At 45.8% G+C, this 269,848-nt stretch overlaps 5 protein-coding genes and 1 long non-coding RNA gene across 7 annotated transcripts; 2 read left to right on the top strand and 4 right to left on the bottom strand.

Moving 5' to 3' along the window:
- Nucleotides 1-40,994: 40,994 nt before the first annotated feature.
- LOC126531557 (isatin hydrolase-like) lies at nt 40,995-71,932 on the top strand. Its single transcript, XM_072288124.1, has 3 exons — nt 40,995-41,063; nt 60,928-61,169; nt 69,551-71,932. Exons 1-3 carry the CDS (start codon nt 41,028-41,030, stop codon nt 70,167-70,169), a joined length of 897 nt encoding a protein of 298 aa, XP_072144225.1. The 5' UTR covers nt 40,995-41,027; the 3' UTR covers nt 70,170-71,932.
- Nucleotides 71,933-73,525: 1,593 nt separating this feature from the next.
- Nucleotides 73,526-84,004, bottom strand: LOC126531556 (uncharacterized). Its single transcript, XM_050179119.3, has 4 exons — nt 83,799-84,004; nt 81,076-81,159; nt 79,689-79,799; nt 73,526-73,665 (listed from the first exon to the last, which is right to left on the bottom strand). The coding sequence occupies exons 1-4, from the start codon at nt 83,905-83,907 to the stop codon at nt 73,583-73,585; spliced, it is 387 nt and encodes a 128-aa protein (XP_050035076.2). The 5' UTR covers nt 83,908-84,004; the 3' UTR covers nt 73,526-73,582.
- Nucleotides 84,005-95,644: 11,640 nt separating this feature from the next.
- Cap-G (Chromosome associated protein G) lies at nt 95,645-99,902 on the top strand. The gene has a single exon (XM_050179118.3). The coding sequence runs from the start codon at nt 95,800-95,802 to the stop codon at nt 98,683-98,685; it is 2,886 nt and encodes a 961-aa protein (XP_050035075.2). The 5' UTR covers nt 95,645-95,799; the 3' UTR covers nt 98,686-99,902.
- Nucleotides 99,903-106,728: 6,826 nt separating this feature from the next.
- Nucleotides 106,729-151,624, bottom strand: LOC126531553 (uncharacterized). 2 transcript variants are annotated; one of them, XM_050179117.3, is made up of 9 exons: nt 150,641-151,623; nt 149,534-149,632; nt 148,344-148,399; nt 145,738-145,795; nt 139,767-141,770; nt 137,927-138,010; nt 136,122-136,469; nt 124,073-124,270; nt 106,729-117,581 (listed from the first exon to the last, which is right to left on the bottom strand). In XM_050179117.3, the coding sequence occupies exons 4-9, from the start codon at nt 145,784-145,786 to the stop codon at nt 117,568-117,570; spliced, it is 2,697 nt and encodes an 898-aa protein (XP_050035074.2). In that variant the 5' UTR covers nt 145,787-145,795; nt 148,344-148,399; nt 149,534-149,632; nt 150,641-151,623; the 3' UTR covers nt 106,729-117,567. The 2 variants fall into 2 exon arrangements, with proteins under 2 accessions (XP_050035074.2, XP_054927219.2); XM_055071244.2 differs by lacking the exon at nt 148,344-148,399 and having other exon boundaries at nt 150,641-151,624.
- A 5,580-nt stretch (nt 151,625-157,204) lies between these two features.
- LOC140218407 (uncharacterized) lies at nt 157,205-158,777 on the bottom strand. Its single transcript, XR_011894667.1, has 2 exons — nt 158,340-158,777; nt 157,205-157,444 (listed from the first exon to the last, which is right to left on the bottom strand). It is a non-coding gene; the product is annotated as an uncharacterized lncRNA (long non-coding RNA).
- A 5,178-nt stretch (nt 158,778-163,955) lies between these two features.
- LOC140218581 (uncharacterized) lies at nt 163,956-165,434 on the bottom strand. The gene is made up of 3 exons (XM_072288383.1): nt 165,357-165,434; nt 164,294-164,602; nt 163,956-164,189 (listed from the first exon to the last, which is right to left on the bottom strand). Exons 1-3 carry the CDS (start codon nt 165,432-165,434, stop codon nt 163,956-163,958), a joined length of 621 nt encoding a protein of 206 aa, XP_072144484.1.
- Nucleotides 165,435-269,848: the final 104,414 nt, after the last annotated feature.

Below are 269,848 nucleotides of genomic sequence, written 5' to 3'. Positions count from 1 at the left end.
CAGGATCATCGTATAATCGTCGTTACTCTGACCAAACCAGTCAGTGAACCACCATTCGCGCCGTATGTGATCATTGCACGCTAATTTGCTGCATGGCGCCGAATCGTCACGGCGACTACCTGACTAAATGCTGCTTGAGGGTGCTTGAACGCTGAAGTCGTAATAATCTTGGGTAATAGCAAGAATGCATCGAACAATTTTCGAGTGAGCTTCTGACGCGCGCTGTGTCTACATTGTACGCGATTCCCGTCATCTATCGGTGCCATTATCTGCCATTATGAGGCTCAAATTTGGACGCGGATCATATGCTGATGGAGCAATTTTGACGGCCAGATACCGAACCTAACTTCAGAGGACGGTATACGGACGCGTCAACATCCCACTGCAGTGCTCCTAAGAGAGCTGGGCCGAGCCAAGATGGTTCCCTGACCTACAGGTCCCTGACCTACAGATCGATATTATCAGGATCCATGCGTAAGTTCCCTTGATAATTATTGTTCCAAGACACAGTGGGTCGGAAAAAATATCAAGGAGCATTTATATAGAATCGGCGAAAGTACCTAATTTGATGAGCACCGCGTGTCAGGGGTTGCGGGCTGTTCATCACTTCTCTGATGGAAATTTTGATGCCCTGATAAAAAAAATTCCACACACCAGTTGGTAAAGGGCAATGTCAATAACTTCGATCATGAGGAAGATATTCAAAATCTTTCTTGAAATTCTACAAACAGCGCTACAGAAGCGAGGAAACAAGGTGTGTGTATATATATAGTGGGAAGTAAGATACATGGTTATTTGTCTCACAACTCGGCTTCAAGCTGGGAACCACACTCTACTACTTTCATACATAGGTTAGATGGAGCATGTACGCTACACATCCGAACTTCATTCTGCAGTTATGTCGTACAATGCATGTCGTACATGTCGTACAAGTCATACATGGCATCGATGGTATCATCATCATCATCGTCATCATCATCATCATCCTTATAAGCCTATTTTATGTCCACTGCAGGACGAAGGTCTCTCCCTGCAATCTCCAATTGTCCCTGTCCTGCGCCAACCGAGTTGAACTAGCGCCTGCGAATTTCCTAATTTCATCGCCCTACCTAGTCCTGCCGACCTCGACTACGCTTCCCTACTCTTGGCGCCCATTCTGTAACCATAATGGTCCACCGGTTATCTAACCTGCGTATTACTTGATATGCCCAGCTCCATTTCTTTCTCGATATCACTTAGAATATCGGCTATACCCGTTTGCTCTCTGATCCAAAGCGCTCTATTTTTGTCTCTTAACGTTATGCCAAGCATTCTTCGTTCCATCGCTCTTTGCGCGGTCCTTAACTTGTTCTCAAACTTCTTTGTCAGTCAAAGTTTCTACCCCGTATGTCAGCACCGGTAAAATACATTGATTGTACACCTTCCTTTTCAATGATAATGGTAAGCTTCCAGTCAGGAGCTGACAATGTCTGCCGTATGCGCTCCAACCCATTATTATTATTCTGTGAATTTCCTTCTCATGATCAGGGTTCCCTGTGAGTAATTGACCTAGGTAAACGTACTCCTTCACAGACTCTAGAGGCTGACTGGTGATCCTGAACTCTTGTTCTCTTGCCCGGCTATTCATGATTATCTTGGTCTTACCCACTCCACTCTTACACTCTCTCTGTTAAGGTCCTCAATCATTTGTTGTAACTCGTATCCGGCGTTACTGAACAAGACAATTTTATCTGCGAACCGAAGGTTGCTGTGATATTCACTGTTGATCCTTACTCCTAAGCCTTCCCAGTTTAATAGCTTGAATACTTCTTCCAAGCACGCAGTGAATAGCATGGAGAGATTGTGTCTCCTTGTCTGACCCCTTTTCTTTATAGGTATCTTCCTGCTTTTCTTGTGTAGAATTAAGGTAGCTATGGAATCTCTGTAGATATTTTCCAAGATATTTGCGTAAACGGCCTGTACTCCTTGATTACATAGTGCCTCTATGACTGCTGGCATCTCTACAGAATGAAATGCCTTTTTCGTTGTCTATGAAAGCCACACAGAGAGGCTGATTGTACCCTGCAAATTTCTCGATTACTTGATTAATGACATGGATGTGATCAATTGCAGAGTATCCTTTCCCAAAACCAGCCTGTCCCCTTGTTTGACTAAAGTCCCGTGTTGCCCTTATTCTGTTGGAAATTATTTTGGTGAATATTTTATAATATACTGGGAGTAAGCTAATGGGCCTATAAGTTTTCAACTCTTTGGTGTCTCCCTTTTTGTGAATTAGCATATAGTTCGCATTCTTCCAGTTTTCTCGGACCCTTGAAGTCCATAGACACTTCGTATAGAGAGCCGCCAGTTTTTCAAGCATGTGTCCTCCATCCTTCTATCCATGTATCCTTATGTATCCTCTATCTTTGATTAAATCGACTGTTATTCCATCTTCTGCTGCCACTTTTCCCCGTTTCATGTCTTGCAAGGCCCTTCTAACCTCATCGCTAGTTATAGAAGGAGTCTCTGTAACCTGTTCATTAATGCTTCGAATTGAGGTATTGTGACTCCTCTGGGTATTGTACAGGTTAGTATAGAATTGCTCCGCTGCTTTTACTATTCCTTCGATATTGCCTATGATAGTACCCTGCTTATCTTTCAGAGCATACATCTTGGTTTGTCCTATGCCAAGTTTCCTTCTCATTGATTGATTTCATGCTGCGTTAATTTATTACTGCTTCCTCAATCTTTCTCACGTTATAATTTCGAACATCCCTTATTTTCTCCTTGTTGATCAATCTTGTCAGTTTCGCCAATTCTATCTTATCTCTTGAGTTGGACACTTTCATTCTTTGTCGTTTCTTTATTAGATCCTTTGTTATTCGGGAGAGATTGCCTACTGGTTGCCTTGGTGCTTTACCTCCCACTTCAGTTGCTACCTCTGAAGCCATCCTAGTTACGGTTTCATTCATTACGTCTATGTCATCTTCATCTCTCTTTTCTAAGGCTGCATATTTGTTTACAAGTACCAGCCTGAATTTATCTGCTTTTACCCTTACTGCATCTAAGTTGGCCTGTTTCTTCTTGACCAATTTTACTATTTCTCTCTTGAAATTGAGGTGCATCCTAGCCCTCACTAACCTCTTACACTGCCCCTTACCTAACACTTCTACATCCTGCTCTTGCTGAGACTGGCAGAAAGTATGAAATCAAGTTCATTTCTTGTTTCACCATTAGGGCTTTTCCAGCTTCACTTTCTGTTGCTACACTTCTTGAAGAAGGTGTTCAATATTTGCAGCTTATTCCTTTCCGCGAATTCTACCGGGATCTCTCCTCTAGCGTTCCTAGAATCGACGCCGTAGTTACCAATTGCTTGTTCACCAGCCTGCATTTGCCCCACTTTTGCGCTGAAGTCGCCCATTACTACAGTATACTGAGTTTCCACTTTTCTCATCGCTAATTCAACTTGTTCATAAAACTGATCAACTTGATCATTATCGTGACTGGATGTTGGAGCGTAGGCTTGTACTACCTTCAATCTATACCTGTTATTAAGTTTGATTACGACTGCTGCTACCCTCTGATTGATGCTGTAGAATTCTTCAATGTTGCCCGCTATGTCCTTATGGGTTAGGAATCCTACCCCGCGTTGCTTCTTATTTGGGAGACCTCTATAGCAGAGGACATGGCCGTTAATCATCACTGTATAAGCCTCACCAGTTCTTGTAATCTCACTAAGGCCAATGATATCCCAAATAATGCCTGATAGTTCCTGAAAGAGTCCTGCTAAGCTAGCCTCACTCGACAGATTTCGGGTGTTAAATGTTGACAGTGTTAGTTTCCACTGGCGGCCTGTCCGGGTCCAGAGATTCTTAGCACCCTCTGCTGCGTTACAGGTCTGACCGCAGCCTCGGTAAGGGCCATTAGGGACTAAGGGCCATTGGTTGATCGAATGATTCATTTGAGAGATTGACATTATACATTGACGTATTATTTTGACGCTTACGATAATTCTCCTGAAAGGAACATTATCTTCAGCACGATTCAAGCAACAAAAACCTGCATGCGATTTGAAACAGGCGCGCCAAAGAGTTGTGGCTTTGTTCACAATTTTCTGTCTTTCTTACCCCTTGGCAAACGTCAGTAAACACAGTACTAGAAACTCCCATGTGGCTGATAACCAATGCATTTGCGCAACATAATATGACGTAATTTTAATTTCAGCCTCTCGCAATCAACCGCGTAACCTGAACGCACCGCCATGTGAGCTCATCTTCATCTATTTGATGACACTGAAAATGTTGGCAACTTTCTTCGCCGGCTTTTCCACAACATTTGGTTGTCGTTAACGAATGTGCCGTAAGGACGTGAAGAAACGAACAAATAAGAACACACACACACATGCACATATACGCACAATGACGAGCGCATAGCCTCAGCGCGCCTGAATCGATTAGTAATGTATAGCGTACGCCATAAGGCATTTAGTACGATGTGCGCATAAGTGCCCTATATATGCAGCGAACCCCGGGCCGGCGATGACAAGTGACGCACGTCCGTTCTGCCGCATGTAAATAAAAGCTCGAAGGATCCTGTCAACTCTACAGGAAAGTATATCAACACACGGACTTCCCTGACAACGGGAAACCACATGCTCTGCAACAGCTTGCGTATGCGACTTGCTTTCATTACCCGCCACGCAGAACGAGATGTTGCAGCGAGAGTGTGACGTTCGGGAAAGAAAAGAAGTGGGCGTTCTGGCATCTGTTTTCAGGTGAGACGCGCGACGCCGCACGCGCAATCATATGCATGCACGCGGCTTCCAGGCAGGTTTCGAAACGCATCGGCCACGCCATCTCGCCTGAGTGCCACTTGCGACGCCTTCGCCATGCCGGCTTCACCTCACCAGGGGCGCAAAGTTTGCATTCTTTCCTCCAAGGACGCTCAGGTGCCGTCATGCTTAGCAAGGTCACGCTCACTGCACATCATCGCCTTCTTTGTGTGCGAGTTCTTCGCAGTTGGAATGTTGTTTCCTGCGCATCCCTCGGGATGTTGTGGAGGTGGTTTCAGAACAGCGACAACCATGAGGTTTTCTTACACAAGTAAATAGGAGGATTTGACACGATAATTTGCGCTAACACTAATGGTAGCTGAGTTTTTTATTTTTTTTATTTTTAGGATGAAGCAATTCACCCGCGAAATTTAGGCTTGACCGCGGTCTAACACTCACGCTCTTACTCGAGCGCTGCTTCCCCGTGTTGACATATAAATCAGCGCGCGCTTAACGCGACCGACTTTCCGGAGAGCCTCCGATGCAGTAGGTAAATAATTCCGGTCTTACAGCGTGAAAGGCAGGTGCACATGTCGTGAGGGAAACAAAAAAAAAAGCTGTAATATATGCGGAGTATGCCAGCCTTGCGGTAACGGGCGTTGGGGTTCAGGCATGTGAATGTCAGCAACGATATTACCATACGCAAAAAAGAACGCGAATTACTTTGTCACTGCATATGACCTCATTCTCTTTCAGTATTTAAATCTTCGCCGTCTAGCAGCAATAACCTTCACCAGGAAGAACTCTGCTCTTTTGCAGCAGCGGCCTCCAAACCCAGCTCAGAAATATAATATGCAGCTGTGAGTTCCAAGCGATAAACACTGATAAATTGTTACTCAAGCTCGAGGAGCCAAAAGGGGAACATATTCCTAAAATACTTTTTAGTGGACAAAAAGTTAGATCGGCGCTTGTGATATGTAGTCGTGAGCACTTATGTGCAAAGAGACGTGCTTATATGCCCTATACTGTGGGTGGAACTTGAACAAATGCATGTGCTTGGAACTTTCGACCTAACATCCGTTTAGTACATCGCCTCTTGCACCGATGGATGAGGACTGCAAAGATTATATACTAGGTGAGGGAGACAGAACTAAACTTTTATTTTCAGAAACGGTAATCTGAGTCAGAACCCGGTTCACCCTAGGTGGGAGGATTCCTTATTCCAAGAACCCTCTGGCTTGCAATGGGCTGCCTCCTTGGCCCGGGCGACAAGACTGCGTTGGATCTTTTTTATTTTTTTATGTTCTACAGAGTTATTAAAAATCGCCTGTGACAGCTAGCCCAATTCTAGGCCTTGAGCTGGATTATCCGAAGAGCCGGACATTACTTGCACGAGCACTCGAAACACATATTCCAGTAATAAACAAGAAACGTACTAATTAACTTAATAGTTCATTACTGTACTCCACAGATTGCAATTTGCGAATTACAGTCGGTGAGCTTGCAAGGCTGAAATTCGTTCCACATGGAATGAATTTCCAGGACACCAGTTTCGAGATACACGCCGCCAAGCTCGCGGTAAAAATGCACTGTTTTTCGACTTACTTTTTTCCAAAACGATCGTTCTGCATTGAAGCACAAAAGGAACCGGAACGGCCGTGCAATTTGTCGCACATTTTGGCAATGAATATATGTCTAAACTGGTGTCATCCCGAAAATTTCTTCCAAGTGGATGCGCCTTGGAAACTTACCGACTGCAATTCGGAAATTGCAATACTTGTGCAGTAATGTAACTAATAAAGAAGTTAATTAGTGAATATTTGTTAATCAGCATATTATGTGTTTTGATTTCTCGTACAAGTAATGTCCGCGTCTTCGAGTAATTCAGCTCAAGGACTGAAGTTGTGTATATCTGCCGCTGGTAATTTTTAAAAATACTTAAAACTTAAAAATGATCACCCCGTGTATTCGGTTAGCGGCACGGACAGACCGCAAGTTAACTCTCTGTTGTGACGTTCTTGTTCTTATTAGCTTATTGTTTATCGTTATTTTTTCGGTCATTTATTTGTTTTAATATTACCGTTTTTTGTTATTATAATAATAAGAACTTCTTTATTTCCATCAGTGATGGAGGAGACTGCGGGTAAAAGTCGCTTTAGAGGCAAGCGTCTTGACTGGAGACCGCAGCCTCCTTTACAAGGCAAACCGCGATTGAACAGGATATACATACATAGCAATTGACTACATGTGAAATATGCACAAGAAATAAACGCAAAAAACATAAATTATCTGAAAAAAATATTTAAGAAAGAATGAGAGACAGATTGTTCACGTAACGCTCGTACATCAGATATATAAATATCAGGACTTGATTTCTGAAACAAATTTTAAAATGTTGGTAGTGTGTATGATATCTTTTGTGTAGAATAATTGGCTCGCGTAGTGACCACCTTCCACTGTTCCGTACACTTTGTGACGTAAGAATGTGTGTTTCTGGTGAGATTAGATAACTCACGAAGAAACTTTAAGTTCTCTTTTACCTCCCGTTTGAAAGCTTGACTTAACGTGTAATTATAAAGGTTAAACACGGGTATTATATTTGCTTTCGGAAATAAGCCTGATGTGTGGGCATTGTAAGCTAAGTTAAATAGAGCTCGCGAAAATTTTTTATGAGGTATATGCATCTTCTCTAGATTCGTACGTAATGTGGTACCCCACACGAGCAGACAGTAATAAAGTGTAGAAAGAAATGGGGTGTTGTTAACAAGAACCTTGATTCTGTAAGGTAAAAGAGGTCTCAGCCGCACCACCATGCCAACTACACGAGATAATTTGCCTAATATCGATTCTATGTACATGTCCCAAAACATATTTTGTGTGAAAATAACTCGAAGTATTTTAAAACTATTTAAAATTTCTATGTTTACATCGTCATAAACGAGGTTTATGGAACTAATTATTTGCTTAGACTTGGGCCTAGAGATTATTGCTTTTGTCTTATTTATAGTGGTTTGTAGACAGTTTTGTTTTGACTATACACGAAGAATTTTCAGAGCAGTGTTAGCTTTATTCTGAAGGCTACTTGAGTCAGGTGATGAAAAATATATACTGGCATTGTCTGCGTATATTACGTATTTCGCATCTTTATAGATATTTACTAGGTCATTTATATATACGATAAACAGGAACGGGCCGAGAATACTACCCTGAAGAACGCCTGTGGTGATATGTTTTAAATTTGAGCGGCTATTATTTATTTCAACATATTGATAGCTATTATCAAGACAAGATTTTATAAGGATTACACAGTGCCCTCGAATACCGTAGGTTTGAAGCTTATCAAGTAGAACAGAGTGAAGGATGCAATCAAATGCTTTAGTCAAATCAATATAAATACCAAGGACAATGTTCTTAATTTCAATTTGCGATAAAATAAATTCCTTTTGATGGAGTAGTGCTAATTCCGTAGACCATCGTTTCCTAAATCCAAACCGGGCTGGATAAATTAGGCTGTGCTTGTCAAAGAACGTTGAAAACTGCATTAGTATTAGTTTTTCTAGCCCTTTCGAAAAAAAGACATCTAATATAGAAATGAGTCTGTAATTTTTAATATCATTAACGTCACCTTTCTTGAACAATACCGAAACTCTGGCTATTTTCATCCGTTTAGGAAAGAGAGCGCTTCACAAGGACATATTAAAAATTTAGGTAATGTACATGGAAATTATATCAAGCACGTACTTGATAGGGCGAACCTGCATCTCTTCTGCATCGCAACTTGAGCTATCTTTTAGTGAAATGAAAACTGATGTCACCTCATGCTCAGTAAAGGGGTGAAGAAAGTGTGAAGATGAATTTCTGTTTGGCATAAATTCACTAACATCAGATGATGCACTACCATCAGAACAGGTAACAAGGTAATCATTAAAAACATTTGCAAAAGCACTTCCCGATACTTCGTTTCCACCAAGTACTAAAGTTTGTATTCGCGGAGCAGACTTTCGGCAATTTAAGACATCATTTAGCTTTTTCCATAAGATATCAGGTTTGTTCAAAAACCCTCAAATACTGCACAAAAATAGGACTTCCTATGCAATTTTAGTTCTTTAGTTAGCTTATTTCTATATGACTTGTATTCCTTAATTGCATTTGGATCCTTAGTCTTGATGAACTTGTGGTAGAGCGCATTTTTGTAATGAATTCGTTTTAGCAATTCGGGGGTTATCCACGGCTTCCGTACTTGTTTACCGAGCCTGAGCTTTCTTACAGGAAAATGGCTCTTATATATTCGAGAGACTTCATCAGTAAGCTTGCCGTACGTGATTTTAGCGTTATCTATTTCTAAAATTTGTCTAAGGTCGCAGCGTAGTAGTTCGTCTCTGAAGCTATCTAGACGTGTTCGAGTAATACTTTGAAAAAGTATATATTCATGTTTCCTGTTCTTTCTAAAGTTGTGTTTTCTTAATAAGAAAAATACTGGAAGGTGATCACTAAGATCGTGTGACATCACCCCGGTAGTATCATTTTCAGTGTCAGCATTTGTGATGAACAAGTCCAACAACGATTCGCTTTCGGTTGTAATCCTTGTTGGCGTACGGATTAAATATGATGCGTTTGAAGCTAAAATATTTAACATAGCCTTTTGCAGTGCAGAAGTGGTCAGCATGTCGACATTAACATCACCAGTGGACACCAAGTAATTGCTATTTTCTGCAGTAAAAGACAGCAGCTGTTCATAAAAAGAAAGGAACCGAAGAAGAGGACCATTTGGAGGCCTGTAGCAAACAGAAAATATGTACTCATTCGCACGAACTGTTACCATTTCAAAATAATTTTCGCAACAAACACAAAAGTCGGGAAGCAATTCGCAACTTATGTGCTCTTTTCATATCATTTTTTTTTATTCCTTAAAGACCTCGTAACGGGGTATTACATAAGGGTTTTGCTGTTTAACAACAGCAAAACAACGCCGTCGCGGCCGTTTGTTCGGTTCACGCAAAACGATTGATAATGTCTAAACTTAGGCACGCCACGAGCATCTCTGCACCAAGTTTCACTGACCATTACAGCATCAAACAAAAAATGAAAACCATACACAGTGCCCTCGAATACCGTAGGTTTTTCGAGCTTATAAAGCAGAACAGAGGGAAGGATGCAATCAAATGCTTTAGTAAAATCAATATAAGTACCAAGGACAATGTTCTTAATTTCAAATTGCGATAAAATGCGAACTGTTATTATTATATAAGCAACTGTTATTAATAATAACTGTTATAAATAACTGCTATAACTGTTATTACCATATAAATGTTATTTTTATTTTTTCGTTATAACGCAGAGAAACGGTGTAGCCTAGGTACTCTTTGCCTATATCTCTCGACAGCAACTAATATATAATAAAACAGAGCAGACGGCGCCTTTAGGGAAGCGTCGGCTTTGGCTTGTGAAAGCCTCTTTCAATAACTAGGGCAGAGCTCACAAATTTAATGACATTGTAAATATATTTGCGCAATTAGTTGCGCAATTTAAGCGTCTCTTGAAGTCAGCAGCGTAATAAACAGATCGTATTAGTATCTTACGTATTAAGTTTGTGATGTGCTCTAATGGTGCTTCTTACAATGTGGTGGCTTTTGTTTCAGAGATAGTGTAACTTCCGTAATTTCGAGTACTGTTAAAGAAACACCAGCGGCCGCTGTCTAACTTTCTTGAACGCCGCGGGAAACGTATCGCGCGTGTATGAAATCAGTTGCATCCGCACTTGAAAGCAGGGAAGCTGGGCATGTCGTTCTACCGGAGTCTTCCTTCTCAAACTGCGCGCTGTCTGTTCCTTCTTTTTTTTTTTTTACTGTATTTGAGTTTCTCAATGCCGCCACAGGCGCTGACGCCATGGATGCATCGGCTGTTGCATTGTTATGTGAGACTCCAAGACAATGTACATTGTCACGTGTCGTGTTGCATTTTCTCGCGTGCTCACCGCAAGACGTCTCTATAAGAAAGAAGAGCAGGCATTCCATGAACACGTACACGGTTCATTTTTACATGTCGGCACCGGTCGAAACTAGACGCATACCACGAGTTTTATTTCCTTCTCGCAGCTACTTAAGTAACGCTTACACACAAAGTGTACCTTTGCAGAATACTCAGCTGCCTACAAGGGTAGTGATGCTTCATTTCACCGTAACAAGAGGTCACCCGTCGGCACCAATGCACATTACGTGTGACACTGGTGTGGCGACGCGTTACGTATAGTTACTGCAACATGCTACCTGTGGTAGCGTGTACAGTAACCACGTTACATAGGTCGGCCGCGCTTCAGGCCGCAGTCTTCTCAGTCAGAATGTATTGAGAGGTTAGTTGGTTCATGATCAGAGAAAAGCAACGCAATGTCTCTATATAGTCTTCTCTTCTTCTTTACTATATGTGAAATATGGAAAGATTGGTCTCATAGAAAGCGCCAGTTAGGAAAAAGATAAATATACTAGCCATATTAGGATATAGCTAGGATAAAACAAAAACAGTAGATATACAAAACTCTGTCTATAGTTTACAGGGTGCATTATTTTATCGTTAACGGAACATTTAAACATCACCTTTGACATATAGCACAACTCTGCTCCCCTTGAGCTATATATTACTCTCAGATACACCCATTATTGTCACAAGAGATGAAAGGAATAATTAACTAATTAGCAAATTTTTTCTAATTAACTTTTTAAATACTCATATTATGCCACATATTGTGATTTACATATTATAGCCGATTACCTTAGTGCCACACCTACTCGGAATGAATTCTGCATATAGCACCAGTTTCTAGATATGCATTCCCAAACTTTGCGACGAAATGCATTGGTGTCCCAGTAACTTTCGAGCGTCAATGCATAAAGAAAGCGTTTTATTAACAATGTAAGTGGAACAACAGTGTATCTTTACGGCAAGTTTGACTGCGCCTATCTCAAAGCTAGTGCTAATTTCAAAATTCCTTGCAAGTGTATATGCTATGTGAAATCACTGACATCAATTCGTGTTTTCTGATAGATGCGCTGAAGTAATTGGTTGAAAAGATGCCGAGTAAAGTTTTCATAATTAGTAAATTATGCGTATTGATTCGCAGTGTAAGTAATGTCGAAGGGTCGAAGGGGCAACCTCGATGCCGACGAGACGGTCAGGCCCGTATAGTCAGGCCAGTGTACACCGGGCACCTCGAGCCCCTGGCGACCGCGACTCGCACGTGAGCACGTAGACGTTGTACGCTTTGAGCGTTCCCGCCTTGTTGCACGGGAACAAGGTCGGCGTACCGCGGAATAAGTAATTTTACATTCATTGCTTTATTTTCGGTGTGCTGATAAGACGAAATGAGTATTGTTAAACTGCAGTGCCTGGGAACATTGTGAGAGACTGCTAGCAGGAATAAGCCTGTTTGATTCAGGTGATCGCGTGGAAAGCCGGTGATTGGGATGTGCTGTGGGCAAAGAGGATCAGCGATGCGAGGGGTGTCAGAAATTCACTGAAAGTTTGTTACTCGCTGTGAAAACAGCCCGAATATAATTTGAAGCAGCGCGGAGGAATCGAGGACAGGTACAAGAAAACAAACACGACAGAACGAGCGTTGACTGCCAACTGAAGTTTATTCGAGAAAGCACCAGCCATATCATGGTCTGTGGAAAACACAAGAACCACCATTATCGACAGACATGCGCACAGAGGCACTACAACTACGAAATACCCTTCGCGCTACTTCAAGTTATATTCAAGATGAACCAACTTGTTGCGAAATCGACTTGTTGCGAAAACACCCACGTACGAAAGATTCAAAGAAAAAGAAAAGGTTACGAGCAACCTCCAAACACGTTCCGAAATTAAGAGCTGGCTTAGAAAAGTCCCGCGACACAATATCCCGACTACGTATGCTACCTATTTCTTTGATGCGCTTTTCTCCTAATGGAATATTTCCCTTACAAGCGTGCTTCTCCTTTAAACACGTTCCCCAGTGGCGCCCGTCTCTTTTTCCCTGGCTGCGCACTTGCACGACGCCGACCTCGAAAACATGATCTTGGATTGTAGCGCGAAGTGAACACGGACACAGAAAGGAGCAGACATGAAAAGCCTGATGAAGGAGCAGAGCTCGAAAAGCCTGATGTAACGTACCCTCAACCCACAGGCATGCTGTTACTCACACTGTATGCTATACGGTGGCCATACACTACTCAAAGTATCTACAGCGAGGCAACTCGTGTTCCGATGTTGCCGAGGGCGTTTGGCACGCGCCGCGTGCGTGCAGCCGTTTTACAACGTGCAGGCTCGCTCTCTGAATGAATGTCGCACTGTGCGTCACAATTTGCTTCCATGGACATTCTCGGGACGTCGAGGAACGCCGGGCAGAGCGTCGAGCGCGGCCAAGGTCCCTGCGGCCTCCAGTGCGGTCTGCGTTGGTCACTGTAAGCAACCTGCCCTTGGAACACCCTAAGTGTGAACATGTTCATGTGTGCCACGATTGAACATCCACTATTCTCATCTCCTGCGAGCGTAGAATCGTCTCCTGTCCGGTGAAACACATCGGTAATTTTCAAGCGCCCACTGGAACCTAAAAATTGAATAAAACGTCTAAGCTAATCTTCAGTTCAGAAACCCTTTCCTTACACGTGATACTATATGTTCCATACGTGCAGAAAGCTCATCTTACAGGATCACGTCGTCAGACAAAATTTGCGGTAGTTTGAAATTGGAAGTGGAATCTTTTTAAAACTGTCATAAGGAGGCCTTTACACTTTTTTCTTTCATTCGGTATGGCCGAAGTGCAAAGGAGAATACTTCTGAGCTGCCGTTTCTTTTTTATGAATTTAAAGGAGAGTTTGGCCACTGTAGTGGCGCTGGCAACTTCTCGCCTCAGGACAAACAAATGAAAGCACTGGAAGCATTGAAAAACACTGAATACAGTGAAATCTCAAGGGGTTCTGCACACTAAAAGGAATGTACAAAAGCGAGTACAGGACACTGTGTTGCCTTTGTAGCTTTACCAACCTGCCGCGCAGTAAACGCAAAACAAGAATTTTGTTAATACAAGTATGACGCACGGTAGTTTGCCGGCCGGTATTGTAAAGCCAGCGTATTTGCCGAGTACAGGCTTCGTCCAAAGGGGAACTTATAGGTTCACTTCACCTTTTCTATTCAAATATAAATAAATACAATTTTAAATATATGGGTGAGATGAAAAAATCTCTTCATTGTCGTTATTTCAGTATGTTCCACGAAAACGTTGCTTTTCGTCGGGTTTGTCATTGTTAGTGCTTTTTGATGACCTCAACGACATTAAGTTATGTCTGTAACTACATATCTTTCCCTTGTTTTTATCTCTCTTTCTTTCCTCCCTGTTACTAATATTTTTTTTTATCCGCACAAATTAGCAACATAGGCGAGGGCGCGGTCTGCATTGGGCGGATAACAGTATCACCTTGCGGTCAAGCACTTGTATGTGAGATGATTACCGGAAGCTCGTACTTGTCAGGCACCCTTGGTTATTCGTTTTATTTCGTGATCGACTCCCGACCCTTCTAATAACAAAACAAAACAAAACAAACGTTGGCTCTAGAATCCTATATTATTACGCACTGACATGATCTCTCATCAGTGCTCTCCTGTCATCGATGTTTCTTCGTTTTCCTGTTCTCGACGTGCTTTCAAAAGCTATAGCGACATAGCCGCGGCAAGCGATTACGCGCGCATTCCGTGCGTTTCGTTCACGCGCCATTACACGTTGCGCTCGCGAGTTAATCGCTTTACTGAAGAGGCAACTCACGCTTCTCTGGCGATGATTTCCGTGTATCCTCCTCGAACAACCGACCGCGCGATGAGCCTTCCTCCGCCGCCCCCGCGTGCTTCAAAGCTTAGTTGTGCTTCGGTGAGTGTCCTTGGCCTTCAAGAGTGTACTCTCGTACAAACTTAGTTTGCCGGCGGATCATTATTTAACATCCCTCCTCCAGATTCCTTTATTCTCTCTCTCTCTCTCTCTCTCTCTCTCTGATTTCTGTTTCATTATCGACGCCTCATTTAATTCTCCCCCTTCGCTTTCTTTCCCTCCTCCTCTTTTGTCATGAGGATGCTGCGGCTGACATCAGCTGTTCGCAGCTGCGCGCTACATTTGCGCCAGCTTTGGCCATGTGGCGCTACCTTACAGTAGACGGCACAACCGCATATAAATAGAACATGACCTCCGAGATAGTGCGTGTCGCCCGACGCCCTACCTCGGAGGCCATAAATGGGATTAGCGTCCTTTGAGACTCGCGTTACGTTACGCGGGTTGGTTTTCGGAGTCCCTCTACGTCCTTCAGCAGGCGCACGTTATGAGCGACATGCTATCGACGTGAATCGCCGGCTGCCATTGCGTATGGGACAGAATTGCAGTGTCCTGCGAAGTGGTGTGATTATCTGGGTGCTTCGAAACCCCTTCTTGGATTGCAATGCCTACAACGCTTCGAGGAGGAGGAGGAGAGGCGTTGCTTGTTGCAGGCGGACGCAGCCTTGCAAAAGTTGACGGCGTTACCTGAACGCCATCTATCAAACGCAGTGCGTTCTGAAACGTACACTTAGCAGTCCAGCTAACAACACCACCAGGTATCAAAACCAAGTGGACGCGGGGCCGAACACGTTGCGTGTTTTCCAGGCCACGACGACCCACACAGTTCACCATTTACTATGCGACCTTGTATCACAGAGGAACTTTAGGAAGAGCTGAAGCACCTCTCTGCTAGAGAGAGAGAATGAAGAGGAAAGGCAGGGAGGTTAACCAGATATGAGTCTCCGGTTTGCTACCCTACACTGGGGATGGGGGATAGGGGTTAGAAAGATGACAGAGAGGAAAACGCAAAAAAAAACAAAAAAAAAAAAAACACGCACACATGGAGGCACACACACACAAAAGGCGTTCCAGTTAAAGTCGTTCACACAGGCCGGTAGATCGCAAAAAGCGCAATAGCGCTTGCACGGCCTTCTTCTGTGACGGTAGGTCTTTTCGATGTTGTAGAATTCGTTTTTCGGATAACGCTTGGTCGTCCAGTTGGTCTAGTTCGTGGCGAAGGCGTGCCCTCTGTGTACTGTACTGCGGGCAGGCACACAAAATATGGCCAATTGATTCTTCATGGCCGCAGTGGTAAATATCCTGCTAAATATCCAATGTCATCGCTGGAACAAAATATCACTTGCGTTTGAGTGTGGTGTCGTCTTGCGCTTGAGTTCGTCTATTAATATCGTACGTGCGGCTTCAAATTCAGGACACTTTAGTACGTAATGTTCAACGCCACCAAGAGCTTGACAATGCACACACACAATAATGATGGGCCAACTCTTGTCTTGCACAGCCAGCTGGAGTTTGCGCTTACCCTGTACGAATGCAATGTAGGAGAGCGGCATCAGTTCTTTCAAGCCCCTCAATCACACGAGGTTAATTCGGTGGAGACTACAGGGAACCTGTGGCCTTCTTCGTGTCTCCTTTTTCGCCTTGGGTAGCCTTCTTCGAATTGACTGAAGCTGCAGCGCCTTGCGCACCAGACCACAGACTGTCAGCGGCCTCGTTGCTTGATGCGCCGATATGAGAATGTTTCAATGAATACTCCTTGTCTAGCATTATGAATGTTTGCGTCACATTATCCACGTGTGTTTGCTTATTATATTCGAAATCAATTAAAATCTACGTGTATAGAGAAAATAAATAAATAATAAAATTGCCACTCACCTCCTGTTAAGTATCACTGTATAGCTGTGGTTCACCGACAAATAGTCATACAGTTCCTTGTGGTGTATATACAGGGTTTTCTTTTCTTTTTCTCTTTTTTTAACCATACAGATTCGTTATAAAAAAGTAACGAGCGCAGTGACCGTGACGCCATTGCAGACAAGTTCCTAGGCGAGGCGGACACACTTTGCCGCTAATAACGTGAGCATCAGAATACTAATTAATGAACATTTATCAATTAACTTCTTTATTAGTGCCTTACGGGCATTTCTCTAAAAGGCAAACTCTTGGGATCGTGAAAAGCGAACGTAAGGTCTCCAAAGCTTCGCTAATGCTCGGCTTGAACCGCTCGTCCTGGTTTAGACGTAGGCAGTGCTTGCAGCTCAGAAGGCCGGTTTCGGGTGAGTGGGGTCGGCACCTAAAGCCTCTCTTATCGTTTTTTCCAAGCTCTGTAGCGAACGCCCCCGCAAGAACAATCAATGGGAGTCTACATAGAACGCGAGCAAGGTAGCCTTGAATGCATACCACCGACCTCCTTGAAATGACGATGTAACCGACACAACTCGCACGAGATGACTCGTATGTACACTTCTCGAGGTCAGCGGAGCACAGATGGGCTCGACAGTGACAGCTTGGTGTCGAAGACAATGGGCAGTGCCCAGAGTTCTCGAACAGGAAAATGGACGGCGTGTGCCGTGCGAGTCCCCACTGGCCCTCCCAGCAAACGGCAAAGACTATTGCAATTGCTTTGTTTGTGCAGAGACTGTCGACGTATATACCACTTTTGCGCGCGTGTTATGGCCCTGCCACATAAACAATAGTTCATATTGCTTTCGACCTTGACCCCTCTATCTTCGGGGCCAGTGCCTTACACTAGTGCCTATCTAGTACTAGTACTAGTGCCTACACTAGTACTCCATTTTTGTTTAGTACGTGCCTTTGACACTAAACGAAGTGGTGGCGATACATATAGAAAATTTATCAAAACAATTTCCAATCCTAATTTCCAGGAAAGAAAGCTGAAAGGGATGTATTTCGTGATGCTATGTGCACTGCACGTGTTTTACAACTATGTGGAAGCGGTAACTGTCTGTACAGCTTCGAGGAAACCGAATCACAAACTACAGCAACGCTGGAATTTTCTGAGTCGCTCGCAATAAACTATTGCCGGCTTTTTTTTTCTTTAGTTGCACTAATACTGACACTTTAATGTAAGAGCTAGCAGAATATCAGTTGACAGCTTGGTGAATGTGTTTTGTATCGCAAACTCACATGTGCTGGTTTGTGGGGACTTCAATGCACATAACGTCATCTGGGGCAGAGAATATAACGATTCCCGTGGAAGCATCATAGAGTCTGCCGCAGAAAAAAGTAATCTGATCGTGTTAAATGACAGCTCTCCAACGTTCTTGCGGGGGTTTCGTTACTCAATCTGCATAGATGTTACGCTCTGCTTACAAGACCTTCTTGATGGCGTTGAATGGTCAACGGACATAGAAATGCACGGTAGCGATCATTTTCCGATCCTGGTAAAACATCGCCTCATACGGACTGAGGGGGCCCGGCGCTACTCAAAATATACTAATTGGCAAAGTTTTCGTCACCATTTAAGTAACTCATTGGGCGAAAATCCGAGCTTTCAAAGTTTCGCATATATATTGTGCGAGTCTTACGAGATCTGCACAAAGCAAGTCATTGTTCCAAATGAATACGCTGCAGTCGACGGGGGATATGAATGTCTAAGAGCAATTAGAAGACGAGCAGAACGGGCTTACCACCGCAGTGGAAAGCTGGATGACTACAAGATGGCACAGAAAGTTCGGTGAACTTCGCGCAGACGCTTAAAAAAATTAGGTACGAGAAGGTGGCGAGAATACTGCGCGTCGTTGTCTCCGTTTACTCCAGTTCCCAGAATATGGTCAGTTGTCCGATCTTTTAGTGGTCCAGTTACCCAGAGCCATCCCTTCCGAGCCCTTGCCGTAGCTCGAAGCACTCCGGAAACATCTGTTGCTGACGAATTCTGTCAACTTATATCCAGACCAGGAATTCCGTTTACTTGCCTACAATTTAACAGATCGACAACACTAGCAGAACAGAAAGTTCGTGCGTGCTTTATATCACAACATCCTCAACTTGACTGTGAGTTTAGTCTAAATGAATTGAAATGTGCTCTTTCATCATGCCGTACAAAGACAACCGCAGGCCCAGGTGGTGTCACGTATATGATGTTAAAGAACCTACGTCCAGTAGGCAGAATTGCTCTTTTGGAGATATTTAATGATATCTGGATAAGAGAGACTCTTCCAGATTCATGGAAATTAGCCCGGGTAATTCCAGTTCTAAAACCAGGAAAGACTCCCCTTGTCTTGACTCCTACCGACCCATCAGTCTCACAAGCTGTTTTTCCAAACTAATGGAGAAGATGATAGACCGTCGACTGCAGTGGTGGTGTGAACACACAAATGTGTTTTCCAATTACACGACCGGTTTTCGACAAAATCGGCGTACAATGGATTCAGTATTAGACATTGCCACATGCGTCGAACATGAACGTAGTTGCAGAAATGTGACAGTAGGAGTATTTTTAGACATTCAAAGAGCATTCGACACTGTTAATCACATACACATCCTTGCTGGTATGTTAGAGCTTGGCCTACACGGTCGAGCACTGCGATGGGTATCAAATTTCTTGAAAGACAGAAAAATATTTATGGAAACAATCGAAGGAGAGAGTAATTATCACAGCATCACGCAGGGCGTTCCGCAGGGCAGTGTTCTCAGTCCGTTTTTATTCAACTGTGTCATGGCAGCCTTGCCACTAAAACTCCCGTCTGTTCTACAGTATTCGCTGTACGCAGATGACATCTGCATATGGGCCTCTGGATCTCATACACAAGACATTCAAACAACGCTGCAAGAGGGTCTTGATAGTATCGACACCTTTTTAAAAGAAAGAGGCATGAGTCTTTCATACGCAAAGACAGCCGTACTTCCTTTCACTAGACGACAGCTGAACAATTTCCAACTTACGCTTAATGGGCAAACTTTGATGTTTGTCAAAGAGCATAAATTTCTTGGAGTTATTCTTGACCGCCAGCTAACATGGGCTTCACACATCCGCGCAATTGAAAAGCAGACTAATGCAGTAATAAACGTACTTTGGCGACTCGCTGGCACAACGTGGGGGGATCAGTCTCTTCACTACTACAGGTTCATAACGCACTCATAAAACAAGCAATTGCTTACTCGGCACCTATTCTCCATGGTTTATCGCAAACTTCTGAGGAACGTCTTCAACGTTTACTGGCAAGAGGGCTGCGAGTGTGTCTTGGGGTTCCGCAGGCTACCTCGAGTTCTTTAGTAATTGCTGAAGCTCGTCACCCACCATTTCCAGTCATACGAACGGTTGAAACATGCCGACATATTTATCGCATCTTAACCCAACACGAGAAGCATCCATTAAACCTCGCGCTTACCGAAAGAAACAAAAGCAAAATTCACGATGTTGTTCGAGAACATAAAGCATTATTACCAAGATTTGAATTACGCAAAGTGGATGTTTGTTACCCTCCCTGGATGTTAACATGTCCTAAAATAGAATTATTGGTTGACGAGATTATATCTAAGAGAGACATGTTCATAGTAGCCGCACAACAACTGGCCCTCTTTCAAATTTACTCCTTATATCCCCAGTACATCCACATTTATACAGATGGTTCGTGTCATAAAAATTTCTCGACTTCAGCATTCTTCATTCCACATTTAGCGCTAGAGCAAACATTCAAATTATCCCGAGAGACATCTTCCACCGTGGCAAAACTGTTTGCGATCCTGTGTGCTTTGCGTTTCATAACATCAGAAAAACATTCGCAAAAATGGGTTATCTTTAGCGATTCGCAAGCCGCTCTCACATTACTACAGAGCAATAAGAAACATTCTTTGAACACTTTGCTATTGTATGAGACACTCAAAGAACTTACAAAAGCAAGCGCAATGAACCACGTAGTTGCATTCCAGTGGATACCTGGGCACTGCAATATTCCTGGTAATGCTGCAGCGGACGCAGCTGCGAATCGGGCGCACAGTAACGCGGACAACCAATCTTCCTCTATTGCGTAGTGAAGTCCATCTGCTCCTGAGACAGATTTCTTGTCGCCTCAGCAAAACTACCTGGTTTGATCAGCAAACTAAAAACTCGGAGTTATACTTTATAGACCCATGTATAAGCTTATCAATGCCGGAAAATCTAAGAGACAACAGAAAATTTGAAACGTTGGTACACCGCCTGCGTCTTGGTACTGCATTTACAAAACACTTCTTGTACAGGATAAAATGTGTCTCTAGTCCGCAGTGTTCTTGTGGCCATCCGGACGAAGATGTGAATCATCTTCTTCTCGAGTGCATGAAATACAATCCACAAAGAAGGGTACTGCAAGCAAATTTGTTGATGTTAGACAGTAGACCATTCACTCTAAAAGAGATACTTGGCCCATGCCCAACTGCGGGCCTTCAAAAAAGAGCGCTTCTTGCTCTGAAAGAGTTTTTAGAGGACACCAACATTTTGGGAAAATATTAGGTATCAGATGATCCGAATAAGCTAAATGAGTAACGCAAACGTTGTTCGTGGTTCATAATTGGTTTATGTGGTGATCGCAACTTTTACGCAATATGTATAATTCTGTTCTGTAGTTGCAGTGCATTACATGTGTTGTGTGTTTTGACTGTACAAAATATCTGACTTTATATATGTGTACGTGGACTGAACTAATGCACAGAACTTTGCGACTCATGTACTGTTGGACTGTATATTTTTTATTCATCCAGTGTTGTACTGAGTGCCATATTTCGTGTCGCTATTCTCCCTTTTTACGCAAATTTGTTTCCTTTGCCAAGTGACAAGGAGTAGCCGGTGCCACCATCAAGGCGCCAACCTCTCCTAATATTCATCTAAAAAAAAAAATTGCGATAATTTTATTGTCACTATGCGAGTATCTTCATGGGCAGCCTCTAGATAAGGAGTACAGTCTGTGCAGTTATACACGTAATTAACACATCTATGTTAATTAACTTTCAATTACTGATTCTAAGTGGCAAACGCAAGAGAGCAGTTTCGAGTCAGTCCTCGACAATATCTAGCTGAGCGAATAAATTTTCACTAAACAGGCTCTCGTAAGCTACGTGAAGAAATATTTCACATTCTAAGGCTCATTCCAAATACAGGGAGAGATAATCAAGTAGGGGGAAGGAAGCTACTTACATACTTTACAATGATGTAACAAACAAACAAACAAACAAACAAACAAACAAACAAATGATGCACCTATGTTAACATGAAAGGCTGTATAGATCGCTTGTATTGTCACTTCGGTGAAGTGTTTGCGAACCCAGCCCCGCCCACGGGCACGGTCTAGTTCCTGTTGAGCACCCGGGATGCGAAGCCCGACTTGTTAAAATGTCGCAGGGTGTTTTGCGGGCTTCTTCCATGGCGCGCGAGATGGGCCGCGTGGCACGCGGACCATGCATGGAGTGCCTCGGCACTGTCAGCCGGCAGCCCGTGCGCGGAGTATAGCAGCCAAGGAGTTCCTCCTGCGGTACCGCGAACGCACTGCACCGCACGAACAAGGGTTCTCCACCTCACCGCCGTTATTTCAAATGTCCGTAGCGGCGAGACCGAGGCTTTGCATGCGTGCTTGCGTCCATTTCGCGCGCACCCGACACGCAACCCCGCTGCATGGTTGCCACCGCGAAATGTTACGCACGCCGATCGCGGGCAGCAAGGTGGATTTTGTTTTCTGCTTAAGCTCCCCGACCTACGATTCTTTCGTCTCTCTCCCTCTCTCTATATATCTGTACTTTAAAACCTTGACCGCACACGTGAATGATCATCATTCCCGTAGCTTGCGCGTTCGTTCACTTCCACTGTGAGATCGAATGGCCTCATACATTTTTTTCTTCTTTCTTTCCTGTGAGCTGTTATCAGATTAAAATTGTGAGTTCATGCTCACAGGCGTCTTGCTATATATGTGGAAATGAGGAAGAGCATATGCTTTGACTAGTTGGCTTGGCCAATGAAGTGACGAATACATACACCTTTGCACCTTTCCGTTCCGTATTAGAGACACGAGCTTTACGAAATGCTGCGAACATGACAGACATATTTAACTTACAACAGCCCAGTGATAACGACACATCCAGCGGGCACCAAACTGTGTTCTGGCTAAAGTGAGTGTAGTTATCACCAGAAGCCCTCAAGGGAATCTGATGAAGCAATGAGGCCCACAGACTCTGAACCAAATGCGGTATATATAGGAAATGCGGAGGCGTCAAAATGGAGCGTTTATGTATAGGGCCTCTTGACATCGTTTGTGCCTCCTTTTAGCTTTCACTGCCATGCCGAAGAGCTCTCCCACTTTCTTTTCCCTTTCCCCTATCATCATAAAGCAATAAACCTAAGTCGCCTCCTCCTACGCGCGGCCGTTCGTTCCCCTCTGGAGGAGACGCCCCTATCGCGGGCCGCAGGCGAGTGGGCACGATTGTTTGCCCAAACTACGACGACGAGAGGCGATCGTTGAAGAGTAAAACGTTCTCTCGACCGAGCCGCAAGAGCGTCGTCGCTTTCATGCACCTGACACAAGAGCTCAGCGACCGCCCGCGTCGCACGGGGAAGCGCTTGGGTCATTTCGAGACTGAGCTCTTCCCTCGAGACTGCGCGTTGACCCAACGGTTCTGGCTGACTCCCACCTCGGAAGACGCGCGTATTGTCTGCCGACTTTCGAAATAGAAAACTTAAGCGCGTGGAGGTGCCCATGTGTATATATATCTACACGTCATGTATGCTCGCGTTTCTCTGTATTCAATGAACACACTTGATGCGCTCTAATCTCTGGTGCAGGTCTTGTGCGGGGATAGCGATCGGCTGTAATCGTGTGCCTGTGCTCTCTCTCTCTCCCTCTCCCTCTGGAGCATGATACGGAGGAGACGTGTGGCTGGAGTATATTGTGGAACTGGGTGAGCTACGCATGTTTTATCACAGAACCATCCGGAGGTGGTGTATTATTACACGCGCGATCCCCCCCCCCCCCCCCCCCCGCACCACACACACACCCTTTCCTCATACAGCGAGGGTCCTTGTACGCGGGAACGCTGCGAACTGGTGGGAGATTTTAGATCGAGTGACCGACTGCTAAGTTTCCCGAGTTGTCCATGCAGGAGCGATTGCGGCAGTCGACAAAACCATTTCTCGCACGCCAGGATCATGGCGATTTCACACCTGCAGTATACTTACATACGGACAACATGTATAGCCGTGTACGTTGCGGGACAAAACTGAGACGCTAACACTGTCAGGAAAGATAACTAACGCTCACATCGCATGCGTTACCACGTGAATCTGCAATTGCGCTGTCAGCTCGTAGACACCCGAGCCAGACATAACGGCATCGCGGTGATAGTTTGCAAACGTGGAGCGTGTCAACATCTGCACTGGCCACCTAAAGGTATCCTGGACAGCCCGGCTCGTTGCTTGTGGTTCTGGCCACGTTTCAATTGGCCAAAAAAATTTGGTAGTTGTGAAGAACCACTACTACCCATTGGCCTTTAACCGCCGTTGCGTACTTGCTGCACCATGTCCCAGTGGATATAGTATAGTCTTATGCTGAGTACTTTATAGGAGGATGGAGCTCCTGCCGCTACGGCCTCATTCCGATGGGGTAGAACTGTAAAAACGGCTAATGGAGTTAGCCGTTCTTGCGACGTAAAAAAAAAAAAAAAGCATAAGCGATGAAAAACAAACCAGCAGCTGTCCGCCACGCTGTCTTTCACAGCCCACAATGCAGCTATCGCACTTGAAACCCTGATAATTTTTAAGCGTCCTTCCATATAATCTAATCCTAAAGTGTTTGGAATCCCAGGATATTGTACTACGCACCTTACTTGGTTGAAAAGAACACGACGGGAGAAAATAATTACGTAAAGCGCGAAAAAGAAAAGAAAACAAGTAGAAGCTTGTACACATTTACTGCTCTTCCCAGTCATATTGTTTTTCTCTCTGCTAGCAGATGAAGAGAAAGTTCCGAAACAGAAATATGCCGGTCTATAACATCGTTTAGTTTACCCTAACTCGGGCAAATTAATGTCTCCCGCCTTTGACAGTTCCAGACACTCAAGGTAAGCGCTTGTTTCTGAATCTCTCGCTTCAGCGGCTAGCGACAAGCGACCCCCTCCGAGCGGCCGACATTCGACCACCAATGTGCCCGCGGATTGTGTTACGCCGTTGGGCGGGACCTATTATTTGTGCGAGTGGTCAGTCCACGCATGAACGCCCGGCGCGGGTGCTCAACCAGGCGTGACAACCGAATCGGAAACGAAATTCGACTCGAACAAAGCAAGCCGTGTATGAGGTTTCCCGCGAACTCAGTATGTTACGGCGCGTCATGCATGCAACTTCCGGTATCTGTGGCAAAACGCTGCGACGTATGTGGACCCAGAATATTTTTCTTTCCTACCGTATAATTTTGGCGGTAATAATACGCCTCACGGTAACGAGCGCTTGGCTTCAATTTGTGACGCTAAATGCGCAAATATGTGGTTCGCTGCCTTTTCGCACGTGGCGAGTGCCTCTTGGATTACGCTGTTGCTTATCAGGCCACGGGAACTTGTTATACCATCTCTCCCCACCATCACTTCAGATTTGGTGAGAGTAACCTCCGATATATATATATATATATATATATATATATATATATATATATATATATATATATATATATATATATATATATATATATATATATATATATATATATATACGTATCGGAAGAATCTGAAGTGATGTATATATGTAGATATGTATATGTATGATCTACATATATATAGTTCATACGTATCACCCCCCCCCCCCCTTGATGATTCGTTCAGCCACGCGCACATAAACTTAAAATTTTCGACAGAGACTGTCTAAAGTCCAGTGACCTAAGTTACAGCTTATGCAGACAGGCCGCGCATTCTTGCGCGTTGATTATCTTTTCTATATCACCTCGTTTTTTTTTTCTTTTTTTTTTCTTCTTCTTTGTAGTCTTTTACCCATCCTGCTTCCTCAGTTCAATCCAGCTGATCAAGCATTGGTATAGATGTAACATACCTCTCTTTCAATCCCCTCATCTTTCATTCTGTCGCTCAAGCTAGAGATGCAGCTGCCACAGCGAGCGGCTTTACATACATATAGGGACGCCTCCCATTTCCTGGTTGGGCGTTCTCGTGCGTTCACCTTTCGCGTGTACAGGGTGGGTCTTCCGGAATTTGTCTCGCCCGCGCACGAACAGGCTTATCAATGCTCTCGTGGGTTGAGCTGTATTTCAGGAAGGCAATTCGAATACGTCGCTCTTGTAGTGACTTGTAGTATGGAGGGGCTTTAGTAGTGACGGCCAGTGGCGCGCGAGTGCATGGAGGTGGCAGCAGGATCTGTACTGCGGTAGAGCTATAAAGCTATAGAGCGCTTCTAAAATGTGTAGACGATGGATTCACAAAACAGTGCACTAGCGCGCAAACACGGTTTCTAACTGGCATGCATGTTCACGTTAGCCAGCCATCATAATTGTTGTATTTCTAAGTAGGTCCACCGCAGGGCAACATAACTGTCAGAACTACATTTGTCTAGCACAAACTCCGTCCGCCCTCTATAGCCATGAATTTCCTTATCTAGTCGATACGTTCGCATATTTGCCTCTGCCGCCTCCGACTACGTTTTCATATTCCCTTCCTGGCGATTCTGTAACTCCACGCTACCGTCGCCTCTTGCCAAACTCAACTTCCTCTTTTCTGGTTTCTTCGAAACTGTCATTTGGCCCTCGAATCTATCTATATCCCTTAGACTATCCTTTCACACCGCGTTAACAGTTTGCCGTCGTTTGTCAGCCGCTGTAGGTTGCGTTCGCTTTCAATGTCATCTATCAACCCCCATGCTTCGGAAAATGAATCTTGACAGAACCCATCATTATTTCTGTACTGTATATATTCAAGGAAACTACCAACCGGTCCTTTTCATGACTCGGCAGCATCTGCGAAAACGTACTCGAGTAAGTAGCTATAGCATAGAGAGGCAACTACGAGGCTAATACCGTGTAGTGGTCTGGCAAACCGAGAAAGCCATGGTTTGAGTGACTCTGCAAGATCAATCAGCCGACGTGAGCCATGCGCGCTTTGTTTCGGAATAACATAACCAGAGTTTGTATGACGCTGAAGTGTAGGTTGCTGCTGGCGTTTTTCAATAGCGTTCGTGATTATCCAAATGCATTTGGTACCGGCGCCGCGTCGCTGTTAGTCTGTTGCCCCCCCTCCCCCCCCCCAAAGGTTTCATAGCCTCCAATCCGATTGGGACATTCACTCAATACAACCATAGAGAAGCTGGACCGTAAAGGCGTTGCGTGCCGAAACAGGTAACGTGCTTTTTCACTCGCGCATACGTCGTATAAACCTACGTATGCGTGCTGCAGTAGACGCATGTCTAAGCGAGAGCCGAAAGCGCAGCGATGGCGGCGGTGTCGATTCTACCATTTCCTGATGCCAGAATCGGACACACGACATGGGAATATGGAACACAACTGCGCTCAGTTTCGTGATGGATCTGTGCGTAAGGTGCGGGTCACTTCTAGCGAAGCCCGGCATATACTTTCGTTCGCGCCGAACGACGCATGTGAAAGGTTGAGCCAGAAGACAATTCTGGCGTCCAGCTTGGCGGGGAGCGTTGTCTGCTCCAAATTGCGGAGCCGTATGCACGTCGCTGACCCCGGGTCATCTTCCATTCGACTCAGCGCGGGAGAGAATGCACTCTTCGTTCTTTCTTACCCCCGGCTTTCTTTTCTGGCGTCGTAATGCTCCCGCGTTTCGTACACTTTTGCCCGTCAGTTCGTTCGGGCTTGTATAACGACCGTGGTGTTTCTTCCACGCCTCTCTAGGCTGCCGAAATCGCTTCCTCTTCGGCCACTCTTTCGAGCGCAAGTTAGCTCGACTGTACTTATTCCACAAAGCATTACCAGCTCTGTGCTCTAGTGTCTCTGCGTACTCGCTTTATACCTGACTTGTGAGCGTGATTCCTTCATTATGATGATTTCGTAAAGGCCACTCCTAGACACAGCCGACAATTTATTTCGCATTGGAATAGCCGACAACGCTATACCTAGGATGACTGTGATTGCGAGGAGATCCTTGAACACAATCTGTGTGACTGTCTTCACTATAGTATACAGAGAGGATTGCAAATGACTGCGCTAGCTCACGTTGATCACAAACCATTGTCAGAACGAACCATTTTTCCGGCCAATATAAATATATATATATATATATATATACACGAGGGCGATTCGCAAAGTCTTTGTCCCTATTTTTTATTAGCCAAAATAAGGTACATACAGGTAATTACAGATATACGTAGTATTGTACCTTGTACATACCTCACACTATGTTTCCACATAATCCCCAGACCGCTTCAGACGTTTATCCCATCGCAGCACTAAATTTGAGATGCCTCTGTAGTAGAATTCGTCCGGCTGACCTTGCAACCACAGTACAACAGCTGTATTGGCTTCATCGTCGCACGTCAATCGCTGTCCTGCCAGGAACTCACACTTCTCAAAGTGAGACACCTTTCTCCATACGTGGGTTGCAGTTCCCAGTGGACTTCGATGGGCATTCGACCCTTGCTCCACAGAAAACTAATCACACCGCGATGCTCGTACGCCGTGGACGTATGAAACACAACCGCCATCTTCAGCAACTGACAGCAGCGCCGTGCCGCGGAGCTACCGGCAGATAAGGCCGGGCCGGTCCAAGAAAGGTCCGCTGCTGGAAATGAATATGTTGGTTCCGCATTAACAGCCGTAACTTGACTTTTATATATATATATATATATATATATATATATATATATATATATATGTGTGTGTGTGTGTGTGTGTGTGTGTGTGTGTGTGTGTGTGTGTGTGTGTGTGTGTGTGTGTGTGCGTGCGTGTGCGTGTGTGTGTGTGTGTGTGTGTGTGTGTGTGTGTGTGTGTGTGTGTGTGTGTGTGTGTGTGTGTGTGTGTGTGTGTGTGTGTGTGCCTTCTAGCTCAGCTGAGCAGGAAAAATAAACTGTCATCATGAGTATACCGGCTACCGCGTATCAACCCCTACAGCTACCTCGACCCATTATATGGCGCGATTTTTGCAGTGCGACACACTCAAGCGCGGAAAGAAAAAGAACAAAAGGTTAGCGAAAGAAGGCTTAGCAAATATCACGCCATGAACTTAGACCGATTCGCCCAAATCCCTATTCTTATCCAATACCCCCGTCTCAAACCCGCAATCTCTGAGGAGGCCGCGCCAACAGATGGCGACGGAGGTTAAGTGCGCTTGCTCCAAACACGGGTGCGAGAGTAAATGGATCCAGAGGTTTGTATAGGACAATTAGGAGCTTATCTGTATTTCGTCGCTCTTGCGTCCTGTGGGTTTTAATCCGCTTCTGCCGTTGCGTTACAACCCATGTTGTCATTTCAATGCTGCACTTCGTTAGCCGCGTAAAACGTCCGAACATCGCTTTCATTTCACTGAGCGCGATCGAGACGAAGTAGCAATCATGCATGTTTCCCTTCACGAGCGATCGAGACACATGAACTCTCTATAAACCGTGCGACACCGTGCATGCACGGCATGCATTGCACTGTATAGTGATATTCATTGCCTGCATGCACTGAATAGCATGCATGCACTGCAGTATACATTCTCAGATTGCAGAAGGCACAGGTGTTCATATATCCATGGCTGTCTTTCTTTATTTTTTATAGGGGGAGGGGAGGAGAATAAAAGAAGGGACACCGTAAGGAAATCGGAATGGCGAGCCAGCAGACAGTGCGCGGACACTTCCTGCAATTCGGTAGGCGAACGAGAAGGAGACATTCCTTTGCAAATGTGGGCCGCAGTGTGTGTGTGTCTGTGTGTGTGCGGTGCCACGCACCGCAGTATCGCGAGACGACCGCTCGCTTCTTCGACGCGCGGTTGTGTGCCACCGAGACGCAATACTTTCACCCGTACTACGCGATCTTATAGGCGCGGGGGGCAGTCTCGCATCGCTTACTTTGTTAGCCGAGCGCGCCTGCGAGCTCGGCCCGGACCGTTACGCGCATGGTAGCGCCGGCGAAACGTCCCCGTCCTCAAGTCTCTTTTTACGTCGGTTTATACGCTCGTGTCTTGGTGAGTGTGTGTGCGTGCGTGTGGGCAGATTGCTTGTGCGCGTATTAGGCGTGTGGACCGGGAGGTTTGTGCGTGTTTCCGGCTTTTGTTTCTCCGCAGAATTGAGACGAATCGCTTTGTCCGTGTCGAAGCGGACTACGCTGATCGTATGGCGTGCGGTCGCGTCAGACGCGCGGTGTGTGGCAGTCGCGGGGACGAAACAGGGGTTCAAAAATGGCGTGGAGCAAACGGCCGGTGCACCACCGTTCGTAGTAATCGCGGAGGTTTTGAGTGAGTGGTAGAGTAGATCAGATTAGATTTAGCTGAGGGTGCAAGTAGAAAGGTTAAGCGCGTGCTTCCTAATATTCTATTTCACACCTATATGGGCTAAGGCACTATGAGTGATGAAAACTGCTTAATTACGGTCAGTATATTGAGTTACTACGAATTTCAGCGCGCACGTGGACAAAGACAGGAAAAGTCGAAGGCAATCTCAAACCTTGTTGCAGTACTTTGAAGCTGTAGGTGATATAGCACACATGTTTGTATTACGTCTCAGGTAACTAACCACACGCGTGGAGCTTTTATATCCTAAATCCGTTTGTTTGGCTTCTATGTATAAATCGTTTTCTCTATCGGTTTAAAATATTACTTTTGCTGCGACAGCAGTTTGGAGATCTAAGCAACGCGTGGGGCTGTCACATCCCCGTAGTAACCCAGTCATGTAAAGCCAGCAACGCTACAGATTAGCGGCACCTGAGCCGCCACGCCGATAAGTGCAACGCTCTGGTGATCGGTCCATCGCGCAATCTGTGAGACGCGACCCCTTAAAGGGACGCCGAAGAGAAAGAAATAACAAAATATGTGCTATATTAGTAAATTATCCTTCTAAAATACCGAAAGAGGCACTCTTAACCATGAGAGGAGAACCGGTAAACGAGAAAACAAAAAAAGTTCGGTGGCTGTTACATTCTTGTAACGCAAGAAGGCGAACGCCTGCTGCACATTTGGTAGTATATGAAGTTATGAAGAATATATGAAATATATGAAGTTGGGGTCAGACTCATTGGTAGGACATATTGGTGATGCATTAAGTTTTACAATCGAGGCTAGACTTCTTGCACGACATAACAAGCCGAAACGGGAAGTACACGTGTGGCACTAAGGCGATCTCTTGAACGTCACACATGAACACTTAACGTAATGCCTAAAGTGCAGCGTGTTAGTGCATGCACTATAGGCCACAGCTTTAGTCAGCGAGATGGCTGCGACGTGGCGTGTGCAATCAAGCACGCACTGGGCACATCTTTATTTAGCCGGAAGCGTGCTCGTCTCGTATCCTGGAGGTGGTCCGGATGCGAGACGAGAATTTAGTTTGTTTACAGGAACCTCCCTGAGAAATGCGACGTCAAACCGAGCACTTCTTTTTTTTTTTCCGGCTTCAGTCATTTTTTCGTCACAGCGATGTTTCGCCAAGGTCAACCGCAAACATAGACACCTAAGGATTTCGCCTTAATCTGCAATAGAGAAACGCGGATTGCGACACCGCCCTGAAATTCCCCGCTCCAAATCACCGTGACGTCAGGCATTGCGACGTGATCTGCACGCGCCTATAGTTATTTCCTTATTTGTAAAGTCCCTCCAAAAATACTTCTAAATCCGCGACGTCATGCTGACCTAACGCCGCTGGGGATTCGGCGCAAAATTAACGAACTGGAAGATGGCCTCCATCTTCTTTTCCATAGTAATTAACCTCTTACATTGAAATTAACAAAAATATAGTTTATTTTAAAAAATATTATACCAGTCCGAACTGAGTTAGTGTTTTTCTGTAGTGCCCCTTTAACCACAAAGTTTCGTACAAATGTTGTAAACTTCATGTATTTTACGAAGAAGGCATGCGCGGCGCGTTTCCTTGCAAGCGAAATCCGGTCGCCGTTGGCGAGGACGTCGCGTGACACGTTCGTCGAGATGAAAGGAAAAGAGCGCGAGTTGCCGCATCTCGTATCGTCTTGCGCAGTGTCTTGTTGTCCGCCCCATCAGGTGCGTACGTTCTGTTGACAGACGCCATTAGATGCCCCTGCGCTTGCGTTTTCCGTGCGTGGTAATTGCACGTCATCAAACGCTGCTGTCGCAGCGCGTCGAATGTTAGTCGCTCGGCATTTCTTAGAACTACCAGTTCTTTTTTTTCCTCAGCAGTGTAGCTGAATTCCATGTATATAATAAGATGCTGTTTAATTTCCAGCATAACTTACTGAGACGTCTTGGTCAGTTGTCAGCCATACAGGGAAAACTCGTTCGATACCTCGACCATTTAGCATCGAACAGATATAGTGACGACGCTTGACGCTGAAGTAACCGTTACGTTATTGTTGCGGATGAATAATTAACGGTTAGATTTTGGGAGCAACTGTATGGTGATCAGTAAATTTGTTCGGCGTCTGTCGTTCCAGCGCCTGTGCGCTAGTCTTTAACTGTACGTCTGTCGGTTGAAACTGGCTGCCTAAAGCATCCAAGGCGCACCCTTTCTTTATACAACATATCCGTTTTGAGTGCTTGGTTATCTATACGAAGGCACAGTGAAGGAAATTAAGAGTCTAAATCTGTATAAACGCACCTCTAGTAAATGAGGACGGCGCGCGCATCGAGAACTCGTCGTTGTCCGGGGCAGATATGCCAGAAGCGTTATAACGCCAGCGCGCGCCGCCGTGCAAAGTTTTACAACGCACGCCGGAGTGGGCGCCGAGGACCTGAAACTATTAAGGATCTCCCACTTTGGAAAGGAAAAGCAACCGAGCAACACAAGCGCTCGATTGAGGTTCGTGATCGAGAGCTATGCAGTCCGAAAGGAAGAAAGCCTGCAGAAAATAAGGGGGCGATATATATACGTATCTCGGCCTCCGGCATCCTTAGCTCACGCGAAGACGAATGGACGACAAACGAGGCGACGAGGCTTGTCAGAAGACCAGCCGCACGCTCGCGGCGAAGAACGAGCTGTCGCTTATACGATAACAAATCTTAATGACCGCTTCCATTCTGGCCGCTCAGAAAGAAAGAAACGGCGCTGTCTCTTTCTCGGTACCTCCAGGCATTTCGCAAACAGTATGGCCGCCGTTGGGCAACGCGGAGTCCAGCGGGACACAAGAGATTAACCTTGGCGCGGTCTTGTTGATTCTGTGACGGCCCGCGCTGCGTCGATCTGGGTCAGCTTTGCGACACAAGCGTCGTCCTTTTGGAGAACTCCTGTATGTACACGCGAAGGACCTCTTGCGGGGGTATGGGAGAAGAGACCAGAATGCGCACGCACGCGCGCGAGGCTCGATGACAACGAAGGAAGAGGAAAGGCCTCTGCCGTGACATGAACACGGCGGTAATGTAAGTCGGGCTGGCTCTGCTTGCGCAGTTTTGGCTGGCTAGCACGTCGTTATCAGGCGCGGTGAAGGGATCATTGCCCGTTTTTGAGTTCTGCAAATCGCCCTTCCCCTTCCCTACGAGCAAAATGTTCCGACCGGATAATCTGGGTTTGAGAGCGTAGCTATATAGTGCGAGATTTAAGAGCAGCAAAGCGTGTCAAGTTGCATATTGCCGCGTACAGCTATAGTCACAAGATCGAGAAGGAAGGAGGGAAGGAAAGGCTGAGGTGCTAACTAGACTGACCAGTTTGTTACCTACACCTGAGGAGTGTGATGGGGGAGTGAAAGCGAACGAGAGAGAGAAACGTAGTTGAGATCAATCTCACGCACCCGACGAGGCGCGGCGTGTCTGTGCAGTCGGGTATACTAAAGTATGTCGCCTTCAAATATTGTAGGATAGCTCATGTGACAGGCTGGGCTGATGAGCTGTGTGACCGGGCTCCCAGGACTTTTCTTTTTTTTATGTAAAAAGCTGGCCGCCAGCTACTAACAGAGCGTGTAAGCCAGCTGACTCGCGGGAGGGCGTTTCTAGTATGAAACGATTGTAAACATAAGGATGGTTGAATCTGTCAGTGTCGTAAGTCTAAAATGATTTCATGGACGCTGGTAAGTGAAACTCGTAGGAGGGGCTGAAGGAGAATCATGCTTTAAGAACGCAAACGCGACGTCATTTGATGGTGCATGAATCTGAATTCCGTTATTAGTGCCTACAGAATAGCTATAGAGGACGTATTCACAAAGCTTTACGTTCGTAAGAGCCGTTTACCAATGGCTGACCTCCTCTTCTTATAATATGTCCCAAATCACGACTGGTCTGTAGATTCGATAGGATGAAACAGCCACTTCACCAACATCGGGTCAGCTTCATTTGATGTGAGGTCTTGCCAGCGCCTTGTCCCTAGCACAGTACACATGCACACGCCAGACATACTCTGCGACTGTGGCCTGTTGCCCGCACCTCTCCCCCAAGCTCCCTCTCCCTCTCTCTCTCCCTCTCTCTCTCTCTCTCTCTATATATATATATATATATATATATATATATATATAGAGAGAGAGAGAGAGAGAGTGTGTGTGTGTGTGTTTGTCCACCAACGCCTGGTCGCTGACTCAAGTCACCAAACCGCAAGGTCAGGGCACCTGGCTGACTTTATTGAGCCGGCTTTAACGAAATCCGACAGCGAGGCTATGAACCAAGGGCCTCTGAAAACCCAACAACTTTGAGAAAGCGTTCTTTCTCTGTCTCACGATTGACTGGCATCGGTTCTTACGAACAGTTTTAGCCTGAGAACTTCTTGCGAATACTATCCCAGAACAAAGAGCGATAACTCTCATTTTAACATGGTTGCATACTTCGCTATACACGTACGCGTACAAGAACGCACGTGCCGTTACAACTACATACATACGACGCAAGACAGCACCCGTGCTCGTGGCATTACTGCGCAATTACATTACGCTAACTCTCGCGAACGCAACTTGCCATATAAAAGGCAGAGCACGTAACCACATCCTGTTTTTTGCGCCGCACAAAGCACGAAGCCGACGCCATAAGCGTTGTTTGCGAAGAACAGGAAGATAGCGTATACTCTCGTAAGTTCGCAGAGCGACAACACAGAATACTTTGCCGGGGACAAGCGCACGCGTTCGTCCGCTTCCGGGTCTCTCCTTGCGGGTTTCGTTTCCGAGACCTCCAGGGATGTTACGATGTGCGAGGGAGATCGTGATCTCGTTGACGAGCACGGCGAGTAAACGACGACCGCGTGCCCTTGAACTAGACAGAAACGGAGAGAAACGCGGAAAGGACGGGGAAGAAATAAACACAACTACCAAAAAAAAGGAAAATAGAAATTCAGGGAAGAAGAGCGTGTAATAGGGTCCTCACGACTCGAAATGTGCGATGCGTGCCTTTCTTATGCGTTTAGGTGGAGCGGTTGAACAAACATTTTGCTGGCATTTCAGGTGCTTTAACTTATCTTAAGAAGAAATAAAAACTGTTTTAATTCGTTTTGCCTTTCATTTTATAACCAAGTAAGGTGGTTATTGTGGTTGTTATAGTCATGACAAATGCGGTTGTTCAAACCTTCCTTGTTTTATTCGAGAAGGACAGGGATATGCAAGTTCGCCGTGTTCCCGAAGCCCGTCCTTCGTAAGTGCTTTTTGCCATTGACTGGACCCATTCGCTAACAATATGTCCGGCACCCAGGACTGAAATTTGTTATTATAAACAATCACACTGTAAGATCTTTCTTTTCTTTTCTTTTTCTTTTTTTATACGGGCCCTAGTTCACATTTCCCAAATCCACTCCCTTCAGGGCAGCCAGTATGCATGTTGTACTGCATCTAAAGCTTCGAAAGTTCTTTCGTGTATGCGTTATTTGCTCACGTAAACAGCTTCTCTAAAATCGTTCAAATCACCAGGCTCTTCACTTCACTCACTTCGCATTGACTTCGCGCTTCGCCAGGTTCAACCTTGTTTCAAATTTAAAAGCTAATTCTAATCGAAGCTATTTGTTAGCCGGCCTATCTTTGCTATGGACGGTTTGTCTAATTGCGAAGGAGTAACGGTCATCACCCATGATGTCAGCCTTTCATAGACACACATTTATTTCATGAAATGGTATTTGTTCAAGTGCTAAGCGGGAAAGTGGGTCCATTTTCAAATGCGGTCGGTACTCAATACTGGACAAACCGTGAGTTCGTATGTTCAGGGCGTAATCTGCGTAAGGAATGTTTTTGCTATATTGTTATAAGCACGAAATACGTAAACATATTGAACTGGGCTGGTTGGGACAGCCTGAAATTTGAAGCAAACCGCACAGTAACAGACCCACCCCACCGTCCGCCCCCTCGCCGCCCTCCGACCCCTCAGCCCCCGTGCCTTGTCGGGTGCGCGTGATTGATCTCAACTACTTTTCTTCTGCCCCCCCTCCCCCCCCCTCAAAAAAAAAAAAAAAGGAAGCAGAACGTACAAAGGCAGGGATCAGTACACTGTGTTTGTCTATTGTCGTTTTTGTTCCGTTTTCGCACTGCTTAAGTCAATCTGCAACGAAAGCTTTCGCGTACTATCACAGTCTCTCACTATAAATGTAATGTTTCTCTTTGCTGAGAAATTCGTCCTTTTCACTTTACCCGTGATCCGCGAACTTTATTTCCCAACTGTGCGCACACTTCAACGCAAATAAGCGTTGCCATCCTGAAGCGGCCTAAGTGCCAGAATGAGTGCGCGCGCAGGTATAATGCAGCAAGCAAGTTGCGTTGTATAGGTATCAGCGCTATCAAAAGACAGTGGGTGTTCAGCAGCAGCGCATGCACGAAGGAAACGCATGCGGCATACGCGTAGCCTTCAGCCGTACACTAGGCCGCCGTTAGCTAAGCTCCTTTTGTTTCCCAACCTATGCAATTCGACAAAGCTAGAGGAAGTTCCCACACTTTTGTACAGCCGACACCACACACCGGCACCAACTTAATTCCTTTTGCGCCAGGTCTTGGTGCTGTCGCAAGTGCGCTTGCAAAAGCGCCGCCACTGTAATTGTTTCGCGCGATGTCTCCAACAGTTTGTACCCCGTCACACGTAGTGTGTCGTTTATCCGCTCGCAACCTGCGCATGCTTCCGACCCGTACGTCGTTTACTCCACAAGAAAGGCACGGTCGTGAACGAGGTTCCTTGCCATCTACGCGGCTCGTACTATATACAAATGAACTCGACCTTGAAGGCTGTCTCTCGGTTTTATTCAAACGCTTAGATTTTGTTATTCGAAGCATTCGTGTTCCACGTTTGCCATGGGAACGCAGTTGCCCTAATTTGCATAGGCGCACAAAGACTGGTCCGTTGTCGGGCTCGTCGGTCTAAGGCAGTCGTGTAAAGCTTTCCCCGCTGCGCTTTTATCCACTGAGACAGTACTCCTTCACTTCGCTAGAAAGAGAAGATAAGCCTGTTGCAACTGTATACTGTGAACCTAAAGCCCACGTCCGTGTTCCGTGCAGCGACGAATGTGCGACCACACACATGACAGGGCATGCGATTCTGCGGCGCTTTGTTTGTGCGAAACAATAACAATAACTACGATCATTATCAATCAGGCACTATTATACTTGAGCCATCAGTGTGAGCATACCGTTAAATGACAAGCTATAGCATAAGAAATTGATAACGCTCCGCGGGAGCTCAGCGTTCGTGTTGCTGAGCGCGCAAGGGCGTGGTATAATTTCGAGCCGCGTGAGCGGCATTCCGATGGAGGCAGAATGCAAAAAGCTCCCATGCACTTGTCTTTCAGCGCACGTTGAACAGTCGCTGAAGAACTACGGGTGGCCAAAATCAAAGCGGTGTAGAGAGGCCAATCTAACCTTAATATATAAGCAAACTTCAGTTTTCTATACTTGTCGAATTACTTAGTCAGTATTCTTTTGTCGGGCGGTTCTCAAGGTTTCTGTTCGTTCGTCATTTTTCTTTTGTTTTTAAATTACTGTAACTTGCAAAGTGATGCAGCCGCGCTCGCGAGTCTGTTTGCTTAGCAGCATGTTCTGGCCGCGTAAAATGGCATTTCATTCAAAATGCGTATCTGCCGTGGGAAACAAGAAAACAGCCTAGAAACGGTTGCTGTGATGAAAAGTACCGCTGTATAGTCCATCATTCCTATGCCACTGCTGGTTATTTTTTGTCAGTTTTATTACAAAACATATGCAAAAATTTTAGCCACGTAGTAGTTTCTTATTCCTATTCTTGCTGCTTTTAGACAAGACGCAATGTTTAATTTAAGATTGCAATTCCCTTGTTGTACCAACTTCGTCTGGATACCGCGATGCGCGGCTCTCGATTCAGGGTCGTTGGCGTGAAGTCAAATAAATAGATTAATCAGGCCGTGGTGGAATGCATAAGCGTCCATTAAAAAAAGATGACATCATAGGGCCGCGCACTCCGACAACTTGCTGCATTTGACCGCGAATCCGTGCTGAGAGGGGTCCCGAAGTATTACCGAAGTATTACCGAAGGAAGCCAGTGCCTGCTCATCGCAGCTTCAGAAAAACATCGACGTTGTTTGCGTGTTAAATTATGGTTTCCAGCACTGTACTGCCGCTCAAGGTTGGTTGTGTTTTGTTCTTCTCTGTTCTGTTATGTCGACCCAGCCCGTAACAACATAGAAACACCGGAATCAGGCTCTGTATTTCTATTGAAGGCGCGTTCATATAATCATAATACCAACGGCGACGACCAACTATATGACACATTGATTGAAGCGTATGGACATATTCATTGAATATCGTACTCGGTAATATCGATACCAAGTGTATCGGTTGTATCATGTTATTATTATTTGTGGTGGGCGTGTGCCCTAGTGGAACGGGGATAAGCTGACACTGTCTTATTTTTGTTTTAGATTATTATTCATGTTTTCTTACGTCTGCACAGATCAGCACCTTGTTCGTGGCCTTCGGCAGCGCCAGCACTATGTTTCTAATAACGACAATCTTTGTTCTGTTCATTAAACGTGGTCTCTTTCCCACCTTGTGTGTCTGTGTTTTATTGGCATGACAGATAGCAAGCGATCCACTTACATTCGTGCGTGTGGCACGAAGACACAGTTCTCGCTGTGTCCTCAATACGGTGCAGAAAGTCTGGAAAGAGCTACGAGGGAGCAGCCAGTAGGACGGCATCGGTGCCGACCGGCGTGTCGGCGTGCCTCAGAGCCAGTGACGCTATTAATCGATAACGGACGAGCATTGCCAGCCTCTTCTCGCACGTCCTACGCGGCCACACCTCCTGCGCCCAACCCTGCGTGCCACAGGCATCGATGCTGCAGTAAGTGGCGCGGTTTCTTGATTTTGACCCGTCCTCTTTAGGACCAGCGTCCTCCTTTGATACTTCATTGCACTCTAAATTGGGGTACACTAACAAGGCAACTTTAAAATAGTAACTACCTTCTTTCTTATTTTTTTAAGGCGCGCAGTGCCACTTATGCACGCGGCAACCGGCTGTCTCTACAAAACACAGAGGCCATTGTTGTAAGCACGAACGGAACAAAGGAATCTGTCGTCGTCGTCATTGTCGTCGTTGTCGCCGTTGTCGTCGTCGTCGTCGTCGTCGTCGTCGTCGTTACTCAAAGGACCAATTCCCCTGTGTTTTCGTCTTTGAATAACTATTACCGTCACTTTTCTGGCAATTATGTGTAAGCTGAAAGAGGGCTTATCGTGTAGTTGTTCGCGCCATTCTCAAGTTCATAAGCACGACCCACTCTTTCACGTCCCTGTGGTGACGGAAAAGTGCGCCATAATAGGTACTTTCATAACGGACATTTTGGCAACCATCGTGGAATTGTCGGCAATGACAGCGCAGATGAAGCTGCGCGTTCGGCTCACCAAGAACATCAGCGGGTTCCTATACCACTTTCAAGAACTGATGCTGCGCAGCAACTTCAATCACTTGCTCACCACATCACACTTATACGATGGAATTCACCGGCTTTCACCAGCTCACGCTTGCACCCTCTCGACTCTAACTTGCGACTTCGACTGCCATCTGGACTCTTCCGCCGCGAAACAAGTTTACTGTGTCGCATGTGGTTGGGCGTGGAACTTACCAATGGTTATTTATTCCTAATAGGGATGGCCAATAGCGCGGCGTGTTACTTGTGCGGGTGCGATGAGACTCTAGAGCACCATCTGTGTCATTGCCCATCCTTTGACAATCAACGACTTACACTACAAGCTAAGCTCAACCCGTGTGAAAACACAGCGCTCTCGAAATAAAAGATCCTTGGACCGTGGCCTGTGCATTCTTGCATGCGAAAGGCCGCAAAAGCCCTTCTGCACTTCGTGAAGGATACAGGATTGTATGAACGCGTGTGACACTGGAGATTCCTCTGCGACTGACTGTGAATGACTGACTATTATTTTGACTTTTCTCTCGTTATCTATTCTTCCATTTTCCACCTCCCCAAGTGTAGGGTAGCCAACCGGGCACGTCCTTGGTTAACCTCCCTACCTTTCCCTCTTCATTTCTCTCTCTTCTGGCGACTGGAAAATTCTCACAGTTAACTGAGATGAAGCAAGCGTACCATGCATGGGCCGCGCATATTAACGTCGTCGCTTCAGCCGCCTGACCAACGTAATTAAGGGATGTCGTGATCAAGAAAAATTCGAGTCTAATGTCGAACGCGCTCGAACTTGTATATCCCCTTCCAGATCTAACGTTTCTACCTATATGCAACCGGGACGATCTCACGTGCTCTTTCTAGCTCTCGGTCTGCTTACCTCACACAGTTTGTGTACTTTCTTCCTTTTCCTTTCATAGGCACGTGGCAGATGGTAGTCGTCCCCATTGTGAAGGGCGGACGGCTATTATTCTATCAGATTATCATCAGTCTGATTACACTAGATTACGTAAGAAGGCTTCGATGATACAGAATTGATATGTCACTCAAAGCTGCTTACATAGTACGTGATTGCCCGGAGCCTTCGCTACTTTCTAGCTGGTATCAGTTAGCCCGATATGAGTTAGGCTATTAACACACCTGCGACAACCGCTTTCTGTTTTCGGAAATATCCCGACTGGACAAAGGCTTCGAAACGCTTCACTCGTAATCCGTGTACCTCATAATTAATTCTAATTATAAACGCTGTTTTCGTTCGTCCGACACTGAGGACAGCATCCATACGGATTCCTCTGCTCCAATCATCCGCTACAGATGTGGCGTACGATAGAATTCCGAGGGAGGGTGGTGTCGGAGTGGCGCGGCGTCGCAGAGGAGAGCAATGTAGGTTAGCCGTTCCTTTCCCCTCCGCGCTTCCTCTTCGCTCGAGTTTTGCTTTTGGCTCTTTTGTCTCGCCTCGCTCCCTTGCCCGCCGGCTAATGCCCTCTCGGACGCAGTTCCCCCCCTTCCTACGCCGTTGCCACCGCCGCTTCGCCGTCAAGGTGCCGTTAGTCGTTTGGAATACCCTCATGGCGACGGCGCGGATGGGATTCCTCGGCGGCTCGGTGAGTGGCGCGTCGCAGCGTTCGCGCGCGCGCGCGTGTTCGCGCTTTGGAGCGCGCCGGCCGTCGGGAGTGCTGGCCTCTCACAATGCGACAGGGTTTCTGTACAGCAAAGCCCGAAGCGCTTGTGGTTCGTTCGGACTGGTATTGTAATAAACGTAATAATAAGAATCGATAACCTGCTGCGCTTTCCAGGAGGCAGTATATACGGTGTTTTGAGTCACGAATTAAGTCGTTATTGAGTTCTGAAGAAAGAATATCTTTCTTCATTTTGCATCGTACGTCAACGACCCGGTCATAAGGAGTGAACGCGTCGCCAGCAAACATCGATAACTCCTCTGTTTATCTTGATTTCGATAAAAAAGAAATACAATATGTAGTATCGGTTACGGCTATAGTAAAACTTGGGAGCTAAACCTGAACCATCGCGCCAAATGGTTCGCTGAACGGTCTGTTAATTGCGATCACTATGGGATTGCGCAGTCTTGTCTTTATTTGGAAGTTCGCCGTGCTATCGGACGCTTTCTTGTTGTTGTATTTTTTCAACTTGTACATTACATGCATGCAGGTGGAATTCGCACGCAGGTAGCTGGAACGTTGCGTCATACACTTACTCGTAATTTAATCCTCGCATTCTTTCGATAATGCGAGTGAGACCTTTTGCCGTGAATACCTTGCTTGGGCGGGCACGTCTTCCATTGGCGTCGGGCATTTGTTACGCACAACTAACTGCGCGTTTCTAGCCTGGTACAATCAAAATACGTGTGTCATCCTGTAGTCCGCAATACATTAACTTAACATTTTCTAGAACTGAATAAGCTAAAGAAAATCGATTTCTTCTCTTTTTTTTCTAATCACATAACGGCCTAACTATGTGGCTGGATTAGTGGAAGTCTCATAAGTCGGAGCACTTGAAGTGTTTAATATTAAGGACTTTTCTTTAGAAGTGTGGGCCTGTGTCACTGTTGTGAACTGTTCATTGCTATTCGTACGTTTATCATCTCTCTTTCTTTTTCTCTCTATCTATCTATCCATCTATCTTTTTTTTTCTATTTCTTTATATATATATTTCATTTTACTGCTGTCTCTAGCGCTTTCAATGTCTGATTGCTATTGTTTATTTTTTTCGTCTCAGAAAGACCACTGCTATAGTGGGAGTACATGTAGGGCACGCAACAAATACTTAAGTGATCATGGAAATGCGCTTAAATCCTTGGCCATTCGTGTCGGTCGTTCACAGCTGCGCGAGCTGCAGGCTCCAGCCAATTTCCATTCCATCGCGCTTGCGGTCTCGGTGTTTATACCATCTTGCGCCCTTGCAGCCTCACCTGTCAACTGTCCACGCCCACCAGCCTCCAGTGGCGGCTGAGAGTGTGCGGTTGTCTTATACATTGATTGTTGCTGGGAGCGCGCGATCGCTAGTTACACAAGGGCGAGCTACACATTTCCCAAGAGCGCGGCTGCTTCGACCGAATCGCGGAGCCGAGGTTCTTTTTTTTTTCTCCTTCTCCGATGTTCACCACATCAATTCACCGTAGGCAGCGTTTACGGCGTTCCCTGGCTGCAGAATTCATTTACGGCCGGAGCCTGCCTCGCGTAGGAGGGCAAACAAAGCGCTATTTGTTCTTCTAAAATGCACGCGACAAGCCAATGCGTCTCTGTTTTGTCGGCGAGTATAGCCGTCACGCGAGACGCAGCCGATTATTTTACTTGAAGCGCAATTTTTTTTTAATTCCTGCTTTGCTTAACTCTCCTCGCAGCGGGCGACTTTAGTCAAGTGTTAAATGTCGTGTTTTGTGTACGTTGTGCATCTTAGTTGTGAACTGCGCACACCGTTTCATTTTTCTTCCTATCCATCTGGAGTAGCATAGGCAAGCCGCCAGGCAAGCCTCTTCAGGACCCATTAAATCTCTATCTCTCTCCCGTTCCTCCCGGGTTTCGAGTCAATACAAGAATACACTATGAAATCGAATATGGTTGGTCGACCACACTTGCGAAGAAGCAAATACTTCACTTTTACAAACAATATAATGACGTAAATACGAAGGAGCAAGGAAGGAAAAAGTGGAGAAGGAAAGGCAGGGAGGTTAACCAGTTTAGCTTAACCGGTTTGCTGCCCTCCACATGGGAGCGGGATGGGGGAATGAAAGATGGGGAAAGGAGAGAGAGAGAGAGCGCGCGCGAGAGAGAGAGAGAGAGAGAGAGAGAGAGCACAGCACACACATCGTCCGTTAGAGTCCATCACCCTTGCGTGGTACGTGATATCACTGTCACGGCCGCTTGTCAAATCAAGTCCCTTTCAAAAACCGAAGTAGTCCCTTCGTCGCCTTCAGCTGCGATGTCTTCTGTCGGCGGCATGCCTGTCTTTGCGAGGAGACGCTGGAACGCATTCTGTGCGACTGTCCTGAATATAACGTTTAGTGACAGTCCCTGACGTAAATACCAAATACCGTTGGTGGCACGGACTTTGATTTTCCAGGGCGCGGTTTACAGTGTGGTATATCCGGCGCCGCTAGTAACTCCGTGGCAGTTTTAGTTCCTGATAAACCATATGGTCTAGAAGGAAAAAAAAACATTAATAGTGTGAACAAGACAGTATTTCACAGGAATGTGAAGACTTGGTAAAATGGACATGTGATGGAACAAAAGGTGTGCCCGGAGCTAAAGTTTCGTCGAAGTAAACGAGGAAGCCATGTTCCCTTTTCGAAGCGTTGATTCCAGAGACACATACATCTTATTTGACCCCTGTTGATCATTTTTGGTGCCACGTTTCACACTTTCAAGGCGTGTCTATTATCGTGACATCTAACCCTTGATCGTGATACACGTAACCGATTTGCCTTTGTTTAGCTTTGGTACAGCTATAGCCTGCGCCTAAGGAGCATGTCATCTACCTCTGGTCGAAGTGCAAGAGCTCTATGCTATAGCATACGCAGCCACCCACATAGATACGCTGTCTCACGTTTTGTCCTCCTTCATTGCTTCCTTTTTACGCGTAATGTCCTCGCCATTGAACATCTCATGTGTAGACCTTACCCCCTGAAGCTACAGCATCACGTAATACAGCATTTCTCGCTTATCTAACCATCATCCCAGCATGATTACGCGGCGGCACTTCTAAAATTGGCACAGCGCAGCTTAGATTGTATCACACGCACCACTTCAGGAGCGTGCTGCATGGGCACATGATGGAAGCACTTCTCCAACATCGAAGCCGAAAGCTGAGATTGCGTTGACTCGCACAAAGTGCACCTGCAGTTTGTACGATTACTAATGTAACGCACGCAGTAGCAGGGCTACTAATGCAACGCACGCACTGCGGCCACGCATCGTGTGGTTTCGTGACGACGTTCCGAAGACGTAAATCGTACCCGGCAGCAGTGCAACTGCTCAGCGCGGAGATTGCATCTCAAGTGCTGTGCGCTCGTGTGCACGGCGCGCGCCGTGAGGCGGATGAGATCGCATCGCTCGATAAGGCGCCTTTTCATCGTGACTGCAACGGCTAAGGAGCTCGTTCCATCGTCGTTCAGTCTTTTATCGTATGGCAGTTAATTGCTCTGGTACTTTGCTATATAATTACTAGCTTCAACGCGTCTTTCTTTTTATTATGTTCGGATATGTCTGCACATCAGTGGGTGAACTTAAATGTCACTGAATAGCCCCCGATGCCAATCGATACTACCGTAAAAGCTCGGTGATGCTTCACATATCATTATTCTGCTTGCCTATACATAAGCAGGCAATGTTCATAAAGACCATGACAAGGGACGCAATATAATATTTCAATGGCCTGCAAGGGTGCCCCGCCCAACCTCAATGAGTCGGCACACGGAGCTGCGCGAGGGATCATCAACCACGTAGCTACCGGGCAGCGTGACGCTGGGGGTACTGACAATCGGGACTCTCCTTCCTCGTACACCGAAATTACTAAGCACTTTTACTTGGCTCGGAGGATCTACCCCCTCCCACATTGCAAACTCAATAGACCTCAGGCTTTGACACTAAGGCTTCTACAGACCCCCAAACCCCCTACTTCTTCACAAGATGTACCCCGAAATTCAGACGACAAATACATGTGCACTATGCAATGACTTAGCGAACTTACCTCACATGCTCTGGCGACGTCCCGCGTTACGCGGCGATGAAAGCAACACTTCTTCACGCTTCTTCAACACTTCTTCAGCCCCAACCTCGAAGAACAGTTATGGGCTGTCCAACGGGCCCGCGACGCGGCGGAGAGGCTCGGCCTCTCTGTCCCGACGTGGGAGCGGCCTTCTGCGCGCTAGTGCGCGCCCTAAAAGGACCCTAATAAAGTTTTTCATCCATCCATCCATCCATCCATCCATCCATCCATCCATCCATCCATCCATCCATCCAAGACATTTCAATATCAGCGGGACTGAACACGCCGACGAAGCCGCCCCATCTACGCATGGAAGTGGTCAATGTGTCGTGATTCCACTTTCGCGAATAGATGCTGCGGCTAGGCTGCGATTGATGTCCCGTGAATGTATACTTTGCCCCTGTGGGACTCGGACGTTTTCAGCATGTGTCGTCTGCGTTCGTTGTCTCCGGACATACAGATGCATCTACCGCCTGGGCTGCCACGACGTGAACAGACCATGTTGTACCGTCTGTGGCTAGGCCTTGCGTTTACCAACTCTGTCTTCCTTATTCGAATGGCCAACAGCCCCACGTGCGACACATAAAGCTGTGAAGACACGCTTGCACATATTATCTGTGTCTGCCAGCGCAATAGTGCCGATAGGCAAGTGATGTGCAGAGTGATGGACAAATTGCACAATGATCCGCTATCAGAACTAAAAGCTCTGGACCAGCGCTCCCAGAGAACATCCGCCAGAAGGCTTTATTCGCGTTACTAGGATTCCTGCGGTATATACGGGCCTTCAAGACAGACTTTAAGAACGCCGCCTTCTACCGCTTTATAGTGTACGCGGTTTGTTTGGGCTCGTCCCTCTTTCTCTCTCTCCTAATTCTTCTCTCATTCTCTTTTTATCTCCCTACTCCTTCCCCCTGTGCAAAGTAGCCAACCGGAGCTACCTCTGGTTAACCTCCCTGCCTTTCTATGCAACTCTCTCTCTCTCCCTCTTCATAAAAATATGCGTTGAACAGCATTTGCGTATTGAGCCTCTTCTCAGTCAGCGATTGTAATGGAGCGCACATGCAGGTACGCCTTAAAAAAGTGAGTAAACAAATTTTGTTGGAGCGCACGTAGTATTAATTGGTCAGAGTTTCTGAAGAACCTAACTAATGGTGCCATCATTCCTTTAACGTTCTCGGTTGCTAAATATTAGGACAAGGAATGCGGAGGAAAGCAAAACCAACAACAATACAAAATTATAGTTACAATAGCGAATGATGAAGTTATACACACCTTGTTAGTCAAGACGAGAACGTATAATGAAAGCCTAAGTCGCGTTATCCTTATTGCCATCGGCGGGGCAACTCTTTTGTTCATGCCCGCAGCGAACAAATTCCTTCTCTTCCTGCATACTTCGCACTGTGGAAACTGAGGCCGCCTGAACAGCAACCGGTGCTTAAGTGAGCTGCGAGATTGTGCCACGTGATGAGAGAAGGCGGTTCCGATCAGTTATCGGCCGAAAGAAGCGATGACAGACTTCACTACGGCGTAAAATGAGGCCACCGCATCCTCGAGCACAGCATGTTTCAAATGTGGCGGCAAGTTTGTGAACGCAGAGCGAGTGACCGGTCTCGAGAGATCTGAAAGGCAGACATTTTGAAGAGCTGGCGATGTGAACTGCCATCCAGCCGCGACAATGAAGCTATTCTAGGCACCGCTTCGTCTCACAGGTGATTTTTCGGGAAGCCCTCTGCCACGTAAGATGCCGGGTCGCCGCGAGCAGTATTTCGATGGCTTCCCTCAAGAACCCAAACTACGCTCTGGTAATTGCGCACTCGTCAACAGGCGACAGCGTGGGAATCTGCGGACAGCCTTACGTGTAACACGCTTTCCGAACATTTTCTCGTCGCGGTAAGCGTTGGTGAGTTTCGTAATTGGTCAGAGTTGTGCGCGTGGAGAATTACTGGTGAGACAGACATATAGGTGAACGAGGGGAGCGCTGGCTTGCATTCTTCGGTTCGTCACCTCTTCCACGCAGTTGTGCCTGCGTTTATTGAATGCGTCGTGAAGCACGTCTTGCGTCTTGCGCATATCAGATCAAAAAATTGAAACAGCCAAAACCAAATCCAATTCTCCTTGCAGCATTCTGCTACTTTGTGATGGGTGGTACGTAAGTTATCTTCCACAAGTTCTCCTGCACCTTGCTAATTACCGCTGTACCCTCCTGTCTACCTTAAGCCAGTAGTGAACCTGCGCGATAGGAATGGCCGCGAAATATCCCCCTTTAATGTCATTAACTCCACGACGCACGTCTCGCCGGCACTTTTGTGCGGCTTTTCGTGTTGCGTGCAATATCAGGCGCTCACCCTCCTCAGGTGTGTCAGAAATAGCGTAAGAATGTGCAAAGCTTATCTTTTACTAGTCACGACAGTTATACGGTAGCTGGTATAGACGCTCCAACTGAATGCACGTGTCTCTGGGCGTAATGAACAGCAACCCACATTAGGAGCCTAATGCAACCAGACTACGGAGGCTCCTCAACGCGGAATATCGTCGATTATGCGTTTTAATGTAACAACATTGTACAGGATATATAGTAACTGGTTTCATTACGATGACGCAAAGCAGGCGGTGCAGTCGAAGCCTTGGTTAAGCCTATCCTACGCAAGATAGGACATGTGTCTTCGAAAGAGTTCTAACGCAACAAAGTCACCAAGAATGCAAGCACAGCGACTGCGGTTCGGCGCGCTGTTGTTTCGCCGGTGGACTATACCGTAAGTGGTGCAAACCACTGTGGTTTATATATGTGACACATCGCGAGTAGACAGAATCAGCAGAGTGCAATATGCCGTGAGGATTAGGTGGGCAGTGCCGCTAAGTCAAAGTCGCAAGGGGGTTGGTATAGCCAACATCAGTAGACCAGTGATCAGTTCGTAATAGTTCACGGATGACCATGGGAGGCTGGGGAAGTTCACGCGGATGTCGATGAACAATCATCGAATGATAGGATGTCATGATGCCATCGCATTCTAGTTGCTCAGATGTAGCATGACGACCTCCGCGTATTTAGACGCGGTGGCAGCGAAGAGGTATCAGTGGAGCCATCAGTGGAGCCGAACGCTTCGCGCAGACGGATTTGTTCAGTAGGGCAGGTGCTGCGCGTCATTTTGATGTAACCCAGACGCATAACCGAGTCGAAGTCACCGCGCTCGCGTCCCGCCGCCTCCCTCGCGCGCTCCGTTTCCGCGTGCCACAAAAGCGAGTCAATCATGCGCGTCGTTCCGACGGGGAAAAGAGAAACAAGTTCAACGGCTCACGAAAGTGAGTCGCTCGTCCCACGCCGAGTCTAGGCCGACGTGGATGTATACCCGCGGGCTGGAGCGCCGACGAGTCGTTTTCCTCAGTGTTTGTTTTGTGCCTTCTCTCGACTTCGTTTACGTGCTTGTGTCCCTGAGCACGCCGGCTGTCTTGTCCTCCGAGAGCGCGTGTGCCGCCCACAGCACGAACCGATCATTGTTTTTTCGCAGTCGTCTCCTTTGCTCTCCCACGGCGTTCCCGCAAAGGGTGCATCGGGCCGCCCCGGCTGTGGCCGCGAATCTCCGCAAGGGGGCGTGTTTTCGCGTGGCATTCCATGGCATGCTCAGTGAACTGAACCGGGGTCGCTGAAGTGTTACTTATTTGGCTTCTTTCTTCTCACAAGTTGGCGGCCTCGGGTGTTACATCATAGTTTTGTTGGTGGTCGGTCGGGTCACCTTTTCATCGGCTTCGGCCAGGTTTTGTAGCCACACTGGATCGATTGGTGTCGATACCGAACGCTCAGAGAGTGCGAGTTCTTTTCTCGCTGGGTTTGCCTGTCTCTCGGAAAGTGTGCACTCATACGTGAAACAGTCGTAACGGTGTGGCGCAAGTTACATAACAGGTGATAGAAGGGGCAGTGCTGCCTGAACATTATCGCCCGATGTAGCAGTTAGTTGGGAGAAGGCCTGCTCGTGCTGACTGGGATACCGTCATAAGAATGCTCTCAAAATGAAAACCACGCGTTGAAATAATGGTGATCGCTCTTACTGGCGCAGCCGCGCCCCATTAAAATGTATATGCTGTCGGCTTTCTCGCTTGACGTCACTGTCAGGGTCGAGCAGTTACCGCCTGTTAGCTAAAGGACGTTGGTTGCATAAGCACAAAACAGGTGACTGCGGTCCAGCCTTACCATTTTCTGTCTTATGTGGTGCAGGTCACAAGAGAAAACTTGTGTTCGTTTTTGAATACGTCAGGTATAAGGGAATAAAAGCTTGTGTTCTCGTTTTTTTTTTCGAAAGTTGATTTTGCCCAAGCTTCATGTGAAAAGCAAACTAATAACGCACGAGAACGTTACCATATTTTCATGACAATTTTGCTGCTATGGGACTGCCGCGCGTTCTCTCTATGGTATGATGTTAAGGTCCACATTCCATTTATACAGATTTTTGGGATACATTGCGTTGTGCAACCAATTTACGCAAAGACAACATCTGGGCTCTTTCGAGCGCACAAAATCATTCTATTTTCATATATTTACGAATATATGACGCGCCGACCACCGCAATGTTTGCTATAGAGAGAAGCTACTCATTACTGTGGACGAGCATTACAGTTTATATTTGAATTTTGTCACAGACACCTGATCATCAGGTTGCCTGCTTTTGTCTAGAAAAACCGCCGACTACACATTTCGGCTGAAGTTCACGCAGGCGCGCTCACATGCACACACACACACACTCGCACACCCACGCATGAACTCAGCCACCGCAGACTACATATCTGTGGCTAAGTTTCGACTCCGCAGCAAAATCATCACTACTATTTCTGACGTAAAAAAATAAAGATGCCTTGCATGCCTTGCAGTTAATGGAACTGAGAAGGTTGACACACAAGATCGCTCAATTGCATTACAACGTCGCTGTTACACAAGTCCGACGCAAACCAAACATGTATTCTTCCGTATGTCCTGCAGGCTTAGCCATGGTCCCGACTCGGCTGATCACACCCGGATTCAAGGCTTCGCACAACTCGCTACCTTTCTAGCAGTTGTTCAATGCATCTGATAGTATCCACTACCACACCAGTGGACAATGTTTGGGGGTCAGTCCGCGTTTTTCGTATTTCGTCTATTGCTGTTCCTGTCATCTTCCTAACAATTTCGCGCTGTACTGAATTCCCTGTCGCCACTATGGTTTTTCGTTTAGTCACTTTCCTATCTTCTTGCAATGAACAAACAAAGGAAAAACAAAACACGAATGATTAACTATATTATTTTTTTTTCTGTTGCGACTGGTTATCCGTCTGCAAAATGTTAATGACAGCCTTTTTTTAACAGTATATAGCGGGCTCACTATTTAGACTTCAAATTCGTTGTCCTTTATTTTCACCCACATGTACGTCGTGGCAGCATTAAGCTCACTGCTAAAGTTGTTAATGGTGCGGTCCGCGCTTTGGCTTAATATTCTTGAGGTACTGGTAAAATTTATGCCGAAACGTCGACACAATAAACAGTTCTTTTTAAGAACTGAATAAACTTTTCAAGGAGAACTTTGCGGCAATCGAAGACACCTATATATATATATATATATATATATATATATATATATATATATATATATATATATATATATATATATATATATATATATATATATATATATATATATTACGTTGCAATAGCAGACTTACCTGCTAAAAGAGAGAAAGAAAGATATAGGCTATGACAAAACTAAGAAGTCACTCAGTAGTGCGAGCATACTACCGCGGTCGTCATTCGTATACATATATTGTTTTCATTCATTTCATTTTTACAGCGCGCTACTTTTCTCGTTCTTGCTTCGAAACTACCTAGAAAAGAATTTCGAGGGACACTTGAGGCATTTCAGATATCGATGGCGCTTTAGTAGCAAAGCTTCGCGTGCTCTCACAGCTAGTAAGCAGCCATCATTCTCGAGACTTTCTTTTTTTTTTCGGAAATTACGCGACCAGCCCGAAAAGAAGAAGCATTTCACTACGATGACGGTGTCATCAACATCGTCATCATCAACAACAACAGCAATACAATGTCTGTTTTTGCCCGTATATATTTCTTGGCGACTAGCGACCTTAGAAGGACGAATAACAAACCCGCCTGCCCCCGTGCCACTCAAGCGAACATCGTCACGCGTCTGCATGGAAGAGCCATCAGAGGATGACCCGCGGTCGACCGCGCACTTTGCCCCAAGAGTTTCAAAAGGCGCTGCCAGACAAGAGACAGACGCTGAGCAGAAGAGAACGGCTCTCGAGCCACAACGGGACGTCTGGCTGACTGCATGCTGCGCGCCACTGAAGCTAATGAGATGGCGGCGGGTCCGCCGTGATGCGACCGCTCGAGTTGGCGTCATTTTGCCTCGGCACTTACACGCCCCGCCGTCTCTCCGCATTGCGTGCCGCCGAGTCAAGTTTACTGGGCGGCACGATTTCGGCGTGTGAGGGGAAAGAAGGCCCTTCAGGCACCTGGTTGTTTAGAACACGCAACGCTTGTCTGAGGACTGCGTCGCCGAGACCCACAGGCAAGGAACGTGTGTGTGTCCTTCAAAAATGGCGGTAAACAGGGAAACGAATGCCGACGCCATAAACCTCTGCCTGGATATGTGCGCCGTAAGGTTCGGTCGTCATTCCATGGTGGAACACTCAGGTCTCCGCAAATACATATGTACTAAGATTTTATTGAAATTAAGATAAACAGGGGAAATTTCCTCACTGTACAGTACAGAGGTGGTTTCTGCGCTGTACTAGAAAACAACAACAATGCATCGGAAACATCAAAACACAAAGCAAAAGTAATTCGCGGGAAGGGATGCAATACAAACACACACACAAAAAGACCTCATTCATTCTCCGTTCATGGCATATTGGACGGCTGCCAGGTCTGCAAACACGTCTTTCAAAGTGGCAGCTCGCATACGAAGTTCAGCGCCATTATATTGTGCTGGTCCTGATTCGGATTATGGAGGAGGATGCCGTGGTGCAGACCACCATCGTAGATGTCTGACGGAGCTGTATCTGGATCTCACATGAAGATCGCTTTAGAGCTTCGCAGGGATTGTCTTTTCTCAATTACCTATAAAAGAAAACGGCAACACCTTCGCCGAGACGCCACGCCATCTGGCCGTGACAATGCACGTGAAAGACGCAATTGTGGCGCTATCCCAAGTGTGCGAAATTTGCTGACCTCGAAACAATACTTTACGAACTAATTTGTAGCGGTCGCCACAGCCCGTCAATATAACATATTTAAGACTCATGGCACATAGACGAATGATGATGGTCAAGCGATCGACCACCATATTCGTCGCAATGTGACGTTGTATGTATAGATCGTCGGTTTAGACGAAAAGTGATTGTTCGTTCTCTGCTTAAGTGAACGTGACGAGAGCCAGAAAAAAAAAAAGACCAGTGAAAATCAAGCGTTTTCGAGATAGCATGCAGACGGCTTGTCGGATAGGTGGTAGAAATCTCGTCAATTTGATGTAAGCGACGAAAGCTGGGGCTTCTGTTTGTGAATTGCGTCTTTTTTATAGCGAAAACTGTATATGACTAACCTTCCGTGGTGTTTTCGGTGTCCTGCAACAGAAACGGACTTAGCGATTTCTAAAAAACCCATACGGGTGCAGTGCGGCGGCGCAGGTGTCAAAATGCGGAACAGATTAGAACGCTCGCCGTGGACACTAGCATGACGTCAAGGTTATAAATATCGCACTATATAAGCAGGAGAGGTATCGGCTCTAAATACAGCTGCGTTATCGATGGGGCGGGCGCGTATAGTTCGTGCACCTGAAGAACAACATGCGTACGAGGAGCGCCGGAGGGAACAACAACGACGCCGGCGTGAAACGACCACCGACGAAGAACGTTCCCGCGATGCTGGACAAAAACGACAATCGCGAGCCCGGGCACCTCCGAACGAGCAACGACGCCAGACGCGCAACGCAAAAAAAAAAATGACAACCATTCCACTTTGTGAAGAAGGAATGGCAGCGCAAGCGCTTTGCTTTTCGTTTGAGAGCTATGACTGTCGTCAGCTTTCGCTGCCATTCCATATTCACTGAGTGGAATGGTTGTCGTTTTTTTTTCATAGTTTAATTGTGAATATTCTAACCTGTTCAACGTGAAAGGGAGCGCGGGTGGCATCTCCAAAAAAGTTATTGTGAATGAGACGATAATGTATAGAGTCGATGTTCACTCTTCAGTCGTCATTGGTCTTGCAACATCTTGCCTTCGCCAGTGTGAGCCTGTCAAGTTTTAAAAGCATTTGGCACATTCCGAAAAGCGTCGCTAACAGGGTTAGACGGCGCGCAGGCTGCAAGCGAAGGCGGTGTCTCGCCTCTCGACGCCAAGCGTACGGAGCTTATTAAGAGACCACGGCCGTTAAATACGGAGAGTTCGAACACAGGTGTCCTCGACTCCTGTCACAGCCCACGTCGTGTTCAACACTTGGCGATTGCCAGTGCTAGAGCACAGAGAAAGGCCCAAGTCCGTGCCTTCGCGTTCGCATGTCCTCCACACATCCTCATGGAGACGCAAAGCGCGTCGGAGGCCTATGACATGGAGGCTTTGAGCCCTTCCCAGTGCTGTAATATGAAATCATTGACAATGGGTGTAAAAGAGAGGCAGACTGTAATCCTGATCAGTCCCGATACTGTCCCTCCTTTACCTTCCTTCCACTTCGCACTCCCGAAGGAGCTTGGACGCGATGCCACACTCGGACATACCACACTTGGACATACCACACTTGAACATGCCATGAAACTCGTTTCCTTCACACACTTCGCCATTGTGGTAACACCGTCACCAGTGTTGTCATGGATGTCGTCCTACTCGTAGTTCTTTAGTCATCATTGACGTCATAGTCGTTCATGACGTACAGCATATGTACAAGTGGTCCCCCTTTCATAGTGTAGTTATGTACAAGATGGTTTCTTAAACTACTGTTCTTCAAGTTCGTGGGCGCCACAGAGTACCTTAGCTTGCTTGGTTGAGTGTTTTCTTGCTAGCTTGCTTGTTTGTTTTATTCGTTTGATTGTTTGATTTATGTGTTTGATTGTTTCTTTCTTCGTTCGTTCGTTCACTTGCTCGCTTGTTCTTCGTTCGTTCGTTTGTTTGTTTGTTTGTTTGTTTGTTTGTTTGTTTGTTTGTTTGTTTGTTTGTTTGTTTGTTTGTTTGTTTGTTTGTTTGTTCTCCCATCTGTGACGGCTCCGCTGGTTTGCTCTCAGCAGTTGTTCCATCCAATAAGGTATAATTCGTGCCCGTTTTGAGACTGCGTCAAAAGAATTCTGGCATTAATTTCTCCTTTGCGCAAATCAAGTAGCAAATGGTAAGCGAGTTGGCGCTGAAGTATGCTTGAAAGAAACAAATGAAGCATGGCAGTCCCTCGCTCTTGGACCATGCCGAGTACTCACTGACACTGGTCACGAGAGCTGCATCGCATCAGACATCCGCTTCGGACATTCACCGCAGGAGGGCGTGATGTCCAGTCGGAGCTGAGCGTCGGCGCGTGCCCGTCACGTTTCTGTTCCCTCTCTTCTGTTTGGCGCAGCGTCGCTTGTGCAGCGCGACTCTGCAAATGCACAGCCTCCTCGGTTATGGTTCAGAGTTTTGTTTCTTTAGCTCGGAATCGGTCCAAAACGATCACTTACGCGTAAATTTCTCGGTGGATTCCGAAGCCCATGCTTGTGAATTTCTGGCTCTTGGTCGCTTGCCAACTGCCAAAGAGGGCTTCGCGCGTAACGCTAAACGGCAAAAAGAAAAGAAGAAAAAATAAAAGTGTGCGTGCGTGCGTGTGTGTGCGTGCGTGCGTGTGTTAGTGTGTGTGTGTGTTAGTGTGTGTGTGTGTGTGTGTGTGTGTGTGTGTGTGTGTGTGTGTGTGTGTGTGTGTGTGTGTGTGTGTGTGTGTGTGCGTGCGTGCGTGCGTGCGTGCGTGCGTGCGTGTGTGTGTGTGTGTGTGTGTGTGTGTGTGTGTGTGTGTGTGTGTGTGTGTGTGTGTGTGTGTGTGTGTGTGTGTGTGTGTGTGTGTGATGTTTCGTCGCACCTGCTGTATCGCAACCATATATATAGGGGTGTTTCAGCGAACACTTTCAAAGATCTCTAAACGTTGCCTGTGTGAGATATCACAATTCTAGTTCATTAGTTGGTCTACTCGAAGCGGCGGACAATACTTCCAAAAAATTGAGATCCAAAATGGGCTAATCAATAAAAATTCACTAATTAAGTTTCTATCTAACTATATTATGGCCCATATTGCAAGTGACAAATTCTAGCCGTGGAGTTCCCAAGGCGCGGATCCACTTGGAACGAATTTCCAGGATGACACCAGTTTCGATATATAAGTTCCCGAACTTTGCGGAGAAATGCATTGGCGTCCCAGTTAATTTGTTAACAAAACGTCGTTTCAGGCACTGAAGCACACAACTGGAACTCCTCCTCCTCCTCCAGCACCACGTTGCCAGGAGAAAAGGACAGCAACACCTATGGGCTCTCTTTTTTCTTTTCTTCGACCCCTAGTCTGCAGTTGAGCAGTTCGAGCATCCAGGCAGACCTTTAGGCTTCTTCCTGTTTCGCTTCTCCCGTGACCTTCTCACACGGACTTCAGGCACGGACAAGCACCTGTTGCGCTTGCCGCCATCAGGTGACTGCAACCAGTGGCAAAGCCATAAAAAGAAGAAAAAAACCAGGAAGACGGAAGGGATGAGTGATTGACCTATTGCGCGCATTGTGTGCACCGAGGGGACCACAATTGTCACCGTATACGACCACGGTAACTGCGAAAGCGCAATTCAGCTCTTGAGAAGTACGCTTCAACTACTCATTCCATCTCGCGTCGCTTCTATGTGTGTCAGCCAGGAGCGCTGGACGCGCTTGCGAACCAAAAGCCACAGAATGCGTTAGATTAAGAAAAAAACGTAGGATTTTAGCGTGTTTGCTCTCAAGAGTGTATTCGGCGAAATTGCGGTGTCGAATTTATGAATAGTTTTAATGGAATGCCACTCACACTGCTACTCAAATATGGCTCCATCTGTGATATATCGCTTAATGAACAAGGCTTGGTTACTTCATTAAAATGTGAGCTGTCATGAGCAATGCATTTTCTTTAAAGCAAAGCTTTCTCTGACTATTCGCATCCAACTTTGCGTGGACAGCTGTCTGGCCGAGTAAACGGAGGCCATCTCAGAAACAGTGTTATGCAAAAGCTGGGCCAATCCTGGAGGCCGCGTAATCATAGGTGGCGACTTAGTGGGCCGATCGTGATACCAGTGCACGTTCCGTGTCCTCGCAAGGGTTTTAACGTATTTTGTTACGCAAGCCTGGATGCATTGCAACATCGCAGCGTCCCCACGCTTGATAGCATGAACTGATGAAATGAGTGAACCAAAAAGTATCCGCAACAACACGTCTCAGCAGCGGGATGCTATCGATTGTCGTTGACAATCACACTCCAAAGGTTTCTGCCGAGCTTTTTTCTTTTTTTCATCCAGTAATGTGCCTCCAGCTGTGATGCACAGAACTTAAGGAACAGAGTGTGATTACTTCATGAATTGAGGCGGTGTCGCAAGGTGCCCCTCTTTTTTTCAATCAATGTTCTTTTGTTTGTCCACGTGGTACCGCCTGCCGCGCTGACATAAGCAGTCGTACACGTAGCTAGACGCTGAGCATATATATGCATACGCGTACATGCGGTCTCACCTACATGAGCGAGTGTTTAATGCAAACCGTAGTACAAGCATCGACTCCATCTCGAAGGAACATGGATCGCTATGTGAATGTATACTGCTCCTTTGTGCGCAATGAAATTTGCATCTGGGGCATGCGCGAGTTGCAAATCGCGTCTAGACAAGGGTTTGCGTCAGCCGCTGTACAAGGCCTGTCCGCTAATAACGACCGGTCGCGGCTTCAAGAAGAGCCGCTCGTGGAGTTACACGCCGCGTGCATCGTCACTGACTGTTTCAGACGAGGCGTCAGCGCCGTATTTCGGCGCTTGCATTTTATTGAACGCTCTGAGCCGTAACAAACGCCACCTGTGTACGCACTGAAAAGTTGCCGTTGTCTACGCGTCTGTCTGTCTGTGTGTGTGTGTGTGTGTGTGTGTGTGTGTGTGTGTGTGTGTGTGTGTGTGTGTGTGTGTGTGTGTGTGTGTGTGTGTGTGTGTGTGTGTGTGTGTGTGTGTGTGTGTGTGTGTGTGTGTGTGTGTGTGTGTGTGTGTGTGTGTGTGTGTGTGTGTGTGTGTGTGTGTGTGTGTGTGTGTGTGTGTGTGTGTGTGTGTGTGTGTGTGTGTGTGTGTGTGTGTGTGTGTGTGTGTGTGTGTGTGTGTGTGTGTGTGTGTGTGTGTGTGTGTGTGTATTCTTTATCATGCTGAGTAACATGTATGCGTTATGCCATGTGCGTTTAAAGTTTGCTTTTAAATGCGTGTATTTGTAGTAAATTATTCATATTTAGAAAATACACAGAGAGCCAGAAAGAGAAAAAGCAGGGTGCTTAGCCACATGCGAGTTTCCGGTTAGCGACCTTGCACGGAGGTAAAGGGAGGTTAGAAAAACAGAAACAAGGTAACAAAAAATAAATCCGTGTACACCTAAGCACTTATCAGTTGTGAACGCGAAAGCATTAATCTACAACTGAACGTCGCGGAGCGGTCTTTCAGGTTCTGTACTCCTCGCGGGCAAGCGGGCGCGTTGAGACGCTTGGCCAACGGTTTAGACAAGTGGGTAAGACACTCGGCTATGGCTGTGGGGTCGTGCATTCAAAACTCACTACAGCCAATGTTTTTTGTCTTTCCAATTTATTTTCTGTTTTTGATACATTAGTTTCTCTATAGTGTTTACTGAGGTGAAGTTAGAACGCAGGCGAGCACTTGCGCGGACAAGGAACGCGCGAATAACACAGGCTTCCGAGGTCGAGTATGACGTGGCGTCGCGGCCATGCCCTCTCCCCTCTTACTCAGCACCTGCCGCGCCAGCGCAGCAGCAATTGCTTCCTTTCGCCCGCTCTGCTGCGTCTAGGCGCACACATGACATGGCGTCGCAGCCAGTGGAATCTAGGCGCCGCTCCGTCGCTACAGACACCTGTTTTTTCGCTCAATGGGGCCATTTTGTGCTTTCTCATAAAAAAAAATGCAGGAAGGTGTTCGCAATATACACTCGGCCACAAAGTTTTGCGGAACCCTAAATATGAGAGAAAGCTGAATACCTGCGCAGCTTCACAACGCAGTCTAGTATCGGAATTTGCAGCCCTTATCATGTATATGGGAACAACATGGCGATGTTCGGTTTTACTGACTACTGTTACAGGCTGATCGCGGAAATTGAACGTTTTCTGAGATCCTGTGGTCCGTAAACATTTGTGGTCACAAGTGGCCAACAGCCCACTTTGTGACTTGTGCAACGAAACAATCGCGCACCTTCGTTGCGACTGTCCTCGTTTCAACCCGCAAGGAGCAGCCTTCCCAGCCACGCTAGACCAACTGGACAAGCACTCAGTCACAGAAAACAACATCCTTGGAAGCTTGCCGAGGCGAACAACCAGCGCGAGCCGCTATGAAGGCGCTGCTGCGTTATTTAAGAGACATCGGACTGTGTGACAAGTTGTGATTGTACACTCTGTGACGTAGGATGAGACGTTGACACTGTGTAACACTAGGAACGCCTTCGCAGTCTGCGTAGCTGTGCCCGCAGGAACAGTTCTGTATTGTGTGTGAGGTTTTTCTTCCTATTCATTTCCTCGCTCTCACCTATCGCATCCCTTTAACCTCCCTCGGTACAGGATAGCCAAGCGGAGATAACCTCTGGTTAACTTCCCTGTCTTTCCTTTTGCCTCCCTCTCTCTCTCTCTCTCTCTCTCTCTCTCTGTACATACTGGCCGATGAATTGCAGAAAGCACAGGAATGCTTGCACGGCCTTTTGATGTGATGATTAGTTCCATTGCGATGGCTGTTACTACGTTACTCGAATTCTCTTCTTTTTTAAAGGTTTTCTCCTTTTAGTTAATGACAAGAAATTGTAGTTTACGAGCAATCGTGTGTTATTATTTATGCCTATGAATACTGTATATAGTTTGTATAATGCTGCGGCCTATTATCTGCGGGCGCTGCAATCATATCCAATCTTTGTTTTCTTATTTACGGATATGTGTTTTGAAGAATTTCGATATATCAGTGTACCTGTTGTATATTGTAAAGATATATGTACTGATACGAGTTAATCTATAGTTTCGTTAAACCATGCTGTCTGGCCGGCGGACAAGCACTATGTGCTTTAATTGGCCAGCAAATCGCAGTTGTATGACTATCTTGCAAGTTCATTTGATTTTGAAATTTAGTTAGACACAGCGGAGAATTGGCATCCCTACTTACAGTACTGCTGGAAGTGGCATAGGGTGTGATTGGTAGTTTCCTTGACGCCAAAATAGCCACAGGGCTGCGGTGTTGGCCGCCTCTGTGCGAAACGCGTGGGCATTGGTGAACGTCATTGTTTAGGAAAGATCAACGTATTCACTATATGAAGAAGTGAGTGCCGGAACGGGTGTGGTCGCCTTCTATTGGATGAACGAAATTCAAAAAGTGCAACAAAACATCGATTATTACAGGACTATCTACAAAAGGAAGGTATTAACGGGCAGATTGCTGTTCTTTCCAGGTCCTTGCTTATTATTATTATTATTATTATTATTATTATTATTATTATTATTATTATTATTATTATTATTATTATTATTATTATAGTCCTTGGATGGAGCGTCGAACCACATCGATGCTGAATGCGTACGCGGCTTTAAGCAAGTACTAAGCTTAATTTCCAGCCACAGACATGGAGTTAGTTAAGCCATGTGAAAGACTGCATGTAATAATCTTCCGAAGGGCAATGCGCCGTACACGGGAGCAGGTAAAAGCTGTCTGCTCGAAAGTTAGGTGAGGAGCTGCTATAGTGTGAACAGCCCCCGTAGTATTCACAGCATCGTTTAGGGGTCTCCCAATTCGAGGCTGCCGGTCTTGACTGTGATAAAACTGGGCTATTTCTTTCGTTCGGTTGCCTTTATGTTTTACGGTTTCGTAAACATCAGTAAACAGCAAAGGGTCCCAGAAGGTTCGGTTTGGCAGAGTGGGAGTCGCGCGTTCACTGCGTACCCACACACTTGACGGTATAGTCAATCCGGCATTCTTTTGTATAATGCCGGCTTCTGCGGGCACTTAGAGGCTTGATGTTTTTTCTGTACTTCGGTGATATTCGAAATCTTTCGTTGCTTGCTCAGAAATGTATTTTCTCACGCTATATTTAGTCGTCGGCCGTCAGGCATCTAAAGCAACTATCGTCACAATCAGTACCCCTGCCTACATATACGCGTCTAATAGGTGTTAGGGCTTTCTCACTTCTCATAGTAATTCCAGCGCGCATACCGCTATGCCCGAAGTTCAATACAACACGCGCGCGTCGAAGGAAATCCGTATGCAACTCCTTCCTGCACCCGGCCAGCCCGCTCGCTCTCCGACTATGTAGTAGCTAGGTCCAAGAACACGGCAGGAGCGCACCACGGCAGCCAATCCACCTGCACGCACGCACGCACACACACAATAATAATAATAATAATAATAAAGAAGAAAAAACTCGTATCTTGTATCTTGTTCGTGACTTGTGGGAAGTGCTGTGACATAACAATCGAGACCCGCGTCCGCTGCTCAATCTGACGTCTCCATCCTTGGTTGTTTTCTCGGTCCTCCAGTGCCGGCTTCTAGTCGGCGCGCTCCCACGGCACCGGCGGTTGCGGACGGCGGCTGCGTGTCCCTTGCTCGTGCTGGCCGCGTGCGCGCTGGCCGTGCGACAGGCGACGTGCCAACCGAGCCGCTCCATGGGGCCAAAGCTGGTCGACCTGTCATACGTGTTCGACAAGAACACCGTCTACCCGTCCCCGTCGGCAAACTTCTCGCTGGACGTCCGCTACCGAAAGACCAAGCACGGAGTCCGGTAAAGAGTACGCAGGCACTGCAGCGACTGGCGGTGGTGCACATTCGGTGTTTCAGCCGAATTCATTAACGTTCGGAATCAAAACAGGAACAGCGCCACAGAGGACGAGCGATTAAAAAGCGCAGGACAGCTCGTCCTCACTCGTCCTGTGTTGCGCTGTTCCTGTTTTTTATTCTGAAGATGAACCAACCAGCCCCTTTGAACACACTCCTAATGTTCATTAATGTTCCTGTTTCTTTTTTAAATTTTACTTGCTTTCTTCCTATCTTCAATTTCAATGTTTCTATCTACTCCTTCCCGAAAATTAAGCAGACCTTTGTGCCCTTCCCGACCCAGGCAAAACCACGAGATTGTAGGGAAAGAAAGCTTCGCTTTAATAATAACTGAAACGTTCATTGAAGGAAGTCAGTGCTCGCTACTTATTCCGAAACTCACACTAGCTTCAAGATATTTGTCACCCGCCGTGGTTGCTCAGTGGCTATGGTGTTAGGCTGCTGAGCACGAGGTCGCGGGATCGAATCCCGGCCACGGCGGCCGCATTTCGATGGGGGCGAAATGCGAAAACACCCGTGTACTTAGATTTAGGTGCACGTTAAAGAACCCCAGGTGGTCGAAATTTCCGGAGTCCTCCACTACGGCGTGCCTCATAATCAGAAAGTGGTTTTGGCACGTAAAACCCCATAATTTAATTTTAAAGATATTTGTCTTCAAACTAGCGGCGAAATTTTTTGAAACGTCAATTAATTTCGCCACTGGATTGCGCACGAATATCTCGAAGTTATTTCGAGTCGCGGGATAAGTAGCAAGCTTTGAGCACTGACTTGCTTCAATTCCATAGTTGCAAGTATTCCCAAAAGTTATCAGTAAATAGTTAATAAATGACCTTTCCTACAGTTCAAAAGTAATTAGTGATTTAGCACACAATTTCCCGACGACACACTATTCGCAAACGCCAATAAAAAGAACTTTTTATTTTACTGAGAGAGAGCGAAAGAAACAAGCTTTAATGATATGCTGGAGATGTTAGCCTGGCTGTTCGCCTGACATGCTACTCCAGATTTATTTTACTGCGCTATTTCTTTCGTTTAGCTACTTTGAAGATTTATGGCTTTGTAGACATCCGCGCGCAGCAACGGGTCCCAGAAGGTTCTGTTTGGTAGAGTGCGAGATTTTACCGAACAATTTAAACAAATTTGTATCATTATCTGGAACACCCGATATAAACATAGAGAGTGCTAAGAAAACAATATCAGTAATATCACAGTGGCATATATAGCATAGACTTTACTGTCTGTGCGTTTACATTTATTTCAAGACATAATAACGACTGATCGTTAGTGAACGCTGTGTTTTGTTTGTCACAAGAAGCTTCGTTCGACTCCTTCGCTCTGTTCATTCCCCCTTTTAGTGACGCATCATCATCGCTCACTCCAACACACCTCGCACTGGGAGCAAATGCCGCCTCGGTATTTTATTCAGCAGAAAATATTTAGTGTAGCTACTATTGTATTACCCGCCGCGGTGGCTTCGCGGCTATGGTTTTGTGCTGCTGCTAAGCACGAGGTCGTGGGATCGAATTCCAGCTGCGGCGGCCGCATTTCGATGGGGACGAAATGCAAAAACGACTGCGGTCCTGTGCATTGGGGGCACGTTAAACATCCCCTGGCGGCCAGAATTATTCCGGAGTCCCGCACTACGGCGTGTCTCATAATCGAATGGTGGTTTTGACACCTAACACCCCAAAAATTCAATGCACTAGTTTATTACCAAAGGTTATGATTACGCATGAGTACTGAATCCGGCCTGCGACAAGCCACTAGAAGAGGATAAATGTCTAGACGAGGTGCGTATCTCCCGTGCATGGTAAGAGGTAAGGTGTGTGTGTGTGGTATATATATATATATATATATATATATATATATATATATATATATATATATATATATATATATATATATATATATATATATATATATATTGAAAAAGAAGAGTACGACGCACGTTGAATTAGACAGTATATTTCACTGACGTTTCGGTTGGTGGACCAGCCTTTGACAAAGACTTTGACAAAAAAAGGTCGGTCAATCAGCCGAAACGTCAGTGAAATATACTGTGCTAATTCAACGTACGTCGTACGCTTTTTCTTCATTTTACTACCGGGGCCAGCGTGATTTCCTCAGCAAACAACTTTATATATATCGCCTACTGACGTCGTTCTTATGTAGGCTGCTCAGCGCACGTTCATCCGGGGCACTTCGGAAGGATATCTCGTACTGAAGATTGAGCTTCCTCGCAAGCGCGGGTTAAGTGCGCGCGCCTATATCACCGAACGCAGGAAAGACGCGTGTGAGCCAACTTCCACGAGACGGACGAAGTAACGTATTTCTGTCGTCCGAGGAAAAGAAAGTCTGCCGAGTGTTCCGGGAGATCGCAGTCTGTAGTGTAGCGAGATGCGACGTTCAGTTTTGGTTTTCTCTTACTTTTTTTTTTCCCCTGTGACCTTTAAGTCAGCTCCAGTTTAGCGCCCTGTAGGAAGCTCCGCGCTCCTGCATTTTCGGAAGACGACGAGACCTGCAAAACGCTTTTCACTTTCCTCAAAAAAAATATCTACTATTTCAGTCGGAGTAGCGCTTCCTATACTCGTCTTCACGCCTAGTTTTCTAGGCCGTATATAATGGGAGATACGGCGTTTGCCAACTTCCGTCTTTTCCGTCTGCACTGCGTTGCACCGGTTCGAGTCGGTAGAGGCGCTTGCTTATCTTGTTTATTGCCTTGATCGGCATGATGTTATCTCCTGGACTAGTATCGTTTAAACAAGTTCATTTTTCTATTTTTTTAAAAAAAGGTCGCTTTCATCGCAATTGTTCTTTCTGTGGTGTGCAGGGGGGAGGGGGAGAGTCGTCTCTACCGATGTAGGACCTAAGAAGAAAAAAAAAAAAGAAGAGACCGGCGTATAGTATCGAGGAAACATTTCCCGCTGAGACGAAAGTCTGGTAAGAGGGAGGTTCAGTGGGTCACGCTTAGAGGCCAGCACTCCTCGGGCGGACGCGTCGAAAACAGCTGGATATCATCCGTAGAGCTTTTGGAAACTTCGCTTCACCAAACTGCGTATAAGAGCTCACGCTGTGCGATCCGGGCTCTTTATGTTATTTTTTTCTTCTTTTCATAGAACAAAAAAAAAGGTGTGTATATAATTTTCCTTTCAAACTACCCGGCCGCCCGTGGAAAGTTAAACGCCGGCTTCCTGGAGGCATCGAGCGGAACGACGTGGTCGTTTCGCAGTCTGAATCCTGCCACGATGCTCCGCGTGCGCATCGAGACCGACGACGCGAGAGCGAAACAAAAGAGAAGGCTTCGGATACTGCTGAAAACGTGCAGCCCTGATCTGCGAGAACGAAAAGCGGGAATCTTCTATGCGGCGAGGAGGAAGGGAAAGAGAGGAAGGCACGATGGGGGAAAGTGCGAAAGCTGGACGAGGTCAAGGCAGTGACTATAGCTGGGCCAAAAGGAACAACCGCCCATTCTTGTTCTCCGCAACGCCACGGCTTGGAGAGCCAGGGAGGCTTCAAGATTTCGAACGTGCGAGTAAGCTCGAAACCACGCACTTCTCCAGCGCGTGTACCGCAGTCATATCGATGCGGTGCGCGCGCTCGATGGCGTTTATTAAACGGATCACCGTCATCATATACGTCATCATCGTGAGCACCACTGCCTATCGTGGACGTTTCTATGTCCCTCGTATCCCAACCACTGCGTTCAACATAGTAGACCATATATAGGCCTCGTTGCTCCGAACAACCCACTTCTCTTTCGGTACCTTCCCTGCGCCAGAAATAGATTCTAACAGAGAGCGATCAACCAAATCGAATAAACAATTCGGATCACTTGCGTTTGTGTTTTAGATTCTGCAGAGTCACGGCTTGGAAGGGCTTGGTCGCTTTGAGTAGAGCTGCGAGCCTTGAAGGAAAAAAGAAATGTAACGCAGTATAATCTACCGCATTCCACATCGCAGACTCCCTACCATGTGGGTGAACTGCTAAAAAGTGTTCCTAAACAAAACTATCCGTCACAAAGCGCGCGTCTATAGTTCTGTAGAATGCGCCGGCAAGGCGAGCTCGGCGCCGCCTACTGAAGGTTGCCGCAGTTCCCGCGCAAACCGTGTGAAGCCACTACACTAAACATTTCCCATTCGCGCTGCGCGCCCAGGAGCCACAAGAGAATTTTGTTTAGTCACAGTCACGAGTATGCTACGTTTAGCATCAGCATGACAAAGAAACCAGATAAGATATCGCTTAATTATGCCATCCTTTTATATTATTAAGGCAATAAGGACACATTTTTTTTCTGATGCACTCTGTGTAGATATATAGTTGTAGCACGCGTGAAGCCAATCCTACAAAGCTGTGGTACGCACCCCTTCAAAAGATCCTCAAAAGCGGAACACACTTGTGCCACGATCAACGGGCCTTCGTTCAAAGGAAGCCGATAAACGGTGCCACAAAAGCAGCGGCGAACATTAGGGGGCCGCGACATGGCGCATTCCTGGAACCAGGCAATTAACCGCGACCTGCCCGTAGGCGTGAATGAAGCCTGCGGGCACGGTTCTCAAGCCAGGCGTGGTGCAGGTTTACACGTGAGCAACAAAGGAGCTACGAGCGGTGCACGTTGAAACCCGCTAGGACATGGGACGTGAATACACGCTCGAGTTTTCCCTTTCACTTTTACCCTGGGTGAGAAAGGTGCGCTGCGTCATATATTGTTGTTCGTGCGGCCGTGTCATCCGAATAGGGCCAACAGCATCATTAATTAGAAAGCTTGCACTGGAGCACTTAAGCTGCCTCGCCACTGGGGCACGCGATCTCCAGGCCAAGGCGCTGGTGGCTTAGACGTTTAACAATAACCACTGGCGATCGTGCTGCCGGTGGGGGTGGCAGTGTAGGAATTGTCCATTGTTGCGCTCACCGGCATTCCACGCAGTGCCTGGCTCATATAATTTTTCATTCACTTAATTCGGGAGGCATCAGTCGAAATTTATACGTGAGCATTTTTATCACCAGTGAGCACTTTTATCACCACATGCATTTCCTGCGCATAGCTTTTATTTTTTTTTTTATTATTTTTAGCCACAGCAATTTTTTTAGATTGCCTGGGGCAAATATCACAATTCTAGCCCTTGTTCTACATTACTCCATGAGGTGGTCACTACTTCTACGAGAAAACAATATGCTTAATTGAATAATTGACCTAATTACGATAATTAAATTTTAACTTGGTTACTTTACGGCACATATTTGAATCTACGAATTGTAGTTCGGGAGTATGCAAGGTATATCGACTTATAATGAATCCTGAGGATGGCACAGGTTTCGAGATATGCGCCGTCAGGTTTGCGGTAAAAATGCACTGTTGTTCCACTTGCTTTTTTGAGAAAACACTGTTTTATGCATTGAAGTACAAGAGTAACTGGGACGCCAATACATTTCCTCAGACACTTAATATAAAAAAATATATATTGAACCTGGCGTAGTTCTGAGAATTTGTTCCAAGTCCATATGCCTTACATACGCATTAGCTACAATTTGTATAGATTTAAATATGTGCCGTAAGTTAATTAGTCGAAAAGTTAATTATCATCATTAGAACAATTATTCAATTAAGCCTTTTGATTTCTTGCACAAACTATGGCCGCCTCATTGAGTAACTTAGGTCAAAGGTTAGAATTGTGCTATCTGCCACAAGGAATATTTAAAAATTTAGCGCAGCTAAAGAAAAGAAAGAAGAACACCCAGTATACTATAAATATAAGAAAAAGAATCTATAATAGAAGCAGTCGAGCGGAGGTCTCACTGTGTGTACAAAAAGAAAGCAGTTCATTTCCAATCTAATGGCTGTTCTGCGAGCATCCAGGTCAGTCAGTGCTTGGTTATAATTTTAGTGCCTAATCGACACTTGAATTCAGTTTACGAGAACGCGAAGAAGGAATGTACCTCTTTATTAATTAATGACTTGAGTTATTACTGCCAACACGACGAAAATAGCGCGTACACAATGGCACTGTCGACGTGACAGAGTGACTACGACAGAGTGACAGAGTGACGTGACAGAGCAGGTGTCTTGTTTCTGTTATTTTCTCCCTTTGAGTACTGTTCGCCAGGTTACTTCAGTGCATTTGCCAAAGAGAGGGAAACGTTTAATGATAGGAAAGGATTGAGATATTGACCTTAAAATCTTGTCTCTGGCTTCCTACTCCACAAGTGGGATAAAGAGTTAGCGAGAGACAGGAAAAGGAAGAGGAAGAGTTTTTTTCCGACAAGAAATAATCCGGTGAAAATACCACAATAACTCATTTCTTTCTTCCTCATACTTTCGTTTTACGGCGCGAGCGTCTAGGAGGAAAGACACGATCAATTTTCTTGTATTACCACGCTCCCATTACTGAAAATGTGGGACTCTCGCACTCACTCGCCCGTGCATATACGCGCGCGCGCACACTAGCGCACGGCTATGTCTGTCCTTGAGGGAGCGAATAACAGTGATTGCACAGATGACAGGTCACGTAACCCGGGGCGTGTGTTACGGGAACTGCGAAAGTCGTTGGTAGAAGAGGGGAGGGTGAGGGGTGTTGTGTGTATACTGCGATTGTGGCAATTAAAGGTGGCTCATTCGGCGCAACCTCCGAAGGGCTTTCCCCCAAGGCAAATGCCGCGGCACCTATATCACCGCATTTCGACGTCTCACTAATTACACGCAGAACTGCAAGGGCTACAGATGTGTCTCGTTCACTAAAAAGATAGTGGACAGTAGCTTGGCCGTGTGCTTAGTCATGGACACCGTGCCTTTCCGCCTATGTTGCTGCTACGAAGAAAAGATCGCTCGTGCAAGCGATATGCGATTGATCTGCGCAGTAATAGGTCATCTCACCGACCAGCACTCACTTGCTAGCGCATTGGTACCACACGCTTGCAAAATGCTGAAATACGTGATATTGGTTTTCTGATCTTTGGTTTAAGAGAACGGTTGACAGCTTTACGTGATGTACACGGCATGGTAAAGCTTGCGTGACGACAGACGCATGGACACACCCCGTCAGGCTCTCAGGAGTTGCAGCGGTGCACCGAACTAGAGCACAAGGCGCGCAGCGCAACGAGTAGAGGAGGAAGCTGTCCTATGAGGTCTAAACCAGAAAAACAGCCTGGAGGTGGGAACGCATAGCACGTTCATAATTGCACTCGTGACCTTTTGTCTTGAGGCAGTAGCAGACGACGCATGATGTGGGCTGGAAACAAAGCACATGAATATGGAACGCCTTAGACATCTCTGCGCAAACGTTGTGCACATGCTTCTGGTTGACTTCCCCGTATTAATTTTACTTCAAGTGCATTAAGCTAATGTCCGCGCGGGCCTCGAATGAGTAATGAAATGAACGTGGTCGCAGCTAGGACATTTCTAGGCAGCTTTCAACTTTCACTTCTTTTCATTTTCAGTCTGCACCGGCATATGGGAAAATAATTTGGAGGGATCCCTGCCAGATGCCTTCAAGGCAACATTTTCATTAATTATTATTTGAAGAAAAATAAAAGGAAGAGATTTAGACACCTATAATGGTGACAGAGTCTCCTATTCACGTGTTAGCAGTAATGGTTAATGAAGTTATTTAATAGAGGCGACGTAAAAGAAAAGCAATACATTCATCCATAAATACAGGACATGAAGCGGAAAAAGCAATAATGTTATACGAAGATGTCACTGTATAAAAAAAATACGAAAGCTCTAGAATCAATTGACTGCCTAGAAAGAAAAAAAAAGAGAAGGAACCAGCTTGAAGCCAACGAAAGCTAGAAACGAATTGACCAAAGCGATTTGCTATATGCATGATTAACTGTTTTTCACTGCTGAATAGGTTTGGACTGCTTTCTCAATACTGGATGCCTCAGTTAGTGTGACAACGCGCGATGGTATTGGATTGTGTCCATTGATGGATAACACCAAGGGCACGTTCCACAGCTCTAAGTACGTAATAGCTAAATTCACAGCATTAGAAGTCCCTAAGTGCGACTAGGACTAACGCATATTAAACAGTCGGCAACACGCAGGCCGCGCGAGCAGGTTGGCCGCGCACTTGAGGTTGTTGACAGCCTAGAGTGTTTGTCCATTACCGTAACACAATCTGCGTGTGCTACCTTTCATCCAAGCACCTCAAAAGGGGGGAAAACGCAGCGGCAACAAAAAAGACATAAAGGAAAAAGTAACGCCATTATATCGCAGAAGCTGGGCCTCCATGCGCGCTGTATCGGAACTGAACTTCTTTGGCAGAAACGTGCACCCACACTTTGCCTTTTTTTTAAATTTTACATTCTTCTTGCTTCTCGCCTTTCCTTCAGGTACCAGGAGGAAAACTTGTGCTCATCGACGCAAGGTGGCACGCACGTGATCGCGCCCCGGCATCTGCTCAAGGGCCGCTGGTCCGTGACCGACCTGCCGCTCAACCGGCTCGTGGTGCCCGGCGCGGTCATCGACATCGCCATTCAGGTTCTGCGCAGCCGCGATTACCGGCTGCGCATCACGGACGTCATGCGTTGGGAGGACATCCACGGACGGCTTCCTCAGGGATGCGTGCTCTTCGTGCGCACGGGCTGGTCCCGGTACTGGCCCTCCTGGTACAAGTACCACGGACACCCGGCGGCGGCTGGCAACGGGACGTTGTCCTACCTGCCGTTCGACACGAGGCCGCACCACCCGGGCGTCCACCCAGACACGGCCACGTGGCTAGTGTCCAAGCGGAAAGTGTACGGCGTGGGCATCGACGCCCCGTCCCTGGACTACGGTCCCTCCAAGGATCTCGGAGCGCAGCACATCTTGCTCGCGGCCAACATCTACGGACTCGTGAATGTGGCCAACCTCCAGGAACTGCCGTCCGTTGGGTCGACGCTGTTTGTCTTTCCCATGAAGATACGAGGAGCCGGGGCCGCTCCCGTTCGAATATTAGCCGTGGTACCTTGAATCATAAGCGCGTGTGTGACACTTCTTTCAGCCAGTTGCGGCGCTAAAATGCGCTTGAGGCCAAAACGAAGTGGCAAGCCTGGAGTGAAGGCCTGCCACGATTGCCCGCGTTTTCCAGAATCGGTGTGGTCGCGTCCGCACGCCGTTGCAAGCTTTCCATTCGCAACACTCAACGAAGCCTTCAAATGGAGGAGATAGAATATGGTCGCGTTTTCATAATAAGACTGGCACATGCTATAGGCACATGACACAACTAGCCCCAATTTCATCATTGTGGACTTGTTGGTACGGAACTGTTCTGTATGAGTCAAACCACCCAGCATTGGCTTGCAGCTTAGAGCTAGGCGTTGTGGACCAACCGACATAGCGTTGCCTTCTATAAAGCTGGAATTTAAAAACTTTAAGATTACCAGCTGGGCATTTTCTGAAAACCCCATTGTTTTTGGCAAGTTATATATCTTTTCTTCGGTCTTTTTGTTTTAAGGCGTGGAAATTATTCAGTAAGACTGCACGTATTGTGCTCTGAAAGAAAGAAACGCACAGCACAGGTGTTTTATGGTGTTGTGTAAAACGAAGGTGACGCTGTAAACGATTATCTGGCGATCGAAATTTTTTGATGCTACACTATGATCCGCTAAAAGAAAGTAGCTTGGCTCGCTCATAACATTTTGGCGCAACGCTTTCGAATTCCCTTTCGTCCTCAGTTGTGACTTGTTCTTGCTTCTGAATATACTCAAATGTTTGCCTTCGATGAAGTCACATAAAGTGAGAAGCTTCATACCATTAACTAGGCTTTCTATTGGCCTGCGATTTGCCATAGCTCTGACCACGTGGCGAGTTACATCGCTTGTACTATATACCATGCATTTCCCTGTAAAGTATGGTCACCGCTTACGGTGCAGAGGTTCGATGTTCATGCGACGAAAACGACATCATCGGGTGCCTTTCAAGTGTATGCGTTTTTAGTAGTGCATGCCACCTAATTCAAAGGACGGCACAGAAGCCTGACGCATCTAATGACAACCATATTGAACATATTTCGAATTATGTTTTGTCCGAAATCATGTTATTTCGCTATTTATTTCACTCGAAAGCAACAAGCAGTTCATTTCAAGAGACTACTTCACCGGAAATTGCTCGCCCAACATTACAATGAAAATGTCGCTATCAGGCATGTGCTTTCAAGTGTAGCCCACGTAAAATACTGCAAATGTGATCGTTTTAACCACCAAAAACAAGACCGCATCTTTATTCACATACATTATTTTTAATCTCACGCAATTTGCTTTTTTTACTTCTCAGGAATTTATCACGAGTTTGGTGCCTAGGTATAGCGATCACAGTGGTTAAGCTGAAAATGGTGCAGTAACTTCCGATGACATATGCCGCTCCCCACTCGCACCATAAATGATCTTAACATTTAAAAGGACTTCCTGTGGGCCAAGTTGGTACATACTTGACATTACAAGAAAGCACGAAAACACAGATACACGACAAAAAAAAAATAGATGGACGGACAAGCGACAAGCGTTGGTTTGTTTCTTTGTTTTCGTGATGTGGTGCGTGTTTTCGCACTTTCTAACTATGTCTTATACTATTACAGTTACTGTGTGCGATGTTGCTGGTAATGTCACGCACAGTGGTCTATACGTGACTGCACTTGCGTTCACGTCCTAAATGCAGTATCAGGTTATTTGCGAAGCAAACACAATTCAACTGTTCTGTGCTTCGGTTGTTTGTAAATAAAGGCCAATTCTCATTAAGCGCTTCTGCTGACGACTCTTCCCTTTCACGATAGATGGTTCACAGTCGACAACTAAACGTCGCAGTGTTATTACAGGCAAGCGTCTCAGGTAAGTCGTCTATAGGTAAATGAGTGGCAAACGATTAGTGAGAATTGTTCTATCGCCAAAGATTACCGCAAAATAAAGCTAAAATTTGACTAATCAAAAACAGTAGCCCTGTGTGAAAATGGGACAGTGTACAGAGACTTCTCTGCGCTCGACATCAACCATCATGAGAGCCGTGAGTTTGTGAACAGCAATTGCACTTGTAATTTTACAGCATTAACTGTTGGTCATATATTTCACTCAGTTACTCTACTTCCCTATGATAGAGTATGTTTAGAGTCCCGAAGAGTTACTGTTCCCTATGTTGGTGCCCAAACAACAGCGAACCTACTTGGTCGGGAGAATAAACATACTCCTTCGATCAGTGCGAGGATGCTCAATAAGCAGTCATTCCCACAAATGTAGTTTCCTGCACTTATTGTTCAAAAAACAGAGCACTTGTGGACACAAAAGCAGACAAACACAAGCGCTCGTGTTTGTCTTCTTTTTAGTGTTCCTCTATGCGTCCGCAAGTGCGGTGCTTTTAGAACAATAATAACAAACCAGCTAGCCTACCAATATATCCTCAACCAATACTTAATATCTTCTTAAGGTGTTTAGTTTCGACTTCGAATATTTGTTAGATGAAAAAAAAAAAAAAACAAGCGAGGCAACCACCAACATCACGAGAGCCACGACTGCATGTGATTTTCTCAACATTCATTTTGTGTTCAAATATACGTTGGAAAAAATACAGACAATAAGGACAATACAGACAAATAAAGACAATATAGGCACCTCTCCGCTGATAATTCTACCGCATGTTTCTTCTTCGTTATTTAATGCATATGACATAAACCATAAACCATATGAACCATAAACCATCGATGAACCATAAAAAGTCAAGTGATGTGCGTGGAGCCCAAGAGAACTATACATAGTCCCCGCCCCCCCCCCCCCCCCACCCACCCACTTATGCTCCATTGGGCATCGTCAAACAGTAATTACTGTAGAGAGTGGTATTTTTTTGTTTTTTTTTAAACACGTTCTGAATAAAGGTTTTAAGTGCACCAGTATAGCCAAGCTCTCTGCACCATATCTTGCTCTGTACACTTTAAATACACTGTAGCTTCTTTTTATTCATCATCATCATCATTACAGTTATTATTATTGTCATTATCAGCAGCAACATGGCTCGGGTTAAAGGTATTCTCCTGCGTCGTGATTTGGGCAAAATTCATTTTTGAAGAGTTATACTGCCTCGCTTTTAACGCATTGTTAGGGAGAGACGGCAGAGCGCTACATGAGAGAGAAAGCAAAGAGCGCAAAGGCAAGGAGGTCAATCAGACGAGCGTCCGGTTTGCTACCCTGCACTGGTAGTAAGGGAAAGGTGGAATAGAAAGAAAGAATAAAGGGAGAGAATGAGCGTGCACGCAGCAGGATGCGCAGCACTACTACAATCGGTCATTGAGGCCGGTGTTCCTCAAAAACTGCAGTAATGCTATAAACTAGTACACAAACCAAGGATAACGAATGAGGCAACCCAAACTGCCGCCAACCGTTTTAATTGATCGCATGCGAGCACTATCCCTGGCCGCCAACGAAAGGCAACAGTCCACCCAGAAGGTCGCCGTTCAGCAGGGTGCCAAGTATGCCGGTGAAGATTTCTGGAATCAATACAAGCGCCGAAACTAAGTGACAAAGGATATATGCTACAAACACAGGCGTCCGCAAGCTATTAAGGGCTCATTCACACCGGCGACTCGCAGAGGTCGCGTGACCAAGTTGATCGCAAGTGGTCGCTTTGGTCGAAAAGCAACTGATCTGAGTCAATTGCTCGCTGCTCGATTCTTCAGCAGTGCCACTGCAGTCGCAAGCCTACTGAACTCGTCAGTTGCACAGGAGCAGGACGCCCGTATACGCCGACGCTTGTTTTACGTGGCGATGAATGTGTGATCAGACGTGAACGACACCAATTGCGAGACATTTCGGTTTGGCGGCGGGAAGGTCCGCGCTTGCCGGTGCGAACGCCGATTGTTGATGTCGGTCGCGCGACCTCTTTCAATCACCGGAGCGAACGAGCCCTAGAACCTGGCCCTCAGGAAGTTATTAACGCGACAGCGTTAAGGGCCTCAGGCCATGACGAAGAAAATCTGGCGTCCGGCGTCTCGCGCCGACCGTTTTGTGAGCAAAAAATTCTTCCGAACCACGCATACCCAACCACGCAGGCCCTCCGTGTCGCGCAAGGGCCTTACTGAACTAATTTAATTTCTGAAAGTAAAATGCGTCAGAAAAATTATTAAGTATGGCTTACCACCTACCCACACGATAGTGTCGGATTGTAATTTGAATATACGAGAAAACGTGAGTCTGTTACGCAGAAACTCAAGCACAAACCCATTTTCCAGTGTTCCAGATGGCGCGCACCTCCGCGCATCTTCGGCCCACGCAAGAAGCCGCGGTTCTACCAGAAAGCTGGCCTTCGTGTAAAGCGCTCGCCGCCAGCGTTTTCCGGTAAACATTACGGTTACATAAGCTGCAGTTGCTGGGAAGCGTGAGAAGCAGTCAGGGATCTTTGAACGCTATTGCGTTCCAATCTTAAAGGCGAAGCTTAAGCGTCCTCCACGTTTTTATTGCTGTCCATGATCGTACAAGCTGTAAAAAGAATTAAACTGATAATAGGGAATGAACGAGGACGGGTTGGAGTTATTACGAGCTTATGGTATATCTGCAAAAGCACATGACATTGTTATGACCACGAATTTTCTAGTATATATGAGTGATTGCAGTGATGTGCGGTGCGAAAGACCAACAGACACGTGCGTTGTACCAAATGTATCACATTGCAGTGGGCGCTGCACCTAAATGAAACATTCGCGTAATTGAATAACATTTGCATAAACGTTGCATTTAATTTGCGTCAGCTGCGTTAAGTTCGGACGTTTGTTTTATTATTTGCTTAAACATAAATAAAGCTTGACTTAACAGCGAGTTCCATACGTGCGCGGTATTCGCTCTACCGCCCCCCCCCCCCCCCCGCTTCCTCCTCTACTTTATTTATTTTTTGTTTCCGTGTAGCAAACACTCTACTAAAATTAATCGCGCAGTTTTCAAAGCTCCAGCTTTCGGGAACTTCACGCGCATTAGTATACATAATATTCAACTTACTCAATGTCGTCGGGAAAAGGAAAACGTCACTGAGATGTGAATTATTTCTCAGACCTCAGTTGTTAAAGACAATCGTAATATGCAGAAGATAATATATCAAAAATAATATTTTATTACGAATTTACAAAGAAAAAGAATACATTTTTCGTTCCATTATTTCTCTTGACTGCATAAAAAAAATCGAAGCTGTTTAAGTAGCTAAGCAAAGTGCTAGCAACCTATCGTAACTGTAATACGTGGTGTATATGCATGCTGATAGCATTCGGCGCCAGGCGAAAGAATTTGTTCACGTCTTCAAGCTTTTTCGAACAATACTTCTCCAAACAGCATTCACTATGTATGGGTCTGCAACTAAAGAAAGGTGTGAATGTAACGTGTCGCGGCATCAGACCAGTCCCCTCAATTTGTTCCATGACATTGCACCACCTGGACGAAATTCGAAAACATCCGTGTACTTAGGTGCACCTTAAAGAACCCCAAGTAGTCCGAATTTCCGGAGCCCCCCACTACGACGTGCCTCATAATCAGACCATGGTTTTGGCACGTAAAGCCTCTTCTTTTTTCTGCACCTCCTGGACGTCACGTACGCTATAGCAGAGAAAAAATTTGTGCGTTTTTCGACGCCGTAACTCAGCTGAGTCGGCAAGTCAAGCTTCTTGTCACTGCAGCACTCAGAAGGAAAGTGCACATTTTACTTACAGAAACGGAAGAGAGGTGAGCCTGTACATGTGCACTCTAGACTTCTACTTTGCGCCAAGGAAAGGGGAACAAAGGAGATGAAGAGAAGGGCGTATGCGTTTGCGCATGACATAGCGACGTACCTATTCAAGCCGCACGTGTCAATTCCTATGGAATGCAAAATGTGCTAGAAGGTTTTTGCGGTCTGCCTTTCAGTTGCAGCGTCAATCCACGAGACCGAAAGCTTTTATTTTTCGACACTCTTGCATGCGCCAGCACCGGTAAACTATTTTACAGTATATGAAATGAAACCTGCTTCGGTTGATTCTGCCCATTCTCGTCTCTGGCTATGTTTCAATATTCGCTAAGCGACTTGACAGCGTCTGTCTCAAATCTCATTGCAGTTCTGATGAAGCCGGTAAAACAGACACCTTCGCGAGGACAGCATCGAAGTCCAGAACGATGCAGGCTATTATATGCTGCCCGAAGAAGATGGCGGCTGAGCAAGACACTTGAAAACACGGCGGGAAGGTCGCCTGCGCACAAGAAAACCTAGTCCCGCTTTCTTATGCACTTCATATGAGCTGCGTTGTGGTTTTTGTTCTTTAGTTCGCAAACGCAAAGTGTTAAAATACAACGATAATATGTGCTCTTTTTATCTCTTGTCGACGCGAGGTGGCGTCCAAATACGTTCCGCTACTTAGGCTCGAAGCTGTTTTCTTAGCGGTCACCATATGCTGTCTTCAATGCTGGCCAGCATTAAAACATGGCATTCGGTGTTCAGGTCTCATTGATTTAGGCCGTGGTGGTCCAGAGGTTCAGCCGAGCTTTTAAAACGATTCTGTATTCGTTCTTCAACCTCATTCTGCAAACTCAGTGGCCGTCGTCACTGCCGAAATCGGCAGCTCGAATGAAAATAATAGAATAACGCAGCAGCGACTACGGCGAATTTGGCTGTGTATGTAAGTACCTGCCTATTGTAAGCTCAGCGCGACGCTGCCGATTCAGTGCCGATTACAAACGCGCCCTAAATAGTCGTAAAAACTAACCTCTTCAATTCTGTCACGGTTCCAATTAACGTTTTTCACCTGCTATACGTAACAATTTTCTGCACAGTCATGCGTGCCCTCAAGACTCGCGGACATACATCGGCTGGCTGTTTCTCTCTGCTACAAGGATTTTTTGCACAATCATGCGAATCCCACCAACTTTCCGTCATATCTTGCGTGTCGGCGGCGCTGCGCGCTGATAACCTGACTCTGACTGCGCATGCGCCGAAAGCGGCAAGCGAAAGAAAGTCGCTTACTCTGGCAAAGGGCAGACGGTCGCGAGGCTGAGGCAGACACTTGAAACAGGAAAAAATCATTTTTGTTCAGTCCTTTTAGGCGTTGGTCTGGAGACGCCTGCTTCGTGTGGAAAAGCCCCTCGAACGCTTTACTGCGGCCCGCTTATGTGTTTGTGAAGTTTGTGAAATTCCGTTGCTCCTGTTCTTCAAACAATGGTGAACCTAGCGAGCGGAACGCACACGCTCGTTTCGAAAGTGTTTGCTGACAGATATAAGCATGGGTGAACACTTGGGTGGCAAGCAGATCACGTGACTTACATCGAACATTTTGTGTGTGAGCGACAGCGCCCGTTTTCCTACTCCGGAGTACGACCTGCACGTCATCCCAGCTGCACCACCACGTTCTCGGTATTCCGGTAAGTCAGGCAAATAGGAGCTTGTCACAAATCTGGATGTGCTTTCACTTCGGTGTGCCCGCGCAGGTTGCGCGAGCTGCATGTGGCTTCCTGAAGGCACATACGCTGCATGCTTATCTTATCTGCAGCGATAACTTCCTCACGAAAAAGGTAAAACCAAAAGAGCCCCAGAAAAAGAAAAGTGCTGCTGAACTTACTGACTCGAGCACAGGGCACATAGTGTCGAGACCCTTTGTTTATTATTCCGCCGCCGACAGAAACCAAATACAACATTTCTGCACTATAATCTAATAATGCTAAAGAGAGTGGGGCGAGGTTGTTCGTTAGTGGTCCATGACAGTTTACCATTCCAAAGTACTGCTCCAGAACAACCTACAGCACTAACCAAGAATCGCGGCTCGTATTATCCTTGTACTGGTTGTTCAGGCTGCTGTGAACAGACAACGCTCGTGCCAACTAGTGCACACTTGGTCTCTCGCCATATAAAGATCATTGCTGGGGAGCTGACGTTGTGGTTCAAGGTTAGTCTAACATAAAATCGAAGCCTTCGAGCAGCCAGCACAGATGTATTCGGCAATGGGTTGTGTTCACCTATGTGTATTTCTGTGTGCATTCAACTCTCGTTCCCACGTCTCCGCACGCCGCAGCGTTGTTTCTAGGAACGCCCGCTTCCAGACACACTTGTCCAAACTCAACGGCGGATCTTGTCCCGCTGCACGTGCGGTTTACGTTCGTAAGTCAATTGTGTTGGTGTCTAGAAATATTCTAAAGTTCAGCCTTCTACAAGTTTCCAGTCTGGTGGTGATTCGTGTACACCAAATTAGAAGCTGTCTGCAGCTAGAAACGTTCTAGAGGGGCACCGACAGTGAAGTGTTCTGCCTTCATGCGTAAGCAGCCGGTGCTAAAACAAGAATACGCATATAGTGAGCGCTTCAATCTCACGCTAGACATTACATTCCAAAACGATAGAGAAAGTCGGCGTATTTCTTCGTACAGCTATATGCTCTAGTGACTAATCACATGGGCAACGCTATATAAGCCTGCGATGCGCTCGGATGGACTCACGTATACAGGTATCCAATGTTACGTATCGTTCTTTGTTATATCTTTGTCAAGCAATAGCTTCGGGCACCTCCGTTTCCTTGCAATAAAGTTGGGCGGCGGAGTGCAGTGCTTGGCGCAGGAGGACAGTTCATTCAGTCCGATCTCTTGAGAACAGCAGCGTCAGAGTTTCTTCGTTTCAAAAGCATCTGAGCTCATTTATGCAGCAGCGACCGGCGCGTTCAACGATAAGGCAGACGTAGTCTTTTATACCAGTCGGACGTTAGAAAAAAAATTACGTTTGCGCAACACTGGATCTTAGGGCGTGCGATAACTGACGCGTTACGTGTGAAAGCTCTGTGAGATAAGCTTTCTAGCCTGAACTGACAAAATCGCCGGAAATCTGGAACATGAAGACGGCGACAAACGCCATCACTTGTTGGTCTTTCATCCCTTCTCCTTTTAAGGCACGCGGGCGACGCAGTCTGTGCTTTGAGCGCAAACCGCTCCCATGTGTACGAGATTATAGCAGGTATACGATGGTAGTCGATGGCCTACAGGATACACGCAGAAGACAAGCCAAAAGGATTCCACAGAGCCAGGATAATTTCTGCGGCTGGTGCGATTTGTCTGGAATATACGACTCCATGGCGGCGGAACTTAGGTTAGTACAGTCTAAGGACAAATGGGGCGCTTGCAATGCTTTTTTAGAGAGTAACTGCATGCTTCATAGAGAGTAACTGTATCATATTTAACTCCAATGTAGAATATCCGTAGACCCATTGGTGTAGTCCCACTTTGAACAGGCACGCTGCAAGGCAGTCGTCTTCAATCGAAGTTTAGGGGAGCTATTCAAGTTAGTCATCCAGTTACTTCCTAAAGGAATCTAGAGCGCTCCACTTGCTCTTATGATGTACCCTTACTCCGGGGCCCTTAACCTTGTAGTGTGCAGCAGGGCGCTGAAGCATCTATACATGGCATAAGGAACAGGAAAGCCATGGAATCACACAGGCCAACATGGTCACATGGCGGAGCTATGCATGCACTTGGTTTCCGATGGTAGAATGGTCGAATAAGCGCCATTAGCAAAGAAGCGTTTCACCAGATCCAATAGAGAGAAGGTTTAGCATTCCGCTGACGACACCACCGATGCCTTCGTCGCCTCCCAAGTTGAGCATGCCTGTGCCGAGCCCGGCGATGCTTGTTCCGGTATCTGCGCAAGACATTTGGTCGCAGTGACGGTTAGCCGACAGCGGCCAGCACCCGCGTCTTCGTGTTGACACATTAGAAAAACGACAGCGCTCGATTTTGTCGTAACTAATTTTTAGCTTATTCAATAAATTGTTTAACAGTATGCTCCATTCTCAACTGTACGCAATGCGAAAAGCAAATCCGCTTATTTCATATAATCTGCTAAAATCAAATATTAAAAGAAGCGTTCCATTTAGAGACTTGCCCCTGAGAAGAACCGATTTTTGAGCAGGAGTCTCCATATACACAGTTCTACATCTTACCGTTTCAGAAGATTTGTAGTGAATGTCAATGGAAGTACTGCAGATACGACTTTTAACGCAAACCACGCAAGGACAAAGGCGTCAGCGCCACGTAGAAAAAATTTCTGGGACCCTTGACCTCTTATCTTATTGTGCGTGTTCCTAATATAAAGCTTCGTCGAGCGTGTTCCCATAGAACATCATCGTTATAGCTTTGGGGAAGCTTCGTCGTTCACAGCAGCTTTAGAAAGCAATGTTAGTTGACAAAAGGCAACTAACCTTTCCACTCGCAATTGTTTATATTGCGGCAATTGACCTACACTCTAATCATTTTACAAGGTATTCATTTACACTTGGAACAGGAGCGATCCTGCAGTGTGCTGGCATAATTCTCTGTTGAAGGAAATCAACATTTGCCTTTAAAGCCGAGCGTTTCTGTGTTTTTTTGTTTATGCATACACACCAGTAGAAGATATGAAAGTATGTTTGCGACAAAGCTGCACGGTCAATTGATGCTTTCTTGTTGACGCGTAGCATTCCGCTGCACCTTATCTGACATTTAATTATTCTTTTGTGGTTTATGAAATTGTCCGTGCCTCATTGTCCGTGCCTCATTGGTCCTGAAGACTGCAAGACAACTGCGTTACGATATACAGCCACACGTCCGAGTCATTTAACGCCAACTTTCCTTCACTGTATAGACCTTAAAATACTCATCATAAATGTTTATGTCAATGACACAAACGGTTTCCCATACGTATAGTCGAAGACATTGCGCAACACAACAATGTCTATCAAAGGTGTGCAGAACGCTGGGTAAGCCGTATAAGCTACTGCAATATTGTTATGTATAGTGGTAATAAAAAAAGTAAAATGTCATTTTCATAATATTCGAGCTAGATTCGAGACGCTGAACGTTGTCATTGTATAGGTTATTGTTTTTTTTATCGATTGAGTCGTCACAAAAAGATGAGTTTCAAGTATAGTAGTACTCACTCACAAGGTTCTTGACTCCATCTAATATACTGGTGAACAGGCCGTTTAGCTGTCGCTTGTGCCGGTGGTTGTGCTCAGCAACACCTGTTTTGATAATAAGAAGGGACCGATTTGGACTTCACAACATGCTTCTAACAATGTGGGACAAGCAACTGTAATACACATTCATAATATTTCCACCATTACACGTACGAAACAAGGTCGTGTCGACCATGTTTTAGAGTGTAGTTTAAACGAGGATGGCTGCACATTACACTATACGTAGTACGGGCCTATGGAAATGTACGAGAGCACGCGGAAACATGGGGCCGGTGGGGGACTTTTGGAAGACGTTTGTGGTTGACCCGGTGGATCAGTGGCTACGATTTCATACTGCTCAGTGCGTGGCCGTCGGTTCGATGCCCGACACAGTGCAAGAACTCTGGTGGTCGGGCATTCGGGGTACGTTGAACAATCCAAGGAGGTCGAAAATAATCCGGAAACATCCAGTACTGGCGTCTAGCTCTCATGGTCCTCTGCGTTGCTTTTGAACCATAAGAGCAAGAGAGAGAAATAGCATATGAAAGACGGACAGTTTGACCAGGGTAACAGCTTCATTACTACAGTATAAGGGGTAACGCCCACTCTTTAATATCATCGTGCTTACGACACCGTACACATCAGGCAGAGATTAACGGGTTCGCATCTTCCTTCAAACAGATCAGTCTAGGAGTGCTTCAAGGAGGTGCAGCTGTTCTTTAGGCCCGTTTTTATTTCTTTCATGCATCAACGATATGGTTACAGCTGATGCAACGCTGAAGTACGTCATTTACGCTGACAATACGGGCCTCTTCTTCTCAGGTCGCTCTACTGCTGATTTAGCAAATCGTGCCAACATTACTACACATTTAATTCAGCTATGGTCTACAAAGATATCATGTAGGCTCACTCAATTTTGTATAAAACCTACTAAGTATTCTATTATTACAATGTTACACCATATCTACTACATTTTACCATTGTATAATACCTGGTTCTTGAATTTCTTTAGTTTTTTTCGTGTTCTTAAATTATTGTCTAGTCCCCCTCACATAACACTCCTACATGGAGCCTGTGAGGTATTTGTAAATAAAACCACCTAAACCTACTCGTAAATGTCAGCAAACTAAAGAGTAATGTTTCATCCGCGTCACAGAGAGCTTCACGTGTACCTTCTATTTATCAATGGCACATCAGTTAAATACGTCCAATCCTTCAAAACTCTCGGCACCTATTTTTCTGCAACTCTGTCATGGGATGCACACGTTGACTTCTTGGCTGGCTGGTTTTCTCGCGCTCTTGGCTTCTGGCAGCAGAATTATGCAGTGTCCCGGTATTTGTAAATCTACTGCTATATAACTCATTATTCTGTTATATTCTTAATTACGGTGCTCTTGTTTGAGGTACAACTACAAATGTTAATATTACGAAGCTATTTTTATAACAAAAGCAAATTACTAGATTAGTTTGCAAAATGCCTTATATATGTTTCGCAGAGTCGAGTTATTTGCGAAATTACACATAGTTAAACTGCCTTTCCTTTATCAATTAGGCTTTCTCGCTACTGAAAGTTTTATGCAAAGAAGAAATACACTTTATTGCAAATTCTTGCCAATCTTAAAACAAACACTCGCATATGACACACGTAATCCGAAACTATGGCACTAAACACGTTGTCGTACAAAATATGCAAAACAAATGATTCGATACCGGTTACTTTCGCTGTTAAATAATTTGCGCCAGCAAAATGGGGTCGAAATTGCAAAAATATTTTTTCGATAAGTTCGTGACGTGTTCTTCTAACAAATTTTTAAAATTATTTTTCTTTGTTTCACCGAACTTTGCAGTTCTTTTTCTTTCAGTCTTTTAATTTGTTGGACTGTTTCCTATGCTACCATGTTACATTGTCGCGTTATCTGTTGCTGTAGACTTTGTTTCATTCCTCTAAAAGTGCCTGTCAGACATAAACGTTGCCTCTCAGTTCTGTGTTCAAGAAATTTCAACTCTGTAACATCTTCACTGCGTACTCTGTTTTTGTTTTGCGAACTGCCCGTTGATGTCATTTGGAGGGGGCAGCCACCTCGTCAAGCTACTTCCTGTAGTAGCTTTTTGTGACTGCTCCTTTCTTTCATAGAAAGATAAGCAAAACATTGAATGGGATTGAACTGTCCGGTTGTCTACTCTGCACTGGTGGAAGTGTCGAAAAGATGAGGAGAACAACAGGCAAGATATGAAATCTGCCCGCACAAGCACGAAGAAGGCAAGCGACAACGACTATACAGTATTTCATACAGTCCAGACGTTTTTAAAGAACACACTGATGCTTTACGGCTGGGACCAGGGTCCAATGAATTATTCTTTCCGTGAGGGACGGTATAGTCAATCTTGTCGAGTCGGGGTGCAGAGCGCTTTTGTGCACTGGAACGAGGATACTGGCACAGAGTACGCGCAACCGTCTCGGTGCACCTATACTGGAGTGTACTTTAACCTATACAAACTGTACACTCTCGGGACTTGTCACCATTCCGATGAAGGAGTAGGCATTTGTGAATACTATACGCCAAGCCATATAGACGACATACGAGAGTTACTTCAAGTCGTGGGCGATCAACTCAATTAATGAACGAATCGATCAAGCAGACGTTGGCGGTATGTGGAATCAGGTACATCATAAATGAAGGAGACATACTGAGGGATTCACTTACGTGCGTGTAAAGGCCTTGTGCAGCCCTCCTCTATGCAAAAGGATATAACGAAGACTGCCCAAAGGGCTGCGGCCCGGCGCGATAGTCTGGCCTCCTTGCGCAGTGCCATGGTCTACGGGAGACCAGTGTACGCCACGTCCCCGCAGCCCGCACAGAGGGACTCCTTGGAAATTAACGTTCAGCGAAAGGCTGTTTCTGACCTCGTAGTTTCATTTCTGCGCTTCCGACGGTATTCGCCCGAACCAGCCTGAATCAACGCGACCCGTTTCACGCACTTGATGTAAATTCGCTATGGTTTCAGCTGGCATTTGGCAGGCCGCTTAGTAACCGCACGCCGTTTCAGCTTTAATAGGAGCGCGTAGTAAGCCGCTTGTTTCAGCGCTAATAAGGAAAATAAGAAATACTGCAGAGAGCACAATAGAAATTACCTCTAGTTATGAAAATTATATATATATATATATATATATATATATATATATATATATATATATATATATATATATATATATATATATATATATATATATATATATATATATATATATATATATAGAGAGAGAGAGAGAGAGAGAGAGAGAGAGAGCGTTTTTTTGTCTGCACCACACCTTTTAAAGATTGCCTATGGCAGGTAGCACAATTCTAACCCTTTATCTAAATTACTCGAATTAGGCGGCGATTACTTCTACGAGAAATCAGAATGTTCAGTTGAATAATTAACGGAACCGTAACTACGCGAATTCACTTTTAGTTATTACTTTACGCCACATATTTCAATCTACGAATTATAGCAGCTGAGTTCGCACGGCGTATCCATTTGAAACGAATTATGCATTGATATATATGTATATATATATATATGTATATATATATATATATATGCATATATATGTATATAAATATATGCATATATCTATATATATATATATATATATATAGAGAGAGAGAGAGAGAGACAGAGGCAGTCTAGCACTCTTGTGCGACCTTGCAGAATCATAGCTCATTTTCTAGCGAAGGCCGAGCAGTTCCGTTAAAAACTTCAACTGCCTGTGATTGAACCTCAACACTTTAAAATGTTGCCTACTAGGAAATCCACCCTTTTGAAACATTGTCTGCATGTAAAGTTCTCGACAAGTTAAGGAATTTGTTAGAACGACATTAATTAATCCACACAGTTCATTTGCGAGAACGAATTCATCAAGAGGAGGCAAAAATTTACGTATATATTACACTACATATTTGAGGAAATAAGAAATGGGTAATTAGTGAGAATCGCTGCGTCAGCATATGGTCTGCGTAGCTTCCACACTCGTTATTGTGACAGCCAACGTGTGGTCAGTTAATTTTCATTATTATTTTTTTATTTTTTACTACAGGTCTGGTAGTGAGCGAACTGTGGTATACAGGGTTTTGAATATTTTGCTGCGCGTGTTCAAAAAAAAGAAAATTTTGCGCTCACCGCTGCACTGTTCTTGCTCAAATCTTGCAGAACGATCGCATTTTTCCGTCGACTTCGTTTAGTGTAACACTTGGCATGATTAGTCAGCTGCTTTTTAAAATGAAAATGAGAAATTGTTTTGGCCTATGGAAAAAATGTCTGAAAAGCAGGCCCTGGCACATACTTGTGTCGCCCCCTGCCGGCAGCAGCAGGCAGGGGCTGCTGTCGCGTAAGCGGCCGATTTCAAGATGCCGTTTCGTCTCTAAGCAGCTCCTTCCTGCTGCTGCCGGCAGACGGCGACACAAGTCTGTGCCAGGGCTGGCTTTTCAGACGCTATTTTTCCCGTAGGCAAAAACAGTTTCTAATTTTTGTCTTTAAAAAATAGGCGACTAATCGTGCTAAGTGTTACACTAAACGAAGTCGTTCTGCAAAATTTGAGCGAGAACAGTGCAGCAGTGAGTGCAAAATCTTTTTTTGAGCACGCGCAGCCAGATATTCAGACCCCGTATTTGTGTGATCGATGGTGTCGAAGACAGCCCGAATTCCCATTGTATTACATAAATTGTAATTTCAAACTTCTAGTCCATAGCAATGAAAGAAGCCGGCATTTGACGTCTCGCTCAGTTTGCTGTTTTCTTTTTCTTTTTTTTTTTAAATAAGCAGGTCAAGACATCGCTGCTTCTGAACGATGAACAAGGACCCTTTGTGCTGAAACTTACGTCGACCTCTCTTGTGCATCTGCACGTGCGCGCAGTGTTGCTCTGGTTAAGAGCGGAGTAAGAACGAACTCAAAAGCACGCTCATTGCGCCAACTCCGGCCACTGCTAGCGCATGCAACAGAAGTGGTTTCCATTCTTGGGCAGCGCACACACAGACGAAACACGAGAAAGAATACAGGACAAGCGCTGGTCGAACAACTGAAAGTTTTTACTTGAATAAAAAGATTATACACCCAGTAATCATAAAATTAATGTGGATTACATGTAAAAACCGTCATACACTCACAAGTGATCAATGAACGAGATCGCTTCGTTTGCCACTCGTTTACTTTGTTAGGCGCACAGCAGTAATCCATGTCGGTGGTCTGCTTTTTTTCGTACCATTTTCTTGTGAATCGGCAGAATTTCCCTGGTGGCATCAACCCTTTCGTGTTTACATTGCTGTTGCGGCAGTTAACAACACAATAATAATTTCTAGTCATCCGAAGAGGCGTTGTCGCAAACGAGGGACGTTTCGCGTGCAGCGCGAACTAAGCGCGGGCGCGGCCTTGAAGGGAAGCGGCGTCAATGTACACCCATGGGAGGTGAAACCCGTCCGCCAGGCGAGAAACGAGCGCTGGCGTCTAGAATGAAACTTGGCGTGCGCACGTCTATGGTCGACTTCAGTCGGTTATGTTTATGAGCACATAATCATCGTCTGTCCACATTATCGCGCGCTACGCACCTCGTGAGTCGTAACAATCTGCTAGTGGGGTGCGCCGGTTGAAGACGTAGTTATCAATCAATCAACCAATCTTGATTAGTGATTTAATACAGGAATTCGAAGTTATTCGAAGGACCGTGCAAACTATTGAGCACAAGCGTTGTCATCTTATTTACATGCTTGATCCGTCTCTTGTCGAACCGGTAAACTCGTTTCAGGGTTCATCCACGTTCCAAAAATATATCAGTTTGGCTTCCGGTTCATTTCCACCCAAAATTGCAGTTCGGGTACGGTTTTCAGTTCAGGTTCTGTTCGGCACCCTGCTTATAAGAAATATTTCCAAAGGCTGTATTCGATTCACATACATTAACCTGTATGCAAAAGTGGGGAAGAAGCAGGCTCGCGAACAAGCAATTGGCAACTACGGCGTCGATTCTAGGAACGCTAGAGGAGAGATGCTGGTAGAATTCGCAGAAAGGAATAACCTTCGAATAATGAACACCTTTTTCAGGAAGCGTAGCAACAGAAAGCGGACCTGGAAAAGCCATAATGGTGAAACAAGAAATGAAATTGACTTCATACTTTCTGCTGATCCCAGCATAGTGCAGGATATATAAGTGGTAGGTACCAGGGGCGTAGCCAAGGGGGCTTATGGGGCTTCAGCACCCGCCCCCCCCCCCCCCCCCCCCGAAATTTTTTCGTGGTGTCATGCACCGCCGACCAAAACAACTCCCGGCGCCGGAAATCATGCTAGATTTTGTCTAGAATGTCCTTTTCACGCTCGAAAAGACATTTTAGCGCGAACATTGCGAAAGCGGGATGGATTTCGCGCCATCGCCCATGCATCGGGACTCGCATACCCTAACGCAAGGAGCCCCACCGAACACAAAGTTTCAAGGGCGTGTTTGATGGCGAGCATGCTCGTCACAGCATCTCGCGGAGGCTGCGGAATCTACGGAGCACTTGGATTTCAATTCTGAAACTTTATGGGTATAAAGTTCTCATAATCTTTTGATGCAAAAGGTGCATTGACATTTCCAAGGTCGTGCTTTAGATTTTCAACTCCGGCACTATGTGGGTTTAATGCTGTTATAAACATTTGACGCCAAAGCTGCATTGACTTTTCTAAAGTCGTACATCGGACCATACAAACAGACACGCCACATCAACACGCTGTCACACAAGTTCACAAAGCATGCAGCAAGGTCCGATGAGACGAAGCGTTGTGGTGGTTCATTTGTGCCGTCATGTCACAGAAAGGAATATCAACGTCTTTTTCCCCTGCGTCAAATCATCCATGTTAAGACACTAAAGCCAGCAAAAGTAACTAAGTTCTTATTTATTTTTCTATTTGGACCTTTAATCGCGAGAACACATTGAGCCTTCTTTTTTTTTTTTTTTTTTTTTTTTTGTTCTCGCTACCCGCGGGCTGCCGATCTAGCCAGAGCGCATGCGTTTTTCTCGTGCTGCATGGAGCACCGCGAGGCGCACTTCGATGGCGCGTTCGTTTTTCTCTGGCCGACTGGATTTTCGCCTGGCAGAGTTTTGTACGTTTTCTGGCTAACAGACGAGAAAAATAAACAATGCATTGTCGCTCGTCGTCAGCACTGCGGGGACTTGACGGATTGCAACGCGTTAGCTTGAGCGCAACCTCTCCGTAAAATTTTGTCTTACCTGTGTAGGATACCGAGCAGTATGCGTGTGGTTCTCTGTGGACCAAGCGTCTCACGTTTTCTTTGATATTCCTTCGGTAGCCACACTAGGTGCCCAAAGTAGGCATTCGATTGTAGCCAACATGCTTTCCTTTGCGTTATTTTATTTCGGCGCCCCCGCCCCACAAAAGAAAAAGAAAAGACATTGTTGCAGCGCAGCGAATCGTCGCATGTGAAAGTTAGATTTTGTTGCTTCTTTTGCAGAAAGTAATGAGCCACTGGACGCTCCAGTTGCCGGAAACTCTTATTATATTATTGCGGTAGCAGCTATATGGAGACTCCAGGCGCATTCCTGCCGTCGCCGTCGCCCTCTTGTTCCGTATAAAGTCCAAGGGTGATAACATCGTGACCGCGCGCCGCATGCTGTATGTGCGAGTGAAAGCGTAAGGGGGGGGGGGCGGCATGGGTGAGCCGATGATGGTGACTCAGTCTTGTGTGCGCAAGGGAGAAAAGCGGGGAGGAAGCGCGCCGCCTTCCGTCGCGCGCGATACATTAGGGGAGTGGAGGGAGAGGAGGGGGGCTGTGGTCTGTGAATCTGTGGTTGCACAACATTTTTTTTTTATTTTTTTGCTGTGTTGGACGCATCATATATCGTGACTTTTTCTCAGATACGTAGGTTTATTGGAGACTTATACGTATATTTAAATATCTTGTTGCGAGGTTTGTGTATATGCGCAGTGAACTTTGTTTCCAGTGACACTTTTTTGCCCGTTATTAAACTGTATCTTCACTTTTGTATATTCCATTGTATCTTCGCATTTATAATGTACGAGGGCGAGTTAACTGAAAGTAAGCCAACCCGCCCCGCGCAATAATGGTTCGGTTCATTATTTGCGCGGCATGCGGATAGCACATAGACATCTCATTTACAAAAGTGACATGCTGGGGTGAGGATAAATGTTATTTAATGCTCCAATACGCTGGGTTGAACATGGTTGCGTGACATAATGGACACTCCAGAAGTTGGACAGCGTGGTGTGGTGGGGTTTTTGACAGATGACGATGCTTCCCAAAAAGAAATTAGTCGCCGTATGGCTGGCGTGTGCATTGTACATTGCACTTCAATGGCCACTGTGAAGCGTTGGGGCAAATTGTTCAAAGAAGGACGTGAAAGCTGCAAGGACGATTCATGGTCGGGCCAAAGCCACCGTGCAATCACCCGCAATCACCCCCAGCAAAGGCTGATTAGAGAAGAACGGAGGGCAAGCATCGATGAATTGGCAGGGCGTGTGATCATCAGTCACGGTTAGGGTCACAGCACAATTCATGAACATCTCCGTTATTGGCTCTTGTGTACGCAATGGATGCCCAAAATTTTGAAACATCGCCAGAAGACGGAAAAGTTCAGCGCTGCATTGACTCATCTAATCTGGTATCACGATGAGGGTGACGACTTTTTGTCTGCATATGTGACCGGGTGCCGCTACTTGGAATCATGGTGCCGCTACTACTAGCCTAAAATACTACGGCAAAGCTTACACTGGAAACATTTGAATTCCCCACTCCCAAGGAAAGCAAAGGCCGTCACTTCTGCCGGAAAGTTGTTGACTTTTTTTTTCGATCGTCAGGGGACATTATTGATCGAATTTGCTAAACCTGGAGAGACTATCAATTGTTTCCGATATTCTGAAACGTCTGATCGGCTGCGTGTCGAAATCAAGAACAAACGACGTGGAAAATTGAGCAATGGGATCATCTTGCTCCCCGACATTGCCCGACCCCACGTCGCTGATGTGGTTAATACAAAACTGGCAAAATTCAAGTGGGAAACGCTGCAACATCCGCCATACAGCCCAGACCTCTCGCCTTGCGACTTCCACATTTGGGAGCATTTGAAAAAACTGCTCAAGGGAACCAGATTCGTGTCGGACGATGGCGTAGAGCCAGTTACAGATTTTTGAAGCAGCAACCCAAGAAGTTTTATCAGACGGGAATTACGAGACTGGTTAGTCAGTGGGACAAATGTCTAAATGCTCATGGAGACTATTTTAAATAACGTACCCCGTTGGTCATATGTTCGCATTGGTTCCCTTTGATTTGACTCGCCCTTGTATATTTTACAGAACTCCTGCTTTTTATATGAGCTCTCTGTTTCGAAAATAATTTCGGAGCAATTACTCGCAATCCACGACCGGTGACAGCTGCTCCTGCGCAATACATTCTAATAAAGGACAGCCTCATTTAGATTTTTCCCTGGTCGTTGCATATGTACAAAAATGTAAACAAGGTTATTGAAGGACACAGAGAGTGAGAGAGAGAGAGATGCAAATGAGAGAAAGGCCAGGAGGCAAACAAATTTTCATTAAAATATTTGTTATCAACTTGTACATGTCATAACCTTTACATTTTTCATCTCAGAGGCATGCACTGCTTTGCTCGTTTCAAACTGATATAGTTGTAAAGTTCGTGTGACATTTTCTTTACTTATTAAATATATAAAAAACATGGAAGCATTGATATCAGTTATTTCGGCCACAATTTTGAGACCTAGGAGTATATTCTTTTATGAAAAAGTACATATTTTACTTGTCTTGACAGTGCGTAGTGTTCAAGAATTCGTTTGCAGCATCGTTGGCAATGGCAACACAGTTATTATTAATGTTTATTGTATTTCAACCCTCGACTACTTCTATAAGGAGGAGGCCGAGTTAAAAAGTGCGCCCCCCCCCCCCTACCCCCCCCCCCCCCGAACGAAATTTCTGGCTACACCACTGGTAGGTACAGGTAAAGTGCAGTGATCACAGGTTGGTGAGGGCTAGGATTCATCTCAATTTGAAGAGAGAAACAACAAAATTGGTCAAGAAGAAACAGGTCAACCTAGAGGTAGTAAGGGCAAAAGCAGACAAATTTAGGCTGGTACTTGCAAACAAATATGCTGCCTTAGAAAAGAGAGATGATGATGACATAGAGCTAATGAATGAAACCGTAACTAGGCCGGCTTCAGAGGCCGCAGTTGAAGTGGGAGTCAAGGCAACCAGTAGACAAGCTCTCCCAAGTAACAAAGGACCTAATAAAGAAACGACAAAGAATCACAGTTTCCAACTCAAGAGATAAGATAGAATTCGCGGAACTCTCAAAAATTATCAACAAGGCGAAAATAAGCGATATTCGAAATTATAACGTGAGAAAAGACTGAAGAAGCCGTAAAAAATAGACGCAGTCTAAAATCAGTGAGAAAGAAACATGGCATAGGACAAACCAAGATGTATGCACTGAAAGATAAGCAGGGTAATATCATCAGCAATCTCAAAGATATAGTAACAGAAGCGGAAGAATTCTATATTGACCTGTACAATACCCAGAGGAGTCAGGATACCTCCATTAGAAACAGTAATGAACAGGATACAGAAACTCCTCCTACAACTAGTGATGAGGTCAGAAGGGCCTTGTAAGACATGAAACGAGGAAGAGCGGCAGGAGAAGATGGAGTAACAAGTCGATTTAATCAAATATGGAGGATACATAATGCTTGGAAAACTGGCGACTCTATATATGAAGTGTCTGTCGACTGCAAGGGTCCCAGAAAACTGGAAGAATGCAAGCATTATACTAATCCACAAAAAGGGAGACGTTAAAGTATTGAAAAATTATAAGCCCATTAGCTTACTCCCAGTATTATATAAGATATTTACCAAAATAATCTCCAATAGAATAAGGGCAACGCTGGACTTTACTCAGCCAAGAGAACAGGCTGGCTTCAGGAAGGGATACTCTACAATGGATCACATCCATGTCATTAACCAGGTTATCGAGAAATCCGCAGAGTACAACAAGCCTCTCTATATGGCTTTCATAGATTACGAAAAGCCATTTGATTCAGGAGAGATACTAGCAGTCATAACGACATTACGTAATCAAGGAGTACAGAAAGCTTACGTAAATACCTTGAAAAATATCTACAGAGGTTCTACAGCCACCTTAATTCTACGCAAGAAAAGCAGGAAGATACCTATAAAGAAAGGGGTCAGACAGGGAGACACAATATCTCCAATGCTATTCACTACGTTCTAAGAAGCATTAAAGCTATGAAACTGTGAAGGCTTAGGAGTAAGGATCGACGGGGAATATCTCAGCAGCCTTCGGTTTGCGATGACATTGTTCTATTCAGCAACAATGCAGGCGAGTTACAACAAATGATTGAGGACCTTAACAGAGAGAGTGTAAGAGTGGGGTTGAAGATTAATATGCAGAAGACAAAGTTAACGATAAATGGCAACGGAACAAGAGTTCAAGATCACAAGTCAGCCTCTAGAGTATGTTAAGGAGCACGTTTATCTAGGTCAACTAATCACAGGAGACCCTGATCATGGGAAGGAAATTCACAGAAGAATAAAAATGGGTTGGATCGCATACGGCAGACATCGTGAGCTCCTGACTGGGAGCTTACCGTTATCACTGAAAAGGAAAGTATACAATCAGTGCATTTTACCAGTGCTGACATGGCGCAGAGACTTGGAGACTGACAAAAAAGCGTGAGAACGAGTTAAGGACCGCGCAAAGAGCGATGGAACGAAGAATGCTAGGCATGGGGGACTTTAAGAGACAGAAAGAGAGCGGTTCGGATCACAGAGCAAACGGGCATAGAAGATATTCCAATAGACGTTAAGAGAAAAAATGGCGCTGGGCAGATCATGTAATCCACAGATTAGATAACCGTTGGACCATTAGGGTGACAGAATGGGTACCAAGAGAAGGGAAGCGCAGTAGAGGATGACAGAAGTCTAGGTGGTGCGACGAAATTAGGAAATTTGGGGGTGCTAGTTGGAATCGGTTGGCGCAAGTCAGGAGTAATTGGAGATCGCAGGGAGAGGCCTTCGTCCTGCAGTGGACATAAATGGCTAATGATGATGATGATGATGATGTAACGTCAATTTCTCTCGGGGCACAGGAAAATTTAGCATAAAAATCGCCATAAACCGCTTTTAAACGCCGGCTAAATGATATTTTTTTACACCTGCTATATTTTATCCACACGCATTTAACTCTGCACAGAAATTCACAATAGCATTCCTCCCGTGTTCACTAAATATGATCTCGGTGGCATCTGTAGTTATACAGCAGCGGGTTAAACCTTGCGCCACTGTAGAGCTCTCGTAACGCTATATGCATAACGCTCATAACGCTGCACACTTGTATACGTAATTTATCGCAAAAGCAGCGAACAAAACTCACACACTTAGAACTTTGCTTACACGCTACCCATAACGTGCTGCTTAATTTCTGCAAACATAAACTAGGTGCATAGCATAGTTCACCTAAGACGCCAGCAAAACAAGTTACCCGCCTCATAAGGCCTGAAAATTACACGTCACCCATAAAGTGGCCCCCATTTGCCTTATGATATTGCTGCTGTTTCAGGTCCTTTCAGCGAAGCAGGGCAACTTTCTAAGCTGCTGTTTCTTTAAAGTCGTATCCTACGAGTTCTGTCAAAACGTGCAGCACTGTGGAAACTGGTTTAAGAGGAAGCTTTAGCTCGGGTGCTCCTATCTAAATATATGTAAAAGGATAATTCGTTTTTCTCGGCGACTACAGCTCCAAATTGGACGAGGTTTGTTGCATTTAAAAGAAAAACTAAAAATTTAGTGCCTGTTAGTTTCGAATTCTTGAGTTAGGTTGGCAATATTTCATTAAATATCGGCAAAAACCGAAACTTTTCAGAAAACGAAACTATCAAGTTTACAACTCTGTAACTCAACAACGAAAGAAGATAATACAATTCTGTGAATTTGATGTAATAGTACATCTAAAGCGGAGAAAATTGATATGTTACACATGAATATAAAAAAAATTTAGTAATATGGAAATACAGCTTTTGCAGAACCCTTGTAAACAACGTAAGAAATTCACGTAAGATATAAAATGACGTATGGAATTTGTCCCCTTTCATTGATCTAATGGGTCCCGTTTACGGAACTGAGATATCTATTTTTTATGCAGAGCTATAAATTCGTAAACTTCGTGCTTCTATTTTATTTTTCTTCAAGCTTTCGAATTTTTGAAAACCTCTTTAACAATATTCAGGACTTAAATAGAAATTCCGCGACCAACAGTCACTAGAATTTAGCTTGCTCTTTCAAATGCAACAAATTTCATTAAAATCGGTCCAGGGGTTAAATCAGAAAAACGTTTTGGCGTTTTTACATGTATTTGAAAAGGCCGCGTCGGAGTTGGGCCCGAGCTAAAGCTTCCTCTTAAAACTACAGGTTTAAGTGGCGCTGGAGGTGTTAGCCAGCGCCACTTAAAGCTATGGTGGACGGATGTGGGGCATTCTTTTTTGCGCAACGAGTCACGTAACACGTGAACGTAGGAAAGCAGGCTTAGTGTAAGATACAACTTACCATAACAGCAGCTGGCAACCAAGGCACACGGACCGCGCGGGGTTGTGTTACTTCGCCAGCCAATCACAGAAGCAAACAAAAGTGTCGTCATGCGACCTTTTCAACATGGCGTCATACTTGATACCTCCAGAGTGTCTGCTGTACTTGAAGCGTCTTTTCAATATGCGGAAGCAATGAGGTGTGCAACAGACATAGACAAAGTGAACGGAGTCTGACCATTTCACTCTTCAAAAGTCCACGGTACAGTTTATTTCATTGCTGAGCCCGTTTTACTCATGAAACTTCACTGCCAACTGAAGTGAAACCTGACAATAAATAGTTGTAGCGAACCAAGCGTTTTATTTCAGTTCAATAAAAAAATTGGCTTTCACCTTTCCTCTATATTAGACGAGTGAAAACACATAAGATCACGCGCTAATAATATTATTTTTGTCGTGGCCGGCTTATTTAGCTAACAGGGAAAGTTTGAAGAACGAACTATTTGCAGCCTCGCGGAGGAACAGTGGCGCATCGGCGTATACCTTAGTATAACTCGCAACCTTCAGAAATATAGTTAGTGTAACTTAGTATAACTGAGGTATACTAGCTGTATCTCTGAAGGCATAGAGTTTCTCACTATAGAAACTCTATGTCTGAAGGTTGCGATTTGGACACCACCTATGGCACCTGCAACTTGCTCACTGCGGAAGTCTCGGAGGCCATGTTCTACGTGCCGGCAAACGTTTCTTTCTGTGAGCATAGCTTTGAGCTTTGTAAGATCCGTTCTTCAGAAATCAACCACCAAATAGCTGCTAAGACAATACTGGCGCTATTTTTAAGCTGAAATAAATTAATTTTACTATCTAATGCATTGTTGTTTTCACGCTTGACAATATTTGAATCACAGTAGTGCTAAACTTTCCGCACGTAGCGTAACAAGCGCAAACGTTAAGCGCGCCAACGGACAACGCAACAAACAACGGCGGGACTGCGAGGAATGCATTTCGTATCCATTCGTGCTTGCTTTACCTGGTTCCATTGAATTAAGTCTGGATACGAATATCAACTTCATCCAGAGAACTGTTCTACTGTGCGGACTGCCGCAGTGACACAAGATGGATGTGACATCGATGACAACGCTGCGTGACGTTTTAACCGTTTGTCAGGACAGGCCGAATGCATTTGAAAGAGGACTGGAGGTTGCCCGAAAAGTGTACGGTGACACGCCTTTCGACGAATTCTTGAAGGAACTCGTATTGTGTCTGCAGTTCATCATCCCTAACACCGACAGCGGCGAGTACGTTGAATGTCTTCTTGATTTCACTGCCCGTTTCGTCGCCTCGCCGACTGCTTCACAGGAAGCCGACAACGCTTCTGTGAAGAACGAACTTTTGGAGCCCATCCTCCGTAATGTGCTGGAGTGGAGCGGAAGCGGCAAGAAAATTATCCGCGAGAGATGCTGCGTTTTCGTCGAGAAGCTGCTCGGCTACGTTACGGACGACAGCGTTATTGACGACAAACTCTTTGAGGAAATTGAAAGCGCGATGCTTACAAGGCTCCGCGACCGCATCGGAAGCGTTCGAAGTCGCGCCGTTGGCGCCTTGTCAAGGCTTCAGGACCCCAGTGACTCAAATTGCAAAATTGTGAAGCACTTTCTGTTCCACGTCGAAGCTGACCCATCCGCAGACGTCCGAGTGGCTGTCGTTAGCCACATGGTTCCGTCTTCACGTACACTGGGGGCACTGGTTGAGCGGTCTAGGGACACGAGAGAAGCAGTCCGGAAGCGTGCATACGAGCGCATCGCAGAGAAGGTGCCGGTGAGGTATCTAAAGATAAAACAGAGGACACAGCTTCTAGACAGTGGTCTCAATGATCCGTCGAATGGAGTCAGGCAGGTTGTCGTAGCAAACTTAATCCCTGCTTGGCTCAAGCATTGTCAGGACAGCGTTGCGGACCTCATAAAGCTTCTCGATGTCCATGGATCAGAGAAAGTCGTGGAGGCATTACTGAAGGCATTACTCAAGACACATGGCATTGAAATGTTCATCAAAGACATCAAACAGCGCTTGCTTGACGAGGACAAACTCATTCCAGAGGACAAACTTAGCTGTGAAGGCACACTTTACTGGCGGATTCTCGTGCAGACTCTTCGAGCTCAGGGGTCGGCCGAATCAGAGTCACACTTGGATGAAATCTTCCCTGACCTGACAGTGTACTGCGGGTTTGTTTCAAAGTATGTGCTGTCCTTTAGTACGGAGTGGGAAGCACTCCGTCAGCTTGATCATCAGTTTGTTTCACAGCAGCTCATACTGCTGTTGAAGTCCGCTGACCTTGCTGACACTGCTGGGAGGGAACGCCTCCTTGAGACTGCTCGGAGATTGCTGCTCTCAACGAAGGTAGGTTCACTGCAGATACCTCACTTGATGAAGCTGATCAGGTACATTCACCCAGACCCATATGATACACTGCAAGAAGTTGAATCGTTGCTACCTGAAATCCAGGCACCTCTAGCAGCCACCCAAACCTTCCAAACACAAGAAGCAACACAGAAGGAGCCTGCATTAGACATGCTGATTGCCAAGATGAAAGTGCAACTGAACATACTGAGAGAGGACCTCTCAACTTGTATTGAAGAGGAAAACTTTGATGCGGCTAAAGAGACTAAAAAGAAGATTACTGAACTGGAGGCTGAACTCTCCAGCCACCAGTCTAAATTGGCAGAGATGTCGACTGAGCCAAAGGAAATTGAGTGTGAAAAAAGTGAAGCCATCATTCTAAAGTGCCTGATACTGATTGCTGAAATGATGGCAGTCACACCCCTCACATCACTAACTCCTTTCCTTCAAACATGCCTTGAGGACATTATTCTGCCCGGGATTGTCAGGATGGACATGGCCATCCGCAAGCAGGCAGTAAGAGCACTATCCTACTGTTGCGTGCTGAACAAAGACGTTGCAATGCGAAACCTCAAGCTTCTCTTTGAGGTTGCTCTTGTGGACCAACCACAAATCCAAAGTGTTGCCTTAGCTGGGGCTCTCGATGTTCTTCTAACCTATGGACTAGAGACATTCGACAGCATGCTCAGAAGTGTGTTTGAAGGGGAAGATGATGATGAGAGTCCAATACCATGTAAAATATCGTCAGGCCTACTGGTGGACTTCTTGACCAAGTGTACGGACATGGAAGAGGAAAATATCAGGGCTGTGGCAGCAGAAGGTATGGCCAAACTACAGCTCTATGGTCATATATGTTCTCCGACACTGATGTCTGCATTGATCTTGCACTGGATTAATCCAGATGCCGACAAGAACAGTCGGTTTCACCAAGTATTGGGTGCCTTTATGAGAACATACTCACTAGGTGGGCCAAAAAATACCCAGTGCTTCGAAGAAGCATTTATGCCCACATTAGATGCCATATTGACAGCGCGCTCGCGAGACCCTCTGACTCATCTTGACCCTGCTGATGTCCTGAACTTCCTTGTTGAAGTAACTCTGCTGAGGTCACCAGAAAATCCATTTGAGTATGCCTCTGATGATGAAATAACCGAACTGACACCACATGATCGTCTTGCCGAGCTACTTTGCCGAGAAGTGCTGAAGGACCCAGACTCACCTGATTCCTTGGTCTTTGTTAAAGCACTAACCCTCCTGAAGCTTACCCATAGGTGTGCCATCACGGACCTAATGTCAGCAGTGCATAAGATGGAAAAGAGAGTGACAGCAAAGCGCACTATTGCACTGGTGAAGAGGTTCAAGGAGAAGCTGTTGGCACTTTCACCTGTTGTGACATTGAGTGAAACAGACGAGATGTCATCCATGAGTGTAGTCATCGAGAGCACAACCTCAAACGAAAGCACCATGCTCTCAGCTACAAAGAAAAAACGTGCCCTTACTAGAAGGACAATCCATCAAGGTAGTGTCCTGTCAAGCCCTCCAAACACAGAGTCACCAGTGCTGCAAATTTCTCAGGAACTCTTTTCATCTAGCATCAGCTCATAAAATAGCATTCTCATTCTTGATGTACTGACATTTTGTTGTTGTATGTCTCATGTTAACAGCACTGTAGTGTACATGTGTGCTGAAGTTTACCATCAAGTATTTTTCAACCATCAAGGATTGGCCCTTGAATATAGCTGCCCTTTTCATATGCATAGTGTTATTGTGGCCAGTAAGCTGGACGAAGTGCAAGAACGGACTGTTCAGTGCACAAGACTAGGCATCATATGCTGCATGCTTGTACTTTAAATGCCTTGTTTACTTATGTGTGTTGTGTTCATACAGTGTTGTAATTTTTGTTATCAGCATCCGGAAGGTTTACTGCTTGCTTTTGAAAAGCTAAAAATAGGTTCTTGCATTTTGCATCCACTGTTTGTAAAGCTGTACACTATAGTAAACTTGAACGAACAGCCTGTTACATAAGGCAGAATGTGGTGTACATGACAAAACGATTTCATGTTGCATCTCGTGTATGTAGCTGATAATACTAATTTGATCATTTTAAACTTGACATACCCATTTCTTTATGTTCAAGATGGCGTAACACTTTGATTATTTTTTTTACATTTACATTTTGCCGCTTAATGTATTATTGCCAAACATGTAATTATGAATGGCAAAATGTATGCCCAAAGCATAAATGAAGGTACAGTGCGTGCTACACGTCTGTCATCGTTGGACAGATGTGCACATCCGGTTTGATTGCCAGACATGAGGATGCTCACCCTGATGCAATAGTTTTGTTTCTGTCTTTGGTTTTCATTTTCTCTGTTTTAGATCAAACAAAACAAAAAAAGACCAAAATTTGCAGCAGGGTGAGCACCAGTGGCGTAGCTAGGTCGTCTGGCACCCGGGGCCCATAGGTCTTCTTTGTCACCCCTCCCCCCCCCCCCCCCCCCATGGGTGTAGCCGGCGGAAAGAGGGGTGTCTTCAGACGTAAACGACACGCCCTCCCCCCCACTGGCCCCCTTGCACCCGGGGCCCACGGCCCCCCGGCCCCCCTTGTTGCTACGCCACTGGTGAGCACCCTCACATTCAGCAGCCTAACTCGATGTTCATACTGTAAATTCAGTTATGCTTCAGGCACATGTTCTACTGTTCGCATTTAATCTTTTGCTTATCGTACCAGTGCTGCATATATGTTTGTCTAAATACATTGTACTTGGAGTAATTGAACATTGTACTTTTCTTTGCATGAAATATATAGCAACATCGCTATACACTTGAGGCTGGTTCATTCCTGAAAGGCAAAGAAATTGCCCTCTGTTGTTTAACTATTAACAAGCATGTTCGTGGCATTATGATGAAGAAAATTGATTCTGACTTGCCACTTATGCCTATCACAAGAAAATCTTGCTCTAGAAAACTGCCAACAATGGGGCATTGTTCCCATCCATATTACTTACCACTTTCTCTTGTAGCTTGGTTCAATTTAAATGAAACAGCATATTCTGGGTGCGCCATTAGCAAGTGTGTTCAATCAACTGTACACTCTATGTATTTCTCACTTAGCAGGCGGCGCTACAAAAGCTATGCAATTAGTGTGGTCACAGAAATCTTGCTCTGCACATATTGCAGTGCAATTGTTTTTGACCGGCAGTGATTTAACAGAAAATAAATATTTTATACATTACAACTACAACTTGTGAACGTAAGGTTAGGTCAAATCATATTTTTTTTACCTTTGTGCTTCCAGTATGCAACACACTCTATTCTGGTTGTGAGCGCAGACAGTACACTGCGGCTGATGGTCACAGAAACATGTCGCTCCACTCATTCACTGACGAAGAGGTTCAGATCTGTGATGCCTTCCATGTAACAATTATGTCGCATTTTTATACATAAGAGTATGGGACTTGTTGTTTGGATTGAACTATATGACACATACCTGTATGTGATGTATCATTTGGTTAAAAGCGTGACTGTGAGAGAAGTCCCTGTAAACTTTGTAACATTGCCTGCTATATATGAAACAGTATATCTTACTAGAGACACTTGTGTACAGCCTTCTACTGTGAGCGCAGGAGCTCATTGATGGATATATCTGTTGTTGAACTACCATAGCGAATGAAAACACTGGCCAACCATGCCTGGCACATTGACACCACCATAAAAAGCCAGTGCTGCTTTGGGAATGTTTGTAAACATTTAGCTACACCTGCATAGTTCAGAAATGCACACAGACCTGCCCAGTTAAATGGGGGCAATGCATCATTTTTTGAACATGGCAGGAAAATGTTCACGGTCTGTAGACAGTGCTGCCATGAACATGTGTGCCAAATATTACGCTGCATGTAGCAATCTCTTGTAATAGGCTGCTTACTCTCTCCTGTGACCCCCCTCTTGCAACTGTCGATATCACATATGCCCACGTCAGCCCATAGATGCCAGCCATTGGCCAACTGTTCATGGTCACAAATTTTTTCGTGAAGCTTACCCTACTGTATGAATCAATGAATCACTCCAGAACGAAAGCTCACGTAAACATGTGCAGCCCTCCGGTCTTCTTTGTGATGGGTAAGTGGTGATTGTTAAGACATCGCAGACATCATGTCACTGCTCCTTTGTCACTCTTAGATGCTTTAATCAGATACCAACTTGAAGGGTTGTATGTGCACCACATAAAAAAAAAAGAAAAAAGTAATAGTTTGTGCCATGTGTACAGTCATGCACCCTGACTATTTACAGTCTATTTGTAGGCACAGAGGCACGAAACCGTCTGATGACCAACAAGGGCTATCATAAAGCATCTGGTTAGGAAGGCAAGGTGTCAGGCAGATGTAGCTGGCTGTTCTGCAGTGGTCAAAGCAGAGGTTGACTGCTGTTATGTGTGGGCAGCCTGGTCAACGTATGGAAGAGAGAGATGAAGAGGCAAGGCAGGGAGGTTAACCAGATATTAGTCTCTGGTTTGCTACCCTGCACTGGGGCTGGGAGATAGGGGTTAGAAAGAGGACAGAGAGGAAAGGGTTAAAAAAAATACACACAGAGACATGCACACGAAGGGTGTTCTAGTTAGAGATGTTCACAAAGGCCGGTAGATACAAGTGCAGTAGCGCTTGTACGGCCTTCTGTGACATTGGGTCCTGTCGATGGTGTATAATTCCTTCTTCCGATAGTGGTCAGTCGTCCAGCTAGTTGAGTTCGTGGCAAAGGGATTCCCTCTGTGGACTGTACTGTGGGCAGTTGCACAAAATATGGCCAATCAATTCACAGGTTGGTTGTGGTGTCGGCCATTCCTATGTGGAACGCATAGGCTTTGGTAAAAGCAATGCCCAACCACTGTCGATACAAATCAATGTATGGAAAGTGCTTGCATGACTACAGGAACACTGCAGAATATCAGGCGGTGGTAGTCGGGAAAGTACAGCATCACACATTGAACTGGAGGCTCAAGTAGTTGACAATGGCTTCTCTGCTTCGTACAATATCTTGGGTGTAATGATGTGAAGGGCATCCAACAGGTATTCAGTCTTAAAGGTGATTGGGACTGACTGTGGCATGTTGGTCTATTCACACATACTTCTTTACGTGAGGTCTGATAAGGCAGGGTCGGAAAGATGTCAGATCTGTGGGTTGGTCGTGGCAATACCACTGTTTTTATGACACAGGAAGAGAGTGCCTGAACATGTCGACACTGCCTGCATGCTCTGCTCAAAAGCACGTAGCGTTGTGACCGACCACTCCAGCAACGGAAGTGTCGGTGCAGTTGAGATCGCTGGCATAGATGCGAAGCTAGCAGGCACTGTGCAGGATACATTCGCGGCAGTGTAGTCGTGCAGTTGCTTGTTGCAGTGCAGTGCAGTTGACGACAGCTGCCACATTCGAGATGCTGGAGCTTACATGACTGCTAGTGTCGTCAAGTGTGAGGGTGCCGTCGGATGAAGGAGCAGTTGATGCAGTGATGGGTGTCCTTATCTCGCCCAGAAAGGACTGCATGTGGCTGACATCATGAGGAGACCAGGTGTAGCCAATTGAACAGTTGATGCAATCCACACTTGAGAGAACAGGTGATGAGGCAGAGTGGAGCGAAGACTGGGCGCTTGCAGTCGCTGCGCCCGTGTTGTCTGGTGTCTGCTGTTCCAAATCGCCCTGAGGAGTTTGCAGCGCTTTTGTCATCGTGCTGTGCAAGGGGCAAGTACATCCACGGTTGTGGCCATGAGCACCCCATCAGGCCTGTTCAAGGGCTCAACAGCAAGCGCGGAGATAGGTGTGCTGACGCTTGAGCCATGAGGCAAGGTAAGCCGAGACTCTAAAGATATGGGAGATAGCAAGGATGTGACTGGAACACAGTCTGGGCCAAACGGCGTCCAGGAAGGTACGCCATGTAATAGCCAGAGCCGTCGGAAAACCTGCCGAAGGACCATGGGTGGTTGCCAAAGGCAGTTGAGGTGACGGACTTTACCATTGGGGAAGGGCTCAATGTGGCTGGTAATGTGGCGGACGAAACTTCCTATCTTGGCTTTATGGCAGTGAGTATGTGACGTGGCACTGCTGGTTCTGGCAGTGCCAGCACAAAAGTCCAGAGCGCAGTGCAAGCCTGTGGCCCTGGAGGTGGGATATCATGGCACAAATCAGGATGAAGAATAGCTACCGTGATGTGATATTTGTCCTGCTATGATGTGATGCTATGTAGGTAGAATCCTGCCTCCAGTTTGAGTAGTCAGATGGTTGGGCTCCCTGGCCAGAACTTCAGGAATGGCGATGGCTTGAGGGTGCTGCTCTCTGCCGAGTGTTCAGGCAAGATCGAGCGCCATTCTGCTTACGTCTGTGGTCACCATTGTGGAGATGGCAAGGTCTGTCATACCATCTCCAGTTTATTAATGTATTCTGTGGCAGGGCATTGTGACCAAGGAAAAATGAAGAGAAGGCAGTGCCTCCATTGCGGCCGCACCATTCAGAAACTGGCTTGGTTCTCTGCACGTGGCTTGCATTCCTCACGAGCCAATGGCATTGGGGGCGAAGTACCTAAAATAGGCTATGAGTGCTTCACATTAAAAGTGATACAGAAACAGTAGCAATAAGGAAATCTGGCGATAGCATTTTTAGCATGTTCACTGTGGTGATCCTTTTCTACATCCCAATTCCTGTGCACCATGACTCAGTAGTTGGTCACATGTAATACCCCTTAGGTGCCACCAGCGAGTCATGCTCCTTGGCAAGTTTCTCTAGCGTCCAAGAGATGGCACCAGAATGCGTCCAGTCACAAGCAAGAATTTTTCCTATCCATTGATCTTTCATTCCTTGAGCACTGCAGGAATACCCTACATAGGACTCGGAACTGTCCCGACTACTACTATGAATTCTATGCATTTTGAAGTTGCTTAATTCAAACAAATGGAATGAGAGATTCTAGTTCGTGTGCAAGAGCATATGAATAGGTATCGTGAAACGTGGTTGATAAGAAAAGTAAAAAAATGTACCTATTATGATGCTGATGTTTATGCCAACAGCCACCACCGACATTGTCGCTGTGAAAGCAACTGGATCACTAGTGTATTTGTCCATACATTTTTAATTGTTTACCAGTTTAAATGCTATTGTCACATACTTTATGTAATAACTCGTAATTGCTCTTGGTGACATTTTATATAACATTGTGTTATTCAAACTTCTGACATCCCAAGCAATAACCTCGGATCTCTAAATGTTCGATTCAAAGGTAATACCAAATACTACACATCTCACATGTTAAACGTTTATTACATACAAGAGGTTTCTAAGGTTCCTTTATGTTCCTATTAGAGATCCTGCACACAAAAAGGCAAAACAAAGTATGTCCTATCCAAGCAAATGCACACAATAATGTCAAACATTCAAATCAAACTAATTCTCTTGTAATGTGAACAGTTTGAAGATATCTGTTGAGCTTCCCATTGATTCATTGCACTTCTAATAAAAAGAAGTCTAAGCTGGAGTGTTCTTATTTATATACACAGTAATAGAGAAATTATTTGTCTTTGCGACCACTGGACCCAGAGTGATGATAGTAGCATGCTGCTCCCTTGTTTCATTACTATCATTATATTGTGCTCCAGATAATTGAAAGCAGTTTATAATTTACAGGCTTCTCAAAATTGTGAATGGTATTACAGGCATGTGCCACTGTATACAAACCTGATTTCTGTTTAAAGCAAATTACTACTTTTGGCTCTTTCTCCTGTTTTCAAGGTGGTTGGATAATGGTCCAACTTCCATTGCCAATACAAACATGCCGATGCGAAGTGTGTGTGTGCTCTTATGCGACTGAGTTGCAGGGCGTGCTGAACACCAACTATTATTGCATACATAGCTCCTTGAGACGCACATGCTGTCGTGCGAGAGCTTTGGGGCACTTGGGATGGACAGGCCTATTCTTCTCCTACCCCTCTCTCTCCCTGTAACAGCTGTGGAAGAGGGCTCCGGGAGAGGAGGATGGTAGTGCCTTTCAAGCAGGCACTCGCACCACTGGACACAACACGCATATGACAAATCTTATACTAGAGCTACAGATGTCCTGGTCTGTTCTCTGTGGAATGCTGCGTTCTCTATGGAATTATGCCATGAAACAACAAACCGTGCCTCAATATCCTTGCTGCAGCGAATATACGCTGTCACGTGCATCATTTCCTTAATAAAGCAAATAGCTTTCCAGAAGCATTTGGCTATTCACTGTATGTTTATGCGAAATTTTTTACCAAACTCCACATAAAATTCATATATGCGCTGTAGGTATTTGTAATAAATAATAATAAATAAAAATAAATAAATATATGATGTTGCTTTAGAAATTAGAAAATGCTCCAGTTTAGACATTCTAATGGATGCAGTCCACGGAATTACAATATTCATTTTTGATGCTACAGATTTGTAAACTTGTTGCTTCAATCATTTTTTTTTTTAATATTTACTGATCTCTTGCCAATCTCTGCTGAAAATTCTGGCACCTAAATTTAAACAATGCAATGGAACGAAAGGCGATAGTTGTAACCTTGAGATACAGGAAGACAGCAGTGTGGATTACAAAGCAAACGGGGGTGGCCAGCATTACAGTTAAGATAATGAGGAAGAAATGGAATTGGGCAGGCCATGTAATGCATAAAGCAAATAATCGCTGGTCCATTAAAGTAACAGAATGGGTTCCAAGGGAAGAAAAGCACAGTCGAGGATTAGGTGTCGTCAATGGTGGATCCAGAGGTTGTAACTTTTTTTTTTTCAGTTCAATTTCATAATGATCAATAAGATGGGACAATTACTAGATTACATAGAGTTGTTTACTTCCTGTTCTTTTTCTGATTTTTTGTCATTTATTTTGCCTTTTTTAAAGCCAGCACGGCACCTGCCACAATAGCGCAGTGGCTGATGTTACCCTGCTGATCTTAAGGTTGCAGGTTCGATCCCAACCGCAGCGACTGTATTTTGATGGGGGCAAAATGCACAGATACTCCTGTGCTTAGATTTAGGTGCATGTTAAAGAACCCCAGGTGGTCCACATCAATCTGGAGTTCCCCACTATGGTGTGCCTCATAATCATGTGGTCTTGGCACGTAAAATAACAATGTTTTTTAAGCCACCACGCAATCAAAGTGATGCATAAGTAATGCATTGCCTTTAAAGGCGTCCCAGAAAGCATGTTTTCTGAGAACTTTTCTTGACACTGGGCAGTCCTGAAAGATGATAGTGGTCCGAAATGTGAGCCATGAAGATGCATGCGCCCTGCTAGATGAAAATGGCCTAGGTGGATAGCGAAACATATAGCGTCCTGCTTTTTCCTTTTGAACAAAATTTTTCTCAGATTTGAAGGTTGACTTTTTGTGAACCATACCTTATCAAGAACACCCTCATTATGCTTTAGAAAGAATGTGACTTGTGGTCTTGCTGTGCTCCTGCAAGGGTTAAGGTGAATTGCTAAGGTGAAGAGATTTCCATGATTTATTGTTCAATTTAAATAATGTCTGCTGCAATGCTTCACTATCAGTGTTGAGCTTAACAATTAAGCTCAATAAGCTTGTTAACACAAAGTTTGCTACTACACTGAAGGCTTTATATACCAATCCAGCACTATCCACAGACACAAGACAGAAGTGTTTTATTTTCTAAACAACATCTGTGCTCAAGTGCATACGATGACTTCACATATATATTTATTCTGATGGGAGAACCATAAATGCATTTTGCAAGAGTACATGGATGAGATAACTGGCATAGTACACAAAAATGAAATTAGGCAAGGTAGTATTATAATAGACATAAGGGAAGATGTGCACAGTATGATAGAAACCATAAATGAACTGCCTGCAGACTACTGGTGAAGGCATTAAACCATGTTTACGAGAGAAATAAGAAAAGTAAAATGAAATAAATACATATCAAAAGTTCTTAGAGGCACAGACACCTTGAACTAAACTCGCCTGCTAAATGTTCCATCATAGAAGAATCTCTAAAAACATATATCAACATGCAATGAGTCTTAGAACAGAAAGAAAAAAAAAGGACCAAAATGTGGAGCAATGCCTTTTTTCGAGGCTGCAGAACTTAACAGGTGAACTGTTGTTACTCATGACTTTTAAACAAAGGACAAAAGACAAGTTCATGATGCTAAGTTAACACAACTATTTGTTGTCATGATAACAGTATTGCATTGTGTACTACTATTCCTAAATGCACACATCACAACTTTGAGCCAGCATCTCACATTTTACAAGCAAAAACTTATCTCATCATGAAACTGAAGACACCATGAAAGCAGAAAAAAATGTTACTGGTGAATTAATATGTACATAAACATCAGTCACAATGAGACCGGGCAGAAAAAGCAGCCAGAAGGTGGCACATACATATATATATATATATATACACAATACCTGTGAGGAGAGTTCAGATTGAAACATGTTCTGTTATGCATATAAAATCAAGTGCTGGTTTTCTTGCATAAACGTTCACCAAAGGGCAACTACAAGAAAGATGTTACCTTAGCTCACTATTCAGCCAGTTACCCTACATCAAACACAAGAAATAATGCCTCGCATTTGGACAGCGATAAAAATAGTAAAATTTCAAGATTTCACAGTAATCTTCTTGGCTAAAATAACATGGGCGTTTAGAAAAAAAGAAGGATCTATCAAACTCACTAGAACCTATGAATGAATGATAATGATGAAAGGATGTCAGTTCTAATGGAAGAATTGCAATGTTACACTTTTGAGGCTTTCACAATAGACACAGGCAAAAAAGACAAGAAATTGCGCAACACTGAACCTTTTAAAAAAATACAGCGGGAAACTATTTAAAGAAGTACTGCATCCACTCAAGTGTGGAATCTCCCTGCACAATATCAAACATTCCCATCTTGACGAGCACAGGCATTCAAGCAATGGCGGTTTTGGTGGAGACCACTAAACAAAACGTAAAAGGAGCACTGCACGGCAATCATTTAAGTGCTGCTTTATGCAAATCAGCAGCTGTGGCCCACTGATGCTTTTTGAAAGTCGCATCACAGCATAGAGCCAAGAAGGTGCAGAAAACACTATCAGGTAGTGCCCAGTCCTTTAATAATCCTTATTACCTGCCCCAAAAACCTCCCATCTACGAAAGCCGACTGTGTTACACAGAGTAGCCACTTGGTGCAATCTCATTTGGAGAGCACCACCTTATTCCAGCGATCTGTGCAACTTTTCCTATTGGAAATTTACGAGAAACAAAATAAGCAATGCGTTAAGACTACTAGGTGCACAATTCTTTAAATCCAAAAACTACTAGCAGCGTACTGAATCCAGTACTGAATCCAGATTACTAGTAAGTGAATTAAAATTCGCTTCAGTGCTGGTAAGCCAGTCTGTCAAGGGACAGCTCACAGTGTGCATGTGTTTGGTCACTGTTTATAGCAACTGGACTGCAACCTCTGCATTTAGTAATTGCGTTTTTAGATCTTAAAGGACTCATGCTCTCAGTGGACTTTGCTTGAATGCACCACTTACTGTGCTTCTTCCACAGCACTGCAGTAGGAAAGGTTACACAGACTGCTAGGATATATGCATGCAAAATAGCCTCCTCTACCAACAGCTAGTGTCTTCCAAATGACCCTGCATTGTGGTTACTTTGGGCAGCATAGTAAGTTTCGTGACCAGAATGAGTTATCAAACGACTCTCGTTTCTACACTAGCTATGTGTGACATCATAAATAGTGGCAACTCTTGTTGGGTGTTAACCACTTCCTTATCAATAATAATAATAATGAAAACAGATACACAGCATGTTTCTAAAGTAAGCAACGACAACCTGGCAACATTTGTGAAAATTTTCTGCTTGTAATGTGTAGATTAATGAAATGGCTTGAAAGTTACATCCGACTGACATCACTGGCCTGACATTTATGGATTCTTTAAGGTGAGAAAATGGCCTAAATAAAAGAATACAGCTTGAAATTCATGAAGATCGAGTGACATGATCAGCTCTTGTATTTGAGCTAATGATAACTTCAAAAAATGCAAGTTTGGCTGCCACCTTTTCTGCTGATAATCAACCATATTGCACACACACACACATGCACACAAAAATATGAAGCGTTTCGAAAGACTTATCCACCAGGCTAGACTTGTTTTGTGTTTCTCTCATGCACCCCTTTAAGACATCTTATTTCCAGTTTCACCAAAGTGGTAGCTGCAAGAAGCAGTGAGTCTGAAACTGAGACAGTGCGTCTCACTGTCGTACAGGCCTCACGTGCTAGCACCACTGTCTGGCACAACCAGCAAAATTTTAGTGATTTCTGCAATGAAGATGTACACATAGCTGTAATGCAGTTACTGTGCTCCATTTACCTTTGTTCTGCCACTGCCAAGCCCAACTAAATGCATGCTATCACACTGCACCAGCTCACGGTGAAGCTGTGGCATCAGGGTGAAGCCCTCGTCACATCTCGGACTGCCAGCTTCAGGTGACACGAGGTGGCAGGCACCACTAAAAACCTTCATTTTCCCCACAAGGCGAGATTTACACAGTACTAGACATTGTCAACAAAGTGTACACAACACCTGTACAAAGCACAGTTGGATTGCCTGGACCAGGAGCAGTGTTATTTCTACTTTTGACTTTGTCCGTCAGTGCTGCATTTTAAGTATCACACACACTGCATCCTAAACCTTTGAGCCATGTAGCTGCACTCTTGTGAATGTCTACAGTCCTCATTGTGCTGCAAACCAACAAAAACCTCTTGTGTGAGTGAAGCTGCATTGATTTCCGAAACGGATTTGGAAAGAAAGCAGGGGCTGTGTCCTGGAACAATAATTTTGGGTGATATGAATTCACTGTGCACCGAAATCCACCAAGACAAAGGCAGACACTGCAAGAAACATTATTCATACCTTGCTTAGTAATGAAAGTTGTTTGTCACTGCTTCATGGCAGTGTAATTTTTATGTTGCATCACTGCGAAGTGCACCGACAACAGTTGCAGGGTGGAACACTCAAACTTTTCTCTTGAAATAGTTGCATGGCCACCTTTGTTGATGTGTCCGAATGCACATATAATGTAGCTAAGAAAATGAGCGCTTACAGCTAGCACAGGCACACCAAATGCAACAAGAGGATTTCGTGCCACTTTCAAGGTGAAAGCCAAGAACTCTGCGTGTTCAATTTCTCCTGCCATTAAACACAATTGAACACTGCAGTAAAGCCAGAAGATACCAACTAATGGCCCTTTGCTGCAGTGATTAACACTACATCCAATGTTGTATCCTTTGAAGCACTGCTCACACAGATTGTTCCAGCATACAGCCGCTGAACCACTGTCTCACGGAGTGGTAATGTAATATAAAGCACAAACTACGCATGGCACCTCCACTGACTGTGATAATTTGAGCCACAGCTATATCACAGACAGCACAGCTCATCAGAAGCTTTACTGACTGAGCACATAACCAAAACACAAGTGAAGAATTTTTTGTGTAATACTGTGAGCCATTTAGGTTACACAACTAAATCAATGTTTTTTACTCATGTGAGGAGGCGAATAATATATACAAGCTATTTAAGAAATACAACCCATATTTCTAACAGCCTTTGGTAGAGATACTACACTAATACAAGTCTGATATGTCTTAGTACTGATGGTATTTCACAGCAAATGGCATTCTTATCACTAAGGCATGGAAAAATGTCATGGATACCGTATAGGCCTGTGCAATAGCTGTGTTCTTAACTTAGCTCGAAAAACTTGAAAAAAAAAGAAAGAAGAGGTTAATATTTTACCGGGGCAAGTACTGTGCCCCGAGTTAATAGGTGAAAGGTGCAACCTCCTAGTGAAGGAGGTTACGAAACCAGCTTGGCTGCATTGAGCTGTAGCCATAGTAGGTCAGTCAGTGTATGTTGTACTTGATGGTGTGATTGCCCTCAGGGGTCAAATTTTCAATTGATCACTTCATGAATACCTTCACATTTCTATTTCCACATTTCCATGACATCACAGTGATCGAACGGGCTTTAACAAATCACTGTTTGCTGAAAATATCCTCAAATGGGATTGATTCTATGTTAGGCTCCTCAGCTTTAAGCCAGCCCACACTCACAGCTTCAAATTTAAGTGAAAAAACGTTTGGCAAATGAAAAAAAATTTTTTTTTTTATCAATGTACAGTACAGTGCAGCCAATTTATAATGACACCGCATGTAACAAGATATCAATCACAGAAATAGGCCAGAGCAACAAAACCACGTTTTGCATGACCCCATGGTGAGAAGGAACTGGACATATCACAAGTGTAGCAGTTTAAGCAAGTTGATATATCTTGACTTTACTATGCAGCGCATGAAAAAACGAGGACGAAGGTATATGCAGCACTGACTTTCATCTGATTTATTTATTGACGAGAAATTTTGCACGTATATGGAATAAGTCATGCATGGCCCCTACATTTACATCAAATTTGAAAAATCCAAGTTTCTTTTTCAACAGCATGATTGGTGGTTACGATACACAAAGTTCACCAAGCCTAGCTATCAGTTCCACTTCAAAATCTCTCCAATTAGCTGGCTGTAGTTCTATTTTTATTGTGCGCTACGTATTGAAATCAAGATGCAAGTATCAACGAAATTTAGATCAACTATCAGATGTGACAATCAAATTATACAAAATTAAGAGTTATAGTTCATTATGAAGAGGGGCATACGAGAGGCTCGACCTTTGTTAGTCACAACCATATGAAACCAACAGATAATGAAGCCAAGGAAGCCATAGGGGAAATTATTTGTTGTTTTTACTTCAAATGTAGAAATAAAGGCAAATGAAAGTGGACAAGAAAACAACTTGCCGCCGGTGTGAGCTGAACCTGCATCCTCTGCATTACGTGTGCGATGTTCTACCAGCGAGCCGTCTTTAGAATGAATTTGGCATAAGTTCACCTGAATTCTACTTTTGAAACAGCTATGATTATAGTGAATTGGGTACATTTAAAAGAAAACAATAAAATGCCACCAGGTGAACAATCCCAATAAGGACTGCTGTGTTTGCAGATGGCCATGCGTAACTAAGCGCGCTTCGTGATCCGGAGTTCAACTATGCAATCCAAATGACTGCCGTTGGTGTACCGTGAGGTGAATGTATGTGATGTGCGTTATTTATTAGGTACCGGTTGCCATAGAACTAAGCAAGAATTTCAGAGCTTTAGTAATACCTTATGTGCTTTTTCTTTTGCTGTCTAAATTATGAAATTCAGTGGCAACGATTTTTAGCCACAGATGCTGGCAATGCGTCCGCAGAGCTGATAGCTGCGGGACTCCACCTTCTTAGGTTTATCACTCAACAGCCACGACAAGATAAAGAAAATAGTATGACCCTTAGACCACCAGCTGCATAAAAACATTATTTACAGCTGTTTCTTAAGCCCAGTTCCACAAAATCCAGTTATTGCAATAACATTTTTAGGCTTAGCATCTAAATGAACTGCACTGTAATAGCTAGATGCCAAATTGTAATACAGAAGTTGCAGCTCTTGCACAAGTCTACACAGTACATGGCTGCAAGAAACACTGCTTACCTAAGAGAAATAGCAAACATTGTCAGAGAGTGATGAATCTTTAAGTAAACAAGTAAATGTAAGAACTCCATACAAAGAGAAGTGACATAACTGCCTTTCCAAGAATTTGCAGAGAGAGAACATGAGCCTACGGCATAGAATGCAAGGAATTTGACTGTGGTCAGTAGCTGCAGTTGGTGATGATTCAACAGTACAGCAACAACTCCGTGAATTTGGATATGTGCCAGCCAATTACACTATCTCATTTTGACATCACAGCGGAGGTGCACTGTTCTCAATATCAGTAACCCTCAAAAACAATATTTTGGAACACGAGAGGCACAGAGGTCAGATGCAGTGTGGAATTGCGTGTGGAGCTTGTACTGAATTCTTAGGTTGTCACTAAGTATAGTACAGTATGCATTTTACCTATTCCCATAAATTTTATGGCTGTTTGGCAACATGCTGTATATGCGCGAACATAACACGAGCTGCCTCTTTTGTCCGTAAATGGATACTTTGCAAACACCTTTACTGGGAACCGTGCTATAAATCCATGGTAGAGTGTATAAGCGCGACTGAACGAGGACGTAGAAAGAAACAGATACACAGACACAGTGCTTCACTTTCAACTATAGATTTTATTTTCGCACGCATCGATAAATATATACCGTGCGAGCGGAAACAAACGTAACAGCAAAAAAGAACATTCAGTGGTGCATTTCGATGAACCGTACACATGTGCAAGGCAAGGGAAAACATGTACTGCAATAGTCACAAAGATAAACAGAGGAATCGTATCTCCTTTTCCGATAGTGACACCGAAGGCTTGCTTACGCACTTTTGCTCTAATTTTGCAATCTCGTAGGCCTCCACAATCTCCCTCGTCATCCTGCTATGAGCCTTATACAGAATGGAAGTGCTTTCAAACATGGGCTTGCAGGAACAATCTCAGCAGTGAATACCCAAATGACCAGAGATTACCCTAGTGACGTTATATCGATGCTCTTTTAATCTCTCGTTGATGCATCTGCTGGTTTGACCAATATATGTTCTTCCGCATGAAAGTGGGACAACGTTATGAGTACAGGTTACAAATTGTTTGCGATGTTGGGTAGAACATGCGTGCCTTTTGTTATTCTCTGTGTTAACCTGTTTGCATAGCTTCTGTAGACGCTCAGGGGCAGAGAAAACCACGTCCACCCCCGATTTCGCCACTATTCTTCTGAGATTATGTGAAATGCAATGAATGTATGGTACCACAGCAACTTAAGCTGTCCGCGGAGGGCTTAAGCAGGAAGTGCAAAAGCGCGTCGAATGGAAGCAGTGCCAATGCTAGAGCAAAGAAAGTTGCTGTGGTACCATACATTCATTGCATTTCACATAATCTCAGAAGAATAGCGACGAAATCGGGGGTGGACGTGGTTTTCTCTGCCCCTGAGCGTCTACAGAAGCTATGCAAACAGGTTAACACAGAGAATAACAAAAGGCACGCATGTTCTACCCAACATCGCAAACAATTTGTAACCTGTACTCATAACGTTGTCTATGCCATCCCACTTTCATGCGGAAGAACGTATATTGGTCAAACCGGCAGATGCATCAATGAGAGATTAAAAGAGCATCGATACAGCGTCACTATGGTAATCTCGGGTCATTTGGGTATTCACTGCCGAGATTGTTCCTGCAAACCCATGTTTGAAAGCACTTCCATTCTGTATAAGGCTCATAGCAGGACGACGAGGGAGATTGTGGAGGCCTACGAGATTGCAAAATTAGAGCAAAAGTGCGTAAGCAAGCCTTCGGTGTCACTATCGGAAAAGGAGATACGATTCCTCGGTTTATCTTTGTGACCATTGCAGTACATGTTTTTCCTTGCCTTGCACACGTGTACGGTTCATCAAAATGCACCACTGAATGCTCTTTATTGCTGTTACGTTTGTTTCCGCTCGCACGGTACATATTTATCGATGCGTGCGAAAATAAAATCTATAGTTGAAAGTGAAGCACTGTGTCTGTGTATCTGTTTCTTTCTACGTCCTCATTCAGTCGTGCTTATACACTCTACCATGGATTCTAACCAACTAGCCCGCCAACGTGTTTTAACCGTGCTATAAATGCAATTTTTTAAAGCCTCATTCAGGTGCTGTTCTGAGTGAGAAAATTCTATGGACAGGAACACAGGAAATTTGTCTTAAACCTTTTCAAAAGAACCATCTGCATGTGAGCTACTGATGACACGCACTAAAGTCTGTTTGAACAATATGTTAGTCTGTGAGCCGACTTCTCGGTCCTCACACCTGCCGATCTCAGCTGTTTGTGCATGTGGTATACGGCCATGGTGTGCTCATTGTTGCTCAACTGCTCAGGCACTTTCACTTATCTGCCAGTGCGACCTTTGCAAGAGAACCATTTCTTTAAGTACAGAGTGATAAAACGCAGGCACATCAACCTGTTCGAATAGAACCTCCTCTGCATTCTTAAAATGCCACCAACTCATGAGAAGCCAACCATGGACCAAAGAATGGTCATCACCTTGAACTGCAAATGGGGCCTGCTAGTCTAATACAATGTTGCAGTCAGTTCTTGCCTGTTTAAACTTGACTGATACAGTTAAAGATGCGAGATTTTGTTACCACATGACATCCTCCAGACTAACTGCACTTGTCCATGTGTTTTTGCTTAAGAGAACCACCTCAGTTTACCAAGAATAGCATGAATAGATTGGCTCACAGCCCATAAGGAGGACGTTAGCAGCGACACTACATAATATAACTTGCCTTTAGGCACATACAGGCTCTCATAAGCCTCCAACTATGGTTGCATTTTTGTATTTACAAAGCTTTTGCATGGTTGCCAACTAACATATATGTCAGCTCAAACGAAATGGAGGCAATGTATGTGCTATCATGTAGGTGTCATTCTGTTTTTGGTGGAGGGAGTTCAGCAAGCTTCCTTGATAAGTGAGGGGCATTTTGTCGTACCCAGCGTGCTCCAGTGATATGTGAACCAAGCGCAGTTTAAATAAATTTACTTGCACATGCAACTAAGATAATTTTTTTTGCTTGGATAAAGTTCAGTAACTCTTTCAACAATTTGTGCCCAGAACTCTCTGAATCTGCACGTCAAGAGCATGCCTGCAGAGCTTGGCTGCTGGCCCCACTTGGGTGTGGCTATTTGGACAGCTGCATCCTATCCTCACTCTGATTTGCTAAGTGCATTTATGTTTTATTGAACTTTTATGAAGTTCTCTTCATAACAGTTTGACCTTTGTGGTAAACTTTATACCTTTCATATAATGTTGTCCCCCAACAATTTGTGCAGCATGTTTATGCACCACATACCAGTAACAGCCACTGAGGCATGCCCATTTTGCTTTATCAGAAAAAGAGAGAGAAGGGTTTCTTTCCAACTTTGGGAAGATAATTAGGAACAGATGGGAGGTAATAAGCATAACACAATGCTATTGTCATGGTTAAATTGTCGTTCTTGTTGGGCCATCTGATCATAAAGAAATACTGGGTGGCTACAACTGCTGATACACTGCATATTTTTTAATAAACTATTGTGATAACTTTTGCCATTGAGGTTACAGGTTATTTGCTAAAATAAAATAAAAATCCAAGATCACTTTTCATACTTCGAAGTGATTTCTTTTATCTCTCACATATAAGCCAAACAGCACATAACAGTCCCCTGACAGCATCCGATAAAAGTAAGAGGTAGCGAGACCCAACTGCGACTGCTGTGATGCAGAACACCATTCAAAACTCTCATGCTCCGTTATCTCAGAGGAGCTCCCAGCTGCCCATGCGATAGGGGTATTAGTCCACTTTTAACCATATTTATTATCATTTTTATTTTTCAAACTGCTGAAAAGTCATTCCTAATATATTCATGCAAATGCAGTATGTTAGCCAAACAATGAGTACACAACTTCAGCTCAATGTTTACTTGCGTGAAATCGTTAGAACTGATGATGATTTTATCACCAGACGGTGATTGCCAGACTCGCCAATACCCTTGCCTCGCCTCCTTTTACACAAACCTGCTCATTTTCTGCCCACTTGAATGGCTGGCCCATTTAAATGTTTACTAGCACCAGTTAAAGTAAAAAGGGAAAAGAAAGGAAAAAGTTCTATATAAGGCAGTATATTGCAAGACTGAAGAGCACAGCCATATGATCTTTTCTATAAGAATGTGCATTTCCATGCTAATAGCCAATTGCATGTGACACAAGTGCATTTCACTCAAGATGCACTAATAATGTTCTTTTGGCTGAAGATGCCACAACGGGGATGATAGGTTTCACATACATAAAACGCTTGAAATGGTTGAACAATTGATACGGTACTATTATACAATTCATGCTGTGTCAGAGCATTTCAATTCGCTCTGCACAACATTTCATGAGTCTTGAAGCAACAGCTATTTACCACATACTACAACACTTATTGCCAACACGGTAGCTTTTGCCACAGTACTATAATCGAACAGGGGAACTTGAATATTGTAACAGCATTCTACAAAGATACAAAACAGCTAAAGCGTACATGTTAAATAAAGATCGCATTACTTATATTCGTTACCGTAGAAAATACACCTGCAAGATCGTGAAAATTGTTATCACTCAAAATATACGTTTGAAGTGATCGCTTAACAGCGTTGAAGAAACAACAGCAACACGTATATACTACAGTGCTTCTCTCGCAGCAGACACACACATCCCACAGACTGACAGTCACTTTGTCATAAATAATTAACTGGCAGTGTAGTGGAACACAACAGGCAGCTCGGATGCCTGTTCCACGAGCACCAGGGAAAGGCGTGTCAGCAAGAGTCGTGCCATGGCTCATTCGCTGCGTGGTCGCACCAAGATATTGCCTTTTTCCTTTCTGGCAGTCATGTAGATGGACCTGTGATGAAAAAGGAAAACCAGGGAATTATGCGTTGTGCTGTTTGTGCTATTATAAGAGGTGCATAATGGAGATTTGAAGCCAGTAGCACATATGAACAATTTAGTATTGCAATTTAGCAGAACACTGAGACAAATGCAAGTTCCTGTCCTGGTGAGCATACCTGGTAATGCTGAGCTTAAATCTGAATGCACTACAATGCTGTTCTGTGGCATAACACTTTTTTTGTATTGCTGCAAAACCTTTATGCCAACAGATAAAATGCAGCCATAGGATACAATAGCAAGAGCAAGGTACAACTAGGCCTAGTTGGTTCCACACCTTAAAGGAAATTATGTTTGAAGATGTACAAACAAGAAAATAAAATTGAAAGTTCTGGCTATCAACTGAAGGGAACAAAGAAACAAAAAAGATAACAGCAACAAGACTGATGTGATCAATAAGAATGATGATTTCTCTATTTAGCAGCAGAGGTCCATGCTATTTCATTGAGCCCTACATCACACAATGTTGCTACCAGTGCTGCTGTTCTTTAATCTGTTTAAGTTTTCCACAAAAAGAGCAATGCTGAAATATTTATGTGTATAGGCTAAAACTGTCTAATAAGAATACGAAAACTGTTGCTTTCTAGAATGCTTATGAACACATACACATGAGTGTATGCAGGAAGTTCCAGCTAACTTCAGCCAAGGTTTACGATATGTTGAAGCATTATAGGAGGGCACAACCAAATGCATGTAGTTGGCTATTGTATGGAGCAAGTGACAATATTACTTACTTGGTGCCCCAAGTTGTCTAATAGCTTGGGCCACCAGGTAGACCTTGTCGTAACGCTGTCATGGTCATTCCATCATCGTCATTCGAGCTTTAATTGTCATCTGATTTTTGTCATGCAATTGTCAAGCATTTGTCGTCACACCGCCACTGTGATGCCTTCGTGGTCGTTTTATCGTCATCACTTTAGCTTTGTGATTTAACTCTTGTCATGCCATCGACATACAGGCTCTGTGAGATTTGGCGTCACACCATTTTCATCATAAACTCGTTGTCATCTTATCATCCTCGTATTGTGATACCATCATCGTCATACAAACAGCGACATGCTTTTGCTGCCATCCGTTGTCTCGATACCGTCGTGGCTGTTCCATTGTTGCCATTCGAACTTCATGTGACTGTTGTTATGCTGTTGTCGTCATGCCATCATTGTGACGCAGTTGTTGACATACCCTTGTTGTCATGCTGCTGTCATTATACCATCATCACTTCAGTAACGTCCTCCCATTGTCGTCATACCATCTTCGTCGTTTCGACATTAATCCTTAATTCTACCACAACCTTGCTGTCGTCATTCAACCATGATTACATATGTCGTCGTTGTCCTGCTACGTCATCATTGCATCATCAACAGACAGTTGCTAAGATGCATCTGTTGTCATACACATACACCTTCCAACAATAATTACTACAGGTAACGCTGGCACTCCAATCATTCAGTCGCCATGGGAATGACGATTAGTACATAGATTTCTTTGATCTTCGTGCTTGTGGCTTGAGATTTTCTTGTGGCTTCATTTACAATGTTTTATCAGCCTTCATTAGCCTAAATTTCAAAGAAATAAAGCAATCTATAATTTTCTACATGCACAAGGCAATATGACTGCAAACACTGATTATTGATGCTAATTGGAGGTGCCCAAATTGAAACACGCCTCACGTCTCAACGCGCTGGCTTGTTCACGTCCGTCAATGCTTATGTCCGGGGCGTAATGGTTTCAATATCGGGCTTATGTGCTAGAGGTTCCGTGTTGAATCTTGCCGTTGGGCAATTTTATTAATACTTATTTAATTACTTATAACGCAGTACTCTGTTGAAATTGATGAGTTTGCAAAGTCACAAAGTTGTTCACAGTCAGAAGGACCAACTTTGGGCAAACCCGTGCTGGCTAAACCACCCTGTTTGCAGCTCCTGTAGACAGCGGTGCCACATTTCCTTTGAGTAATTATTGTACGAAACTTCACGGTCACAGACGTGATGGCATCGCGGTCGTTCCACTGTCGTCATTTAACTTCATCATCCAACCCTCAATATGCCATCATCATCATGCAGTCGTCGCAATGCTGTCATTTTACTTTCGTCATCACTTCAGTAATGTCAGCCCATTGTTGCCATACAGCCTTCATCGATCCATTGACATAATTTCTTCTTTGTCATTCCACCGTAATCAAGCTGTTGACATTCAATCGTGATTAAGCACCATTGTCATGTCATCAACCTCATTGCACTGTTGTCGGACAGTTGCTATTGTGCATTCGTTGTCATACCAACATTGTCACACACCATCATCATCCCATTATCATCATGTTGTCATTGTCAGACTGACATCATCATTTATGCCATCATCATTTAACCCTTTTGCTGTCACGGACGTACCGGTACGTCATCGCGCTTCCCCCCCACGGTGTCACTGACGTACCGGTACATTCTCTATCGTGCGTTCAAAATTTCGCGCCTGAGCGCAAAGCAGGCGCTCCTGGATTGGCCACGCCATCTGTTGACTCTTTCTACAAGTTCGTATATTCGCTCCGACCTGTGTTAACCCATGTATTGAAGAGTACGGTGCGACTGCCACTCCCCACTTTCTCTTTGCTGAGTGGCGCGGTGGCTCCGCGTTCACTGGATCATGCGTCGCGCGCGTGTGGTTATGGGTTCAAGGGTTGTTCTGCCTTCTCCACGGGTTTGAAGGTTTTTATTTTTATTCTGTTGGTGTCCCTGCTACGGCGCGTCAAGTTCAGGCGCACGTGCCGTTGCCTCTCCAAAAGGGGTGACTCAATTGCTGCTTTCGCTCTCTCGCCGCACCCTCGCTTCCGACTTGCAGCAGTAAACGTAAAGCCCTTCGAACTTTGTTTAGCCTTTTTTCATCTCCCTCTGTCTTCTTGATCACGCAACGTCCCATTTCTCTCCGTTGCGCGGGCGACTGAAAGCGCATCCTCCCTGCGCGCGGTTACTTTCGGATGGCTCGGCACGCGGGACCTTCGTCTGCTCATGGGAGCGGTGGCTGAATTCCGATTCAGAATACGAGCCGAGCTCGGATTCGGACTCGGACAAAGTCGCTTGAGACGAAGAGGGTTCCGCATCGTCAGATTCGGATGTTGAACAGATTTTATAGTCAGGCTGATGATGATGATGATGTTTACTAACAACAGCTGCAGAACACTGAAATGTGCATATTGCATTGACTATGTTATTTGTATACCAATCATAATCAAAAATAAATTGCTATGTTAATTCCCTGTTATGCTCGTTCCCTGAAACCAAGCCGACACTGGGGGTGCGTCACGGCCAGAAACGTCCGACAGCGAAAGGGTTAATTGTATAATTACTTAATTAACTTTGCAAGTATCAAGGTTAGGGCACAACTTCAAATAATGTCGTAGGGCATTCTGCGAAACATCTAATTCCTCCTTTTCTAACTTCCTACTTGTTGCGTGGTTATTTTTTGTGTGTCCTAAAGAAAGCCCACGAAATATGAAAAGAAAAAATGCATGGGATGTGTTTTCTTGCGCACCGCAATTGCAGTGTTGTCTAAGATGCGTTGTCTTGCACAATAAAAGCTGGCAGGAGAGTGCACTTGGGCTGCTTGATATATATATGCTGGCTACTGCCTTGCCAAGTAGACAACATGGGCCACTGGGTAGAAGCCCGAATGGATAATTTGCTGCTGGCTGCTGTCCGGCTTAGCAGACAACTTGGGTCATTGGGCACCATATTTACTCGAATCTAATGCACACCTCTTTTTCCGAAAAAAATTGGTTCAAAAATTGCCTGCATGTTAGGACCGGATGCAAAACCAAAACTGTGTTTGCTGTGTTGGCAACAGCCTACCATCAAAGCCATCAGATGCAGTATCATTGCCATCACAAAATGGCGACAGAGCACTGTTTTTGTACTGCAGCTTCTATCTCATATTTGCAAAAGGCCCGTGCACATGTGTGAGTTGCGATAGACACGTCTGGAGACTTTTGTGAGGTCTGAGAAATTTTCGCTCAGGACGCTCGCTTCTGTTATGCGTTTGCCTAAGTATAAGGCGGACAGCGCACTTCGCTCCTGTGTAAGCAGCACTTAAACTTCTGTCCAAATGGGATCACAACAGCCGATGCCAATACAGAGTCTGTAATGGCGAAGCGGCAGTTGTTTGTTGTTAGTGCTTCACCCATGTGACTGTGGCACACATAGGATAAGGAATGTTGCTTCGCAGTGCGTCTTTGGTGCTCTGCCAGTGCCACAGTCATCAGCAACAGAAGGAATTCGTGCCACGTGGGCACGCTCTGTGTATGCACCACCAAGCCATGAACAAGAACTTAGGTAAACTGCAAATGAATATTTTACTATAAAAGGAATTCACATTAACAATGTATCATTATTTAATGGTCAGCAGCCACTAAAGTGGCATCTACCTAAGCCCCCCACTGCACTTCGTGCCAGATCACTTCGCTCCCCTTGGCAGGAATGCTCCGTGTCTGGCCTGGTGGTGAAACAGAGGTAAAATACAACTACAGCAGAAACAAAAGGGAAAAATTATAGAACAATGCAGATTAACAAAAGCCCATCCAAGACGTGACTCGAACTATAGATATCCCGGTCATGAACGCAGTGCTTTCCTGCAGTGCCATGAATTACTAACGGAGAGAAGGCTCAATGTGGAGTATTTATTTGCTGTCACCTAGTACAGCTCACATTGAGAAAGTGTGCCTTCCTCCGTGGTACAGCAGTACCTAGAAAAAGGATTCCGTGAAACAAAAGTCCCTAGATGTCTGTCCCAACTCACATATGTGCAAGATGTTCACGCCAATATGAAAAGGAAGGTCTCCAGTGTTTGTGAAGGTTGCTGTTCCATTTTGTGCTCTTTGCTAGAGCGATATTTTCGGTCAATAGATTTCAGGAATACAATCACTCTCGCGAGATTTTGCACGACTCGGCCACAGATGCCCCAGCGTTTCTGGTGCCATGCCAAGATTGCTATCAGTGTACAGCACAAGGAACTCTATCAGACGCATGCTTTGGCAAGTCCAATGCAGAGACTAGTGAAAGTGATAGCAGCATCTCTAAAAGTGACCGCTTAAGAATACCTCCCCAGCTTGCATGGTATGTGTGGACGTCGAAGTACAAATGACAACGCAGCACTTTCACTATGAAAGATTTTAAAAATATTCTTGCATGCTAAGGTAAATACTGCATGTCTCATATTTTTTTCATCACAAATGTGGCAGTCATGTTTTATTTTTATTTTATGAATCAGCAGCATGTTAGATTCAGGTAAATATGGTATGTGCCACTCAGTATGTGCCATTGGGTATGTGCCAGAACAGACAACTTTGGCATTGTGTATGTCGGCACTTCCTATGCTGCGATTCATTCTAAGAGATGATGTAGCAGCACAGCAGACAACCGAGCAAGCCAGTCAGTGTCAAAACATCACATCACAATGTCCTGCTCCCACCTGACTACTTTCTGCGTCATGACATCACAACAAAGTGAAAAACAAAAACAAAACTGGCTGTAGGAAGGCTATTATATAAATTACTTTGGGCGCTCTGAGGCTTGCCAGTATCTTTTCTAGGGTTTGGAGGTCTCTGACGTTTATCTAATACAAGAAATGAACAGTTGAACATATCATGTTAATACGCCTTTTAAGAAGTGTTCTTAAAGCGAGAGCTTAACTAACCACATCGAGCCAAGTTTTGCCGTTGCCAGCAACGTGACCTTAATTTGACCGCAGCTACGCCGTAGCCTTGGCAACGAATCATGTGACTTGCCACACGGAGCTTGGTGGCGGCAGCTTGGTGCATGCGCTCTCCGCAGCTGGGTCGCCACCTGACCACACCATGCGGCTGGCTAAGGGGAGCGCCGCACTCGCCTAGTCAGTGCGAGCTTGGCCATGGATGAGAGTGAGGACAGGCCGTCTTCTCTGAGCATTGCGCGGGAGCGGGAGGCTTTGAGTCGTCGTCTGACCACCCCGCAGATATTGCCCGGCGAGCTGCTTCATTGGGGAGGGTCCGGAATGCAACAGGTGCCACACCGTCAGGATCAATATAGCGACCGCGTTCGTGCCCTGTCTGTTTGCGCTTCAACACTGCGCATGTTTCCAGCGTCTCTTTGCATGTCTAGCACTTGAGCTTTCCCTGTGGCACAACAGCTGTCACAGCATCGAACGATGTGTGTTCTACCTAAGCCTAATCACAGTCGCGTCTAGCCACTGACCTAGGCACAGCCATCGTACCTGGCTTAACGATGATTGTATACCTGAGTACAATAATTACAGCTAAATCAAAGGTTAACCAAGTGAAACCAACACTTGACCAGGCAAACAAACCAAGCTTTCGCTTTGCATATCCAGGGTTAGCTTAGCTAAGCCACGGCCAATATTTTTGTACTTATAAGCCATGTAAACTCTGTACATGATTGCTAAGTGACCAGCCAGTCTTACCATTACCTTTAGCAGCAGGGGCAGTCTTGTTTATGCGGCACTTCATGACCACAGTTCTAAAGGAGATGTCTGTTTCCTTGTGCTTCGAAGAGAAGTGGTTCACCAAGGAAGGTTTGTTGAGACAGCTGTAGGAACACTGGCTGCAGAACAACTCGGACACCACCGTGTGCTGTGGCGACTCAACCTTGGAAGTCCCTGAAGCATCTGCAAGAGCAAAGTCCACACACCACACACTGACGCATGTCACAATTTCAGTTAGACATCCATTTGAGGGATCCACATAGCCCAGCCCCAGCCCAAGCTGCAGAAAAGGCTCAAATGTCTTTCTGTCATATTTCAGACTGTATTCACTGCAAGCTGCTGCTGTCGCCACAAAGCTGACAAGTATCTGATAGTTGCTGCACCTACCCTGCTGCTTATTAAGATTCCAGGAACGTCACATGTTGGCAACACCTACTCAAAGACAAAACACAGCGACACTGTCACCATTTGAGCGATCCACATAGCCCAGCCCCAGCCCAAACCGCAAAAAAGGCTCAAACGTCTTTCTGTCAGATTCTAGATATGTAATGCTCATTTTTATATTGTTACCACAGCTGAAAAGGGCCCTTGCAGATCGCTTATCTGGTATTCACTATGCCGCCAAATACAGAACTTGAAAAAGAGATTAAGTCCCTAAAGACGTCACCTCAAGAGCTAGCAGACGAGCTTCGAAGAGCACTTGCTTTCTGTGAGAAAAAAGCATTATCTCAGAAAAAGGAAATTCTGGAAATTTAAAGCAGTCTTACATTTTTGAGCAATGAGTATGAAAACATTAAAGGTGAACAAAACGGTATACTTGCAGAGAGTAATGTTCTGAATAAAGAAAATGAGGAATTGGAAAAATCAAATGCCGTCCTCACAAAAGAAATCACTCAATTAGAACAATATTTGCGCATGAACGATGTTGAGATACGCTGCATACCAGATGCTACAGACGAGCACCTTGTGCAACTAGTAGTTGACATTGGCACAAAAGTACAATGCCCTATAGCCCCTTCAGACATTGACACTGTTCACAGAGTGCCCACGGTTAATAACGCGAGAGCAAATAACATAACTGTTCGATTTGTCTCAAGAGACAAAAAGAACAATTTCCAGGGAAGAGCCAAGAAAGCTCGGTTGACTGCAAAAGATCTTGGCAAAACCAAAGATGAGCCAAGTGTTTTTTTAACAACCACTTAAGTCCGCAAAGCAAAGCACTCTTCTGTGAAGCATTGAAACTGAAGAAAAGCAAACAATGACAGTTCCTGTGGGTGGAACAATGTGTCACAAAAGCCAGAAAAACCACAACCAGTGCTGTTCACAAGATAAGACCACCAGATGAGTCGCATGTCGAGACATAAGGTTAAGCTTCAACAACAGACGGAAGGGGAAAAAAAGTTGGCGTTCGAACTCCTAGAACCACGAACATTTAGTAATCAGTTACCTATATCATCTGATTTATCAGTACTCCATCTGAACATAAGGAGCCTCCAGAAACATTACGATGAATTTGTGGACCTTTGCGCAACACTACACCACACACGTTTTACTCCACTGATTTATCAGAAACTTGGTTATCTGAAAAGCTGTGTCAAACATATCCACCCCCTGGCTATTACCTGGAGCTTGTTGCAGGCAAAGCTATCAAGTACTACAAGTAATGAAACTGTACATGCGGGTGTAGCTCTTTATGTAAGAAACAACGTAGTATACAGAGTTTTTAAATCTAGATGGTGCAAAGTACTCGTTATCAAAATACCACCAGATAGCAAAAATTATTCCAGTATTTAAAAAGAGTGACCGCTCCTACATTTCTAATTATCGCCCTATTGCTATACTTCCTTTCTGTAGCAAGGTTATCGAAACGTGCCTAAACAAATACTTCTCAAAATTTAACATTCTTTCGCCAAATCAATTTGGCTTCAGGGTAGGATCCTCGACTGACTGTGCTATACTTTCTTTCATGGATAAAATAAAAAGCGCTATAGATGCCGGTTTCTACGCAGGATCAGTCTTTATCGATCTATCCAAAGCATTTGAATCCATAAACCACTTCATCTTACTTGCTAAACTACAGGTAGTAGGCATCAATGGCCCAGCATTAGCACTTATAAAAAGTTACCTAACAGATAGAAACAAGCTGTGTATTTTAGTTCCTCACTTTCTCATTTCAGAATAACCAATAAAGGGGTCCCGCAGGGGTCTATACTTGGTCAAATGATATTGCACAACAAAAAACGACAAGGATGTTAGAAGACGACACACCAAGCGCAAACTTTCAACTAAGTTTATTGTACCACTGAAACCGATTTGGCAATAATCGGTAATATATTTGGCAATAAATTGGTTTCAGTGGTACAATAAACTTAGTCGAAAGTTTGCACTTGGTGTGTCGTTCTCTAACGTCCGTGTCGTTTTTTGTTGCGCAATATCGTTTGAGTAATGGATTACCAACTTGCCCGGAATGCTGCTCTCATTAAGTCTATACTTGGCCCACTACTATTCTTGCTTTATATAAGTGATTTACCCGGTTGTTTAACAGAAACTGAGGCCTTCCTTTACGCTGACGACACTACCTCACTTGCAACCAATCGTTCACTAACTTCTCTGACTACTAAGCTAAACAGTGATCTGAAAAATATTTTAACGCGGTGCCAGCTTAACTCGCTAAGAATAAATCCTACCAAAACGCCTTTTATGCTTTTTCATTCGAATCATAGGACACCAGAATTCATTCCCGTTGTCAACCTAAACTCTCTTGACATCAGTGCAGTTAATGAGTGCTCATTTCTTGGAATAATTCTTGACTCAAACTTAAAATTTACGAAGCATATCGCCTATTTGAAGCGTAAAATTTCTCCCGGCATTAGAATTTTACATAAATCTAGATATTATTTTAGCAAACCAACATTGCTAACCTTGTATTATTCTTTTATTCACAGCCATCTCAATTATTGCATTACAGCATGAGGTAACACATATCCAACTCCTATGGCACCACTACAGCATTTGCAGAATCGAGCCATTCGGATATTGTTGTTCAGCTCATTCTACTGCAGTGCTTCTGATATGCTTCTCAACCACACAATACTTTCAGTAAAAAATCTTGTTAAATATAAAGTAGCCATAATGTTATTTAATGGGCCCCTGAAACGGTTCGGACAAATTTTGTAGACGCGTAGGGTACAGCTTAAGTAGAACATTCGCACCACAATTTAAGTGAAGCGTTACGTATTAATGGAGCTATAAGCGATTAGAAGTTACCCTCCTCCCTAGCCATGCTTTTCCTGCTCAACTCGTTCGCCGAGCGAGCGGGGCTAAGCTCCACCTTCACTGGTTCGCGTCACGATGCGATGTCACATCATCCACTTCCGGTTGTTTTGGAGCCCGCCCCCGCGCGCGCGAGACCTCTCCGCTAGCCGCTTGGCCGTCGACCCCAAGCGAGAGCTATCGAAGCAGCGTGCGTTGCGAGCATTCTGTCGTAGCGCCTAACGTGTCTGGTATTCCGGTAACCACATGCAAGCTGGTCATTGCGGGGAATGACTGGAAACATAAACTCAAGCTGATGAAGGAACTTTAGCGTAGACGTACGTGAGCGGCCTGATCGGTCGCACGGTCCAGACACTTGTTGGCGCAGCGCATAAACAGCCAAACAAAGTGCTAATATTGCTCTAACCAAGTGTTAAACATTTTAAACATTGATAAAAACAACGTGTTGATGATTACACTCCTGCGAAAAATACACACCAGCAGCAAAGAAGAATACACTTCGTTGCTGCTACTGTGTATGGTTAAGCTCTGTGCCACCAGGTGGCTGCACCATGCAGACCATTTACATTTTCCCTTCTGCTCATCTCATGGCTCATCCCGTTACGGCACAGTCAAGCGGCCAGACCCTGTCCCCTTGCGCTTGCGTTTGCCCTAATACCGGACTCGCGAAACGCTATTGCGTTAGTAATCTTCCGGTGTAAAGTGACGGCCACAAACGCGCAAATCCTGGCGCCGATCGGATAGCGGCAGTCCGATGTGCAGCAGCCTGTTCGCTCGTACGCTGCCTTGCAGAGGGACACGATGTCGCAGCTTGACATATTGCCAGTCGCTACGTTTACAGTCCACAAGGCAACAAAGTCGAATCATAGTGCTCGCAAAAAGACTGAGACCGACGCTGACTGCAGAGCTCTCGTCAAAATGGAGTACGTTGTAACACAAGCAGACGACACTTGCTGTGTGCCGGAAGTGCTTAAGTGTACTGAAAAATTTTTCTTGTGCATTCTCTTTATGTTACTTTCTTTTTATAAAAACAAATTAACTAACATTCCAACTATTACGAAGATCATTTGCTTACCATAAAGTTGGAAAAAATATCGATCACGCGCCCTGGTCAGCCAATCGGATAGCTCGCCCCACTGACGTCATAAGGGTGATTTCAGTCATATGGGTAGGGGCGGCTTAAAGTTCCGCCGAGCAGTGTGCTGCGAGCGGCAGCGATGTGCATTTTTAAAAGCTTATAATATATTACACACTTTACGCGGAGCACTTAGATGTGTCAATTAATGATCAGAAGGACCTACTCTAATGGCTCCGTACGTTTGTAGAAAATTGTCAAAAGCGTTTCAGGGTCCCTTTAAGGTAACACGTAATCCTGCCCCAGTAAATATATTTTCTGAGGCTACTTTGGTTGACTTGAACCACACAAGATTTGCAGCTAACAACAATTTCTTATTGCCACTAATACATACTAATTATAGAAAACAATCTGGATATTTCGCAGCATTATCTACTTGGAACAGCCTCCCACTAGATGACAAGCGCTCTTTGTCTTTAGGTTTCTTAAAAAAAAAAACATTATTCACTTTTCTGCTAGATAGCCAAAATAATCCACCTATCTAAACTATTCACTTCACTCTTGCTCACTTTCTTTCAGTTTTTCCTTTTCTTTATTTTTTTTTCATTTGTAGCCTTTATAAATATTTTTGGTTCGTTATGTTACGAACGCGTTAAACTACTGTTTTGATTCTACGACTAGCTATTGACTTTATATATTATTTTGCAGTTTGTACTACATTTACTTTGTATGATTTTCCACTTAGTGACTACTGTATTGCTGTTCTTTGCTGCGTATTTGCACAAACGTATATATTTTCTGACAGGAGGTCCCCTTTCAGCCACATGCTCTGGGACCTCCTTCTGTATACTTATGTAAACATGTATCCACTTATTAAAGAAATAAACTGAAACTGAAACTTAAAAAAAAAAGTAGCCAGAAGCTTTGTACCTCACAAAAAAAAATTCACATTGGTAGGCATTGTCTACAGGTCACTGCAAAACAACAAAAATGAGTTTGTATCTGAATTAGATAAGTGGCTTGATAACAACAGTAACAATACTACTCAGATTATTATATTGGGTGATATCAACGTTGACGTTAATCAAACGGACATAACTACACAGACTTAATAACAAGCTACGAATTACAACAAGTAATCAGATTAGCAACACGCATTACTAACTCAAGACAGAGCACATTGGATCACATAATCACAAACATATCGGACACCAATTTTACAAGTGGAACATTAGCATCTGACATTGCTGATCACCTTCCTATTTTTGCGACTATCACATCCGGTAGCCAGTTATGTACTCAGCAAAAGCATATAACATACAAATATGACATCATTTTTGATGCCCTAATGAAAGAAAATTGGCACTCTGTATATTCGGCAGGCACAATTGACAATAAATATGAACAATTCATGAAAATATTTAACAGATGTAAAAAACTAGGTGAGTGTGTCTCAAAGGTATCCAGAAGAAACACAAAGCGAGAACCGTGGCTAAGAGCTGGTATTCTGAAGTCAATACATCACAAAATAAACATGTATAGGAAACTAAAGCAAAAACCACACAACGTCACTTTAGAAAACAAGTATAGAACATACAAGAAAAAGCTTGAAAGCCTAATCACGGTTTCTAAGCGAAATTATTTTCACGCTAAAATTAAGCAAGCACATGGTGACTAAAAAGCTACATTGAAAGTGATAAATACTGCCACGGACATGTGCAACACAAACAGTATATGTGGAAACTTTGTAAATGGCATGATAGTAAGTGATCCTTCTATTCTTGCTGAAAGCTTCAGCAGTTACTTCACTACAATGACCAATAATTTAATTTTAATTAACTAACATACATCACAATCAGACACAGTCACAATAACTAACCTTTCTAGTTCTCTCTTAAGCCTATTGACCTTCATGAAGTCAACAACATACTTCTCTCTTTAAGAAATGCTTCATCAACCAGTCTAGACTTGGTATCTGTATCACTGCTAAAACACTGTTTGATTATATGTGAACCCCTATCACATATGATTAACAAAATGTTCGTTCCAGGATCGTTCCCGACGCTACTAAAAATTTCCAAGGTTGTGCCAATGTTTAAGAAAGGGGATAAGATGAATATGTCCAATTACTGACCAATATCCATATTGTCCCCGTTTTCTAAGGTTTTTGAAAAAGTAGTGCTAGCCTGTCTAGATAAGTTTTTCACAGTGCACAGTTTTTTCACAGGTTATGCTAAATAGCAATGCAGATATATAAAAAGAATGCCAACTGAGACAGCATTAATTAGCATTGTGGAAATAACTAAAATAAACTTGGAAAGAAAATGATTAACCATGGTTATCTCCATGGACCTAAACAAGCCTTTTAATCTTGTTAACCACGACATATTACTAAAAAAAACTTGAAAAATATGGTATTTGTGGACCACTCTTCAGCCTAATTAGCATGTATTTGAAAAACTGGCAGCAGTACATAGTGGTTCATACCTGTATGTTGTCATCCCAAATTATAACTCACAGCGGAATTCCCCAAGGATCCATATTAGGCACCTTTCTTTTTCTAGCACACGTCAACAATTTACCAGGTTATCTCTCAGAAGACTGCATTGTATACACAGACAATACCAATATTTTCTTGACCACTGGTACGGAAACAGATCTATACAAAAAAGGTAATGATGTCCTGCTAAAGCTAACTAACTCGCTTCAATATATCTTCTGGTAAACACAAAGAAAAGTAACTATATAGTTTTTGCTGCAAAAGACACCTGACTAATAAACACCATATAATTAAACTTCAACAACTATCCTTTACAAAGGGTTACGAAGCCAAAATTATTAGGCCTCTGCCTCGACAGTCAACTAAAGTGGCATAACCATATCCATGAAACTACACTAACCATCTATAAGAAAATTCCAATACTGTATAATCTACGTTACATTTTTCCTTTCACCACACTCTGTACTCTTAATGTCAGTTTTATACACTCCCATATTACGATGCTCTTACCATATAAAGACTTGCGTACCCCACTGCTTTAGTGCCAATTATTGCAGCAAAAAATACAGCCCTTCGAGCTATTTCTCTTCCTAAAAAGATCGAATTCAATCACATTCGCATACCCATTACTTAATATACTACCCATGACATGTTGCATTGATTACCACATTCTTGTTTTGCTCTACAAAATCATGCAAAATATTATACTATATCCTTCTGTAAAAATTATAAAAATACCACCTACCCATTATAATCAGTCACCTCAAAAACTCTAACCATTCCAATATCTCGCACTAATTATAGATCATTTACATTCACGCATGCTGCATCCCAGCTCTAGAATAAATGACCAAAAGATCTAAGAACACAACAGCCATTTATCAGCTACAAAACTAACCTTCACGTTTTTGCTCACATCACTTGCTCAATGAGTATGTACCATATTTGTACTGTCTCACATATAGCTCTTTTCTCATGAGCTCTAGTACTTACATAACAGCATATAACCTAAGAGGCCCTTCAAAACTCCTATGAGAGTTATAGGGCCCCACCTTTACACCATAGCCAATGTGCTTATCTTCATTTGATCAATAAAAGAACTTGAACTTGAACTTAACCCTCTCCACATAGAAGACGACCTCAGCTTGTCAAGCACATACTTGCAAAAAGACGGATGACGAGTCCAACTCATCCAGAGCTATTTTATTTTTCATGCTGCCCTCAGGACAATTTCAGCTTGTCATTAGCTCAGTGCCAGTTGTGAACAGCACCAGATGGTGCAAAGATCCTGTTAGTGGTGAAATGCACCACTGTGTAGCGAAGCCCACCTTCATAACGGCATAAAATGTTTTTCTAATAAACTTCTTTCTGACACTAACTTTTCGCTTGGTTTTGCTTTATATGATCAATGTAACATTTTTCACAAGGAAGAAAAGGTTCCAACTCTTTTGCAAGCTTTTTCATTTTTTTGCCATCCTTTAAGGGTTAAAGTAAACCTTGCTCCTTACAACCATATTACTTATTTTCCATTACGAATTGATGCAGCTTGCACCGCTCATACATATTGATGTGCTGAATTTAACCCTTTGAATGTTTTTGCCGTATATGTACAGCGGCAGTTTTTTGTCCTGCAAGGTCTTTGCCGTACGGGTATGGTTTCAACCCTCCGTTTGAAATTTCACACCATAATGACGATGTGTGCTCACTGGGAGGTGCTGCCACCTCTTAGGATTTACAAGAAGCGTTTGAAATTTGTGCTACCTCCTTGTGGCGATAAACAGAACTTATTTCTAGCTTCAGCGTATCGCACAGACTGCCTTTTGCAGCTTCGGTTTCGCCGTGTGATCGCAATGGAGGCGCGCAAAATGTGATTTTTCTCTTTGACGGCACTCCCTTGGAGGCGCGGCAGAAGTTGATTTCTACCTTTATTGCCACTGCTCTTAGGTTGTTTATCACCGCCGCTCACGAAGTATTCTCGCTCTCTGCGGCAACGCGCTTACACGAGAGGGTGCCTCAGAGCTCTGCCCAAGGCAGCCGCACGCAGAGATGTCATGTGTGTGCCAACACAACTCGCTGCTCCAAGAGGAGAACAGACACGCGTTTTAGGTGTGCAGACTGCAATAAGGCACTGTGCATAGACCAGTGTTTCAAGGAGTACCACACTCTGAAATACTATTGAAGATTTTGCAGTTCTGAGTGATGCCGACACCAAAATACTGTTCCTAATTTTCTTTTACAAGTTATTCCCGACTTTATATGTACATTTTGTACGTTCAAGATCCACAATAAAGTAATTTGACCACATGGGAAAGTCTTTTTCAAAATAATTCGACCCTCAATGGGTTAAATATGGGTTCACTTCTATTTTACAATATGCTGTTCTTAAGCAGGACCCCCACAGTACCTATCTTCATATTAGGTAAACACACTGGAGTGCAATGCCTTTCAAGGAACTTATTCCTGAAGAAATTTTTCAAATATTAACCCTTTCGCTGTCACGGACGTACCGGTATGTCATCACACTTCCCCCCCACAGTGTCACTGACGTACCGGTACGTTCTCTATCGCGCGTTCAAAATTTCGCGCCTCAGCGCAAAGCTGGCGCTCCCGGACTTGGCCACGCCATCTGTTGACTCTTCCTACAAGTTCGTATTTTCGCCCCGACCTGTGTTAATACATGTATTAAAGAGTACGGTGCGACTGCCACGCCCCCCTCTCTTTTTGCTGAGTGGCGTGGTGGCTCCGCGTTGGCTGGATCATGCGTCGCGCGCGTGTGGTTATGGGTTCAAGGGTTGTTCTGCCATCTCCGCTGGTTTGAAGGTTTTTATTTTTCTTCTGTTGGTGCGTCTGCTACGGCGCGTCAAGTTCAGGCGCATGCGTCGCCGTTGCCTCTCCGAAAAGAGTGACTCGATTGCTGCTTTCGCTCTCTCGCCGCACCCTCGCTTCCGACTTGCAGCAGTAAACGTAAAGCCCTTCGAACTTTGTTTTAGCCTTTTTCCATCTCCCTCTTCTTGATCACACAACCTCCCATTTATCTCCGTTGCGCAGGCGACTGAAAGCGCATCCTCCCTGCGCGCGGTTACTTTCGGATAGCTGAGCGGCGCGAGACCTTCGTCTGTTCATTGGAGCGGTGGCTCTTACGATTCAGAATACGAGCCGAGCTCGGATTTGGACTCGGACAGCGTCTAACGCGACGAAGAGATGAGTTACGCATCGTCAGATTCGGATGTTGAACGGATGTTATAGTCAGGCTGCTGATGATGATGATGTTTACTAATAACAGCTGCAGAACATTGAAATGTGCATATTGCATTGACTATGTTATTTGTATACCAATCATAATCAAAAATAAATTGCTATGTTCATTCCCTGTTATGCTCGTTCCCTGAAACCAAGCCGACACTGGGGGTGCGTCACGGCCAGAAAGGTCCGACAGCGAAAGGGTTAACAGCGATAGCACAATGTTTACTTTCCCCATTCCCCCTCAACTTACTGATTTCTCTTAGATGGAGCAGTGCGAATAGACGCGCCCCACTTACCGCACCTTTCTTTCTTTTTCTTCATTTTGCGATATGCTTATGGTAATCTTTCTGGATGGGCATCTGAAAAAGATGCCTGAGGACAACAACAGAGCAGTGACAGAGTGGACGAGTGTGTTAATGACCGCCGCTTCAGTTTCCTAGCTCTGGGAAGGGTGCGCATGAATGTGCAAGCTTCTGTTCACAAGTAATTCATGGTCATGAACAAGTACCCAATGGCCGGTGCCTATAGATATTATACTGGCTGTAACGTCATTGCCGATGTATGGAAAAGCAGGGGCCTGAAAAGCCATGGGACAAAGCAAGCAAGCTATCGTAAATGAATGTGGATGGGCTTGCTGCTGCATGTGACAAAGTAATATTTAGCCTACATGTTCATGGCAGCACTGTCTACAGATTGGTAGGGTTTTCTTGCTACATACAAGAAGAGTTTCAGTGTCCACATAAAAAGAATGCACAAATAAACAAGTTATAACACCAGTGCCCACATATATGGAATCATTCAAAACTTGGCCTCAGCACCTATATGTGTGGTCTTCTGAAGTATGTTTACAGTCACGGAGACAAGATTGTGCACAGCACAACCAATAATTGAGTGATGCACCATGATTCTCAAGTAAGGAAATTTAGATGGCCCTTCCAGGTTGGAAGTTGTGTAGACCATGGCAAAATTTAAAGTTTCCCCTATAGGCATGGTCCACAAATGCAAGAATGTGCAAGAAAGAAATTGTTTGTGATCTGGAATCCATTTCTTGGCAAGCAGGAACAACAGTCCATCTCCAATGTTGGTCTCCTGTGTGCACTCAAGAAAGACTTTGCTCAACGAAAGAGTCCTAAGCAGAGTGCTTCACGTTATACATCTTCTACAATGTTAGCTAGCTGTGCGATCATAATGAAGCTGAGCCAAGTCGAAGGCATTCCACAGCTGCATTATCAGCCAACTCCATCCTATGCCTGCAGATTTCGTCAGCCATAGCTTCAGTGCTTACTCGTGTTGCATGAAAGCTGGTGAAGCAATTCCAACGAGTGTTTTGGTGTTGGCTGTCAACTATATATGTCTTCAATGCTCGAAATGCAAGTCAATAGACAAACTCACTGTTTCTTTTCCCGTACATTTCAGCAAATGTACAAAACATTCTGCTAGTGTGAGTACGAGCCTGAAACGTGACATTCAAGGTAATGGGCCAATGTGCTGCTACAATAGTGGAACTGCGCAATCTCGGAAGCCATGAAAAACCTTATGCATAAGCAGGACTGTGTTATAGTGCCATGAAACTAGACACTGCTTAAAGAAATGCAGGGTGAATGAGGCATTTACGAGCACAGCTTTGGGTGGCCACAGAATTAACTCATTCTATCTTTCTAGGCACTCAACATGATATTGACACCAGCTATAACAGAAAATTTTTGCAGATCAAAATTAATGCAATTGTGACAGGAACCCATCATTTGAATTATAACAGCCAGTTGAATTTGTAGATTTCATTGTACTTATACAACATCATGCTTTCCCATCTACATGACGCAAGCTTATGCCTACCATCGCAGCTTCCTGTTATCTTTATCTTTACTGACAATGTTTATGCGAGCAGGTGAACACTGCCAATGAACACCTTTGCCACATCACTGGCAGCAACCACAACTAACCTGCATCACAGTCTTCAATCCTGGTCAGGACCACCATTGGAATGGGACGCGACATCTTGCTCTCGAGAGAGTTCTCAGAGACCCAGATGTCCCATCGACTAGAGTCGTCTGCGGAACACTTGGGCGTCCAGTTGCCTGCTTCCAGCTTGTACAGCGGCGTCATGCAGCAACCTTCGAGTTCTGCTAGACTGGCTGCAGCTATTTCAACAGATGGGCTGCTGCCGTTGCTGCTAGCATCGCTGTTAGCTGCTGCCGTCCTCCAGGAACCTTTTGGCCGGCCCCACAGGCTGCGCCGAAGTTTCTGGCCATTGACTTGACCTTTCCTCGGGACGTAATCATCGTCCATTTCTGTCAGGAGGAAGGACCAAGGGTTACTGAAGTGTACGTTCAATGTTTGCAGTCATGGCAGTTCTTTAACACCCACAACTACACTCCACCCAGGGCCACTTCCCAAGCTTGCTAAGGAGATATTGGTCGGCTAATTGGCCGACAAACTGCCAACTAATGCAATGGCCAGCATTGTCCTCAGCAGCCACCAACATGGAAAAGACAGTAGGCACTCCATATATGTGCTCTGTTAAACAAGCTGACAAACACATTACATGTGCAACTGCGTGGCATTGGGACAGGCCACACCTAACCTATTGCTGATGAGGAGGTACTAAAAGACTCAACTGTGAGACAGATGACACAGACCTTTGATACACAACTGCTCTTGCTTGATGAAACGCTCGAAAGTCAGTTTAGCCCGGTGACAATGCATATTTGATTAACCTAACAAGGGCTTTTTGAGAATTTGCGGTGGCTGCTCTTGCATTCAATCAGTTTGCCTCCATTAAACTTCTGACTTCGGAGCTCCTTTTGATTTGTGTTGGTCAGCTAACCAACACCATCCCTCATGCAATGCAAAGTTTGAAATGCATCGATTCTCAAGTGATGGCTAGTAAATCAACTATCAATAGTCGCCCTCAGTTGTCACTTCATTGGATACGACATCAGCTCTGCACAAAGCTATTAAGGCAGTGCAAGGGCATGCTGAGGCATTAACAACAACTTTAGAACTTGAATGCTTTAAGGCCAAAATTATTATAATTTCTGTGCAGCAAACTGACAAAACTGGTTTCTTTGCATGTCTAGTGCTCTTTCTACTTATTGCCACTTATTCATTTGTTCACTGATTTACACATGCTGCAGCTCTAGTAGGCCACAGCAAAGGTGGGATAACAGTACAAAAGAAAAGCAAACGGGTAAATGCAGCAAACCACATTCGGACCAGTGCAATGTCTTTCATAATACAAGCATGGAACAAAGGTATGCTAACAAGCTATGCCAGAAATGAGCCTCTCACAGCTATCACCATAAAATATGGTCCATGCAACAGTGCACACTTAAGACAGAAACTGTGTGAAGTCCAGTCACATGTGAATGCTACAAATGCAATATTAAAATATTACCCTCCTAGGCATTGGACAAGTGTACATTGCAATACAAACTGCACTGGTAGCCACTGCTACTGCTGAGTATATATGTCAAACATATTTTTCTTTTCCTTTTTTTAAAAGTTACACAGTTAAAGACTCAGCTGTGTCTTTACGTATGGTGTGCTGTTGCCACCATAAATTGCTAAAATAAAATTTCATACAGGTCTGAAAACTGCCATTATGTAAAATGGCACCTATTTTGCGACTGTTTCAGGCGGAGGCATCCCTCTAGGATTTTACATGCACTTATGAAAACATTTACGTCATGGCTGTTGATTTGAGGTGCCCTTGTGAAAAGATAAGAGGTAATATCTATGTACCTACCATATTTCGAAGTAACTTTCTTCTTCTTCTTCAAGTGCCAAAGAAGGCCCGGAGATGACGATTGATTCTTTTTGGGAATGAAGTCTGCAGGGGGCAAAAAAAGTTGCAGATATACATAACTCTGCATACTATTTAGAGAATTCATCACTTGAAGCAAGCTTGCAAAAGCAGTAACAAAATGTGAGAATGTTCACGCAACTGCACTGAAACAGCATGCAATAAAAATGCACATGCCCTGTGAGTTGATATTGTGAATACTTGTTGCGAATACTTGAGGAACATTACAGACAAGCATTGAATTAGTTGTCAGGAAAGAAGAACACATGTGCAATCAGTTATTTATTCACTGCTCCACCTCCACCAACATGTTGGCTTCCCAGTGTCTCTGCGACTCCTAGCGCCATCTCTTGGCCTTCTCTAAAACTGTCCCGAGACCTGTGCTTGCGATCCTCATCACTGCTACTAACGCCTTAGAGAGTTTAGACCATTACCTACTCGCCTGCACATTCATATTGAAGCATATATATATCATACATTCATATCGAAGCTGGAAATGCAGCAGTGGCCTCGTGGTTGAGTATCCACATTGGCTGCAGGAGGACGTGGGTTCAAAGCCACACTGCTGCCGTTTACCAACTGATTATTGAAATAAGCCCACGCCATGCAAACCCCATGAAACCTTGTGGGCACAGCAAAACCCTGAAAAAGGGTATCTAGGCTGCTCCCATGGCAGCAATCTTCCACGTGTTATGCTAAAGCACCTATAAGGAGGGAATGCCCTTGGATTGGGAAGCAGCACCCCTTTCCAAGTGCAGAGGTCCTGTAATGGCCGATCACCAAGCAGGGAGCATGCTTGTACCATTTTATCAGTAGGTATTCGGTGGCAGCTTTAGTCTGCCTCCCACAATCGCGGTGGATGCTCTGCACAAAGGCTAACAGTGAACGAGCAAGGAGCATCCAGAGACTCCTCCTAGAAATCTCTTTAGGGATGCTTTTGAGAAGATAAGCTAAACATCAGGCATGGGGGCATCTCTACTAATTAGAAAATCCTGTGGGTTTCCAGTGACATCGAGATTTGAACCCAATACCTCCTGAATACGAGGCGGATGCTAAACCATAAGGTCCCCGCTGTGGTTAAACATCTCTTTTCAAAGCTGAGTAGCTAAACATTAAAAATACCCAGTCACCTACAATATACAATAGTTTATTGATATTGTAGATAGCTGTTAATCATGACCAGTACCACCACTTATAGGGCACTGTCCGCACAACACACGAACTTCACTCATTCTTGGTGCTGCAGGGTATGTGAAGATCGCATAGTGTCGGAAGATACTTTTTCTGGTGTGCAATTCTGCTTCATATGCACAACATGCTAGCCTATACAGTCAATAGTTGGCACAACAAGCCCATTGCCTTCTTGAAGCAATTAAGGTACTTGGCTGCATTCAGAACGCGAGCAATAGACTCACACGGCATTGTAGCTGGTAGCACTTTCTCTTTTACTCTGCAAACTAACCTCTGTAAAAGGTGCATACCCAGCTTAAGTTTCATGAAGCGGCACAATGAACGCCTTTGCCAGAAGTGTAACACAGCAATGCCAACCATAGTACCTCAGCCACACCAAAATCTACTAGATCACGGAATCTAGCTAATGTGGGGCCCAAAGGATGGCAGCAAACTTGAAAAAGCTAGCCTCCGGAAAAAAAGCATGGCTAGATCCAGAGACCTTCCCCAGCACTTGTAAGCATATTATTCACATTACTTAAACTTTACATGTGCTAGTGTTCAGCAATTGAACAGACCAGAATGTCTGCACACCATAGCTCAAGTGACTCACCCTCATCGTCATACCGTGACATGACCAGAGACGCCCTTGGCCGGTTCTCTCGGCTTCGCAGGTTCCGATAAACCTCACAGGCATATGTCAGCTTGCCCTCCCGTAAGTGGCCCTTCTTGAACAAATACCGGTACATGCCCTGCACACGGTTCAGTGGCACGAAGTGGTTCTTGAGGTACTCCGACATCACTTTGTCTTTCAGCACAGCCAGTGCACGGGCCGACTTGCCCTTGCGCATCTTCTTCAGCTGTTCCCCCGAACTTGGCAGTAGGTTCAGTGCATTGCAGAAAAGCATCTTGGACTCCTCTTTTTCCTCCTTTGCAGTGCTACTCTTGCATGGAGACAGTTGCCATGCTGGACTTGAAGCACTGCTGTTGGCTCCCTTCTTGATGATCAAGATGAGAGGGCTCTTGGCTGTGCCTTCCTTGGTGCCCCTTGGACTGCGGCTAGCTCCTGCAGGGGAAGCCTTTCCATCAGCTGTTTCCACTGTTGTTGTTGATGCAGATTTTGTGACATCAGCTGGGAGGCTAGTGGTAAGCTCTTCATATTCAGGAACTATAATGGGATACGCAACGTCTGAACTTTCTGGTGTCATTTGATTAGCCCAGCAAAGATGCTGACCAGAGCTCCCATTTAGGGCCTTCAACTCTACAAATGTCCTTTCCACCTCGGCTTCATCCGCGATATCTATCCACTCTGACAGTCCCTTGTTGGCGATATCATCCATAGACAGGGGCTCCAGTATGCTCAGGCCAAAGTACTTGGCTAGATAGCTTAGGTCGCCTATTAACAAGTCGTCTAAGTTGATAAAGTCCACTTTGAGGCCCGATGGCACTTGGAGGCAACCCGCCTCCAACTGAAGCGGTTCATCTGTCGCAGTAGGAGGCGTTGACAACCTCATCTCAGCTCGTGCGCTCATGGCTGATGAATCCTGCTTAGCTGCTGGAGAAGTTTCTGTGGGTTCTGTGAGGTCCACAATGATCATTTTCGACTTCCTGCCTTCATCTTCTCCTACACGCTGTACAGGTTCGGGAACACTTCGCTGGATTGACACTGGCACGACACGGTTTGGCTCTAAAAGGGTCCTGTGCTCAGCAGCAGAAGCTACTTCTGTGGTGCTTGACTGTGTCATTTTCTGTGCCACGCTGGCGGCCATATTTTGAAGGGTTGTCTTTGACAGCTGCATATCTTTGGCTAATTCATCAGCAGCGATGGGCTTAACAGACATGGCAGGTCGTACCTGAGGGTGAACTACCGCCATATTCTTCAGACCAGTGATTACGTCATTTGGACTGGCATGAACAGGCGCATCCACATACCTCACTCTCGAGGTTGCATCCTGAACAGAGACCACGGATGAATTCTGATGTGTACGGCTCCCATTGGCCATGAAGGCCAGGCTATGCACGGGCTTGGGCAATATTCTGCGTGGTACCGCAACAGGTGCACTTACGATGGGCGATGATGGTGGTGCTCTCCTCTGCAAGGGGACACTGGCAACACCATGCTCTATGCTACGGGGAGGTGCCCTAGGTGGTTCAGTCTGCAATGTGCTATAAGGTGCTCTGGCTTGTTCTGCATGTACCCTGATGGGCACAGCCACAGGGCTGAGCGAGCGCACTGTTACTGTCCCACCCGATGTTTTCAATACACGCACTCTTTCAGTGGGGGCTAGCTCCACACCATTTGGCTCACTATTTCTCTGAGCTAAGTGCTGGGCAAGCAGACTCCTCTCAGGGGCTAATGGCTGGCCCTTGCTGGATGCTGCTGATGGTGCTCCTACTGCTGCTGCTGGGCCCATGGCAGATTTGTTCAGCTGACGTCGAAGAAGTGAGTCAAAGTATGGTCGAGTATGTTGTTGCAACAAGTTTCGTGCGCTTGATGTGCCATCCAACGTGACAGTCACGTGACTATTCCGAGTCAACTGAGTTGGAACAGGTGTGCTTGAAAATGAAGTGCCAGAAGGTGGCAGGCGATGCTCAGGGCGACTTGTAACTTGTCTTGCTGCACAACAAACAAGAAACACAGCAAGGTTAATTGCATGAACAGACTTTCATGAATGGGTATCATCACACATCAAGTAGAAAGGAGGTCGCTGTAATCAACACAAGCCTTAATGACAGGATGATTGACTGACTGATATGTGGGGTCTAACACCCAAAAGTAACGTTGGGGCTGTGAGAAACGCTGCAGAGGGGGGCTCCAGATTTTTTTTCATTAGCTAAGGTCCTTTAACATGCATTAAATCTAAGTGCACAAGATGTTTGCATTCTGCCTCCATTGAAATGTGGCTTCAGCAGCCAGAAATCAAAACCCGCGAACTTGTGCTCAGCTGCCAAATGACATAGCTACTGACAGGACGATTCTATTCAATATTATTATCAAATAATTTCAACAATATTATTCAATAATATTATCTATGCAATACAGCAGAATGCACTGCAAGTGACTTTCGGTTACCACAGAAACAAAACTAAATGGAAAGCTGCTGCTTTATGTAATTCCAGATAATTCCAGATGTTATAAAAGAAGAAAATGTTGCTCAAGGGCATGTATCCTTGCAATGGGATGAATGATGGCATCAATTAGTGGTAAAATTAATTATGTGTGCATAGCTAAAGTGCTATGGAATGGCAAAGATGCCAAAATATGCATTCCATTTGTTTTTGTTTTAACTCCTGTGAAATGAAAAAAAAGAAAGAAGCAAGAAAGTTGCAATTGTTTCAGCTGCACTACCTCAATTACCGTATTTACTCGCATAATGATCGCACTCGTTTAATGATCGTACCCCTAAATTTTGTCGTCAAAATTCTATTTTTTTACTTCCCGTGTAATGATTGCACCCCGAACTTGCCGAAGCGATATGTCACGTGCCAAGTCTAGCTAATAATGATCGCGCTCACCATCTGTCGACTGCTATGCGAACGACTCTTCATGACAAACCAAGCGGTCTGCACGCACCAAACATTCTTAAGCAGATGTCCCATTTCATTCCTTTCATCACTTTCTGCACTTCTATGACAAAAAAAAAAGAAGCTAGAACCAAACTTGCCTTTATTATGTGTAGGCTTTATAATGGTTGTGGTCAATAAAAACAACAAAAAAGGCGTCTTTTGATTCTTCTTGTCTGCATTCCTGGGCACGCAACAAATCGCGAGCGGCAATGACAGCAGCCACGTTTACACTGATACATTAGAAGTGTACCCTAATCATTCGCCGACATTTGTAACGCAGCTAAGATATTCGCCAACCCTTAGCAGAAATGTGTCATATTAGGATAGTGGTGAAGACAAATGCCGCAGTTTCCGCAGCATGCCCGCCATGTGTTCCTATGTCACTGGCAGCTAAGTGCGCCCATCTGTTTCTGTCCCCTCAAAGTCGACATGGCTACGTTATTGCCGCAAACTTGCCAATATTATTCATTACCGATAAGGAAGAAACTGTTTGAATGCACGTAATGTACTCACGTGAAGAAAAAAAATCGCGTGCGGCGCGTTCGGCTTGCTCTGCCGGCCACCATTTTTTTGGTGTCCCGCACTACATACAGCGGCAGCTGCACATTTGTTGACCTGTTGTCATTCCGTAGCAAATGCCAGATGAAATTTTCTTTCTTTTTGCGGGAAATTTAACCCGCGTAATGATCGCACACCTGAATTTGAGTCAATTTTTTTACAAAGAAGTGCGATCATTATGCGAGTAAATACGGTACTTCAAGTATTTACATGAGTGGATCCAACAGTAAAGTAAAGAGAAGCAGAGTAATTAATGCTTAGCAAATAGGATTTTAAAAAAACCTAGCAGAAATAACACTGCATAATATGCTTGAGTGCATCAAATATCAGTGTGGTATGCTATGATCTTGCACACTTCAGCTTGTTGTCTTTCAATAGTCTCCCTATGTGTTGAGGCAAATGTTAGTGAATCCAACGATATAACTGCTAAATAGTGATACGGCAGTTATTGCCAGTTGGAACTAAGGCTCTTGGGTGCTGTTTGTGATGGTGAATCATAACTGCAAATTATCGGGAAAAAAAATGTTGCCATTACAAAGTGTACAGATCAAAACTGTGTTTTTCTACTTGAAATACTATTCATCACAAGCTTCTTTTCAGCCCACTCCAGAAAGAATGCCTCTCCTAGAGGCCTCTATGAGTGTCCTACGTCAACCAAATGCACAAAAACATGTGAAAAATGTGAACAAGATGGCTCAAGTGGGCACTCAAGAGACATATAATTAAAAGGTAGATTACACTGCTACGATTCTAAAAAGGTTAATCTGACCATGTGCAGAGGCTTGGCCAGCCAGAACAGACACAAAACTCATTATGGATGATGGTGATGCCACTTTGATATTCCCGTATTACTTCCCTGCGACTACATGGATTTCAGTAGTATTCACTCGGTACTGGTCATACATCTGTTCTTTAAATGGCCAGTCATCAGGCCCCACAGCAAATTTTGGTTATACGCTGGAAGTTTTTACATGTCCTCTAGGGAGCATTCTGCTGCAAAAATTTTTCAAATCAGCGCATTAATAGCGGAGATAGAAATACTGCAGGAGCAGAGCTCCACTGTCAAGCGAGACACTCTCTCCACTTGCCCCGTCTAGCCTCCGCAAGCAAAATTCCTTTCCTGCGTTCTCCCATACAAAACCTCAAGGATCGCATGACACCTACTTCACGGGCCCCGCCTTAATTTTTCTTTTTCTCCTTGTTTTTTTTTTTGTTTTGTTTTGTTTTTGCAGCATCGCGCACTTCCACTGACTGCATTACGCGCGAGCTGTTCTGATCATCTCGCTTCTCGCAGTGCACCATTTTGTGCACTGTGCACGAGGACACCTGACTAGCACTATAATTCAGTGCTACACGAATGCCGAGGCAGACCCAAGTGGATCACAGAGCATGATCTCACGCTGGAACACAGTAGAAAATAACAGTTTCGGTGTCTGCATGTGGGACTGCACGACGTGGGAACAAGGAGACGAAACAGAAGTACATCCCTCTTGCTGCAGTGCGAAATAAAACAAAAACATGCAGACATTCAGTTTGTGTGTTTTATTATTTCTCTAAGCTTTAATTCGTCTATTGAAGCAACATATTACACAAATAACAGATGTTGCCTTGAATAATTCTCGAAGTCATGTGTCACCACAAGCGACATCACAGTGCAAATACGTGTACGTAGGCGCACTAGTACATGTACGTCATCCTTCGGCTAGGAGAGTAGCAGCGGCGAGGAGAAGGGACAACTGTGTTTGGTTTGAAATGTAAGGTCTTCCCGCGGCGCGTAGCGATGTAATACTTTGCAGACACAATCATTACAGTGCAATGTATGCTCTGCGTTTGTCAGCTCAAAATAGCCAGACCTGGTGAGGGGCCCTTTAAGTATGTTTACACTGTATTTAAAGCTATGCAAATATTCAAACTAGCAATTTTTAAGCACATTTTCTGCACAAAAGCCGCTGAAACACACAAAGGTATAGTGAAATCTGTACTGATGTCATCAATGCTGTGGTTTGCTCATGAAACTCTAACCATAAATGTTTCCCTTTCATTTAGGAAGTTTGTTGACCTTCCTATAAAAGTTAACAGATCTTTATCTCTCGGGAGAATTTATAGCCATAGAGGGTAGCACAGATGTTCCATCAACATTTCTCAGCAAATGAATGACACGGAGTTTTGAAGAAATAGCTCATCAATTTTAGTAAACAATGTTCCTCTTTAGTGTCCCTTTACACTGTGAAAGGAGCTGAGATGTGAATCCTCGTTTCTATGAGGATTGCTCCAGTGTGACAAACCTGTGGACCTGGGACATGAAGTATACAACCAGCCAACATTATCACTTAACGTCATGACCATACACTTCCTTCTGCTAACATGCCTGTGAAGTGCATGTCGCACAGTGACTTTTAGAGCACTGAAGCTGTTGATAACAAACCTCTAATGTTTGCAAAGAAAGAAACAAAACTCACAGGACACATTGTTGAGGACCGTTTTTGCAAGCATTTCTCGATTATTCATTTTCCTTGCCTGCAAGAGAAAAGAAAAAGCATGAACAAGCGATAATGTAACATAGCACAGACCAACTATAGACACACAACAAGCAAACACATAACCTGCCTACATTTAATATTAGTAGTATTTTACACCAGTACCTCAGACAAAACCATGAAACTCAGGATTGTCAGAAGTCAGAGGATTGCAAGGCAACATTACACTGAATCCTGTACACATTATATGACTTTTCTAGGGACAATCACATCACACACAGGGAGTAGTTATTCTGCACTGTTGCCTACTTTCAGCACCACTAATGAGGTCACAGCAGAAAACTAAAATGGACCCACTGTTCAACACAAACATGCAGGAGTATTCAATTTCTATTTTTAAAAAGCAAATCATACTCAATGTGGTACTGTACGGCCATCGTCAGACTTTACCGAAACATACGAGTGCATGGCTTGTGAAGCTACCAGCATCGCAGAGCGTTGGCCACCGGGTCAGAGTCATCATTATGACCATACGTGCAGCACCTGTAGACAATGGCCACATGCCAACCTTGAGTGCTGTCTCAGCGGCCAACGCTCTGCGGTACTGGCTGCTCTGCAAGTCACGCGCTTGTAGTAAGTCCAACCACGGCAGTACAGTGATCTCACTGATAAAGAAAGTAGCTGTGACTAAATTAAATTAAATTCTGAGGTTTTACATGCGAAAACCACATTTGATTATGAAGCATGCCGTAGTGAGGGACTCCGGATTAATTTTGACCACCTGGGGTTCTTTAACGTATGCCCAATGCACGGTACACAGGCTTTTTTTTGTGTTTTTTTGTCATTTTACCCCCATCTAAATGTGAGTGCGGTGGCAAGGTAGGTGCGAATAGAGAGGTCAAATAAGATTCAAAGAATGCATAAGAACCCCCAAAGTTTACCTTCAACAAGAGGCATGCATTTATGATTGAATGGCTTCAAGAAAGGTAAGGGAAGGAGTAACATACTTTTTCTACTCTGTGCTACTATTCAGCAGTAAATCTTAATTAAGTCAATTAAATTGTTTCTCACTTGCATGTTTCAGAGCTAGTTGTTAGTTGTTATTTCTGTACTGAAGGATAGTTTCTTCATCAAAGTTGGCGTAGTCACATATGAGGGCAAGGAGACTGCAGAGAACTTACAACAAAGGTTGAAGCAGTTAAGTATGCAAGCTAAATTGTGGAAGATAATGTGTACTAAGCTTTTGAGCAAAGTAAAAAGTGATTTTTAGCTGGACCATCAATACCTAGACTTCCCCGCTCACAGACTACAATTCTGTCCCTTTGCTTTAGTCCCATTTTGTGCCTTCCACAATTAACAACCAACTATTTGTTGCAAACCAAGATTTTGCTCAATTTAACTTCTAGAAGTTGATAAATACTTCTAATTCCATGCACGGTTCTGTTGATAAAAGCTTTTTGGTAGTTATAATATTTAGTGGCATGAAAAGGAGAAATTGTCATCCTTCCAGGTATAGCAAGAAGCTACATAGGAAACCCAAACTGGTTTCTCAGAAAGAAAGCTTTGCAGTTGGAAGAAAAATCTGTTTTGGTCCAGGGATCGAACTTGGCACTAACAATTTTGTGGGGTAGTCACTCTAGCAGCTTAGCTAACCAGGAGGTTAGCAGATTGCAGAGAGAGGGCAAGTCAATGACTTGAAGCACAGCGACAGATAAGTGGCATATCATAAGAGACGAAACTACCATGCGTTGTATGTATTAGCAAGTATCGATGCAGGTTAGATGGGCCTCTAAACTGGCAATGGTGTAACTTCACTAAGATTCTTTTAACATGTACACGAAGCAGAGTGCATGAGCGTTATTGCATTCCGCCCCTGTCAATACAACCGCTGGGGCCTGGAATCAAAGAACCGATCTCATGTTCAGTAGCAGAACACTCCAGACACTGAGTCACCATGGCAAGTCACTTACTTTAGACAAGCCCTTATCATCACCAAAACGTTTCTAGCTCATAATGAGGTGTGTGTGAATGATAGAACAAAAGTACAGTGAACAAGCAAGCATTGCTAGAGCTGCGTTAGATGCAGCTGCTGCGATGCAGGAGTCGACACGCAGATGCACCACCAACACAGGAATCAAAGCCACAAGCAAAGAGGTCAATTAACCTGGCATGTGATCAGCTACCACGCAGGAAAATAAAAATTGTTGTGCCCATTACTACAACAGCTCTAAAATTAACACTGCTGCCAGTGCACACAGGACAACACCCTCCACATTTTGTGACCTGGACAAACAATGCCTTCCTCCTGATGGCAGTGCCACCCTTGTGTAGTGCGTCCCAATGTTAGATGCCTCGTGTATGTGTTTCAGTTGTCCATGAAAGTGTCTTGTTGCCTGTGTGACTGCCTCATACGAGATGCTGAAAAATTTCCATATACTTTTACTGAGCAGCAATGACCTATACACGGCCAACGGTGCTTCCCTGCAGTGCGCCTTTTGCGATGTCCTGCCTTGAGTGCTAGGTTCGCAAGAGAAGAAAGCAGCCAATCCAGAAAGTGCACATGCTCATGTATTCCCAGTGTGCCTCACCTAAGGATTGCCTCCTTCTGACGAGCGAGACAGCACCTCCCAGTCAAGAATAAGCCCTGAAATGAAAGTAGTCATCATGTGCCAGAAAACTTGTCCTATGGACTTTAAGAAACTGTGTGAAAGCATCTATACAGAACTGAATTGCTACTGAGAAAGGCACTGCTCGCATTTCTTGTATTGAGAGTTTCAGTATACAAAGAAGGAAGACTGAAGATACCCACATCAACATTTGATGACAGGTCAAGAACGCAGTGGGAAATGGCTCTCGAAGCCATGTACACATGCACCATGGAATTACCTCATCTGGATTTTCCTTTGCCTACGTATTCTCAACTGCACCTTTTCTTGCTCAGATGCTGTCATACTGCAAGTCGTGGAAGCATGTATTTATGGTGTTCATGATATATGACATATACACCTGTCTGTAAAAGGATTAGTTACAAGTACATTGAATTAGTACGATCATAAATGTTCCATGCTGTACCTTCTGAGCTATAGGCAATGAGGCTCTCTTGAAGTTGGGGGAGGTCAGACAGGCCCCTTTTTAATCCGTTTTCAGTGTACTCTAAATATTGTGCATGCGTTTATACCCTGGACTGTATTTTACCCATACTTTCTGATCTTTGCTGCTCGTGCCTGGACATGGTGTGTTCTTTGTTGCTGAAAACTGTGGCACATAACCTATGTGCCTATTTGAACTGCAAGGGAACTATTTTCTGAGAGTGGTAAGACACAGAGGTCAATCGCAGCACAATAGTGACAAGTCACTTTATTTCAGTGAAAGGAGTTCCTCCTGCATTCTTGGCCTGCCAATGACCACAGTGGCACTGCCCAAGTAGTGCCATCCAGGCACTGCCATTTGCACAGCCCTGGATAATTCGACCCTACGATCAGGTTAGGTGGACATAATATTGAATGATAGTGACAGAGCTCATCATACATTTTGCAAAATGTAATTTAGTGCATTATCTATTCCTCTACCTGTGTGTGTTAAAATGCAACTTTCATGACATGATAACTATGGCCATTTCTGTAAGAGTTTGACACATGTACGGAAACAATCAGAAAGTGCAACAAAAAGTCAGACCGTGAACAATGCAGTGGAGGTGTGAAAATACCTGGCCATGTCAACAGCAACACAATGAAACACACAGTTTAGCATTCAATTTCGAAGACATAAGATGGGTTACCTCAAGCTATCTTCCAAGGATAGCAGATGTCATTGTGTCACCTTCCTGGTCTTTTCATTTTTGCGGCGACAGGTAGCGGCAGCAGGCGGGCACACTCATCTGAAACCATCAGGTGACACGTTACGACGACTACATACCGCTGACAAGAGCGATGTGCGCATGTGCACATGTTATCATTGCTCAACAAGCCGTTGGACAGCCATCAACCGAACAAGCAATACTACAGCATGTAGTCTGTGTGCAGTCTGCAGTGTTCCCCAGATGTCTTACATTGCGTAAGCGTTCGCGGTGTGTGCACATTTACTAGGCATCTGCAGCATACTCTGCACGAACCCTACAGGCGACGAATTATCGCAAAACACTATGAACACGAAATCGTCACTGCGCACGAGCTTTGGCACGTTCAGAGCGCGGCACATTGCCAAGGTCTCGTTTTGCACACCGCACAAACGCCTATGTAACCTTCCTAACAAGTTTTACTTTAGAACCACGCATAAGAGCACCGCCGAGTAGCGAAGACTCGTCGCACTTCTTCCCGCCGCACTCAGTCACCAAGAGCCTTGCCCGGAAAAACCTTGCGATGCGGTTCAAGGCTTCCAAAGAAAGAGTCGCACGTACGGCATCGCTTGGGCAGCATCCATCGTTGTTCCCGATTTCTTCAATGTCTCATCTATTCTCTGAATAAGTATTAAGGAGCGACCGCTAAGGCACCAGTTGGTGACTATTAATAAAATCCTAAGAGGCATACATGGCATCTTCGTTGATTTACATTTTATCATGTTTTTCACAGTGGTCATCTACTTTATTTGTTCTTCCGTGAGCACGCAAATCAAAGCAGTGAAAGATGTCGCTTCACTTTGGTGTCTACAGTGTCTACCCACAGCTCATTAAGACGCCTGAGGGCTACTTCACGGGCTATCCAATATTGACGGCACTACATCAATATAGGGCAACGACCACCGACACACAAGGAAAGGCCTAATTGGCTGCAGGAAAGCGGTAAATCGACAGACAAACTTGCAGATTCGGCTTCACACTTTTGATGATCTCGCTAGTCACAGATAATTTCAACTACGACGTAAACAAGAGAATAAGCAGTCAACTTACATGCCAAACAAGGTCACTACCAATCGTAGGCTACCCTGGTCGGTGCCGCTGGTACTCGCCAAATTGCTAGTTTACTTCGCCTGCTGGATAACAGAGGGCGCCACGTATACCGCTGACTGCGTTCGCTCTTTATGTCTGGTGGGAAAAGCAACCTTTGCGAAACTTTATAATTTCGTAAGCTCAGTTGCATTTCTTGTCGTCTCTGATTCTGTCTTGTGTCGTGTATTTAAGTCCTAGCGTGTTATGTTTTCTTGTTTTTGAAGAATTCACAGCACTTCTCGTTCTTCTTTAAAAAAGACATCATCAGCTTATTTTTTTTTTTTTCTAACAAATACTTATTGATAAACATAGGCGGAAAGCTTTCATTTTACCCATGGAAGCCGTTACCCATGGAAGCCGGGGCTTTCCTCCTCCCTTCCCTGGGAGGGTGGAAAGCTCCTAGTGTTCACACGTAATACTAACGAACTAAGCCATCAAGGCACTCGCAGAATTTTCAGTTAACACAGACCTAGAGTCAAGGTTGTGAACGGGCCCGTCAAATCCGTGTGTGCAATTGCAACCTACTATCTGCCCTTTCTAAGGGCAACAGAATTGGACGAGCGGCTGCATGTAGCCTCAACAGATGTTTATAGTGCTGCAAGTGCTACTCGGCTGTGCGGTGACGGTATGCGGTGACAGTGACCGACAGTGACAGTATTTATAAATTGTGATGTATTTATATACAATGATATATATGTATGTCTATGCTCCTTTCTTTCATCTCTGCTTTGCTATCACTTTACCTCCCCCCCTCTCTCCCCAGTGTAGGGTAGCAAACCGGATCTTCCCATCTGGTTAACCTCCCAGCCTTTCGCCTTTCTGCTGTCTCTCTCTCTCTCTCTCTACTATGTCCCCTCGTCATCCTCATTCCCCTATTTAAGTTCCTTTTTTAAATGCGAAGCATTTCTTGGCGAACATTCGCCCCTTTGACAGTATCCATCTAGCCTCCAACGTCTTGGTGCTCTCATGACCGTTTCGTTAATATATGTACCAATATTGGCACAATATGACAAGAGTGTATGACGAAGATAAATGATTTGTCATGACTTGAATATCGTGACATGTGGGTCATGTAGGTAATGAAACAGTGCCACCTACGTCTTGGTGCTCTCATGGTCGTTTCGTTAACTTGGTAGGTACCAAAATTGGCATAGCATGACAAGAATTTATGACGAACATAAATGAGAGGTTATGGCATGAATACCATGGTATGCGTGTCATGTAGGTCACGAAACATCCGCCTACGTCTTGGTACGTACCAAAATTGGCATAGTATGACAAAGTGTATGACGAACATAAATGCAAGGTCAAGACAAGCGTGTCATGTAAGTCATGGAACAGCCGCCTACGTCTTGGTATGTACCAAAACTGGCGTAGTATGACAAGCGTCTATGACTATCATAAATGATCGGTCATGGTGTGAATGTCGTTACATGCGTGTCGTGTAGGCCACGAAACAGCCGCCTACATCTTGGTGCTCTTATGGTCGTTTCGTTAACTTGGTATGTACCAAAATTGGCATAATACGACAAGAGGGTATAACGAACATAAATGATACATTATGACATGAATGCCATGACATGCGTGTCATGTAGGTCATCAAACAGCTGCCTACGTCTTAGTACGAACCAAAATTGGCATAGTATGACAAGAGTGTATGACGAACAGAAACGTCAGGTTGTGACATGAATGTCATGACATGCGTGTCATGACATGCGTGTCATGTAGGTCATGAAACAGTCGACTACGTCTTGGAGCTCTCATGGTCGTTTCGTTTACTTGGTAGGCTTCCCCGCACACTGCTTCGCGTAACATCGATTCCCACAGGGCGTGAGATCTGCCGGCTTTTTTTTTTCTAATACCTGCAAACAAACTGGCCAGCTCTTCGTATCGGCAGTATTTGAGGCCGCGAAGCATTCATGACCCTCTACGCCGAGCAGTTTGTTCTAGAGAAACGAGATGGCGCTTTTGGCGGCGCGCCGCACGTTGCCTCAGCGGCAGCCATGGCGAAAGCGCACGAATACGAAATCATTACAGCTTCCACTTCGTGCGATCAGCTGTCGGAAATGCAACTGAGTTTTCGCTAACGCACTGTGCTCTAATCATGCCGGGTCGGATCTTGTGGATTGAAGACGTGTGCAGTAGTTGGCTGCAAAAATAGTGACTGGCATATCAAGGAATGGAATAAATCTGTGTAGCCAAGTTCGCGGACCGTTGCTGCAACTGTCCGTACGTGTTACCGGCCCTTAGAGATGTACAGCTTTCTTCGAGGATACAGAAATTTGCTCATCCGCCAGCCTTGTACCGCTAATTTTCACAGAAAGTGTTTCAGCCTCGGAACGTCGGTAAGATTGAGTACCGCTTGTTAAACAATGACAAAGGGAGTAGCGCCGTTTCCTGTCGTACACTCTTAGGCAAAGTTACACCCTTTGGGTTGTATCTCTGTCACACAACGATAATCGTCATCTGCCTTGCTTGCATTTCCTTTCGTGAAAACGCCGCGCCCGCTACTTTCCTGTCGGGAATGCTATGTGATGCTGATAAAGCGCATGCCGTTCGTTACTGGTAAGTACCGGGATCGCCGCGTTAAACAAAGGAAATGCGGACAAGACAGGTTACATACCTAGGTTACTGGTTAAAATGCTGCGTCTGCCCTCTACCGGCCAAGTTCAAACATATAAGCAGGCATCGTTGGCGCTGTCTCTCGCTTTTGGCAGCAGCGGTTGCGGTCGCGAGCAAGTCGCTAATCTATACTCCTACTTCTGCCACAGGTTGGTCTTTTTTTTTCCCTTTGCTTTCCAACCATATTTTTCTCTGTGTATACCGCTGCCGCTGCTGCCAAATTGCGTGCTGTTTACACAATGCTGACCAATGCGTGACAGCCTTAACATCTTCAATGAAGTTTTCGAGACGGTTAAGAAGCAGAATACCGATATTGCTGTTGAAAATAGGGCTCTGAAAGAGGAAAATGGCCACTTGGCACGCAGGGTTTCTGAACTCGCACAGTACTCCCGACTAAATAACGTAGAAATAAGAGGTGTCCCTGCAACCAAAGGTGAAAGCTGCCTTGCGGTTGTTCAGTCTACCGGTGATGCTATAGGATGCAAAATCGCTCCTGAGGATGTCGATACTGCACATCGTGTACCAGCCAAAAAAAAGAAACAAATATTATTGCACGCTTGTGCTCCCGCTAAAGAAACAAAAAATCAGATCGTGGAAAAGGCACTCAAGGCTCGCTTGGCCTCTGCGACTCTTGGTTTTTCACAAAAGGATCAGAAGCCCTTATATGTAAACGAACATCTCAAGCAAGAAAGAAAGCGGCTGTTCGCACAAGCTCCTGAACTGAAAAAAGCAAGAGGCTGGAAACGCCTCTGGACAGACCACTGCGTAATCAAGGCGCGAAAGACAGACGACAGCCGTGTCTATCGTATCTCTAGTGCGGGTGATCTTACTGTTTTCGCTTAGCTTACTAGTGTTTGCGGCTGCATATCTTAAGCCTGCGCAAGAATGTTTTCTTGTCAGGATCTTAACAAATATTTCTGTGATGAAACTCCCAAGTTATCGCTGATACACTTTAATATTCGTAGTCTACGAAAAAAAACTATGACAGCCTAATAGTATTTCTTTCTGTAATTAATCACAACTTCTCTTTTATCTGTCTATCTGAGACATGGTTGTCACTGGACGATAGAAATTTATATGCTCTACCAGAGTACAATGCGAGTACTGCTATCGTGCTACGCCACGTGGCGGTGGATCTGCCATATTTATTAAATCGTCCTTGCCATACAAACGTCGCAACGATCTTGCCTTTTCTAATTTGCTCTGCGAGTCTATATGGTTAGAATTTGATCAGTGTTCTTTCAATTGATGGCCGGAACACAGTGTTAGCGTGTATTTATCGTTCACCATCATCGTCATACTCTGAGTTTTGTGTACAGTTTGAAAAGTTGTTGCACACTGTTGCGAACGAAAACAAAAATGTTATTATTTGCCGAGACATCAACATAAACATTATCGACCCTAATATTCCATCATGTTCTGATTATCTCGGGTGTTTTCTTATCTATATGGCCTTGCTTCTTTAATTACGTCTCCAACTAGATGTGACACGGCAGGATCTAATACGTTAATTGATCACGTATTAACCAACTTTACTACAGATTATACAGCAGGAGTCATCGAGTACAGCATAACCGACCACTACCCTGTATTTTTGACTTTAGGTACAGAAAATTCTAAATCGACTGAAAAGAAAGAGAAAGTACATTTTGACTCTCAAAAATTTATCTGTATGATACAGTCAAATGACTGGACCGCAGTACTGTGTGAATCTTGCGCTGAAGGGGCTTATCAGTTGTTCTTGGTTGAAATTACACGCTGCATTTATGAATGCACTACTACATCTATCATACCTCGTTTCTTTAGTTCCCGTCCAAAACCTTGGGTCACGAGAGCGCTACTTCGATGTATATTGAAGAAAAATCGGCTCCACAAAAGGGTCATTTGTGAGCCATTTAAGTGTGAACTTAAACCTCGTTTCAAAAAATATTCTAACACACTAGCAGCCGCACTTAAATGTGCTAAACGAGATTACTTTCAGAACAAGATTTTGAATAATGGCAATAATACGAGGCGCAACTGGCAGGTCATCAACGAGTTCTTAAATAATAAATGGCGTGAGAATTTAACAAAAATAAAAACTGAGACACAAACATACTTCCACCCAGCTGATATCGCGATGCCTTAAGTGAGTATTTTAGTAGTACTTGCGATTCTCAAACAGATCCCCCGTTACCGACATTGCCTCGTCATCTTCATTCTTTCTACTTGCGACCTACGAATGCAAAGGAAGTTCTTCATGTTATATCTTCGCTTAGGTCTACTGGACCTGGCCTAGACTCTGTTCACCCATCTCGTATCAAGTTACTTTCTAATGAACTGTCTCCTATCATAGCACATATTGCTAACAAAATAACAAAATGTTTAAAGCAGGCATATTTCCCAGTTCTCTGAAAGTTGGTAAAATAACACCTGTTTACAAAAAAAGGCAGTAGTGAACTCCTGAATAACTACAGGCCTATTTGTATTCTTTCATTTTCTCAGTAAAATAATTGAACGACTAGTTCATGCACATTTATCATCCTACCTAGCAAAATTTAATCTACGATCACCTGAACAGTATGGCTTTCGGCAGGGTTGCTCAACTGAACTTGCGCTTCTAACTTGCACCGATAAAGTCAATAAGGCAATCGACGAAGGCTTGCTGGTTGGAAGTGTATTTATATATTTAACAAAAGCTTTTGACACCCATTAATCACAAAGTTCTAATACATAAACTTGAATCTTACGGCATAACTGGCCCGCCACTTCAGCTTATTTCTAGCTACCTAACCAATCGTACTCAAGTTGTTCAGATTGACGGCAAACTCTCATTTGCTAAGCCCATATATCAGGGCTCAGGGCTCAGTCCTTGGCCCGCTGCTGTTTCTACTATTTATTAACGCCCTACCTAATATTCTGACCACTACCGACTGTATACTATATGCACACGACACGACTATTTTACTCGCGCTAATGACGTCGACGAGCTATAGCGAAATGTTAATGTTGATCTACATAATATAACTTCATGGTGTCGAAAGAACATGTTGTGCATCAATCCGCTAAAAACGGTTTTTATTGTTTTTCATTCCTTCCCGACACTAATTTCGAAATCTATATCTGTGTGTCTTGAAAACAACTTAATACCAATGTCTGATAGCACAAAGTTTCTTGGCGTAGTTTTAGACAGGTATCTGGAATTCAATCTTCATGCGCAGTCACTTGTCCGTAAGATTTCTTTTGGAATACGCGCCATAATGAAAACCCGCTCATATTTTCAGCCGCACATTATCCATTCCCTTTATCATGCACACATCCACAGCCATCTATCTTACTGCGTATCAGCCTGGGGAAATACATACCTCGCCCACCTCAGCCAATTTCAACGCCTGCAGAATCAGGCGCTTCGTCTCATGACCTTCAGTCAGTTCCTATCCAATGCAACGCCACCTTATTGCAGTTTAAACATTCATCCTTTTCATCAGCTCTTTCAGTTAACCCTTACAAAAATCATTGCAGACTTGCTGCAGAAATTCTGCATACCCCGAGTCACCCGGGATGCAGAATATCTGAAGACAGGTGACAGACTTTCTGTCACCCCCTGTCACCTCTCAGCGCCCAATTGGTACACCCTTTCTGCAGAAATTCTGCATACCCCGAGTCACCCGGGATGCAGAATATCTGAAGACAGGTGACAGACTTTCTGTCACCCCCTGTCACCTCCCAGCGCCCAATTCGTACACCCTTTCTGCAGAAAGTCTGCTCAATCTGTGTAGCTGCAGGATACAGCATTTCTGCAGAAAGTCTGTCGAGATTGTGGTCACAGGATTACAGCATTTAGGCAGACATTAGAGAGAATTTCTGTAGCCCCACTATGGGGAACTGGCATGCATGCATGCAATAAAATAACAGACGCAATAGTATTCTTTGCACATTTTATTTGTCTCCGATTTCTTCCGGGCTGCTTGGTTGGGACCAAGAATATCGCTTCCAAGGAATGAAGTAGTGAGTACCGACATCTCATGTGTGTGGCAGTGACCGTCTTGCACACACCTTGTCGCAGCATGCAAATCAGATGCTTTGACGCGCTGTTCAGCCTGCAGAAGTGCCGCAGGCTCCCAAGTGGTGTAGATTCCTCTGGCTCACAAAATCCTGACATCCCTAAACAAGAAGAAATGTTCAGTTTACTGTAAGCCCTGCTGAAACTGTAAACTTGTGACATTGTGAAACGTCTCGTACAAACAGCTACATGAAGCTGCATGGTTGCACAAATACCCGATTATTACATTACAGGCAGTTAATATGTAAATGGAACTGGAGCAAACATGAATCTACTATAAAAAACTTCACACAAACGCACGTCTGTACCAAGTCAAATGCGAATTGCACAAGCAGAAAACTCGTTAACACATGATAAGCGTTCGAAAACCTAATTTATTTATGCGGTGCAACAAAGCCCTGCCCCAAAGGACGATGCATTGAAAAAGAACAGACTCCCTCTTTTTCAGGTGAGAAAACAATTTTTTCCATTAAAGATAGATACTGTTGTTGAAATCTCGGAACCATTTACAAATACACGAAAACACATGACACCCAACGCAAGAAATACAGGCTGTCTGAAGACACTATAAAATAAAAGAACTTGCATACAAGCTAAAATCTGGCCATGCGTCGTACACAGCAATCGGGTGCCATCTCGCGCAGCCGTTAGCTGTGAAGACGACAAATCGACGTACCTCTAGAAATGGCTATGCGATTTCTCGCTGAAAAATTACGTACAGAAATAGTAACTTTCCCTGCTTGAATTTTTGCGCCTATTCAAATCAAACAGTCCCCGGCGCAAGGAAACTTCACAGCAGAAAGCAAATAATCGATAGATTTTGGCAACATCACGTTTTAGGGCAATTTTCATCAAACTGTTCCCTAAATGCGCCCTGCGACAAGAACGAACATTCGAAAAGCACGATCATTTTTGTCACGTTACTAATCATCTTGTTATCCGTACAGAAATGCACACTTCACGCACCACAAGAATGCGCGTACGCGCCGGACTTACCTTTCTAGGCGTGCTCGGTAAACGAGTCTCCGTGACAGCTGCTGCCGCATCGCACAGGTACCGCAGGAAGGACAGTCGGTGCACGGTGCCCTTGGCGTCAACAGCGTAGAATTGCAGATGAACTACAGCACGTGATAGCACAACTTTCAAAAAATTCTTCCGCGCACTGTGATGGAATGCGAGCGCAGCGAGAGTACCATCGGCTTTTCATGAGCCGGTAACAAAGAAAGCGCGACCGGGTCATAACTACGATAATTGGCATCGGCACACCACACGAAAAACACTGAGAGCTACGTTATGCAGTCACAGGGGTTTTGGATCATTAATACACACAAAAATCGCCACAATTCCTCTCGGCACGGCATGTACACTACCTCATCGGTCGCCGTCAATGCGGCGTGCACATGGCGTGCACGCGTGCACGCCGTGACATGTCGGTGACCCTGCAGGTGAAGACGGGAAAATAATCTCACCCGTAATTTTACCGGTGCTCGCGGCCAGCGCCTCCTGGGGGCCGGCGCCGAAAGCAACCACGCAGTCGGTGGTCGGATGGATGGTGTCGGCGTCGCGCGGTAGATATGTCCTTAAATTCAGGCTGCGGTTCGAGCCATAGTATAACTGCTGCATTTAATGTACGTTATGTAACAATTACCTTATTTCAATTAGTATTCAATAATTGATTTATATAACTGCCATTATCAGACTGTTCTTGTAGCAATCAGTGACAATGTTTTCAAAATGTTAAAATGGCAAAACAGAGCGCAATGATAAAATGTGTCATGGTTCAGGATGCGCACACGTGTGTGTGTGTGTTTGTGTGTGTGTGTGCTTGTGTGCGGGTGTGATTCGTGGGTGGCTGAAAGGTGAAGCCGATTTAACTGTTATAAAATGTGTCATGTAGAATATATATATATATATATATATATATATATATATATATATATATATATATATATATATATATATATATGGCATGCATATTACATACAAGTCTACCTACTTGCCGTGCACACAGTGTCTGCAGACAATATGCAGACAATCTGTAGACTAGCTCTACATGGAGGTGACTGGTGGGTGACTCATGGGTGACTGAAAGGTCAGACCTATTGAACCGTAATTATAAAATGTGTCATGGTTCAGAATATGTATATATATGCGTTTATATATAGGTATACATCTACACACACACACACACTCGCTGGGCACGCATATTACAGACAAGTCTACTTGCAGTCCACACGGTGTCTGCAGACATTCTGCAGACTAGGTCTACGTGGAGGTGACTGGTGGGTGACTCATGGGTGACTGAAAGGTCAAAACTATTCAACCGTAATTATAAAATATGTCATGGTTCAGAATATGTCTGTATATATAGATACATATACATATTTACACACACACTCACTGGGCACGCATATTACAGACAAGTCTACTTGCAGTCCGCACGGTGTCTGCAGACATTCTGCGGACTTAGTCTACAGAAAGGTCGAGTCTACAGATAGGTGACAGGGGTGACAGATAGGTGACTCATGAGTGACTGAAAGGTCAAACCGATTTTTGTAAGGGTAACATGTAGTATAATAGCTAAGTCAATTATGATTACAATCACAAAAGCCCGTTGTTAGGATGAAGAGAGTTGCTGCATAATATCTTTCTTAACGTGATTCTTGAATGTATGCTCTGTGGGGGATGATTTAATGACATGTTGAATAGAATTCCAGTTTTATTCCCGCAAATGTGGTAGTGAACTTTCCATAAATTGTGCGCACTTTACGTAAAAGACGATTATCGAGTTCAGAGAACCTAGTAGTGTTAGTATTTACAAAAGTTTCAATAACGCGCCATTTCTATGTGCAGTATTACGAAGTAACTTATAGATCACGATTGTTAACTTTATATTACTCCTATTTTTATTGTATTGTAAATTTGCATTGCTTGTTAATTACAGAAGTTTTCTTCGCAATTTTTGTCTTACTAAACAGCTTTATATTTTCTTGTTTTTTCGCACTGTTCCTTATTTTATCAAATTGTCTGTAAAGTCACCGTAACCAATGCTTGATCTGTATCTCGTTTTTTTCTTTTTCATTTTGTTCATGTACGGGAGTCCAACTGACAGTTTCTAACTTTGGGGCTCCCTGTGTAGTGCTAATTTTGTATACTATTCTTTGTAAAACTGACATCTTTGACGAATAAAACTTGGACTTGAATATGTGCACCACATACGCACAATAAATGACGGACTACACTGATAGCGCAAGAATGGTCGAAGCTGAATGTTTCGTGACGGTCCACAGGAGTAAGCGAGTTACTAGCGATAACACATCTTTGTTACAAGGTATTACAATGCACAAAACGGCTACGTTTTAAGCCTTGCGCGCAGCAAGAACAAATCTATCGTAACTGAGCACACCCACGAGTGATTAGGCAGAAATAATCAGATAGTGACCGCACCAAGGAAATTTACTGACTTAGAAATGTGACAAGCCGCTGCTTCAAAATATTTGCCAAATAAAGAACGAAGAGCAAAACACACTGATTTTGATTCAAATCGTGAGCGAAAAGTTTGGATAGCTTAGAATAAATATTTAGCCTCGCTTTTAGAACAAGCACCATATACGCTGTTCGCGCCGTTTGGACATAGCTTAATCAGCTTACAAAGCGCTTTTGCATGTTCTCTGAAGCTGTGACCAAAGCTTCGTGTCGTCCACCCAGTCACCGTCTACGATATCTCCCGAAACAGAAGTTTGCTAAGCCGCACTGGCGTCACACACACCCGCTGTAAACGCGGATGCAGTTGAGGCAAGCAATGGACGCGTCACCACGTGATCAAACATGGCAGCGCCCATGAGATCGCCGCGAAAAGGGTGAATATATGGCACTAAAGTTGTTCCTTCTATCACTAAGGTTGCTCACACTTCGTCTTACATTCTTTACAAAGTTATTCCTCAGAATATTTAGTATGACAGCCCACAAACAAATGTCATCAAACAGAACACCGACAGCGCATGCCTTTTTTTGTTGTTAAATCTTCTCAGACTGAGATAATAAAAGTGCGAAACAATAACAAAACATCGGCCCACGCAAGAGACCGCGTATATATGTTTCTGCAGGAAGTTCGGCTTCGCGTATAGCGTTTCGCTTAGACGCCGCGGTTCTCGCCGTTCGCGGGGTCTCTTCTTTGCGTGCGTAGCAATGGCGCGTTCCCTGTGGCACGCCACGCGCGGCACTGTCGAGATCAATGTGGCGACTGCGTTCGCGCTCTTTCCGTTTGTGCTTCGACGCTGCGGTGCTCGCTGCGCATGTTCACGGCGTGTACTCAGGGGGTTGCAGAATCTAGCGTAATTTCATTCTTTAAATCACTATCTCTCACGGCGTTTCTTTGCATGTCTAGCACTTGCGCTTTCCCTGTGGCACAACAGACGTCGCAACGTCGAGATCAACGTATACTATAGCGACCGCGTTCGAGCCCTTTCAGTTAGTGCTTCGACGCCGTGGTGCTCGCTGTGCATAGGAGTCCACTCGGAGCTACCACCGTGTGCGGACGTGAGGTTTGGAGCTAGAGAAGTCGTTCTTGTGGGGAAGGAGGAAAGGCTAGCACTATCTTCTGCAACCCATGCGCGAGCACGGCTCAGCGCCAGCAGGGTGGGGGAGATGGGATTAAAAGAGAGAGATGGTAGGAGGGAGAAAGGTAGAGGGTCATCCTAGCAGCATCAGAGCAGCCCGGCCGGGAGGGCCCAGTAGGTTCGACCGGAGGAGTAGGCTGGAACTAGACCGTATAGGAGGTGACACAGCAGTAGCGAAGTAGTGGCGGATCAGGAAGCCCGAGGTGGTGGGAGGGCCGTTAGGCCATCCGTCTTTGTAGAAATTTCCTACAGTCTCACCGAGAGCCCCGACGAGTCGAGGTACTCGACGACACTTAGGAAGGCTGGTAGCTGATTACGACAGGGGAAGAGGATATGTTCCTGTTGTGAACATGGACACCCCAGGCGGTGGAACTCCTGCAGAAGTCGGCCGCGGTGATGCAGGTGAGCAGGGCAGACCAGCAGGAGGTGCTCCAGAGTCTCTGGTTCACCACAGGAAGCACAGGCTGGCGAGGTGGCTTTCCCAAGGCGGTGCCGGCGGGCTGTCGTCCAGTAGCAGCCAACTCGCAGCCGGAGCAGCAACTTCGTAGCAGCTTCGTAGGAGGCCATGCTGTGAAAGAGACCGTGGGATACCCGATGGTCTGGGTGGCAGGCGATGATGGGTCGGCGCAGCCTGTGTCTCGAGAAGTCTGCAGCCGTTACAGCATGGCTGAGGGGGACGCTTGAGTGGTGGGCAGTTTTTGCAAGAGTGTCCGCCTCTTCATTGCCCGGGATCCCCACGTGTGCTGGTAGCCAATGCAGGGATAGTGAGCATGCTGCGTCCTGAAGAGCCGTCAGCGTTGAAGAGAGCAGAGCAACCCCAAGGCTAGCCCTGTCAGGGTTCTGCAGGCAGAGCAGCGCCGCCTTGGAGTAGCAGAAGATGGCTCCCGGGGTTGCTGGTAGCTCCTCTGCCAGTAGGTCTACGGCAAGGTGGAGTCCTGCTAGCTCTGCTGCGGTAGAGCTTGCATGTCCCGGGAGACGGCACAGCTTGCTCTTTTGTAGGGCCGGTGCAACGCAGGCTGCTGTGGATGAGCCCGTCTCCGGTATCACGGATCCATCGACGAAGATGTGAAGGTGGTCCCCAAGTCTCTCTTGGAGGAGACAGGCTGCCGTCTGCTGTAGGGCACATGTTGGGGAACGGTTCTTCGAGACACCTGGCAGCTCCGTCGAGATAGGGATTGGCGGTTGATGTGGTGGGAGAGGCTGTACAGCGTTTGCAGGCGTGTCACCTATGACTTCCTTATAGAGGCCACATAGCCGTCCCATGTGTGATGCTGGCGGGGAGCGTAGGCGGGTCAGGAGTGCTTGACCATCTGCGGCATGGTGTAGATGATCAATGTGTCGTAGCCCCTGTTGCAGGAAGAGTAATGACAGGGGCCAGGCCTCAGTCATTACTTCTCAGCCTCATGCTCAGCCAAAGTGGCGGCCACTTGTGACGTTCGGGGAACGGCAAGACAGCCGTATTGCTGACCGGTGCTGCAGCTCCAGTTTCCGCAGGCGGGGTGGGGGCAGCACCACAAGAGAGAGGGCATACAGTAGCCGTGAAGTGGCTGCAGCTTCAAAGAGCTGCAGGGCCCACCTGGTGGTACAGCCCTGTCCATGGACAAGGAGCTGTGAGATCTCCTTGCGGAGACGAAGCGTCTGGGCGCACAGAGCCTTGGTAGCCGGCAGCCAGGTCAACCGATGGTCAATGCGCAGCCACTCTGCACGCCCTCAAAGCGCAGCCGGGCAGCTGAGCGGTGGGCTGATGCTCTGAGATGCAGTAGCAAGGCCTCGGTCTTCCTGGCCGAGATGGTAAGGCCGATGCTGCACAAGTAGGCAGCCGCAGTGTCCAGGGCTCCCTGTAGGGCCGCACGTGCCTTGCGGATGTGTTGCGGTGGTCCCCGCACCCATAGGGCGATGTCGTCCGCGTAGATTGAGGACTGCACGCGGAAGTGAGGGTCGATCGACAGGGCAGCAGGCAACCGTGCCATGGCCAGGTTGAAAAGGAAGTGGCTCACCACTGACCCCTGTGGCACGCCTGCAGCGACTGGACGGGGGTGCTCTTCGATTGACCCACACGTACCCTGAGGGTGTGATTGTGCAGGAACGACGAGAGGAACTCCCGCAGGTTGCCACAGATGCCGAGGAGGTCCAGGCCCTGCTGGACAACTGCGTCAGGGAGGCTGTCGAAGGCACCCTGTACGTCGATCAGCAAGAGCATCACGAGGTCTCCGCCGGCCTTGGCGTCCTCCAGGGTGGACACCATGTCAGCGATGGAGTCCGCAGTGCACCGCCGCCGCCGGAAGCCCGTCTCGTCTGTTGGTCTGCCAGGAAGCCTCGAGCACGGCCCACCCAGTCGAGTCGTGCCAGAGCCATGGCCTCCATCACCTTGCAGGCAGCGGAGGTGAGGGAGACCGGTCGATAGGATGACAGTTCCCTAGCCGGTTTTCTGGCCTTGAGGATGGGTGCCACAATGGCTGTTGGCCATGACTGCTGCACCTGCCCTGACTGCCAGATCTCGTTGAAGCACTCGAGCAGGCGCTGTTGCTCGCTGGCGGCCAGGTTGCGGAGAATCTGTGGCGTTACACCGTCTGCTCCTGGTGCGCTGCGGCGTTTCCCTCGCCTCAGAGCCGCCTGAAACTCGTGCAGGGTTTGGAGCTCCTGCGTCAGCAGCAGACGCTACAGCGTCTCACGCGCTCTTCCTCTCCCTATTCCGATCACGACAACGGACGCTTCCTGCGACCTTCCACGGCGACGTCAAGATCAGTACCGATTCAGCAGGGACGCTCGCAGCGTCTCTGAGCCGTCGTGCTCGAGCTAAGCCTCAGCGTGGTCAGAATCGGCGTCCAGGGACTGCCGACCTTGTCCAACACCGCGATCACCCATTGACCATGATCATGTATGTGGAAGCTACCAACGGCGACGATCCAGCAACAGAAGGATAACCAGAAGGCCCGGCGGATGGATCATGACTCACCGCTCGCGGCCAGCGGGGACGCCGCGCCGACGCTAAGTCTGACCCAGCAGCCCGCCGCCAAGAGACACAGCATTCGAACCAAACTGTACCACGATGACCCCAGAGGCCCCCACTTCTGCCCATTGACGATTTGAAAGTCATCCTGCGCCCGAGAAACGGTCTCACGTTCGGTGAGTGGCCTCGCCACTATCTGACTCGCGCCGTCGGCATCGAGGCGCGCCTCAAGGAACAAAAGGTCGACGAACTTCACCTACGTGTTCAACGTGCTCAAAACATCGCCCTCATCAGCAGGCTAAGCGAAAGAATAGCGAGCAGCCTTAACAAGATGACATCGCTTACACTTGGCCCGCATCGCTACCCCATCTCAACATACATCGCCTCCTCCGATAATTCCTGCATAGGAATCATCATTTATCCCGACACAGGGACTACACCAACCGAACTTTTAGACCACCTGTTGGCATCTGGGGTGGAAATCCTCCATGCTCGCATGATGGGGCGAACAATCACGGCCATCATTACATTTGCTGGCCTCAAGGTACCGCGCTACGTTAGTTATTATGGGGCCGAGTACCGATGCTACACACACACACCCCGAAGACCCAGGTGTGCAGCATATGCCTTACAATGGGCCACCGTGCGGACGTCTGCCCCACGCCAAGCATCAAGCGCTGCACCACATGTGAGACTGAAAACCCATCCACCACAGAACCTCACCAGTGCCAGCCCCGGTGCCTGACGTGCAAAGGGGATCACCCGGCAACCGATCCCAGCTGTCCGGTCCGGGCACGAAAGCCACCCAACAAGTAACGAGTGTGCCAGGAACTCGAGAAACAAAAACGGCAACAGCATCGTCCTTTAACCTAATCTAGAGAGCGACGAAGCCGATCGCAGTCCCGATCCCGATCTCGGTCCCGATCCCGGTTGCGATCTCGGAGCCGAGGCCCTGGCGACTGTTCTGAGAACCGCGAGTGGGTACCCCCATCATCTTGATCATCATCCTCATCACCACCGTCGTCACCACCACCAGTGGCACCACTACCGGCCAAGAAGAAGCCGCCACCACTACCGCAACAGCTACCATTAGCAGCGCCCGAAGGCCCAGCCGGACTTAAAAGGGTAAGCTGGGCGGAGGGCCCGCCACCTTCACTGCGCAAATCTCCCTCAGACTCACCCGAACCTCAGTCTCTACTATAAACCCAATCCCAATCACAGGCGCCTCGCGAAAAGATCCCTCCCCAGTCCACAACTGCATTGTGCCGCGACCTCCAGCATGAGCATCGACGAGAATTGCACCGAGCTACACAGGAGATGCGAGAAAGCATTCTCACGGAGGTCAAGGAAATGATCCGAGCCGCCTTTGTAGACTTCCAAACCACCATGCTGGAACCAATGCGACATGAAATTACCAACGAACTCGAACAGAGCGTGAGAGAGCTCATGGCACAACCCCTTCCCCCTAAATCATCCTCCTCCTCATCCTCTCTAGTCGCACGCGCTACAGCAACCTCAGCGACGTCACTAGCGACAAGCGAGCGCGCTCACCCGTACGTTCGCCCAGCCCAGCTACAGAATTATGGCTTCTGCAATACAAATGCAAAATAGGACGGCTAGAACGGCGGGACTGACGATGTGGCAATGGAATTGCAGGGGGTACCAATCTAAACGGGGCTCGCTGCAACAGTACGTTGCCGCAGCGTCCGAACCGCCGGACATCATACTTCTCCAAGAGCCGGGCGCCACGCCAGTACCTATCAGTGGCTACGAGGCCATTAGGGGCTCGGACGAGGCGAAAGTGTGCGAGCTTGTGTCCAGGAAACTCACCTATACCCATACTAATCTCTAGTCAGACATCCCTCATCAAATCATTGAGGTTGTCCCCGCGGACACGAGACAAAATAGCCTGTACATCTTAAATGTATACAGGGCACCTCGGGCTCGGTGGGACAATTTTCAGTATCTACTCTTGGAACTCATCAAGTTGGGCCCAGTGTCCGTAGGTTGCGGTGACTTCAATGCCGCACACGTGGCCTGGGGCTATCGCAGTAACACACCAAAGGGCACCCGGCTTTGGGACCTCACACATAATCACCGATTCACCCTCATAACAGATTCAGCCTAGTCGCCAGGGAAATAGTGTCGAGAGAGACACTTGCCCAGATCTCACTTTCACGAGGGGGGTCCAGGGCGAGTGGCTGAACACTGGCGAGACGTTGGGTAGCGATCACCACATTCTCATCATCCGCATCAATCACACAAGTTAAAAACGCCCTGAAAAAAATTTGCATTACAAATTGGACCGAACTCCGCGAAATCCGTAAGGATCCAGCCACAGGAGAGGAAAGCCCCCAAAATTATGCCAGTTGGCTCAGTGATTTACGCAATGATCTAAACAAAACGACTAGCCGCATAACCACGACGACAGAGACCCCCGAGGTTGACCCGCATCTCCTACATCTGTGGGACGCGCGCCGAGGTCTCACGAAGCGATGGAAGCGGCAAAAGTTCAATCGAAAATTGCGCTACAGAGTATCCCAAATTACAAGAGCAGCCCAGGCATACACAGACCAGCTAACCAGTGCTAACTGGCAAACGTTTTGTGGTTAGCTAAGTGGTACGCTGGGCACCGCGAGAACCTGAGCAATCCTTCGGTCGCTAATAGATCCGACAAACACAAGATCCTATAAAAATCGGCAGCTTCAAATATTCCTCCGCCAGTACGGAGGAGACGGAGACCAGCTCCTGAAGGACCTTGAACAAAGGTATCTCTCCCGTGGCTCTAAGCCAAGCTATCCGGACTATCCGTATAGAGAAGAAAGTGAACCGCTAGGCACTGACATAACTGTCCAAGAAATCAAAGCCGCACTCGCAGACATTCCTAGGAACACTGCACCCGGAGAGGATGGGATACGTTATACTCTACTGCGAAATCTCCCGGATGAGGACCTGGAAACGCTCTGTGCTATGTACAATCAGCACTGGCGCGCCGTCACTCTCCCTCTGGAATGGCGACGTGCCGAGATCACTTTCATTCTCAAGCCCGGGAAACCTCTGTCGATCCAAAATTTACGGCCAATTTCCTTCACATCGTGCATTGAAAAGCTGCTTGAGTATGTAATCCTAAAACGGCTTCAACCTTTCTTGGAGATGCAAAATTTCTTCTCCCACACACAGTTTGGATTTCGCCCCCATTTGTCCGCTCACGATGTTCAGATAAAAGAGGATCTCGTTGACCGGCTCGGATGGAGACATTCAGGACCACCTACAGACGGCGGTGGATATAGTGCAGGCGTACCTCGCGACTGGAGACCTCGAATGTGCGCCACATAAATCAGAAATATTACTAATCCGACCCCGAAGCAGCTATGAAACGCCAATTCCAGTGATTGAAGTGAAAATACAAGGCATACCAATTTCCACTGCACAAAGGGTCCGAATCCTTGGTTATCACATACAATTCAATGCCAAAGCTCACTTCACGGTAGATCTCCTTGGTCGATAGTGCGAGCAAATCATCGGTATGATGAGGCGTGTTAGTAACCGCCGCTCAGGACTCAAGGAAGCCGATATGCTGCGGTTGGTCAAGGCATGCATTATCAGCCGGCTAACCTATCACCTCCCATACCACAACCTGACGCCCTCCCAGACCAACCATATAAACACGATTATTAGAAGATCGGTTAAACAAGCACTCGGAATACCTGTATATGCTTCCACGGAACGACTACTTGCTCTCGGGGTACACATTACCATCGAGGAACACACCGAAGCACACAGAATGGCGCAACTCGAGCGATTGAGACTGACCCCCATGCACAGGCAGCCATTTGCTCTCACGGCTGGGCTACCCACAGCATTCACCCTCTACGCGAGAGCATGTCCCAGTCGCATCAAACATCCGAAGCTTACTCACCATAGCGCCCATACCGCGCAATGTGCATACGGAGAATCATAATGGTCGCCGCGATGCACGTGTTAGATACATTCGGAAACTCCTCAACGTCCAGCCGGAGGGCACCGTCTATTATACCGACGCTGCCCACTATGCTCTTGCGATCAGAAACAAAGAAAGGCAAGTGTCGGTGGTGGCGGACGATCAGGGTAATATCGTCACCTCGTGTAGCGTCCAAACCGAGGCTACGCTCATAGGGGAGACGTTGGCCATAGCACTCCCATCAACCACATCGTCAGTCACATGAAAGGTCACCAAAACACGACCACATCATCATTACAGCCTCCCAAGACGCATGTCGAGCCTACCTCAGGGGTCATATACCTCAGGAAACCGATCGCGCTCTCACCAGCACACGTAAGCTCCCCGCCATTCCAGATCCCTTAATACCACGCGCATCAGGCTGATTTGGACATCTGCTCATGCCTCACTGTCGTGCCATGACCGCGCTCATGCGGCTGCCCGAGAGCTAACCTGCCGGGCACCTGGCAGTGAGGCGAGCAACCCATATCAGGCCTCCCAGAATTTGCCCAACACACATCCTGACACTCTAGCCTTTTACAGACTAGGGCGCTTGCAATATCACCCTCCACCCAAATCCTTCTCCCGGAATGAAGCCGTATCCCTGAGACGGCTTCAAACCAACTCATATCCGAACCTCCTCCTTCTCAACAAGCTCTCCCAAACCTTATATCCCACCACCTGCCCAGGCTGCGGTGCACCACCGGCGACGTTCCACGTCACGATTGAGTGCCAAAAACTACCTAAGGATATCCCTGTTCTACAGTCCCCCCAACCAACATATGCGCAGTGGGAGGCGATCCTCCGTCGCTCCGAGCCTCAGGTCTGGCTGGTCCTGATACGACGAGCACTAGCGGTAGCGACAGCCATTGGGGCCCTGGACTGAGGGCTACAACCACATAAATCCTTTCACTTTATGATAAAGTTTATTCTGTCTCTCGCTGTGCATATTCGCGGCCTCCATACGCTTGCGCGTAACCCGCGTTCACGAAGTGAAACGTCACAAATTTTTAAGCGAAGTTTCCTTGCCGAGTTCGAGGCACTTTTTCGCATGTATCTGGCTTGTAACGCCGAACGCCACGGACGCATGCTTCGACAAGCGGCATAGGACACCCCTTCTTGTGGGCAAGCCAGCGCGTTTCAATCCGCAGTTGCACTAGAAGAAACCGACGCATCAGAAACAGCACGAGTGCAATACGACGCTATGGATGGATGGATGGATGGATGGATGGATGGATGGATGGATGGACGGACGGACGGACGGACGGACGGACGGACGGACGGACGGACGGACGGACGGACGGACGGATGGATGGATGGATGGATGGATGGATGGATGGATGGATGGAATAACTTTAATGAAAGGTCGTGCAAGCTACGGGGCGCAAGGTCCCATAGAGCGGGCTGCTCCCACGTTGGGACCGGGAGTTGTAACTCCCTGGCCGCATCGTGGGCTCACTGGACAGCCCAGGGCTGCTCCGCCTGGTCCGTGCTGCGTAATGCTTCTTGTAGCCTGACGGAGTCTTGATCCTTGTTTGCGTGGGTCCGACCACACGGCCAGAGCAAGTGATGTACGTCTAGTGTGCTATGGCAATTTTCGCAATATGATGTTTTAACCAAGGAAAATTTAAACAAATAATATATGTATGGTGCAGTGCATGTAAATATATGTATACAATGTCCAGCCTGTCTATAATTCACATCAAATAAAATCATGTATTCGTATAACATGGTGTCAATGAAGCCAAAACCTCCCCAAACGTAGGCCGATCCCGGAGTGCAATGTCGGCCCGACCCGCGGCGGAGATGAAGCAGGCGTTAAGCACTCCCCATACGTGGGCTGATCTCGAAGATAGTGCAATACCGGTCCGACCGGCTGTGGAGGTGAAGCAGGCGTTAAGCACTACCCATACGTGGGCTGATACCGAAGATAGTGCAATACCGGTCCGACCGGCTGTGGAGGTGAAGCAGGCGTTAAGCACTTCCCATACGTGGGCCGATCCCAAATATAGTGCAATGCCTAGCCGACCAACGGCGGAGGTGAAGCAGGCGTTAAGCACTCCCCATACGTGTGCCGATCCCGAATATAGTGCAATGCCTGGCCAACCCGCGGCGGAGGTGAGACAGGCGTTAAGCACTCCCCATACTTAGGCCGATTCCAAAGATAGTGCAATGCCGACCCGACCCACGGCGGAGGTGAAGCAGGCGTTAAGCACTCCCCATACGTGGGGCGAACAAGACGACAGTGCAATGCCGGGCCGACCCACGGCGGAGGTGAAGCAGGCGTTAAGAACTCCCTATATGTGGGCCGATCCGAAGATAGTGCTATACCGGCCCGACCCGCGGTGGTGGTCAAGCAGACGTTAAGCACTCACCATACGTGGGCCGATCCCAAAGATAGTGCAATGCTGGGCCGACCCACGACAGACGTGAAGCAAGCGTTAAGCACTCCCGATACGTAAGCCGATCCCGAAGACAGTGCAATGCCGGACCGACCCACGATGGAGGTGAGACAGGCGTTAAGCACTCCCCATACGTGGGCCGATCCCGAAGAGAGCGCAATGCCGGGCCGACTCACGGTGGAGGTGAAGCAGGCATTAAGCACTCCCCATACGTGGACCGATCCCGAAGATAGTGCAATAACGGCCCCCCGACCCGCGGCGGAGGTGAAACAGGTGTTAAGCACTCCCCATACGTGGGCTGATCCCGAAGATAGTTCAATGCCGCGCCGACCCACGGCGGAGGCACAGTTCGCCATTAAGGGGTCCACATAGCTTCGCTGGTCATCCTTCTTCACAGAGTGAAAGGGCACTGAGTTCTTTTTTTATTGATATGATATTTCGCCGGTTTATTTGTGCACCTTCGCCTATATGTTGAATGTGAGTCAGTTGTGCGTTTCGTGGATCGCGATTAATTATTAATGGTTTATCCGGGGCAGCATGTCGTTCACTCATCTACTACTGGGTGAGCAGGCCCGAGTGCGCTGTTGTGCTAACAGTGCGGCCGAGAAAGGCACGCCGAGTTCCATCTGCATGCCGACGCGGCTGCCTTGGAGTTTGTTGTCGCTGGTGTCTGCGCTTGCACGTCGCTTTTTGTATTCCTTTTACACATTCACTAACCATTTCGCATATTCAAGAAGCCTTCAAGCGCAGCCTTCCACGTCGTATTTGCCAAAGCAGTGCATTTGTTTACATCTACAGCTTCAGATCGCCGTCATATAGCTTCGGATATATTGTGGAAACGGCGGATCGTTGATATAAAATAATTTAAAAACGTAGCAAGACATACATATCTTCGCATATGAGCAGCGTTGCTCCACCCTGAGACGAGTCAATATGAGCGGCCGCGCCACTCGCATTGTGAACCGGACACATATATTACGGGCTGTTATTACTGATTCTCGGTTTTGTTTAACTTAATCATACTTACAGTTTTCGCGTGCCATAAGTTATTATTAGAGAAAACTGTGCTCGGCATAGGCGCTTACTCATATATAGGTCGTGTAGTTCCCTCGCGAAAACGCTGATGCCATCGCTGACACCGTTGGTGATTGAGCGAGTTTTATGCTGATGTGCCAAATGCACTGTCTCTTCTTTCCCTTTTGACGCAGAGGTAAGCAGTGCTTCTCTGGAATTAAGAAATGTGTCTGCATAAGAACACGTACAGACCCGCCATCTACGTAGCAAATGCGACGGACAGCGTTCGGGAACGGTGACTAAAGTATAAGATGTTGGCACAGCGCTATGTCGCCGCTTGCCACTTATTGTTTACGTGCCGTGCGAAGTGTAGTTGATATCAAATCGCTATATGGTCACAACTGAATTATAAGAGCGGTTTCCTTTGTCCTGACTGATTACTTTTTTAAGTGCATACCCATCGGCAGCGGTTGCACGAACTCGAAGGGGTCAGGCCTAACCCAACCTTCGCTCAACAGGATCAACATTGGCTCAAACTTCACGCGCACGGCTTGAGAGGACTGAAACTTGTGCATTTCAACTTCGAAGGCATGTCGACGCATTTTGAGTGCGAATTTGAGTGCAAACCGACAACGCAATAGCTGCGGCTATCGTGTTGTTGGTTCCACGGCTGATCGCGTGGGGTTCGTTCGCGCGATCATGGTCGGCACGCTGATTTTATCAGTGCATGCCGACGACAAGAAAGCCCGGCGCGCCACAAGAACTCGCGCCCGTCGGTTGCGTCGTTGTCAGTCTATTACGATGAAATTGTCTCAGCGACACAGTGCTGAATAGGCCACCAATCATTGGCGTCAACGTCTTGTTGGTCACGTAGCGACCCAGTGTCACCGTGCCTTAAACGAGTACGTGAAGTCAGGCACGCGCTGGCACCACCACACTGTAAAATAATTTACACCCTTAAAAGTGAGAAAGGGTGTAAATGTGTCTACACTCTAAGAACAGTTTTCACCCATTAGCGTGTCCCTTCTGCCACACAATAATCGTCATCTGCCTTGATGCGTATCCTTTCTTGAAAACGGCGCGCCCGCTGCTTTCCTGTCGGGAATGCTATCATGCTGATAACGCGCATGCCGTTCGTTACTGGAAAGTACCGGGCTCGCAGCGTTAAAGAAAGGAAACGCATCAAGGCAGATGACGATTATCGTTGTGTGGCAGAAGGGGCACTCCAAAGGGTGTAAACTCTTCTTAGAGGGTATAACTCAAACCCTTAGGGTGTGATTTATGTGACACCCTAAGGGTGCGAGTTATAGACTCATTTACACCCTTTCTCACTTATAAGGGTGTAAATTGTTTTACAGTGCAGCAAGAGTGGGCCGACGCTGCAAGAAGACTGCGTCAGCAAGATGACGTTTTTGAAATGTCGCCCAAGCGTAACGCAGGGATTTGTTGATAATTTTGATAGCCGTCAATGCCAGGCGGCAACTACGTGGCTCACGGTGCAGTCCGGACGAATCCCTGCCACTTTCTGTTTTTAAAGTGGAGTGGCAGTCTTACGCTACGCACATTTTCGGCACCGCACCGACGTAGAGTTACAGACCAGTGGAGTACCAACGCGGTACACGGCCACAAGTGTTCGCTGCAGTGAGCGTCCGTGGGTTTTTTTTTAAAGGATACTTTCCCCTGATATCTGGCCGCGCGGCCGCGCGTGCGTCCCTTCCAAAACGTTTCGCCATTAATCCCGTAGGGCAGAACACATGCGCCGTCGTGCCATGAAAAAGGCAGATTGCCCGAAAGCACGCGCCACTCCGTCATTTTCCTGCGGCGAACGAGCGAGTGAGGTAACGAAGCGACAGCGGGCCCCTCCCCCTGCTTCCAGCTCCTCCTCGCCACTCGGTTGCGTGAGAGCTCACGCGCAAAGATCACACCTCCCTAAAGCCCCTTAAACTTCGTAAAGTAGCGACACGCTTTGAAGAATGCCTCCTCCTCTCGCGCTCTGGCCGAGGCCGACGCAGCGTCGCTATTGGCCCAATAGCATCACGTGGGCCCTCGTGCCGACTTACAGTGCTTCAGCGCCATTTTCGCTCGAGCGGTGTAGGCGGCGTAACGTCGAAGAGGGAGCGTGAAAGAGAGGAGAAACGAGGAGGGGTGAAGGCGAAGGAGGAGAGTGTCGTTACTTTACGAAGTTTAAGGGGTTTTACACATCCCTTCCTCCACCCGCCCTCTTCGCAACTTGGTTGCCCGAGAGCGAAAGCCCTTTGCGTCGGCTCGTTTCCTCGCCTTCCCTCGCTAAAGTCTGACCAACGTCGTACCATAGAGTTTCATACAATCATTTAGCGCGGCTATATTTATTTAAAACGATGAATGGAGCATTTCTGTACCTTTCCTGCCTCGATCGCCTTCTCGCCCCAGGCTTGTAATGGTTTCGATAAATGCGTTGCGATAAATGCGATAAATGCATTGTTTCTTTTAAGTACTTGCTAAATAGCAACTGATTCATTTTAAGCTCGGAAAACGAGTAGTAAATCTGCCGTGTACACGTAAACCAGAGCAAAGGCCATGCAGAGCTGCTCTTTCTACTTTTGTCCCTTGCAATGAAGCTAACAAGCAGACGACGCGCAGCGTTGTAGAAGGCACGGGATTATTTTTCTCTCGCGATACGGCATGTGCTGTATAGCATGCCAGTCACGAGAGCTCTACCAAACCAGTCGTCTGAATACGAAAGTATTTATTTATGCCGAGAATTAAGCGTTTTAAAATCACGGCTTTTTGAGCGGGGCTATTTTAGTCGCAGAGGCAATCGGCTGTGGCGCTTCGGTCATCTGGGCGGGGCCTCCCCTTTTTTCTAAATTTGTACTCGACTGTAGAGAGAACGCTGGCGCTAGTGTCTAAGGGAGCTGCAATGGGAGCGGTTGAACCAGCATGAGAATTATGGGAAGTAGATGGATTCGCCTAAACATCGTCCTTATGGCTTCAAACGGCTTCGTGTCTTTGTAAAATTTTCGTTTTCAACAATGTACTGCATAAAAATAGTTAAACGAACATTGCTAAAATTGTCCGACGGCAGGATTCGAGCACAGGACCCCTAACACAGAAGCCTGATTGATATTGGAACCATTACGCCACGGGTGCTTTTTTTATTTGTTTATTTATAGCTTGACTACAAGCCTAAAAGGAGTTTGTGGCGCACAGATCACACTCGTTTTATATGTGTTAAGGTATCCGACATTGACACCACATCTTCGCCGCAGTCAACCGTCTTGTACACATCACATACTTTCACAACCATTTCCATAAAATATTCGTACACAGATCGGCCTTTGACATCACAGTGTCAATAACGCTAACACACTACTCCACACTGCGTGCAGCCCGAGTAAAATGATAACGGCCATCTGTTTAATATCGCGTTCAGGCGGCAAAAATCAAATGCCATGCGGATTGAGGGGTAGGGCTATCTGTATAGTTCTCTGTAATATGTCCCAAAATAATATGCCATAATTACAATCAATGAAAACATGTTCGATGGTTTCGGCTTTGTTGCACAGAAAGCGTCTGCATGCTTCTCCACGGCACATAAATGCCTCTTTCTTCTAACCACGTTTTAACAGGCAAGATTTCCGTCTGAAGCTTGAAGAAAGATACCTTAACGTTCGCCGGTATCCACATACTTTTAACCCTTTTAAGTACGTTTTGCCCACGGTCTTCTTGAAACATTAACCGGTATATAATGGTACAGGGAACACACTCTCAATAAGATCCTTCATAAGACGCTCTCTTTCTACTTTGGAGAGGTACTCAACTGAAAATCTTGCCTTAAGAGATGTGTACGACGTCACAACTTCGTGCAAGAACCGTGACGTTGTGTAACGAGTGCCAATGGCTGAAGAAAAAAAAAATCAGGCATAGAAACTGTTAACATGGTTTGAAAAAAAGAACAGAAAAAGAGAGAGAGAGAAAACTTTTATTGTCAAGTTTTAGTGGAGCTTTCTTTCCCAGCGGTGTGGGCTAGCGTGGCGTCTGCTTTGCCGCGACGCTATCAGCCCATTCCGCCAACCATATCTGGTCTTGCGGGTTGGAAGTTTTCGTCTTTTTCTCCCACTCGTCATGTGAGGGAGCTCGCCTAAAGAGTTCTCTCGGGGGAGGGTTCTTTTGGCATCCCCACAAGATGTGATCTTGGTCCGCAAGGAGACAGCTACAATGTTTGCAGTTTGGTGGATATTCACCACCGGTGACTGCAGCTAGCCTTTTTGGACTAAGTACAGATCTAGTCTGTACTCTCCTGAGGTTAGTGGCCTGTATTCTTGTCAGTGTCTCGTGCGGGGATGGATATATTCGCCTGGATTCGTGGTAATAAACGGCCATTTCGTTGTAGGTGTGGATACCTTCATGTCGGTCAACCCCGTCGGGCAAGCCCACCTCCCGGTTACTAGCTGCTCGGGCGGCTAGGTGGGCGGCCTCATTATTAGGGTTGCCCGCATGAGCGGGTACCCACACCAACTTCAATTGATTGAGGTTTTTGTTAATTATCCTGAATGCTCGAGGGGAAATGAAACCTGAGGTGTAGTTACGAATCGCTGTTTTCGAGTCGGATATAATAATCTTGGTGCCCGGAATGGAGGTGCCCATGGCGATGGCGGCCTCTTCCGCCTCCACAATGGAAGATGTGTTTACCGTCGCACAGCTGATGGTGTGCCCGTCGCCATTAGTGACGGCTATGGTGTGTCGACCATCACTGGTGCGAGCAGCATCCACGTATATGGCGGGTTGGTTTTTGTAGCATTGCCAGAGTACCGCCGCCCTAGCTTTGCGTCTACCGCTGTTTTCAGTGCTCATGTTTTTCGGAAGCGGGGGGATAATTATCTTGGTCCGGATAGTGTTAGGTATTCGCTGTCGTTGCGGGATGTCTAAGGCTGGGCGATACCCTAAGGTGTCGAGGATCCGCTGTCCCGCATGTGTGCCGGATAATCGAACTGTTTGAGCCCATTTGTGGGCCTCTATGATTTCCTCAACGTTATTATGCACCCCTAGACTCAAGAGTGCCTCTGTATTAGTCCATTTTGGTAGCCCAAGAGCCTGTTTGAATAACGTTCGGATTAGACCGTTAATCCGTTCCAAATCCCTCTTCCTGAGATGCAGGTAAGGGCAGATATACGCCACTCGGCTCAGAAAGAAAGCCTGGATTAGCCTGCAGGCATCTTTCTCCTTAACTCCGTGCCGTCGGTTGGAGACCCTCCTGAGAAGGTTCTGTAATTGCCCAGCTGTAGTTTGGAGTCGTGCTAAGGCTGCTTGGTTGTGCGTGTTTTGCTGGATCCACAATCCAACACTCTGATTTCAGGAACGGGTGGGACCGGTTGTCCAGCTACCTGCACCTGAATGTGTGCCGGCAAATCAGCAGCCGCATTTGCGGGATTTTTTTTTCCGGACTATAAGCAATTCTGATTTTTTCGGCGAACAGCTGAGGCCATTGTTACCAGCGTGTTTCTGCACTGCGTCAGCCGCTGCCTGCAGTGATTCTGAAATCTCTCCATCCGACCCAGTGCACGTCCAGATCGTTACGTCATCGGCGTAGATGGCGTGCCTGATATGAGGAATCTCTTTGAGCTGTCGGGATAAGCCACTCATGGTGGTATTAAAGAGGAAAGGAGAAAGTACTGCTCCCTGTGGTGTACCTCTAGTGCCGAGCTCTATGGTTTTGCTTTCAATATTGCCTATATTTACGGTGGCAGTACGTCCCTTGAGGAATGTGGTAATATAGGTATATGTTCGCTTACCTACATAATGTTGGATACGTTTTCTAGAATGGCTCGATGTGAGACATTGTCAAACGCTTTGTGTATGTCTAATGCTAACACTGTTCGAGTTGCGCGTATAGGCGCTGGGTTAAGGATATCATTTTGTACTTGCCACAGTATGTCTTGGGTGCGCAGTTTAGGACGAAAGCCGATCATTGTCTCTGGGAAGAGGTTGTTGGTTTCGGCATAGTCAACCAGCCTATTGAGAACCACATGCTCCATAGCCTTACCAAGACAAGAGGTAAGGGATATGGGTCTGAGGTTCTCTAGACTGAGTGACTTGCCCGGTTTAGGAATGAAGACCACGCTAGCGACGTTGTGTAACGAGTGCCAATGGCTGAAGAAAAAAAAAATCAGGCATAGAAACTGTTAACATGGTTTGAAAAAAAGAACAGAAAAAGGTCTCTTTCGTCTCTGATCAATATCAAACGTGATACAACTTGCTGAAGAAACAAGTGACGCAACGACAGACCACCTTTCTTTACTCGACGAAACAAATTTGTCCTTGATGTTCGCTCCCCCGTAGAGCACCAGATAAACGTGGCAAACGTGCGGTGAAATCGTTTAATGCACTTGCATGTGCAATACAGTGCTACAGAAGATAGATAATTTTCGCCGCGAGAAAATCGTTATAAATAGGGGCGCACGTGCAAAAATCGACAATTCACGGCCTCACCATGCTTCGGCCATTGCAGCCATTTCATCCGTTTTTTCGAGCCAGAGTGACTCGTTCTCACGATACCTGTCGTGGTATCCTATAAGGTAACTGCTAGATGTCGTGAGCCACTGGATATATTCAAAAACGCCGGACGTGGTATTCCCATGGCCATTCCCGAGACCAATACTTTGCTTATTAATATGACTGTCGCTTTTCTCGCAAAACATTTCCGTAATTTTTAATAATGAGCTAACACTCTCCTTATCTGCAGCAAATAGGGCAATGTCATCGGCATAAGCTAGAACACGCACTTCACACGATTGTATACCTTAAACCCCCTGATTCCTGTACTATTACCTATTTTTCTGCAGTGCCGCTCCAAAAATAAAGCAAAAAGTAAAGGACTTAGCGGACAACCCTGTAGAACGGAAGAGAGTACTCGTATGTATTGTGAAAGTTCACGATTAACAATTAAATTAGTACATGAGCTTTGATATGCCATTTTGATGCCTTTACATATGACGAACCAAGTCCTACATAAATAATTGACAAAAAGAGAACACTATGTGGTACCATGTCAAAAGCCTTAGCTAAATCTATTTGCAGTATCGTTACTCTCAGAAAGGCGCTATCGCAATATTCTAAAATGCTTCTAGCTACATGAATATTTGTAAATACTTTCCTATCTCTAATGCCGCATATCTGATGCGGTCCAACTAACTTCCGTATAAGTCCCTGCAGCCTTGCTGCAAGAACTTTCATTAAAACCTTGTAACCAACATTTGTCAACGTGATTGGCCTGTATCCTGTCACTTTACGCAATATATTTATATCTTTGCCTTTCAGAGTTAGTACTGTGTGCGTACGATTGAACAATGGAGGTATAAAGTCCCTCGCTCGAGTGCCTCTGAAAATAGCTCGTGCAATACTGCTGCCATATCCATCCTGAACGCCTTGTAAAATGCTGCAGTAATCCCATCTGGACCAGGGGATTTGCCCGAGCTCAGTTCCTCAGTAGCCCCCTCAATTTCTCCCATACTAATATCCCTTTCTAATAAATTTGTATCTTATTTGTCTAGCGTCGGCATTTCTGCCAAGAAGTCATCCTCGTTAGCCCAGCGCCTTTGGCTCACAACAAGCAAATTCTCGATAGTAACTTTCAAATGCCATGATGATAACTTTCTGTTCTCTCGATATCTTACCATAATATTTCATTTCCAATATTTTATTTCCTCGAGCGTATGCCTTTTCATCTGACAAAGCTCGCTTTGTTGGTACTTGCCCCACGATTTATTTTTCAGCTCGTGCACGTATAATCGCACCTCTCTATTTATCTTCCTCTAATCTTTCCAGTTCTCTTTTAACGACTTGCAGTTCTTGCGTCACAAAACCCGGATTAGCTGTTTCAATTCGCACTAAGTCTTGCAGCTCTTGCCGCAGGCTATGTTCCTGTTTTTGAGTTCGATATTTAATGTGTCCACCTCTTTCTATTGCGTTCGATTTTACCCTTTGTTTAAAGGCATACTAAAGGCAAATATTAAGTCAAGCAAAAGTGATACGTTAGCGCTTGAGAATCTCTAAGGCATCAATATTATCGCAAACAGGGCCGCAGTAATCGAGAAACTGAGGTAAATGCAGGACATGATTAGAGACTCCCCGGGGACATTCAAGCACTTGCCCGATGACGAAAGCACTCCTCAGTTAGGTTCTGTGACTAGTACTCAACCACTCGTTGCAAAAAAAAAAAAAAAAAAAAAAAAAAACATAATTGTATTCTATTACAAGATGAAATGAAATGTTACTTATCCAGTTCCATTTCACTTTTAGAAAAAAGAACTCCTTGAAATTATCCTTGAAAACGGCGCGGTCGGTCGAAAGGTTTCGTTTTCGCTCGACTCTGCGCCGCCCACGTTTTTGCGTTTCAGCAGTTTCGTCATAACGTAGTGCTGCGATGGTATTGCTGGCTCGCGAAACTCGCACAAACTGCAAGTAGTAGACTTCAACTTTCAGGTTATGTCGCGGGATGCCCGAACGGTTCGACGCCGCTTGACCAAAAAGCAGCTGCAGCGGCGAATCCACCGCTCTGTCTTGGCTCGGTACCGCCGTCTGTCGGGCGCCGTTTTACTCACCGACATCAGCAAAGGGTGGTGATGGCGTATGCAACGTCACCACTCCGCCGCTTGGGTGGCAGGAGATCTAAATTTTGAAAAAGGTATTCGAATCCTACAGATGCAATCTTCCAGTAAACTAAGTCTTTTCTTGGCACGAAAAAAGGGTTGCCAGGTTTCTGGAATGGTATTTAAGCTGTCCACGTTGACTTATTATTTGCCTTTAGTGTCCCTTTAAATAACTCCTATTTTTCTGCGGCAGTGCGTAGTGTGTCATTTAAAAAGCTTCTCGATTTCTTTCTTTGTTTTATGTATGAACACTTCATCTTTGATTAGCTTAGCGTCCAATTTCCACCTTTCCCATTCGAGTTTTGTTTTTTGCTTTTGGCCGGTCTGAAACGCCACTAAACAATGATCACTAAAAGAAACAGCATCAACATCGTAGTTCTGTCATAAAGGCGCAATCTCTGAACACACATACACTTGACGTAGTCGTGCATGACTGGTGCCTTGAAAGTGTGTGAAGCGTTGACGACTTCCACTCCTTGCGAACTGTGCCACAACAGTTAAAGAACATGTACTCACGCATTCTTTAAGAAACGAAACACTTTCATCACTTATACGAGCAGTGGTTGAACGGTCTTCTTGATTAAGGACACAATTGTAGTCACCCAACACAATCACACACCTTTCACAGTCAAAATACATGCACAATTCGCGAAAGAACAAGCATCTTTCATGCCGCTTTGTAGGTGCGTAGACACAAATAAATGTAAATTTCGCCTGCCCGTAAGAAAGATCCCACAAAACAAAACGTCCTTGCAAGCAACTTGTAACCCTTTCCACGACAATGCCAACAGATTTTTTAACAAGATACATCCGGCTGATGTTCCCACCGCATGGCTAACGCACACACTGTACCGTAAATGGTGCTACCAAGCCTTCGGTCGCCTCCTCTCTGTTAACCCATAGTCTCCTGGACCGCAAGTAGGTCTAGGTCTCTTTCTTCCGTCATGCGTTTGTCCTGATGTTGCTTGCGACTAGCCCCTAGGCTCCGTATATGGAGCGTGCCGACGCGCTCAATGGTATAGGTATACCAATCATGCTGATTGTAAGCTCGAACCAGCAGTACAACGCTTACCGTGGCTCTACCCTGCAGTGGAATACCGGGTTGTTACTTGTCGCGTCCTTGACCTCGAACCGGTGACAATGACGGTGACCGGACTTCGGGGACATACTTTTAACCTTTGCACCAGCAAAGCGGTTCCACTGACGCTCCAGGCGTTTAACCTTGCGTTCGGTGCTGACCTCCGTCAACTTCAGAATGCCTGTTCTGGGACGCTTCCCGCGTGCCACGGTCGCCCCCGTAGCGTCTGCTTTCTTGTCTTGTATCCCAGACAGTGGCGCATACCCACTATTGGGAGGGGGGGGGGGGGGATTGGCCAAGAAGCCCAAAAAAGAAAAGAATTATGGGGTTTTACGTGCCAAAACCACTTTCTGATTATGAGGCACGCCGTAGTGGAGGACTGGAAATTTCGACCACCCGTGGTTCTCTAACGTGCACCTAAATCTAAGTTCACGGGTGTTTTCGCATTTCGCCCCCATCGAAATGCGGCACGTGGTTTTAAAGCGAAAGCTTTACTGGCCGCGAACTTGTGATTTCGCCGTGGCCGTGCTCCGAGGAGGCGCATGACGTTAGGCTTTCACTGTTCCACCATAATAGACGAGTGAAAACGATGAAAATTACGCGCTTATAATTTTATTTTTGTGGTGCCCAGCTTATTTAGCTAAGAAGGAAAGTTTGAAGAACAAACTATTTGCAGCCTTGCGGAGGAACAGTGGCTGGCGGTTATGAGGTCGTGGGCGGGGCTTCACTGCAGACTTGACTTATATCCGTCTAGAGGGAGTTTTACACATAACGCAGCCAAGCATCTTTGCGTGCCCAGACGGTGAGAATCTTCCTTCGTGCTTTTGTCCTATGCTTCGATATCACTAATATTGCTTCACCTTTCCGGCGAAACTGCAGCCTCGTTTTTACAGGGAAGCCATTAGCCTCAAGTCGGTTGGCATTTTTTCGTGTCCGCGTCCGTCAGCGAAAACGTGGACCGATCCTGACGGCAGTGCAGGGCTAGCAGCAGTGGCTCGTGCCCCCGTAAGGCAGAGGCTTCGACCGGTCAGCAAAGTGAAGCGAACAGTGCATACACTCTTTCGAATCACGTATACAACATGCAGAACAGGATACGTCTCAACAAAGAACAAGCACAAAACAATCATCCGTACCACATAATTAATAACAAGGCGCTTTTGATAACAATGCGAATAACGTAGCGCTCTCCGCATACGTTTCCCAGTAAAGATTACTGCTGCGCAAGTTTCCGCGTCGACGGCAGCTAGCGACGTGGCGAGTGACGTCCATAGCATTGCGTATGATAAGAGAGCCAGCCTAGCAAACGATTTCAATGATGTTGCAACACCGCTATGGGCGGCGGTGTGCTGCCAAATTATCATTACTTCCATTACTACCATTACTCTAAATTACGTTTACTACCGTTACACTAAAGCAATAAAGCATTGCATACTAGCCTCAGCAGTTGTAGGGGTGGTTTTCAATAGCTTCGCTGGACATTCACTTCCGCAGGGCCGGGATGGCGAGTAAATTTTTTGTTCTTTTTTTTATTTGTGAGTCCGAGTATAAGCGTTGTCGCGCATGACTGCTATTGATTCTGATTTCGGGTGAATCCAGCTTGGGCTCATTTCGGTTACTGAGTGAATGGTATATATTTGTGACGTCTGGATGCGAATGGCGATCTTTACATCCCTAATAGATGTAAATTATTAGAAGAGTTCTTTTTTCGTAAGTCCTGAGCATTGCCTACTGAAAAGAGAAGCAACGCTGAGACACACATCACCGACATTCATTTCACAAGCCTTTGATAAAAGACTCTGCCGAAGGGTTCACTGAACTCTGCAGGTGTCTTTTTTTTTTTCAGAGTAGAAAAAAAAAGCACGCAGTTTTAAGCGAGATGAACCTACAGCAACAGATTCATTCTCTAGGCATAGACTATCCACACCATTAGAAATAATTGTTAATGGGCTACCTCCTTGTCTTTAAAAATATTATAAACTTCGTTCTGTGTATATATTTATAAATATGGTGTTTCTGTGCATGATGTTCAGAGTGTAAACATTAAAAAAATTTCAAGTAAAAAAATCCGGATGAGGAAGCCGCCGCTGGTGCTCCTAATGTGCTTGTCCTCCTATTGTGAGGAGTTGCAGAAATAAAGCGAAAGTCTGAATTAAAAGCCATGCACCTCCGCGCCGAGGCTGTATGCTTTTCGCCACAATCACATTTTAAATGAAAATGTAGAGGCAGTCCAAAAGAAACCTCAAATGATGTGGGTAACAGAACTCTGGCAAAGACACTTTATTAAGGGAGGGGGGGGGGGGGGGCTTTGGCATCGCCGGGGGGAGGGGACTGCCCCCCCCCCCACTTAAAAGATCGGAGGGGGCTCGGGCTTCGGGGCCCCTCCGTAGTCGGCGCCTGTGAATTTTTGTATTGTTCCGTGCAGCACTTGAATACGTATTGTATTGGAAAAGCCGCAATAAACCTACACATACTGAACTTAGCCTACACATTACGCATAACTACCCCTTATTTTTTCAGAATATAATCAGATGACCCGGTTAATTCACCGAGGACGTGGGTGAAACCAACTAAAAACCTCGTAAAACGCACGAAAATAACTATGGTGCAGTAATCACTTGCATTCCTAATTAAAACAATAACGTTAAAGTTTCCCGACACATCGCACATAAAATATCACCCTCCTCCTCCATTTTCACCGAAATTGAACTCGTTGTCACATACAGTTCTCTTGTGACTCTGGAAAACATTGTGGATCACAGAAGTATGATACTCTGGATCGCTTGAACAAGTTAATTATGTTCTACAAAGACTGTAATTAAGGCACGCAGATGAAACACCTATTGTACATATAAACCGCAAAATTTAGCTCCAAAATTCAGCTGCACATCATTCCGAACATTTCCCATATTTTCTCAAGATATGAACTTCGTGATCTATCTACTTTTTTTTCAGAAAATTTTGAGAATTGTGAGAATTAAGGCATATAACGCTTTCAAAAGCTTCTATAGTCGAACTAACAGCGTAGCTGTAAAAACGTGACAGCCTCTAAGTTTCAGGTCGTTGAAATAGCAGAACTTACATAGGTGCATCCTTGGAGCTTTGTTGCAAGCTGTACAGAACAGAACAATGTTTGAAAGGGCAACACTTGTCACACAGGCATGTGTCGTTGCCAACGTTTAAATTACTGATTCTTCAAAGGTTCTTAAAACTTAGCGCACGAGGTAGACGCAGGTGTAAAGCAGCTTTCCGGCGCATCTAAGGGAAAATTAAATGTTTTTTTTTTTAGCAAATTGGGCATTGTGGGCTTTCGAAAACAAATCACAGTACACCTGCGTGCGCCTCGGGCCACAGTGCATTAAATTTTTCTCGTAATGATAAAGAAATCAGAGGTATACATCGGTCCATGTCACGTGATTACAGAAATAAATTATCTTTCGCTCACAAAAATTCGAAGGTGAGGCTGAAAAACGTTTTTTAAACATTTTCCTTATTTATAGTTCTAAGCCGTTCTTTTTTTCTTTTTTTCCCTAAATAAGCATGTATTATTTAGCTTGTACAACTATTTAAAGGGCAGAATATCGATCATTTTATGTTTTGGCCGGCAATATTGTCATAAAATGTGGTAAAAGTGCTAGTCGCGCCAGCAGGGATACGTAATTAATGAATTGCTGAATTGAGTAAAGCCTTGGCGTTTATGTAGCTAAGTGGCGGTCATGTGCAATGAAGTAGGATAAGTGCAATGTGATAAATATTAAGAAAGTCCGAAAAACTAAGCAATGCAAGAAAATTGCCAATTTGGACGAAATTTATTTGCAAAATGAGCTATAAATGCAAAAATATTGCATCCATTTCCTTTGTTCTAGTTAGTTGCACATATCTCTGCGTGAGGAATGAGTGTGCAAAATTTCATATCAAAATGTTATTCAAAACAAAGTTATCAAAATTTGCGTAACATTAGGTGGAGCAAAATCTTGCTTGGAGAAAGACGTAAGCAAATCTTAAAACCACGCGAAAGATGTAAAAAACTACACAGAGGCCCAGAATGCACCAGATTGCCAGCTGGAGCCCCCCACGGCTACCCTTCGTGGTAGCCGAGTACCTAGGGCGCTAGTATACTCGGCTCGAAATTGCGGGCTAATCCCGCAATTGCAGATTGTAGTTTGCAGTTTCCCGCAATTGTAGATTGCAGTTTGAATGGAGGCAAACACCGAAGACGTCCGTCTGCATCGTAGCCAGTTCCAAGGATATGGTTAGTCGTTAATAACCTTGCTGGAAACTTTCGACCAAACAAGCCATTTGAAGCCCTAGCATTGAAGTTAGGCAAGACACTCGCTTGTCTTGCGAATGCCTTCGCTGAAATATACTCTTCCGGCAGGTCAGCCGGCACAAACAACCCGCCTCCGCCGCTATCGTCGTCTCTAATGGATGCTCCTTTCACACTCAGAGAGCTGGAACTAGCTATGAGCAGCCTCCGACGTCGCTGTGCGGTGGGTCCTGACCTTATCAGTAATCAGATGCTGACTAACCTACCGGTTGAGAGACGGCGTGATTTGCTGGCATTTTTTAACCAAGTCTGTGCCAGTGGGGCTATCCCACATTTCTGGAAGGTAGCATGGGTGGTACCGGTTCTGAAGCCTGGAAAGAATCCTGCAGCTCTGGACTCATACAGACCGGTATCACTGACCTCGTGTGCAGCGAAGCTAATGGAGAAGATGGCGTGCACAAGACTCACTTGGTATGTCGAGCAGGGTCGAAAACTACCATCGTGTATGACTGGGTTTCGGCAGCGTCTAAGCGCTCAAGACAATGGGCTGGACCTGCTAAGCCACATAGAACATTACAGTGCGGATGGCCTGTCGACACTTGCTGTTTTCATGGATGTTTCTAAGGCTTACGACTACGTGTCTCAAAGGGCCATCATCAGCCAGTTACAAGTTATAGGCGTCACGGGTCATCTCTTGCACTTCATACATACGTTCCTCAATGATCGTTGAATCAGAGTTCGTCTTGGCGACACTTTGAGCGATGAAATACGTATATTTCGCGGTGTGCCACAGGGGAGTGTTTTATCTCCCTTATTATTTAACATTGCCATGAGTAGCCTCCCAAGAGTACAAAACCATCGAACACCAGTGAAGATATCTATATATGCCGATGATATCTGCATATGGGTCTCCGGCTACCAGCATCGCCGCCTCGCACGAATAGCCCAGGGAGCAGTAAAAGCCATTCAGGACCACTTGGCAACGATTGGATTATCACTATCAGCAGAGAAATCATCATTCGTACTATTTCCTGGAGTGAAAAGAAAATCTACACGCTTGACGCTGAATTTGGATGGATACCAGATTCGACAAGTCACCAACGTCCGATTTCTGGGCGTTACCTTAGACCACAGGCTACTCTGGCGCCGCGGTGTTGACCACGTTGTGGCGTCATCGTCGCCCAGGCTACATGGGCTCAAGCAAGTCTCTGGCATACGCTGGGGCAACCACCCGACGTCGATGCTACGGTTACATACAGCGTTGGTTACCAGTCGAATCCTGTATCAGCTACCTCTGATGTCACCCTCAGACAGCCAATACGAGCGCTTAGAAGCCATCCACAGAAAAGGTATCCGACTTTGCCTTGGAGTCCCTCAGCCAGCGTCAAACAAGAAAGTGCTCTACGAAGCTGAGTCACGCCCTCTACGACTTTAGGCTTCCCAGGCTCTGATGATCCAGCTACTACGATTGAGTGAGTCTACGCCCGGTAGAGCCCTCTTACGACGTATAGGTAACAGGCCGCGCTCACATTTTTATGCAGCATTGAACACGCTTCGCGTATTAGGATTGCGTTGCTCGAGACAGAGAGAAAGGATAGAACCACCCTGGACATTTGAGGACATCACATGCAACTTAAGTGTACCACAATTGCAATCAAAGAGCTGCATTCCATCTGCAGAAGCCAAGTCATTAGTCCTGGAACACCTGAACACGACTTACCCGAATCACCTACAAGTATACACAGATGGCTCTGTCAAGGCAGACGAAGACCGCTGTGCAGCTGCATTATATATTCCCTCTCTAAGATATACGTGGTCTGGCCGTCTGGACTGTATAGCCTCGTCGACAGTTGTGGAAGGCATAGCAATAGCTTCTGCTCTGCGCAAATGAAAGACTTTGCCTCCGCAGAATGTGGTTGTCCTTACGGACTCAAAGGCCGCATTACAACAAGTATACCGTGGTTTGCCATCCCTCAAGTTCCCACGCAAATCACTAGCCATTGTGAAAGAACTCAACAACAAAGGCTTCACAGTAAAGTTTCAGTGGATTCCCTCCCACATTGGTATCTCAGGAAACGAAAAAGCTGATGGGCTTGCATACGCAGCGCTCTATCATCCTCCCAAAATCAAGGCTCTAAAGAGTAATCAAGTGCAAAAATCTGACATTCGAAATCACTTTGCGCCGCTTTGGGTTCCACCGCATATGCCCTGCGTAACCAAGAGATTGCACCGAGAGGAAGCCTCACTTCTATATCGAATGGCAGGATCTGCTAATACACCGGCCTGGTTATTTAAAACGGGGCGAATCAATTCCCTGAACTGTACGGCATGCAACGAGACAGGAGACATTGAGCACTTTTTGTGGTCCTGCCAGCAATTCCAAGATGAAAGACACTCTCCTGAAGAATCTGCAAAACAAGAACCTTCCGCATGCGCGCCTGCAACACCCTATATTTCCCGAGGGATCAGTTACAGCCCGGAAAGAAACTTCACGTCTCCTCATCGAATTCTTAAGAGAGACTGGTTTGATGGACATATGGTGAAACCCTTCAGCGGTATTGTGCGAGACGCTCGGGCGGAGCAATTGCCGGCCTTGTTCGCCAGGCTAAACCCGCCTGTTGCTACAATTCACCACCACCACCACCACCCCCCGCCCTCCCCTAAGATGTACTAGAGTCTCCTTTTCGTGTGGCTGTTCAGCGACAACATAAAATGCAAAGAAGTATTTTGAATAATATTTATGTAAAAGAAATAGTGCCGTATTTCAGTTTCGCAATACGAGGGTACAAGTTGGAAAACTAGCTCCCAAGCTAATGATGATAGGAAGACAATTTTTTTTTCAGCATATTTGCGTGTTTGAAAAATTTCGAACAATTTTGCCTTCACTATAGAAACATTTTCTCTCGACGATAATAGGATATTTTTCATCACTGTCTTTTCGATGATTCTTTGTCGTTTTTCATGCGCATTAGTTCTTTTGTATGTTTTAATATTTGCGTTATGTTGGCTTGGTGTGTGCAAAGGACTGTCTTTGTTTCACGTCGTTTAAAAAGTCTGATCACTTACATACATATTAATTTCAGCTCTTGTAGCTTGCATAGACTTCAGTGTATCTCTATTTTCCTTCTTTTTTTCTTTATATTTTTTGTTAAAGCTGCTGCCACTGAAAAATGTACGCAAACACGGGCCTGCACAAGCTTCGGCTATTGGCCCAACATTTTCTTTGTCTTTTCTTTTTCTTTTGCGCACTGTGTGTGTACACTTTAAAGGAAACAAATGAAATGAAATAAAATGTATCAAGCCAGATTGTTGCTTTGGGACTTTAAAGCCTATCATTCTTTCTTCTTCTACAAAATCAAACTTATTCCACCGAATGCATTAAAACAGTGTTTCGTAAGAATACTAAACTTGGTTAAACTAAAGTGATGTTCAAGTTCGCCTTACACATCTCACGTCTAGCACGCATTGCCTTCATTGGCTAGGCCATCTGGTGAGTAAAGCTTAGCATAGGAATCCAACAAGTACAAGTTTGTTCTATTGTGATCTCAGTTTTACAGGGCACAACTTGGATATTGTTATTTTGTAGGCTTGCAAAAGGTGCCTCTGCAAGTCTGCGTATGTGCATAGCTCGTTTAAGTGTGTTCGTGAAAGTGGGCTTCTCCTCTATAAGAAGATACGTGCGGAGAAGCCCGTTTTACTGCACTGTCTGCGTTTTGTACAATTTATTTATTTATTTATTTATTTATTTATTTATTTATTTATTTATTTATTGCAGATACTTTCAGAGCCCGAGGGCGTTACAGAAAGGAGTGGCTAATACATGTACAAGTGTGCCATAATACAACTTATGAAAGTACAAGTTAACAAAATAAGCAATATTGAATGGCATTTCTGAAGTTATTGTCAGTAATGGCAGCGATGGAGGCAGGAAGGTGGTTCCATTCTGCGCTGGTTTTGGGGATGAAAGCATGATTATATAGGTTAGTGTGGCAAATTGGTACACCAAGCTTAAACTTGTCCACACGCGATGAAATGTGCGTCGGTTGAAGGAAAAGGTAGCTTTTTAACACTTGATTTGAATAATAATAATAATAATAATAATAATAATAATAATAATAATAATAATAATAATAATAATAATAATAATAATTATTATTATTATTATTATTATTATTATTATTATTATTATTATTATTATTATTGAAAACATATATACCTTTAACAGGAACGGGAAAGCGAGGAGCAGGCTGGCAACTGCCACCGGAAGGGGCAGGAAGCCTGCCTACTTTACAGAAGGGATGTGACAGCAACACAGAAATGGAAGATAGGAAGGAGGTGAAGAAGAGGAAAGAAAGATCAACAGGACAAATCTAAAAGAATAAAGTAAAACACACAGTACAGATCACACAGATTAGGGCCGGTCACTGAAGGTCACGCAACTACACAATGGTAAATAGAATACAGTAGTATCGACGCTACAAACGTGAATCTAAGTTAGTTAATTCTATAAAAATATAAAAAAAAATATTGCAGGAACAGGCATATCATACTTTTTGTGTATGTCAGGGATCATGATGTAAATGGGGAATACGTGTATCGTGATATCTTTTTTTGGAGGCGGAGGCGACTGGCAGTATGTCGGCCCGCAAAATGTGTTGGTGTTAGCCAAATGGGTAGGTGATCTGAGCCCCACGGGTCAGGTTCACATGACCAGGCTAAGCACACATCTCTCGTTGATATCGCGAGGCCTATATTGATGATAAATTTTTTGAAAGAAGCATAGACGAAGACGTAAAGACATATCTGGCAGGTTCAGTGTGTTCTTCATTGTGGATACAGAAGCGAAGCGGGAATAATTTGACAGAATAAACCGGGCGGCGCGATTCTGAACGAATTCGAGGGTAGCGATTAGTATGAATTGACTGGAGTCACAGATGTTAGACGCATATTATAGTTTTGGATGGACTAAAGGTTTATACAGAATTAGCTTTAAGGAAGACGGCGCTTTGGAGAAGTTACGGCACAGTGTTGCGTTCTCCAGGGTAGCGTACCCCACCGCTGCCGACCAGTTGTTGCAATGCCTGGTTCTCGAAGCTCGACCGGCGTTACTTTTGGGTAGCGTGGCGTTGTCAGCAGGCTGCAGGAGTCTGGTAGACCATGGCGATCAGGCAGGGACGGGACGATTTCTAGTGCGAAACTTGCACGGTTTATTCAATGGTTGGTAAAAGATGTAAAAGAAGAGAATGAAGGGAAAAATTACATTGCGGGGCCCTTTAAATAGGCTCACTAAAATCGTAGGCGGCATCTTGCTCACGTCAACGTGACGTGACATGCACTGAGTCCCACGGTGCTTGGCGGCGGCACCCACTTTCCCAGGACGATGTTTTCCCGAGTTTGCCTCAGCTAGTGGCAACACGCGGGTCCTGGAGATCGTAGGCAGCTGATCCCTTTTCTTTCGCACGTCGTTGATCCGCGGAAAGGGCGTCTGCTTGTGGATGGGCGGCTGATCCATTCTACCAGTTGACGTCTTCACGAGCGTGCCTCCGCTGGCGGCAGCCCGGGTGTCCTGTCTGGTTTGCGGAAAGGGTTTTCACGCACACACGCAAAGAGGCCTGTGAACACTACGGGGCGTCCGCGAGACCGGCATCCACTCAAGACAACCATAGCAAAGTGAGAATCCATTCTTCGTTTCGCTTAAGCATGCACACACAGGAAGGTGCCTGTAAATACTACGGTGCACCTGCCAGACCGGTAACCACTCGAAACAACCACAGAAAATTAGAAATCCGCCCTCCGTTTCGATGAGGCATGGTGGTCGAGCATCCTTTTTGCCCGGGGTGTTACACGCCAACCGTAACAGCAGGTAACCAAGAGTACGGTTAGCATTGCGGGTATCGTAATCAACGTGCATGTTCCAGGATAGGTCGTTATTAATATTAATGGCATGGTATTTGTAGGAGTTAACGGAATTCAAGAGGGCTCCTTTAAGGTAATAAGTGTAGTTTGTGCTGTGAACGTGCCGGGTTATTCTCAAGGTTTTACATTTATTAATGTTTAAGTGCATAAGCCATTTGTCACGCCAGAGGGGTAATTGGTCGAGATCTTTTAGGATATTTAGTGTATAAGATGAGTTTGTTACTTTGTGGTAAATTACGCAATCATCTGCAAAAAGCTTTATTGATGAAAAAAAAAACAATACTGTCAATATACACAAAAATAACAAAGGGCCCAGTACAGACCCCTCTGGTACGCCGGACGTAACAGAAGGAAGTGTAGAAGAATAATCGTTAACAGTGACATACTGGGTTTGGTTTGAAAGAAAGTATTTAATCTAGTTAAATACGCATGTGTCAATACTAAGTTTACTAAGCTTGAAAAGGAGTAAGTTATGAGGTGCTGAGTCAAATGCCTTTGCGAAATAGAGAAATATTTAGTCTATATTGAAGCCAAGGTCAGCAGCTATAAATAGATCATTAGTAAACTTTGGTAGTTGGGTTTCACATAAAAGAATTTTCCTAAATACATATTGAGAGTTATTAAAAAAGGAATTGTTCTCCGAAAATTCAATTATCTGCGAATGTATGATATGTTCTATGATTTTGCATGACATGCTTGTCTGTGAGATCGGACGATAGTTATCTGCTGAATGAGCATTACCTGTGGTGGTGGTGGTGGTGGTGGTGAATTGTAGCAACAGGCGGGTTTAGCCTGGCGAACAAGGCCGGCAATTGCTCCGCCCGAGCGTCTCGCACAATACCGCTGAAGAGTTTCACCATATGTCCATCAAACCAGTCTCTCTTAAGAATTCGATGAGGAGACGTGAAGTTTCTTTGCGGGCTATAACTGATCCCTCGGGAAATATAAGGTGTTGCAGGCGCGCATGCGGAAGGTCCTTGTTTTGCAGATTCTTCAGGAGAGTGTCTCTTTCATCTTGGAATTGCTGGCAGGACCACAAAAAGTGCTCAATGTCTCCTGTCTCGTTGCATGCCGTGCAGTTCGGAGAATTGATTCGCCCCGTTTTAAATAACCAGGCCGGTGTATTAGCAGATCCTGTCCTTATTCGATATTGAAGTGTGGCTTCCTCTCGGTGCAATCTCTTGGTTACGCAGGGCATATGCGGTGGAACCCAAAGCGACGCAAAGTGATTTCGAATGTCAGATTTTTGCACTTGATTAATTACTAGCCATCGTGAAAGAACTCAACAACAAAGGCTTCACAGTAAAGTTTCAGTGGATTCCCTCCCACATTGGTATCTCAGGAAACGAAAAAGCTGATGCGCTTGCATACGCAGCGCTCTATCATCCTCCCAAAATCAAGGCTCCAAAGAGTAATCAAGAGCATTGCCTGATTTGAAGATAGAGACCACTTTCCCCACCTTCCAGTTGCCGGGTAATGTGGAACATTGTAAAGATTGTTGAAAAAGTTTTGAGAAAATGATTGCTGAGGACACTTCAGTTATTTTTAACCTCCTTGAGTTGAGTAGGTCAGCACCAGCGGTCTAGAACGTCTTCAGATTATCAATGAGCTTGGTAACGCCAACCGAATCTATAACAATGGGATTCATAGGGGGAAAATTTTTGGTCAGGTGAATGTGGTAACAATGTAGGAGCAGCTGTACTGAAGAAGGATACGAATGTATTGTTTAAGACTGTGCAAGACTGGCTAAGCCGAAGGGTAGCGTCATCGCTACTAGAATCAATGTTAAAGGGGCCCTGAACCATTCTTTGTCGAAATAGAGAAATGAATTTCAAGTTAAATTAGGATATTTCCGAAATACTTTGCCGCAAAAAGTACTTCAGTGAGTCCAGCAGAAACGGAGTTATTGGCAATTAAACATGGCGTTAGCGGCGCTTCCGTTCCTTCTTCAGGGGGACTTGCACTGCGAAGGCTACGGTGGAGCGGGTCGTGCCCCCCACAACGCTCCGCCTACTGAACGTCACCGTGGCGCTCAGCTCAAATTTGATTTTGGATATTCACGTAGGCGCACTATTTCCGGTTTTGGCGCCTACAACGGGCCTAACGCGCTTGTCCTCGGCGAACCGCAGTGCGCTCAGCCAGCAAATTTGTGGCGGCACCCCGTGGCGGCCGCGGTATCTACGCTACGTCGCAGACCGCAGCTATCTGCAACTGCAGCGCGTGTGCGCAACGTTTGCTTCGTTCCCGACAGGGCTTAAATGCCCGCTCGCGCTCATATGCTCCAATGTGGCCGTGCTACGTGGTGCGGACTGGCTTTGTCCAGCACCAGCTTGACCGACCCATAGTATAGCCACATCCAACTTGCGCATACTGAAGCGCTCTCATTAGGAAGCGAAGTCCGCCAAAGCCCTTGTCTAACCAGGAGCCGCCAGGAGTGAGCACTCGCTGGCGAGCGTGCGTGTGTTCTGTCTCTTAAGTTTCGCGTGTCTCGAGGCTAGTTGACTGCTCAAAATTGGCCCAAATTAGTCTGACCCGATGGCTACGACACCGATAAGCAGAGCGGCGAAAGTTGAATTTCTACGCGGGCTGACGCGGCCGAGCGTGAGCACGCGATAGTCGCCTTCTTCCGGAAGTACGTAATTATTATCAAGATTGAAAAGCAGACTTTCGCTCACTTCAGCCTGTTTATTAAACTTCGTCAATAAATATACGCAGTAACAGTAGGAAGAAGCGCACTGATCCACATAACGTTACTATTCGCCAATAGCAGCAGCGTATAGAATCCGCTAAGAGCGGTCGGTCGGATGGCGCTGATTTTCCTAACAGATTAAAAACTTCCGTTACATGGTATCTTATGCAAGAAAAAAAAAAAACATTACACGTATTTCTCATGTGGGAGTTATCTAAATGATGCGTAAGCATTTGCTACTAATCACCTTCTGCTGTTTCGTATGCTGCTGTGTTTGGTATAATTGCGAGAAACATCGTGAAAGAATCATGAAACGGAGAAGCGCGGTTTCAACGCCGAAATGTTAACTGAGACCACATGAGACGACCATGAAGAGGCGAGTAGTAGCAATGTTAACTCATGTTATAGATAACCCCCAGAGGATGTGAACGTGGAATGAAATGGCGAGAGATATTTTGTAATTGAAGCAATATATACAACATTTATTAGGTACGCGGTCTCTTTTTTGGTGCTTCTTGTTGCGTTTTTTCTTTATCTTCAACTTGAATGATGCCGCCTCTTCGTGGAAGATGAGCTCTGGCAGATGCATGCTATAGTACGCGACGTAATTGAACAGTCTCACGTTTGGTAGACCTCGTGACGAGACCGTGTATATATAGCGCTATGGTCCGTGCGATTAGAACAAAAAATTGCAGCAGTTCGAACGTGTTGCAATTCATATACAGCGAAGCTTTGTTTGAGTGTATAAAGAGTCGACACACACACACACACACACACACACACACACACACACACACACACACGCACGCACGCACGCACGCACGCACACACACACACACGCACGCACACACACACACACACACACACACACACACACACACACACACACACACACACACACACACACACACACACACACACACACGCACGCACGCGCACGCACGCACGCACGCACGCACGCACGCACGCACGCAAGCGCGGGTGCACACAGAATACATCGAGCTTTTTCTTAAGCGGACTTGCTTAGTCAGCAGCTCCGCAGCATGCGCATACGTACCTACGTAGCGAAATTCGAATCCATTCTATCCGCAAGAAGCTTTTACTTCCTCATTACCGTGCAGCTGCAGATGCGCGAAGGCGATATTCTTGGTTCCTTTTTTTTTTTTCCAACACGGCCAGCGCCGCCGCTGTCGCGGATGCGAGCGCCATCTGGTGCTGCTGCAAGGAACCCAGCGGCGCGTCAGCCGCGCATGCTCCGCTGTGATTGTTTGCCTATTCGGCAAGGGGACAGCCAGGCTGCAGCCACGGTCACGAAATCCGGCGATGTTCGCAAAGAAAAACTACACTTAACAAAAATGTCCGAAGTAAAAAAAAAAGAAAACGAGTATTTTTTTTAACACCCTATTTAATTGAGCACCGCTTTCATCATCCCCTCTATCTCTCCTCCGGCGTATCATCGATTCCAAGGCAGAACGAGTAGGCCTTTTAATCACAACTCCCCCCCACCTGGGGTCGCATGGATAAACTCGACAAAACGATAATTGATCCGGCTAACTATCGTATATAAAAAAGTAAATCTATAAATCTTTGCTGGCCCCGCTTTATTTCGATGAGCCCCCCTCCCTATTTTTCTATTGCCATAAGAAACACAAATGCTGGTTCTCGTGCGGCTTTTTGCCCGCGCGCTGCGCAAGATACGTACGCCATATATGGCAGCAAAATGCAATAATATTTGTGGGCTCTTCCACATGTTTGAGTCATTCGTTGGACAAAATACGTCTTTGGTGTTAACAATAGACGTAGCTTGTCTCGAGCAAAGCCTCTAGTCCTGTTATAATTAGTTTGGGAAGGAATGTCGGATTTTTAAAAAAATGTATTTGTTTGGTTCCTTGTCTATAGGAATTATTCAAAAACTACAGTGAAGGCCGAAAGAGCAATAGTAATCGGCCCCATGAATAAATGTGAGTGCCTTGTCTGAGCCGGACATGAATGCGCGCTTCTTTCGATAAACTTATCGGATGACGCTAACCGGCAGAGAATCACCATGCGCTGTCCTTTTTATTGAGAAACTTGAAGCTCTGTACCGGGAGCAGTCTTCTGCCTTGATTTTTGTTGTTGTAATATTGTAGTTTGCTGAGTTTGCTTTTGGTCGCGTATAATCGATGGATGCCTGCAACGCAGTAGCGTTCGAGGTTTCGATGTGATGGTTTACGCCGTCTTTTCTTCCACAGCACTTTCCTTTACGGTTCAAAATCAAAGGAGAGCTTTGTAGCAGCATGATAGTCCAATAAATACTTGACAATGAAGATTCCAAAGGGAAGTGTAGTGCGGCCGAAATGTTGGCATTAGTCTGAAGCGTCTTCCTTCCTCCCTTGTTCAAACTGATGGGGATCCACTGCACGGAATAAGGAATCCACCGCTGTATCAATGTTTCTTCATTCGTCCCTGCGGTTTGTGTTGTTTCGGCGCTCATTGCTCGGGACGCTTCTTCTATGCTTCCTGTCCGCAGTATACCACCCGTCGCACCCCTAGTTTCGATTGAAGCCAAGTAATGATGGGACGTGCTTGTGTATAAGATCGAGAGCCGTGCACTGAAAGATCTGCTTTTTGACATTGACCCTTCGACCGCATTGACACTCCATATTCTCCCTTCATGTTTGAGATCAAGTTATTATACGGGCAGGATACGATGTTGACTTTGTACTTCGTCATTGTGTTAGACAGTTCATTTGCAATAACGCACACATGTAATCACTAATCACATGCGTGCGTACTCTTTCGTTTCGCACGCCAAAAGCGCCACGCTCGAACTGAACGCAAGAATAAACGTAACAGCAGACTGAAACGTATCAAGAACTGTAGCTCGTACTCTAATAGGCCGCGTTTTGGTGCATTAAGGCGTAATCCTCACCATCTGTGCTTTCTCCCCGCTAATTTGCGGCATCTTTACCTCAGACAAGAGGCAGCTATTCGCTAAAACGAAAATTCATTCAAGTGAAACGTAGATGCATGGACTTCCTATAGTTGCGAGCATACTGTGCTTTCATCGAGTGGTTTTTGATGTGGTGGAATTTGAGGACAGCAGCCATCAGGGGTTGCGACTGTAAACACAGACGCTCGTAGTCCGACACGTTCTTTGCTTCACTGCATTTTTCTGTGACAGCAGGTGCAGCCATCCAGCAAAGTAAAGGGGCACACCTCCCACACCTCATCCCCGCCAGCTCCCTCCGCCCATGCAATTAACGAGGCAATGTTGCTTCACGTGGGTTGCGTTGCGTCGACCACTGGAATGATTTGGGAACAGTTCTATAAGACAGCTGTTTCTTCCTCGACATCTATCCGCGTCGGGTACATCTCTCCGTGGCGCGCAATGACCAACTCGGGAACGGAGTCGCTGCTGCGAGGCGGTAAGAGGAGTTCGACCGAGAAGTTTCTCGGCGACGACGTCTGCGGCGGCGACGGAATGGGGGTGGTGGCGGGGGAGGCAGCGGGGGCGACGGCGGCGCGATCAAGTTTTAGGGCGCCCGGCGAGAGACGGAAAGGCGGGGCGACCTGATAGGTGCGGCCGCCTTATCCAATGGAGGCCGCTCGACGCCGACCAATGGCGCGGCCGCCACGAGAGCCCGCTCCATTGATTAGATCACTCCTCGGCTGTCAACTCGGCAAGCAAGCGCGCCGCGCCGGGGTCCCCCCTTTCAAGTTTTTTGCGCTCATCGGCCGGCGAAAAAGTGCTTCTCCTGCCCCGCAGCCCGCCAGCGAACAAAACACAAAAACACTCCCCAAAACAGTGGGTCCGTGGTGACGACGACCGGCTTTCCCGAGTTCCCAGTATCGACGCGCTCTGACCGCGCCGCTGCCGTTCGAGCGTCGACTTTGTTATTTTTTTTTTCCACCCTTTTCGGTTCTTGAGAAACAAACAGACTGCCTTCTTACTTGGCGTTGGGCGGAGAGAGACCGACAAGTGCACGGCGGCAGCGAAGGAGCGTGTGGCATGCATGATGATGCGTCCGCGTGGGCGGCGGCTGCACGGTGCCGTGTGGAATCCTCCTGTCGCATCTGGTGAGCAGTGTGTGCGACGTGGACAGTGGACTGTCACGGCACTATGAAAGCATGGCCGATCAAGGAGGACACAGGTGCACGCGCAGAAAGCAAGCCAATCCTCGGAGGAAAAACGGTACGTGAGATGTTTTCACCCAAAACCAAGAACGGAGAGAGGACGAATAGTAAAGAAAAAAAAAAGATCCTTCGCGTTCTTTTCTATTTTTCGTTCATACCTTTCCCTCGCGACATAATGGGTGGCCGAAAACACGCGCGTGCGTTGGTTGTAGGCAGTGTAGCAACGAAACTCACGCCTGGCATGACTGTCAAACCGCGAAAGCTCTGCTGTACATCCTCAGTTTACGAGAAGTGCTGCGAGTCCTGTCATACCTCATCACTTACGTGAGTGTCAATTTCACAAACGCGCACACGCTTGCCCGTCATCGGGTCGCATGGTGGGAGAGAGCACAGCTGGTCGCACGTTCGATGGGCGAGGCACGGGGCTCACACAACACACCCCCGCTTGACATCACTACCGTTGTGCAGGCGCCGTAGGCCGTGCCCGTCTCACCGTCGTAGCGACCGACGACGACTCGCACAGCTCGTCCCCAACGCTGTTTCCTCGCGCGCGTCGTCCGTGCCGGGACGGTTCCAACATTTCCTCCGGACGGCACTAAACTTCGTCAGGCTTAGCGCCAACTCGGGTTCGGCCGCCCGCTTCAGGGGGAGCGATATCCCTCTCTCACTTTCACTTCCTCCTCTTCACTAAACTCACTCTCCTTTCCGAGCCGCGGTTCTGTGAGATCCCGCGGCGTGGAGCCACCAGCGCCATTCTGCCCCGGGTCGATTCTCTTTTCGGTCGCTGTTCGCTGCACTTGTTCCCTGCTTCTTTGCTCTGCTTTCGCTTCGTAGGTGCAACTTCTGCGAATTTCTTGTGGGACTTCAAACCGGGCAGTGTTTAACGCGCTGGTGCGGCACCATCTTGCTTTACTCAAACGAAACTGCGGACAGCTCAGAGTGAAGGTGTTTATCAAGCCCGCCTTTTCCTCCTCCCTCTAGGGCTAAGTGTTTCGAAAGTTTCTTCCCATCTCTAACATGGCGGCCGCAGGCGGAGAAGGGGCGAGAAGGTGGGCGGATGACGCACCCCTGTGCTCCCCTGTTCACTGATCGTCCCGTTGTGAGAACAGCGCGCTGGGCAGCGGGTTTTCAGTCGGGAGCGCACATACCGATATGTATGTACTGCGCTGCGCGACTCATCCGGTGTTTCTGGGAAGCCCGGTGCTCTTGTTCTCTCGCGCCGGGCCAGGCGCTGTTTGGGTGCACCAAATACGTGTATCCATAAACGGGATTAAAAACAGCAAGTCGATAATGAAAGCAGGCTGGTTCACATGCAGGAATTGCCATGATGAGTCGGAAGCAAGAGTCAACAGTGCTAGATAACAAAATCATATAGTTATGAACAAAAAAAGAGGGGGTGCAGGGGGAGAAGGGGCGAGGACCCCGGATCTCCCACCAAAATTTCAGGACCCCCTCGCCTACAAAAATGAGCGGTTTCTTGAGGACGAAATGCACGCGTGCAAAGAACGACCCTGTACTGCTAACTACGTTTTAGTTGGCTAAAATTTCAAATCAGCTGATTTGTTATTCCTCTTAATTACCGGAAGAATGGATGCGTGGGAGTCCGCTCTCTGCCCACGCCACACCTTCAGGAATAAGTACTGAGCATGTGTCTGAATGCGTTCAAATTATTTATATTCAAGGGTACTTCTATACAGTATTTTAGCAGTATACGATAGACAGCAAGGATGCAGTTTCGTGTAAAGAAGCACGCTATTAAGACCACACTGAGGTGTCGGATGTATGACAGCTCACTGTTGACTTGGTTTGTTTATTATTCTTCGAAACGTAATATTTCGCTCCAATTAATCAATTGCTGTAGCAAGAGTGCTTCCTTAGCTGCACATATATGGTCGATTGGCACAGCTTTGACCCTTGGCCTATTGAAGTTCAAACATAGAACACAGTGGCTCTATATTCACGAGCGAGTGATTTGTCTTCCAATGAACTATTGACTGCTTCTAAGAAGTGATTCCTTTCAGGCTTTCCCGCAGATGCAAAATAATGGGTGTCGTTGCTTGGTTGCGGTTATCAGTCGTTGGACATGTAATACTTCTGTCTCCTGAGATGTGCACAATGACCTGCCGTTGTCGTTCTTACATTGCTCCTTTTTACCCGTTTGTGTTCTTCTCTCTAGGTCTTAGACAGTATTAGATAAAACATTTGATTTCATTTCCTACACAGATTTCTCTGTATGTAAAACCGCTAGTTTATGCATCAAAATTTATTATTCAGCTGTAGTTTTCTTTCATTTCGGCGATGCGACTTTGGCATACTTCCTTAAGTAACTAAGCTTTGTCGGCATAATGTCATTATGTGGACATTCGAACTTTTCGCAAGGACAACAACAATTGCCCTTTTCTCGCGTATACGCATCTCCTCTCGACCGTATCTCTATATGCGCAGTATAGGTCAACTGTGCGAGCAACTTCTTAGTGCTAAACCCATGCGCCATTTGTGCGCATGTATTTTGTGCACTGATAGTAGGTGGAGGTGCGGGGCCGGTGCGGTAAAGGTATTCAGTGCTAGGTGACAGCACAGTATGTACCCGCCGTGGTTGCTCAGTGGCTATGGTGTTGGGGTGCTGAGCACAAGGTCGCGAAATCTAATCCCGGCCACGGCGGCAGCATTTCGATGGGGGCGAAATGCGAAAACACCGGTGTTTTAGGTGCACGTTAAAGAACCCCAGGTGTACGAAATTTCCGGAGTCTTCCACTACGGCATGCCTCATAAGCAGAAAGTGGTTTTGGCACGTAAAACCCCATAATTTTTAGCACAGTATGCCATGTACTGCGCGCGCATGCGCGTGCGACAGCTACGATTAGGGATAGGAAAGCTTATTCAAAATAGGAAAGGTACACAGGAAATATTGTGCAAGACATCTGAATCCCTAGCTCAAGGCTAGTTGGGATCCATGCTAAATTTATTATTCACAATTACAACGGCAATACGACAGAGTAGCATACGATTACCGCTTGCGATATATATACACTTATGGCAGCTCGTATATAGTCTCGACGGTATAGCGCTGTAGCGTTAGTGCGGTAACGGTGTTTTAGAACCTTCTACATGTACGCTCAAAGGAACGGCCTCAAAGTCGCTGGGCGTTCGTTGCTGTTACGGCACGAGCAAGGAGGAAGGGGCGAGTGACGTCAGACACTGTGCGCTTTGCGCCTCTTCTTTCTCTGACAGTGGTTAGAAATGTTTAGAGCAAGCGCCGACATCAATGACTCGGTCGGGCTTTCGCGTCTATATACAGATCCACACGGTGCGCGCACCCTGGTTTGCGCGGAGGTATAGCGTCTGCGGTAGCGGAACTGGACCGGAGGTGCGCACCTGTGTTTGGGTCCCGTTATCGTAGCGGACGCCGCAGGTGTACCACTACGCTGCCGCTGAAATAGGGGGACGGAGGTGGCAGCCGGAAGCTGACTGGCCCAGCCACTGGCGTCACGATGAGTCGGCGAACAACTCAGAGGACAAAGTATATGACACGTATTCTTTGCCCTCTGTATACATGTATGTGTACAAACTATGTCACGAGAAACGAAACCGCGCACTTGAAGAGTAGGTGCTGCCGAGTCGTGGCTCTGTAGTGTCGCGCTCGGGGAATATTCTGGCGCTGGAAAGCTCTCATGAAAGTTAACGAGAGTTCGCCCTCCCCCCACAGGTATTTTGTGCGGCAAGCATGCAGTGGGTTTGTTTATTTTGACGAGAGGCTGTACGCGAACATTTATATGAGCGATTGTTAACACGCAACAGTGCCCCATATAGACATATACTTAGATACAGCTTGAGTCAGGTCGAAAGTATAATATATGCTTTGGAACTCAGTATACGCGTATATGTGGGGATTGAGTATATAGTGTGTCTAGGGGGGCAACTTGTCCTTGCGTTTTGTCTGTATGTTAAAAGATGTCTATGACCATGTATGCAGACCTCGTTTACTTTGTTTAGCTAGCATCGTTCTAAATTTTTAAGACCTGTCACACTTTCTCTTATGATACAATATTTATTAGTGATTATCGCTATTATGCAGGAAAGAGTAGCCATCACCATTAAAACATATCGAGTTTTATTTTCATTTTAACAATAAATATAAAAAGAAAAATATGAAAAGAAACACAATTATTTTTTGTCGCAATACAAGCGCCAGCATAATTTATGGCAATACAGATCTAGATCTCTCTCAAGTACAGAGCAGATGCAGACATTGGGTCGCAATGTTGGCGTGCGAAGCTCTCTAATTATGCGATGATCTGTTACCAAATACGACGAACGTCAGCGAAATTGTGAGCGAATAGCGTAGTCGTATTAGTGCTTCTGGATACGACATACTTATGGCGCGCAGATGTTCAGAGTTAAGCTATTGCGCGCAAACAAAGATAAAGGAACAAGAAGTCTATGGTGTTTTGTATATTCTATTGTCATACGAAGGAAGGAAAATAAGTGAAGGCAAGCTGCAGGAACACGCGTAATTCATCTATCTATATGTTATGTACTATACTATGTTTATATATTTTATATATTTATATATGCTTTGTTCCTAGTTTAATTATGTTAACTCTCTCTCTCTCTCTCGCTATATATATATATATATATATATATATATATATATATATATATATATAACGTGCATGCCTTGCCTTTCTCATGCTATATTACTGTATACACTCACTGATTGTATGAATCCCCTCTCCCTCAAGTAACGCTTTCTTTGGCCTTTAGATTATTTAAATTTTTTGTGTGCGTAATTTCATGCCATCTCTCAAATACAACAAGAGCCTATTCCTACCTTGATTACTGACAGCTGCATCGTTGCACTGTAGCATATTCTGGTCAGCAAACCACGCAGTCATTAAACAAAACTATATTCGGTATTCTTGCAGTGAACTGCGAGGATGTCCAGCGGATATGTTTACTTATTAGAAGATTTACGTTCGAGGCACAGAGTAATGTAAACAACTTTCAAAACCTAGAAAACTGACAGTAAGAGGCTTGCAGTTGGGCGAGTTGGTTCTTAATACTTTACAAAAGATGCTGCGCAAAAAAAAAAAAAAAAAAATAAGAAGCAGGTAAGGACGAGAGGGTATCGACACGTACAAGTGCACAGACAAGCGCTTTTATTCTTCCTATTTATAAATTTGAATTGAAAGTGCTGTCAATTCTCTCAGTGCTTTCCTTGGATTCTTTGTCTCTTCGCTTTTGGTGGTTGTTGCTAGCTAAAAATCTAGGCCCTCAGCTTTTTCCTTTTTATCCTTCTTCTCGCACAAAGTAGGTGCTGTAATATAAATGCAGCAAAAAGGGTACGTTGAAATAGCAGATATTCTTGTTGACTCGCTTCCTTGTGTTTTCGTGTTTCTGTGACTCCTGTGTCCGAGTGCGCGAGTGTTGTGCTTGGACTGCTGCACTCAAGAGAAGCCTCATTGGCAACAGCCCAAGAACATTTATATTGTCGTACGCGAACTTTGCGTACGCGAATGTCCCTGTACATTTTTTCCCAGTAGTTGTTTTTGTTGTGAACAATATAAGCAAAACTGTAATGCCAGAGAAGAGGAGTTGCCACGGCGCCACACATAGGCACCAACCTCTCCTTAAATAAATTTTATTATTATTATTATTATTATTATTATTATTATTATTATTATTATTATTATTATTATTATTATTATTATTATAATAATAAGAAGAAGAAGAGTAGACAATACCTACAGTGTATCTAAATTGAGCTAAATAATTTTTTGGATTAAACGTCTCCTCGCTTCAACATGTTCTTACCGATAACTGTTCTGAGTTCTCGCCTTTACCGTAACCTCCGCTTAACCTAAACATCCCGGCGTCTCTTCTGCCCCCCCCCCCCCTCTCTATCTCTGATGACATTTGCCAGTGTTTCGTTGTCCTATTGTACTGTGTTCTGTCCGTTGTGCAGGTTTCCATTTTCTTTCTTTTTTAAATTGTTTTCGCCCGTCGTGATGGCAAAGTGGCTATGGCGTTCTGTTTCTAGACACGAAGGTCGAGAATTCGATTGCCGGTCGCGGCGGTCCCGTTTCGATGGGGCACAAATGCACAAACGCAACGTGTGCCGTGCCTTGGGCGCACGTTAAAAAAACCGAGGAGATCAAAGCCACTTCGGAGACCTCCACAACGGTGCCTCCCATAGCCGCATTGTTGTTTCGGTACGTTGAGCCCCATATATTAACAATTTAATGAAATGATAATCTTGATTAAAACAATTACTGCGCAAAGCAAATATGTCACATGGAACCCACTTTAGGTGCCCGCACTTATCATGCGCAGAATAAAATAGATAAAAAAGTTGGAGGATGCTTCAGCTTCGCCTTTAAGAGTGGAACGCTGTAGCATTCAAATATCGCTAGCTGCTTCTCACGTTTCCCGGCAACTGGAGCGTATGTAACTGTAATGTTTACCAGGAAACGCTGGACGCGAACGCTATGCACGAAAGCGGGCTTTGTAGTAGAAACGTGGCCTCTTGCGTGGGCCGCGATGCGGCTGAGGCGAGCGCCATCTAGAGAGGAACCGGGCACGCCGCTCTGTGGCCTCCAAAATACGCGTCGGCGCGCGCTAACAGCGTACGCCGTAGCCGGTCTATGCATGGTAGAAACGATGGAAAATGGCTTTCTTTGAGTTCTCGCGTAACAGAATTATGTTTTTTCGTATAGTAAAATTACAGTCCGACGCTATCGTGTCTGTAGGCTATGTGCAACTCGTACTTTACGATTCTTCTAAATATTTTAACTTGAGAAATTCAATTAGTTCTCTAGCTTCCTTGCGCCACATGGAGGCCCTGGAGGTCATGAACGGTATTGGTGGTTCGAAGAACTTTTTTACTGAAACTACATCCGACGCCGGATTTTCTGTGGCGTGGGGCCCTCAACGTTATCGCGTTAAAAAGGCAAGGTGTGGCATAGAGAAAAATCATCATCATTACCAGAGTCACAATTAATCGTAAAGAAGGGGACCAATTCGCGACCACTCAAGCATGGACATTCGCAACGCGGCCTTCAACGCAGCAGTCGTTCACAGCTTTCCTCTCACAAAGACAGTTCTTCGCTTAGTTGACGGTCTTCGAAGTGTCGTCGTCATCATAGGGGTTATCGGCACACGTAGTCGGGTCGCTTCCGTTGTTGTCGTGCAATTATCATTATCGTGTAGTTGCCGTCGTGTTGTCCTTGTCTTGCCGTTGGCTGCTTTGTGCAGTAAATGGCTTAAAGATGCCCATGGTGTGACCTTCGTTTTCCACAGCTCTTCCATCTGTATTATTATACACTATGGTCGCGTTGGCCCTATAATTGAATTGAGTGGCAGTCACGGAAAATGTTGATTCACCTTTTGCTTTATTCTGATTGGCTCGTGCCTCATTTACAATATATTGTGCATCTATTCTAGGCTCATGAAGTTAGACTAAATCATGATTCAGTGCAAACATCTCGAATGCACAGCCCCAAAGGCCCGCATCGTCATTGTTGTTGTTGTGACTTAAAAAGAGGGAGAGAGGTTTACGCGCACGTGGTTTGATAAGTGATGATGATGATGATGATGATGATGATGATGATGATGATGATTGAGAGTGGTGGTGGTGGTGGTCTGCAACTTTGGCATGCACGAAACGTAAGACAACATAGTAGAGACTGCAAGAACCGACGCTTACCTTGAATCAATTGGCGGCTTTTCAAAACTCCAGCTGCCATTCGGACTCAAATGTACATAAAAGAAAAGACCTGTTGTGAAACAAAGCTGACAAGTTGGACTAGAATGTTCATCACTGAAGATTCTCAAAGTGAAATCAAGATATCGAGTTAGCTTTTCTTTTTCTCTTTATTCTGCCCTCCTTGTTCTAGGGCCTTTATCTCCACTCTTCTCTTCTCTTGCAAATTAGCATGTAATACTTCTACGCACGCAGACTTCTCTGTTTTTAAATAAAGAGCGCTTTCTCCCTATACATAGACCAGACGGGCTTTATTTGTTCACTGAATAAAATACGATGAGTTACGCGCGAGGAAATGCGGCAACCGCGCGGGCCTTCGCGGGGACCATCTATCATGTTGCTGCTAATGGGCTCTTGGCGCCATGGTCACAAGGTTCGATTGGCCCGTCTGCGCGCGATCCCGGGGCTTCCTTAAGCCGCAGCCAGCGAACCCTGCGAGACGAAGACCCGCGGCTCGGTCCCTGACGCGCCGACGACTTGACTGCTGCAAACGCCCGCGCCGGGGGCTTTTTTGTTCTCTAAAAGGGCGCCGTTTGGTGAACGTTGCCCCCGGCCGCCACGCACTTTGCGCCGAGACCGCTATACGGCTGAAATCGTGCGCGCTGGTTGCTCCGCCCGAGGCAAGTGGGAAGTCAGTGCGAACGATCGCCAACCGTTTGCTGGAGTGTATCATCATTGTGGGAGTTTCTGCTGTATAGTATGGCTTCAAAAATCTTGAAGCCAGCTCCCATACTTTTTTGTAGTTTCTTTTTAAAACAAATTCCTATCTCTTAGTGACGCTTTCTTCTCGGCACTATCGCAGTTTGACGTGCCTCACATTTATCTACGGTTTCGGTGTCGACTTGAGATTACCCTTCCCCGGAGCCACTTGCATCAGTTCCGAAAACTTACCGTCCACGTTTGTGCTTTGTGGGCTGTGTACTTGTGTCGCTCGAAGTGTTCTGTGTACTATCATCTCTATTGTCTACGCACACTGACTGGCTTAGGCTGGTTATCGGGTGCAATGCTGTCGGTCTTGTCGCTGCTGCCGACCACGTTGCCATAGCAGTGGCGGTGTGCACTCAGTGAATTCGTTCGGAAACGCAAGTTCATGTGGCAACGAGGTATACCTTTGCCGCTCCCTATGCCTCATCTGCGTAACGTTCGTCGTCACCCATGCTTTCTCGCTGGTTCTTGTTCGAAGGTCTCTTTCTCTCCTTCCTAAGGATAGTGTTGAGCATGAATTACATTCAGCATTAAAAAGTAATAATAAATTATACGTCACCTTATGCCTCTGAATATGCTGCCGTTAATAGTATAGGTCTCAAGTGGTTATTGCACCTGAAATTATTACGTAATGATATGCTTTATCATGCGACGTCGAATGCTGCTTGTCTTAAACTAGCGCGGGTTCTCGATCGATCAATCAATCAATCAATGAATCTTATTTACCAGAAACAAAAGGAATTGAAGGGACACCTGGGCAAAAAGCTGACGCAGCAGCTTGACGGAGGCCCAGGGTCCCTTACATTGTAATTTCTTCTGGTCCCTTCATTCTCTATTGTAATTTCTTTCCAGTGTTGTAAAAATACATTTCTGCGGTTTGTGTCTTTGCTCTGTGTCCACCGGTTGGTCTGTTTTGTGGCAGTGGTTGTTGCGTAAAGGCTGAGGTGCCGAGACCTTAGGCATATGCGGTGTGCGGGACTGCGCACACTGTAGTATACAGGGCGTCCCACGTAACTTGAGCCAAACATTAAAGACATGCAGATGCCACGTAGCTTGATTCTGTCCAGCATTATATATATATATATATCTGTAAGAGGCACAACAGAAACGTGGGTGAGTTGGTACATATCCATTTTCTTGTAAATTTCAGCGCGCACAACAGACAAGGCCACGTGTCTATTGTATCTTTCTTTTGTGGCCTCGTCTATGTGCCGGCTGATATTTACAAGAAAGCCTATAAGCAGGCTGAGTTTTCAGCCATCTCTTCAAAGGCGCAGGGGAATAAGATCAGCCCTATACGAGTACGTTGAGGAGGTTCCATGCTCGATCCTTATTTATAATTTCCACTAACTTCATCATGGCCACAATGTCCAGGCACTAGAACCATGAAAATCGGCGTCTGTGACGTCACGTGACCACCGTCCGTGCTCTAAGTTCTACGGGGCTCCGTCCGTCCGTATTTACAAGGCTCAGCGTTCCCGTTTGTGGGCGGGCAAGTAAAGTTGGACTCGCGCACTGAGCAGCATATGGAGGGATAGCGGCTTCTCTCGTAGCGCTATTTACAGCTTCTTTTGAGATCGTGTTTCATTTGATATCTGTGCTGCGTATTTCGGCGTCAGCTGCCTTCTAGGAGCAGTTCTTGTCCTGTCACGCCCTCCCGTGCCCGCGTCGACCACTGTCACGTGCCACGTGCGCGCGTGGCAATATCAGCGCGTATATGCTTGCGCATGCTTGTGAAGCACGAGCCTGGGGGCGCTGTGCAAACTGTTGTCAGATGCAGTTTAGATGATTAGATGAATTAGATGAAGGCTAAACTTATTAGAACCTGGTTTAATGAAAATACTAAGGAATCAGTTCTTTACGAAGTGGACCCCAACTCAAATACCAGCTGGATGTAGAATTTTTGAAGAGTACCGAGACGCTAATTCATCGACGGCGCCTTGGGACAACATACACCAAACCTTTCTTGTATCGCATAAAACGGGCTTCTTCCCCGGCTTGCTCCTGTGGCCGCGACGATGAGGATGTTCGCCACCTACTCCTAGAATGCCCCATATACGCGACGCAAAAACGGCAGCTAGAACAAGAACTACACTCCACTGATCCTCACCGGCCTTCCTCACTCGTACAATTGCTGGACCCATGGCCATCGAAAATAGCACAGCAAAAAGCATTGAATGCACTTGAACATTTTTACGAAGATACAGGCATCTTTAACAAGTACTAGGTATCGCACTGAATAACCACACGATGTTAGTATAACTTGCTTCTATTATTTTTATTTATTAGCGCTTGTATATTACGTGTTATACTTTCATTTGTTGTATTCTGTGCGTGCATTATTTTAACTCTGTGTAACTGCTCATCTGTTTATATGCTCATCGCAGTCTACATCACGGCCGCTTGTGTGTGTTTGTGACTTTGTTTACTAACTGGATTTCTGACGCTGTGACGTGGTTTCTTTTCATTTTCTTACATATATTTTTATAGTGTTGTTTCCGCTATGCGAAAAGGAGTAGCCGTCACCATTACAAGGTGACTAAGTCTCTTTTTTTATTTTTATTTCAGTGAAAGATATCAGAAATTGAACAGACCTTGTGTACATGTTTGTGATTTTTTTAACGAGTTAGTGCTACGTAATTGATTACAAGTTTATCAGTTAACCTTAGTAGCGTGGATATGCTGCTATTGGAGCCTTCTAAAATTCTTTAACAGTCTTCACGTAATCTGCAGACATAAATTATCTCCGTGAAGGCTCTGGCATCAGAACAAGATTGCATTTGAAAATTTTTTATGGGCACTTAGGAATTTGCTCTCCTCTGAAGCTCTTCTGTATGTCCGCTCACAGTTTTCAAAGATCTGGTGAAGTTTTTATTTATTTATTTATTTGTTTCGTTACTGTGGTGTTACTCTAAAGATGCTGCCTAAGAATGAAAATGTCAGTTACTCCGTTGCAGCCACTTATCGCGCAAGGCGAATAGCTGAAGCGCCTTACCGCAGGAGGGCAACCATCTATGCTCGACGTTCCCAGGGGGCCTCTTCCTTAGAAGCGCCACTATTGGCACATTATATCAAATGGATATAGAGCACTTTGGCGTACCCTTACCTCTCCTGGCACGCAGCTGCGCTAGCGCAACCCCGACGCAGTTTAGCTCTAGCGTCAGCACAGCTGATAATTGACAGGCTTGGTAAAGGTAAAGGTAGAGCTGTTTGTTCTGAGATGGCTGGAGCCTGCTCGCGGATAACTATGTGGTGTCATGGAAAGCAAAACAAGCCCGCTTTTAGCCTGCGTTTCTTCACTTTGCTGTCCTTCACTCAGGGTCGCCACCGCTGAGTGAAGGACTGCAGTGCATCGTCTGCAAGTAATACTGTATGAGTAAGTCTAGGCTCCAATCAAGATGGTAAAGTCGTCGTATATATGGCACAGAGTGAACACGCGGGTGTGACCTCGCGAACTGTTTACGAAACCCCCCTCCCCCCACAAAAAAAAAAAAAGAAAAAAGAAGAAGCAAATATCTTCCTTCTACATATCTAGATTATCCATCTTAAGACAATATACGCGGAGCACCTGGAAACGGCAATAATCCTGCTCTTCCCCATCTTTATCTCCCCCATCCCTCTCCCATGTGTAGGGTAGCAAACCGGTTAAGCTAAGCTGGTTAACCTCCCTACCTTTCCTTCTCCACTTTTTCCTTCCTTCCTTCCTTCCTGCTCTAAACGAAGAAAAAGAAAACCTCCTACCTTTTCGCCTTGTGTTTGAAAAGAAGGAGAACGATGGGTTTGTTTTACTATTCGCTTTATCGGAGTGCGCACATGCAGACGTCACGTGCACGCACCACGCAGCACCCCTCCAGAGTTCGCCTCACTGTACCTACGCCTATACGCGCAGATATATCCAAGAAGAAAACTTTCGCGCGAAAGGTGTGCCATATATAATGCACGGGCTGACTCGTCGTCGGTGCGCGGAGAGGTTACTGCCAATAAACGACGTAGCCAGATGCACCGCGGTGCCGTTTCAAGCACCGAACGTAGCTATCGCGAACTGTGCGTCGGCTGCGTTCGATTGCTTCCACTGCGGTATCTGCGAATAAGCAGGGGAGGGGAGAGGTGGGGCGGGGTCGAAGGTGGCCTCTCGTATTCTATCTGTGTGTCTTTCAAGTGACACCTTGGGGGCAAATGAAGTGAACGGAGCAGCTCGGGACCCCATAACGGAGGGTGTAACTGTCTGGTGCAGCACGAGCTGACGAGAACGAGCTGACGAGGCCAAGAACGGTACAGCGACCTCAATAGGCTTCCAAAGAAGCAGGGGCCAGTCCTTCATCAAAATGTGAAGGTCTTATTCTTCTTCTGCCTTCTTCTTTTCCTTTCTTTTTTTGTCGGTAGACAGCTACGGCGGTTGCTTCGACGCTCAGAATTATTCAGACTCCTTGTTCCGAAAAGAATGTTGGATCCGTACTTTGCGATGCTTCTTTCTTTCGTCACTCGAAGACAGGGGAGATTCTCAATTCATCGCACGCTTGCGTAAGTTCTTAGACCTGCCAGTAGGCGCCTTTCTCTGTCCTCTGCTTATTTCCTCTGCATGCCCTCTGCTCGTTTATAGATTCATTTAAGTTACCCGCACGTGACACGTGCATCCCGTTAGCATCAGATGCATTCTGAAGAAAGTTTTCCATCACTTACACTTGTCCTGTTTTGAGATCGTTTTTTTTATTGTCTGTAACCCGCTTCGTCCATTTTATTCTCTTGATCCCGAAATGTGCAATCTTGGCCGTTTTAATAGGCATTTTTTTGTCATGCCAGTCTGAACATATTGCTGTTCACGTTGTGTTGTTGTAACACAAAGACCACCTTCTCTTCAAAAGCCATGACCAACCACATTCGAGACGTTCGACGCGTCTGCGAAAATTTTCTTTGGCGAAGTGACAAGTAAAAGCTGTCGTAAGGACACGCACCGTCTGCAGCATGCACTCTCTCGCCCCGCGGCTTATAGAAGCCATCTGCGTAAGCATGCAAGGAACAAGGGCTCTTTGAGCAGCGCTCGCTGGCAAGCTACGGACGCGAAAAAATTTTTTGAACACGCGAAAAACAGCTTGCCTTTCCTTCCTGCTCTCTCTCTCTTTCTCTCTCAGCGTATCCCATCCCGTGCAGCCCTGGTCGCGGCGGTCGCGCAGCCCTACACATGTAGCACACAGCGCTGTCAACGTCGATGACGAGAAACAAATGTGTACCCTTCGCACCGAAGATGCCATGCGCAGTATATACACTGCTTGCCTTCAGGCGTGTGGGTTCATGCGTGTCGCTCTGGTCTGTGCTAGCTGGCTTCAACATGAACGGAGAGCGCGTTCACAGGTGCCACATGCGAGGGGTGAGCGTATACGACCGAGGAGGCCCGCGCAGGCTCGGTTCTCCCAGCTTGCCAGAGAGCTTCCCTTTTTCGTCTCGCACAACGCCTACGTGCGCGGCGCCTACAGATGACGCTGATTATTCGAATGGGATGAATGCGTTGCCTTTCAGCTAACTGTCTTCCACTTATGCTGCCCGCGCGTGTCCATCGTCATGGGAGAGCCGGAAGGCTAGAAAGTCCTGGTCTGCCTGCAGCGTCGAGGATCTCCGCGAAAGTGGTCCGGGCTGGGGCCACCCAACTGGAATCTGTGGTGGGGACACGTGGTCGGCCACAGGCAGGTTGTCGTGCCGTCTGCGCGAGGCAACGTCAAACCGAAGTGCGTTGACCCGTGGAGAAAGGCTTGCAATGTTTGCTTTCTTTGTTCCGGCCATAATTTCACGACCATCATACCCTCTGTTGGTGTAGCATCTGAAGCCACCGCATCTAAAGCCACCACATTACGCCTGGTTGCGTTGCCGTTGACGTATAACCAGGGTGACGTGTACCTCCACGTGTGCAGTACAACAGACATTGGAATACCAGGCCGGTATAATGTAAGATTTTATTTTGCTTGATTATATTCTTTTATCGATCGTCGATAACAATAGGCGAATCTGGGTGATGATGTGGGTGGAGCGCAGCTCTTTCCAGTAACCAAGCGGGGAAGGAATAGCATCGAAAGAGAATCACAACATTATATGGGTCCTGCTGTTCGTCCAATTTTCTAAAGTATCTGACTAAAGTAGAATTGTCTCTTTCTCTTTCTTTTTTTTCTTTTGCGGAAAATTCACTAACATCTATCCAAGAACTGTAAATAACGACCTAGTTTTGTTTGCTGTCTGATTATACACGCACAAGTGGCACTAAAGGATTAATAAAATGATATTTGTGGCATTTAGATGAATAAACCAACCACTACATGTTCACAGAAGAGTTTTATTCAGGAAGAAAAGCACTAATATAGGTGAGAGCGCAAAAATTCTTATACAGCTGGTTCCAAGACGATTTCCTGTGGAATAGTCGCGCCAATAAGTTAGCAGGCGAACTAAGTACAATTGTTGGCTCCGTGTACAAGATCATTACCTTGTGGCGCTATGGTTAAAGAAAATATTATAGTATACGCTTTTTTATTTTAAGTCCGCCTACGGACCACCAGTAGCAAAAGTTAGTACAAACTATTTCTGCAACCAAAATTAAGTGCCAATAATATTTGTATATTCTACCAACTGCAGTCCACAAGATCTATGAATACATAACTGTTCACTAGATATTTATTACTACAAGCTAGCCAGACATACAGACTGAAATTCACTGATACACCTTAAAAAAAAGCGGATCCAATGCAGACGGTTGGAATCCATGTGAAGCGGTTAATTAAATTCTTTACAACTAATGGCGATGCGTAGAACCTTGTTTACTTTCATATTACACAGCATGTAATCCTATGCAAAGTTTATTTTATTTATGGTAATAAAGTTATCATCATGCAATTTGTATGTTGTCTTGTGTTACCTCTTGTGTCACATCATAAGAAGCCAACAGTGTCACAGTGGCACACACTGAGTGGCACATACCAATGGCTAAATGAAAAAAAAAAAGTGAAATATCAATGAAACAATAAAATATATAGCGTCTTTCTTTTAACAGGTCTATGTCCTTTAGAGATACTCGTGAGCCGACATCATACGTTCACGTTTTATGTAAGATTTTCTTTTATTTGTTATGCAGAAGAGAGGCGCGCTTACTTGCACTACTTTGTCGACAAGCATACAATGGCTGCATAAGTCTGTTAGTTCGTACTTGCATTCAGCGCTGATACAACTTTCGCATATGCAACTGACGGCTCCACGAATGTATTCGCCAAGATGCTGACCGACCTAGCAGCAGACCGCAGCGTCATGCCAAACCAGGGAAGGTAGAGAAAGAAATAACGATGAACTTAACCTATAGAGCACGTCTTACTGCACACCAGGGTGTAATGGTGCCACTTACGCAGATAATACGGAAGAGTGCCTCTCACAAGAACAAACTATGAGTCAACGTAACCGGAGGACACTTACAGGGACAGCATTCGCTACTGTGTAAATTGAAAATTGTAATTTGTCTCTATTTTTCCTATGCAACAAATGGGAGAAAGGACCGCAGGCTAAAAACTAAAAAAGTGAAGTTGAGTGCGCCTGAGGCCCGCAGCATAAGCAAATACGTGGCAGAGCAACAAAATAACAAAAACACTGTCGACAGTCAAGGTAATTCCATGATACATTCATACAAGATTACACTGATTCGAAATAGGAATTTCAAAAATAAACATTTGCATGTACAGGTTCGAAATGTATCAACATCTGAAAACGGTATCACAAAATCCAACACCTAACCCCATACAAGTTAATATGATTGAAAAATTCAAGAAGTCGCTCATGAACAATTTACTTAAAGAGAAAGTGATATGTACTGCACATTGAAAATTATCGCTTAAGTTCTTTGTGTGGTAGGGTCAGTATATGATTTTTATTCGTTTCATTTGTATTCAATACCGTTGGTAGCAGGAAACACAAAGTTTGATTACCATAGTTAGTTCTGATTCGAGGAATTGTCCACTTTTCAATGCATCTAATACAAACAACTTTTTCCTTTAAGGTTATGACAGCAAAGGATTTCAGAAACTCAGTCACTGCTAGTGATAAAGATCCATGTCGTAAAAAGAGAGAAAGAGAGAGAGATGAGGGAGAGATAAATGGCATGCTAAAGGCAGGGAGGTTAACCGCAAGATACATATCAAAGTTTGCTACTATGCAGTGGGGAAGGGCTAAAGGGAAACAGAAAGATGAAGAAAAGCACACACCGTGAGAGATAGAGAAGCACGAACACACACAAGAAAACGTGGTAGTGCCATAGTCGTTCTGCTAGGTCGCTTGACCGGTGGAACTTCAGCAGCGCCTTCGTAGCTTCTGGTGTGAAGACTCCATCAGCCGGCACTCCAAGATCGTATGCTCAGAAAGTGGTCATGAACGACAGTCTCTGGGAGCTGCAGCGAGGACAATAACACAGGACATGTTCGATTGTTTCCTCGCTGCCGCAACTATCACAGGCAGCACTGCCAGCCATCCAGATGCGGAAAGCAAACGAATTCGTAAAAAGATCGTACAAGAGTATCGAATGTGATAAACTAGCCGATACCCGCCGTAGTCCTTCATAAAAAAAGCAACAAAATCCCAATAAAGAAAGGCGTCCGGCAGGGAGATACGATCTCTCCGATGCTATTCACAGCGTGTTTACAAGAGGTATTCAGAGACCTGGATTGGGAAGAATTGGGGATAAGAGTTAATGGAGAATACCTTAGTAACTTGCGATTCGCTGATGATATTGCCTTGCTTAGTAACTCAGGGGACCAACTGCAATGCATGCTCACTGACCTGGAGAGGCAAAGCCGAAGGGTGGGTCTAAAAATTAATCTGCAGAAAACTAAAGTAATGTTTAACAGTCTCGGAAGGGAACAACAGTTTACAATAGGTAGTGAGGCACTGGAAGTGGTAAGGGAATACATCTACTTAGGACAGGTAGTGCCTGCGGATCCGGATCATGAGACTGAAATAATCAGAAGAATAAGAATGGGCTGGGGTGCGTTTGGCAGGCATTCTCAGATCATGAACAGCAGGTTGCCATTATCCCTCAAGAGAAAAGTTTATAACAGCTGTGTCTTACCAGTACTCACGTACGGGGCAGAAACCTGGAGGCTTACGAAAAGGGTTCTACTTAAATTAAGGACGACGCAACGAGCTATGGAAAGAAGAATGATAGGTGTAACGTTAAGGGATAAGAAAAGAGCAGATTAGGTGAGGGAACAAACGCGAGTTAATGATATCTTAGTTAAAATCAAGAAAAACAAATGGGCATGGGCAGGGCACGTAATGAGGAGGGAAGATAACCGATGGTCATTAAGAGTTACGGAATGGATTCCAAGGGAAGGAAAGCGTAGTAGAGGGCGGCAGAAAGTTAGGTGGGTGGATGAGATTAAGAAGTTTGCAGGGACAACATGGCCACAATTAGTACATGACCGGGGTAGTTGGAGAAGTATGGGAGAGGCCTTTGCCCTGCAGTGGGCATAACCAGGCTGATGATGATGATGATGATGATGATGATGATGATGATGATGATGACCCGCCGTGGTTGCTCAGTGGCTATGGTGTTGGGCTGCTGAGCACGAGGTCGCGGGATCGAATCCCGGCCATGGCGGTCGCATTTCGATGGAGGCGAAATGCGAAAACACCCGCGTACTTAGATTTAGGTGCACGTTAAAGATCCCCAGGTGGTCTAAATTTCCGGAATCCTCCACTACGGCGTGCCTCATAATCAGAAAGTGCTTTTGGCACGTAAAGCACATTTTCTCTCGCACTTACCTCTACAGCATTCACACAATTTCCGAGGGTAGGACGAAACGCCGACTACACAATTTACAGGTCGCAACAAAACAGAATTGTTTGTGTTTGTGTGTGTGAGTGTGTTTACGTAGAGTACGTGTGCCTTAAACTATTCACTTAGTGATTCAGGAATAGCATTTCTACTGTCTATTAGTTCGCCGGCGGTGCAGCCGCCCGAAAATATGCTTGCATCATCGACATAAATATTATTATGTATTATGATTAATATAAATATTAAAGTGAAAGAACGAGAAGGCTACTTTGGGGAACGCGCCGCATTTACTTGGTTACAAACCCGATAAATAATTTAGAACAGCAACTGCTTGGTTACGTTCGCTCAGCTTCGAGCGAGAAAGATCAAGTGAAGAGCCACGTAGGCAGATTTCTCCAATTTATAAATTAGAATCTCGAGATTCAAAAGGTTGAACGCCTTTGTAAAATCTTTAGATATCTGAAGTGTTGGTTTCTTCATTTCAATATTACTAAAATAGTGTATAGTAGCAAGGCCGATTCAGTTGATTCCCCTTTACAAAAAAACTAACTAGAAATTGTTTATACGATAGTTAGGCAAGAAAATCTAACCGTTCTCTTCATGAAGAACAGAAATGGGAGGATAATGAGACAAAATATTCTTTTCAGTACCTTTAAAGATAACAGAAACCTCAGCAGTTAATTTTGTTTGTGAATGCAGCAGATGCGACAGATTAATTGATAAATGGACCAGGCAAGGAGCTAGGAGATCAACAACAAATTTAATTTACTTTTAACCAGTTCCCCCATTGTACTCTGTGCAGTACGTTAATAAGGTTCATTATTCCAGAAAACATCTCTTCATCATCACCACTACAGGTAAAAAGTAAATGTTACAAAATGGCTTCATCATCTTATGTGGGTAAGACTTGTTTTATATTTCTTTATGAATATCCTGTTGTGGGCGACCACTCAAGGGAGACACTGAATGTCAGACTGCATTTGTATGCAGCCTCAGGATACATTGGACCAGGTAATGGGATTGTCGTATCATGAGCGTGTAAAAATAATTTCGACTTGAATGGCAGGCTTGCATTATCATTACGGTAAATGTTAAATAAGAGCTGCCCAAACACGGATCCTTGTGGCACACCTGAATTCATGCTTAACATTGGACTAAAGTTGTCGCCTAGCATGCACAGTGTGAGCGTTCATTGAAGTAATTCTTTGGTAACCATAACCACACCCTTTGAAACCTGCATTATATGTTTTTGAAATTAATAACTGGTGGCGAGCAGGAGCGAATGCTTTTTTTTTTTTAATGGGCGAAGAGAGCAAGCAGAATACTATTTTGGTCACCATTGTGTCAACGCAGACCATTGCAGCTTTCTAGGGAGAGAATTGTGCTGAATCCTTTGCGAAAGTCAAATTAAGCTGTCGATAGCAGGCCAAACGTATTACAAATGGACGTCATGTGTGTATGAACGATTTTCTTTAAATGTAGAGGCTATAGAACAGAAAATTGCTATGGGTCTTTAATTGTCAAAATATTTGTTTGATCAGTTTTATGCAGTGGTCTCTGAATGATTACTTTCAGGTTCTTGTGAATTTGACCAGTAAAAAATGTTTCGTTAATAATGTAAATCAGCACATTTTTGAGTTTAGTTAAATGGCATGCAATATCTTTTAACCTAATTTCATGAAGACACGGCGATTTACTTATCCTAAGCGTCCTCCTGCAGCTCCATAAATCTGTTTCAGTCAACTGCGGCATAAACGCAGCTATCAGCATTACCAAATCAGGAGCTACTCAGACAATCCACTAGTGAATTTTGAGCTAGCAGCTTTCGAATGGATTGAAGAAAATGTTTGCTAAAATTATGGGCAAGGTTCGAATCAGATTCGGCTGGGAAAGCTTCGTGTAATACAATGTTTATGTGTTTCCTTGCCAGTCGTTCAACAATTGCATTAAACTCTAGGTACTCTTCCTACCACCACGGCAAGCAGAAAACATGTTCAAGTGATAATGCTTTCTTACCAATCTAATTTTTATTAGATCATACTGAAAAGCACGTTGAAGTGACTGTGAAAGTGGGATTGTTTGTTACTCACCGAAGAATGCAAAGAGCTGGAGAGAGAGAGAGAGAGAGAGAGAGAAGCTTTAATGATACGCTACCGACGTGCGTATAATACCTTTAATGTTTTATAGCAACCTGATTGGAGAGAATAACATAAGACTTCGCGCCAGTAATAACTTGCGCAAGCTGCTTGGAGCAACTCATCTTCACCCATTTCAGCTCATTCGTTACCTGTTAAGGGACGACGTGAACAGCCAATCCTGAGTTGTCGCAGGGTGTCACCGCGCGTTGTACCCGTCAGCTCACGTCACCGAGCTATCTTTCTCGCATGCAGTCCGGTCGGCAGCCGAGCCACATGTTCTCGATAGCGACCAGCACATGCCACCCCTCACGATAGCACGCGTGCATTTACTCGCCAACACCTCCGACACGGGACTGGTGAAGCCGCCTCGTCGGTTGCTGATTACTCCGCAACTCTTTACTCAGACGCTTTCGTCTCTCGTTCCTTCGTTATTTTGCCAATGTCCTCCGCTTTCTACAGTGCATCACTCGCCGCAAGAAACCAGGATAATGGGAGAGAGCAAGTACAGGGTGGCAGGGGAGGGGGAGGACTTCAGGAAGGAAGCCCTGTAAGTGTCGCCATCACAAAGCCGCACGCAGCTGCCATGATTGGCTCCCCACCGAAGCCCCTCGGACCTGCACACCGTGTTTCCTCACGACTGGAGAGTGCGAGCTTCGCCCGAAGGTGGGCAGCACCAACACACGTCAGCGCTCGCACAGGAAACGAAATTGCCGGGGACGAGAAGCTCCGCGCGCGCAGTTCGGCGATTGAGGTGTGTACGCTTTGCGCAAGCGTGTCTGAGTTCTGTGCAACACACGCGAGTTTGGGCACAAGCCCTACTAACTTTCGGAAAACGAAGCCTCGCGTACCGGTGCTCGTTTAGTGGCTTCTGCGGCGGTATAATGGTCATGCTTGCCGAGTGTTTTAGTTGCGATGGCGAATTATGTTTAATGCTTGCGCTGGTTCGTAAAGCATCTTGCCTGAAGACTCGTGTGTGTCATATGTACTTCCTATTTCTAATCACGCAATATGTTACTTGCGATAGCAAGAATGCGTCGTGTTTGTGTTATGTTGATTTCACTTTTCTGAAACCTCTTGTATGTCATATATCTGATCACGCTAAATACCCCAAAAATAATTAATGAAGTGAAGTAAAAATAAACGAACTAGAAAATAAAACTAAAAAAGGCGCAAAGGTGTGCACCAAACTATTGAAAGCAACAGCGGTCATTCGCCACGTGCGTGATACTTGGCACCGCAATAGCACAACGCAGCAAACTATCAAGGCGCCGTCAAGGCGCGTAATATGTGCGCCTTGATAGCGTAAGTTTCAACGTGCACTTAAAACGGCGATTGATGAGCAAGAGCACACACGTCAGTGGCACCCTGTCTGAAAATACGTACACCGAGGGCGCTTGCTTCGGCGGACGACAGACCACACGCCGGTGGCTCGCATCACCGCGTCCTGCACCGTACTGAGGCTTCGGCAACTAAAGGGTGCGTACAAGCTCAGAAACCCCTTTTCCGTTCTCTCTTGCCGTCAAAGGGAGCCGTCATACGGGAGTGTGTGTCAGCGAGGCGGCATCCAGCAGCCCCGGCGTTTGGCTCCGAGCAGCGCGTACGCAACCGGCTCGAACGGAGGGAGGGATCGTGGCCGCTTTAATTTGGAAGCCGGGAGCGCGCTTTGTGTTGCTTCCGCAATTAAAGGCGGACACGAAAGCGCCATTAGCGAAGCCAGTTGTCGGCGGCACCGTCGCCGCCACAGCGGGAGACGGGCCGAGTTTTGCATGCGGCTTGCGAACGGGGCGCGCGCGAGCTCGCGCGCTGCTATTTTTGCGCGGGAAGGGTTATGAGACATGCGGGTGCGCTCGTGTCCCATTGGACAAGCCCGCGCTGGTAGTAACCGCGCGTGCAACTTGCAGCCGGCTGTTGCAAGGTGCCGCCGCGACGGCGAAGTGACGCCAGCGCGCCTCTTGCTTCTTTCTTCTGCTGCCTCCGCCGTCTTCGCTTACCAGGAAGCGATACCGGAGCGTAAGGAGGCGGCAGTGTGAGCGATGCGTTCCTCCCACGACGAGAAGAGCAGGACAGGAGAGGACGGGGTTGGTCTCTCGTAACGCCAACTCGCGAAGAAACGCTTCGCGCATGGAGGTGCACAGTAGCATGTTGCGCCTGCTCCGTCTATGCGTGAGCCCTCCGCACTTCCTAAGAGATTGTGTGACTATGCCACTCCGATACGACGATAAAGCAGTGCATCTTAAATAAAGATTAACAACGGAGTGTCTAAGAAAAATACAAGCGTATTCTACAAAAGAGCATGTGTTAGATTGCTTCAGAGTGACACTAAATTTCTCTGTCTGCGTGGCACTGCATCGATGCCTGCTTCGACACGGAGCTAATTTGCTTCGGCCCAGCGGAGGGTGTATCAAGGCGATCGCATGCTGAAAGCGCGCCTAAGACATCTGTTAGCCTCTAAGGCAAACACAACGGAGCTACAGTTGATGCGTACGATAGCTGCCACCTGCGAATACTGTCGCTGTATGCTTAGACCGGTTCTGACTTCATTTATCTCTCTCTCTACGACAGCTTTGATTGCCCCTCGCCACTTGCAAGCGGCACGTCGTAAGGGTGGCGCGTGTTCTAGTGTGGTAATGCTTCAAAGACGTATCGTCTTCATGGCGATTCGTATCAGATTCATCGAGTTATAGATGTCGGTATAAGAGGGGAGGTGAGGCTTGGGATCAAAGGTTTTGAATGCACATGGACCCTCGTTGGTGATGTCCCTGCTGTAAAGTAATGACATAATAATGCGTAGGTGACGATATTATACAACCATTGCTGCCATCGACTGGCGCTGTCCTCTTCGAGTGCCAACCTTGTTTCTTTCGCTCTCTCTCCGTGCGTGCGTCATCTTTCCTGTGTACCAGAGCTGACGAATCCTCCTCCCGTGCGATAGCGGCGTGCGAGCGGCTTCGCATGTGTGTATCGCTGGCTGCTCGCTGTCGCAAGAGACGGCGGCAAGGGGGCGGCAGGAGGGAGCATCTACGGCGCGCTCTCTCTAGGTGCACGATATACGGGCGACCGTCGTCGTCTTGGCGGTTGTGGTGGTGTGACACGAAGCGCTCACCGCAGGGGCCGGAGATGGCGCGGGAGGGCAGGAGACCTTGCCTGTCGCGCGTTGGACGAGATGAAAGCCAGATGCGCCGCCGCCGGCGAGGGCACGCGCGGAGGAGTCGCGTTACCGCCTCGCCGTCGACGTCGGGCCCCTCCTGGGAAGCGCGCGGACGCATCCTGTGCGCCAGTCGGTTGTTGAGAGCGCGGGCCTCAGACGACCTCCCCTGGCCCCGGAATTCCAGCGATACGAAAATGATCGGGCGGAAATCCGCCGACGAGGGCCTGACCTCTGTCGAACGTTCGGTTAACCTCCTCAACGGTCATGTTCAGCTTTTTCTTGTTTTTTTTTTTAATTGCTGAGCTTCATATCTCTCTCGTGAATCGCTCTCGTCAGCGTGTTAACACTTCGTCGATACTTTCGAGTGGTTGAGAAAGAGGAGACAGCTGACTGTATCTCGTGCGTAACCGTGAATTTTCCATGAATTTTTCTATGAATTTTTTTTCTGCGATATGTATTACGTAGATTGATGGCGTGAGTCAGAATTGGGAATATCCTTATCAACATAGCATGATGCTATACGATAGGCACGTTTCGGTGCAGAAATTATGCGCCTGAATCTCACGTGCATGGCATGTTTATTAAATGAGGAAGAGCGGGCATATCAAATAACCGTAACGTAACGTCTTTTCTTTATGTGGCCTGCTGCAGTTAAGCCGCCTAACTAAAGCATTTATGAGTCAGTGTTGTGCAATAACAGCGTTAGTGCACCAGACAAGTTGGTCATCGCACATGGTGAATGTCTGGCATCTGAATGTCAATAATGGTGTTTAATTTATTGCTTTCTTCAGCTACTTCTTTAGTTTCCGCCTACTGCAATATGTGAGTATCTTCATTGTCGCAATCAGAGTAGGTTATTCCGAGTGGCTGCTCAGAGTATCTACGTGTGCATAAATATACATTAGTGTAGCAACACGAGGATAACATGAATCAGTGATCTATAATATTACCAGAGTCCAAAAATTGATGCAGACGTTGAGGTCGAAAAACAAAAAAGAAAGCTTCTTCATCTATTAGCCAAAATCTACGAATTGTAGAATTTACGAACGATTTCCTCACCTACGAAAGTAAATTAAAGTAGGGAGAACGCTTCGGAGACCGATTTATTCATTGCTTGTACAGGAAGCGCATGTCCTCTGGCTACCAAATATTAGATAGCCATAATAGGCATGTTTTTGAATTTGTGGATGGCCGGATTGAGAATCTCTGAGCAAACAATTTTCTTTTTATTTTGGTTGTCAGCCAGCTTCCGAACTCTTCTCGTATCCCGCGATGGATGGATAAGTGCGTCGCAAGACCTCGTGGCCAGATCGGGCATAAAACCGTCAGGCGGCGCTGTGATAGCAGACACAGAGTTTACCTAATAATAGAGAAATATCGAGGCATTTGGCGGTGCTGTGGTAGCAGACACAGTGTTTATACCTATAACAATACAGAAATATCCAGTCATTTATGGAAATCTACACCTAAAATTAGATGAGAGCCAGCGAGCGTGTAGCCCCGTCACACGACTTGCTGTCCAGTCCGGCCGCGGGTGCTTTGGCGAGGCAACTTTTGTGACAGTATGTCCTGGACTTTCAAAACATTCACGCAAGGTCGAGGCTTGCTGCAGTTGCATGAAGCAACGTGTCCGTCTTGCTACAATGCCCGGGATACGGCGTTGCAACGACGTAGACTTAACGGATAGCGCTGGCACACGAGCAAGCGAGTTCTCATCTCCTTCTCCCTCTTCACATCTTCCCATAGCGCCCTGATTTTAGTCGCTTGTATATAGAAGGACTCTTTCGCAACCGATGGCGTCTGTGTCCCTCTACATTTGCGTGGCTTCTTGCGCGAGACCTGTTGAATCGTTGCCGGAAACGGGTGATTGGTCGTGCGGATGCGTTGAACGTTGCAGGCAGATTGGACATGCAAATGCATCGAACCAAGGTGTGCTTCAGCTTGTCCTCGCCTTTTGTCTCTCTATGTTGCTGTATGTCGGTAGGACTGTATGCGAACTACATTTATTCTTTTTAGCAAACATTGCTCCATATTTTTCGAACCAATCACGGTTTTTTTCTTACAGTATATTTCTTATTTTTACTGTTGTGTGAACGGCGGTCCCCATATTAGGGTGATTAAACTTCTTTCCTTTATGTTCATTTCAATAAGACAACAAAGGCGCACATTGCAACGCGTCTTTGTTTTACTTTTGCGCGGTGTTATAGTTTCCACGGATTTATCACTGCAAGTTATTGTCGCTGAGCGCCCCAGACGCGCCCGTAGTATTCTTAATTTTTTGAAAATTGACGACAATTATATAGCGAAGGAGGCATGTGAGATTAGATTGCGCGCCGCGAATAGTATTGCACATTCTTTAATCTACTACGTAGGCAGCTGCAGCGATTAATCTGGAATGCACGGTGCGACATGTAGATATAGCGGACGAACTTTACCCGTGAGACTCGATGACCGCGTACTCGCCGTTATCGTTGCGATTAGCGTGTTGCTTGCCTTTCTGGCAACCAGATCGCTGAATAAAAAGCTAGATTCTTAACTCACACTTTGGGCAGTTAAGGGTAATTCACACCGGTGGGAGGCGGCGGTCGCGCGACCAAACTGGTCGCAAATAATCCCAAATAGTCAAGCGACCGTTTTGGCTTAGTCGCTCGCTGCTCGTTTTTTTCATTCGTGCGACCGCAGTCGCAAAACTGTTGAACCAGACTTGTTGTTAGTTGAGTTGGTTCATACTGCGAGGAAATAAATGGACTGCGCGGAATTCAAGACAAGGCATTGATGCGTTTCGGCATTGTGGGAAGGGCTTGTCCTTCACCCACGAGTTACCGTCTGACGCCTCACTGCAATTTCTAGATTTATGCCTGTTTTTAGGTGATCATGTATGTTGGGCGTACAGCCCTAGATCACGAAAGGCGCCGTTGCCAAACGATTCTGCGCAGTCTAACAGGGGGATCGCAAAGCTTTGCCTAGGATCCGCTCTCAAGAAATCGTGCCTACATATAATGCAGAGTAGTCTTAATAATCAGGTACGGTGATTGGTTAATGCCGGGTACCCTTGAGCGGTCGTAACGGCAATACCAGAGGTTCTTCTGCGTGAAACAAAAACAGCCCATTCCAGGGTGAACACCGGACGGCTAAGTACGTAGTAGTCGTCCAGAAGTGTTGCCATATATGCGTCGCCTATCCCGCAACCTGAAAAAGGTAGCCAGCAGGCACAACGTGCGATCGCTTTTTTTTTTTTTCCGCCCCGCGCAAGCTGGCTGGGTTTTGCCCCAGAATCTCTTATGAAAAGAAGAAAAAACCCGGAGAGTGCGGCAAAAAGCACGTTCGGGGGTATGTGAAATGCGTGGTCGGCGTTGTCTACGAGATTCCGCTATACCTTGTCGAAAGTCGCATGTCGGGCAAACCGGCCGTTGTGTTAACGATCGTGCAGGGGAACATAACCTTCTATTAAAAATAACGGTAATGCGCATTTGCCGGCGCATTGTCAAGCTTGCATGTGTGTTCCAGATTTCCGAAAAATAAAGACCTTGGGCAAAGGCCAAGATACCACTGCCCGAAGCTGATGGAAGCTTCTTTTATATCTCTTAGAGGGAAGGCTTGCGTAAGTGTCACATCTAATTTTTTCATGGATAGAGAGAAGTGTTTCTTGCGCGGTTTGCTCTAATATGTGGTAGTGACAACGTGATTACATGTTACGCGCATGTGCGACTAAAGACATATATTGGCGAGCGACAAAGAATAAAGTTGTGCGTGTCCCTTACTACGTCCTTGTCTTGAACTCCGCGTAGTACATTTATTTTCTCGTTGCTTAACCAATCAGATGCACAGGAACCGGACGTCTCTATGCGCTGCCATTGATTTTACGTGGCGATGCAATTCTGAGCAGACGGTGACTGGCCGGTCGCACTTGCCGGTGTGAGCATCGGTCACCTTCTGTCGGTTTTTGTTCGCCAGTCGCAAATGGTCACGCGACCACCTCAAGTCGCCGGTGTGAATGAACCTTTATTCTCGTTCTTCACCGTAACAACAATGTGACACAATATTTAAAATAAATATAAACTACGAGGGCGAATCAGAAAGTATTTGCCCCTATTCTTTATTAGCCAAAATAAGGTTCATACAGGTAATTACAAATACAAATACTATTGTACGTACCTTACACTATTTTTCCACATGGTCTGCACACCAATTCAGACATTTGTCTCATTGCAGCACCAAACTTGAGAGGTGGTAGAATTCGTCCGGCTGATTGTGGTACCACCGTCGGACTGCTGTCTCGGCTTCATCGTTGCACGGGAATCACTGTCCTACCCGCAACTTCTTCAGCGGATCAAAAACATAGAAATCACTAGGGGCGAGGTCCGGACTGTATGGTGGGTGGTCCAGACTCGCCCAGTGATATGACTGGAGCTTCTCGGCGGTTCTGATTACCACACCTCGTTGCTCTTCCGCCGTAGACGTGTGGAGCACAACCGCCATCTTCAACAACTGACATCAGCGCTATGCCGTGGAGCTACTGGAAGATAAGACCGGGCTAGTCCAAGAAAGGCCGACCGCTGAGATTGGATATGTTGACTTCCCATTTACAGCCGTAATAGGGGGGGGGGGGGGGGGGGGAATAGGGGCACAGACTCTGATTCGCCCTCGTACGCCGCCACGGCGGGTAAGGCTTATGGGAATTCAGCGCTTGTTCTTTCTTAGCGAGGTTATCGCCTTAAGAGGCAGGCGTATCGCCCCTTAGCGTGGTTTATTTCAAAGTTGTCTTTCCTCAGTAACCTGGCGCAGCTCATTGTGGGGATCGGTCATGAAGCTGGTGGCGCCAAGTGTATTAACTCGCCCAGTTTTTTTTTTCTCCTTGTATAACACCGGTCAGTGGCGTTTTATTTCTTCGGGCTTACGCCCACAGCCGTCAAACGCCCCGGCGTCCGTCATGCATATGGGGACAGCGTTTCTTCGCCTGCTTCTGCTTAAATGCCTTTGACGTTGGTCGATGCTCCTAACGTCGCCGTCGTTTCATTTCTTTTGGAAGAAACTGGAGCGGAAACGCTGTCTCATGACGGGCGCCGGTGGCGTGGCGTTGACGGGACGAGGCGTTTGACGGCCATGTGAATCTGGCTTTCATATGTATTCGACAGGTATCAACGCCGTCAACGAAGCGGTCACCACGACTTGTAATTTTATTCACCTTTCTTCGTCCACCAAGGCAAGAACATCTGGAAACACAGTACGACATAATTGCTTATGAAAATAGCCGAGAATGTACACGGCACAGTTGGCCGTCTCGGTAAGGAAACCATAGTTCAAGTTCTGAATAGGGAGACGCCTGATAGCAGGGTACTTAGATGAGCTCAGAGCAGCTACAACCGTGAGCGGTGTACGCAAGTGGCACCCCCGACTGACTGCTGTTAACGTGAATAGCGGATAACCCCTGTGCATTTGCCGAGTGACGACTGTATACGTATATAGCACTGCTCACCGTGCGAGAAAACACGGCCATAGCTGGAACACATTAGGGGCCTATGTAAGTACTCGGACCTATGACGGACCGCGGCTAAGTGTTCTCAACAAGGAGAGAAAGAGAGAGTGTGCTGGCGAAGCACACGAGCGCGAAACTTTGGGTTTACCGGGAGGACTTGACAAAAAGCGGTAGGATATGCACAAAGGCGGCTCTCGCTGGAGATCGCAGCGCTTTAGGAAGAAGAACACGCGAGAAGTAAGAAAGAAAGGCTGAGGTGGGTAGATCAATAGAGAGACTAAGGTGCAAAATGAGGAAGACCCAGAGAGCGGTGGAATGGAAATGACGATGAAAAGGTTTGTCAGCGAGGGCGAGGCAAGAAACCGTCTTGCACGTCTTGGTCTGCCCCGTCCATTTGTCGTCCGCAGACCATCTACCTCGAGAGAGAGTGTGTCTAAAGAAGGTCGCCGTCCGCGCAGTATCCCGCGGACAAAGGGAACCGAAATCTTCAGGGTGCCGCGGGGAATTAGCGGCACTGATGCAGCAGTGGGGGGCACTCGTATCGCTTAGAACTTCCACGAGCCGTGAATAGGAGGCGTAATTCAGAGTGGGAGAAGATAAAAGAAGAAAAGTGAGGAAGGGCCTTAGTTGGAAGAGAGAATATGCATGAAATTTTGGGTTTTGTAAAGATTCCGAGAAAGCAGGGGCTGCGATGAATTGACGAGTATCGCGGGCTGGTCTCTCTCTTGTTGGATAACTTGGCAAAGGCTGAAAAGGAAGAAAATAAATTGAAAAGGACACCTCGAGCAAGGAACCGGCGGCGAAGTCTGCGTTTCATGGAATGGTCCTGCGTCTGAATACCTACTGCGATTATGCAATGAAAAAAAAAAAGAACAAATTGATTCGGAGAAGGTATCTATTAGCGAGGATTCTTTGCAGCTGAGTTCGACCTGTGGTCGCCGTGGGTGTGAACTGCCAATCGGATTTCGCCCGTTGCAACCGCTAGGCTTTGTACCATTGTCTGCCTTATTGCCTCCTTGCTCGCTCGCTCGCTCGCTCGTTCGTTCGTTCGTTCACTCACTCACTCACTCACTCACTCACTCACTCACTCACTCACTCACTCACTCACTCACTCACTCACTCACTCACTCACTCACTCACTCACTCTGTCTCCTTGCTCCCTGCTACCATAGCTATCGAGTATAAGGAACGAGTGGTCTAAAGAACCCGGATGACAGGAAATGAATAACGGCAACAGAAACTTTCCATATGCTCAGATGCAGCTCCGACTGCTCAGTTTTCATAATGTAAGAAAAAATCTGACGAGTTGGCTATTTACTTCATTCACAGGCTTATTTATTTTCGATCTTTATCACTTCTTTTTCTCGTTTTATCGTGGTCGGTCCAAGAGGTACCCCCTCCTTGATCTCGCGGTCGTGATCCTAGGATTGCTCAAGATATCGGTGCTACGAACCTCAACTTTCTTTTACTTTGTCTGAATATAGAGCACGCTGAGTATTCGGAGTTGCAATGAGACAGGGATTCAAGAACTAATTCCCAGCACATGCGGGAAAATCCAATAGCTTCGCGCTGCTGCGCTGGGAGCGACAATCTCATAATAGCCGTTTTGTACTGCCTTTGCTGTAGCACTGGAAGCGCATTTGCGTGCAACAGTTTCGCGGTAATGCTGGTAATACCGCTCGCGACAGGGTCGTGAGCCTTCACCCGCCGCGTAAATTGGAGATCGATCTGGACGCCGCGTTGGCGGGGATAGCGATTTTTTCGCGTACGAGGAACCCTTCACTCCCCGACCACACTTTTTTACTGTTTTCGCTGCTTTCTCTGCGTCACACGGCGAAGTGTAGGTGCGTGCCCCAGTGAGGCATCACGAGCGCTTACGAATTTCCCTGGATCGATTTCTGTAGATCCCAGTTGAGAACGTACTCAGTATACGCTAACAGAGTGCATCGCCCCTGAAGAGTGCAGATGACTCAGGGGTATTTGCAATGGGGCCTATGCGTGTGTTCTTTGAGGACGTTTCTGTGACCTGAAGTATAGAGCTACGGTGATCTCTATTTTCTTGGATTTCACCACACCGTTATTTTTAATTGCACTTTTTTTTTACGAAGCCAGCGTGCCTATGTGCGTTTGAATGGGCTCCTCTAGCGTCGGATAAATGTTTTGATCTTGACGCCTCAGTTTATTTGATGCAATAAGCCCTCACGCTTCCAATGAGCGCTCCTGCAGTAATCTTGTTCTTGTGCGACATGTCTTTCAACGGCCTTTTCTTTGGACAAAATGGATCGCGCTGTGGACGAATCGGACAACCACCGCCAACTGCCGGGCCATGTTGTAGAGTTTCCTTCCGACTTCTGTTGTGGTTATGTCACTACGACGTTCTTCGGTCGTTATCGCATTGCTTCAAATAATAACGGAGACGCAGTTTGCTTCTGTAGCTTCCTGCCTTGGTTCTTCTGACCGGTCACCGTGGTAAAGAAAGCATTCGCGACGCCTCAACACTCATAACGCCACTGCTATGGAGCCCCAACGTGCTTTCTTCACCTTTTAACTTGTTAGACGGACGCAGACAGTTCATGTGAGGTTTCGTTATTTCTTGACGTTTGTTTCTATCACACGACTAGGACCAAGCGAAATGCACGTAAGAATAAAATGAATTTTCAGGGCCCTAGCTTACGTGTAACCATTACTCAACGTGCTACAATAAGAATATCGTGAGCTTGAACATAGGTCTGTTATGAAATAGCGACGATGTTATACGATGACTTTGTTTGCGGAGGGCCCTCGGTCGATCCCTTTCTGGGATCACAAAACCATCGCTACGAAAAAACAACGATGCGTTAAGAAGACGCTAGAACGTGTTCTTCCAACACCACGTCTTTCTATGTCCGTAAAGCATGCGACTCCGCGCATCACTTCGCTCCCCATCACGAAGACGACGTAATCACGTCCCTTCGCACTTCCCTCTTGGCTGTTTCCCCTTGCTATCTTGCCCCGGAAAGAAGGCGGCGTTGTGTTTACATACTGCGCCTTGGAGTCGACGCACTTGCAAACATCTTATATGCACCAACTTTTCCGCCATTTCACTTTTTTTATTGTCGCTTTCTTTTCTCGTTCCGACATCTTCCGTTTCGACGGCTCAAGAGTAACGCTGAAAGCGGACTCCTCGAGAGATCCCGCTCGCGTTCCGGTCGCCATTTGAAAGTAGAAAACGCTGTAGCTGACTTGCAGCTCGAGGATATGGCCCTTTCCTTTCACATATAACGACGGATCTTCAGTGTGGGTGAGGGGGGGGATAAGGGAAAGAAAATACAGATGAAAATAAACCAGAGAGAGAGCCGCGAAGAATAAAGGCAGAGGCTTGACAGCTGTGCTAACGGTGGCTACAGTTTTGCATGTTTTAATACGTGTCTTTGCTTTCGTGTTCGCCGCCTCTTCTCGCTTTCTTGTTCGCCGCGGTCTCCGCACGGTCAAGCGTGGCATGTTTCCACACTGGCCTCCACTATTTCGGGCCACGCTTCCCCGCGGTGCTCGGAGCAGGAACAGGATGGGCAACAAAGGCGCAGATTGAGTGCGTCGGGTTGGAAGCCGTAAATATACTCCTAGAAACTTGTTTTCCTCGGGGCCGCAGGAAATAAGGCACCAGCGAGAAGAACTTGCCTGCCTCATTGAAAGCCTCGAAGCCCCGAACTATGTGTATCCCTAGTGGCTACTACTATGCGAGTTCAGTTTCCACTGGTCCGGACGGGATTGTCACATGTTCACACCAGCGCCGCTTATTATTATTTTTCGCTACGGTAGGGTCAATTAGGCAATCATGTTAGCCTGATGCTGTGTAGTAGATATTTCCATTCTCTCTTCGTGCTCCAGCGCCAGATAGTTATGTCCTATGGTGACACTTGTCGTGTTGTCTCGTAACAATATCCGCTCATGAGAGTTATAACCTGGCATTTTACCATCACCACGCCTGAAGGGTAGTTAAGAAATAGGTGTGAGACAGCGATGTTCGTGGTGACGTATTGTGGCAGTGTATTTAACCAGGCACACTTCGCTGTGTAAGCAGAGCGAACAAACGATCGACATAGCGAGCGAGAGAGACAGAGACAGACAGAGAGAGAGAGAGAATCAATATAATTTCATACCGATAGCGGACAAGTGTCAATGATTATTGTTTTCCGTTATGCTTGCCGTAATTGTATACAGCTTCACAAGAAGTCGCCGCCAGCACTGCTGTTTACCTTCCATGTGTCCCTTATCTACGAGAATAAATGCAGCAGCAGTAATACCTACGCGCCTTTCTATTCACGTCACTTCACCTGATAGCTTCCCAGAGGTTATGTACGTACATGCTTAGCACCGTTGGATGGTGCCAACAGCACGTTTGATGCCTCTAAGAGCCGCGACATTTTTATTCATAACGAACGTCTTCGTACCCGAGGGTAAGAAATACGACAGGGGAGCAAGAAGCTCACTTGTAGAAGTATCAACACATTAACTAAATTAAATTATGGGGCTTTACGTGCCAAAACGACGGTCTGATTATGAGGCACACCGTAGTGGAGGACTCCGGAATGATTTGGACCACCAGGGATCGTTAACGTGCACCGAAATCTAAGTACACGGCTGTTTTCGCATTTCGCACCCATCGAAATGCGGCCGTCGTGGCCGGCATTCGATCCCGCGACATCGTGCTTAGCAGCCCAACAACATAGCCACTAATCAACCACGGCGGGTTATCAACACATTATTTTTATCCTTTTTTTTCCTACAGTAAACAGCTGTCGTCCCAATAATTTATGTATTGAGCCTGAAGTTAAACCCCTTCCCCAGCGTAGAGTAGCAGACTAGAGGCACTCCACTCAAGCCGATCTCTACACCATTCTGGTATTAAAGACTTCTCTATCTCTCTTTCTGTATCTAAAGTCAAGGTCAGAACAAATAATTACATATTCTTTTATTGCGACTAGTTTAAAACGCGCGACAACTGCAACGCGGCTTTGAACATGAGGTGGGATCAAAGTTACACATCCCGGATATCAGAGAACCGTTGTTCCGACGACGCCATCATGGGCTTCACGGCATTTTTCTGTATTTGGGTCGTTCTTTTGAGGGACCAAAAATTAGCAGAGGTGGACTGATTGAGCCTTTGATAAGTTCCAAATTTAATGATTTCAATAATTCGTTCATAGGGAGAAACTATCCTCAATATTGACATTAGATATAATTTCCTACGTTGACACGATATACAGAAGCAGACGTTGTTACAATGCAAGACGTAATGTGGAGGGTGCCATGATTCTTATTTTGGCGTCATTTCTGACTCACCCAAACTCTCCTTACGTAAGCGCTTTCTTTAGTGTACCTACACTAACAGCTCGCATAGGCGAGAAAGAGAGAGAGAGAGAGACGGGGGGAAGGAGGGGCAGGAAAGGTTAACAATCTGTCTAATTTTGCTACCCTACGTGTGGGGAAGGGAACGGGGAGGATGAAAGAGAGATTGAAGACAGGAGTTTATATCAGTCGCGTGCGCTATTGACAAGAAGCAGCGTGCCTACATTCGGGCACTCAGGTCTGTCAGACTGCAGAAGAGTTCATGTGACTCAGTGGGCTGATGAGGCAAATGGCCCACTTTGGAATGTTGTATGTACAAAATAACGAAGGAAGTACATAAAAAGATCTGGGCGGGATGCAGTGTATGCAGTTTTTAGCTGCATCGTCCATAGGGAGTGTTCTCTCCTGGGAGGGCGAGGGGGAACACGAGTTGATGTCGAGACGAGAAGGGATCGACACTGGACGAATTTCTGGAACCACGTTTCGCTTCACAATGCCTGTAAATTCTGCTCTGTATTGAGAGCAGGATCGTTTGCATCTGGATAGGCAAGGAGCTGTTGGGATCCAGCATTCTGCGGACCAACTGGACAATCTTCCGCTATCAGAATTGAAAGCTCTAGGCCAGTACTCCCCAAGAACTTGCGCGCAGAAGGTCTTATTCGCGCTACTAGTATTCGTGCGGTCTACGGGGCTTCACGATAGACTTTAAGAACGCCACCTCCTACGACTGTTTCTTTTCATTATTTTTTTCTCTCTCTCCCTCTCTCTTCGTGCCTCCGGACGTTGGTCTTTATGCTACTGATGATGACGCCAGATGTACGTTTTTAAATAAACAAAAACGTGTTTATTGAAAGTAATCTTTACTTTGCAACACCGCACAGAACGTGGGATTCCGCAAACGAGCAGAATACACATAATTTTGTACGTGACTTGTTTTACACTCTTGATTATTTCTAGCAAAAGTTAAAGGTTTGTCTTTTACGTTTTGTACACCATTTATTTCAATGTCCGCACGGTGTCGTTTTCTGCATGTGTGCGTTCTAATTTAGCACATGTATGAAACTGTTGCTGCATTTGTGAATATTGATGCACAAGCTCATTCAAAAAAGAATGCTCTCGTACTGCCACGAAAGTGCACTGCCCTTTCACTAACATACCATATGCATTTAGAATGCATCCCACTGCAGTCTTGGTGATTTCGGACACGTTACCACACCGTATATTGCCACAGCATTCCTTCGACTTTCTCTTATTGCTTTTTTAGACCCCATCAGATAAAGCAATGCAGCCGCTCACAAACAAAATGCACCAAACACATTTTACTCTCTCTCTCTCTCTTTCTCTGTTCGGTTATAGGGAGGCAGACGGCAAGCTAGTAAAAAAAGCTCTTGTTGTTCTTCTCGGATAACTTCCATTCTTTTTTTCGTGTCGTCACGCCCAGCGTTTAAGTGACATCCTCTTATAATGCAGAAAGGGTGTCACTGTACGCAGCAGCGACAGCATGCCCGCCGAGTGCTGTTGGCGTATATACGGCGAGACGGCGCGTCAAAAAGAGGAGGAGTGGCGAACCCCACGCGTGTAACGGTCGAAGAGGAGACGCCGGGCTGGTACGGGGGGTGGTGGCCGGAAAACCCTGGCGTGGGCGCAATACGAACGGTGCTTGGCCCCCCGGAAAGCAAAGTGAGAGGAGGAAGCCGTCACGGCGGCGCCTGTACCCCGGAGATTATAAAATTGAAGCCGTCATTTAATTTATTGCGGAGCCACTGCCACGCCGCGCGCCTCGCAGTGTCCGCTGTGCCGAGCCGACGTGGCTGGCTGCTGGCACGCCCGTTCGGACGTTGCTGGCGGCGAGGGAAAGGACGCGGCCTCCGTCGAGCTTGTTCATCACACACCGCTCCCGTGCGACGCGCCTGTTACGTGCTTGTTTTGTTGTATGCTTTAGCTAGGTATGCACGTGGTATACCACGAGGACGTTTGCCGGCGCCTGCTTTTGTGTTCCTGTTTTGATTATTAACTGTGACAGCACGGGAACTTTGGATACTGGAAAGCCGACTATAACAAAATCGTAGCTGAAAACAACAATTAGTAACACTAAAGAGAGAACAACATGAATAGGAAACGTATGATCGAAACCTTTCACACAAGAACCCGCGTTATGTACACTAAGCGCTTGCCATAAAATTGCAAGTACTACATAGATATTGTACTAATGTAGAGTCAGCGAAATATCTGTAATTAAAGAAACTACTCACTAATTTCTAATTATTTTTATTTTTATACTGCACACTTATTATAGATAGCAGGAGTGGGAAAAAGTATAGACAACAATAATTTAGCAAACGGCAAAGTAAACACTAGCAAAAAAAAAAGAACGCAACAACAAAACTAATACAGGTAAAATAAATTACATATTCCAAACGGCACTCTCATATGACGACTAAAACCTCAGTTAAGGACAATGAAAGAACAGTACCATACAATGTATTCGGGTGCTCTATGATACGTGGAACAAAAAAGAAAAAAGAACTATATTCGAACGTGTTAGTGTGGGTAAAATGTGATAACGCAACAAGAGGCCTTAGAAGTTCAGGAACAGTAGTGCGTGCGACCGTAATTATGGCAGATGAAACGATTCTCCTTGTACAGATTCAAGCTAACTTGTTTCACACTGTTTGTAAAACTGCCTGAAGGCGTATTTAAGAACGGAGCAAAATAAAATTTTATATATCAGCATCTTAGTATCGTGTGGTGCCTTAGTTAATGTGCGGCGCAGCGCAAGTAATTTGTTTTTCTTGTGTACACGTTCAATGTTAAATTAAGAAAGATGTGTTGTGAAGATAACACTTAAGTATTTATACTGAAGAGAGATAGATTTATTTACAGAAAGGCAAAGAGTTCGGATTAGCGCCATCCAAGGAGCAACTCCTGTGTTTCTATTACGCCATTCAAAGAATAATAAAAACGCAGCAGTTGCGTCTGTTAATAAATGACATTACGACCGTTCTACGGAAATTAAAATTCATTTGTCGTGTCGTACACCACGCGCTGAAGGCCACACGGTATTCAACAAGTAAATAATGGTCATCAACGAAATAAATGATTTCATACTGGACACAATAATCAGCATAAACTAGATATGGATGGATGGATGGAAACAACTTTATTCTGAATCCGGCAAATTTGACGACCCGGGCTCAGGTCTCCCATGAGGGGACTTCGAGGCCTTGCTTCGTCGCCGCCTCTCGGACTTGCTGGACAGCCCACTCTTGTGTCTTGATGTTGGAGCTGCGCAGAGCGGCGGCCCACTTCGACGCAAGAGCCTCCGGAGCTACTGCCATTGTAGCTGATGTAACCCGACCCTCCCACAACATGTGTGACAGCGTCGCTCTAGTTTCCTGACATAATTTGCAAAGAGCAGTCGGGTATTGCGCGGGGAAAATGTGCTGCAATCGCACCGGAATGGGGAATGTTTGTGTTTGCAATTGTCGCCAGATGACTGCCTGGCGACGTTTCAGCATGGGGTGAGGTGGGGGCAGCAACCGCCTGCCTAGCTGGTAGTGCTTGGTGATGTCATTGTACCTGACCAGGCGTTCTCGCGTGTTTTGAGCCAGCAGTTCCGAACTCGAAGAGGCGGTCTCCGATTCTGCGCGGCGGGTCAGTTCTCGCGCAGAGCGGTGTGCTACCTCGTTCAAGTTAATGAGGCCCTCATCGGTGGGGGTGGCGACGTGCGCTGGAAACCATATGATGGCGGTGTTATCGAAGTGCTGTCGACCAGCTTTCCTTAGAATCTGGAGAGCTTCGGAGGAAATGCGCCCCCGCGCGTAGTTGCGAACTGCGGATTGTGAGTCGCTAAAAACTACCTCGCAGAGGGGGTCGGTAAGCGCAAGCGCAATCGCTACCTCTTCTGCTGTTTCGGGGTATTCCGTTGCGACACTACACGCGTGCGTAAGCCGGGAGCTAACGTCTACGACTACCGCCGTGAACCGGTGTTCTCGTGTGTATTCTGCGGCGTCTACAAAGCGCGTAGTCCTCTTTCCACCCAAGGAGCGCAGCAGTGCCTTGGCACGGGCCTGGCGTCGGCCCCGATTAAATTCGGGGTGCATGTTTCGAGGTATAGGGGCGACAATCAGCGTGTCGCTGAGGTCAGGTGGAATGACCTGTTTCTGACCGTGTTGGACGTGGTATTTGAAGCCGAGTTTCTGCAGGATGTACCGGCCCGTGGCTGTCGGAGACATGCGTTCGAGTTGAGAGGTTCTTTGCGCATCCACGATTTCCTCAAGCGTGTTGTATACCCCCAGCTGTAGCAGACGAGCAGTGCTTGTGGACTCCGGTAGGCCAAGGGCGATCTTGTAAGTCTTGCGTATAAGGGTGTTGATTTTCTCCCTATCAGTGACATTCCAGTTGTGGAAGGCAGCCACATAAGTAATGTGACTGATTGCGAAAGAGTGTATGAGGCGCATGACACTGTCCTCCTTCATGCCCGTGTGCTTGTTTGTAATGCGTTTGATCAGGCGGGTAGCCGCTGTAACCTTGCCTTCGATTTTGCGAATAGCTTCTATGTTTGACCCGTTGGCTGTTATATGCATGCCTAGGATGCGTATCTTCGGGACTCGGGGAATGCAGGTGCCGTCTTGCGTATAGAGGATTATGTCGTCACATTGGCGCGATTCGGCTGTAGGCTTGGGCCGGCGGCGCGAGCGGTAGACGAGCAGCTCCGATTTCAGTGGAGATAGTCGGAGACCTGTGTCTTGGAGGTAGGTTTCGACTGCAGAGACCGCTGCTTGTAAGGTGCATTCTATCTGACCGTCACTGCCCTTGTTGACCCACAGGGTGATGTCATCTGCGTACAAGGCGTGATGGAGGCCATCGATCTCGTCGAGGTAGGCCGGGAGACCTAGCATCACGAGGTTGAAAAGGAGCGGGGATATGACCGATCCTTGAGGAGTGCCGGTGCTTCCTAGTGTATGTTCGTCGGATGTCGGATAAACTAGATATTAGATTAGGTATTTCGCCCGGATTCCATCAAACCATCTCTCCTCACTTCCTTCTTCTGGGCAACTCTGCGTTCAGCGATATTATTGTTTCGCGTCGTTCAGTGTTCCCTCGAACTTCACGCTTGCAGCTAGACCATCATTACCGTAGAGGTGCCTACATCCCCTCGAAGCCCTCCTAACCATTCCTGGAATCCAAAAGAAAACACAATCGTCATTGTTAGCTCTACAAGCCACACTACTACTCCTTCATGAGAAACACAACGAACGCCTTCACATTTACACGGATGGTTCGGTTTCTTCTGCAAGCTCAGCAGGAACAGTGGTTATTCACACGACGTCCGTCACCACAAAATTCAAGACATCGTATTTTACATCATCGACAGCTGCAGACTTGCCACCCTGCGTGTTGCTCTAGAGTTCGTAATTGAACAACCGTCACAAGCATGGTCAATGTTCTCCGACTCCAAGGCCGCTATCGAGTGCATTATGTAGCCCGTCATAGACCGAATGAACAATTAGTCGCTGACATAAGACTTCATCACCACACAATAGAGAAAAAACACAACATGGTATATCAGTGTATACCGGGCGATTGCGGTATCTATGGAAACGACCGTGCAGATGAGGCCACCCGATCTGCTAATGTTGGTCCCCGCTGTGCAGCTATACCTGTATCCAGAACAGACGCAGCTACATGGCTTCGTTCGCTCGCACACCAAGTTACACTTGCAGAGTGAAACTCGACGCAATTTACCAACGCTCTACTCCACAACTAGCATCCCAATCTACGGCTACCCACAACCTTCGCATTCCCGGTTCGGTTCCCACCTGCGGCAAGCTGCTTTTTCATCCTCTTTAATTTCCATTAATTTATCATTTCTTTATTTCATTTATTAAGCACAAGTAATTTCCCCTATGTTGTCCTTGGTGTCAGTGTTTGTTGGCTTCTTATGATTATATATATATATATATATATATATATATAGTATTTATTTATTTATTTATTTATTTATTTATTTATTTAGTACCCACAGCGCCCATTCAGCCATTAGAGCGGGGGTGGGGGAGGTGGTACACATGAAAAACAAGCATAAAAATTTCAGGTTTGCATAAATTCGTGTAAAAGAACAACACATAATTATACGCCGACACAAAAGCACACAGCCAAGTCACACGCAGCCACGTCGGACAAAGGCACGTTGCAGATGTCACATGTCACATGTGAAAAAAAAGTACATAAAGCACAATGATTACAGACTCATAATGAAAACGCAAAAGAAGAAACAAAGCGCATAATAAGTTGCAAAAAGAAAGAATGCGGTGATTAAGATACAGTGCGACAAGATGAAAAAAGAAGCACTAAAAGAAAATGTCATTTGCAACTGGTATTATTTATAGGTCATGATGATTGATAGTCGTACACGCGATATTTATCAAACCTTAGGGATCAAAAGATTCTATTACTTTTAATGCAGAAAAGAACTTGCTAGGACAAGAAATTCCTACAACTGAGGAAGGAAGTCGGTTCCACTGACTGATGGTTCTTGGGAAAAAAGAGCTGCCAAAAGCCGATGTATTACATTTGTATTCTCTTATCTTGTGTTCATGATCTTTGCGTGCTGATGTGTGGTGAGGTTGGTTTATGTACACGTCAGGCGGAATTCGAGTATGAAAGTGATATATGCTGTGTAAAAGTTTCAGTCGAAACGACGCTCTTCGGTGCTGGAGAGATTGCCAGTTTAGCGTTGCCTTAGATTTAGTTGCACTAAACTGCCTGTCATACATTGCTATATCTGGTACATATTTTGCCGCCATGGACTGAATTTTTTCTAGTCTTTCTTTGTTAGTTACTGATGAAGGGTCCCACACAGAGCATGCGTATTCGAGCGCAGATCTTACATATGATTTATATAGTAACTCCCGGGTTTGTTGTGCAAACGCACGTGTATTTCGTGGTGAAAATCCCAAGCTCCGACATTGCCTACGGTATAATCCACATGCCGATTCCACGATAAAGATTAATGATATGCTGGAGATGATAGCCTGGATGATCACCTGGCATGATATTTCAGGTGCTGGGTGATCATTATGTCGTCCACAACGATCACATAAACACATAAACAACACATATAATCACAAAAAGACGCGCATAGACAATAGAGATATTTAGAGTTTTCTTAAGGCTTGTGGCACGCAAGAACATCAACGGCACTTTCGTGCCGAGTAACCCCCATGTGCCTGGCGCTTTGCCATTGACCGAGAATATGGCGCAGTTCCAAGCTCGATTGGCGTCGCAGTTATAGTGCCGCCTTCAAGACTGTCTCTCTGACAAGTAGCGGCAGTTATCGCACAGGACGTGCTGCAAGTTTTCTTCAGGGGCGTTACACCCCGAGCACATTGGCAAGTTCATCAGTTAAATCTTGCACTTGAAGTAATTCGTGTAGGCCGCGTTAGGCCCGTTGAGGTTCGTCTTGCCTATTGAGGCCTCGCGGCATATAAGAGTCACACGATGGGATAATTTAAAAAAAAAAGGCTCGAACGTTGTTTCGATAGCAAATAACATAAAAAGTCACTGGCGTGTAAAGACAATCACAAAAAATGATCGAGATAAAGAAAAACAAAACAAAACAAATTACACAAAATGTCACTGACACGAGAAAGTCATCAGGATGTAATATTGTGGCAAGAATTACGCCGCACATAGCATACAGCGCTATGCACTGTTTACAGGAACATCGCTTAAAGCTTTCTCAACAATTTTTTTTCTAAGGGCCAGAGTCCAAGCAATGTCTTTACGAATAAGAGACGCCTATCGAAGACGTCAGGAAGTGCCTGTTGTGCGCGAGTATAATATAGAGATGAGCTGCATTTTTTAGGGCTCGATGTAGGCTCGCTGTCATAACTCGCCTTGTCAGGCATCGTTGTCTAGGTCGTAGAGTTTGGAGGCCGATTATTGGGGGTCGTTCTTCTTATGTGTCTGGGCCGACCTGCTGCCCGAGACCGACGCGTGAAGAGCTAGAGGCGGACTCTTTTTGACGCGTCGTGTTGGTAGGATTCCTGCTGCAGTCTTGTGATATAGCACGCATGTGAGAGCAGAAAAATGAAGCGTTCAAGAAAAGTCGCAAGCGAAAGAGGAAAAGAAAATTGCGGCACAACCCATTTCGCGATGACTGTCAATGTTAATCCACGTAGCATTCAAGCAATGTAGTGACACACCGTATTGCCACCGCAGAAACGTGTCATGTATGAGCCGTGTACTGGAGCCGGGCTTAACTCTCGCGCTTCCCTCTGGACACGCTGCGCCATCTAGCGACGCCGATGCGAAGTCCGCGCGTCGCTAGATGGCGCACGATGGCTGTGTGTAGAGTGCGCGTTGATATTTCTCTTTCTTCGTTATTATTGTCTTTGTATTTGGGACCTTAGAATCAGTCGGCCCCAAAGAAGCCTACCTTCCCATCTTTTTACTAGAAAAATAAACAGACAATAACAATAAGTAGATGAGAGTAAGTAAGCTAAGTCTTATGCTTGATTCACACGCGCATAGTGATCACTGCAGATTTGCTGCTACTAAATAGCACCGCAAGTGGTCACGTATACTGAAGGAGAATTATCTTTGAATATTAAAAGCAGTGGTGAGGACCACAAACGACACCAGAAGCTCATGCTTGGATTCTTTCGTGTTATCTTTGTCCTGCTCGCGCTTAAAGCAGTGGCTGAAGGTCGTCATCTATCCTGATTGTATAGTTTTCCGAGTTAAATTAGTTTTTGGTTCAGAACTAACTGGAGTATAGTTCCACTCATTGTCTTGTGGACACCTTCCCGCCAGAAAACGCTGAACAATGTCCGCGTGTTCTTAAATATGTGCTGAATTATATTTTAATAGTACCGATTCAGTAACAGGTGGATGTCGTAGTTGGCGTGTACACGTGCGTCGTGTTGAAATGTAAAAAAAAAAAAGAGATTACAGAAAATGTTCTTCTGTGACTTGAAGTCATATGAATGTGGTTCGATATGTTCACATGTCAGCTGCTTAGTCATTTTCTTTCTCCTATTTTATGGGCGAATTCACGCTAATTCATCGAAGGCACAGTGTGCATGGTGGGAACATCACAAACTGGCACATGAAGTGAGTTTACGCGTAAGTTTAGGCTGATTAGAATTTTTTTTTTTCTGAACAAGCTTGAGCCACTCGCCACTAGCCAAAGGTCTCGTCAAAGGTCACTAGCCAGAGGTATCGTCGCTAACTGAAGGCCACCAGCCTCTTGCTACTAGTCCAACAGTGAAAAAAATTATATTCTGGGGTTTTACGTGCCAAAACCACGACCACATATTGAGGCAGGCTGTAGCGGGTGGCTCCGGATTAATTTCTAACACCTGCAGTTCTTTAACATGCACCTAAAGCTAAGTACACAGGCGCTTTTGCATTTCAGCCCCATTGCAATAATAGTTTTTGTTTTGGTACAAGTTCATGGTATGAATGACAAATACATGAAATCAAATGAAACGAAACGGTAGTGCTGCCCTTGTCCACGCACACGGACGTCCTGCGGTTTTGAGGACGTTGTGGCATTTTAGTAGTAGTATAACGGGCGTTAAAGAGTTTGAACTCGCCGTGGTAGATCAGTGGATACATGGCATTCTGCTGCAGATCACGAAATCGCGGATTTATTCAGTGCCAAATGTGAAGTGGGCCGGGCATGTTAAGGAATCCTGGTTGTTCAAAATAAATCCGTACGTTCTTACTAAGGCGGGATTCACAGCCAAGTTGGGGCTATGTATTAAGGTATTATATGGGCTATTATATTAAGAAGAATTGCGTCGCTTGGTTTTCATCGGACCTTTTCATCAGCCCAATGAATCAACTACAGCCACGTCCGGTCATAAAGCTAGCATATCAAGAATTGCACATCACTGCATGCAGCATCCTAATTACTGTGACTGAATACTAAGCCATCAGATGTCAGAATTACTAAGCCAGCAGACGTCAGTTAGATGCGTCACGGTAAGAATCCAAGGTAAATAACCTTATTGAAGAGTTTGTAAGCTATTGCGCGTGCGCGAAAGAAGCGGGCGTGCTGTAAAGGCCTCTAAAAAAAGGTGCCCTCACCTGTTCTGACACGAAATACGCTGGACGGTGAAAAATTGGTGAGGGAAGCGTCGCCATCGTGTACACCTTGATACACATATGGGACCGGTCGCGTTCTTTCCTGACAGGGCAGCCAAGTGCCCAGTGCTCCCCTTCTCTCTGTTTTATCGATTTGTCACCTTCCAAGAAAACTTATTCGGTGCTGACTTGCACGTACGCGAACATACACTCCCACTCCGTCATACCTATCCACGTAAACTCTGCGCGGTGCATATATACACGTAGAACAACGTTAACTACGATGGCGTGCGACTTGCACATTCATCGTGGGGCAGCCTAATTTATTCCGGGCTGCTTCCCGCGCGCGCAAAGCGTGTGGACACATTGCCCTGCGAGGCTACGCACCTTGACACGCTTGAGCACGGTCAACATGCCCGAGGGTCTGCACTCGAAGCTTGCCCCACGCTTTAGCTCAGCGCGCAAACATCCTGAAATCGCCGTTCTCCCTTTTAGGTTAGTGTTAATTCGGGAATTTTTGGTTTACACTGGGACGCTGTTTCTCAGTGCGGTCACTGTGACGGGTTGTTCTTGTAAGTGCAGCAATTTACCTCATTGCCTGCCAACTTTCTCGCTCGTAACAAACCTCTTTACTAGTGGTGGATCTGATGTGAAACTGACTGCACGTACTATAACATTGGTAGTTGTTACAAGGGCCGGTGACAGTTACATTACAAAAATTATATTCTTCACTATGTTGTCTCTTACATATTTCTGCATTGGCGCTTTCAGTCGCTATCGACGATGCATTTCTCTTAATATACCGCCTCATATGCCCTGGTATGGTGGTGCAACGTATATTCTTGTAGTGTATATATATATATATATATATATATATATATATATATATATATATATATACATACATACATATATATATCGATGTGGTAGGAAATGGAGGACCGTGCGCGCCTATGGCCGTATGCAAACCTTTTCTGTTAGTCTGTGAAGCCATCGTGCAAATAAAACGGCCACATAAAACACGAGACACAAGCAACTAGCTCAAGAAGTTATTTTGTTCGGTAGGCTTTTCTTTTGAGAAGGGGCAGACCCACTACTGACTGAACAACAACAACAACAACAACTGGCACACGTTGATATAACTTCCTTGTCAGACAGTATTGATCTAATGTAAGCACCTGCCGTGGTTGCTTTGTGGCTATGGGGTTGGCCTGCTAAGCACGAGGTCGGCGGATCGAATCCCAGCCACGACAGCCGCATTTCGATGGGTGCGAAATGCGAAAACACCCGTGTACTTAGATTTCGGTGCACGTTCCCCTGGTGACCCAAATTATTCCGGAGTCCTCCACTATGGCGTGCCTCACCATCAAATCGCGGTTCTGGGGCGTGCAATCCCATAGTTCTTTTACAATATACGCGAAGCTGTTGGCTTTCGCAATAATAAATGTTCGACTGTTGACGCACTGCAATCATATGCCTTTCCTGTGTGTGCAGAATGAAACGTTTCGGCATAGAATGAGCACTACTGAGCATTACCACCTTTTTTTTTCTAGGATGCCTACCGCGCATTCGTGCGCCTAATAGTGCTACCTGCACATGTAGCCACTGCTCGCGTAGCTCGCAAATATAGGACGGCATCATAACATAGGTATTTAACGTTATGCTGAAATGTTAGCAGCTTTGGTGTCTCTGTACTTAAATCAGTACATTATCACTGCACTCACATTGAGACTGCAAATTATTCGGCAGCATTTGCTTTCCAACGCATTCGTGTGGGCCTCCCTTGTCGCGTCAGCACTGCACGCAGGTCGGCAGAAAAAGTGGATACCCACTCATATTCACTAACTCATGAATATCTTTTCTGGCTACATGTACGCGCTCACACTCATTTCTACTGAAGTTTATCGGCACTCATTCACACCTCTGCTCACGCCCACACACACTCTCCAAGATTCAATCGCGTTCATACTCACTTCCGCTCACGCTTACGGGCACCCACTCATGCGCACACTCGCGTCTTCTAACACTCAGCAGCACTTACCCAGGTCAGTATGCCCACGTTCACTAACATCCGCCTCATACAGTCACTCACGCTCATACACACGTCCACCCAAACTCACCATCCCTGGCTTTCGTTGATACTTACGTTAACTGGCATTCACTCATTTTCGTAGTCACGCCCACTCTAACTCTCTGGTACTTATTCCCCTACCTATCCACATCCGTTCACACCCTTTGTCACTGACTGACTGACTGACCGACTGACTAGCTCATTCAGTAACTCACTCACTCACTCACTCACTCACTCACTCACTCACTCACTCACTCACTCACTCACTCACTCACTCACTCACTCACTCACTCACTCACTCACTCACTCACTCACTCACTCACTCACTCACTCACTCACTCACTCACTCACTCACTAAACCCGCATATAAAAGACGTAGAGCTACAAAAGAAAGGAACGGGATGAAAGTCACCTCAGCGGAACGGGATTCGCGGGCTAAATGTGCCGTACTACGATTCGCGGCAGGTAAAACCGTCGGTCATCACGGCAGTATAGCTCCGGAGTTAATGAGATCAGGAGCCGCGCTCAGATCCCATTTCGCGGCGCATTATCCTCTTTCGCTCTATGCATAGGTATGCGCTCGTGCCCTTGCGTCAGTGAGCGTGTCGCAGTGTCACTATGCGCGACAAAATTTGTCTTTTTGCCGCTGGCGTACACTGTGTGCGGATGGTGAGGCTGCCGGGAGATAACGAGTGTGTGTTCGTTTCCCGCTGAATGGCCGAGGCTGAGTGCCGTGGAAGGTGAGCGGGAAGGCTGAACCTTGGGGAGAGAGCTTTGGAATGGCGATGCTTTACCGGGAGCGGTGGTGCAGCCGTTAAATGTTGATTAACGCGCATCGCTGCTCTTCTGAGGCTTAATCCGATTGGGGCGTGTACGTTTCACGCACGGGAGAAGCGTCCAGTGTCAGCTTGCTGCTACATTCTTCCTTTATTTTTCTTCTTTTCTTTTGTTCTTCCTTCCTTCCTTCCTTCCTTCCTTCCTTCCTTCCTGCTGATTTCGATGAGCTAATTTTTCGAAATGTGGATTTCGACGAGCTGGTTGATACTTGGTTCGGACGTAGCGCGACTGGGACGAAGACAAGAGGCTCGAAAACGCAGGAGAAGCGCTGTGTCCTGTGTTTTTTGCGTATCTTGTTTTCGTACCAGTTGTACTGCGTGTTAACCAAGCTTGAAACGCTACGGACTTGACTCTTGTCCTAAGAGTACCTTTTAAAATCATGGTCGCCTTCCTGTCTTATAGAAAGGGCACTCACTTCGCTTTGAGGAAGCGGGAGAGGAAATCAACAAAATGCAGGCTAATGGCACATCAACAGCGCTTGTTGGGCGGCGTATACCTCTAATGGCTGTTCCAAGTGTGGCGCCGCGTTTTCTTTCGTTTCCTATTTCATTTTTCTTCTTTTTGAGCTTTTCGGGAATCGGGGACTCGATTTATATTCAGTATAACGAAGTACTTCACAGCAGACAAGGAACGAGGATAGGATTGAGGATGCTCGCACGTACATGAACAAAGCGGTGTGCGTGCGTGTGCTTGCTCAGTTCTCGTTTCACGGCTGCGCTGACGTGCTTAGATGAGGAGCACACCTGCTAAAGGGAAAGCTCAAAGGTGAAAGACAGTTTTTCGTGCACTTTGGCCATACCGTGCATTTTCGATTTTTTGCGTTGTATCGTAAATGCGTTTTAAATGTATTGTATTTCGTTTTTATCTTTGCACGTTGCAACATAACATAACACGGTCAACGTGTCCAATCCACTATAAGTTTTGAGGCGTATCTGTTCGTTGTATCAAGGGAAGAGTAAACAGCTAAGGAGACCGCAGGGGAAGACCAGAACCAACTCAAGCGCACGCTTGAGTGCCTTGGCTGTGCATATCTCCAAGAGGTGGTAGATGACTAGATAGTGAGACGAGATTAGGAACCTTGCTGGGCATATAGGATGGAATCAATTGACGCAATACAAGGATAGCTGGGCATTGCGGGAACAGGCCTTCATCCTGTAGCGGACATAACCAAGTTAATGAAGATGCTTTCGATTTGGGTAGGGGCTGGGAGAAGACAGTGATGATAGCTTTATTGAAAGCTGGAGAAATAAGCTTCGCCGCCAACCTGACACTCTCCGCCTGATGAGAATCGTTGGTGAAACATGACTTGGCACTCACTCCATCAAAGCACACTCACAAGATACGAAAACAAGTACACATACACAATGCTAATTAAAAAAATTCTCGCTAACATCACAGCGTTGAACGCATCGCTCTTTCTTGTCAACGTTTTATTACACAGAGCTAATCTTCAAGCCAAGATGCATGAGGTGAACCGCGGACTTCCATAGCAGTCTACTTATTCGAACGCGTATCTTTCAAGGCGCTCGTTTCCTTTACGCCGAGCAAGAAACAGCGGCCCCGCTAGAAACCCGACGCGAAACAGCCATCTCGACGTGTCTCGAGTAACGGCAACCTCAAGACCAAGCCCTTTGCAGGCGCACCGCGACATAAACACGTTTAGAGGCCGAGCAACGTCTACGAAAGGCACAGACGTAACGGGGCGCGCCGTTAAGTTTTGGCAGCACATGAGTTCCTTCGGCCCTGAACGCTGTATCGCGTGACATTTGGCCGCGTCACGGGAAACGACGTGCCTCAGGCCGCTTGGCTTAGCTCGCGCTTTAGGTCATCACTGCCGTGAGCACTCCGCGGCTGGAGCTTCCTCTGCGCTTCTCATTCTTGGTGATATAATTGGTTCGAGGTCACAAAAACACTCACCGCGGTAACAATTAAAGAGCATGGAGTAAGACATAAACAGCAGTTAATGATATATACATACATTACATATATAATGACACATATCAATGACACAGGGGGACCCTGACCATAAGAAGGAAACTTACATTTAGGAATGCCTAAGGCCGGCATTACCAAATTCTGACTTGGAGCTTACTTCTGTCGTTGAAAAAGAAATCATTGCATTCTACCGCTGCTAATTCATAGAGGGCAGAAACTTGGAGGATAACATAGTTCGAGAACAAGTTAGGCACAACCTAAAAGGCCATGGAACGAAAAATATTAGGCGTAACGTTAGATGACAGGAAGAGAGCGGTGTGGATGAGAGGAGGAGGAGGAATAAACGTTAATTGATGAGGAAAAAAAATGGCGGAAGGGAGCGGTGCAGGGTGGGTTCCTATTCCAAGACTCCAGTGGCCATCGTGACCCGTCCAGCATGGTCCAGGAGGCCCTTCTGGGCCTCCTGCCTTCATTGTCTCACGTAACATGGGAGTGCGTCAAAAGACCTCATGCCATTAATTCACCTTTGGTACTCACCTTACTAAGGGAGCCCTGAGAGGCCATCCTCGCTCTTGCTGAACTCGAGACCCAGAAGGGCCTCCTGGACCAAGCTGTATGAGAGAGCAGAAGGGGATAGCCGATATTTTCTGCTTGGCAATAAGATAAAAAAATGGAGCTGGGCAGGCCATGTAATGGGTAAGGTAGATAAACGGTGGACCATTAGAGTTACGCAATGGGTGCAAAGAAAAGGGAAGAGACGTCGACGACGGCATGACATTAGGTGGGGTTATGAAGTTAGGAAATTTGCAGGCGCAAGGTTGGAATCAGCTAGCACGAGACTGGGGTAATTGGAGATCGCTGGGAGAAGCCTTTGTACTGCAGTGGACATAAAAATAGACGCGCTTGTTTCCGCTTAGCGCATAACCGCGTTTTTGTGCTCACATCATTTCAGAGTTTCGTGTGAGCGCTACAGAAAAAGGGAAGGAGTGAGAAAGGGTTCGACCAAGAGCGGTTTGATATATCTCCGAGGAACAACATCTCTGTTCTTGTTCTTGTTTATTAGTTCATGATCGAAAAAGTACCTACAGTGTTGCAGTATGCACCGCAACGGTGCGTTCACCAGCTGCAGAAAGAAGATGTTTTGAGTGCAACTGTGAAGTGTGAACTCACCTCACCCTCCAATAATTATTTCTATTCCTTTTTTTTCTATCGGTAATCACCATGACCTGTCTGCAGCACACCACCACGTGCCCAGATTGTCCATACAGCTCACCTCACTTCCAGGCCAGCGGCGGCACATTTCGCGTCCCCCCTGGCTGTGCCTCGGACAGGTTTAGCGCCCTGCCGGCCTCGCGTCGCGCTCCAGTTCCTTTTAATTTGATTGGTTATCCTGCTCGCATCGTATACGTGCATTTCTTACTCTGCACAGCAACGTATACGCATGGATCGAATACCCCAGCGACTGCTATTCATTCCGCTCCGATGCACCACCTCCCGCATACTCGTATACACGTGCACTCGCTGAGAAGTAAAGTGACCACATATAGTGCACAGGGGATAGCGCAGAAGCACGTATATACGCGACGAACGAGAGAGGCAAAAGTATGGGGAGCGCAGGTAATATATTGTCAACGCTCCATTGGACGGCGTGGCGGGACAGGAACGCACGCGTCGACAAGCCTGAACTACGCCATGGCCGCGAGGCTGTTCCTATGTTTTTCATTGCATACTGTCTTTTCTATACGTCCTGGGTTTCTTTACTGACCCTCTGATAGTCAGAATCTGGCCGTTCGGCTTTCAACCTTAGGCAACATGAACGACGCAAAGTGGGGGCGGAGATGCTGTGCGTGGTACACATAAAAATAACGAAAAAGGAAATGTGAACTGAAGTCGCGATGGAGCATCATCAGTGTATGCGCTCGCGGAGGAACACAGTTTTGCATGACTGACTGCGGGCGCCTTCATTTCTGTAGCGCGTTGTGTTCGCGTGAGGCTGATAGAACTACCGAGAGGCCACTGATAGAGACCGAGATAAAATAAAGAATAAGATTGCGTGTGGTGCTCCGGGCTGTAAATGGCACTTTAATCGCTAAAGAACAATTGATAGGTTAGATCGAAGTTGGTGAGGTAAAACAGGCCGAGAGATGAGGGACAAAGGAAAGTAAGTCAGAGGGAAAAGGACACAGGGTGTCGCGCGCATCGCATGCTGGTGCGCGAGGTGCCATTCGCAGGCGTCCATTCTTTTCCAGCGATGAAGCTGAACGGCGCAAGCGGGATCCATTCACGCATGTAGGAGCTATACCTCACCCGGGTTTGTGCGTGTACTGATGCTACTTGCAGTCGCCGATGAGCTGCCGTTGCTGCATAGGATCGTGGGAAGCCTTGGTGCACACAGCAGGAAGTGAAGAAGGCGCGTGGATGGTACAAGGGAGATCGTGGCGATGCGTGACTACGAATTAAAATCCCCGGTTGTGCTTTTGATATCTTTCTTTTATTCTTTTCGTGGAGTGGGAGGTGGGGGGGGGGGGGGGATACAAGGTGCGCTTCTCAGTGATGATGATTCCCTCGCACTTTTCTTTCCTCGACCTGATGACTTGCATTTCGCCTGCGTCCCAGCACTTCCAGGTCTGTTTAATCAACTTACGCAGGCTTTGAGAGGCAGCTTACTTATTTCTGACGACATTCGATGTCCGTGGATTAACTGTTCTCTGCAGCTGTTACAGAAAAAGTTTAATGGTATCTGAAGAGGTTAGCCTAGCGACAGGCCTGGCATGCTATGCTTCAGCTGAGCTAGATGGTGATCACCATCATACGTCGACGTATGAAAGAAAGGGAGTGAGAAAAAAGAAGAAAAACGAGCACAGACACACTGTAACACACACACACACGAAATGAGCTGCCACAAAATTTCATACTAAAGCACAAGAGCAACTTTTAAAATAATCGTCATAGAATAACTTTAATCAGCGTTCAATATTTACTGCTTTAAAGGCTGACTTAGTCAAAGCCCCATCGAGGAGCTAAAATGCAGGACTTGTGTTTGAGTAAATATATTGCTGTTTAGCGACTTTCTTTCTTTTTTTTTTTTCAATCTTCAGTAGAACTAATTCCTAGTTGTCTTCAATGTCCGCCTGTTTTTTTCCGGTGTTTCAACCGTCCTTACACCTTCGCATGTTTACTACGATAATTAAGTCATTTTCCTTACGTCGCGCAATTTTCTGTTATAACTTAGTTAATTGATTGCGTGCCGACAGTTCTTGTGCGCTGATGACACAGTAGCTCTACTTCTCGCTTTCGCGCTTGTCCTCGATCACAACGGAATTCATCCAGCTCTCACTATGCTTGTTTAGTGCAATTTATGTTAAGGTCAGTGAGTTTACACCTTTGTATGTCACAAATTCTATGCGCAATCCACTGGTCAAAGGAAGTCTCGACAGTGCGAGCTCAATAGAAATATGTGCAGACATTTCGACAGACAGTTTGTTAACTGGACGCATGTCAAATGCATGCGGATGTCGTTGTGTGTAGAATGTTCATTCAAAAAGACGAGAAAAAAAATAACTCGAGTTTTCAGCAGAAACACACACGTCCTAGCCTATAGCAACACTGCATATTAGTGTGGCTTTGCTGTTTCACTGAAGTGATTGATTTGTACCATTCTCATCGCGGCGTGCGTTATGCAATGTAGTCAAAAGTATTACGCTCCTTGCAAAATCTCATTTGGACACCATCGTAGTTTCGCTGTACATCAACGCTCCGTACGAAGATATAAATGTAGTTTCGGTCTCGTTTTGACCAGCACTTGCGCGAGTTTTTCAAAATCAAATTTAGTTTCTATTACTGCACCGCAGTGTATTCACTTGTTGGCCTGGTGGGCTACCTTCGTGCTGTAGCTCCAAACTGAATTGAATAGACTTTCCTATTTGAAGCTTGTTGCTGAAAGTACATTACGGGCATACGTAGCTGTCTCCGACGCGTGTAGCTGAGCACCTGCTGCGTGGTTGGTCATAGCCGCTTATGAAAATATACAGGAGTGGCGCTCTAATGCTGAGGTGAGCGAAGATAACTTTTCTCCTTGCACTTCTGATTTTGAAACCCGACGATCACGCAGTCATGTATGCTGCGGCCGGTGTAGGTTTGACAAGTTGCCTACGTGGTATGTTAGGTATAGAGAAAGAAGAGAGAGAGAGACAGTTTAAGGCATCGAAGCCTGAAGGAAACTGTTCATGCACGCCTATCCATCGCCTCTTCGCTATCTATCTATCTATCTATCTATCTATCTATCTATCTATCTATCTATCTATCTATCTATCTATCTATCTATCTATCTATCTATCTATCTATCTATCTATCTATCTATCTATCTATCTATCTATCTATCTATCTATCTATCTATCTATCTATCTATCTATCTATCTATCTATCTATCTATCTATCTATCTATCTATCTATCTATCTATCTATCTAATCAATCAATCAATCAATCAATCAATCAATCAGATGTAACATCCATTACTGCAGGGGTCGGCCTGAATGAGGCGCTAGGTGCTAGCTCCGGGGTTACGAACCTTTAACTCTCCGCTCTCGTATTCGCGGGGCATTTGTCCCTCCCGGTTCCGGAGGCGACTACGAAAGGGGCTCTGCTATCGTCGCTATATAGGAGCTGTTGCGCTTGCTTGCTCTCGTGTTACGTTGCTCCGAGCTCGCGTAATTGCCCGCCGCTTTCAATTTTAGGCTTTCTTTTTGTCGCTAAGTTTGTATCTTTACTTTATCCTTTTATTTTCTGAACGTGGCGTCTAGAACGTAAGATGCACCAACCGCGGGCGTGAGTCGACGCCGGTTGCCTTCTGCGCTGCCGAGGTCGCGACGAGCGACAGTCGTCGTCAACACCGCCGTCATCCAAAAGAGAGAGCAAGTCATGGCCGCGTGCGCGGCTCTGCATCCGTGTCGATGCATCGTGGTTCGCAAGGAGAGCAAATGTTAACTTCGCTTCGTGTAGCAGCGCGAGAGATGTCCTTGCCGTTGAAGCGATTATATGATGAGAATTTAAGCATCACCGAAGATAGTTTATGCAAAGTTAATATGAGTTCGGTAATATAAAGAACGTGTCTGATCGGTCGTCGTTTATGTCATTGTCCACATGAAAGTATGGTTTAATTTTAACGCTTCTAAATTAGGTCTACATGATCTTAATACCGATGTGAAACTTTAATAGCCTGTTTATCATCAGTCTTTTTCACTTGTGCAGCGACTTCGCTGTTACGTGGTAGGGTAGCTACAAGTTACATGAATGTTTTTGTTTGCGCTGTTGATTTGAGGGTTACCTTATATTATTTTGTCTTTAATGTCGTAATCTCGTGTTGTGCACATTCTCTACAATAATGTAGAGTTTTTACGCAAGCTATCTGCACAGTGAGACAGGGGAACAGAGCATGCTATTCCAGATGACGAAAGTGACATACGAAATGACGCATACACACGCATACGCACGCATATGCACGCATACTCACGCATACTCACGCATACGCACGCATACGCACGCATACGCAAGCACACGTGGTAACAAATAACCAAATCATCTAGTTCGAGACTAGTGTATCTGGTATAGGAAGACTAAGAGAGCGTTCGTTTGTGCGAAAACACTACCACGCTGGCACGTAAATTCAAAGCAGATTTCAGAGTAGCTCTCCACGACGTGTAGCACGGCGTCAACTTCCATGTTCATGATGCAAAAAAGAAGCCGGCACCGTTGCCTTAAGTCCAACATCGGCTTACCCTGCCTTTAATTAAAGAGAGAGAGAAAAGTATGGCAGCGCGCTATATAGTGTCTCACGAACTTAGACCTATATGCTCAGAAGCGAACCTCGGCAGAGTTTTGCAAAATATAGCTGCACCTACTAATATCATAATGCCTGCACACTTTGAGCCCTGACGTCACGTGCGAAGTCACAGGGCACGTTGAAGACGACACTACCCATGCTTTGTATTAAAAGGGTGATTGCATTAAGCGTCGCGGATGTTTCACGTCCTACGGGTCGCCAATGTCTTCTTGCGCTCTTGTGAAGCCTCTTCCGCTATCGCAAAACGCACACAACGCACATGCCGTCAAAACAAACTTTCTGATAGGTGGCCACGCCCGAACCTTTTTGCTACGCCGGCGCTGAAAGACGGCGATTTATCTCCTGCGCATTTACTGCGCCTTCGTCGTATTGTCTGCCCTCGACCTTCCTAGATGGCGCCACCGCCTTCGCGATGCCAGGCGCGCTTGTTTTAAAGCTCCTCTTTTTCGTACGGGATGGGCGTGGTGTTTACTTGTGCCCTCGTCAATGTTGAGAACTAAATATATCACACCGATATTTTGCTCGAAAAATATCTAATGGGAAAACGACCTAGTTTTTGTGCGTGCGTGCGTGCGGGTGTGGGTGTGTGTGTGTGCGTGTGTGTGTGTGTGTGTGTGTGTGTGTGTGTGTGTGTGTGTGTGTGTGTGTGTGTGTGTGTGTGTGTGTGTGTGTGTGTGTGTGTGTGTGTGTGCGTTTGTGTGTGTGTGTGCGTGTGTGTTTCTGTGTGTGTGTGTTTTTAAATGTAAGAATATGACGACAGCCTCGTAGAAGCGCCGGATCCGACGTACAAGAAGAGGAACACTCCTGGAAGAACAAGGGCACAGCAATACGAGTCCCCGCGAGTAGTCTACAAGTCATGAAAGAAAAACTAAGTTCGTAATCCAAGTACACAAAATAGAACAAGATCCCAATGCAGTCCGTACAAAAAAATTAATGAAAGAAACCATCACAATGGGCCATCCGCTATACCGATACCAAGAACATTCTGAGCATCCTGAGAAATGCCATAATATAAAAACATACAATGGTCAATGAACATACAAGGTCCCATCTTTAGGATCGATGTTGCCACAATGTGTTGCAAACGTCGTGCACATGTATGAATAAGGGTAAATAAGAGTAAGAAAAAGTCCAACATGTTTCAAATTATTTTAATATCTAACAATTTGCCACGACTCTCGTTTCTTCAAGGATGTGCACACTGCACGTATTTGAGATGTTTTTGTTGGCCACGCACCTACAACGATTACTTTTCACTTGCGGTTTAAGTGTGAAACCCCATTATATTGGTAGAATGAAATGAGAACGTGAATGGAACCCCAAACTTGAAGTCTAATGTTCACTTTCATGTTTGTCGGGGCTTATCAGTTGAATACATTTGAATCCAGAGATTTGTTATTCATTTTGCGTTGAATGGCTGCGAGCCCCGGTTAACAGACGTTGCTTCGAGCGCAAACGGCTGACGCGAGAAATTGTCGCAGCGCTTACTTAAGACCCTTTCTTATTTCGCACGGTGACCAAATGACGACCACGATGATCAAACGATGACCACGATGAAAAGAATACCAAATGACGATGACCACGGCCAGACTGTTCCGCCAAGTTAGTAAGGCGGTATTGATTATCGACGACACTGCAGTAGGAACCGCGTTATGCTTATACATATTCGGGCACCACACATACGGAGATCTTTTTTTTCTGTCTGCATGTCGTCCAACGACGAGAGCAAGATGTGTAAACTGCATTCGTTTGGATACCAATTAGATTCTCCCTCTGATGCAGTACCCTATATATACAGCAGTGTCAAGTAGTGCACGCGCACGGACAGCAGCAAAGCACAAACCGCCATTTTTTCCACAAATATCGTTTGCATTATGTTGCACAAACACAGAATTGCGCTTGTGTGTCGCTGCTTGCCGCTTTCACGATGAACAGAAAGGATATAGAGAGAAATGACGCAACCTATGAAGAGACACCGGTGCATGGCTTATGTGGTAGATGAAGGGTGCTTCCATATAGTGGGTCGCCCGAGACGCATACGCGTACATGGCTTGCACAGGGCACTCTCAGCACTATACGCGTACATGCTGGTCCCTGTCGCTCAACGCTCGCTTTCTGTTTGCGTATACGCGCATCTCACGGGACCCAACGGGCACGCGCTGGAGCGCGTATACCTACATCATGCTCGATTCTATACACGAACCGTGGGGCGCGGGCAGACCGCACCGGCAGCGTCGTGCCTGTCATATATCGTGGGTGACAAGCCAATTTTGGCAACCACCACAAACAGCAGCGCGGTACACGGTGGAATACGGGTCCGTGGCTCACGTATCATCGCCTTCTGCCGCTCCTCTCCCGGCGGAGCCCTTCTCTTCGCATACACGCACGCACCGTCTGCTGCTGCTGCTACTGAGGAGACGAACAGCGGCGCACGCAACAAATCATGCTCCGAAAGTACAGAAGCAAATAAAACAGTAATAAAAGATACCATCGGTTCCCACGGCGCCGTTCCCGTACGGTTTGATCCGATTTTCCTCCCCGCCACTTTCAAATCCTTCGCGCCTGTGTATACACCCGTTTCTTTATATATATACATAGTATACCAAAGCACCTCAGAAACCTTTGACTTTCCAATCCGCTCTGCGTACAGCCGCAGCGATGTGTATGGTTGAGCCGCACTCTCTATATAGCGATGACAGGCGAGAGAAATCTGCGTTGTCTGTACGTGTGTGTCTCTGAGGAAAGGCACATATATTTGCTCCGCAAGTTGTTCGCGCGGTGCATATGCGATAAGCGAAAAAACCTGGCACAAGTGCTTGTATCGCTCGATCCTGGCTTGATCGTAGAGAGAACAAGAGGGCTTCTTGGATCACAGTGGCGTTGAGACAAAAGAAAAAGCAGAGAGAAGAAATGGGAAAGGCTTAGAGGTCAGATATACAGGATCTCCCTCCCTCCTCTTTGTCGCCCCATTTGTTTCCCCGAACGAGGTGAGCCCAGAAAGCGCAAGCGCAAGGCCCCTGTATACGACGCACAAGGGACGACGCATATACCTTTCACCGTGCGAGGCGTTGAATAAATTTGCATTTGCATGTAGCACATCGGCGCCAGTGACGTGTGGAGGTGAATATCGACCTGAGCGCGTGGCTTTGTTTCGAGCCGGCGCACCGTTTATTTTTTGGCAGCTGGAGATAGATTGCTTACAAGAATCCGTCTTTTCTGCGCTCGTATATTTACGGGCTATTTTGGTATGTTTGTTTCTTTAGTTACAGTTACGCGTGCTTTTGAATGTAGGGTGTCTCAGCTAACATAAACCGGGTATTAAAAAAAACATATCATTTTACCGAACAAGACCAAGTACATGTTAGTCACCAGTTTTGTTGATGACGGTGAAATGGTCCATCTAAATTAACTGTATAGGTCGGAATTTACTCCCCGATTTACAACACGTCAATTAAGAAGACATATACAGTAATCAGAAACATTGAACTGCGGTGTTTCCAGCAAGCTATAGTTAGCGTGCTTACTTTCTCCAGCTGAAGAAGAAATCCCACGAGACATTACAAAAAAAAAAAACGAAAAAAACACCTGATGACGCGTCCCCGGCACCAGAAAGCAGCATATATAGAGCACTTCACGGGCCCGGGCCGGGCCGGGCCGTCCGTAGAGTTTTTCGGGAAGCCCGGGCCAGGCCCGGGCTTGAAGCTGCGGTCCCGGGCCGGACTCGGGCCCCTCTCATTAAAGGGCCTAAGTTGGGCCTTCGAGCGCATGCGAACGTTATGCATTGCACGGTCCAAGGTATTCTGTGCCAAGCTGAAGTGACACGTGTAAAGAGTTGGCCGTTAGTATACCTTATAGGAAAGAAAATAGAAAAACGGATGAAGTTCAAATTTTTTCTCTTTTCCACAAAAACGAACATTGTTTCCGCGTACGGAAAATTAAATTATGCAAAAGATCTCTCTTCAACCCATTCGCCTGTTACCACTTTTGCGATTGCACTGTTACCACTCTCGATAATATTATATTAGCGTTGACGCAAGGGGTGTCTATTTCTACTTGTGCGTTCATTTTATGCTGTATGCTCGTGAATTCACCTGTTTGTATATGTACTGGATGTTTCATGCAAACACTTTCAAAAATATTTTTAAATTCCCTGTGGCAGGTAGCAGAATTCTAGTCCGTGAGCTGGTCTACTTGAAGAGGCGCACATTACTTGTGAGTGGAGTCACGTGGTTTTATTTCATGTTTCACTAGCTCTCCTTAAACGCCTAAAAATAACCACGCAGCATGTACGTTGCCACAAAAAAAATGCATCTGTCGTTTTTGGACCCCCTCTACAACGTAACAAAACGCTCTTGGCACTAAAGTGAATATTAAACATTTTGAATAATTGATATCAGCTAATTAACTAATTAGGGATAATATAAACTTATATTGAGGAGCGCCCCCATAACGGCAAATCATACGTTGTTGGTTTCACCCAGCTACGGTTAACCAGTTTTTTTTAAATTCTTGGTTCAAGTTACGTGAAACACCCTGTATATACCTTAAGCTCTTTTTATCTTCCTGCAACAAAAATAACCGAGAGCCTCTTCTAAATACTTGTGTAATAATTAACGTTTCCAACGGGAAGTGCAGACAAGAGCATTAAAGAGAATGCCCTGGGTTTGCTTCTATCAGCTTTTTCATGCTGGTTGTGCACTTTGTTTCAAAAAACGTTTTGTTGTGTTTTATTGGCACTATACCTTTATAGTAATGACTTTTCATGTGCCGCATAAGCATTTATATTCTGGCGTATTACACGCCAAAACCACGATATGATTACGAGGCACGCCGCATAATGGGGACCGGACTAACTTATTCGACCACCTGAAGTTCTTTAACGTGTACCCAAATCTTGGTACACCGGGTGTTCTTGCATTACGCTCCCATCGAAATGCGGCCACTGTGGCCGGGAATCGAACCCGCGTCCTAGAGCTTAGCCGCGCAACAGCTCAATTGCCTAGGTATACCCCTGCGGGTAAAGCGACATTTCAATGCACATGTACACCGGATTTTCCGTCTGATCGCCTGCTATAAAGGGCAAAGTACCAGTAATAATAATCAACAAATTTCCGGCAGCGTATACCCGGGTCGGGCTTGGTCATGTGCACGCGGGCCCTAGCTGAGTAACGAACGCCCAGGACGGGCCCGAGCCGTAAGATCAGGCCGTGTAGTGCTCTAAAGCAGCATCCCCAATCAGGCCCGAGTCACGAGTCCAATCAGAAAGCGTGGTACACGCTGCTTGTTAGTCGGGCTGCTTTACGTAGTTCAGTGGAACGCCAGAGGTATTTTAAACCTTACTGCGTGCATGCTCACGGAAATATGCGCCTTGTTTTCTTTGGAATGCACTGTTAACATCTTACCTGAAGTATCGTGAGTGGTGCGATTTATATTGTGTCTTGTGCAAGCTTATTTTATCTCTCTCTCTCTCTTCGTGTAGTGGCAGTGCAGATGTACTGGTAATGTGCGCTTTGATTGGACACTCGCCGGCCAATTTGCTAGGGCTCTCGATCGCCATCTATAAAACAAAAAGAACAATCTTCGCGTCCTCTTCCGTGGTGCTTTACACCTGAGAAACCCTGCAGGAGTGGGCGGACGTGACAGCAGCACGCGATGCCGATGCAGCGTATAAGCTTAGCCGTGAGGCGTCTCCCACTCCTCTCAGTGTCTCCACCGCCGCGCACAATCTCAGGTATACCGGAGCGACGTGAAACAGCTGGCGGAGTGTTTTCTCGCACGGGCTCGCACGTGCCGCGCGACTCAGCGATCGGCGAGACCTGGGCTACAGCGGGCGAAGCCGGTAGACGACGCCGGGCGGTGACGCTATTTGCGACGTACGGGAAGCGACAGCCGCTAGTTTCCAGTTACGCTTGCGCGGCAGTCGATAGTCGCAGACTTTGACCTCACGAAGCGACTGGGCGCAGGTAAGCGCGCCGAGCGGCATCTTTCAAGGGCGTGGGACTGCGAAGCTGACGCCCAGTGCCTTATTCCACCTGGCGACAACGCCTCAAGCTAGACAACTGGGCCCGTGTTCACAAAAGTGTTCTTGCGAATAACGATGTTCTTAAGGGCAGCTGTCAGCCGATCAAGATGGCGGACATAACTGTATGCGAACGCAGCCGGCCAATAGCAGATAATACTTGCCAGCGAAGAGCTATATGAATTCGGACCCGTCGTGGTGGCGTGCGTATAGTGGGTGGGTGACAACGTTTCCGTTCACGAAATTTCTCCCACCTTGCGAGACTCCGCACAACTGATTTGCCATATTCAGTGGCGTTGGCGTTGCGCTGCTAAGCCTGAAGGAGTGGGATCAAATCCGCGCCACTGCGCCGCATTTCTATGGAGGCGAAATGCAAGAACGCCCGTGTATACCGTGCAGTGGGGTGCACGTTAAAGAACTCCGGGGGGTCAAAATTAATGCGGAGTTACCCACTACGTTGCACCTTATAATAAAATTGTGGTTCTCGCACGTAATGCACCAGAGTTGATTTCTTGTTAGTTCTGTAGTTTGTAATAACACTGTGTGTGTGTGTGTGTGTGTGTGTGTGTGTGTGTGTGTGTGTGTGTGTGTGTGTGTGCGTGTGTGTGCGCGTGTGTGTGCGCGTGTGTGTGCGCGTGTGTGTGCGCGTGTGTGTGCGCGTGTGTGTGTGCGTGTGTGTGTGTGTGTGTGTGTGCGTGTGTGTTTCCTTACTTGATGTACAAACATGAGAATTCCGTTGTATCTAACAGCCACGTGTGCTTTCGAAATACTTTCTTTACAGGTTACGTTGAAAAATTTCGTCTTTATCAAAAGTATCTCACGACGATCAAAAGTATCTTATAGTGCATCATCCAAAGTGAATCCGCCTTCGTACAGTTTGATTACTGCTGCACTTAACCCAAACTAGGCTCAGTGGCACACGGTTTATTTGGCCGCCAGCTTATCTAGCCCCACTCCGCTGACCTCCGCGCTCAACAGTAACACAATATGATGGCGCTGTCAGCGCCTGCAAGTCACACAGTGTTAGGTTGTGTACGCCTGCTGCTTGTGGGGAATTTCAGCTCAGGAAATTCCCGCGTTCTTTTGTTTTCTTCTTCTCCCTTATATGCCCTGGCCGAGGCGTGTTCAAGGGGCGTCGTTGTGCGATACGGAGAAAACTAATCGCGTTGCTCTTTCTTTTTCTTCTGTTTATTTATTTTTTGTTTGTTTCCTAAGAGGAGACCACTCGCAGTGTGCCACGCCGCTAAGTTTCTCCGCGAAACGGACGCAGTAAACATGCACGTCTGACCCGGAACGTAAACGAGAATCGACGTCCTCGAAGCCGAATTATGAGCCCTGATTCCTATAGCGTATACCAAGCCGCGCTCGGGCGCGTGTATGTAGGCGTAGAGGCCGCTCATGGCACGCGCGCACGTCCGCACGCGCCTTTGACCTAGGGCTACGCCGCACAGTACGGCGTGCTGGGTATAGCTTGGTCTCTTTGTTTACGCCCAAGCCGTTTCCTCATAACGGTTCGCATTCACCACCGCGCCACTGCGCTCTTACCGCGCGGTTTCGTGTGTGAGGCCCCCCCTCTCTCGGGGTGCGCGTCTCGGGCTCGTTATAGGACCGACCCGCGAGGTCCTCCTGTTGCGGCGTCGGCGCCACATTTTACAATCGAAGAATGCGTTCGCTCCCCCCCACACCCACCTTCGTGCGTCCTTCTCGCCCCTTTTATGCCTGGATCTCGCGGCTTTTCGGCGGTGATGAATGCTGCTGCGGGCGGCGAGGGGGATGAAGCAAGAGCGAGAGGGTGGCGGGAGCGCAGGAGGTCGTCGTCTTCTCCTCTGTCGTCGTCATCTCGGTGCTTTACGTGGAGAACAAACGCACGGCGGCGCGCCTGGCTTCTGTCTGTCCCGCGGCCCTATTCATAAAAACGGCGCTCCTCTTCTGACGAATGATGACCGAATAAAACGGCGGGATGCACCCTCACGGGGGCCCCGGCGGCGGTGCGCGCGACTGCAATAGGGGGCGCTCGACGTGCGCGAGCAGCGCTCGTGCGCAAGTACCCGAGGCCACCAGGGGACGTTGTGGTCGAGAACGGCGCGTTCCTTCTTGAAGGCAATGGATTTTTTGCCAATGCACGGTATTAGAATGGAACCGCTTCCTCGTCACTTGATGACCTTTTTTTTTTTTTTTTTTGCAGGTGAGCTTATTTTTCGCGTTCATTACAGCAGTTCGTCGCTACTGCATTAACGACAGCGGGAAATCATCGTTCCGATTACCACATAATGCAGTGATATCCTAATCGTTTATGGTGTTCCAAATACTGCGAAGAACCTTTCCTGGTAATTTTTAGTGACCCGATTTTCTTGAACTTACATTTAGACTTCGGCAGACAGGCGTCATTTTATTTCCATCGAGATGCAGCAGATAATCGAACCCTTACCTCGGGTTCAGCTGTATAATGCAATAGTCACTAAGCTAGCGCAGTGCGTCTGTGACATTACGTTTGATAATCTTTATGGAGAAGTCATGAGCTAGACAGTGGCATATAATGGCAAAAACAACGGGAATTCCGAACGCACTCATATGGCATTCAACAACGTTGAGAAAGATTATATAGTGCACAATGTGCCCGTTTGTGGCAGGTAGCACAGTTATATTCCTTGAGATGGATTACTCGAAGAGGTGGACATTACTTGTACAATAAATGTAAATCGATAATTGAATAATGAAAAAAAATTTTAATAACTCATTTTTGACTAATCAATTTTGTGCACATATTGTAATTTGCTAAATGAAGCCAGTGAGGTCTCAAGGCACGACCGATTGGCACGAATTCGGAAACTAGCACACCGGTTCTGAGATGAGCACCGTCAAACTTGAGGCAAAATGCGCTGTTGATCCGCTTAATATTACTTTATTAACAAAACGCCACTGAAACAGTGCAGGGCAAATTTAAATGAAACACCAATGCATTTTCCTGCACGATTTGGGAGCGCGTATCTTAAAACTGAAGCCCCTATCAATATTCCTTCTAAGCTTTCCCACTCACCGAACCCAATTCACAAATTGCAGTATGTCCTCTTATGTGTCCAGTTATGACACTAATTAAGTAGAATTTGTATATTATACATTTCGATTTCTATGGCCACTGTCCTCCTTTTCGAGTAATACAAACCAACAAGTAGAATTGTGCTGTTGCCAAACAGGTAATTTCTGAATATTCTGTGAACATAAAGAAACGAACACCATCTATATATGCGTTTCGTCTTCATCTTTACTCTTTTCACAAATGAGTTTTCAAAATGCGATGCAACAATTCTCTACAAAATACTTTATCACAGACGGCTTTCATCAAACATTGGACGAGGTCCACAACCACCGCCAACGTTATTTCGATTGGCGGAGAAGAAGAGCCTTAACAACAATCGCTGTAACATGTCTCGACAATATGGCGCATCGTCGGCCATCGTCGGCTCTCAGAGGCGCTTAATCGAAACGAGTGCGAAGCCCCTCTTACTCTGCTTCCACTGAGCCCTTCCCAACTCCCAAAGTTCACTGTGTGGTCGGTTAAGATTGCTGCAGTTACTCCGGGTGCCGCGAAAATTACCGGAGCAGGCCGGTCACTTTAGCCGCACAATTCCTTATCTCCCGGTGCTATACACGCTCAACTACGTTAATGCCCGCGCAGAGCAAGTGCTGGGCCTCGGCCCTTAAGACCCTTCGATGCCGCTCACAGCGATCACCGTCCGGGCTCTGTTCCACTCGAGATTATCGCCGTTATCCTTCCTTATTTTCCCAAACGTCAAGGAGGCAACGTTTTAATCTGGTTACCGCGGTGCACCGCCGTCTGCGGAGCATCCAACGAAATAACACGTGAACACAATTTTGTTTTCTTTTAAGAGTACCGACATTACTCACCATTCATGGCAACACATTCCAGTGAGTTCTGGTCGGCGGGGTCGTCCCTATGTCTTGAAGCTCAGCGGTCTAAGCGCATTGTTTCAGCGCCAACCGCTTTTGTTTGGTTGCTTTTCTGTAAAACATCACGGTTGCGGTAGGAAGAGAACCTTTAAAGGAAACTTGCTTAGGCGGATCGCGATGGGCCCCGTTCGAGAAACTATCTATGAAACAGACCAGCGAAGGGGCTTGGGCTCCCAATGGTGTTAAAGTGAATGAGGTTGCCTGCAGGAACAAAGACGAAAGTTAAGACGCGCAGGCTGTGGGCATTGCAACCCGAGCTTCATGCAAGAAACGAGTCTCGCCACGGGTGCATCACAGCCGGAAGAGAAGATGGTTCTGCGTGTATACGCGAGTCCAATCTCATCGAGTCGGGTTTTTAGGTATAAGAGCGCACAAGGGGTGGCAGCGATCTTAGTTTGTATGATACCGAAGCACTGCTGTAAAACACCGTGAGGGTCGGACGTTATTCCGTTACATACCTCTCGCTTATTGCCCAGTCTCGTAATAGGCCCCAAGTTCAGCACGCAAGGATTCTTCCCGTCTCTTGCTCGTTGAGCTCTCAGCCAAGTCTGAGCCGGCAGGGCGCCGCCTTTTTTTCCCTTTGGCTCGTTTCGCCTCTCGATTGCCTCAGATAACGCGAGGGAGACCTATACCGCGTACAATGGACCATTTCCTCATATATAGGTACATGTTTTTAGTGCCTCCTTGCCGTTCCGAGAGTGGTTCCACCTCCCGAGAGAGCAGTATACAGGCAATGCCTCGGGTTTTGAGTCGTTCCCGTTGCACTTCATTGAAGCCTGCGCCGTGTTGCTTGTTCGTGGTTTCTATGTGGTGTGCGCGCTTGTATGTGGTTCTTCAGTATAGATGCGTGCGTATATTGGAAGCATGTTTCGGCGCTGCGACCAAGAGCCGTCTATAATCGTCGACAGAGTGAGAACGTTAACGAGATGGCGAGTGACTGCACGCACACTAAACGCCGCAACAAGGTGCCGGTGGTCTAAGATGACCTCAACGCCATCGTACGCTTATCGAAGTGTCCCGGGCTCCTGCTGCTAACAGTAATGTGAAAACGTACGATTTACAGCATAAAGGGGGCGTCAAAAATGTATTAGTTATCCTATTCGTTTCGTTTCTGTGCCAACATAAGCTTTCTTCCTTTTAAATTAAGACAGTTTCGCAGGAAAGCATGCTGTATGGTAATATTTAGCAAAACGTGGGCCTGTTATGATAACGGCGTGGTCCTAAATCATGCGTGAAGCTGTTACCCGAGGCCATAACGCTGTGTTCTTCATGCATGTCGTCCTTTCTCCTTAACTTTCCCGTCGTCCTTTAATGCTCCTCCACATTTCGTTTTCTTTTCTCCCTTAAACCTGTACACATGTATACGGCACCGTTTCAATAATGAGTAACGTTAGGCATCGCTTGCACGCCCCGTATACCACTTAAACCGAGTGCAGCTTGACCGAGCCGCGCGGTGGGCGCATTTCTGCCGGAGTAAATCAGTTTACGCGGCCGTGTACATCACTGACTTCGTGGCCGTGTTCATTTTTGTTTCCGGTAAATATATATATATATACTGGACGTTCTTTTATCTGCTATCCAGAGTTTATGGTCGGTCATTTCTTTTCCTTTCACGCAACGCACCCCTCAGTTTAGCTTTTCTTTTTCCTCGCTTGCCTCCATGGCGCTGGCGTCAATTTTTCGCGCGGTTAACCCCTTGTGCGGCCGAAAACGTAGTACGCATATATACCAGGGCGCAGAACCTTCGGGGGGCGCAGGAGGCCCACCGCTAAAGGAGAAACTGCCTCGCCTAAGGAGCACAGCCTAAGATGCATAAAACAGTGAGGCTCTATAGTGTAGCAATGAGAAGAGAAAAACAGACCGAGTAGTGCGATCACCCTCTCGTTCAGCGAAAGGAGGTAAAAAAGCTGGCTATAGCAGTGGTGGGGGGCGGAGTCTGGCCGTTTGCCGAGAAGCTGCGAACGAGGCGGCGGGCCAGGAGGGCGGCAGCGTTCGTTCGTTCGTTGCGAGCGAGATGCGACGCTCGGGATCGTAATGAACGTCAGGTGGCACAACCACCGAGGCGGCGTTTAACGAGACCCAGATGCGCCATAACCCCGGTCTCGCCTGTAGCGAGGAGGGGAGAAGTACAGAAGAACGGGTGATGGGGGAGGAGGGGTGTGCACGAGGCAGCGGTGAGAGGGCTGCCTTGTAGGCTCAACCAGCGCGACGAGAACGGACGGGTCATGCCGCATGTTCACGCAGATACGCTAGGTCGTATGTAGCTCTCACTGCGTGCCGTGAGAGTTCGAATTGACTACTGCAGGGCGTAAACGTGGGGAAGTGGTTACGTTTGGTCAGTCCGTAAACTACCTGGCCGAATACCTATACAGCCGATGCCGAACCGGACTTCACTTATGACGCCACGGAGTGTAGATTTGCAGATTCCGTGCTCTTTCTTCTTATCGCAAGGGTTTTCTTTTATTTATTTCTTTTCTATTGTATGTGGGAAGGGCAAGGGGTGTAGTCGGTTCTTGATACTTCCTGTGGCATTTCCTAACCGCGTTTTCATTTTTTTACCTATTTTGCCAGGAACATCGGGAATTAACAAGCTAAGCCTATGCGCGATAAGCCTTGTTCACGAACGTCTAATAATTTCCTAGCAACTGTCTTTTTGATCGGCGTCCTTCTATTTCTTTTAACATGAATTTACTACCAGAGCAGACCAAACGTCGTCAAAACATCGATTTCACGATCGATTTTTGCGGGCGTGAGGGAAATCAAACGAGTCGACGGCACTCTCCAGAGTTTACTGCCTTCTCCTTACCGCGACTATCTGCAGGTCACAACTGTAGACCACTAGCATATACATCTGGTCGATTAGCAGTCTTACGAAGTTTCACAGTGACAATGCGTACAAATAAGTTACTGAATATTGCCTCTCGTGTGACGCTTGTGACTTCTGGCTTATTACGTATAGTCTTGTTGACACACTTTTTCCCGGGTCCCCTCAATTAGAGGCTGCACGTTTTTAGTATTGCATAACTTTCTTCATGCTATCTGATAATACCTACGTCTAAATCCGCCTTACGCTTTTATCTAATGTATGTAGCTCTGTTGTAGGACAATGTTTTAGGATGAAAACGACAAAACTCCTTCTTCGGCGCTACTGGCATCTTGAGAGCAGAGAGGTGGCGTCATTTCGAAAAAAAAAAAAGAATAACAGCTCGAGCAGTGGCCGTTTTGCAGCACCACTGTCATAAGCCATTTCTAGGTAACTGCACCTTTCCGGGTTAATTCGTCGTACATCCCTGTTTAGTTTCCTGGTTGTTAGTTAAGTGTACTTTTCTACTGCGTTTAATGTGCATTGACCACCTGCAGCCACAAAATTCGCATCCCGTTATACAAGCCTGTCCCCTTTTGCCGCAGATTTCTGCCACAATCGCCAAGAAAATGTGAAGGACTTTTGCTACAGTTTCACAAGTCATGTAAGATCACTGTCGCTTTAACAACTCCCTAATTACCACCCTCTAATCGATATTACCATTTTATGCCTGTGTCCAAGCTCCGTTCATCGCCCTGCGACCCATTCAACGGCTCATGTCACGCAGCACGCAGTGGCACATTTAATTTTTTTTACAGAGACTACGGCTCCCATTTAGCGAGTACCGTAAGCATAAATTGAAATTCAAATAGGGAATAATTGATCAGGATACCGGTAACGCACAATCCCTCCGCGGCCGGTTTCTAAGCATTGTGTGGTCCCAAATTTACATTTTGTATCATAAATCTGGTAACCGTTACAAACACAGGCGGAGATGGAAGCGCAGCAAACGCATCCTAGTTGACTTCGACTTGTTCGCGTTTCATTTTGACCTGATAAAAGCTGTGATTGCGTTGGAACGTCCTGTGGATCAGATAAAAGAAAAATAAACATAAATATGATGTCTATTTGAAAGAGTAAGGTTAATTACCTGTAATGTTCATCTCATGATTTGCAGGACGAGTGTCACAAAGCATTAGATGAATATTTATGATAGCGAGCCGGATGCATAGCGACAGAGGTAATCACGCTGCATCTCTTCCGGAAAACGCGGTACATGGTGTCGCTCCCCGCGACTTCTCGCATTCCGCACTACAGAGCAGCGAAGGAGAGGATCTCTCTCGCCTACGAGGTCATGGCACTCTAGCTTTTGATGAGAGACACGGCTGTCACAGGCGCCACGGCCCACCGTGCAACGCGTGGTCTATGCGAACTGGAGCACGTGTGAAGTGGCGTTGTAGACACGATGGAATCTTGCTATTAGCGCCGCGAACATCAGGTGTACATTTATTTATACGGCACAGGCTGGACGCCGAGCGTAGAGAGGTTAGTATCTGGTGCTGCGTCGCCATAAGATCGCAAACCTTACGCTTCGTCCTCGTTGTACTTCCATCCCCTTGCATCCCAGTTGAGATCAGTATTCCTGTCTTCTGAATGGAACAGTCTCTAAGTGTTATGTGATGGACACGTAACAGCTTGTATGAGTTGCTTATATTGTATTTGTTTATTTGCCTGGGTTGTCACGCGGCATATCATGGGAACGAAATTACATATTAGCATGGAGTCCCATTCCACGCAGATACTGCGACAGTGACTTACGAAATGTATTATCCGCGAGTTATCTTTCATAGTCTTCAGGTCGCTAATTTCTTAACTTCTCATCCTTAAGTACATTTTCGCTGTGAATCTTTGTCCCAGGGCATGCTCACTCAGAGTAGATGGCGAGCATTTGCTGCAGACGCAGGAGCCTAGTATCAGTATCACTTCGGATACTGGGCGTTGGCTTCACATATGAGTGACCCCAGCTACAAGCGATGGATGGCGGAAGGGTCGGCCTGGCCCGTAGTCTCAGGAGAATGACAATTCTTCAATCCGAGAAAGACTGTGGGGAAGGGAGCAGACACGTAGAGGGACAAGGGCACGGGATGCTTGTCGCATCGGCAAAAAGAAGGTCCGCAGTGCGACACATCTAATCTGTAGGTGCCGCATGTGCGATTAACAATAAACGGAGCAGACTGAAAAGATCCACGAAGCGAATGTATGGGAAGAACGAAGGGGTTAAAACAGCCGGTTTTGATTGCGACAGGATAGGGAAACGCGGTTGTTCAGAATAGACGTGCTCGTGCCCGGCACTTGCATTGTGTCGTAACTATTAAATGGGCATTCCGAGCACATTACAGGCACCTTGCGCTAAAGCTTTCAGGAAACGACAGCAGCGCCAAAACCCGCAGCTTTGCGAGTTGTGAAAATGAAAAATGGAAGTGTGAGATAAAGACTCGCCATGACACCTCCGATGACCTGTAGATGACGTGGCAAGAGTGTCCGAGATGCGGAAATGTCGAAGTGCATGGTACTCTGCATGGCACATCTGTTGAAACAACAACGACGACGACGACGTCGACGACGACGACGACGACGACGACGACGACGACAACAACAACAACAACAACAACAACAACAACAACAACAACAACAACAACATGTTTATGATCGAGGTAGAAGTCCAAATATTCGTTAGCTTGAACTCTGCAAAGCTTGGTTCGTAAGGCGAGCGATGAAACGTGTGTTGTTGCGGTTCGGAATGACGTCTCATTTTCTTAGAACCTCTATCGACCGGTGTCGGTGACGCTCGACTAATAATTGTAAACGCTGTAGCGCGTTGTGGTCGGTTCAATATACCTTTATAGAACCATGCCATGAGACATTCTGT

Source organism: Dermacentor andersoni, chromosome 5 (assembly GCF_023375885.2).
Source record: "Dermacentor andersoni chromosome 5, qqDerAnde1_hic_scaffold, whole genome shotgun sequence".
In the NCBI taxonomy this organism is placed as follows: Eukaryota; Metazoa; Arthropoda; class Arachnida; order Ixodida; family Ixodidae; genus Dermacentor; species Dermacentor andersoni.
This window is presented reverse-complemented; position numbering and strand designations above follow the sequence as displayed.

Excerpts from the sequence above, each read along its gene's own strand:
- LOC126531557 (XM_072288124.1), top strand. The coding sequence starts at position 41,028 with ATGGCGACGGCGCGGATGGGATTCCTCGGCGGCTCG. Across the intron at positions 41,064-60,927 it reads TGGGATTCCTCGGCGGCTCG|TGCCGGCTTCTAGTCGGCGC; the intron begins GTGAGTGGCGCG and ends TCGGTCCTCCAG. Across the intron at positions 61,170-69,550 it reads AAGACCAAGCACGGAGTCCG|GTACCAGGAGGAAAACTTGT; the intron begins GTAAAGAGTACG and ends CCTTTCCTTCAG.
- LOC126531556 (XM_050179119.3), bottom strand. The coding sequence starts at position 83,907 with ATGGCACTGCGCAAGGAGGCCAGACTATCGCGCCGGGCCGCAGCCCTT. Across the intron at positions 81,160-83,798 it reads CACAAGGCCTTTACACGCAC|GTGTTGCTGAGCACAACCAC; the intron begins GTAAGTGAATCC and ends TTATCAAAACAG. Across the intron at positions 79,800-81,075 it reads TGGAGTCAAGAACCTTGTGA|ATACCGGAACAAGCATCGCC; the intron begins GTGAGTACTACT and ends TGTCTTGCGCAG.
- Cap-G (XM_050179118.3), top strand. The coding sequence starts at position 95,800 with ATGGATGTGACATCGATGACAACGCTGCGTGACGTTTTAACCGTTTGT.
- LOC126531553 (XM_055071244.2), bottom strand. The coding sequence starts at position 145,786 with ATGAATAATCGAGAAATGCTTGCAAAAACGGTCCTCAACAATGTGTCC. Across the intron at positions 141,771-145,737 it reads GGTCCTCAACAATGTGTCCT|CAAGACAAGTTACAAGTCGC; the intron begins GTGAGTTTTGTT and ends TTTGTTGTGCAG. Across the intron at positions 124,271-136,121 it reads GATTGAAGACTGTGATGCAG|ATGCTTCAGGGACTTCCAAG; the intron begins GTTAGTTGTGGT and ends TTGCTCTTGCAG.
- LOC140218581 (XM_072288383.1), bottom strand. The coding sequence starts at position 165,434 with ATGGCCGTGATTGTTCGCCCCATCATGCGAGCATGGAGGATTTCCACC. Across the intron at positions 164,603-165,356 it reads ACAGGTGGTCTAAAAGTTCG|GAGCTCCAAACCCTGCACGA; the intron begins GTTGGTGTAGTC and ends CTGCTGACGCAG. Across the intron at positions 164,190-164,293 it reads CTCTGGCACGACTCGACTGG|GACGCCAAGGCCGGCGGAGA; the intron begins GTGGGCCGTGCT and ends TCCACCCTGGAG.